This window comes from Lissotriton vulgaris, chromosome 2_1 (genome assembly GCF_964263255.1).
Source record: "Lissotriton vulgaris chromosome 2_1, aLisVul1.2, whole genome shotgun sequence".
In the NCBI taxonomy this organism is placed as follows: Eukaryota; Metazoa; Chordata; class Amphibia; order Caudata; family Salamandridae; genus Lissotriton; species Lissotriton vulgaris.
Window position 1 is genome coordinate 1,073,390,731 of NC_141687.1, and position 287,475 is coordinate 1,073,678,205.

The 287,475-nt window shown below is 44.2% G+C and overlaps 1 protein-coding gene across 2 annotated transcripts; it reads right to left on the minus strand.

Moving 5' to 3' along the window:
* Positions 1–14,275: 14,275 nt before the first annotated feature.
* Positions 14,276–242,198, minus strand: MFRP (membrane frizzled-related protein). Of its 2 annotated transcripts, none has more exons than XM_086958775.1 (13): positions 241,746–242,198; positions 133,458–133,569; positions 132,674–132,811; positions 132,388–132,540; positions 114,180–114,417; positions 112,180–112,310; positions 110,933–111,058; positions 108,675–108,751; positions 81,631–81,779; positions 79,792–79,922; positions 79,255–79,389; positions 72,588–72,715; positions 14,276–14,752 (listed from the first exon to the last, which is right to left on the minus strand). In XM_086958775.1, the coding sequence occupies exons 1-13, from the start codon at positions 241,797–241,799 to the stop codon at positions 14,528–14,530; spliced, it is 1,797 nt and encodes a 598-aa protein (XP_086814901.1). In that variant the 5' UTR covers positions 241,800–242,198; the 3' UTR covers positions 14,276–14,527. The 2 variants fall into 2 exon arrangements, with proteins under 2 accessions (XP_086814901.1, XP_086814900.1); XM_086958774.1 differs by having other exon boundaries at positions 108,675–108,754.
* Between the last annotated feature and the right edge of the window lie 45,277 nt (positions 242,199–287,475).

Here is a 287,475-nt window from a genome sequence, read left to right on the forward strand (position 1 = left end):
AGTTCAGAGTGCAGAGTGCAGATTGTGAGTGCAGAGTGCAGATTGTGAGTGCAGAGTGCAGATTCAGAGTGCAGAGTGTAGATTCAGAGTGCAGATTCAGAGTGCAGAGTGCAGATTCAGAGTGCAGAGTGCAGATTCAGAGTGTAGAGTGCAGATTCAGAGTGCAGATTCAGAGTGCAGATTCAGAGTGCAGTTGCAGAGTGCACTCAGCGCAACCCCAGCATCACTCAGCACCACCACAGCATCACTCAGCACCACCACAGCATCACTCAACACCACCACAGCATCACTCAGCACCACCACAGCATCACTCAGCGCCACCACAGCATCACTCAGCGCCACCACAACATCACTCAGCGCCACCACAGCATCACTCAGCGCCACCACAACATCACTCAGCGCCACCACAACATCACTCAGCGCCACCACATCACTCAGCGCCACCACAACATCACTCCACGACATCACAGCATCAATCTATGCAACCATTCAACAACAACTGGTTAAATATGTTCTCTCAATGTTTCAAGCTTTATTACAAATGTCATAAAAAGATGTTATTTCACTTCTGTTCTTCGATTTTCATCACAATAAAATACACTGAACATAATCTTCACAAAAGGTATTTACAAAAGTTTAAGCTATTGCCATTATGAATTACAATCACTTTGATTTAAGTATTAATTATTTAAAAAAATTAAAAGCCGTTGTTATTTGTAATATCAATACATCTAAGTCACGTAAATACAAAACATGTTGCATTACAAATGCTATAGGTGTCACATTTGCGAAAGCTATAACTATTGGCATTGAAAATGACAAAGCTATTAATTTAGCTATTTTCAAAACCAACACATAAATAAAAAAATTGTCATTTACAAGACCAATAGCTCAAACTTTCATAATGCGAGACCTATTGCATTGCAAATGCTTGTTTGCTGTAGTAACTTTAGAAGTGCAGGTTGAGAATAGGATGGAGCTTACTCCTTTTTGGGTGGGTGCATGTCACTCTCTAAACAACTCCCGAGCTTACCCTTAACCCCTCCTTACTCTCTCAAAACTCCTCTTCTTTAGTCTTAAATATTACCCATCCACTCCCCTGATCCACCCACGTTTTTTTTTTTTTTTGGTGTAAGATTTTTATTGACAGTTGCCATCAAAACGACAATAGTACATCAAGTCAGTAATACATTTCGTGCGGTAATGCAGTAGTTTGTACTTTTACACAGCTATTCAGCCGACAACCCTCCGGTTCGGCAGCGAATGTCAGAAATGATGTGGAATGCCAGCAGGATACATTACTCGGAGTTATGAAATCTTACGTTTTCTAGTCCATTTTTATATTTTTGTGAAAAAGAAAATAAACAGAACAAACTCAATGGCTCATCTGTGCTGTATAGTCACAAAACAAGAAGAAAAAATGCTGTCAATGAAGTATGCCGATCCCAACCACCCAGGTAGGTACCCCTCCCCCCTCAAGCACCGCACTAAGTCGAAATCTCCATTAGTAAGGGAACATTTCCGATACCTCCCCAGAGCCCCCCCTCGATTCAATCGCCCATTTCCTCCTCATCCTCCGAATCGTCGTCGTCATCCTCCGGCAGCGGTTCACATATGTCTCCTCTGTATCTATTCCATGCCTCCCATACCTTGTTCCATTTCTTTGGGTTAGCTCTCATTTTATATACAGTTCTTTCAGTTAACATCAATTTATCCATAGTTCTGCACCACAATGCCAATGTAGGTACTTCTGCCACCCCCCATCTTTGTGCCACGTCGCGCTTGGCATTGTTCCGATAGTAACCCACTGCTGTTGTCTAAGATTAAGGTCCATACCCTCCCAGATATTCACTAGGCAGAGGCGTGGCTCCGGCGTAAGGGAAGTGTCAAGGGCCTGGGATATTGTCCTCATGACCTGTTGCCAATATCTACTGATGGACGGACAATCCCACAGTGTATGTAATAAGGTACCATCCTCCCCACATCCCCTGAGACAGTGTGGGGTTTCGGCCCTATGTATTTTATGTAGGGTGGTCCTTGTGTAATATACTCTATTTAGTATTTTTAGTTGTATAAGCCGGCACCTGGCAGACACCCCTGCCTCCCTTGGAGATGCCATAGCAGCGTTCCAATCCGTCTCGTCCATAGCTCCTAACTCATTTTCCCATTTCTCTCGTAAAGTCTGCAGGGGATCCGGGAGATTGTTCAACGGTTTGCGATATGTGAGTGAGGTGGCACGTGTCTGTAGAAAGTCTGTGAGTAGTCGGTCTTCTAGGGGTGAGGACTCCGGGATGGAGGTCCCTGGTTCCAGTACCGCCAGCAGAGCGTGCCTTATCTGAATGTACCTATATGTTTCAGTGGGGCCTATGGCATACTGTTGTTGCAGTTGTGAAAAGGGGAGCACCCCTGTGGACGTCCAAAGATCTCCCACAGTTGAAATGCCTATATTATCCCACTGGGTGAACCCCTTGCTGGATCTAAGGCAACCCAGTTTTTTGGTGTCCCAAAGTGGGGTGAGTTTCGTGATGACCCCCTTCCACTTCAGCCGAGTGAGCGCCCTGTACCATAAAGCAACTGTATGTTTAGTAGGACCAATCAGTCCCTTAAGGAGACTCGGGTTATATAGCAGGGCTAACAAACTTTGCGTCCCCAATTGGGCCCTATCAGCCAGATATGCCGGGTCATCGTGTGGTGCGTGGAGCCATTGATTAAGTACTTTAAGTTGGGATGCCCAATAGTAAAGTTGTACATTCGGTAACGCTATTCCCCCATCATACCAACCCCGGTTAAGTTTAAGGTGGGCAATTCTCGGTGGACGTTCACCCCACAGCAGGGTAGTCACCACTGCGGTGACTTTATGAAAGTAGGAGGGCGGAATTACATCTGGGGTGTTTTCCAGAGCATACAGGAGGCGCGGTAGCGCCATCATTTTAAATAAGGCAGCGCGCCCCAGTAGCGTGAGTCGCAGGGCCGCCCAGTGTCGGGCGTCTGCTTTCAGGCGGAGGAGGGGGGGCGCCAGGTTCCGATCATAGAACATGGCCGTGTCACCGGTGACATGTATGCCCAAGTATTTAAAGGAGACATCAGTCAACACTAGAGGACATTGTTCAGGGAGGACTGGCATAGGGCCCTTCAGGACATAAAGGACCGACTTCGTCCAATTAATGGTGTATCCGGAGGCCGAGCCATGTTTATCGCAGAGTGCCAGCAATATCGGGACACTCGATTCGGGATCAGATAAGTAGACCAACATATCATCAGCATACAGAGATACTCTGTCTTCCCAGGCATCCGTCCATTTAATACCTTTCAGTAGTGGTGTCTTCCTAATAACAATAGCGAGCGGTTCAAGGACCAGCGCGAACAATAGTGGGGATAAGGGGCAGCCCTGACGAGTCCCACGCGCCAAAGGAATCGCTCGAGAGATGTGGCCATTGGCCGCCACGTGGGCTACCGGGTCAGTGTAGAGAAGTCTAACCCACGATAAAAATTTCGGTCCGAAACCCATCCGGGTCAGAACTGCAAACAGGTATTGCCACTCCACCATATCAAAGGCCATTCTAGCGTCTAACGACAAAATGGCCGCCGGCTCCTTCAGTAAGTGTGCCCGAGCCAATGCGCTGTGCACCCTACGGAGATTTAGTGCCGTGCTCCTATGCGGCATAAAGCCTGATTGGTCCGGGTGGATCAATTGGGATAAATGCGGAGTCAGTCTATTTGCAATCAATTTCGCCAAAATCTTCGCCTCCGCGTTGAGGAGCGAGATTGGGCGATACGACGTACAGTCCTCAGGAGGCCTGCCAGGTTTCGGGATAGCCACTATCGTCGCCAAGCGCTGGTCTAAAGGCAACATTCCGGTCCCTCGGCAGTCCTCAAACATGGCTAACAGAGGTGGGCCCAATGCGTCCGTCATTGTTTGAAACCATTCGATCGGTATCCCATTAGGGCCTAACGCTTTACCCGTGTGCAGTGCGCCCATCGCCATACGGAGCTCCTCCACCGTGAGGTCTGCCTCCAGCTCAGTTACCGCCTCCGGCGACAATGTCTCTACTTCTACATCCTGGAGAGCTAGCTCTGCCGCCTCCGCCGTGACCACCACTTCCGGGGTATAAACAATCTGAAAGTGATCCGCTAAGAGGTCAACAATTTTGGAGGGGTTCGTGTGACACGTCCCGTCTTGGTCCCGTAATTGTAAAATGTGCCTGCCACCGCCCTGTTTCCTGTCTAACCAGGCCAATAGTTTGTTGGCCTTATCGCCCACATCATAAACCCTACTCGCAGTCGACTCTATATTTTCTACTGTCCGCCGTCTAAGAAGGTCGTCATGTCCTTGCTGGCAGAGGTGCAATGCGTGTCGAGTGTCGTCCGACGGTACAGCCATATGAGCTACGTTAGCCTGTTCCAGCTGCAGTTCTAAATCTACCAGTTCCTGTTTCTGCTTACGTTTATGGTCGGTTATAGCCGCGATCGCCTGGCCTCTCAACACTGTCTTATATGCCTCCCACAGTTTTGTCGGGGAGGACACAGAGCCGGAATTCTCCTGGAAGTAATGCTTGGTGGTTGTTTTTAGGGATTTTCGAACTGGGGGAAGTTTAAGATAACCAGGGTAAATAGGATAGAGTCGTTTGCGAGCCGCTGCTGTGCAGGACAGTGTAGCAGTCAAGGGGGAGTGGTCCGATATACCCCAGGGCCTAATCTGCACGTCAGTAATCGTGAGTCTGCCACCCCCCAGAAAGTAGTCAATGCGAGACAGGCAGTCATGAGTGGATGAATAGTAGGAGTAGTGGCGATCAGTGGGGTGGATCTGCCTCCAGATATCGACCAGACCCTGTGCCTCCAAGAAATCTCCGAATTTCGTTGGACCAGTGGGGGTGGTGCGGGCCGGGAATCTATCCTGATCAGTATTGGCCAGTGCATTGAAGTCTCCACCCACTATCAGATCCCCATCCGGGAGTTCCAGAAGAAATTTGCCCAGGTCCGGAAATGCCGATGAATGTAGCGCTGGCAGGATGTACACAGACACCACATTAATAGGCACACCTTCCCATTGCCCACACACTGCCGCGAAGCGGCCATGTTTGTCTGTCTTTGTGGATTGTTGTATAAAGCGCGACGTTTTCTTTACCCAAACACCCGTCCCTCGGGACCCTGAAGTAAAGTCCGAATGTACTACCATGTGATAGCCTCTCCTATCTAGAGCTCTGGTAGCCGCCCCCACCAAATGTGTTTTCTGAAGTAGGGCGATGTCGCAGTTAAGTCGCCTGATACACTGTAGAACCAGTCCCCTCTTCACTTTGTCCCCCAACCCCGGACATTCCACGACATTATTTGTAGCGGTGGCACAGGCCCCACCCCAGTGTCAGTTATTATGTTATTAGGCCGTGGGAGGTCCGCCATTGTGTAGACGTGTGTGTGAGTTGGTATTCCATGGGGTAGGACAGAACTATGGTCGATGGGGGACTTCCCTGCCATGTGCAACCATTCGCATGTCGGGGCCTTCGTAGTGCTATAAGATCAGAGGTGGCACACCCGGTATAAGGAATGCTGTCATGTGTGACTATAAGTAATTCCCAGATGATTAGTAGAGCCAAACAATTCAAACAAGCAAACCAACGAACCCCCCCCGTTCCCAAAACCCCCACCCGCCCTGCTTCCCTGCTACACGGACTCAAAACTGCCCGCCACCCCAATTTAGCAGAGTGCTTAGACCCATCCCAAAGAAAACACACAGTTACTTGCTCGTTGGGGGTGAGGAGTACTCCGGAATTAGCGACCCCTCATACCCTCTGCAGAGGCCCTCGGCCCAGTGTCCATGGCGGTTCCAGCCACAGTCCCAAACAATAATGTCTCATACTTGTCGAGTGTTCATGAGTCTACCTCCTGGTTCGTGTCGTCATTGTCTCTAACTGGCGAGCTTCTGCCACTGTTCATAGCAGCTTCTCCAGCGTCGTCCCGGTCGTTCTGATGTGGGCCACTCTTAGTCCGTCCAGGGCGGCGAGAGTGGGAAGCAGGACGCCAGCCGTCCAGCCAGTCTCGTGCAGTCTCAGGGTTATCGAAAAACCAGGTCCTGTTCTCCGCCACCACCCGGAGCCTGGCAGGAAAGATCATGGAATAAGGAAGTTCTCGCTTCCTGAGTTCCTTTTTAACGTCCAGGAAAGTCTTCCGCCGCCTGGCCACCTCCGCCGTGTAATCCGGGAAGAACGCCACCATAGAGTTGATGATTTTCACTGGCGGTGAAACCCGCGCCGCTTGAAGAATGACATCCCGGTCGCGGTAATTAAACATTCTCGCTAGGATCGGCCTGGGCGAGGCCCCTGGCTTAGGCTGACCCCCTGGAACTCTATGTGCCCTCTCGACTGAAAAGAAGGCCGACAGTCCCTTAGGTTGAAGGTGTGTTTTAATGAGGTCTTCCACGTACAAATCCATCGCTCTTGTGCCCTCCGACTCCGGAACACCAAGAATGCGTACATTGTTCCGCCTGGAACGGCCCTCCTTGTCGTCCAGCTTATCTTTCAGGATTTTGTTTTCCGCCATGACCGCTTCCATGGCCGTCTGCAGTTCCGAGACATCCTCAACCAGCGATTTTGTTACCAGTTCCAATGAACCCACTTTTTCGGCCATCTTGTGGAGATCCGCTCGGATAAGGGTGATTTCGGTCGAGATGGAACCCACCGTCGTTTGAACCTGTGAGAGAGCCTTCATAACATCATCCAGCGTCGCCTTCTTCGTCCCACCAGGCTCGCCTGGTTTTGTGGAAGAATGTTTCCCATCCGCCGGAGGGGAAGCGGTTCTGTCGTTCGTGTATCGTTAGATACGAGTCTGGGTCGCACCGCCTTTAACACCTTTCCCTGCCATAGTTCGATCACGGAGATTATACAGTTCGTCGGCGTGATGGAGCACCAGGAGCAATCACCGTCACAGCGCGGCCCTCAGTCTAGTTCAAAAAGGAGCTGTCGTAGCAATGGGGGAAACGCCCCGATGATCTTAACGGAGCAGATGGCAGGAAACTATTCTTATGGTGTTTCTGAAGATTCTCGGGCACCTCCTTCGATGGGCTTCCGTCAGTTATGGCAAGTGTTCTGTCCCCAGGCAGGGACTCCGCCCGCCGGCCGTCACTCGGGGTAGCCCCCCAGCACCGATCACTTCCTGTCTGTGGTAGCCGAACAGGCTGCACTTCCGGTCGGCTTCACTAGATTCCCCGGAGGTAGGCCTGTACTTCGATCGAATCAGCACTCGACGATAACTCCGTCATCCAGCCCTCGATTTCTGTCCGGGTACTTGCCGCCAGTTCCGCCCGGTCTCGGGCGTTCGGTGCCTCCGTCGGAGGTAAGATTTAGCCACGGATTAACGTGCGGATAGATGGAGAGGCCGCTTCCCTGCCGGAGCTAGTCCTCTATGCTGCCGCCATGTTCGGCCGCTAGCCACGCCCCCCTGATCCACCCACGTTTACTACTAAAACATACACCTATGTGTGCAGGGATATCAGTTGTTACAGTGAAAACAAACTAAACGCATTGGGTTCTTTATGACAAAAACTGTTACATCACAATTAAGGCTCCTAATTTTCCATTTTTACTGATTGTTACAGATAAATACAGACAGAAAACTATTTATTTTCCTGTCTGTATTTATTTTTAAATACAGAAAAATATGGAAAATAGGCCTTCTTTGAATGATTATTTTCTACTGTAAATCATGAGTGCCAGGTCAGTAGGTGTACAGATTGAGAGGTAGGAGAGATTAAAAACGACAATAGATTTCCTAATTAAGCTTAATTAAGTGCAGATCTACAGTTATTTATGCTATACTACAATGCAAGTGTTTTTAGATAAGGCTGTTCCGCTGTATACTGCTAAAACCTTTTGGACATTCAAATGCGAGTATACATTTATCAGATAAATAAATGTGGAAAAATACCCCTTGTTGCTTCCTTTATGCAGAAAATACAAAATAAAAATGGATAAATACAAAAAAAGATCAAAAAAGAAATATGGATTAATACAGACGGAAATGCTGAAAAAATAAATACCATAAAACCAAGAGCCCTAATCACAATTAAATATACTTTATTGAAAAGAACGTTTTCAATGCTAACTTTAGCATCAAAGCATTATTTAATGGTTTTTTGAAATTGAAGTTATACTACATTCAATTCCATTCTTCATGGTGGCATATTGGCAGACTGACACAGTGACAGAGCCATAGTCTACTCGAATTTGATTTTATTCATTAAGAATAACACAGCATTTCCTTCATTATTTCTGTGAGCTTTAGTTCCAAGCTTTGTCTACAGACTCGTAGGATTTTACTAGCCTGTGCAGGAACATCCTTTTCTTCTGAAGCAGAGGCGAGTTAAAATTCCACTCAGGATTAAGTTCTGCGGCTCAGCTTTTTGCCTTTTGAAAAGCTCATGCAAGGCTAACCAAGCTCCCTCTCTTGGACAATAATCATTTTAAATAGAATGCAACTGGAAATCGGATTATAATTTGAAAATATGCCTAAAATGCAACAAAATACTAATATGTGGAGGGATCATTTTCAATAACTTGCTTTTATAAACCTTTTTTAAATCACATATTAATTTATAAAACATGCAAAGTTATTGTTGTAAACAAATATGTAATGTTAAAAATGTGTTGTTAAAACAAGTAGTTGAAAACAATCCATAGTAAATGGAACACATCCATGTGCAGATATCTCCGCAGTTGGGACTAGGATCTCTGTACATAAAAGGAGAGGTGGATAACTCTGCCAGCGGTAGCTCCTCTCAGCAGTGGAGGAGCGTTGCCCCACAGAGAATGAAAAATAAAATGTCAATAAAACAATGTTACTGTTGATTTTATATTTTACTGCAGAGTGTAGGGTGGGGCCAGGCAATACTCTCAACACTAGTGACGGACTGGAAGGAGGAGCGGAGGGCACTTGTAAGTGAGCATGTCTGCTTCGTTGGCCATCTTAGGCAGGCCACACAGACAGGCACACTTAGAATTTCTATACCCAACTTTATTGTACTGCTGGGTGGAGAAATGGCACATGATTTCCCTAACCAGGCCACTCAGACCAATCCAGGCGCTGCTTTCACAGCATGAGAGCAGCATCTGGATTAGGTGGGGAGTCTGGGTGCCTGTGCCTAGGACTTCCAGAAGAGGAGCACGGAGGTGTCCGGCAGGCAGAGTGGCAGCGGGAGAAGCAGGTAAGTGCGTCTTTTTTATTATTCGCCCCGCGCTGCCCACCAGTATATTTTGGCAGCAGCCGCTGCTGACCTCTGCATGAAGTTTTGTAAATAGCATTTTGTGGTGTGTTAGTAATAATATTGTAGTACTACTAACATACTAGAAAATGCAGTTTTTGAATAGGACCCTTTAATTTCAAGTTACACAGAAGAAGCTCATGGTTATCCTTGTTGTCTACGATGCCTAGAAAATTACATGTGGTCAAAGTTTCAATCCTAATGTCCCCTAAATGTCACTCAGAAGGATTTCCATATGTCCAAAAGTAGTTTCTTTACTTTCACTACAAACGATCAAGTGAAATAGAATTAGGTAGGGTAAGCCACCAGCAAGCTACCAGTTGTGTGGTCTGGTATGATTGTGTCATAAGAGTAAAGCAACAACTTACTAGTATCTGGGACTATCTTATAATTCCAGATTGGACAATATAAAGCAGTTTAGAAGGGCACTCAAAACAAGGGCTCCCCATTCAGAAAAGTCAATAGAAGACCAAAGACTATATAGCTGCTTGTATATAAAATGATGGGCACAAATACACCAAACTTATGAGAGCAAGACTCAGTCTAGTGTACCTATTTTCCAAAGAAGTACATATGAGGAGTTTTTACACATAAAAATGTGTATGTTTTTACAATTCATTGTGAAGAACATGGTTGGAGCTTGATGTAAGTATAGGATTGTCCAGCCCAACATTTAACTTCCAGAATTCTTTTTTTTTTATTTCAAACAATTCCATCCATTTGTAGTCAGTCCATTTCCTTTTTAAAAGCCATATTCACGAACGTGTGATCAAGGCCATCTCTTGGTGCCTAAACGCGCCATGGACATAAAAAAGCACTAGCAATAAATCTTGCACTTCATCATTTGGAGTCCGTGCCCACTTCTTTTGAAGTTTTGTCATTTGGGATTGTTCTACAGTATATTAGTTCTTATGATCATTAATTTTGAGAAATAAGGACCCAGAATCCGCATGTTTGTTCAACTTGTGCAAGAGTCCTATGTAATTAAAGGCCTAATTTAAAATTCAGCAGGTGGATTCCTCCGTCACAAAAGTGACAGATATCCCATCAGACATATTGCTAGTGCCATAGGATATACTGCACTTGCAATATGGCAGATGAGATATCCGTCATGTTTGTGAAAGAGTAACCAGTCCACTGAACTCTCAATTAGGCCCTAACCCCCACATGCATCAACCTATTTAGGAAGTGCAAACGGTGCAAATCGGTAAATTCGGCCGTTTGCGCTTCGTAAATACGTTTTTGGGATGCATGAAACATTTTTTCAAAATTCGTTTTGTTTTGCATTTCCTAAAAATGCAAATGCATTTAAGGAATCGCATTTGTGCGATTCCTTAAATGCAATGCATCATTTAAAAAAAAAAATGCGAATTTTGAAATAGGAAGTGCAAATTAACACGAGGTTGACCCTCGTGTTAATTTGCGAAATTGTTTCAAAAAGCACAAAAATGCATTTTGAAAAGTGTCATGTTACAGACACACATGTCCTTAGGACATGTGTGTGTGAAACATGCACTTTAAAATACATTTCAGGGGTGCAGGGGGGGGGGTCCTTTGGACCCCCCTCTGCACCCTTGCAATGCATCAACAAATTGCGATTTCCTAAAAAAAGAAATGCAAAATGGCATTGATTCCATTGGGCCTCTAGGCCCATAGGAATCAATGTAATGCCATTCCTTGATTGCGATTCGCAATTAAGGAATCGCAAATTCCGAAATTTAAGAAATCCTAAAACATTTTAGGATTTCTTGATGCATAGGATTTTGCAATTCCTAAATAGCGATTCCTTAATTTTCGCTATTTAGGAAATGCAAAATCCTAGATTGATGCATGTGGCCGTTTGTCTCTAAATCTTAATGTTGCTGTAAACCAGATTCTGGAATCAGTCCTATTTGCAGGTTCTACAGTGCACTCACAGTGAACAGGAATAAATATGTGAACAAACTACCCATTATTTTTAATGCCCTATTGATTATTTATCTAAATACACTTTAGCTGAGATGACCGCTGCAATCAATTGTCAGGATGGTGCCTCAATTTGCCAGGATGGTAATGCAATCTCTACAGATGAGGCTCAATTACTTGCTTTATACTTTACACCTGAATTCAACTCACTATTCACTTTTAACTTCCAATCATACTGTATTAGTACAGAAAAAAAGAGCAAGATGGGGAACGTGATCACTTTTAAATCTGGGGTATTATAGAAGGCAAATATTTCTGGAATAGTTAAAGACTTCCAAAAGTGTTGTCCAACACCTTACCTGGCAAGCTCACCTAGAGGGTCTTTAAGTGCTTTTAGATGTAGATCTAATTGGTACTCAGGAGAGAGTTTTCCAAGTTTTCTGCTCTCTGTTTTGTGGTGCTCTTGACCAGGTTGTACCAACTTTATCTCATGTTGTGAAAGTCTCAATTTAAGACAATATTAGTTACATTTACATTACAATCCCCTATAATATCAAAGAAAGTATCTACAAAACCACACAGCTTGCAGCTGTGTGGTCAGTCTTAGGTTCAGCTTTGCTGCAAGAGATTTATTAAAGTTCTAATGTGTTTACCAAAATGATACCATCACACTTTTTATTAGTTTTAAAGGTGACATTTCAAATGAATATTGGAAATCCATACTATAGGTTGCAATACACGCATCAGCAGGTTGGTTACAATATAAGTAGTCAAACCCCCACTTAAGTGCTTATAAGATGAAAACATAGTTCACGTAACAATCAACACTCCAAAAGCCAATAGCAGCAATGCAAATAATACTACAGCCAAATATAGAAGTCTTCATATCAAGAAGAGCCATCAACAGTTTCAATCCTAACCAGAATAACAATGAAAATGGAAATAGGAAGAGTAATCATGCTTAGAAAATCTGGCTATTTACTGAGTCCTGACCTGCAACTCCTCTTAGTACAACATAAGATATTCATAATTCTTCATGGTTTATTGTACACCTGAAAACCTCCACCTAAAAAGAAACTTGCAACGTTGGCAATGCAAAAACAAAATCGCTAGATATCTCCATTTGTCTCTTGCCAGGTACGGGAAAAAGAAATTTTGAGCAAAATAAACCAATATCCAACACAGAGCTCCAGAGAGTACTTTGACCCTTGTAGTGAACAACACTATGAGCTTTGAATTGGCAAATGTCTAGTTGTTGGTCAAATCACTATCCTAGGACTGGAAATGAGCTAGCAACAACATGTCAATGAATCAGCCAAGGTCTTAACTACTCGAGCATCTTTAGAAGGGATCACATATCTCAGAAACAAGGACGTTATATTTTTGCACCTAATGGTCCAGATTCTTAGAAATCTCTGCTTGAATTGTTTGACAGTCAGTTGTACACTCTTTACCTTGACTTGCATTACCCTCTGGGTGTTCTCATATTTCTCAATTTCAACATACTCTCCCATCTAATGTGTTACCTAATGTTATGAATGGAGAAACAATTACCCACGTTCTCATATTCTGCTATGACACTTGCTTTATTATGAAGTCTTTGATTGCATATTTTGTGTATTAACAAGAATTTAATAAACTTTGTTTAAAAAATGCATTACAATTACAATATGTCTAATCATTTCAACAGAGGATTTAGATTTAATGCACATGTAGTAGATAGCATTTTAAATCAAAAACACTTAATATTCATTAATATTCCATTGAAAACATGCTATAATTTGAGACAAATACTAATACATCCTAAATGTGCCCGTGGTTTCAACTTATTTACCAGTGTATCAGGGTGAGTAAGGTATTAATAAAACTTCTATTTCAATAAAAACACATACAGACCGAGCATTGAAATCACATATAGAATTACAAAAACAGAGAAGGCATAAAACAGAGCAGGGAAATCTGTTTTTGGGCAAATATTTACTTGTATTTCTACTGAAGTTTTAACAGAGAACACATCAATCACTGTAATCACTGCACTGCTTCAAGGCAGAAGGCAACAACTGCTTTTCGCAAGGAACTTCTTTGTCCAAATAGGATGGGTCATTCCATGATAGGCTACCACGGAGCAAGTCAAGATGGATTTTAGAAAGCTAGACTCTTCCAAATACCAATCCTGGCTCCTATAATAAGACTTTTTAGATTCTAGCTTTCAATGATGATGGCCGAGGATGTTAGAAAGCTCTGAGATTATCGTCGCCCTAGAACTACCCCAAACACTCACACAGCCACTCCAACACATACACACACATGAACACACACACACAAAAACACATACAAGCACACCAAAATACACACAAACTCACCTAAACAAAAGATGATCATGCTAAGTGACACCAAAGCCGCTGTGCCTGGGTCCTCTCTTACTAAACAAACAAGTACTTTGTTACTGTTCTAATCTTTAAAAAATCATCTTTTGAAGTGAGAAGATTCTGCAGAGTTCAAAAGGAGCCAAAACTGAGACAGGAATTAAACAAAGGCTAGCCAGAGGAAGGGGCAGTGGAGAACCAAGTTGGTCAACCATAGCATCACTTAGAAGTGTCTTATTAATTCATAGACAAGAGATCATAGATTTGCACAATGCTTCTTCTGAATTTACCATAAATGCAGCGATTGTGATATATATAAAATGTCATGCCAGAATCCAGTACATTATATGTAGAGGACTTATTAGCGCAATATAGATCTGATGATTGACAAGTGGAGAGACTATTCAGACCACTAAAGGCTCTAGTCTAGAACAACCATTCAAATCAGCCATTATCACAGCTGTACCATCCAAGAAACAGGTCAAACAAACACATGAATACACACACACATACACTTGCATGCATACGCGTTCCCCAAAGAACAACAAACATTCTTTATCTACATGGTCATCAGAGATGGCAGAATTAACACTACTCCTTGGAAAAGGAAGCATGACTGCCATCAAGGCTTGCCCTTTTTTCACTGGATTTCTACACCACTGTCAGTCCTTCTCAATGTTTCATCGTACAACTCTTCTCCTTGTGAGCCCTTTGTAATTTTGGTAAACACTAGCTCTTTCTTGCTGGATGCTGGATGCCAAGTTTTTCTCAGCACTATTTGCTGTCTTAGTTCAGTGCAACTCACTCGCTGGCCATTAGTCAAGCTCTACCCAAATGTTGATTTGGCATTGAAGTTCTGCACTCCAAGAAAGATGGAAAAGTCTTGGAATCATGACTTGTTCCCCACTCTGTGACTTGTGCTGTAGACTTTCTCTTTGGAAGTAAAAGTATTGCAGATCTCAGTAGGATGACACTCGTTGGCCATGCTGGGTGTCGACCTTAACCGTCAGGGCATAACACACTCCACAGGATCACTTGAATCGGGCAGGACATTGCAGTTGAAAGGCCAGACGACGTTGAGGAGGCTCAGGGAAGGCTGGCAGCCATGTTCAGCCCGCAGGCAGACGGAGCGGCATGGCTGCACTACTCCACCATCCCGAGTACACTTGGGCACAAAGAGGGCACAGACTAGAGGGCGCAGATGATCGTAGCATGGCAACTCCTGCAGGCTCTGTAGAGGAAAACAGCCACAGAAGTGACATAACCATTAACATAGTAATCTCATTTTTATTGTTAGCTGATGTTAATTAGTAGTTCAGAGACAGCTTGGCACAAAGCACTCTTTATAAAGGTGATCACTTACTCAGTCAGTGGTTGCAAGTGGGATGATTGCAATTAAAAGAAATGGTTACATTTGGGGACAGTCATTTACAGTTATGCTTACATTGCTCTCTGCATGTGAATAGAGAGCAATGTAACCATAACTGTAAATAGCAATAATCTTTAATAATTTGGCTGCCATTTACGGAAACTGCATAGCACTTTTCTAAAGTTTGCTTCATCCACACTGACTCAAAACTAGAGAGTTTTGTGAAGCTCTGTCAAGAGAGTCAAACGTTGCATGGAGGAAAACGTGCTGAAGTCATTGTTAATCCCTTTATGTAAATATCTTTAAAATCTACAGCAAAAGCTGCTAAATACATTTTCACCAAAATTAACTAGATGGAGCCACTTACTAGTTTATTACGAAAGCAGAAAAACTATAAGATAAATGATGTTGGAACAATTTATTTTGGATTTGCCATGTCTACTAAAAATTGGGAAATGAAGGATTCTGATTTGATAAGGCATTTTTTTTCCCTGTCTCCATTGCGGATTTGTGGAACCTCAGAATAGCCTTGTATTGTGGCTGACCACATCTGACCAATTTTGTTGCTTTGATCATTACAGAAAGTGAGGCACTGATGTATCCTATCATGAACTGAAATATGCAGGGGTTTGGAGGGGTAGCAGAAATATTTCCAGACATCAATGAGGATGTGGGGATCCAAGAGGAACAGATACTGCATCCCAAAGTTAAATAAAGCCCTTTTTAGGTCGAGCCTAGAGCAGCGCTTGTGCTGCTTGCTCGACTTTTAGTAAGGGGGTTTTCAAAGTGCTACCAGAGGCTTTTGCTGGCCTCAAGCTGGCGGTAACGCCTGCATGCACGCGCGCAGCTGCCATCTGTCTTTTCTCCATGACAGGTAATTAAGTGCATCGCAATCACTTTCACTTTCGACAAGTAAGTGCATCGCGAACACTTTCACTTTCGGCGCCAGCGCGGCCAATGCTTTTCCCGCGCGCTTGTTCTTTCTATTGGAAGAAACCTCAAGAGCTGCCAGTCAAAGCATTTATTTCCAACCACCAAGGCCCACCGGAGGCGTGTCCAGAGAAGCTTTGCAGGCACTTGTAGCATGATGGAGCATTTCTGCATATTAAGCAGCAGCTTACAAATGGGCCATGAGCTCCTTGCTCCCACACCTGATGAACACAAAAAATGAAAGGCGAGCTTCAAAACTGGAAGCTAGTGTGCTCGAGGGCAGTTTTTAATGCATTTTCATTTGCCTTTTCAATTGCTCTATCACCCGGATCCAAGAACATAGACAAAACTTTAGAAACTGAAGATCATAGAGGATCTAAGGTAGGTAGTTTAGAATAAGAGGCCCAGGATAGGGTCCAAGAAGCTTATGATTTGTCAAGTGACGTGATGGTTCTTGTTGCCTGTTCTAAGTGTCTAAACACATAATGTGTATTTGAATACACAGTAGTTTGTACCTCGGTATTAAATAGGTCTGGTGTTTGTGCTTGGATCACTGGTAAGGGTATCCAAAGAATTCAAGTGAATCTGGTGATAGGAACTCTAAAACTCCCCCCAAAGATTATTATTTTTTCTTTTTACCAAATTAGTTGATTGCACCACTTTGTCGAATATACTTCCTTTCACTGGACAGAGGTTTCTAAGCACCCTTGGCTTGTGGGTGTTTTGGATGCGCTTTAAGCAACCCATTAACCCACCACACCAAAAATGTTGCAACACTGCCTGTTGTTGCCCTTTGTCCGGTCAATGAACTGTAACACAATACCATGTCAAAACCTTCAGAAATGCGTCCACAAACTCTCACAATGCTTGCACTAACTGTTAAATTGCCATGACAGCAGCATAAAAAAACTTCACAACAACATGACATTTTCTGTGTGCCAGTCTGAAATCGCTGCACATTTGACAGAAAAAGGACCACCACGGATCTTCAGACTTCCCTCTCATCTGTCATGTGCTTGCATCTACAATCAGCTCAGTAGTTCAAGCTGGCTAGTATAATGGGCTCCCTTTCAATTACAACTGCCCAAATGTGCATTAAATTGTTTTTATCTACATGAAATCACCCAAACTCGGACTCATGAAAGTTTTTCCACTGAGACATGAGACCGGCTTGATATGTAACTCTCTTCAGGTCTTATTTCCTCATACAATATGGCATGTAAATTGTTTATGGAAACTGATTATATGAGCGAAGAAGGTTCTATACATGAAAATTGGTAGTAAAAACATCGACTTTGCATATTTATTTTTAATATGTTTTCACTATGTTGAGAAACTTCTTTAATTTTTTGGGGAGGGGCAACAGGGCGGAAGCAGGTGGGATTAGTAGAGAGCATTAGACCTGCAGGACATTCACTAGAAAGGCAACTATATTCTTTGTTTGACCACTATTTCTTTTTTTTTAACTTTATTATTTTCAGAAATAGATACAGAGAGAATAAATGAGTCAAATTTCGCATATGTCTATACATCATTATTTGGAATTCTTTCAGAGCTCAGCAGTTCATGTATGACAGTAGGTGCAAAAATAAAACATGGATTTCACATAGGGGCAGGATAATAGATAAATGAAAACAAGCAATGTCATAGCCAATAGGTCTCACTTTTGAAACCTTATAAGTATTTACTTATGCAGCACAATATTCTTGGTGCAACAACATCAACTTTTGCATGGCTAAACACTTATAAGATCTCAAAGGCGAGACCTATTGGCTATGCCAATGCTTGTTTGTTGTGGAAGTCATGGATGTGGATCTGCAGACCATGCATGGATTCACATACTTAAATCATTATTTCTTTTCGGGTAAGAAGTTGGAAAAAAAGAAGGAACCCCATAGTATAAATGTGTACAGAGAAAGGCCATGTAAAGTGAGGTCTGTGGACACATGGTCTGGGAGCAGGATGGTAGGGTGTTGAAATATCGATTACAAAAATATAGTTGACAAAAATATAGTTGTATAAATATCGTTTACAAAAATGTCGACACCCTATACCTAAACAGATAAGTACATAAATATCTACTCAAAAATATCGTTGTAATAAATATAGATGTAAAAAATATCGACTTTTTAAATTAATTAAAATTACATTAAATAATAAATAAATATAAGTACTATTAACAAAATACATTACATTACTTTTATTTTTTAACTATTTAAAACAAATTAACTACACTTTTTCATTATAAACTTAATAAATGTGTACATATACATATATTTAACACATTACTTTATATAACAACAATAATACGTACATATAATTAAAATATAAAATATAATATTAGTTAAAACATTTGACAGCGGGGCGTGGCTTAGCGGCGTTGATGGTGGACGCAGCTTTCTAGAGCTCCCGCCGGCCCGATAATATCCGACTGATCATCCTGGCCCCCGGACCCGAACAGCACACTGTTTGTGGGGCAATTGTGGCGGACGGTGTTTGGAGTCATCCGGTGCTGGAGGCGGCGCTCCGGGACGTCCAGAACAGCGGAACCGGCCGAAGCAGCAGGCGGCCTAGTCCTGGACGACAAAGCCGGGGCCTCAATTTTGGCGCACCCGAGCCGGAGAGCTCGCTCGAGGGCCGGCAGAGCGATCCTTCTGCCCGAGCTGGGGGCTGCCTGGTACCAGCGGCGCAACGAGGGGGCCCTCGGCCAACTCTGCTGTGGCGGCGGAAGAGACTGGTGCCCAGAGGACGCCGGTGAGGAGCAGCGGCCTACCTGGCCTTGGGGAAGCCGGGGCCTCGAGTTTGGCGGTTCCTGCCCGGCGATACCAACATCTGTATTCGGACAGGAGTGCAGGCGCAGTGGGGCCCAAGGAGCAGAGGGGTCGGATATGCGTCTAGACTAGATCGCTGGGAATACCACAGCTGTGCTCACTGGGGCAGTGGACTGGAGGCCAGTCGAACGGACCGGAGTGACTCGTGTCCGTGCCTGGAGAGGCGTGCCTGCTGGCGTGGTGTGGACCTTGGGCTGACCCTGCGGCGGTAGATGACGAACAGTGAGTGCCTCCCCCGGGGGGCCCCCACATTGGTGTGATTGCTCGGTGGGTGAGGGGGACCGGTGGGACCGGATTAAATCCATGATGTGGTCCTGAGCACGCTGCCGGACCTGACTACGGGCCTGGGGTACCCCTGGGCGGACGTGGAGGACCACAAGGCGGGCACATACACTCTGAAGCGGTGGGACCCATAGGGAGAGGTGTCCCTGGTGGATTTTACTCACGCAGGGGCTCGACCTGAAGAGATCTGCGGAAGCACTGCGGGAGCCTCCCCCTCCCCCGGGCAGACGACGGCGGTGTGCACGAGGCGTGTGCCGGCAGTGGGGGCACCTGGTCAGTGAAATACCCTTGGCAGCTGTTGGAGGTGTGGATTGCCCCGCCAAGAGGATCTGCGGACGTTCTGAGGGCAGTGGCACCGGAGTAAGCCTTGGCCATGACCAGAGGGGGGGGTGGGCCCGCTAAGCAGGGGCCCATCGACAAGTTTACGGAACCGAGTGGCAGTCCCGGAGCACAAAGTGGCCAGGGGTCGGGGCCAGACAACGCGGCGCTAATGGCGGCAATAACCCAATCAAGGGACATGCTGGATGCCAAAATTGGGGCTGTTGGGGCAGACGTGACCCTCCTGCGACAAGACCTGCGGAACGCTGAGGCGCGAATTACAGAGGCCGAGTCTAGGATTTCGGTGGTGGAAGAGGATGTCGGGACCCTGAAGCAGAAAATGGCGGCGATGGAGAATATTGAAAAGGGTCTGGCGCTTCATGTGGAGGATGCCGAAGGACGGGCGCGCAGAAACAACCTTCGCTTTGTAGGTTTTCCGGAGGGCTGTGAAAAGGGCAAAATGGAACAATTTCTGTCCCAATGGCTGGAGAGCTGGCTCCCCCCTGATGTCTTGTCCCGCTGCTTTGTGATTGAACGCGCCCATCGGGCCCTGACACAGAAGCCGTCGGTGGGAGAGCGGCCCAGGCCGGTGATCGCTAGAATCCTGAACTTTCATGACAGAGACACTATACTGCGGGAGGCGAGGGCCAAGGCCTCCCTTCTCTTTGAAAACCAAAAGATCATGATCTTCCCCGACTACACCAGAATTGTACAACAACAGCGGCACTCCTTTCTGGCCGCCAAGGCGAAACTTCGGGGCCTGAAGATTCAATATTCCTTGCTCTACCCGGCCCACCTACAAGTGGTCTTTCAATCCCGGACTCACTTTTTTGATACGCCAGAGGACGTCTTCAGGTGGACAGATGAAACGGTGAGAGTCAGGCCCCATGCTCAACCGGGCCTTGATCCGGGACACACGAGAGATTCATCGCAGAGCCGGGGTGACCAGAACACCCGAAGCAAAAAGAATAGGAAGTCCAGATCTCGAAAGTGCACTGCCTCTCGCGGTGGGTCCCAGTCTGCTGCGCCTACTGACTCAAACCACTCAGGAAGGGGCAGCTGAGGGACTATGGGGGGCCATGCCCGCCTACGGATACCAGATGCTCCTGCAGAGGGGAGTTGTCCACCTATGTTCTGCTTTACAGACGACCGAATGCTGAGTATATTGCCATGACTAATTGGTTATTCTAACGATTGATGGGGCTGTGAGAAGGGTTCGGGGTGCTCCAATATAGGGGCTACCTGCCTCCTACGTGAGTGGGAGATGTTAGGGGGAAGGGGGGAGTTCTTAGTGTAGTGGGTATTTGGGATCCATTGGTATGGTTGACCTTGGGCGCTCTGTTTTGGGCCCGAAGTTGCCCATGCCGTGACAGATACTTCAGTGTTCTATGAGGTATTGGGGTGGGGGGAGTAGGATGTTGAGGGGTTTGTTTGGGGGGCAGGTGGGGGATGGGGTTGGGGTTGGAGGTGAGGTGGGTGTTGCTGGGTGGGGTGGGTGGTGGGTGAGGGGGAGGAGGGCGGTTGGGGGGGTAGATAAGTTTGACACAGTGTCCGCGCTACTTCGGCAATTGAAATGTATGTGTGTGTGGCTCCGAGAGCCCAGGTTTTTGCTTTCTCTCCTTATCGACAATGGTTGACGCTCAGAGACCAGGCCTCCCGCAGGCATTGTTACGAGTGGTGAGTTGGAATGTCCGGGGGATGCTGGATAAAATAAAGCGTGGGGCGGTGCTGCGGCTGGGGAAAAGGGAAAGGGCTGACGTCCTCCTCTTACAGGAGACGCACCTCCAGGGCACCAAGACCCTCAGTTTGCAGCGGTATGGCTATCAACAAGTGTTTCATGCGGGCTTTGTGAGGGGGTCCCGAGGGGTGGCGGTCCTGGTACATCGCAGGCTCCCTTATGTACACGAGACGCAATGGATCGATGCCCATGGTAGTTTTGTGTTTGTTAAGGGTATGGTTGGGGATGAGCCGATGGTCTTTGGCAGTGTGTATGCCCCGCCCCCATTGCAAGAAGTGCTCATTGAGAAGTTATTTTAGGTGTGGGCCAATATCCCAGATGTGTTGGCGATTGTGGGAGGAGACTGGAATGACGTGATGGATGGACGGATGGATCGATATAGGCCCGGAAGGGAACTCCCGGCGGCAGCACTGACGAAACGTAGTGGCCTGGCGCAGGGCATGGGTTGGGTTGACTCCTGGCGATACCAGCACACTCTGAGCCGCGAATACTCCTATGTTTCTGCAGTGCACAAGTCCTTCTCCAGATTAGATTACCTGTTCGTGCAGCTCCCCTGGATGGCGAGGGTTGCTTCTACGGCTGTGCTTCCTCGTGGCATCTCGGACCACTCCCCTGTGTCCCTAGACCTTTCATTAGACAAGAGGCGACAGCCCTTCCGATGGCGCCAGTCAACGTGGCACCTGCAACAAGATCGCTATCGATCACATCTTCGTGAAGCCATATCTAATTACTGGGAGGAGAACGATAGGCCTGAGGTAGACGCCGCCACCCCGTGGGAGGCACTAAAGCCGGTGCTCCGGGGTGTGGACATCGCTTGGTGTGCCGGGGCCCGCAGGACCCGTCAGAGAGAGGTGGAGGAGGCAGCGGGCGGGTGCGGACCTGGAGAGAGAATGCAATATGGGCAACACAGATGAGGCAGTGGGGCAGCTCTTGTTGGCACAGCAATCATACACATCCCTGTTACTAAATGAGGCGCGCCAGCTGTGGCTGGCCACACAGAGCAGAATCTATCAATGGGGGGATAAATCCAGCACCATGCTCTACAGACTTTGCCAGCACACCTTCCGGGCTCAGACTCTGCTGGGTACTCGGGATGAGCGAGGGGACCCGATGTCGGCCCCTGAGGACATAGCGGCCAGCTTCGCACAGTACTATGCGGATCTGTATGCCCCCCGGGAGGTCCTCCCTGCGGAGGACGTTGACAAATTCTTGGCGGATCTCCCGCAGCGTGCGCTCTCGGATGAGGGCCGCGATCGGCTGGAACTCCCCCTGTCCTTGGAGGAGCTGGGCACGGCACTTGGGGAGTTGAACTCTGGCAAAGCCCCGGGACCTAACGGGTTCCCGTGTGAATTCATGAAAACCTTTCATCTCCAACTGGAGGGGCGATATAGATTGGCATTGGAGGCAGCCAGGGAGGGTGGTCGCCTCCCAGTGGATTGGCGACATGCCGAAATTGTTGTATTCTGTAAACCCGGGAGGCCCCCCGAACACCACTCCTCATACAGGCCGATTTCCCTTTTAAACTTTGAGGCGAAGATATTGGCTAAGGCCCTAGCCAACCGCCTCCTCCCATATATCACCGACCTAGTTCACCCTGATCAGGCGGGGTTTATGCCACATAGGGCGACGAGACACAACATTCGCTGCGCGCAGGTGGTGGTGGAGACAGCCCAAGCCACTGGGATCCCGGCGGCGCTCCTACTGGCCGACATAGATAGGGCATTCGATTCTCTCAGCTGGGTGTACCTTTGGGCGCTTCTGTCCCGCCTCAATCTTGGGCCTGGCTTCCTCTCGTACCTGCGCCTGCTTTATACGGACCTGACGGCGTCTGTGAGAGTGGCGGGGGCGGTGTCAAAACCCTTTCCCATCGGACGGGGCACCAGCCAGGGTTGCCCTCTCTCACCCTATTTATTCGCACTGGCTATGGAACCCTTGGCGGCGTGGGTGCGGATGGACGCGCAGCTATGGGGGCTAGAGTGGGAGATGGGTCCGTCCGATCGCATTGCACTGTACGCCGATGACGTCCTCTTCTTCCTTACAGCCATCAATAGATCTGGGCTCAGAGTCCTGGAGATAATGCAAATTTTTGGGGAAGTATCGGGTTTGCACTTAAACGTGCGAAAGTCTAAGCTGTGGGTGCTGGGGGGTGGAGACTAGGTCCATGGGCGTCAATGCTGCAGACGGCGGCAGGCGGACTTAAATACCTGGGGGTTTTTCTTACAGACGTTCCAAATGTGGCATGGGCGTGCAATGTGGTGCCCGTTTGGGACAGAGTACGGTCGGACATGAAAACTTGGCCCAGAATGCCCTTGAATATCTACGGCCGATCGGCAATATTTAAAATGGTGGCCCTCCCGCGCCTCCTATACCAACTGCAAAATCACCCATACCCCATAGCGCCGCAGTGGTTTCGTCAGGTGAACGCTGCGCTGAGTCAGTTTCTTTGGGCCGGGGGAGTGGCGAGGGTGGCTCTTCGCACTTGCTTCCTGTCCACGTACTGCGGGGGCCTGGCCACCTCAGACATTTTGTCGTACTATCAGGCATCTCACTTACTGGTGCTTAATGACTGGTGGTATGGGAACCGGAGTGACCCGACCTATGCCCTTGAATGGTACTTGATGGATCCGGACACGGTGCATACCATCCTGTATTCGGTGACTATCAGGAAGAGGCTCCCCGTGGTTACCCAGGTGGTCTTCCGAGTGTGGCGTGCGACTCTGCGCCGCATGGGGTGGTGGAATAAGTTGACGAGGGAGACCCCGCTGTGGCAGAACGGGCGACTGCCAGCACTGGCATCCCTACAGGGGTTCAGGGGCTGGGACGACATAGGCATCTCAACACTAGGCCATGTCATGAAGGGCACTACCCTCAAGTCTTTCCAGACCTTGAGTGAGGAATATGATATGCCCAGAACCCAATTCTTTAAGTACTTGCAACTGCGACATGCATTGTCCCCCTCTCTGGTGGGCTCAGAGTCCCTGCCCGAGTTCAGCCCCCTAGAGGCTAAGGTGTTTATGGGGGAATTGGAGGAAAAAAATGTTCTAACATATATCAGACCCTAGTTACGCACTGCTCCTCCTCCCTTGATAGGCTACGCTCCGTGTGGGAGGGAGATGTAGGAGCTCTCGAAGAGGAAGACTGGAGGGAGGCCCTGGAGGCCCCGAGGGGGGCGGCCATTGCGATGCGTTTACGTTTTATCCAATTTAAATACTTACATAGAGCCTACTTTACCAGAGAACGACTGTGGAGGGCTGGTTTGATTGCCTCCCCTGAGTGCTTGAGGAGCGAACGGGCGGTGGGGACTTTTATCCACACTGTGTGGTCGTGTGCAAAGCTGGCGAGGTACTGGATGGGTGTATGGGACTGCTTGTCTGAGGTTTTGGGATGGGACCTTCACCAATCACCACAGCTCGGCCTACTGCATGTAATGGAACAGGTGGGGGGCAACATATACAAACGTCATCTATTGGTTTTGGGCCTCACAGTGGCCAAACGAGATATAGCTCGGGCCTGGAAGGACCCCAGGGCCCCCTTGCTGGAAGTGTGGAGACGGGGATTGGACTTTTGCATGAGGCTGGAGCGTCCAGTCTTTGAGGCCAGGGGCTGCCCCCGGAAACATTTTAAGATATGGAAAAGATGGGCGGACTATAGAGGGTTGTGGCTGGAGCCACCTGTGCCCCAGGACGCTGGAGAAGAACTTTAACTATTGGACCTTGGGCGACAGGGAGCACGCACTTCTAGTAATTTCTTGCTTTGTGCCTTGAGGCTATGCAGACACTGTGTGGGGGAATGGGTGGGACCCGGGCAGGATGGTAGGGAATTGGGAGTTGGGGGGCGGTTGTATAACCTATTACTGCTTGTGCTGACTACACATATTATTTCATAATATGCTCGCTAGTCCTGCGATGTAATGCAGGACGGTGTCCCATTTGTATTTTGTCAGTACTGCAATAAAACTTTGTTCTGAAAAAAAAAAACATTTGATAGCGAAGGGCTAAAAATTACTATTCACACTCCAGAGGGTGCAACAGTAGGAAAAGCGTTGGATAGCGTAGGGGTAAAAATTACTATTGCCACTCCAGAGGGTGCAACAGTAGGGAAAGCGTTGGATAGCGTAGGGGTAAAAATTACCATTCCCACTCCAGAGGGTGCAACAGTAGGGAAAGCGTTGGATAGCGTAGGGGTAAAAATTACTATTCCCACTCCAGAGGGTGAAACAGTAGGGAAAGCGTTGGATAGCGTAGGGGTAAAAATGACTATTCCCACTCCAAAGGGTGCAACAGTAGGGAAAGCGTTGGATAGCGTAGGGGTAAAAATTACTATTCCCACTCCAGAGAGTGCAACAGTAGGGAAAGCGTTGGATAGCGTAGGGGTAAAAATTACTATTCCTACTCCAGAGGGTGCAACAGTAGGGAAAGCGTTGGATAGCGTAGGGGTAAAAATTACTATTCCCACTCCAGAGGGTGCAACAGTAGAGAAAGCGTTGGATAGCGTAGGGGTAAAAATTACTATTCCCACTCCAGAGGGTGCAACAGTAGGGAAAGCGTTGGATAGCGTAGGGGCAAAAATTACTATTGCCACTCCAAAGAGTGCAATAGTAGGGAAAGCGTTGGATAGCGTAGGGGTAAAAATTACTAAATGTATTTACTCGTTTAAAAATTAACAAATCTTTATTTTTATTTAATTCATCATTAATTAAATAATTATTCAATTAAAATGTAATTACTTCACTACATTTTCACTTAAAAATTCCAGTACACACACCTAAAATTAAGCAATTAACATAATTAATTTACATAATTATTAATCAATTAACTAATTGAAATTAATTAACTATTATTTATTACACTATTTATATTCAATTAACACATTAATTCATCAATTATTTTATTATATTTAAATTACTTCCCACCCTACTCCCCTATAAACCCACAACCCGCTACGGAATTATTAACATTAAATTCAACATAAAATACATTATTAACTAATAAAATGCTACAAAAAATACTACTTTGACAACCAATACTCATTAAAAACACTAAATTACTTATAATTATTTAAAAAAGGATATTTTTCTAAACTATGTTTTTGTAAACGATATTTATTACAACTATATTAATGTTATCGATATTACTTACCTGTCTGTCAATATTCTGGTCAAACTATATTTTTGACATCGATATTTCTTCTTGTAGATATTTCTGCTGCGATATTAAGGTTAGTCGATATTTTTCCGACGATATTCCCGCTCTGCACCAGCAGGATACAGTAGGTATGGGTGGTATTGATGTAGGGCCTGGCTTTAGGTCAGCTGGTGCGCTAGGACGGGCCAAAGCTGTTAAGGATTAATGTGTATTCATGCTTTTATGCATTATTAACAATGTGTACATTGTGGCTTTAAACTCAATTCTGCATTGACCAATTACTCAGATATAGCACTATTGTCTTTAAAATGAATTTCCAATGATTTGTAGAAGGAAAATGTTACTTACCCTCAACCAAATGTTCGTGGCATGTAGTGTTGTAGAGTCACGTTATGTGCATACGCCTATATTTGATATTTGTTGTGCATGTAATGTGCTCTGTTGCCTCACCAGGCATCTTGGCACTGAGGACATAGAACAGAGGTCTTCAAACTTTTTGAGGTCGAGACCCCCTTCTCAAAAGTTTATAGGTGTAAGGACCCCCTCCTGATGAAAAATTCTAGAATCTGTCACTCATCATCAGTAACAATAAACACCCTCAATTCCCATAGAAAATCAATTTTTGCAGTGGGGAAATAATGTTGAAAATAGCGTATTCTGTAAGATTTTTAGGTCTTTCACTGCCAGGTAGCTAGGTATAAAGTAACGGGTAGCTTAAATGAAAAATAAATATAAAACGTTGTTACTCAGTGGGAAATGCTCAATAGTACATTATGAAACCTTTATTAGTTATTGCACTGCAGAGGCCTGTGTGTAAACAGAGACCCGCAGGATTAAATCTTGGATGATGCAATGGAGAATAGTGATTTATGCATTTTTAGTGCTAGAAGGTCACAGCTTGTGACAGAAAGCACTGTGAATATGTAAATCATTATTTAAATCTTGAATTTTACTAATACCAAGATTGCAAGCAATTGTTTGTTTTGTTTTTAGGTCTCGCCTGAGCCAGCGCGCAGGCGCTGCTCTGCGAGGCTTATTGTAAGGACTTCCAACTCGGACCACACGCTTGTGCGTGTGTTTTTTTTTCTTTGCTCACACGCTATTGGCCTTTGCATGCGTCTTTCTAAGTAAGACAGCACGCAATTGGGCAAAGGTGGGTGCATGTCACTTTTGCATCCGCCCAGGGCCTATGGCTTGCGAGAGCGAGCATCAGCGCCATCTGTTTCCAATTATCGCGCCTCTGTTAATTGGAAACAGGTGGCGCTCGGGCTGGCCTTGGCTTTATTTCCCCTTTCAGAGCGATTGTTTACAGTCAGGAAGAATCAGGGATTTCCAGGATGTGCTGAAATTCGAAATATATACAATAGGTATGCCTGGATTAACCCTGTAATGCTGATGTTGTCGAAGGTTATAAAATGAGTATGTTTTCACTGCCTGTTTTGTGTGTATCAAACGCATCACCTCTTTCTTGCAAATTAAGTTGTGGAAATGTCTTTACTCTAGTGCACATATCTTTTTATCCATCATCCACCTATTTAGGTTGTATTCTTCCATCTACCGCTCCAACCACAATCCATCCATAAATACATGCCACCATCTGTTCGTACAGGCGTCCATCCATCCGCACAACCACCCATCATTTCATCCATCCATTCATTATTTGGGTGAGTGGTTGTTTTGTACCCCCCATAATCATGTAATTGACAACACAGACAGTGGTGCATGACCTAAGTATAGAACTGCGTGACTTAGTACACTATACCTACAAAGGAAATAGCAGACTATGTGCTGTGAGGTCAGTAATGTATCACCTCCGGTACGCTGCACGTGAAGAATGTTTGTTTATTTTGAGCATGATATTACTAGATGTGTAAGTGTAGCAGCAGAAATAACTGATAAATATGACATATATACTAGCTGTTTGTTAACCGTGTTCCTTTCGTTTATCAGCTTTCAATTCATAGTGGCGACACCGGCTGTGGCGCCCCCCGAAGCCCCCTCACCTCAGCTGTACCAGGCTGATAGCGCTCTGAGGCCTTCCCCGGTGAAGATGCTTTTATACCGGCCCCCTGCTCCCAGCGATGACAATTACTTGATAAATGCCGGGGTATCCCTTAGCACAGGGGCACCACATTGCCATTTCTGGACGGGAGCGCCTGGAGACAGAGCCTGCCTTTGAAGCGGGGTAATCCTGCAAACTACGCCCCAGTGAAGCGCTGCTCGTGTCCCGTCAGAGATCCCATTTCACAGCACGGGTCAGCAGGGAAGAATAACTGGTGAAATCATGATGGCTGGATGCGAAATGGAGATTAATAGATTCAGTGTCTTTTGGGGGGAGTGAAGGCTGTGGAATATTGTTGATATGCCTTCCTGCTTTTATCAGACGGCTGTTGCTCAAATGAACACAACATGTGCACAGGCTCGGAGCCTCGGATGGAGCCAGACAGGGAACTGGAACCGGGCTTCAATGTGCTACAGATGCCCGTGTCAACTGTGGGCCTCTAGGTAGATATTATCTGTCACGAGGATACAGCTGTATTGCGGATGTCAGGCCTTTAAAAAAATATATAGTGCTCCGTATTGTGGACTGGTAGGTTTCCAAGAGCTCCCTAACTTTGCATTTAAGAGAATGGAGGCACTTAGAAACATATTGATTTGCTCAGGATCACAAAGCTTACACATGGGAAAGAAGCTGGCATTCTGGCTTCTGGCCCCATTGCAGCCATTTTAGATACTAGACAACTTTAAGGCCTTGTGTTTTTTTCATATCTAAACGTCCTCTCAGTGGTAACAATGAACAGGCAAGAAAAGTCTCGTAGTTAACTGCCAAGGGTCTGCTTTCCGGGCCCTGTTGCTTTCTTGAACACAATTGTGCACTTTAAACGCCGCTTGGTTCTGGGTTTAGACTAGCAGACTTCTAAGCGCACTCGCTCTGTACCTTTAAATACATCGATGCACATTGAGTCTGGGTGATGAGAGCAGGGTCGCACAGTGTGCTCAATTTGGCAAATGAGGATTAGAACCCTGAACTCTTGATGCCCTTGTCTGCAAATAGATACCTACATGAATATCTCGCTAAACCCAACAAAGGCAAACGTCACCCAAAAAAGGCCTTGCCGGATCAGCTATGCAAAAAGTGCTTCAACTACTTTTTAATAGCCAGGCACTCCTTTATTTAGCTCCTGTTGTGCTTTCCTGAGACAAATGTCAATAATTTTTGTGTGCAATCCTGTCCTGTTTGTAAGTGCTTCCAATACTAGTAGATAGAACAATCGTGGCTAGGTAGATAAAAATTTGTCCAGGAACACACAGCTCTTTTGCAAATGGAGGAGCTAGGATTGCATGCAGGCCAAGTTGCACAGAAGGCACCATTACTACAAGACGGCTACTTCCCCATATGATTCCGATCTTATTTACAGGAAAAATGCAAAGCAAATACCGTCAGCTGCAAAAAGAAACTCACTCCCTGCAAAAATCCACTCTGGAAGGTAAAATTACCATTGACTGTAAGCACATTTCCATTGCCAATATCCACCATCGAAAAAGATATGCCAGAAAATGAAGGAATGTACCACTCAAACTAAGAACAGTTGTGAAGCAGGTAAAATAGACTAAAAGCTTCCAGAATAAGAAATGTAAGTTGTACAGGCAAATAAACACTGTGTTCAATTCAATTTTCATCTCAGAGAGAACGGCCCCCTCCAACCCCCAAGCCCCGCTCGCATCTTCCTTTGTGGACACAGTGCATTAACAGGCGTGCTGGGCTCAATTAAGCTGGTACTTGACCCCCCACAGCAAAACCCATCCTCCTTCATCAGCTTGTGAGGGGTGTGCACAATGAGTTTGCTTCTCAGAGCAGCGCCCAGTGCGAGGCTCTGTCTGGGACAACCGTCTCGAGCTGATGCCATTCAACAATCCTTGCGTGCAGACAATAAGGCTGGGGAATGCGCGACCCCCTTCCCATGACTCCACAGCCCCCCTGGGGGTCGCGCCCCACAGATTGAAGACCGCTGACATAGAATGCCTCTAACGCAGAGGTCTTCAAACTGTGTGGCGGGCTCCCCCTAGGGTCTGTGGATGATTTCCAAGGGGGGACGAATGCCTCTCCAATTACATGTAAATGAAGATGGCCTGGAACTGTGGCCTTATTGATTTACTGTATTTCAAGGCTATTTTCATTTACACGCAGCCCTTGAAATGTGGAATAAAATGATTGGGGCCGATTCACAGAACTAACTTAAGTCAAAATCCTAAACTTACTACTTTTGGTATTCACAAAAGTTAGGATTTTGTCTTAAGTTTGTCTTAAGACAGACTTAAGACAGACTTAAGACAAAATCCTAACTTAAGTCTGTCTTGTCTGTCTTAAGTCTGTCTTAAGTCTGTTTTAAGATTGTCTTAAGACAAACTTAAGACAAAATCCTAACTTCTGCGAATACCAAAAGTAGTAAGTTTAGGATTTTGTCTTAAGTTAGTTCTGTGAATCGGGATCATTGAGAACAGTGATTTGGACTGTACCTAATGCAAGCATTTTTATAAGTATCTCTGTTATTCCAGAGCTCATCTGATAACACCCCTGCATTACCTCTCAAGAAAAAAGTCTTTGTCACTATGAAGCATTAGGCAGGACCACTGGAATTGTGTGGCAAGAAAGGACCAATTTATGCAACATGGTTGAATAAATTATGCAAGAAGAAAAGGTAAATTATGAGGCGTAATCCAACACATTTTGTGGTTAGCTTTACTTCATTTTTTGTCAATTTTACTTATGATAACACTGTCAGGTGAAATATTATACCTCATTAGCACCAGTTTAACACCCAAATATATCAATAAGCAACTGCAAGTTGACCAATCAACCTTTATGATGAGCCTTCTACTGCTCTGGAACACGTCTTGTTTGTTAAATTCTGCAGTAGAGGATGGAATGCAGTAAATCCATAACTATGCGGGAAAACGCTGCTGCCTCAGAAACTTATAATTCTAGTGGCCCTGGCTTTAACTGACTATCAATTAATGGCTGGTAAGAGGATGTAGCATAATGGCCAGAGTAGCCGACCTTGAAGCTAGCGACCCAGGTTCGAGTCTTGGCAGGAGGCTCAAGCATCTTGTGATTCTGAACAAATCACTTAATCTCCCTGCGCCTGAAAAAAAATTGACCGGTCTGTCTGTAATGCAGCCGGTGTTCATGTAAAGCGCCCTGATACCTTTGGGTTGAGTTTGCACTATATAAAAATGCAACAAAGACAAAGAGAAGGCTTGTTTCTTCTTTAACCTGTATGCATTACCATCCACCCTTGCTTTTGGGCAGAGGCCCCTCAAAATCAGCATTAACCGTTCAGGTGCAGTTGTTTTTGTAAAAGGCGAGTCCAAGGGGTAGCAGGGAGGAAGTCGGCAGGGTTCCATTCACATGCAGAGGTCTGATTCCCTCGACCCTAATGGAGCGTGATAGTGCACTGTTATTTGTCGGGGTGCATCATAATCATGGGTAGTCCGCACCCGCATATATTCCTTTGTTTTGTTAACATTTGACATTAGAAAAGTTCAGAAATAACACTTGAAAGTGTAAATGGTAGGAACAGTGTTGTCTTATGCAGAGACAACTTAGCATTCATGTTAGAATATTGTAATCCATACCATTTGATGTTATCTACTTAACGAAATTGGTCATATAAGATGTCGCGCATTCTGGCTTAAATGTGCATCATATAAAAGTTGAACGTAGATGTCATTAATTATGCTTAATGTGTAGGATTTCATAAGTTGCTTGTGATTAAAATGAATTTGATTTGCTTTGTAATGTAATGATGTAGAATGGCCTAAATGATATATTCACTCATGTGGGCATTTGAGAGGCCTATGTGTTTCACTCTTATGTTGGCATATTTCTGTAGGCCTGAAATTTATTTTCCCTGGGGGCTCAGGAAGCGGGCTGCTAGCTAAATTTATGTGTGTGTTGAACTTGTTCTGTTCTCATGTTTCTGTTGCAGGTGGAGAAAGCCATCTTTGTTTTTCTTCAAAGAAGTCTTTTTGAGTCACAAGATACAGTGACTCCATCTATTTCTGGTACTGTGATGGACATCAGCTCCATTGTTAGTTTGTTTTCCGCTTGAAGGATGAGCATGTACATGGAGCCTAGAGATACTACATGCCAGCAACAGATGCTTACAGGTTAAGTAAAAGTTTCCATTTATGGCATGTGAAGCCGGAGATACACATCCCGTGCATATGCTGTAAAGCTGTCCTCCCTAGAATCAGTGGCCTGAGGATGTTGCAGAAGATTGGAACAGTGTGCAAAGGACAGCCTGATCAATGATAGCTTGTTGACAAGATCCATACAGTAATGTTTACAAATCTGTGTACAGATGTCGACTGTAGAAATATTAACCAAGAAGCCATAGCAGCTCCTTTTGTGCTGGTAGAGAGGGGTATGGGAGGGACAGGCAAAGGTTGTTTGGCTTCAGCATAGCAGGTCTGTATGCATCTGACCAGACAGCTTGCTAAACCTGCCTTAGAGAGAGGACAATCTTTGTGTGGTTTAGAGAAAGAGACAAAAAGCTTCTGTGTCCTACAGAAGGTCTTTGTCCTGTCAATGGAATACATGACCACCATTTTGACATCTAATGTATGAAGAGCCCATTCTGCTACTGATTCTGGATGTGGGAAGAACACTGGGAGTTCTATGATTTAATTGAGGCGAAAGGTCTTAGGTGGTAATTTAGGTTTTGTCCTGCGGACTACCCTATTGTAGTGCACTTGGAAAAGTGGTTCTTCTAGCGTAAGAGCCTGTATCTCACTAGCATGCCTGAGAGAAGGGATGGCTACTAGAAAAGCCACCATCCAGAAAAAAACTGGAATGGACAAGAGTGAAGCAGTTGAAAAGGGGGGGGGGCAATAGTATAGTGAGAACAAAGTGGAGGATCCACACAAGGATGGATGGCACATTTGGTGGAATAATCCTTTTGAGCCCTTTCATGAAGGCTTTGATAACAGGCACCCTCAAAAGCAAAGTGTGTTCTCTGTTTTGGAGATAAGCAGCAACAGCAGCCAAGTGAAATCTAATAAAAGTATAAGCGTGACTTCTGCAAGTAAAGCAGGTAACAAACTATGTCTTGGACTACTGATTTGATTGGGTCAATGTAGTTAGGGAGACAGTATTGTACAAACAGTTTCCACTTACCTGCACATCAGGCTCTGGTTGTAGACCTGTGTGCCACTTTAGGGATTGCCATGCATTCTGCTGGCAGATTGAGGTACACAAATTCTAAGATTTCAGGAGCCAAATTGCAAGATTGAGCTGTTTGGGGTTGGGATGCATGAGAGTGCCTTGGTTTTGAGCAGCTTCTCGTGAGGCTCTAGAAGGGTGGTGAACCAAGGGTGTCTGGTCCAAGTCAGTGCTACAAATATTAGGATGAGGGATTCTCAGCTATAGATAGATAGAGGGATATTTGCCAAATCTTCCAAACCACAAATGGAAGACGTGTAAGGGGAGAAAAGGGTGGGGAAACACCCCTGACCAGTTCTTCCCTAGTGCATTGCCCTTGGACTGAGGGTGGGGCAATCTGGAGGCAAAGCATGGGCAGTTTGAGTTTTCAGGGGTGGCAAACAGATCTATGTGAGGGGACCCCCAATGGTGGAAGTAAAGGAGTAATATTATTATTATTGACACTTATAAAGCGCACTATAACCCTATGGGTACCCTGGCACTATGATACGTGTGCCCTGCTGATCATAGATGATATGGAGCAAAGTTGGCAAAAGAGAAATTCGGAGAGTGGTAGGAGGCAGGCTCTAGGATATAGCCATGTCTTTATCCTTTTTCTGAACTGGAAAAGGTCATCCACCTGTCTAATCTCAGGTGGAAGTTTGTTCAAGAGCCACGCTGCTGCGGTGCTAAAGGCCCAACCTCTTGATTTAGATCTTCTGACTCTAGGCAACCTAACCAGTTTGGCGAAAGAAGAACGTAGACTCTGGGTGGGGGCATTTCATGCAAATTTGTTCTGCATTGGTTTGGGTCCGGCCCCATGCAGAGCTTTAAAAACTACGTAAAGCGGCTTAAATTGTATCCTTTGCGATACTGGAAGCTAGTGCAGCTCCGAAAGAGTCTGGGAGGCAGAAGAGCGTCATGGCCTCATTAGTGCCAGCTTAGCTCCCATTGTCTTTATTCTGTGGATTCTCTCAGTCAAATATCTTGGAGACTCCAGCAGCAAGGCATTACAGTAACCCAGCCTGCTCAGGATAGTGCTTCTTACTATCAACACTCTGGCCTGTGTTGATAGCATCGGGAGAATCTTCCAGGGTACTCTAATAAGGGAAAAACAGCTCCCAGCTGTTTTATTCACATGGGTTTCAAGAGTCAGTTTACTGTCAAACATAATTCCCAGGTTGCACACCATCTCAGAAGAGGCCTGTGGGGTGGCTGTAGGAATGGGCCTAAAATTAATAGAGAGTGAGGGAATCTTCCCGGCTGCACAGTGTAGGACTTCTGTCTTATAGGCATTAAATTGTAGAGAGTTCTCTATCAGCCAAGGTGCAGTGTCCTGCATACACGCGTGAAAGTCTTCCAGAAATATGGACTGGTCTCCCTCTAGGGACAGGATAAGCTGTCTATTATCTGCGTAGTTCACAAGATTGACATTGTGAGCCCTTATGACAGAAATCAAAGGGCTCATATAGATGTTGAACAACATTGGACAGATCGCAGATACCTGCAAGATGTTGGTGTACTGCGATTGATAGGGGAGGGCCACTGCCTGTTGCCTATTGAATAGGTAGGATTAAAACCACTTCAGGGCAGTGCCCACAACCCTGACCTCTTCGAGTCTGGCCAGAAGGACCTAATGGTTAACTGTGTCGAATGCAGCAGACAGGTCCAGCAAAATCAGTATAGCAGTTTGTCCCCTTTCTGCTCGCATTCGCAGGTCGTCCATCACGGTCACCAGAGCAGTCTCCGTTCCGTGTCCAGGGCGGAAACCCAATTGCACATCTTCTAGTATGTTATTGGTTTCTATGAACTGGGAGAGTAACTTACTAACCAGACGTTCAAGGATTTTAACCTGGTAGGGAAGGAGAGAGATGGGTCTATAGATTTTAGGACAAGCTGGGTCAAGCATTGTTTTTTTCAGAAGTGGTGTCACCAACGCTTGTTTCCAGCAGGTCCGCACTGATCCGCTAATCAAAGATTGATTACAGATCTGCCGAAGTATCGGAAAGAGTTCTGTGGCCAATTCCTTCCAGATTTAGTGTGGTAGTAGGCCCATAGGGAATCCTGAGGAGACACCCAGAGCCACTTTATTAAAGTCCTCCACCAAGAGTATCTCAAAGTGGTCTAAGGAGTTCAGTTTGTCCCCCCTACCCATCTCTTCTTCTTCGCAAGTGATAATTCCTCAGGCATATTACCCATTTTGAGTCCATTTATGATGTTTCTGATCTTGTCCTCAAAAAAGGTTGCTAGGCTGTCAAATAAATCCTGGCTAGGAGGAGTCTTGTTTTTTGAGCAGTCCGGATTGGCAATATCGTTCACTATTTTGAAGATACTTCTAGTGCTACTTGGTGCTTTCAGGATGATGTCTGCGAAGTACTCTGCTTTTGCTATAAAAAGTATTTTTTGTAGTTAGCTATTGCCGCCTTCCAGTTTTATCCTTGTCTGCATATACCTTTCGCCATTTCCTCTCCGCCTGCTTACAGCCCTGTTTCAGGGTTTAACATTTTTCATTATGCCTGTTTTTTTATGGCTTTTTAACGGGGCAATCTGGTCCAGCCTAATGTTTCTCTGTTCACAGAGAACTGCATAGTTCTCTTCCACCTCGTTGATAAGTTTGAGTTTGAGTTTGAGTTTAAGGAATTTGTAGAGCGCGCATACACCATGCGGTTTCTTGGCGCTGTGTGAATACTGCTACTCAGGGGGCAGAAAGGTTGAAGGATACGGCAAATTTAAGAGGGGAAGGCTTGGGTAAAAAGGAAGGTTTTGAGGCCTTTACGGAACAGGGGGTACTGGGAACAGGATCTCAAATGGAGTGGGAGAGAATTCCAAAAAACGGGAGCCGTGGTAAATACAAAGATAAGAAACACAGGAGATATTGTTGCCTTTTTCAAAAGTCCCTTCCTAGCCTCACTAATAGTCGGAGTGTTCATTCTGGGGTTGTATATCTGAAATGTAATCAGGTGGTGGTCAAACCAACCACCAGCAGGATATCCACTGCTCCTATAGTCTGCTTTTCAGAAAATAATAGGTCTAATATATGTCCTCCCTTGTGTGTAGGCTCAGTTACCCATTGTTGCAGGTTTAAACTCTCGCAGGATTGAAGGAGATTGTTATAACCTGAGTCCAAATTCCCATTTACTTGTAAAAGAAAGAAGGGGGTGCCCCTGTAATTTATGACAGGGAGGGGGATCTTAACATCAAAAAGATTTAGAGTCTCTGTCTTAACCGTAGCAGGCTAGGATTGCTGAACCATTACTCATAAAAGGGGTTTGGTTTGGGAAGTAGGATAATTCTCCCTATCATCTTAACCACCAGCAGTGGTAATGCAATAAATATATGTACAGTCAAAAGTGACTTTTGACTGTACATATATTTATTGCATTACCACTGCTGGTGGTTTTTAAAATTGTTTTTTATTATGTTTTAGAATGTAACCCAGTTGGGAGATGAAGAATAAATTCCATGATTATTTTTTAATTGACAAAAATTGTTTGCCTGGTATATTCTTCGAGTTTAATTTACTTTGCGTTAGTTGTCCACTCTGCCTTGCTTGTGTTATTAAATTGTATTGTTAAGATGATAGGGAGAATTATCCTACTTCCCAAAGGTGGGTATCAGGAAGGGTATGGCATGGTGATCCGACCAACTACACTGAACAATTGAGTGGATTGTAGTATCCTTTTTTCTCGATATTATCCAGTCTAACGTTGCCCCTTTTGAGTGTGTTGGCTGTGTGCAGACTTGGGTAAGGTTTAGCTCAGTTAAAAATTCTTAAAGTGCGTTGACCTGTTTGTCATTATTGTTTCCCAGTGTAAATTAAAATCGTCTAGGAATATGTTATCAGAGTGAGTGTTAGATTTAGCAGTGATGATCTCCATTAACTGGTCTATGGAAGTATCATTATTTCCTGGTGGGTGGTAAAGCGCATGCAGGTTGCACCTTTGATTGTCTGCCGATCTTATATTGAGACCGAGGTATTCACAGGATTCGAGTGGGTCACATTGTATTTGGCTGACCTCTATATTCGATCGGTGAATGCAGGCTATACTGCCTCCTGTCTTTTTTAGTCTATCTAATCTCACAATGTTATACTGAGGGGGCACCAGAAGATCCATGAAAGGGGAAGAGGATTCCGAAAGCCATATTTCTGTTAGGATTCGCAGGTCAATTTCCTGGCTAACGATGAGGGCAACTATGTCTGATGCATGTTTTGCTGCGGACCGACAGTTGAGCAGTAGGCATATCAGTGGTTTCCCTGAGCTATTAGGGTTCAGCTCTTGCGAGTTGGTGGTTAGCTGGACTTGTTGTAAGTTGTTAAGGTTGGGTTTCCTTTTCTTATGCCAGGATGTTCTATTACCATCGATCAGGACTGTTCTAATTTCCTCCCCTCTTCTGCTGTCAGTAGACTCATATGCCCGGAGTAAGGATAAGGTTTCATCTTCCGACAGGTATTTAGGATTCCTGTCTGGTTGCTTATGCCTATTTGATAATGGCAAGGCCGTCTCACTCCTCTTTCCTTAAGAATTATGCACTAATTTTTGGATCTGCTTGACTTTGGAGTGAGTGCTTACAGTGATTTCTAGTATCTTTTCCATCGCTTGCAGTGCACTTAGAATGTCCTTTGACATATTGCCTACTTGTGTTTGTAGAGCGTCGATTTCCCTCTGAGTCTGGGGTGACATATTAGGAGTGTACATCTGCCTATTTGTTGTTTGCGTCCCAGTGTTTTAGATCTGTGATTTTTCCAGAGTTCCTTTTCTTTTTGTCATTATTTCAGTTGTCTCCGCCTCCTCTATGTGTGATGTGAGATTCGCTACCTGTGTTTTGTGATCTTGATACCACGCTCGGGGGATACAAGTTGCGTACGGTCATAGATGCAATTTGTGCTGTTGTAGAAGGGGGTATAGAAGGGGTGATAACTTCCATATCCTTTTTTTCTTCATTCTCGTTGAGTGGCCTACCAGTAGGAGAGGTCACATCATGGGGGAGAAGGCGTTGGTTGTTCCCCCTGTACCTGCGCTGGGCGGTATTAGCATATAATATAGATTTTTCTGTTGTCTCTGTATCCTTCCAATCCAATGTGCCGCCTGTCAAGGCTATATCTTCTGGCAGCATTGTATGTTGTGGTTCTTGGGGGTCTCTAGGTAGTATGATGCCTGTGGTGGCAGTGTTGGTGGTGTATAGGGTGGCTACTTGTGGGGTCCGGTTTTGATGAGATCTTCAGTTCTCTACACACTCTTTTAAGGTTAAAAACAGGTTGTCGAACTTTTCTAATTCGTAGGTCCGCTCTAAGCCTTTGTGACCGTATCATCACAAGTTTTGTACCATGTGGGATATTTTCAGAAGCTCTGTCCTCCTGAGACGGAAGCCGGGAGCGCGACCTGTATTTTTAAAATTTGAGAGTCACTTGTTTAATATTTTTTTTAAACTCACCCACTCACTCCTGATCAGCCCGCTCAGCGGATGTAGCGCTGCCGCGGCACCAGAACTAACCCCACTTCTTGCCGCCATTCTGGCGAGCCTGGAGGCCACGCCCCTTTTCTGAGGCCACGCCCCCACCCCGCTGAGACCTATAAGTAGACGCTGATTGCAAGCACCTCTTTCAGAAGCTCTGTCCTCCTGAGGCGGAAGCCGGGAGCGCGACCTGTATTTTTAAAATTTGAGAGTCACTGGTTTAATATTGTTTTTAAACTCACCCACTCACTCCTGATCAGCCCGCGCAGCGGATTTAGCGCTGCCGCAGCACCAGAACTAACCCACTTCTTGCCGCCATTCCAGTGAGCCTGGAGGCCACGCCCCTTTTCTGAGGCCATGCCCCCCGCCGAGACCTACTTCCCTATAAATCATGTGCATCTTCCGGACGCGCAGCGGACGAGCGCAGCGGGTGCGCCGTCTGCACGCCGAAGGTGCGCCAAAGGATAGCCCGTCTGCGCCCGTCCGCGCCAGGCCGGGCCCAGGGCCCGTAACCCCTGGAGGAACCGCCAATATAGTTCACTCCTACACGCCCGAGCTCTTACTTGCCTTGCGACCCCCTGCCAAACACAACTGTGCACCTTTACCCAACGACAGGCACAACCCTATCGCATGCCCTGCATGCAACTTTCAACTTGACATCCCGCAGCTCTGTTGGCCCGGATCCAATGACCGTAAGTCAGCACTCACATGGCTTCTTGGTAGCCTGAACTGCAGGTCACTCAGTAAACATAAAAGAGACATATTTGACCTCCTGTCCGACAACTCACTAGATGCCCTCTTTCTCACTGAGACATGGCTACATGCTAGCGCTGGCCCAGACATCGCTGTTGCCCTACCTTCAAACTATGCTATCATCCGTAATGATCGAACCACCGGTATTGGAGGTGGGATAGCAGTCATCTTCAAAAAAACACTGCAATGTACTTTGGAACCCATTCCCTTAACCACCTGTGAGATGGCCCTTTTTAAACTCCAACTCCACCCGAACTTCACCTTCATGGGTCTCCTGATTTACTGTCCACCTGGCCCTATACAACCTTGGGCCACCCAACCAGTGGACCGGACCGCATCAGTAAGGGTAAACTATAACACCCTATCCATCTTTGGCGACCTGAACATTCACTTCGATGACCCAACCAACAAACCAGGAAACAATTTAGTTCATGACCTGGCCGCCATGAACCTTACCTTAAGGAACTCGGGTTCAACACACAAAGGGGGCCACCTCCTGGACCATATTTTTTCCAGCCTTCCCCTGCTACACTGCCAGCCCGCTCTACCCTTAGACTGGTCAGACCACTTCTTAATAAAATTCAATGTGGATGATCATACGACTTCTAACCTTCCGTGCGGGACAAACAAGTCCTTCACAAGAAATTGGAAGAAATTGGACATAAACCACTTTGCGTCCGTCCTAATCTCTGCCCCTCTGGACAAAATATTTGACACCGAAGAAATGGAGGTCGTAGCCTCCAAGACTAAAAAATGGCTCCTAAGTGCCCTAGACATCTGCCTTCCCCTGGCTCACAAAAAATCCACCCCTCACAACTCACCAGCTTTATGGTATAATGAACAACTGAAGGCCACCAAATCCAAATGCAAACGCTTGGAATGCATCTGGAGGAAAGATTACACCCCTGTTGCCAGCTCGAACTATAGAAACGAGCTCAAGCTTTATCATAGAGCCTGTAACACGGCTAGAGCCAACTACGTAGCCTAATCTATCTCTGAAGCTATAAACAAATCCAAAACTCTTTTTAACCTTGTAAAAGAGTTAGCAGGCTCCAACACAACACCCAAACCTCTTCCTCTGAACAGTTTCCAGTGTGAAGAGCTAGCGAAATATTTCACAACGAAGATAGAGACAATCTGCCAGGATATATTAAAACAGCATCAGGTTCAAACCATAAGGGTGCAAGACCCCGGCCCTAACACAGAGGACATCTCCTCTCAACCTCATCTGTCCTATGAGCCATTAACATCGTGGCCCGGGATCGACATTCAGGGTCTGCCAGACATCCTATCCTAGGGAAAGTTAAATCTGGTTCGCCCACTGACCCCCTCCCTATCCCAATACTCAGACTCCTGGACACCCCACTACTCGCCGTGATATGCCAAACCTTGAACCTATCCCTCTCCACGGCATAGGTCCCGGCACCTTGGAAACATGCTATGGTTTCACCTCTTCTCAAGAAACCATCCAACTGGTACAAAACACTGCAGCCAGACTGCTATGCAAATGCCATAGGAGGGAACGTATGTCCGGTCACCTTAAGACACTCCACTGGCTAAGAGTCGAAAACAGGGTCAAATTCAAAACTCTTAGCCTCATGCATAGAATAAAATGGGACAATGCCCCAAAATACCTCCAAACCCTAGTGCATACCTACACGCCGGCCCGATGCTAGAGATCCTCCACCCAAGGACTTTTCTGTGTCCCCAAAACACGCCGAGCAAGGATGGGAGGCCGATCCTTCTTCCTTCTAGGTCCCAAGCTCTGGAACTCCCTCCCGCAATCTCTTCGCTTGGAAGCTCGCTACATTCACTTCCGCAAGGCCATCAAGACCTGGCTATTCAACCAGTAACTTGCCCCGGTCGCTTCCCTGAGACTTTCTCCTCCCTCTTGGTTCAGTATCTTCTAGCGCCGGGAAACCCTTTTTGGGTAGCTGTCGCGCTCAATAAGCTCAATAAATAAAATAAAATTAAAATAAATATTGCTTACAGTTTCTATGCCTTTGTGTAGATTAAAGGAGGGGTCCGAGATCAGCGTGTCCGGGTTTTTCCTCATTAGATTGTGTTTGAATTTTTTGGCTGCATTCTTGGATAGATTAGTTGGATACTTTATGACATGTGCGTTTATGCCTACTGATTCTAAATTGGTATCTGCCATATTTGCTGAGTGGTGTTAAGTACTTTACCGGATTGTTCTGCATTGGTGACCTCTCTTAGATGTTAATATCTGTCTCCTGCTGTTAACAGGGCTAATGTTGCTCCTGTGGTGTCTCGCCTCTCCTTTGTTCCTAAGTGTCCAGTTTGATGTATCCCCGTGCCCCGGTCTTCCTGTAGTTTCTGCTATTGTCCTTGCTCTCTTCTTGTACCTAAGGTTTGTGATCATTTATGAGTTCTCCTTATTTGATATAGATTTGTTTAATTCTATAGTATTTGTTAGGGCGTATTGCCAAAGTACCATTCAGTGTACTTTCCCATACCATTCCTCATTTTCCTTCATTGGTGCGATAAAAGACATTCTAAGATGGCCAACGTCTTAGTTGTCTAAGCTCATCTGATAGCTGAATGCCCTTATCTGTTTCTATTTATAGTCCTCTTTCACTTGTCCTTTCCTTGTTGCTTCCATTTTGGAGATCGATGCCTTAATAGGGAGCCATCCTCTACTCGAGATGACCGGGGTACTAAGGGAGGAGAGACGAAGGCAACATGTGTAATTAGAAAGGGAAAGGAAACTGATGTTTCTGATTATTGTCTGCCATGTATTGCTTCACACTCCTTTAGTTCTGGTGGTCAGCGGCGGCCGCCATTTTAAAGTCAATTCAATTCAATTCAAAGAAAACTTTATTCGGATTGCAAAAAATCCATAAAAGTCACATAGACATAAAAACACATTTTTAAAAATAATTTTACACAGTTGCCATAAAGATAGTTAAAAGAAAAGAGAGCAGCAATGATGATGTAAACAGTCAAGATCAGGTTATTAAAGTGCATTCCAATGTACATTACAGGTAACCAAAGTGCTGTTGCATAGGAGACATTCTTCTTGGGTGCATGGGCATTTCAGGGAGGTTCCATAGATTTCCGTGCATAAAAAATAACTTTTAGAAATGAGGTTGCACGAAAAATCAGATCTACATTGTCTAAGTTTAAAAACATAAGATAAGATTGAATTAGGGAAACTGGCCTTTGTTTTTTAAAATATGGAGCTAAGAACCATTTGATATATTTCATAAAAAATTTACAATGAAAAAAGAAATGCAGTTCATTTTGTCTGCTGCGACCATCACAGGGGCAGGGGCTTAGCTCGTGCCCAAAGTTCGAAGTACTGTGGCCCATGGGAAAGCAGAGTGAGTATTTTGTAGATCCAGCTCTTAGGCGAAATAACAGCGACCTCTCCCAGTTGGTCAGAGGGAGTCTGAGGTATGAAGGTATTCGTTGTGGGGATAGATCATTGTTTATATTAATCACATAAGATTTAACAGTTTGTTTTTGTAATTCTATCTCCAACCTCTTTTCCCTAAAGAGGGCATAAAGTTCGGTTTGTATGACCTTCTTATCTGAGTTCTTAATCTGGGCAGGGTCGTTAAAAAGATTGATTTTCCCAATACTGTCCAGGCTTTCCTTTGTTGCCCGGAGCCACGGGATGCTCATACCCTTGTCACAGTTTAGGCATTCAGATACAATGTCCTGTGTTAAGGTGGCACGTTCATTAGCCCAAATCGACAACCAAAATGTTGCGGGTCGCGTGGCAATAAAGTCGGTTATGTAGGGCAGATTGAGCTCGGCGTGACAGATGTAACCAGAAGAGGAAATCGGAGCTCCTAAAACTTTTCTACACAACCGATTTTCTTCTGTCTGCAGGCTAGATGGGCTCACTATCCCCCAAATTTCTGCTCCATAGGTTGCAACCGGAACACATTGCAATTTGTAGATTTTCATAATTGCCCCGGTTGTTTCTGACCTTTTTGGTCGTGGCAAGGCAAGGATGGAATTTATGGCCTTTGAGAACTTGCCTGTGGCGTGGGCGAGATGCCCACTCCACAGGCCGTTCGCAGCAAAGACCATGCCTAAATATGGAAATGATTTGGTGGAGTATAGCTTCTCTGATCCAATTGAGATGGAGTTCAGTTGTTTAGCCCCTGGCCCGCATGTCATAACAAATGATTTTTTAAAGTTCACCTTCAGGTCCAGTTTCCCCATAAAAAGGGAGAAGCTCTTGACAAGGGCACGAAGAGCATTCGGTGTTAAGCCCATGATCACCGCATCATCTGCGTAGAGGAGTGCGGGTAGCGGGTTCCCTTGGATTTTCGGGACATCCGTTGTCGTCTCTTTCAGGGAGTCACTCAGACCGTTTATGTAAATGATGAATAACAGGGGTGCTAAAACGCACCCCTGTCGGACGCCTCTTTCTACCTTAATTGCCCCCGAGGTTTCGCCATCCATTCCGATTCGTACCCGAGCTTTAGTGTCCGCATGTAGATAGGCTAGAAAGTGTACCAAGGGTTCATCAAGGCCATAGGAGAGAAGTGTCGCCCACAATTTCGACCTATTCACAAGGTCGAATGCGGACGACAAGTCCATAAAGGCTAGGTAAATAGGAGCAGCCTTGGCTATGGTGTATTTGCCTATTATAAGATTGAGATTCAGGCATTGTTCTATTGTCCCAACCCTACTTCTAAAGCCCATCTGACACCTGTCTAGCACCCCTGTTTCTTCGGCCCAATCATTCACTCTGTTGTACAACACCCGGCCCAAGATTTTCAGGGTATTGTCTAAGAGTGAGATGGGCCTGTAATTTGCAGGGTCAGATCTTTCACCTTTTTTTGTATATAGGCACTATTGTGCTTGTGGACCAGGTAGCAGGGATGGTACCCAGCGGTACGCTATTGAAAACATTAACCAGAATAGGCCCCCAAAATTCTGGTCTGTGTTTGATTAAATCAATTGGGAAGCCGTCCGGCCCAGGTGCCTTGTTCCCCAGGCTTTGATTAATGGCCAAGAGGACCTCCCCCAGGGTTATGTCAAGTGGGCTCAGCTTGTCAAGATTTTGGTTTTCTACAGGAGCAGCGGGGTTGGCATATATATTGGAGAAATGTTGCTCCCAGTTCTGACTTGAAATGGTGCAGCTGATTGGTGACAGCTGTTTACCCATGTCCCGCATCTTCCTTACAGCGGGCCAGAAAGTTGCACTATTTCCCATAGTAGCAGAAACTGATAGATCTTTCCACTGATCCTCTACCATGGCAGCCTTCCTTATCCCTATGGCTGTTTTGTAGGCATGCCTGGCGGTCCGTACATCAGCAAGGTCTCTCGGTTTGGAATTTAATGCCTTGCGAAGTGCCTTGTTTGCCGCTGAGCAACAACTGTCGAACCATCTGGGTTCGTCGTTATTTTTCCTGTAGGGGACTGTCAGAAGAGTTTTAATCACCTGGCACAAGTTTTCAAAGTCTTCAATTATCCTGTGGTAATTCCCATCCGTAAGTAGGCAGGAAGCAACTGTTGGTTGATGATTATTTGTAATTATATCCATAATGGATTCACAGTTCACCCCTTTCCACTTTAGCCTAAGGTTGTCTGTTGATGACGTGATATCTCTTGCTCCCAAAGTGCGGGTGGGTATTTGGGTCGGGCCCATTCTTATACTGAGTTCAAGTGCGTTATGGTCGCCAAAGGCTGTTTCTACCACTCCAGCTTGGATGACTTTATCTAGTAGTTCCACAGAAGTGAAGATGTAGTCTACTGTGCTGGAAAAATCTCTCCCTCTGAAGGTTGGAATGTAAGCAGTATCACTATGTGTAAATGTGTCCATTATATTTGATAGGGTATGGGTATTTATGAAGTTTTTCAATTCATTCCCGCGTTTGGTGGCCCTATCTAGTTGGTTAGTACTTGCTTTAGTTCTTGATAATTTAGCATTGAAGTCTCCAGCTAAGATGATCCCGTTGCTTGCGCAGTTCTTGGTTGATTCAGATATCCTTGTTATGTTCTCGAATAGCTCTATATAGTTTTTATTGGGGGTCGAGTGAAAGTCGTTATTATAAAAGTTGATCAGATGTACCGATGATCTACAAGTAAACTTGATGATTTGAATATTTGGGCTCTTAGTTGGTATTGGCCTGATAGCCCCCCCTAGAGTTATTCTGAACCCAATCAGCAAGCCTCCCATGGGGCGACCAAAAGCTGGCTTTTGAGCACAAATGCTGTAGCATTCAAAACCCTCTATGGTTATTTCCGAAGTAGCCCATGTCTCTTGGAACATTATAATATCTTTGTTAGATATGAATTTTAACCATTCCTGGTCCAATACCCGTTGTTGGAGTCCGGCTACATTCCAGCTAACAATCGTTAGTACACTATCAGGGTTTTTATGAATATGTGGGTCTGGAAGGATAGTTGTTTTACATCCTACATTGTTATCCATTAGTTTATCTTCCCTTACTAGTGGCAGTGTCGGGTGGTTTTGGATCAGTTGGGTACCTAATGTTTCTTTATCGACCATCTCTATGTTTTTAACCAACTCAGCGGGGCAGCCCTGTTTTGTTCCCTCCAGTTCAGTATTCAGCAGCCCCGGAAGAGATGGGGGAAGTCAATCAACCATATCGAGACTGCTGAATCTGTTATAAACTGGTATACCCCAGTAAGCATCTCTGCTTGGTATGTTCCTATAGGGATGTCTATAGTTATTATCTGACTCCCACTCACCCCAGTTGTTTCCCTCAACTTCTTGCCCCGTGTGACACCAGTTTCTCTCAAAGGCATTATGGTGCTGGTTGAATCTCCTAGATGGATAGAAAAAGGAGAGATGTTTTGTTTCTATGCCTTCGCTATACCCCTCGCTTCTCCATGAGCAGATATGTTCTACAGTGCGCGGGTCATCGAAGTTAACAATCACACAGTCACCATGTGTTTTCTGTATTTCTCGACCCACCCATGGTACTCTTCTAACTGTTAGGATTTTACTCCTACAATATGAGGGTAGGGGTCTGTTGTTATTCAACCAGAAGCTGACTTTATTTAATAGAGACCAGGGTGGCTCTTCGGTGTTGTCCGGTATCTCAGGGACACCCGTCATTACCACTACATATGGACTAGATCCGGGTGGCAAATTAGCATGGAATCTTCTTTGATTGCCTTTATTCCTGTCCTTAGAAATGCTAGTGGTATCCCCCTTTGATTGTGTTGGGTTAGGTTGTTTCCCCTGTGTGATTGTATTTGGGATGGGTGTGTTTGGCTTATTCGTGACTCCCTTTGGGGGTAAATTTTGCTTATGTGTGATACTAGGGGCTGGGGCTGGTTTTTTCACGGCTTGTCCCGAAGGAGGTTGAATGTGTGGTTTAGCTGCCACTAAGACTGGGGTATCTTTGGTTAATGGGCTTTTAACTAGGGCGCTTAATTCATTCAGTTGTTTTTCCATATTCCCTAGTCTCTTTTCGATGGTGGCAAGATGGGCAGATATAATTTCCCCAACCTTTGTTATAAGTTGATGTGTTGAGGGGCAGTCTTTATATGACCCCTCCTTAGGGGATGGATCTCCTTTATTACTTAATCCTGCGTTAGATTTTTTACAAGCCTTTTTTTGGTTATTAGGTGGGTTTTTCCCCTGCTTTCTTTGAGGGAGAGGGCTTCTATTGGATGTGGATATATTTGGGCCTTGGGGCGGTTTCTGCTTCTGTACCGCTCCTTCCCTTAGCCCTCGCATTGCTCTTGAATTGGGGGTTGAATCCACGAGTATGTGTGTTGTAGCTAAGGCTTGTGGAGGGGAAATATTTGTAGCCATGGGGTTGAGGTCTGTAAACAAAATTGGGTCAATAGCATAATCACGTGTGGTCTCAGTTAGTGAGGTAAGAAGTTCTTGAGACTCTACAATGGGTATAATATCCGAGTTCTCAGGAAAACTCATTGCAGGGATAGAGTTTGTAACGCGATCCAGTTCTGTGTTAAAATTATCAAGTATTTTAAAGTCAGGCAGGCTGGGTCCTGACTCCCCAGCTTGCTGTGTGTAGATTGAGCTAGCTTTCATTTTTCTTTGTACCTTTAAAAGTTCCTGAAGGCCGTAATGTAGCGCAGTGTTACCCAGCAGGGAGTCGAAGCGGCTTGTGCGGGGATGCAGCGTGCTCTGCGGGACCTCTGACTGAGATATCAGCGTCTTAGGGGAATCCATGCTGCTGTCCCAACAGAGCAGCAGTGCATTGCGGCCCAGGAAGCTCCTGCCAGCAGTCTGATGCAAAGCAGCGCAGCCTCGGGTGCACAGGCCCGCCGAGCTCCGCACCCCGCCAGAGGTTAGGCTCCTGGGGGCCAGGTCAGCGCAGTCCAGGGGGCACTGACCAGCCTGCAGGCGATGCGGCCAAGGGGATCAGCTGATCCAAACCCCCACCTCTTGCCAGTGTCGGCTATAGGGATCCTCCGATGTCCTCCGATGCCTCAGACACCTCAGACGGGACGAGCCAGGGAGGCTACTGGTACCACTCGCTAGTGCGAGCGATTTGCCATCTCTAGGTGGCAAACATCGGTCTCGATCACAAGCTCCTCAGCGCCACAAGTTGTAGTGATTTTGCAGTAATGAAGCGATTCTGTATGGCCAATGTGGATCCCGACGCCGTTTCAGGCACCAGATCGGTGAGTCCGGAGAGAGAAGGCGCGCTGGACGGGTGTCGATCTTCTTGGGGGTAAGCTGATTTTCATTTAATATGATCCTACTTGTTCCGATGGTGGACGGGTAGCCGGTGGATGGATGGGTTTTGCCGGGGGATTTAAACCGCTTTTGGTTATCCCCAACACTGGAGCTCTAGCATAGAGTTCCTACTTGGTGGTCATCTTTGCGTACCAGCACTAAATCCTTGCATGCACCTCTTGCAAACTGGACAGCACACCCTGTGGGCTATAAGGTCTACTTAGGGTGGACTTGCTTGATATTAAAAAGTAAGGTTTTTTCCTGTGACCGGTGCATCAATATCAAGCAAATTATTTTCTTGACGTAGAATAGATGCTCCCTCTGTGATAATTCTCAAAGCAATGTTCTCTTCCACTCAATCTTCTTTCATGAGATGGGCTTTGAGGACATCTACCCGGGGTTTCCCATCATTGTCGAACACCTCCTTTGCTGTAAGCTGGTGGTTTGGAGGAAAAGGGACAGCTTCCACTAAGCGATCTGAAGGGATGATCTTGGTGTCCATGGCCCTGTAATCGTACATGTGTGGGCTCTGCCCCCCGAGATCTAACGTTGAGCAGATCGCACCTAAGGCCGTCCCTTCTGACAAAATCCAACTCTGGCCCTGCACTCTCCTCAATCTTGTACTCGCCCATCCTACCTCCAGTCTCATCATTATCACATAGTTGTTCATTTGTGTAGCATTATCTCTTATTTGCTGCTTCATACTTCCCCAAACGGGCAGCATGGCTGGCGCTGTGTCCGGCCGGTGTGTGGACGGGCGCAGACGGGCTTGCATTTGGTGCGCCTTCTTACTTGTAGTACTTGTGGGTGGACTTCCCACTCATGGACTGGTTGATGCATCCTGCTGAGTGGGTCTGCAAAGTCTCTGTCCACCCCAGGTATGTACTGTATGAGGAGATGGACTCTGTGATGGATCGCCCACTGCCAAAGACTTTGAGCTAGTGCCGACAATTGTAGGAAGTGTGTGCCCCCCTGCTTCTGTAAGTAAAACATGGCAGTTGTGCTGTCCATCCTGACTGCAATTACCCTTTGCTGAATGAGAGGAAGGAACGGTTTGAGGGCTAGCTGGATTCCTAACAGCTCCAGATGGTTGATGTGGAGATCCCGCCGATTCGGTTCCAACACACCTTGTAGGGTCAGTTCCTGCAAGTGTGTGCCCCAACCGGGGAGTGAGGTATCCATGGTAATGGTTACTTGCAGAACGGGATCCAAGAAGGGCTGTCCCTGCAATAGGTTTTAGGCATTCCGCCACTGCAGAGAGCGATGGGTGTGGCCCCAGATCAAACCTAGATCTTCCGATTGACCCGCCACCTATATCCATTATACAGCTAGGCACTCTTGCAATTGACATATATGTAACCTGGCATATGGGACTATGGTAAAACTAGAAGCCATCATACTGAATAGGTGCATGACCTTTCTGACCATTAGCTGGTGATCTGGCTAAAAAAGAGGTAGCAGCGTTTGGAATGCTTGAACCCTTGCTGGGCCAGGGTATGCTTTCATTACTCATGAGTCAAGTATAGGCTCGAGAAAGGACTGCACTTGTAGGGACTAGAGATGAGATTTTGTTGCATTGATGGTGCACGCTAGGCTGTGCAAGAGGTGTATGGTGGATTGCATGTGCTGTGTGGTGCTCTTGATCAGCTAATGATCCAGTTAATGAAATACATGAACACTGCTCCTTCTGAGGTGAGCAGCTACCATTGAAAGACATTTTCTACACTCCCTGGGAGCTATGTTTACTCCAAAGTGAAGCATTTTGAATTGATTATGCTGACCACTTACCGCAAACTGGAGGAATCTTCGATGCACAAAGTGGAAGGGTATGTGAAAATAGGCATCATTCAGGATTAGGGCGGTCATAAAGCCATCTTGTTGTAGTAGAGGAATGGCATCCTGCAGTGTCACCAAGTGGAAATACTATGATAGAATGTACTTGTTGAAGGACCAGAGTCAAGGGTTGGCCTTAGGGTCTCATCCTTTTTTGGGGGATCAGGAAGTTTAAGGAGTACACCCCCTTGCCATGGTGTTGGGGCGATACGGGTTCTATAGCCCCTTTGCTGAGTAGTACATGCATCTCCTCTTTGGAGCAGATGCTTGCGTTCTGGGGAGAACCTGTGTCTGTGAGGGGAGATGTTTGGTGGAGTTTGTGTGAGTTCTAGGCAGTACCCCCAAGCTATAGTTTATAGAACCCACTGGTGCAAAGTGATCTCTGAACGCGCGCGCAGAAACCCCTGCAATCTTCCCCCGACAGGTGTTATATGTTTGCGGGAAGGGTAAGGCAGTCACTGCTTGGGAGGTGCAGCCCATTTGGGGGCTGCACCTCTTCCTCTACTTGGCTGTTGTTGTCCTTGTATCCTCGCCTATATTAACCCATAAAGGGTGATTGTGGCTGTTGCGTTCTGGGGAAGGATGTGGATGTTTCAGGGATGGTAGTTTTAGACCCCCACGATATTGTGTGCAGCAGAAGGAGCCAGGGGTGGATGGAGTCTGCAGAGCACACATGGCCTTGGTTGTCTCTGTATCCTTCTAAATTTTCTATAACTTCTCATCAACTTGCATACCGAAGAGGTGTTCACCTTTGAGAGACAATTTGTTGCACCTCTGGTTTGAAACCAGCCATGTGCAAACAGGATTACCTGCGAAGGACAATTGTGTTAATGATTCGAGCAGTGGCATCTGCTGCATCCAAATCATGTCCAATGTTGGTGTTAGAAAATATTTTCCCTTCTGCCACCAAATCCTGCTCCCATTTCTTATATTGGTACAGAAGGTGCTGGATGAGATCTTCAATCTCATCCCAGTGTGCACGGTCGTGCGAGAGAGCAGCCCTACTGAATTGGTGATCTGCTGATATGTGGCGGACTGGGCTGTGACACATTTGCCCGCTGCATAGATCTTTTTGCTCTCTCAGTCAGAAGGGGGGCATCTTCTAAACCCTGGGAATTAGCATACTTTTGTGCAATATGTACTATCAGAGAATGTGTTGTAGTTGGCCCATGATGTATGGTGGGTGAGAGCGTGATGCCTTATATTTCTTATCCACCGTTGGCATAACTTGCACCTTCACTGGTTCTGTGAATACATCATGAGCGGATCCAAGCATGTCCTGAAACTGTAGGTAGATATTGCATCAACCTGAACATGGAGAACTATGAAAGTCCTCCTACTCAGGCTGCTTGTGCATCTCCACCTTGTGGAAGGTCGCTGCATGGTAGAGAGCCTTATGGTATGAGATGGGGTCATCTGGGGGTGAAGGCTTGGCCGGTAGAGGTCCAGGTCAGTGTCAGCTGGAGGCTCTAGGTCGTAGTCATCCCAAGGTCATCATGGGGATGCATATCATATATGAGTCATAATGATAATGGGAAAATTGCATCAACAAAAAAGTTTTCTTATCTAGGTATTTTATTAGAGGACATGGGATCTGGGAGATCGGCAATTAAAAAGAGGACCCTTCTGTTTAAAAAATCAATTGTAGCTGTGATGTTATTTTCTCAGAAAATGGGTAAAAGGCCCCCGGGGATCCTGCTAAAAATTTATCAAGAGAAATGCTTAAGCATAGCTATGTACGGGGCAGGAATTTGGGGGTTCTATTATGTTTCTATTCAGGTTTTAGAAAATGCTTTTTTAAGATTTATATTAGCCGTTCCACAAAGCACATCGTTTTTTAACTGCCACAGTGAATTGGGGATCTCACACATTGCCGATTTGATCAAAATACAGCTCATGCTACCCTGGCACAGAGTTTGGACATCGTCACATTTAGCACTAAATAGAGAGATTTTAGCAGACTCTATGGGTCTAGAACTGTATGGAAAAATCCCATGGTTAAGCTATATAAGAAAGCTGTCCAACGATCTAGGGAGATCTGACTTTTATACTGATCCAAGTGTAATGTGTACTATGTCTAGAAAAGAGCTAAAGGGACTCTGTTTAAGTCATTTCGAGTCCTTAAGAATTGGGCTGGAAATTAACAAAAGTACTGTTCTTCGGCATCAAATGATCTTGTACTGTGACTCCATTCAACCATATTTAGTAATGTGTCTAGATGGCTATGATAGATACGTCCTGACTAGGTTCAGGCTCGATAGTTTCCACAGCTTAGTATCTTTTCCAACTACTGATTGGACTAGACAGCTTTGCCCATACCCATGTGATAATCACTCTATACAGACCACTATGCATGTGATTCTTTTTTGTAAATTTTATGTTTATGAACTGGATTATCCCTTATTTTTTTAAAAGGTGCATGGAGGCAATGTCGTCCAGCTTTTTTATTATTACAACTGTTGGAAAATGTTTATGTAATCGGAATCGTGGCTGGTTTTTTGAAAAGTGTAATAAGAAAAAGGAAAAGTTTAACTTTTTAACAAAGTAATAATTTTAATTACATAATGTACTCTGAGGGCAGCTGATGGATGTATTTTAATTTGTAAATGAAAAGTACTGTATTAATGTGGTATCTGTGGCTTTTATGGTTTTATATGATTTCTAAAATCGAACAAAGCATTTTCAGATCAGATCAGAGTCATAAGGGTCATAGGGAGACCTTGGACTTCCCACAATCTAAAAGAAGAGAACCCTGAGGTGAACATGTCATAGAGTCCACAGGGAGTATTGGAGAGGTGGAGTGGTAGAGGAGTTATTGGAGAAAGCAATGGAGGAGGTGGAGCGGTGCACTTGTGATGGGGCCTGTGCTCCTTGAGCATCAGCTCCAAAGGTAGATTTAATGCCTCTTCGAAAGTCAATTCCCTCTTGGGAGGAATAGGAGGCCAGATGTACTACCCGTTTGCACATGCAAAAACATATTAGGCAATGTACATAGCCTATTTAGCGAGTCGCAATTTTTTTGCAACTCGGTAAATAGTTTTTGCGACTCGCTATTTAGAAGGGGTGTTCCCTTCCAAACAGGAGTCTCAAAACAATGTACTAATGTTTTGCGATTGCAATTGCAGTCGCAAAACACTCGCAATTACCACCTACTTCAAGTAGGTGGTAATGCATTTGCAAATGGGAAGGGATTGGGGACCCCTTCCCTTTTGCAAATGCATACACTAATTTTTTAAGGGCAGGCAGTGGTCCTAAAGTTGCGGGTGCTTCAGCTGTGCCCCTTCTGAGAATACATCAACAGTTGTGCAGAGTATTAGTAAAGATACTACTGTTGTCTCTACAGTTTCAAGTGACATACCTGTTGCTGTTCCTACTGAGTCTTCTAAAGAGAGAGCTATTAATGGTCGGCTTTTGAAAATTGAATTTGGAGAAATTTTGCACGGGACAATTGATTTAAGTAGATTGGTGACATGCAATATAGAGGAAATGAGATATTTGATCAGAGAAGAAGATGTGAGAAGAAATCAGGCTTGAGGAGCCTAAGGTTGAGATCAATAGAATGAGAAATGTACAGACACATTTCAAAATGGATTTGATCAATGATGAGATAAAAGAGTTGGGCTTGGTGACTCTATGAGCTAGCATTAAAGGTCTGTTTGAGAAGCTAAAGGACTTGAGGAATTTTAGGGCATACAGAGAAAAGTGGAAGAAGAAGGTTACTACTAAAATGAAAGCTCCAGAGACAGGAAAAAAACAAAGGGGTTTGTTACTGATTCTGATTTAGAGGCTGTTTCAGGATTTCCCCTAAGAGAAGTGCATGGAGGTAAATATGTACATGTTCCTTTTACAAGAGGTAATGTTTATACCTTCATGTTGAATTTTCCAAAATTGTGAGAGGAACTTGAGAAATCGTACCAGGAGGTTCATAGATTGACACATGTTCCAGAGATACTTTAGACTGATTTAGGTGCGCTATTTGAGATTGTTGTTCCTAGTAATTTGTGATGCGAGTGCAAGGTTGCTTGGTCGACTGAGAAACCATCTAGAGTTGTGCCTGGTCATGCTCTATCTGAGGTAGTTGCTGAAAAGTAGAGAGCAGTGATAGAGCGCATTTAAAAAAGAAGGCACTGGAGAGAGAAATTAACTGATTAAATATTTTGAGATCTAAACAAGAGCTGAAGGAATAAGTGTATGTCAATTATGAGAGGTTCATGTACAATTTTAAGAAGCACAGTGGAGTTGAAGACCCCAAGAAAGATGGTGCTAGCTCTGTTGTGTCTGCTGTTGATATGGGCTTGCATCTTGAGCCTAGTTCTCATATTCAAAAGAGTGTGATGGGCTGGCAGGCTAAGGGTACTGAGGAGATCCTTCATACAAAGCAGAGAAAGAGGAAGGTGTGTCAGAAAAGTGGCATTAATCAGACGATGAGGTCTGATATGGGTTATGTGACATCTAATCATTCTGGAATTAATGGAGTGCCTCGGATGCAAGGTTTGAGAATGGGAAATGAGATGGTGCAGATGCAAGGTAGTGAAAGGGGGCGTGGGTAATAATTACGGAATGACACTGCTTATCATTTTTCCAGCCAAATCAGTCACTGGAACAGGGAATGTAACAGAATTCAGGTCGAATCCAGAATGATTTTGCACCCAAGTTGATGAGGAATGTGAATCAGATTCAAACACAATCAGTATCCCCAGCCCAACCAGCGGCTGTGCAGAATGTGCAAAATCGAGAGCAGATTCCTATTATTATGCCTATAGTTCCAGTGTTACAGCAAAGCATGAGAAACAACATGACTTACATTCCAGGATACCAGCAGAATCCCCTGATTATGAATAACGATTTTCTTCAGTATTTCCCAGAGACTAACTCAAATGACAGTGTCTGGGGGGAAAGGAGGATTAGTTACTTGGAGCAGTTCTGGACCAAAGTGGCCCTTTCTTGATGGATACAGGAGCTACCAACTCTACGTTTTGTTCTGTGGAGGTTTCCAACCTATGCTCCTCTGGAACTGAAGTCCAAGCTGAAGGCATTAGCAACATATTGTTAATCAGGTTACAGCAGATGCCGCTGTTAAAATAGGTTCAATGGAAAATAATCATCATTCATATTGTGTCATTCAAGTCCTATCAATTTGTTTGGAAGAGACGTGCTATGCAAAATGAACCGTGTGATTTATTGTACACCAGATGTTGTTGCAATTGAAACCCAATATGAAGATTCAGTCTTTAAAAATCAAATCGCATTATTCAAAAGTTCAGCTTATCCCAGTTTTTAGTATCAATGATTTGCTGCTGTGTTTCACAGGAAAAAAGATAGAACTGATAAAAAAAAGTGCAAAGCCAGCCAAGAATAAATGTTACACCAAATGCAGTTTTCCCTAGAAATTGACAATATAAACTTTCAAAAGAGTCAGAAAAAGGAATGAACCCTCTCACTGAGACAATTATGAAACAGGGAATTCTGCAGTAAGTGCTTGTAAGTCCAAGCGGCAAATAGAGAATTGTTCAGGACCATCGAAAAATAAATAAAATAGTGATTCATTGTTGTACTGACTACTGCAGCAATTTTGCTCCAGATTCCAACACATGCAGAATGGTATACAGTCATTTACTTATACAAAACATTATTTTCTATTCCTCTGAATTAGGATAGTCAATTTGTTTTCAAGTTCCAGTTCCCCAAAAAGTTCTCCTTTGGAGTTGAATCCCACAGTTGTATACTAAATGTTCTTTGATTTTTAGGCAGATCCTAAAGATAGATTTGTATTGTTTGTAGCTGCCCTGAAATTCATTCCTGGTTCAATACATAGGTGACATACTGGTTGCATCTAATACAAAAGAAGTCTATAATCTTCATAAGATTGCACAATTGAATAATTTAGGTGATAATGGTCACAAGGTGACCCACCACAAGAATGCAGTATTGTAAAAAACAAGGGATTTATCTTGGTCATAACATTGAGAAAGGGGCAAGGAAAGTCTCATAAGAATGTGTTTTTGCAAATTATGAAAATGAGTACTCTAAACACCCAGAGGTGGGTGTGGATGTTCCTTGCAATTGTTGGCCACTGCAATTGTAGATTTCAAACTTTTCTTTGATCGTAAAGCTAGTCCACAGTGACATCAGAGAACGAGTTCCATTTGATGAAAAATCTTTAGAGACCTTTTGAGTTTTAATGGAAAAGGTTTGCAATGCACCCACCCTTGGAATGGTGATTACAATATGAAGTTTCAACTTTACTGTCATGAAAGAGGTGGGTGTGCTCTTTCAGTCCTTACTAAAAAACATGGTGAATCATGAGGCCAGTGGGATACCTGTCAGCTGTGTTAGATTCAATAGCTGCAAGTCTTCCTGCTTGTTTGATAGTGGTTGCCACTGTTTGCATTGGAATTGACCAAAGGAATAGTGGTGGAACGTATATTAATTGTGTTTGTTCCACATTCTGTTGAGGTTTTGCTGACCAGTACATGTCCTACGTCTGTCCTAAGTCTGTCTTAAGTCTGTCTTAAGTCTGTTCTACTACTTTTGGTATTCACAGAAAGCATTTAGTAGTAAAGTTAGGATTTTGTCTTACGTTTGACTTAAGACAGACTTAAGACAGACTTAAGACAGTCTTAAGACCGTCTTAAGACAAACTTAAGACAAACTTAAGACAAACTTAGGACAGACTTAAGACAGACTTAAGACAGACTTAGGACAGACTTAGGACAGACTTAAGACAAAATCCTAACTTTACTACTACTAAATGCCTTCTGTGAATACCAAAAATAGTAAGTTTAGGATTTTGTCTTAAGTTAGTTCTGTGGGGGGCGTGGCTTAGCAAAATGGACGGCTAGACGCGTTTTCATCCAGCGCCTGCCCTAGTGTCCCCTAAATCCTTAATTATCCTGGCACATTTCGAATTTAAACGGTGCTCCTGAGGTGAGGAGCCCCCCTGGACTTCGGAAGTCGTCACTGCAGGGGACCCAGTGGCCCACGGCGATCCTGACTGCAGCAGTGTCTGGGAAATGGCGGCCGCCGCGCGGTGAAACAGCCCCACCGGCTGACGAGAGGCGGGAGGCCCAGCGGAACGACAGTACCCCCGCGGAGGCAGGCGGCGGGGCGAGCGGCCCCCGGTGACCAGTGAGAGCAGCGGAGGGTGACATAGTGCGGCAGACAGATGCGCTGCCGCGGTCCCCGGGGTGAGCCCCTACGCGAGGCCGGGGAGGAGAGGCCTATACGCATTCTTGCAGCACCAGGGCATTGACGGAGCGGCTGCAGACAGAGCCCGCTGGGACCAGGCGGCCTGGGACATTGATTTCCTTCTCCCCCCGACCCACTGGGGGACAGCAGGCTCACGGACGTCTCCGAGGGTGAACGGGCGGCTGCACTTCGGACCGGGAGGGGCCCTACGCACCGGCAGCCCCCGTGAAGGGAGACGAGATACACCGACCCCCTCAGGGCGACAGTGGGGACAATTAGCGCGATTGTGTGCGGCCGGCGGAGGAGACGCTGAGGTCCCGGAGTGAGTACCTGCACGACACGGAGGTGGTGCGGCCTACGCACGTTCCTGAGGCCCTGAGACGCCGCGGAACCCACAGACGACAGGGTGCTGGCTGATCCCAACCTGCCTGGAGTCCCCCATTTCCCCCCAACCCTCCATCCAGCGGGGGCGCTAGTGCCTTTATTAAAGCTCCTTTAGCGGGGGTGACCAGGGGATGGCCGGCTGAGACGCGGGGTGGACCTGGAGAGAGGGCCCCCCCCTGACTGGCTGGGGCTGTAAGATACCTCGGAGCTGCCGCTGCTGGAGCCGGAAGGCAGCACGGAGACCGGACAGCTAGATTTTGACCACTGGAGCCTGCCCCTCTCGCCCCCGCTCCTGGGCAGCGCTACACCGGGAGAGCCCCTGCTGAAGCAATAGTGAGAACCAGGGTTCGACAAAGAGCACGGCTGACCGGAGGACGGTATTGAAAGTACCCCGTGGCCGGACCAGTTGGGACGGAGGTTGCTACCACCAGGGCTGATCTGCGCCACGTAAGGGGGTGCCACTGGGACCCCGTAATATCTCCTGTGAAGTGCCCGGTGGAGGACCCTCAGAAGCCCCCATTATTATGGGAAAGGACCGACCGATAAGGGGAGCCCAAACAAATAAGATTGTGCAGTACACGGTCCCGGCCTGGATCGGAGGATGGAGGCCCACCCGGATGCGGCCGCCCAGGACAAGGCCGATATTCTGGTGGCGATTCTTGACTCCAGGGTGGCGCTAGAGGGCAAAATGGACGGCATGGCCAAGGATATTAACCATTTACGCCTTGACCTCCGAAAAGTAGCGGACAGGGTCACCACCACGGAGGGGGATCTAACCGAATTGCAAACTGAGGTCCGGCAGCTGAAGGAGACAGTGGTGGCTCTCCAGGAACACACGGCCCGATTGGAAGATCGGGCTGAGGATGCAGAAGGCCGGTCCCTGAGGAACAATCTCCGCTTCCTGGGCTTTCCCGAATGCATGGAGAAGCCGGCGGCGAACCTCTTCCTTGACGAGTGGATTGGCAAGGCCTTTCCAAACCTGCAACTGTCCAAAATGTTTGCAATAGAGAGGGCCCATAGAATCCTGTGGCCGCCGCTAAAGCCGGGATCTCCACCTAGGGCCATAATAGCCCGGTTCTTCAACTTTAGAGACCGGGACGTGATCCTACAACATATCCGCAAGACCGGACCGCCCAGGTATGATAACCACGACATCCACATTTTTCCAGGCCGTACTAGAAAGGTACAAAACCTCCGGAATGATTTCCTGCAAGTTAAGTGACGAATGCGGAGCCACAATGTCAAATACAGTCTGCTCTTCCCAGCCCGGCTCTGAGTGCAACACAGCACTGGGACGCATTTTTTGGACCGCCCGACGGACGCGGAGGATTGGATGGACTCGTTGGGCCTGGGGGACCACGAACACACACAAGGCTGGCAGGAGCAAAGACGGCGGAATGGCAGACGGCGGAGCCAACGACGCGGTGAGGGAGGTCAACCCCTGGGAGGACGCGCCGTCACAGAGAATGGACGTGTCACGGTGGGCCCGGATGGTACCCTCCGGGCGGAACTGGAGGAAATCCCAACCCAGAACCAATTCTCCCCACTTTGTTTGGTGCAGGAAACGCAATCGGACTCGGGGGGTACCGCCGGCCTGGCTGCTGAACATCCACAGGTCACCTGACTGGTTAATCTGATGGTCCGTATCTGATGCAGGGGGGTCATGGACACTGTGAGTATTTTCTATGCCTTAACTTGGGGGGTCTGTAAAGCCTGATGGACCGTAAATGGGGCTGTTCCCCAGAGTACTAGGAGCAGCATGAAGAGGGGAGGGGGAGCTGAAGACCTGTTGATTACAGTGACTGTACTATTGTGCCAAGTTTCAACTTCAAGAGGCCGATTGTAGAGTGCCGCTGCGGCCGGCTAGGCCTCGGCCGGGCAGGGCTGCGCGGTACCAGTCAGTTGGCTGAAGGTTCAATTACGGGGTGAAGGGAGGGGTTTTCTTTTTTGTCTTTTTGAACTACTACGTACTCAAGTGCTCAGTTTAAAAAAGTTTGTTTCTATTTCCTAATTGTGACTTGAAAAGGGAGGGTCTGTGGGGGGGGGGGGGGGTGTCTTTGGGGCGGGGTTTGAGGTCTCCTGACCAGGTTCGGATTGGGAGATGCGGTACTACCGCCTGTGGGTGGGAAATGTTGGGGTTCCTTGTTTTGGTTCAACGGAGGATGCTGCCGGGTCATTTTACACTCTTGCTTTGCAATGTTTAAGTTGTCTGCTTTTTGGAGGGTCACGCCACGCTGTGGAGAAGGTTCCAATGGGTGCCAGGTGCGAGCTGTAGAAAAGTGCTAACTCATGATAGGTGATACATGTAAATACAAACTACTGACGTGGAATGTTAGGGGGCTCAATAATATGGTTAAGCGGATCAGAGTAGCCACCTATCTCCGGCGCTATGTGGTCACCTTCGCTTTCCTCCAGGAAACACACCTTTGGGGGGACTGCCTTAAGTATGTCCAGCGTAGATGGCGTGGACAGTTTTTTGCCACGTCTTACTCCAGGTGTGCCAGAGGGGCTTTAATTTGGGTGGCACCGGAGGTCCCCTTTAAAGCCACACACACAAAACTGGATCCGGAGGGCAGGTTTGTAATCGTGGTAGGTACTCTGGATGGGCGTAGTGTATGCTTGGTGAACATTTACGCGCCGAATTCGGACGATGGTGAGTTTTTGGGTCAAGTGCTGGGACAGTTAGATATAGACCCGGACACGGAGCTCCTGATGGCGGGGGATTTTAACTGTGCACTCGATGGGAGTTTAGATAGATGCCCCCCAAAGTTAGACGCCAAGCCTAAAATGAGAGATGCAATGGCCCAAATGCTCCAAAGTTATGACCTGATAGATGCTTGGAGGCACCGCAACCCTGCTCATCGGGTGTATTTGTGCTACACGCCGGCTGCTAACACGCACAGTAGACTGGATTACTTCTTTCTTCAGGGCATGGTAATGGACCCGGTAGAAGAGATCCACTATTTGGCGCACTACAGGGCTTTAAGTGGGATGAAAAAACTGGGGGGTCTCTCAAAGGGGCGTGGCCACTAATTAGGGGCGTGGCTTTTAAACACTTGCGCTAAAAATCTTTGTTTAGTATAGTTTGCCGCCCAACTTGTATTTTGCTGTTTCTGTCATTGCATCCAGGTATGTGATACAATAAGTAACATCATACCTACAACAAGTAAGGACTATTGGCTTTGTCAATGGTTATTAGTTGCATAAGATAAATAAGCTGCAACTATATCTTGTTACATATAATATTGAAAAAGCTTCCAATTAAAGCCCCGGTGACCCTACCACAATGTTGCTGCTCTTGCGTTTCAGAAAGAGAAGGGAAATCCAGAGAGAAAATGACTCTCTCTAAAGGATTTCCCTACCCCCAAAAAGCTCACCTGGCATGACATCATGCTGTAACTTCTCCATTAGTGAGAAGTGAGCAGTGTGGGCAGTGCACATCTATGTGCTTGCCTCGAAACGGGTCTCTATCTGGCTGTTTTGTGCCCTGGCACTCTTTTCCGGACTGCAGTGACAGTAAACTGCTGTCTCTGCAGTCTGGAAAAAAACGGACCGCCTGTGCCAGGGCTCAAAACAGAGCCCGATAGATAGAGACCCGTTTCGAGGCCTTTTTAAAAAAACTCCCGGTGCTCAGACCCCTAGAGACCCGTCCCACTTAAAGCCCTGGCGCACTACCTATCTGATCATTCTCCGCTCCTGCTCACATATTTGGTGGGTGGACCTTGGCCCAAGATCCCGCTCTGGAGACTCAACACGGATGCTTTCGGGGATCCCACTTATAAGGAGGCTATCTCGCAAGGGCTTAAGATGTATCTAGAAGTGAACTGGGGGTCAGCTAACATGAGGGTGACTGAATGGGACGCCATGAAAGTGGTCCTTCGTGGGACATGTATGTCCACGGAGGTAGGGGTAAAGTGGGTGCTGGAACGGGAACTCCGACATCACGATGACTGCTTGGCGGAGATGGAGAGGGACTGCCCCACAGACAAGGAGCAACGGCCCGAATGGACGGCCACGCGGAAACAGTTGGGGGACACCTGGGCCTCGCTTGGCAAATTTAATAGGACAGCCAGCAGGCGGAGATGGTACACGGAGGGCGACAAAGCTGGAAGACTATCAGCGCGTCTGATACGGGCAGAAACCCAACCTCACCCGATTTTGGCACTGCAGAATGAGTTGGGCCGGATGGTATATACCCAGCAGGCGATTAACGGGGTGTTCCGATCCCATTTATGCAAAATATACTCAGAATGGAAGCCTTTAACGGGCGCTGAGGACATAGAGGTGTACCTCGAGGGGATACAGCTGCCCGGGATTGAAGCGAATAGCCAGGAGGACCTGTGGGGGCCACTCCGAGAGGAGTAACTGCGTGCTGCAATAGCCCATCTGCAGACAGCAAAATCCCCGGGGATGGACAGATTAGCGGCCGAACTCTATAAAGAGTTCAAGGGGGTTCTGGACCCAAAACTCCGTGAGGTGGCAATGGAGGCCTATGACCGGGGATCGCTCCCGGACTCCATGCGGGCGGCGACGATCGTAATGATCCCCAAGCCGGGTAAGGATCCTCTCCTCCCCGGATCCTATAGACCAATATCCATGTTGAATGTGGACTTGAAGATCATCAGCCAGGTGCTGGCTTCCAGACTCCTCCCCTACCTTCGACGCCTTGTCCACGATGACCAGTCGGGGTTTATCCCGGGCCACAACACCTTACGGAATATCCATTGCCTGGCCCACGTCATGCGAACTTTAGCGGGACAGGCCAAGCAAAGCACGCTGGTCTTTCTGGATATCGAACAAGCGTTTGACTCGATTCGCTGGGCCTACCTCTGGAAGGTGCTTTTAAAACTGGGGCTGGGGAAGGATTTGTAAAATGGGTTCAGCTATTTTATACCAGACCTGTGCCAAAGTCCGCACGGGCCGATGTGTCTCGGATGAGATACCCATATCGAGGGGAACACGTCAGGGGTGCCCCCTCTCCCCCCTGCTCTTTGCCCTGGCAATGGAGCTGTTGGCATGCCATCTCCGCACGGTGCTGCAGGGCCGGGGTATCAGAGTAGGGGCAGTGGAGCATGTGGGGTCCCTATATGCGGAAGACGCCTTGGTCTATCTGAGTCAGCCGACGCAGTCACTGCCCATCTTGATGGCCGAGCTATCACACTTTGCGTCTGCTTCTGGCCTCGCAGTAAATAGGGCGAAATCCCAGCTCTATGCGATTGGAGAGCTTTCTGAATGGGAGGGGGTCCTGCGCCCGGAGATGGCGCTCCCCTGGGTAGACGACACACTTTGCTATTTGGGGTTCTGGATTGGTCGAAACCCGACCGATTTCTTCCACCACAACATGGGACGGATAATCCGGGGTCTGAAGGGAAGTATTGTCTTCTGGAACACCCTTAAGATCTCCCTGATGGGGAAGATTGCTCTAATCAAGATGGTGGTCCGCCCGCGCTGCCTGTACACGATGCAAGGGTCTTTTTATGAGTTGCCACATCAGATTTTTCGGGAACTGGATTCCCTCCTAGTCCTCCTGTTGTGGAACGGGAAGAGATGTAGGGTAAGTCTGGAGGTCCTGAAGCATAGGTGGGGCGCGGGAGGATTGGAAGTCCCCGATCTAGAGCTGTACTACTTCGCATCACATCTACAACATGCCATTGCATGGTTGGATACGGACCCCTCCTGGGAACGGTCATTGCTGGCAGGAGCCTATGGGAGTTGACAACTGGGAGCGCTGCTTTGGCAGGAGGGGGGGGCGGCGAGATCACATTCCCTCCCTGGTGCGGTTAGGGGCCACAATCTGGGATCGTGTGATGCGACGCCTCATCTGCAGCACGCCGTTCGCCCCTGACATGGATATGTGGCTGATGCCGCCCTTTGCCCAGATTGCACGGGTCATGTCCATAGACAAATGGGTGGAGGGTGGTTGCCTGATGTTAGCCGATCTGTATCCAAATGATAAATTCATCACTTACCTATCTGAGTCAGCCGACTCAGTCACTGCCCATCTTAATGGCCGAGCTATCACACTTTGCGGCTGCTTCTGGCCTCGCAGTAAATAGGGCGAAATCCCAGCTCTATGCGATTGGAGAGCAGTCTGAATGGGAGGGGGTCCAGCGCCCAGAGATGGGGCTCCCATGGGTAGACGACACACTTTGCTATTTGGGGTTCTGGATTGGTTGAAACCCGACTAATTTCTTCCACCACAACATGGGACGGATAATCCAGGGTCTGAAGGGAAGTATCGCCTTCTGGAACACCCTTAAGATCTCCCTGATGGGGAAGATTGCTCTAATCAAGGTGGTGGTCCTCCCGCGCTGCCTGTACACGATGCAGGGGTCTTTTTATGAGTTGCCGCATCAGATTTTTCGGGAACTGGATTCCCTCCTAGTCCTCCTGTTGTGGAACGGGAAGAGATGTAGGGTAAGTCTGGAGGTCCTGAAGCATAGGTGGGGCGCGGGAGGATTGGAAGTCCCCGATCTAGAGCTGTACTACTTTGCATCACATCTACAACATGCCATTGCATGGTTGGATACGGACCCCTCCTGGGAACGGTTATTGCTGGCAGGAGCCTATGGGAGTGGACAACTGGGAGTGCTGCTTTGGCAGGAGGGGGGATGGCGAGATCACATTCCCCCCCTGGTGCAATTAGGGGCCACAATCTGGGAGCGTGTGATGCGACGCCTCATCTGCAGCACTCCGTTCGCCCCTGACATGGATATGTGGCTGATGCCGCCCTTTGCCCGGATTGCACGGGTCATGTCCATAGACAAATGGGTGGAGGGTGGTTGCCTGATGTTAGCCGATCTGTATCCAAATGATAAATTCATCACTTACCAAGAGGCGATCACTACCTTCGAGCTTGATCCAGGGCAATTCCTTCATTACGCTAAATTAGCGGCGACTGCACGGCAGTTATGGCCCTTGTTTCCAGAGGCCCCGACGCACACCCATAGCTTAGTCTCTATGTTGGCAATGGCGGGGGTCCGGAAGTTCGTGACTCACCTCTACAGGGCTTTGCGTGAGGATAAAAGGTTACGGCCCTTGGCTAAGAAGACAAATGGCAGCGGGCGTGTCCGCAGGAAATCACCCCCCGTGAATGGGAAAATATTCATGAGAGTGTGCGGAAGGTGTTGGTGAGCATCCGCTTTAAACAAATTAAATATAATATTATACACATGACCTACCTCTCCCCTAAACGACTCCAGGTTATTGATAATACCAGAGATTCCCGATGGCCGAGATGCCGCAGTCCCATGGCGGATTTTGTCCATATGATGTGGACGTGCCCTATCCTCCAATCCTATTGGAAGTCGGTTCTGGAGGTCTTGGCGAAGGTATCGGGGTGGGTAATAGACCTAGACCTGCGCCCTTGCCTCTTGGGCTTAATCCCCAGAGACCCTAAACGTAAAGTGAGCAGACGGTTCCTCATACTAGGCCTGGTTTCAGCTCGACGTCGTATTGCAATCCACTGGCTGTCCCCGCACGGCCCGATGTTGCAGAAATGGAGGACAGATCTAAGGGAGTAGGCATTGGCGGAAGAGGCGCACATGAGGCATACAATGAGAGATGGGAAGCTACCTGAGGTCCTACAGGCTTGGGGAGTGATGTTTCAGGAATTGGTGGGACTAGACGCCCCATTGACACAAAACAGCTCAGACTCCACAAACACGGGACAGGGGGAGACCCAGACTCAGGGCGGCGTGACACACGGTGACCCACCATAGAGAAGTGGTGGCATAGACCCAATTCTTCATTCATACCTTTTCCTTTTTCCTAGACCCGGCAGCGGAGGGGGGGCGGGAGCTTAGGGAGGAGTTGGGGGTTGGGGGAGTGGGGGGGAATGAAGTGTACCTATGTTATCCAATATTGCTTTTAAGGACAAGGTAACTGGACAAGTGGCAGACAAAGCGCACTTTATTATCCTCGCCATTGTTAAGAGACTGAACAACTACTGGATTTGATATGTGGATTTTCATGCATAAGGCGAATATGATGTATGTTGTCGGATTCAATTGTATGCATATACGTGGTGCTGAATCGGTATAAGTATGTAACCTTGCTATGCAATTTTGTTTAATAAAAGTTTTTGAAAATCAAAAAAAAAAAGTTAGTTCTGTGAATCGGGCCCAGCGACAGGATTCATGATGATGATGATGAACCAGGACATGACCATATCAATTTCACTCAGGTATATACGAGGCCAAGACAGGACATTAAAGAAATTCCCCTTGAAACGACTTTTCAGATTATATTTGTGGATGACTCTTGTTTGAGAGACCATCGTGAAGCCCTTTAGCATTTTATCTACTGGTACTGTTTGTTAACGAGGAAAGTTTTATATTACTGTTTTTTTAATGGAAATTTTATATGTACTTTTATGGTGTTTCTATATCATGAATACCGAATAAAGGATTTTTGACTGGATTGACTGAGAGACCATCGTGAAGCACTAAAGGCTGACTATGCAGTATTTTGCATTTCTGATATTCTTGGAGCATCATACCTGCCAAATGTAACTTTTGCACAAGTGGCAGAGTTACTTGCACTTACAAGAGCTTATTCCCTTCCAGAAGATTTGAATATAACGATCTACATAGACAACCAATATGGTTTTGGAGTAATCCATGACTTAAGACTGTGGTGGTGACAAATGGGTTTTATGACATCCTCTTGAACTCCCATCAGGAACATTTCCTACAGAATTGTACTTTGGAAGCAACACAACAGGCAAAAGAAGCAGCAGTGGTCAAGTGTATTGCCTACAAGGCTAGAAAAGATATGGGCACACTTAAATATGTATTGGGTAGCAAGATACTGCGCACCTGAAAATATACATGTGAGATCAAATGAACAAATTGTAGTTCAAGAGACAGAACAAAACAAATCAAGGGAGGTTTCTGTTGAAAATGCTGTAAGTTGTTTTTTGTTAAATCGAATACAAACTTCCTTGAGTGAATTGAGGGGCCTCCAGTAGGAAGTTCCAAAGGATGAGTAAAGAAGGTGTGGAATTTTGAGTTGCAACAATAATTATCAAGATGCCTGAATCACTCCTGAGAATAAGTATATCATACCTGATTCTATGTTGAATTACATGGCCAGGTATTTACATAATCAGTCAGATGCAGAGAGGCACCATAACCCAACCATAACCCAAACATTCAATAAATATCAGTCAAATTCTAAATTCAGAAGTGTTGCTGAGGATTTGTGTCAGAGGTGTACAAGCTGTCAGAAAAATAATCAAGGGATGAGAGCCACAATTCTTATGAACCATACTGGCAAATCAATGTGCCCATTGACACGATGTCAACCAGATTTCATAGAAAGGCCGGTTTACAATGGCCTTAAGTGCATTCTTCTGATTGCCAGCTTCTTCTCTAAATTGGTAAAAGCCTATCTCTCCCGGAGATTTGTTATCATGACATTTGCCAAGCTTTGTTGGGGGAGTTAATACCGCGCTTTGGCCAGCCAGCTTCTATTGAGACGGTATAGTTGCTTCCATTTTAAAAATTGCATTTTGAAATTGATTTATACAGCTCTCCAAATCGATAAACGTTTCCAATGCAGTTAACTTCCTCAATCATCTAGAATTGTGGAGAGGATGAATGGGACCATCCAAAACAAGCTAGCCAAATTGTGTGCATCCACTAGTTAGAAATAAACAGATGCCCTTCCTCTTATCCTGAAGAGAATTAGAAGTACCCAAGATTAAAAATAACTGGTCTCCCACTCCATGAAGTGGTAATGGGTACAGCACTGAGATTGGCCTACATTTCTTCAGCTACACTTGTTTTAGTGGTTGACTACATTGTTCTAGATTGCTGCAAATGTCTGTATGATATGGTGAAATCTGTTTATTAATAGGTGAATTTGACAACAGCATGGACAAAAGAAACTCAATGACATGCCTTAACCTCAGTAGATTGTTTACTCATAAAGAAGCATGTCCACAAGTATTGTCTAGAAGAACACTAGAGAGGCCCATTCCAAGTCGTACTTGTGACTAACTCTTCTGTGAAGTGGGCTGGAATCCCACAGTGGATCAATGCCACTCACATAAAAAGAGTGAAGTGGCTGATGAAAAAGTGGTCATAGCAACCACTGCTGCTTCACAGAGTAAAGCTCAAATTCTCAGTATGATTCCACAGGAGGATAAAGAAATGTTTGAAAAAAATGAAGTTGCTGATGAAAGTGAAAATCCTGGTGAAGGCACTAGTAGCATTGGTCAATTTCAAATTGAGGGTCAGAGTGAAGAGCTGCTGCAAAGTCAGAAACGGAAGCAAGAAGAAATAGTCTCTGATACAATCAGAGTAAGTCTCCACTTGAAAATCCAAGTCTCAAGAACTCCCAGAGGGAGAAAGCAGTTCACGGTGAGACGCGTTGCTGTTGCTGATTAAAGCACAAGTCCATCAGCGAGAGAAGAAAATTCAGCAATAGTCACAAGTGAAGAATATGCAAGAGTTGAGATGGCAAAGGCAGTAAAGTGAACCTGAAAAGCAAACACTGGCAAAATGAAGAGTAAAGTAAATAAAAGAAGAGTCTGAAGCTATTGAAATCAACTCGGAGAACAGTAAGAGTTGGTCACCAGATGCTAAAAAACCAGTAAGAAAGAGAATTCCAAAATAGTAAGTGTGCTTCACCTGAATAAGCGTCTGCGTCTGAAGAAGAAGAAAAGTTGGATATAGAACTGCAGTGTAATAAACTGTTGCAAATTCATTTTTGAAAAAGAATGTAAAGAGGAAGATCCACTTTGAACTTTGAGAGAAAAGACTGACAGTTGTGAAATTAATAAGAACATTGTAAAGATTCCAGATGAAAAAAGAGAGTTTGAGAATATGAATGATGTGAACTTAACTAAAAGAGCGGATGTAAAAAAAAGTCCCTTTTGAAGTTTATTTTGATTCACAATTTTGATTATTACTTAAGAAAAAGAAAAAAAAAACATTTCTATTATTATTTTTAAAGAACATTTTCGTTGATGTTTGGAGTTCTAAGTTTCTTTTTGCTTTTGATCTCAATAGAAATGGCATTTAGCAAATGTTGCAAAATTATTGGCTTAATCTCCATAATAATGACGCTAATAGTTATAGTTGTTATACTGCTGTGCCTCCATTCTTGGTTGGGATATGTCTCCATAGACGTTAAATTAACTATAGTACATAATGATTTTGGATCCAATACATTGGTACATAAGGAAAGTTTAGTTAGTTGATTTAATGATAATGTTTATACTACAATTTTGGGTGAACATGTGGCTAATATGAGGGTTATGGATTATTTTGTGTGTACTTTTTTCCCTTCTTCTGCAGGTGAAGGAGAAATCTACCTACAACTTCCAATGTCTTATGGTTTCACTTGCAGTGTGGTTATTAGCATATTTATTAAATAAGAGTTTCTACTGTCTTATCTGTAAGGTTTCAACGTTTCGCTGGAAAACCTTCCTGTTTACGAAGATGCTGAAGACAGGTTAAAATATGATACATTACTGAATAGAGTTGCACAAATTAACAATAATATTAATACAACTAAAAGGGAATATGTGTGCAATTTAGGTAAAGAGTAGCATGAGTTTCCTAGGGAATATAACAACAGAAGAGTGAAAATTGCGAGAGATTGGAAAGATGAAAAGAAGACAAGAGAGTAGATTAAGAACGAGGAAGAATTTAGGTGTTCAAATATGCATCCGAGATTGATAATGAAGCATGAAAGGGTGGATTGTGTACGGTGGGTGCATTGTGAAACTACAGGAGTTAGCAAGTGAATATGTGGGTGAAATTGAGTGTGAGAGTTTATATTGTTAGTGGTAATTTTCTAGTTGGTGAAGAACCACCTTTTAAAGGGATTTATTATGTGTGTAGTAATACTTTTTTTCAATGCGCCTCATAATTCAGTGGGTTCTTGTTACCTTGCTTTAGTGTTTCCTAGAGTCTACCTTATGAATAGAATTAATGATGATGTTGGTTTAAAGCAAGTGAAATGTGGGTTTGGACAAATAGCATTAGCTATATTAGGAGCTATGATTCCATCTATAGGTGTGGCTATGAGTGATGTGAAAATTAGACAGTTGTCTATGCTTGACGACTTGCTTGGTTCTAATACTGCCAGTGTCTTAATGCAGATTAATTCTCAACTAATCCCAATGCAGCGATGATTATGCAAAACCACCTAGCACTTGAAATTCTTCTCTCGAAGGAAGGTAGTGTTGAAGGGTTTTGAATGTTAGGGAGTACTGCAACTTAATACCCGATAACAATAGGTTTATTAACGCGTATGTATCAAAATGTTGTACTGAAGTTCAAACCTTAGAGGAGCATAGCTGTGGGAAACAGTAGGTTCCTGGGTTAGTGAGATAGAAAAGGGGTTTAGTAAGTTTGGTGAATAGTTCAATAGTCTGGGAGGGGGTATGGTTAGGTTGTTTTTACCCATGTAATATTGTATTGATTTGCACAATTGTTTTATTTCTCTTATTCAAATTTTCTGAGTATTTATTTTCAAAATCTGGGTGTATGAAAGAAAAGAGGATTGTCAAAGATGAAAAGGGAATAATTTGAAATGCAGGATGCCAGAGATTGTGTTTAAAATCAACTGACATTAATGGAAGAATTGACCTGAAGAGCAGAAAGTGAGGCAGACTGTGTTCTAATTATGGACTAATAGGAATTAATTATGATTTTTTTTTGTGATTATATAAAATAATCAGAGGAGAGAAATTACTAGGGCGCTTTTGTACAACTATGTTTTTGTGCAGTATTACCAACATGCAGAATGTGGATTTATACATGATTACACATATATACACTGATATAGTACTATTATCTTTAAAACAAACTTCATATGATGTTTACAACTGTATTTTTCTGACCCTTCTTAACTAGGCCTCAATTTGGACCTAGCAGCCACTTGTTCAAAATGAATGTCTCCCTTGTCTTCCACCTGCACATTTCACAAGTTGTCATTTTTGTAATACACGGCCAAACAGAGTCATGTTTGTTTATTTCCATGGGTATTGTTCATACTGCTCCTGACTAATCTTCCCTCATTCTACAAAACTGTAACCTTACTTCACGGTCCTTCTGTTAAGTCACTGGACCCTACTCAGTCAATAATAGATTTCTGTTGTTCATGTATCTAGTTTGTTACAACACTTCAGGGTAGCATCAGCATAGAGTTGGCAGAATCATTGTTTATGTAGAGGGATAGCGCTTAGATACTAAGGAAATGTGACACATAATATAACTATGCATTGATTTTTTTAGAATATAACACATTTTGATCATACCACAATGAATCTTTGGTTTTATTGATTTCCTATTAAAAAATAGTGTATATAAATTCCTGATTTTGGGATGTGCCAGGAGACTTTCCTGAAGCCTTAGATGCTGTCAGGGATGCTGTTTGTTTAGCTTTTAATTCTGCTTCCCTCTTGGGGTTTAGTATATTTTAAATTCTGCTCTTCTCTGTTGTGCTCTATTTGCTGATAGACGTTATGTCAATTACTCTGTTTTGCCTTTTTAAATCTTTCTAATAATTCCTTTAAACGATTCCACTGATCTGTAACTCAGCTATTAAGTGGACAGGTTTGCCTAATTATTGTATTACTGATATTTTTGATGTTTTGGGAGGTGTCTTATCTCAGGGGCACATTGCCTCATTAAACTCAATTTTACACCATCTCTGATTCATCGAACTGTGGGAGTTCTGCTGAGGTAAACTTTTAGGGTGTCAGAATTGTGACAGCCCTTCTCATATGCACGCAAAGGCACAGTACCTGTCCATACACCCAGGTGATCCCTCTTTGCACTGACAAAGGCCATGAGCTGCTGGATTGTCTTTTAAAGGGACCAGTGTTTCTGTCTGCATCCCACAGTGAATGGCCAACGTCTGTGGACAGCTGGGTTGGGTGACAGATCGGCTGATAATATTAGTGTCCATGATTTATAGAACACTTTTAGTAAATTAATACATCAATTGTTGAAGGGACAACATTTAATGAACTGATTCTTAAGAACATTGAGTGACTCTATTTTTCATAATAAAAATACTATCTTAACCTTAGCCCCTCCATATACTCTTTCCAACCTCAAACATATTTTATATTTCCACATAATATAATGTACAACATTATGTACAATATCATAAATTACATCCACAATTAAAACATATGAACTTCACATGTATGAGGTAAAATATCTTTAACAACACACAATATGCAATGTGTGATAGTGTACATTGTGTTTGAACAATGTAATAATCTAAATAACAATTATCCACAAATGTTGAGTAATTGAGCCCTTAATTTGGTTATCTGGTTAACAAAATCATTTATTTGAAAACAATTTTATACAGTTTATACTGTGACAAACCTTACATTTGCTTTGTGAGTCTCTATAAATTATATAGAGAGTTCCAACCACTCAAGGCTAATTTGTTGTTAATTATGATATGGAATTAGGCTCTTGTCTTACACCTCCCAGCCCCATGCAAGGTCACGGTGGGCAGTTCAGTTTATCAATTTTGGCAGCATTACAGGTTTTCATGTCCACTATATAAGTATCCTTTTATCTACGTCTTCATAGAACAGTTATCCCTATAGAGCATTTAAGGGGATCTGTGTGGACACAAGTTGGGGCACATTGGGGCTCCAATCTGAAAGGCTTCTTGGGTCTAAGGCTTGGATTAAGAAGCCCATATGAGGACTTTTATATAGGATATTCCAGCTATGAATTGCACGCTAGAAGGAATCGTCACAGACTCAAGAAGCCTAATGACGGTTTTCATGACCATACAAAAGCTACCAAGATCCAACGTTCAGTACTTTTAGGATTTCACTTACTTGTAATGCTTGAGCAACTTAGATGCCCCCACTTTGTCTGGAATTATTCAAGAGTTGTGGTGAGGGTGTGGCATAGGGTGGATCTCGATGAGGTCTAGGGGGCCAAGAAGAGTGTGAGAGATACAGGGCTGGGCACATACCTTAAAATGCCTGAGCACCTTGGATGCCTCTTCTTGGTCAGGGATGCTGAGCCACATGTTGGGAAAGGACGTAGAATTGTAGCTGAGCCCCGCACACATCTGTAGCTGCACCGGTTCACAGGACACCTCTGGAGGCAGGGCGAGAGAGGCTCTTTGAGATACTGGGGTGTAGAGTAGAACATTTCAATCATAATGAATGGACAGCTGCTTGAATTGCGAGCTTTGAAAAATGAAGAAATAATAGGGAGCACGGAGATTCACAGCAGATAAACAAGTCACAGAGTGAAACCATCTGAAACACAGCAAGACTGTAAGAAGAGAAGCCTGGCAGGGGTAGAGAGAGAGATTGTGATAGATGAGTGTGAAGTAGAAAGTAGTGTTATGGAGATTAGATAATAGAAAGAAAAGTGGAGGTGGGCTTCCAGTTGAGAGAGAGAGAGAGGGAGAGTGAGAGAGAGAGAGAGAGAGAGAGAGAGAGAGGTAATAATAATAATCCACATTTGTAAAGCGCGAACCATCACCCGTTAGGGTCTCTAGGCGCTGGGGGCCGTCAGGAAGATTAAGCAGGCTATTGCCCAGAGTCACATGGTGCTGGGCTAATCTGCCACCACCCCCGGCGATCGAACCGTGATCCCCAGATTCCGGAGTCAGTCACCCTGGCCGCGGCGCCACACCTCTCCCCTATCTGAGGTAGAGATCATGCTTCATTAAAAGAATAAAGGAGAAACTATTAGTGCGAAATGGGGGAGAAAGCAAGACACACGGACAGACTGAGTTGGAGAGTGTCTGTGAGAGAGAGGATTGGAAAGAGATGAGAGGGATCGTGAAAGAGAGAAACAGATAGGCCGACAGAGGGAGAGAGAGCAACATCAGTTCTTCCTAATTCTCATGATTGCCTATTACAAAGTACTTGTTGGAGCTACCCTCAATCTACTCATGCCCAATATATCTGGACCTGCTCAATGTATTTCCTTCTCTGGTAGGAAGGACACGTTTATGCTCACTACCCACCCAACAGCATGTGTTCCCAAATCTAAAACAGAACTAAATGCTCTCATTAAACGGGCTCATCAATATACAGTCTCATAATAAACAAGACCTGTAAACAACAGACCTTCTAATAGAGTCTGATTGTGACCAACACCAGATATGAGTCCCATTCGATAACCACTTTCGATACTCTGATCCCTCCTGGATACAATATCATCCAGGAAAACAAAGAATGGGAAAGGAAGTGCTTATGTTTTGTCCCTGATCTTCATGAAAACCCTAGGCTTAAGAATGTCTCCTTCACAAGTATATTACACAATGTTATTTCAATCTGAATAGCTCATACCCGTTTTATATTATCCACCACCCCTACAATCCCCTGGAACAACACTTATTTCCATTAAATCACCAGCAAAAACATTGTCATGGGCAGACTTAACTTTTGCAGATGGTTCCCACTGGCACTCATTTTTGGGGACCGGCAATTATTTTTCTGCTATATTTACTGCAAGCAAGACAAGGAAAAGCACACCATGTAGAAAGACAAAGGAAGAGAAAGATGACAAGAAGTCAGAAATTGAGAAAGCAGGAACCTGCAAAAGTGAGATAAAGGGTCAAGGATGGTTTGATAGTGGATTAGAAAGGGCCTGTGCTGGATTAAAGACCACAGAGCCTCAGTATTTGGTGTGCAGACATTTGATTGTATTAGCCTCTGGCTCCTCACCAAAACTTTGGGCAACAGCCCTCTTTTCTTTACAAATTAATCACTGATCATGGTAGACTTTACGCTGTGGATAGGCTGCCTACTGAGTATACCATGCTCACAACTGAATGAGAACATGATTACTTGGGGCTTGTCTCAAATGCTGTATGTCCCATATATATTGGCAGGCCATAATATGTAGTCACGCTGAACACCGAGTATGAATTATTATCTGTGCTGCTACAGTGTTGGTGGGACCATTCTTTGATCAACCCTTCTTCACAAACTTCTAGTATCAGCCTCTCCCTTATGCCAAGTTAGAGGCAATTCCTGGTCAAATCAAATATCTGAATAATATCAAGAACATGAAACAATCTTTATAAATCAGTAAATGAGAAGCATCCCATTTGTTTGCATTTTAGACATTCTTTACCTCCTTCCAAAACAAGATACCAGCCACACTTGACAAGCTGGCACCACACCATCTTGAAAACAAATGTCTAATGTCAAATCACAAACAAGTGGTATAGAAGTGATGTAGCATTAATGAAAAGAAAATGCATAATTCTTGAGTCACTTGTATTCGTCTGAAATAGACAAACTTATCTAAAATACTCAGAGAAAGGGTTTCACAAGTCAGTAAATCAAGCAAAAACTCACCCAGCTTGCCAAGTGCATCAATAAGGTCCACAATCAGACAGGGGAGAGCTTCAGCATCTTCCAATAAATGTTTAACTCAGAAGTGCTGAAAAGGTCAACCTGGTCCATTCATCAACATTGTGAAAATCTGCTGGACCTCTTTGAGGCGAGGATCAAAAGAACACATGAATCCAGCTCCAACGACTCAATCCAGTAATCTTTTCAATGTCTTATTCCTCCCCCTCTCCCTGACCCCCTTCAACCCCTCGTCAGAAGAAATAGTAAAACAACTGTCCTTCAAACTCCAAGAAGAATGCTGCCCATCTGCATTGATGAAGAAAGCCATCCCACCCCTCACAGCTGACCAAACAATCCTAATGAACATCTCTTTCCTACATGGCACAGTGCCAGACCCCCAAAACACATAATATTAATACCACTTATCCTGAAGAAACTGATGAGAGACTCTCGTATGCTGCCCAGCTACAGACCAATCTCATACCTACCATACCCAAGCAAAATGTCGAAAAAAAACCTCACACTAACGATCACCAAATAAGGATTCTGATCTTTCCGAAGTACAAAATCATTGCTGGCTAATACATGGGACGATTTTCTTGTCACAGTTGACGAAGTCCAGAAAGCTTCTGTAATCTTCCTTGACACTCAGCTGCTTATGATGTGGTTGACCACACTAGCTTGCTGAGCAGGCTCAAGGACCAGATAAGGGATTCAGGAATGGCACCTGGAAGAATTTGTTCATTTGTGGAGAAGTGTGGCTCAATGATTAGAGCAGCAGACCCTGATGCAGAGGTCTAGCCCGGGACCAGAGTTCAATTCCCCGCCTCGGCGGGTCTTGGGCTCAAAAATTCCACAAACCTGATAATTCTCGCCTCGATGCCTATTCCAATCATGGAGTCCCACTCTGCAGCTCTGGGCAATAGCTTGCTTAATCTCCACAACGACCCCCACAACGCTAAGGATGCCTGGCCTCCACCTTGGGGGTGCCCAGGAGTGGACGCCTCACAGGGAAAAGCCAGGATGGGTTCCACAGCGGTATTTGTACAAGCGCCTTGAGACCCTTGCGGGTGAGTAGTGCGCAATACAAGTATCAATTTACATTTTTATCTCCATAAGTCTCAACAAATGCATATAGGCTCTTCAGTTTCGGCCTTCTTTAAAGTGCACTGTGGACTACTAGAGAGTTTGTCACTTTTCCACTTCACTTCAATATATACATGCTTCTCTTGGCTAAAGTATTAGACCATCATCAGATTGATGACATGCAGATACACACATCCACATCCACCTTGAGAAAAGCGTGTAGACTGTCTAGACTATGCCTACTTTTGGATGAAGGACAGCCACCTTTTTCTGAGAGAAGCAAAGACTGAGGCCCTATTTGAAGGAGGGGCTGGGTCACAGTCACCTCCATTCAAATTGCCTTCTAACCTGCTCTCTCCCCAACCCTTCCTTTAAGGTCAGAAATATGGGATGATCCTTGATTTCGATATGAACTGCACATCACACGTCAACGCTGTGGTGTAGAGAATCAAAATAAACTCCAGTCCAAATAGGGATTACCTATGTTCTACTTATGGGAAGGATGGATTCCTGTGACATCGTTTATATCAGCCTCCTATTAGCCTACTACTAAAAGTGAAAAACCAGGAAGCTAGAATGTGTCTACACTAACATGAATGTGATCACATTAAGCCAGTGCTAAAAGGGCTCTTTTGGGTCCCCACTAAACTCAGGATCAAGTTAAAACCCTTATGCATTAGGCACCATATTAGAGCAATGGTCCTAAATACCCATAAGATCTGCCATGCATTTGTGTTACAGCTGCTAATCTGTGCTAATCGACAGCACATCTGGTCAAACAAAGCCCATTTATGAAAAGATTATGGGTTCTCAAGGTCAAATATTATGGAACAGCCTGACATAGAAAGCAAAGAGAGAGAGAGAGATTAAAGAGAGAACAAAAGAAAAAAGAGTAAGAAAGATGGATAGAGAGGTACAGTGAAGGGGCAGAAAGAGAAAGAGTGCAAGAAGGATAGGGATCACTGACATAATATAGAATGACAAAATATAGACTTACCAAAATATAGTCACCAAAATATAGAATGCCAAAATATCGAATTCCTATCTACAAACAGGTAAGTACAAAAATATCGAATCCAAAATATAGTCTGTAAAAAATATAGTCAGTCAAAATATCGAATTTTTTTAAATGTCTTAAAAGTAATTTAAAATTAATGAAATAATAAATATAATTAACTAAAACATACTTAAAAATACTCAAATAACCTTAAAACTAAGATATAATTAATTTAAGTTATTAATAAAAAATGTACAATATTTTACTGTAGGATAGCAGGAGGGTAATATTTAATATTACCACTCCAGTGAGTGCAACAGTAGGGAAAGCGTTGGATAGCGTAGGGGTAAAAAATACTATTCCCACTCCAGTGAGTGCAACAGTAGGGAAAGCGTTGGATAGCGTAGGGGCAAAAAATACTATTCCCACTCCAGAGTGCAACAGTAGGGAAAGCGTTGGATAGCGTACGGGTAAAAATTACTATTCCCACTCCAGAGAGTGCAACAGTAAGGAAAGCGTTGGATAGCGTAGGGGTAAAAAATACTATTCCCACTCCAGTGAGTGCAACAGTAGGGAAAGCCTTGGATAGCGTAAGGGTAAAAAATACTATTCCCACTCCAGAGAGTGCAACAGTAGGGAAAGCGTTGGATAGCGGGAGGGTAAAAAATACTATTCCCACTCCAGTGAGTGCAACAGTAGGGAAAGCGTTGGACAGCGTAGGGGTAAAAAATACTATTCCCACTCCAGAGAGTGCAACATTAGGGAAAGCTTTGGATAGTGTAGGGGTAAAAAATACTATTCCCACTCCAGAGAGTGCAACAGTAGGGAAAGCGTTGGATAGCGGGAGTGTGAAAATTACTATTCCCACTCCAGATAGTGCAACAGCAGGGAAAGCTTTGGATAGCGTAGGGGTAAAAAATACTATTCCCACTCCAGAGAGTGCAACAGTAGGGAAAGCGTTGGATAGCGGGAGGTTGAAAATTACTATTCCCACTCCAGTGAGTTTAACAGTAGGGAAAGTAATGATTTAATATATTATTAAAAATAAATGAAATATCAATACCAATAAAACATTAATTGAAATTAATAACCAATTTAATATTATGTAATAATTAATTAGAAATACAACTACATATTAGTTATTAAAAATTAATAACCTATTCATAATTATTTAACAACTAATTAATTTTCAATAACAAAAACTAATTATTAATAAAAATTTATACCAATTAAAAATTAACAGTAAATTAATTATCAATACACAAAAAGTATTTTTAATATGTTATTAATTACAATTACATTACTTCTCACCCTATTCCCCTATAAACCCACATCCCATTACAGAAAATACATTAATACAATTATCATAATTATCAAATATTTAATTAATACAAAATATTTACCAATTAATAAAAATTAATTGCCAATTAATAGAAATTAATTACCAATTAAAAATTAATTAATAATAAATTTAAAATCAATACCAATAAATGAAAAAAAATATTTACCTAATTACAATTAAATTACTTCCCACCCTATTCCCCTATAAACCCACAACCCGCTACAGAAAATAAATTTAGAAAATGAACATAATTAACAATTAATCAATTAATACAAATTAATTGGCAATTAATACAAATTAATTACCAATTAAAAAATAACAATAAATTCAAAATGAATACCAATAAATAAATACAAATATTTAATTAATTACAATTAAATTACTTCCCACCCTATTCCCCTATAAACCCACAACCCGCTACAGAATTAAATTACGCAAAAATTAAATAACATTAAATTCATTACTTAAAGTACATTAAACATACATTACAAAAATTAATATACACTTTTCACACATATACTAACATACAAAACACTTTAAAAAAATTGATATTATTAAAAAATCGATATATTTAATGCCTATATTGTATACTTCGATATTTTGACTTCTATATTTTGAAAATCAATATTACTTACCTTAAATTCGATATTTTTAACCACTATATTGTGTCCATTCGATATTTTGTCCATTCTATATTTTTACTTCGATATTATGTCCATTCTATATTTTGGAATCAATATTATGACTGTTTACCATTTCAGAGTCAGGGAAAAGACATCGAGAGAGAGCTAGACATCAAGAGATACGCTTAGGAATGGCTTTACTGGTGATTGGTTAAGAGAGAAGGGTGCAGGCTGTAGAATGGAGTTTGAGGTGATAAGAGACCACATACCAAATACTGGGTACGAACTGTTGGAGCAGTTATGCTCATCACTGCCATCGGGGCAGTCGTTCCAGCCATCACACACCCACTGCATGGACAAGCACTCACTGTTTCCGCAGGAAAATTCAGAGGGGCCACAGGTGTCTAAAGAGAAGGAGAAATCACATTAATGCCACCTGGAAAGGGCCCAAGAGGAAGACACTGCACAGTTACTTGGATGAAGAGTGCAGGGGGTGACAAGCCTTGGTGTGAACATTGACTATATCCGTAATTGATGAGGTGTGGCTCATGGTCTGGAGCACACTAGATGCCAGCTCAGGACAATGTCTAAGAGACAGACCTGTCATGAGGCTGACTCTGCTCAGGCCCACTAGGCACTAGGCATAGCTCAGATTGCTCAATGGACCAGTCAACCTCTGAAGATACCATCTCCCAACATTGGGTCCACAAAAAGAGCCATGCCTCTCCCAGGACCTTCCTCATATCCCAGACTAAAGCTTGCTACCTGCATGAAAGCTTCCATGGGATAAGGCTTTCAGTACTCACGGTCAGTCATGTTTCGGGCATTGTATGTAGCCATGAATCCCTCATCTGAGACTCCTTCGTCAGCTACAAACAGGACGGTCATGAAGTGCTGTGAGGAGGTGAGAGGGGGTGGTAGGTCAGAACCACAGAACCTGCCAGGAGAAAGGGAGAGAGATGAAAAGTGAGGAGAGAAGAGAGAACAAGAGAGGAGGTTAGTATTTGAGCAGTGTAGTTTTGATTCCCATTCTGAGATACTGTAGGAGTTCATCACAATCATGCGTAGTCAGCACTAGAATATATTCTGTGTGATTAATGTTACGAGAGAAAATGGAGTACTGCATATTTAAATTACTCCACGTGAAGATTAATGAGACTTATAATTGTGTGAATAGAATGTGACTAATAAAGGTCTATGTGACATTTACATATTAATGTGACAGGAGGAGTTCACGTTTAAAATGTGTCCCATTGTGAGGTTAATAAAATAGAATGTATGTATGTAGACTAATGTTTAAACATTTTTACGTGTAACAAGAATTATTTTCATGCAGGTACAGTTGGAATGACACCTTCGTAATTCCTTACAATTTATTCACATATTAAGGAACTGCATTTATTATTTGCGTAGAAATTTACACTTATTCTGTAACCTTGCGCACTACAAATTTGACATGGGAGTGGGCCTGGAGAAAACGTTCAGTTCAAGCTCACGTTTAAAATCTAACACGTAATTCGTATTTAATCTTCAACATAAAATGCATTTACTTGTATTTTGATTCTACTGCAGGTGTGGACAAAGCTTCATTAGTTAGCATAGAAGGGTTTTGTTTACATTAGATAGCAAGGTATGAGAAGATGAAGTTTGGCAAGGAGAAACACAGTAGCGAGCAAGGAGATGAGTTATCATGAAGGAGGAAAAGAAAGACCAAGGACAAATGAAGTAGCAACTTATCGATGTGGGAAAGGTGGTGCAAGTATCCACTTGTGCAGGAATAAGTATAAGTACTAGAGAAAGTCACATGAGATTGTCTACCTTAAATTGATATTTTATGCGGTAACTTAATGAGGGACAGCAAGACATTTTAGGACTACACGGGGAGCAGATCAATGCGTCTGCTTGAGTGGCTTTATGCTACGTGGCTCATGGCTGGAGTGCCTTCTACTGAAGACTCTGGCAGCTGACACCTTTCTAATTTCACCTTCATTCAATGCTTCTTAGTTTAGGGTTGTCCCTTTAAGGCAGTGTAGGGAGAGATACCTTGCTCATGCTTACTTTTGAGAATCATTTTATGCTGTTTAATACGCAATTATTTTTCCTGATTATTTCCCATGCCATTATAAAGTTAGTTGCCTGATTTGTGCTGTGTAGGGTGAATCTCTTTAGGAGATATAGACTCATATTCTTTGTTCTGTATTTCTGTACGATAACGTTGACGCTGGTCTAAATCAATTTGTTTCTAAATTTATAATGAAATCTTACTAATCCCAGGTTTAGTTGTTGGGTGGATTATTATGTGACCAAATTGGTTACACTGTATTGAAATCAAATTGTGATTGTTTTCTCCCTCTTACTTCTCAAGCTGCTACAAACACCATCAGATTGAAGATAAAGGTTTAAGTGGGCCTAAGCTCTCGCAGTATACAAAGAGAGAGATGTGGGAAACATAACTACGAGTTTCACACATAGGAATGATCTCTCTGCGCAAAACACTGCTATCACCTACTGCGTGCTTGCAGACCTCTTTTCTCTGACCATGGAGTTGATTATTGTCCCACTTGTGATTGTTTAATACATATGTTCAGTGGTCTGAGGGTCTCAGATATTCTTGTTATATGAGCCCGAGATACACATGTTCCTACCTGCCCAGGAGGCTGGTGGCACCAATCCCTGCACTGTCATGCACCTCCACAAAGTCAAAGTTGCAGTTGTTCTGTGACTCGAGACTGAAGTTATGAAAATGGAGTTCAATCACATGACCTTCGGGGACTGAGATGCTCCACATACAAATCTGGAAGGAAAAGGTATCATTGTAAGATTAACCATGGCATGGGCACACATGACACTGGAATGACTCGTCAAAGAAACAGATAGTATGACTTTATTCTGGGGCCTAGCTTCAAGGGGATAGTTTGGAGTGTGAAGCCCTCCAAATACATATATTCTTGACTTGGTAGTTGTGTCTCGGAGCCCTAAGTCAGGTCTTCTATGTCTGTTTTACTGGTCATCCAGATTTCACTAAGAGGTTTTAACCTGTTCATAGTTTTGAATCACACACTTACATGTATTTAGGCCGAGATTTTCCGTCTGATTGCGTCACTTTTTTGAAACAGTCCTGATGCAAAATCCTTTTTGGTATTTACAAAGCCATGCAAATGTCGATTTATGTGGTTTTCTATGCCAAAGTAACGCAACACAGCACATTGAGCTGCCATGCATTACTGTGCATCAGGTACGCATTCCATGGGTGGTGCATCTGTGTTCCTGTGCATTCACCGATGGATGTTGATGCTAACCCATACTTATATAGTTCCGGATTTGCAAAGAATTCATGTCTGGGTTGCGTCACTTTTTGATGCACCCAGACACAAAACCCTTTTTGGTATTTGCAAAGCGATGCAAATGTTGATTTTGTTGGATTGGTAAGAAAAAGTAATGCAAATTAAGAAATTGTGCTGCCTTGCAATACTTTGCATCAGGTACCTGTTCTATGGGTGTTGCATAGGCATTCCTCTGCATCCATCCATACATTTTGATGCAAACCTAGATTTACAAAGAGCTGTAGACATGGGTTTGCACAAAAATAGTGTGCCTGAAGGAGTATGGCATAACAGGGTGAATTATCTTTATTTCTCCATGTTATTTGCTCTTTGCATGCATGGGTAGGCTTGAAAACTATGCCAGTGTGAGGTTTCCTGGCATAGTACTGGCAATCAAACACCCAAAAGGTGATTGGGCAAATGCTTGCAAGCATTCACACCACTGGCAATCCCTTTAAGTAGCATTCCAAACCACAGTTTTTTCTCACGTTGCCACTCTAGCGAGAGGGCCAGATTTAAGATTGTTTTATTTTTTTTGGAAAACACATTTTATTGTCAGATTGCACAAGTAATGCAGGGCCCTGTTACCCAGGGAAAACTGCAAGAATTGACATAACAGCACCAGCAGAAATCAACGTTTTCATTATACTGGCAAACATTTGCAAATAAAGCCAGGAAAAAGGAAAAGGGGCAAAGAAGAAAGAACCCCCCCACCTACCCAACCTCCTTTCCCCCAGTCCCCCCGCCACAAACCCCCCTCCCCCCAACTCCCCACCCCCATCCCAACCAACTCTCCCCCCCCAAAGCCGCAGAGCCCTCATTAGGTCCAATTCTATCATAGTAAACAATATACAGCATAAAGAGAAAAATATAAGCAATCCATTTGTCCCGTCCATTCCATGTTCCACACTCCACTGCCTTCTCCCCCTCACCCCTCCTGAGGAAGCTCATCTTGCTCTACTGGGGGCTTCAGCCACACCCCCTGTAGTCCGCCCAGCGCTTCCAAATTTTAAAATGCTTCCGCGGGCACCCCCTGGCTACAAAAATCGGACGCTCCAATCCCATGTAAAAATCAAGTCCCCTCTTCCAGACAGCCACCGATGGGGCCCGTGGATTCTTCCACCCTTTAGCTATGTCTCTCTTGGCTGTCGTGAGGCCCAGTAACATCAAGTGTCTCTTGTATATGTTGCCCCCCACCCCATCCATGACATGCAGTAAGGCAAATTGTGGCATGCGGTGGAGCTCCCACCCCAATACCTCAGACAGACAGGCCAGGACCCCACTCCAGAAACAAACAAGAGCTCCGCAGTTCGAGACCATGTGTAGAAACGTCCCCTCCTCCCTGTGACTGCGGAGACAGTCTGGTGAGGCAACCAGTCCCGCCTGCCATGAACCCTCATATAGTAGACCCTATGCAGATATTTGAACTGGATAAGGCGAAGACGCATCACTATGGCGGCACCCCTGGGTGCGGCCAGCGCCTCCCTCAAATCTTCCTCCTCTAGCCCACCTACGTCCTCCTCCCAATGCTCCCTAAGCTTCTGTAGTGTGGGGGAACTGTGTGTGACCAGTGTCTGATAAATGCAAGATATTTTCTTCGTCTCCAGATCACCCATAAACACTTTTGCCTCCAGTGGGCTGAATTCGGGGAGAGTCTCTAACCCCTCTAGGCTGGGGGACAGGGCGTGGCGAAATTGAAGGTATCTGAATAATTGGGATTTGGGCATCTCAAAGCCGTCCCTAAGATCCTGGAAGGATTTAAGTGTTGTACCATGCATCACGCCCCCTAAGGTCGAGATGCCGATGCTGTCCCACCCCGTAAAGTCTTGCAGCGACGCTAGGGCAGGAAACCATCCATTGTGCAAGACAGAAGTCTCTGCTGTCAGAGTGTTCCACCACCCCATACGGCGCAAAGCCTTCCGCCAGATGTGAAACACCACCCAGGTGGCCGCCGGCAGGGCATTCCTCAGGGATGCAGAGTAGAGGATGGTGTGTAGTATATTTGAACCCATCAGGTATCGTTTCATGGCACATGCCGGGTCAGTCCTATCCCCGTACCACAACTCGTTTAACACCAATAAATGGGAGGCTTGGTAGTAGGAGAGGATATCCGAGGTCGCTAGCCCCCACAATAGGTGGAGAGGAAGCACGTGCGCAACGCCACACAAACCGCTCCCCCCCACAGGAACTGACCCAACGCAGAGTTGACCTGGCGAAACCAGCTCGGGAGTATTGGGTACGGTGATGCTGCAGTTGATAAAGCAGGCGTGGGAGCGCCACCATTTTAAAAATCGCCGACTTGCCATATATGGTAAGCGGCATACCCGACCAGGTTTTGAGGTCGGCCCTTACGCGATCCCAGACCGGCACCAGATTCCGCTCCCGGGACATGGCCGGGATATCCGACAGGAATACCCCCAGGTATTTAAGTCCTCCTACTGCTACCTGGAGTGGAGCGGCCCAGTCACTAAGCATGGGCGAATTTTGCGGATCTCGCGTTCGCGAATTTTGCGGATTTGCGAATTCGCAATCCGCAAAATCCGCGAATTCCCGCGAATTTGCGGATTTTTTTTTTTTTTGTGTTCGCCCGTGTTTCTGCCAGTTCGCGAGGGTTTTTACAATTTCGCAATTTGCGAACTTACCTGTCGGGTCGCAAGTTTTGCGAACTTGTTGTTTCTACGTGTCCAGCCTGTTTGGGACACTCTTCTTCATCACTGCCACTCTCTGTCACCACTGCCACTCTCTGACTACTCATGCCACCCTCTGGCCCACCCATGCCACCCTCTGTTTCATCACCACACCCTCTGGTTGTCCAGTGTACATTATTTTCGGCAAAGCAAAGCACACCTTCCCTGCCTCAAGTGACCTGAATTAATTTGGGGCTGATTAATGTGTCACAGAATATTTTTTTAGCTGGCACCTGCTTCCTTAGTGCGCCCTGATTAGTGATCTTTTGCACTTGCTAAGTGCTTTCATTGTTGCAAAATTAGTTACAACACCTGCCCTGCCCCAACTGACAATAATGAATTAGGGGCTGATTAATGGATTTTAACTTCCAGCCTGGCTCCTGCTTGTCTCCCTTAGCTGTAATTCAGGACCTTTGTGGCATATGTGTAACTATTCTGAGGTTCAGAGCAGGGTCACATAATAGTTGCAACTGGCAACTGAACTCTGGAGGGGCCCCTCAGGAAGCACTACAGGAAATGGCTACTAATGATGAGCCTGAACTTTTGAACCTGGCAAGTAGTTTCAGTTTTGCTAAGATCGTATTTCTGCAATTTAGCACTTATTCGCGGGGCGCGAAGTTGTACTGGGAAGCTGCGAACTCACGCGAACAGTGCGAGCAGTGCGAGCAAAATCCGCTGCTCGCGGATTTGCGGATTTTGCGGGAGATTCGCGAATCTCGCGGATTGCGGATTTCCCGAAAATCCGCAAAATCCGCGAGCGAAACGGATTTTCCGCCCATACCTACCAGTCACCTACCGCATGAGTCTGCTCTCCCAGCACCCCTAGTGTGGATTTGCGGGGATTCATATAGAGCCCCGACGACTCCCCCAAAATCTGCATGATTCTCAAAAGACGCGGCCCTGATCTATGAAGGTCCGTAAGGAAAAAGAGGACGTTGTCTGCGTAGAGCGCAATTCTGTCTGACGGGCCCTGCGCCCATTCAAACCCACTCATCTGTGCATCTATGCGCACCCACGCCGCCAGCGGCTCCATAGCCAAGGCAAATAAGTAGGGCGACAGAGGGCACCCCTGCCGGGTACCGCGCCAAATCTGAAATGTAGAAGAGACCGCTCCCGCAACGCGAACCGAGGCCGTTAAGTCAGTGTGCTGAAGGCCAGGTAGGACAGGAAACGAGGGCCCAGGTTAAGCCGCTGAAGCAGTGAAAACAAATACACCCAATTCAAAGAGCCGAATGCTCTGTCCATGTCAGCCAGGAGAAACGCAGCTTGCTGCCCAATGTCCTTAACTGCCTCCATCGCCACATGCGCCCGTCTGATTTTGTGTCTGGTCGCCCTCTGCGGCATAAAACCAGCCTGGTCCGGGTCCAGTCCTGAGATATAGGGAAGTAGCCAATTGGCCAAAGCCTTGGCCAGGACCTTGGCCCCCACGTTGAGAAGCGAGATCGGACGATAGGAGGAGTGCTGCTCCGGGGGACGACCCGGCTTGTGAAATACCACCACCTCCGCATGCCTCCAATCCGGAGGGAGCCTGCCTGATCTCTGGTCTCCTCCAACGCCGCCCGATAATGCGGGGCCAACTGGGTTTTGTATTTCTTGAAGAACCCACTGGGGAAGCCATTCGGACCGGGGGCCTTCCCCGAGTTCAACTCCCCCAGGGCAGTGCCCAGTTCCTCATCTGTCAGGGGAAGATCCAGTTTATCTCGCACCTCATCAGATACCGTCCTAAGGGGCAGATCTGCTATGAATTTGTCAACCTGATCAGCCGACAGGCACTCCCACAGGGCATATAGCTCCGCATAATACAGAGCGAAACTCTCCGCCAGCTCTCTTGGGTCCGTTAACGGATCCCCTGTTCCATCTAAAATCCCGGGCAACTTCTGTGCATGAAAGACCCCTTGACAGAGCCTATGTAACATTTTACTAGATTTATCCCCCCAAAGGCAAATTCTACTGTGCGTGGCTAGCCACACCTGTCTGGCCTCATCCATGAACAACGCCGCATAGGACTGCTGCGCCAGTAGAAGCTGGCTCACAGCACAAGCCTCCCCTGTCAGACGTGCTCGATGCTCCAAGCCCCCCACCTCGGCCTCCGCACACACCAAGGCCTACCACCTTCGCTTCCGCGCCGCCGGGCACCAGGCAATATCTATCCCCCGCAGTGTAGGTTTCAATGCTTCCCACAGCATAGTGGCACTCGAGACAGATCCCACATTCGCAGTAAGATAATTGGAAATCGCCTTGCGCATGTGTGTCTATAATCCTCTTGTTGAAGGTGCCACACCGACAAGCACCATCAGAATGGCTGCCTCCCCCACCCTAACTGAAGCTCCACAGATACCGGCGAGTGATCCGAGAGGCCCCACGGGAGAATCGTTGCCGATTCCACACGTCCAGCCGCCACCCGAGAAATAAAGATATAATCCAGTCTTGAGAAGGACCTGTGTACAGCAGAGACGAATGTATATTCTCGTGTATCGACATGTAAATGCCTCCACGAATCTACCCAGTCCAGACCACTAACCATACCCTGTAGCTTTGTGGGGTGGCCTATGTAGGTACTGACCCCCTGCCGAAACCTATCTTTGGTGATATCCAGGACATCATTGCAGTCGCCTCCAACCACTGTCAGCACGTCCGGGATGTCTGCCCAGACCGTCTATAGCTTCTCAATCAGAGACCACTGTAATGGCGGCGGGGCATAAACAAAACCCAAGACCAGAGGAACCTCCCCCACCATACCCTGCACAACAGGTACCTTCCTTGTGTGTCCGTCCAGAGCTTTGTGTGAGTGTAGGGGATTCTACGGTGTATGAGTATAGCCAGGCCCCTGGACCCCCTCACAAACCCAGCATGATAGACCTACTGATAGCCAAATCTCTGCAGACACGGGGCTTTAGTGCCCATCAGATTGTTTCCTGTAGGAGGAGGATGTCTGCCCCAAGTCGCTTCGCCTGTCGCAACACCGCTCCCCGCTTGATCTTGTCAAATACCCCACGGACATTCCAACTAAGTATACGCAGGGTACTATGGGGCCCCAGGGGTTTATCAGCGCAATGCGTCATCTGAGAGTTGCTTCAGGTATCTCACGGACATACGGACGTAAGGACAAAGAAAAACCAAACAAATAGGACCCCCATAGGCTGTGTAACCCCACCCCCACCCTAACAAACCCAACCCCAAACAAGCAACCCCCCCACCCCCAATACCTGAAAACAGTTGAAGTACCTGTTGTGGCAAGGTGGGCATCCCATACCAAATGTGGGCCCCGAGGTCCCCCATGCCAATGAATCCCCACCCAGCAACCCATATCATCTTAGTCCACCCCACCCAATTCCAAACCCTGAGAAAGGGGGGGAAATGTCCCATATCATATTCTCCTCCCGCAGCCAGTAACTAAAACACAGAACCACAGATTTCCCGCAAAGGGGAGCCAGCAAACCTCCATAAAGCATACGCATTACACAAGTCACAGGTTCGCTGCTCAGTGCCCAAAGGCTCGGGGTCCCCGGGCCGAGGCCCCTCCAGAAGGGAGCGCTGTCGCGACCGGGATCGCCAATTCCCTTCCCGGCCAGATCCCCGGGCATTCTGCGATGGGGCCTCATTCACAGAAGTGTCAGGGTCCAGCCCCGGCGGCGTATGTGGTCGCACTGTCACTGTCTCATCAGTCCACTTAAAGACCTCCTCCGGAGTATCAAAAAAGTGAGTGCGTGCTTGAAATACCACTCTCAAACGGGCGGGAAACAGAAGAGCATATGGGAGTTTAAGGTCTCGAAGACGGGCCTTGGCCGCCTGTAACGACTGGCATTGCTGCTGCACCAGGCGTGTGTAGTCAGGGAAGACCATAATGCGACTGTTCTCAAATAGTATCGGTTCCTTAGCCCTGGCCTGTTTCAAGATGACATCGCAGTCATGGTAATTCAGCAGTTTCGCGATGACTGGCCGCGGGCGGGGCCCCAATGGAGGCTTCTGGATCAGGGCCCGGTGAGCCCGCTCCACTACGAAACAGCAAGACATGGCATCTGGGGGGAGCCAGCTCTCTAGCCGTCGTGTCAGAAACTTTTCCATGTCACCCTTCTCGCAGCCCTCCGGAAAACCAACAAAGCGCAAGTTATTGCGTCGCGCACGTCCCTCTGCATCTTCGGCCCGCAGAGCCAGACCCTTCTGGACACTCTCCATTTTGGCCACTTGCCACTTCAGGGCTGCGACCTCGTCCTCCACCCCTGAGATCATTGTCTCCGCCTCTGTGATGCGAGATACAGCATTCTGCAGGTCCTGCCGCAAGAGTGTGACATCTACCCCCACTGCGCCAATTTCGGCATGCAACATATCCCGGGACTGCGTGATCGCCGCCATCAAGGCTGCATTGTCCGGCCCAAGCTCCTGCTGTCCCCCAGTCGCTCTGGCTCCTCCGCTAGGCCCGGTGAATTTATCAATGGGCCCCCCTCCTCTGCCTCTTGTCATGGCAGCTGGTCTCCAGCTATCCGCCCGACTGGGCCCAGTCCTCGGATCCTCTCCCACCTAGGCTCAAGTTGGGATAGGGGCCCCCACTGACAGTAGTGTTCACCAGCCAAAGCCCCTGCATGGCCCTCCACAAGTACCGGGGTAGGGGGAAAGAGACCTCCGTGCGCCGCACCGCCCCCCGCACTCTCCTCACCAGTATAATGTAGACTCAACGCTGTGGGTTCAGGCAGATCCGGTATTGTCAGTGGGCCTCCCACGATCTCCTGCAGAACCCCTGGCACTGTCGCAGGCTCTACCGCTGGTCCACTGCTCGTCCGCCAAAATCCACGGCAAACAGCGCCACCAGTCTCCGTCACTAACCGGCACTCAGCGGGCTCTTCTCCTCGGGGCCACGCTCTGCTCACTCGTCGAGGGGCCCAGGGCACCAATCAGGGCAAAGCGTCCACCACCATAGTCTCGTCGGCCCAGAGTGCGCCTTCGCTGCAGCACTCAGCTCACCCACAATCCACGGGCCTCACCCTCGACTCCACGGGCTCTCGAGATGATCATGGACTCTATGTGGCCCCCACGCAGGCACCGCAGTCGGAGCGGAGGGTTCACCCCACACGAGTCCAGTAGTGCCCCAGGGCAAGCACTGCTCCTCCGTCCAGGCCCGGCGCCATGTGTCTGCCGTCCCGGCCACCCAGGATCGCCGGCAATACTCTTGCCTCCAGGGCCGGGCACCCCTCACTCTGTCCACGCTGCCCAGATTCAAGGGGTTCGATGCGCCCCTAACTCGCCGCCTCAAGGTCCATCGGCCCTCCGGCCCTCCCGGAGGGGCCGCCGCCGCCGCCGCCGCTCCACCGGACCAGGGCAGCCTCTTCACTCGAGGCCCCGGCTCCACTCACCGTAACTCGCCTCACCACACCAGGGCCCCCGAGCTCCGACCGATGAACGTCGGATCACCGAAAACACCGCCAGGGCCTCGCCAAGGGAAGCGCCGAGGATAAGAGAGCCTCGAGGACCCTCAAGCTGCTGCGGGAGCCAGGATAAATGGAGGATCTATGTCGGGCCGGACGGAACTCGTCTAGAGCACGTCCGCCATGCTGGCACTCTAAGCCACGTCCTCATTTAGGATTTTTTAAACTGAGTAGAGGCAGACAGAGTGGTGAAGGCCTTTACACTGCCTGCCAAATTTAGAGATGTTCGTCAGCCTGGCTAACATCTCCTTAAATTGGCAGGAACTGACATTCCGGTCAATGTAGGATAAGTTTAAGGGGTGGCTCCACCAAACATGATGGCTGGCCGTCAAACTTTTCCAAAGTTTTTTACTTTTCAAAAACAAAGTCCCAAGGTGGGAGATTGTTTTTGAAAAAAAAACGTATGACCCTCACACCAGTTTTCACCCATGATATGGGGTATTTTCTATGTTTCATCTGACCGTCCACTCTGAATAGGATGAATGGTTGGATGGTTTACTCCATCGGACCGTTGGATGATGTTTTACACTGACATAGTACATTTTACTCCTTCACCGTAAAATGTATGGTCTGCCTGACTCAAAACAGCTTTTGAGTTTGGGCAGAAAGTGTGCAACAGAGTACCTGTCCACCAAACTCTAAATCAGCCCCAGACGCCCACCTTATGCAATCATTTTGACCCTGCTTAGGGGAATAGTCCATCCCGAACCTTGCTTACCTCACACAGTCTCCTTGTGGCCTACTGCTTAATTAGCTGGGAAATTTGAGATTTAACCACCGCCTCCGAATTGTGAGAAGTTAGCCTGACAAATGATGTCCAATAGTTCTAGTGGGCACCTGGCACCAGTCTAATCGACCCTTATTGATGGTGGTTGTAAAGTCAACGTTATAGAATGCTATCCTAGGGTAGCAATTGCCAGCAGCCATCAGGCTAAGACTTCAGTGGGCGAGTTAAGCAAGTTGTTTTACCAATTATAATCCCTTGAGTACCAAATGAAAGGACATCACACAAGGTATATTCAAATATCTATGTATACAACCCCTCTGCACTCTTTATGAGGTCAGAGGTAAAAAAACAATACAAGTCACACAATAAATATACAATAAGTTGCACAGTATATGTTATGCCCTAGGGGCCTCACAAACCATATACTAAGAAAGTGGTATAAGAACCACGAGAGAATTGGAAAGCAGGCCTGGGGCCTGTGGAATCACTGGGGCTACTCTAATCGACCAAAGGTTAGGAAGTAGGAGGCCCACGGGAGCCGCGTGCAGTGTCTAAACACAGACGCGGGTTACCATTGACTTTCTATGGAGATCGTAAAAGTTACAAATATACAATTTAAGGACACTTCCGGATGGACTAGGATGGAACCCTTTTAAACTAGGACACTTTGAGAGTCAAGACCCACAGGAGCACTGAAGTACTCGTGTTACCTCACCCAGGGAAGCCGGGTGCCTAGGTGTCTTTTCGTGTCGGGTGTCGTCGTCATTTTCTATGGAGAGCTGCAAAGAAGTGCTGCAGACGACCAGAGGAAAAGTGTCCGGGTGGATCCAAGGGTGGATCGTAGATCTGAGGAACCTGAAAGCAAAAGGGACAGAGTCTGGGTCACTAGCCAGTGACCAGGAAGGAACCAGGAAGGAACCAGGCGATGTCGGGGGATTTCAGGGGAAGTAGTTGAACTTGTCTTTTCAGCCACGAGGTCCAGGAGGCATCGACGATGACCAGGCACTAGATTTGAGCTGTCCCACAATGGATTTAGTTGACTGTGGTGTCGGTATCCGGATTGGACCCAACAAGCCTTGGCAACCGCAGCCCACGCAAGATTGGCTCTGTTGCAGACCAGCAAGGTCTGTAGCACTTCTCCTTTGCAGGAAAGCTGGGGCAAGTCTAGAGCTACCAGGAGAGTGAGTTAGCTTCAAAATTGAGTCTTCAGGGGGCTCACTAGCTGATGGACTAGGAACCGGGAAGATGCATTTAGCTCAAATGCAAAAGCAGGGCCCACGGAACACTCGCAGAGTGTGGGGGTTTGGGCTTCAGTGCAAATGGTGCACGGGGCTGGGGCTTCAAGCACCCCAAAGCACAACTTCAAGATACCTCGTTGAAGGAGTGCAGCTTGCAAAATGCAGGATGTCCAGGAGTTCCGGTCCCACGTCTCTCGTGTCCGCCACGTGTCTCAGCTTTGCTGTGGATGTGGGTCGGGGTTGAAGATGTCTGGAAGTCTAGGTCCTGTGTCACAGATTCTTCGGGATCCGGCGGGAGCCTCAAAAATGCAGACTGGCAAAGTTGCTGTTGATGCCTGTTTGAACAGGGTGGTCACTCCTTGACCAAAAGGGAGATATCTTCCGTACTCCAGTCAGAATGGAACATCGAAGGCCCAGGATATGTCTTTCAAAAATTTGTCCAGGGTAATCTAAAGTCCTAGGGAACCAGCTCCTATACTTATACTAAGGATGGGGGCTGCACTACATGGCTAGGTCCTTCCTATGGCTGGACCTGAGGAGGGGGTGGGTACACCCCTTTCCCTTTGTCCAGTGTCGTGCCAGAGCTGGGGCTGAGTGCCCCAGCAACTGGTTTGAACCGGGCTATGCATGGAGCACCTTGTGTGCCCCAGGCAGTGTCTGTAAAGCATTCACTGAATGAGGCCCTCCTTGCCCCAATACACAAAACCCTGTCTGGGGAGGTGCAGGCACCTCCCTGGACAGGAAACCTATTGTCCAGGCCTCCCCTGCCGGAGTTTCATCCAGCAACAGGAGGTCAGACTTGTGTCTGTGGCAGCAGCATCCATTTTGTGATGCTGAGGCTCTGTTTAACTTTAACCGGGTAAAGCAGTAACTACATGTCTTCTCCCTCTAGAAGGATCGAATGCTACCCCCACAACCAGGACTGGTGGGGGGGGGGCAGTAGTATTCCAAAGTGTTTGACACCTTACACGACATGTTTTGATAAAGCCAAACCAAAGTTAGCATTAACCCAGAGGATTATAATGCACTTAAGAGTATATGGTATGGCTATATCATAGAACAGCTATAATGAGATGGTTCTGAAAGCTGCAGAGGGGTTCAGCTCATGCTAGGGCACCCTCTCACATAAAACCATGCAGTCTACCTCCAGGATTGCCAAGGCCTACCATAGGAGTGACTTATAGGTGTATATGTGTCTATATGTATAGGTAGATATAGGGAAACTATATCTAAGTAAGGGGTGATTACACCACCTTACCCAGGCTGTGTGAACAGATCTGTGGTGTCAGTTTGGAAGGCAAACCAGGGGAGGCACAATACATGCTGCAGCCCCTGGTAGGCCTAAGGTGCACCTATGCCCTGGGTACCTATGGTACACTATACAGGCGCTCACAAGGGTGACCCAGTAACCAATCTGGTATGTACCTAAAGAACATGGTATCAATTTAGAGATAGAACAGCTGGGCTGTGGGTCTGATTAGCAGGCCCACCGCCACACTAAAGTCGCAAAACCAGAGAATCTCAGCAAAAAGTGGGTGCAACCATAGGAAGCAGACCCTACTCTCCTACACCCCCCCCCCCCCAAACACAGGGACATTAAAGTAACCTTGACCAGTTGAGTCTTCATGTTCTAAGTGAAAATATCTTGGGAGTCCATTTGCATTGGCATGGTCACTCCCAGGTCTATGTTCCACTGCAAAGTCCATTCCCTGTAGGGAAATGGACCACCTGAGCAGTTTGGGATTTTCACCCTTCATATGATTTAGCCACAAGAGGGGCTTATGGTCTGTCTGAATTTTGAAGTGTGTGCCAAACAAGTATGGCCACAGTTTATTCAGCGCCCAAACCACAGCAAAGGCCTCCCTCTCAATAGCTGACCAACGTTTCTCACTAGGGGTCAGCCTTCTGCTTATAAAAGCTACTGGCTAGTCTTGGCCATCTTTATTCAGTTGTGAAAGCACAGCACCTACCCCAACTCAGAAGCATCTGTTTGAACAATGAATTCTTTGGAGTAGTCTGGAGTTTGCAGAATTGGTGCAGTGCACATGGACTGCTTCAGGTCATCAAATGCCTTTTGACAACTGACTGTCCACTGAACTTTCTTTGGCATTTTCTTGGAAGTTAAATCATTAAGGGGTGTCACTAGGGAACCATACCCCTTGACAAATTTCCTGTAGTACCCAGGCAGGCCCAAGAAAACTCTGACCTGAGTCTGGGTCATTGGAGAAGTCCAGCCCATTATGGTCTGGATCTTGCTCTGCAATGATGAACCTGGCCTCCACCTACAAGGTGGCCCAGGAATACAACCTGTCTCTGCCCTATCTGGCACTTGGTAGCCTTGATAGTTAGGCCTGCCTTTTGCAAGGCCTCCAAAACATTCTTCAGGTGGATCAGGTGATCTTCCCAAGTGGAGCTAAAGACAGCAATATCATCTAGATAAGTTGCACAGTAGTCATCCAGACCTGAGAGGACTTGGTTCACCAACCTTTGGAATGAGCCAGTTGCATTTTCAGACCAAAGGGCATCACCACAAACTGATAATGCCCACCAGGGGTTGAAAATGCTGTCTTTGGCTTTGCATCATCAGCTAGTCTGATCTGCCAGTCGCCAGCTGTCAGGTCAAATGTACTCAAAAACTTGGCAGATGCCAATCTGTCAATTAGTTCATCTGTCCTGGGTATTGGATGGGCATCTGTCCTAGTGACAGCATTGAGGCCTCTGTAATCCACGCAAAACCTCATTTCTCTCTTACCATCTTGGCTGTGAGGGTTAGGCACCAGGACTACTGGACTGGCCCAAGGGCTCTCTGATGGGCTGAATGACTACCAAATCAAACATCTTTTGGACCTCTGTCCTGGTACAGTCCCTGACATGATCAGGTTGCCTGTAAATCTTACTTTTAACAGGTAGACTGTCCCCAGTGTCCACTTCATGAGTGCACCAGGTAGTCTGATTTGGAGTCAGTGAAAACATAGGTCTGTAGGACTGTAGAACTTGTCTGCAGTCCTGCTGCTGTTGGTCAGTGAGGCTGCCTGCCAAGGCTACACCATCAACTGAATCATCAACAGGGTTCTGAGAGAGCAGGTCTGGGAGAGGGTCTCTCTCCTCCTCCTGTTCCTCATCAGTAGCCATGAGCAAGCCCATGTCTGCCCTGTCAACATATGGTTTCAGTCTTTTGACATGAAGCACCCTGTGGGGGCTCCTGGGAGTTCCAAGGTCAACCAAATAGGTGTCTTCTCCCTTCTGTTCAACAATAGTGTGGGGTACACTCCACTTGTCTTGGAGAGCTGCTGGGGCCACAGGCTCCAACACCCACACTTTCTGTCCTGGCTGGTAACCAGTCAGTACAGCCTTTTGGTCATGCCAGGCCTTTTGCAATTCCTGACTAGCCTCAAGGTTTTTGGATGCCTTTTTCATGTACTCAGCCATCCTGGAGCAGAGACCAAGTACATAGTCCACAATGTCTTGTTTGGGAGGTTTGAGAGGTAACTCCCATCCCTCCTTCATCAGACAAAGGGGTCCTCTTACAGGATGCCCAAACAGAAGTTCAAAACGGCTGTAGCCAACCCCCTTCTGTGGGACCTCTCTGTAAGCAAACAAAAGGCAGGGCAGCAGGATGTACCATCTCCGCCTAAGCTTTTTAGGGAGACCCTTAATCATGCCCTTTAAGGTCTTCTTGAATCTCTCAACTAGACCATTGCACTGTGGATGATAGGGTGCGGTGAACTTGTAGTTTACTCCACACTCCTTCCACATTGCAGTCTCAGATATCCAGACATAAAGTTTGCATCTCTATCTGAGACAACCTCCTTTGGAAGGCCCACTCTTGAGAAAACTCCCAGGAGGGCTCTTACCACAACAGGTGCTGTTGTGGTCCTAAGGGGAATGGCTTGTGGGTATCTGGTGGCATGATCCACTACCACCAGAATAAATCTGTACCCAGAGGCTGTTTGGGGATCCATTCGTCCAACAATGTCAATCCCTATGCGTTCAAAGGGAACCCCCACCACAGGTAGTGGTATAAGGGGGGCCTTTGTAGTGCCACCTGATTTGCCACTGGCTTGGCAGGTGACACAGGAGCGATAAAACTCCTTGGTGTCTTCTGACATATGAGGCCATTGAAAGTGAGGGACAAACCTGTCCCAAGTCTTGTTCTGGCCAAGATGTCCTGCAAGGGGAATATCATGGGCTAGTGTGAGAAGGAAGCCCCTGAATGCCAAAGTTATGACCAACCTCCTGGTAGCACCAGGCTTGGGGTCTCTAGCTTCTGAATACAGGAGCCCTTCATCCCAATAAATCTTATGGGTCCCACTAGCATTCCCTGCAGCCTCAGCAGCAGCTTGCTGTCTGAGGGGTTCAAGAGAAGGGCAGCCCAACTGTGCCTGCCTCAGATCTGCCCTGGAAGGTCCCCCTGTCCCAAGAAACTCAACCTGATCAGGCTCAAGTTCTTCTAGGACAGTTCCTTCCTGGGTCTCACAATCAGCTTCCTCAGAAGGCTGATCCTCTTCCTGAGGCAAGCGGGAAGGCACTGCCTTAACCCTACTGCTTCTCCTCCTGGTAGGCAACTGGTCCATTGTTCCAGAATCCAGTGCCTGTTCAGTGTTGCAATTTCTGACCTGTGACATAGTCACTGCAAGGACATGTGCTGATATCCCTAACATTTCTGCATGGGTCCTATACTCCACTTCAGCCCAAGCTGAAGTCTCCAGGTCATTTCCAAGCAATCATTCTACAGGGAGGTCTGAGCTAACCACAACCTTTTTGAGGCCAGTCACCCCTCCTCAGGAGAAATTAACAATTGCCATACTGTGAATGGTAGTGACATTGCTAGCATTGGTCACTAGGTAATTTTCACCTAGTATGGTCTGTCCAGGGTCCACAAAGCCAGGAGTCACCATTGTGACACTAGCACATGTGTCCCTGTAGGCCTGAGCCACTTTGTCATTAATTAAAGGAGTTTGTCTGTACTTGCCCAAGTTATTGGGACTCACAGTAGAGAACAGAATTGTGTCCCCATCACAGATCAAAACAGCTTGAGTTGGTATTCTGACTAGGCCATAATCCATCTCAGTTCCCAGGGTTAACCCTACTACAGCCTTCTGTTGAGGACCACCACTTGGAGCTGAACTAGGGGTAACAGTTGCCTTAGGGGCAATGGTGGCTGGAGCTGCCTCCTTTCTGGTACAATCACTGGTCCAGTGAGTATTTACTTATTTATTTATTTATTTATTTATTTAAGAAGCTTATAAAGCGCGCAGCTACCCCCAAAGGGGGTGTCCCGGCGCTGTGAAATACATGTTAATTCATGAGGAAGGAACTTCCAGGTGCATGACCATCATAACCCGGAGCTACAGGGGGCCACAAAGGATAAATAATCAAAGATTGGTAAACAGCCAGGTCTTGAGTTTACGTCGGAATACTTGCTCTGACTGAATGAACCTAAGGTCCAGAGGGAGGCTGTCCCAATACTTTACAGCAGCCACTGCGAACGTTCTGCCACCACACCTGGCGCGGCGAAATCTGGGCGCCACCAAAAGACGAAGGCTGTTTGATCTCAAGGATCTGACGGATGCAGATAATTTGAGTCTTTTACTCAGGTAAGCCGGGCCAGTTCCATTTATAGCACGAAAGGCAAGGATCAGAATTTTGAATTGAATGCGACGGGAAATGGGGAGCCAGTGTAATTCTTTCCGGTAGGCTGAAACCGAGTTGCGAGCGGGGATATTTCGAATGAGTCTAGCCGCCGCATTCTGAACAATTTGCAACCTATCAATGAGGTAGAGGGGGGCACCGGCGTACAGGCTGTTGGCATAATCTAGATGTGCCGTGATAAGAGCATGGACAATCGTTTTGCGGGAATCCAAAGGGAGGTAGGGAAAGATCTTCCTAATCATGCGCAGCTTGCCAAAGCAGGCAGCGGTGACTCTGTTGACCTGAGCTTTACAGGACATAGAGGTATCAAAAATGAAGCCGAGGTTGCGGGCAGACTGGACAGGGCTAGGAGGGGGGTTCAGGACAGTAGGCCACCAAAGGGTGGCGGGGGGCGATTTTTGGCTAAAGAAAAGAACCTCCGTTTTGTCCGTATTTAGAACCAGATGGTTAGAGGCCATCCACGAGCAGATGTTGCCAAGGCAGCTGCGAAAGTTGGAGAAGTGGGAGTCAGAGTGGTCTCTAAAGGAAAAGACAAGCTGAGTATCATCAGCGTAAGAGACCACCCTGACCCCCAGGACTCAACTAACCTGGCAAGCGGGCCTAGGTACACATTAAACAAAAGAGGGCTCAAGGCCGAGCCCTGGGGCACACCGCAAAGAAGAGGTTTGTACTCCGATTCAAAGGGACGAAGGAGTACCCTTTGAGTCCTCCCTGAAAGAAAAGATTTAATCCAGGTCAGAACCGTGCTTCCAATCCCCAGCTGCTGCAGACGAGTCAGGAGTATATCATGGGACACAGTATCGAAAGCAGCGGACAGGTCGAGGAGGACCAGCATGGCCTCCTCACCCCTGTCCACAGACTCCCAGATTGTCTCTGATACCTCCAGCAGCGCCGTCTCAGTGCTGTATCCGGTTCTAAATCCGGACTGAGAGTCGTGCAGCAGCTGATTAGTTTCTAGGTACTGGGCCAATTGTTTCTGAACCACTTTTTCTAGGATCTTAGCAGGTTTAGGCAGAAGGGATATAGGGCGGTAGTTACAGAATTGAGTGGGATCCGCATCTGACTTTTTTAGGATGGGAAGCAGCATAGCTTGTTTCCACACTGAAGGGAACTGTCCATGGGTCAAGGAGGAATTCCAAATGGAAAGGAGAGGGTTGATTAAAACCGGGGCAAGATTTCCCATCACTTTGGCAGGGACTGGATCTAGTGGTGATCCTGATTTAACCTGGCTGAATAGTTTCATGGCAGTATCTGGCGTGAGCTCATCAAAGAGATTAAATGAGCCTTGCTGGGAGTGTGGCTCAGCAGATGCCGCTGGATCAAATGAGGAAGATAGCCTGATAATTTTATCCTGAAAGAAATCAGAAAGTCCATTGCAAAGGGCTTGAGTGGGAGAACTCTGGGTCTTCAAGGCAGGGGGATTCACAAAATCCTTCACAATTGTGAAGAGAGTTTTGGTAGAGTTCTCTGCCAATTTAATGAGCTGCGAGAAGTAAGCTCTCATCGTGGTCCATTTGAGTTTTGGAATTTATTCAAGGCCACCTTATAGACTGCTTTAGCAGTAGGGTAATAGGTCTGGCGCCATTTACGTTCAAGCTGTTTGCATCGACTCTTTTCCTCTCGCAACATAGGGGAGAACCAAGGAGCAGATGGACGAGAGCTAGCGGAAGTGATAGGTGCTAGTGGAGAAATAGCCTCTAGTGCGGAGGTAAGGGCGGAGTTATATCTAACAACTTCCTCATTAAGATCAACAAAAGGGTTGAACTGATAGAGGAAACAAGGGTCAATGGTGTCACAGGTAACATTAGACCATTTGCGACCGTTTTCTCTATTGATAGATGAGGGAAGGGGCAGGGAAGGGATAGTAATTTCAAAGGGAAGGAGAAAATGGTCAGACCATGTAAGGGGTAGGGAAGAAAGGGAGGTTATCCCAGGATGATTCGTGAAAATGAGGTCAAGGGTATGACAAGCTTTGTGTGTTGGGCCCTTGACTAATTGGGACAGGGTTAATCCTTGTAAGGTTTCGAGTAGAAAAGATGCTTGTGCACAGGAAGGATTATCCACATGTAAGTTGAAATCCCTCAACACCGTAAAATTAGAGTGTTTAAGTGAGAGATCAGCAATAGTGTGCACTAATGTGTTAAGAGAGGAAGTAGAAGCCGTAGGAGGATTGTAGACCAGAATACCGGCAAAAATAATAGTGGCAGAATCCATAATCGTGAGATACATGGCTTCGATAAGCCCAAGGTTGGTTAGTTTCTTAACACTCAAATTAAGATGAGATTTAAGAATAACAGCAAGGCCTCCTCCAGATTTATTATTGTCTCGATTGATACCCATCAATCGATAGCCGGGGGGAGTGGCCAGGTGTATGTCAGGTTTGGAGGTGTCTTTAAGCCATGTTTCAGTAAGGAATAAAATATCCCACTTCTGAGTGTCCAATGATAGCCATATATCAGAGGCATGAGCAGGCAAAGATCGGCAGTTAACTAGGGCAGCCTTCAATATAGGGGGAGACTGGGGTCTAAAGGCCTTCCGAGAAGGAGGGTCAAGATTACGCTGGAAGGAAATGGCGAGTTTGCACACCGAACAATTGCAAGTAGAATTCTCAAGGCCGAAAGGACAGCAGCAGGCATCAGGGGTACAGACGCCTTGTCTCAACAGATGGAGCTGCCTATTGGTCCAGGTAATTATTGAGGGTCGAGAGGCAGGGGGACCGGCGCTAGGCGCGGGCCCGGCGCGGACGGGCGCAGACGGGCTTGCCCTCTTTCTTTTATCCGTTTCCGGAGGAGGGTGGGAGGTGTCCACGAGCTGGAGCGCTACCCTGCCTCCTCCCAAGATGGCAGTTTGTGTTCTCCCAGCCGGCGTGAGCGCTGCAATCGGCTGTGCGGGGGGAGAGAGACCAGTAACAGGGACCCTAGGTCGAATTGATCTCGTCGGATCTAACAAGTAGGCAAGTTCCGATATTTTAAAAAAGATCAGCTAAAATATTTACAAGTCTTAAAATCACTCGCAATAAAGTCTGAAATTTGTTGGCAAATAAGGGAAAGGAGAGAAATGCCCCCGGCTTCCGCCTCAGGGGAGAAAACACGTAATCTGTCACAGTTAATTTAACAAAACTTGCACCATGGTTTCTTTGGGCCTTATTTCTTCTTAGATTGTTGGGAACCCCGACCATTAGAAGCTTTTTGGGGACCTTGAGAAGGCTTCTGGTCTTTTGCTTTCTCCCTACCCTTTGGTCTTCCTTCTTTTGGTCACCACCTTGGTTCTGTACCTTCTGCTTCACCCTGGTTCTGACCCATTTGTCTGCCTTCTTTCCCAATTTTTGGGGAGAGGTCAGATCAGAGTCAACCAAGTGCTGATGCAATAACTGGTTTTGACAGTTGTTAAGAATTTGTTCTCTCATAATAAGGTTATACAATCCTGTATAGTCACTTACTTTACTGCCCGCAACCAGCCTTCCAGAGCCTTAGTAACACAATCTACAAAATCAGTCCTGTCCTGAGTCTGTGTCTATTGGGTATCTCTGAACAGCAACCTGTACTGCTCAGTGGTTAGGCCAAACCCATCTATCAGAGCACTCTTCAGGACATAGTAGTTGTCAGCATCTTCTCTTACAGTGAGGAGCTTGTCTCTTCCTTTGTCTGCAAAGGAGAGCCACAAGATTGCTGCCCACTGAATTTGGGGTACCTGCTGTACTTTGCAAGCCCTCTCCAAAGCAGTTATCCATTTGTGGATGTCATTCCCAATCTGATAAGGATCAACAATCTTGTTCAGGTTTCTATGGTCATGAGACCTTTCCCTACCACTAGGGTTGTTGCTGCCACCAGTGGGCTCTAGCTCACACATTTTTTTCTCTCTTTCAAGAGCTAGGGTCTCTTTTGCAAGGGCAATTTCTTGCCTCTTGATCCTCAGCATGACCTCTTTTATTCTAGCTTTATGCTCTCTCCTCTGTGGGGAAGTCATCCTCCTCTGAGCAGAGGCACTGGACCCAACTGAGGAATCAGAATGATCAGAACCACTGGAAAGTGATCTGCGCCTTCTGTTTCCACTATTAGGCATATTTGGAAGGTTAGAGGGGGCCTACCTTGGCCCTCTTCACCTCCAGATAGTCCTGAGTTGCCCAGGTCAGGTTCATCAACCTCATCCTGTTCAGCGTCCACTTCATCATCAGAGACCAATGGATCCTCCCCAGTTGTATTCTCTTCTGTTGAGGGATGGCCCCCTCTCTACTACCTTGGCTACATGGTCTGTTGCATTCTCTGCATCATGAGCCACCAATATATCTACCAGGTGGTTAAAAGTCTGACTCTGTCCTTGTCTCAGTCTTCTGACCACACACACGCTTCTCAGTTCCTGAAAAGAGAATGTGTTATACTTAGAAGGCAACCTTTGGTTGTCTTCTTTCAGAGGTCCACTAGGCCCTGCTTCCAAGGACATGACTAGTGTGGTGTGGTGTGTGCACCTACCTACACTACTTGTTTTCCTACTAGAACCTCTCTAGGAGTTGCAGTCAGGGTGTGCTAAGCCCTTACCACCTACAACTGCTAAGTTCAGTAGAACTTATGTATATATAAGACTTGATTTATATGTACCTACAGGTACCTTGATATGATCTTTCAGATGATATATCGAGATTATTTGGTAAAACAATGCAAGCTCTTATCCCATCCGCTGCACACCAATGTGAGAAGTTAGCCTGGCATATGATGTCCACTAGTTCTAGTGGGCACCTTGCACCAGTCTAATCGACCCTTATTGATGGTGGTTGCAAAATCAACCTTATAGAATGCTATCCTAGGGGTAGCAATGGCCAGCAGTCATTAGGCTAAGACTTCAGTGGGCGAGTTAAGCAAGTTGTTTTACCAATTATAATCCCTTGAGTACCAAATGAAAGGACACACACATGATATATATCAAATATATATGTATTTACTCTAAACACAACCCCTCTGCACTCTTTATGAGGTCAGTGGTAAAAATACAATACAAGTCTCACAATTAATATACGAAAAGTTGCACGGTATACGTTATGCCCTAGAGGCCTCACAAACCATATACTAAGAAAGTGGTATAAGAACCACAAGAGAATTAGAAAGCAGGTCTGGGGCCTGTGGAATCGCTGGGGCTACTCTAATCGACCAAAGGTTAGGAAGTAGGAGGCCCACGGGAGCCGCGTGCAGTGTCTAAGCACAGGTGCTGGTTACCATTGACTTTCTATGGAGATCGTAAAAGTTACAAATATACAATTTAAGGACACTTCTGGATGGACTAGGATCGAACCCTTTTAAACTAGAACACTTCGAGAGTCAAGACCCACTGGTGCACCAAAGTACTAGTGTTACCCCACCCAGGGAAGCCAGGTGCATAGGTGTCTTTTCGTTTCGGGTTTCTTCGTCGTTTTCTATGGAGAGCTGCAAAGAAGTGCTGCAGGCGACCAGAGGAAAAGTGTCCGGGAGGATCCAAGGGTGGATCGAAGATCTGAAGAACCTGAAAGCAGAAGGGACAGAGTCTGGTTCACTAGCCAGTGACCAGGAAGGAACCAGGCGATGTCGGGTGATTTCAGGGGAAGTAGTCGAACTTGTCTCTTCAGCCACGAGGTCCAGGAGGCATTGACGATGACCAGGCGCTGGATTGGAGCTGTCCCATGATGGATCTAGTTGACTGCGGTGTCGGTATCCGGATTGAACCCAACAAGCCTTGGCAACCGCAACCCACGCAGGATGTCGAGATTGGCACTGTTGCAGACCAGCAAGGTCTGTGGTGCTTCTCCTTTGCAGAGAAGCTGGGGCAAGCCTGGGGAAACCAGGAAAGTGAGTTAGTTTTAAAATGGAGTCTTCAGGGGGCTTACTAGCCAATGGACTAGGAACTGGGAAGACATTTTGAGCTCAAATGCAAAAGCGGGGCCCACGGAACACTCACGGAGTGTGGGCTTTGGTGCAAATGGTGCTCGGGGTTGGGGCTTCAAGCACCTCAAAGCACAACTTTGAGATACCTCGTTGAAGGAGTGCAGCTTGCAAAATGCAGGATGTCCAGGAGTTGCGGTCCCACGTCTCTAGTGTCCGCCACGTGTCTCAGCTTTGCTGTGGATATGGGTCGGGTCGAAGATGTCTGGAAGTCCAGGTCCTGTGCCGCAGATTGTTTGGGATCCGGCGGGAGCCTCGAAAATGCAGACCGGCAAAGTTGAAGTTGGTGCCTGTTTGAACAGGGTGGTCCCTCCTTGACCACAAGGGAGATATCTTCCATCTTGCAGTCAGAGTTGAACGTCGAAGGTCAAGGATATGTCTTTCAAAGATTCGTCCAGGGTAATCTAAAGTTCTAGGGACACAGCTCCTATACTTATACTAAGGATGGGGGCTGTACTTCCTGGCTAGGTCCCTCCCATGGGTGGACCTGAGAAGGGGGTGGTTACAACCCTTTCCCTTTGTCCAGTTTCGCGCCAGAGCTGGGGCTGAGTGCCCCAGCAACTGGTTTGAACCGGGCTATGCATGGAGCACCTTGTGTGCCCCAGGCAGTGTCTGTAAAGCATTCACTGAATGCAGCCCTCCTGACCCAATACACAAAACCCTGTCTGGGGAGGTGCCAGCACCTCCCTGGACAGGAAACCTATTGTCCAGGCCTCCCCTGCTGGAGTTTCATCCAGCAACAGGAGGTAAGACTCGTGTCTGTGGCAGCAGCATCTATTTTGTGATGCTGAGGCTCTGTGCAACTTTAACCGGGTAAAGCAGTAACTACATGTCTTCTCCCTCTAGAAGGGTGGAATGCTACCCCCACCGCCAGGACTGGTGGGGGGGGGGGTAGTATTCCAAAGTGTTTGACACCTTACACAACATGTTTTGATAAAGCCAAACCAAAGTTAGCATTAACCGCAAGGATTATAATGCACTTAAGAGTATATGGTATGGCTACATCATAGAACAGCTATAAGGAGATGGTTCGGAGAGCTGTAGAGGGGCTCAGCTCATGCTAGGGCACCCTCTCACATAAAACCAAGCACTCTGCCTCCAGGATTGTCGAGGCCTACCATAGGAGTGACCTCTAGGTGTATTTGTGTCTATATGTATAGGTAGATATAGGGATACTATATCTAAGTAAGGGGTGATTATACCACCTTACCCAGGCTGTGTGAACAGACCTGTGGTGTCAGTTTGGAAGGCAAATCAGGGGTGGCACAATACATGCTGCAGCCCCTGGTAGGCCTAAGGTGCACCTATGCCCTGGGTACCTATGGTACACTATACAGGGGCTCACAAGGGTGACCCAGTAACCACTCTGGTATGTACCTAAAGTACATGGTATCAATTTAGAGAGAGAACAGCTGGGCTGTGGGTCTGATTAGCAGGCCCACTGCCACAGTAAAGTCGAAAAACCAGAGAATCACAGCAAAAAGTGGGGGTGACCATAGGAAGCAGACCCTACTCTCCTACACGAATATCACGGGCTTCCACCCTTCTTCACCCAAAATGCATTGGGGGTCTATATACAAGTCGTGATCTGTAACAGTTTTATGTGTTGAGAAATCATTCTAATCCAAAATTAATGTGATGTCACATTGGTTGGACAATAATGCACCATGTAGTGTATATCAATGTGTTTATGTGTTAATGAACAATTTTGAAACCATCAAAAATGTGGTGTGCACAGTTGACTGCAAAAAAGTATTGAATACATTAGCCTACAGGTTCCCCCAGTAGTGTGCTTCATTTCTAGAGCACCTTTAAGTGAATTAGGGTGGAAGACATATAGTAACGGGGTTGGGCAGGCTCTGTCATGAAGCAGCACCCACAATTTGTTTAAAAGGTATACAGGGATCACAGTGGAGTGCAGGATAATTCCTTAATTATAAAATTTACATACACATAGATTTCACCCCGCACCCCTATCAAAACATGTCTTTTGAAAATATAGCTCACATTATGGCCGACCAGGCAGAAAGCTAAGCATGTACCACACAAGAAGCATCAACGATTTACTCACTCATTGAGGAAGTTAGGTCATTGTGTTACAAAATGGTAATTTTTTTTAGTCGCCTCTGAAGCCTCTGAAGCCTTTGAAGAAGGGTGTAATCACCCAAAATGCAATGGGATCTACATACTAGTTGTGCTCTGTAACAGTGTTATGTGTTGAGAAATCATTCTAATCCAAAATGAATGTGATGTAACATTGGTTGTAATATAATGTACCATGTACTGTATTACAGTTTGTTTATGTGTTAATGAACAATTTTGAAACCATAAAAAATGTGGTGTGTACAGTTGATTGCAACTGCAAACATTTATTGAATATATTAGCCTATCGCCAGCAGCGGTCCGTGCAGGTAAGAGCGGTGGGGCCAGGTTGGGGGGCGGGGGTTTTGACAGATGACGCAGAGGGAAAACTAATTATTTATTTAATTTTCCTTTGTGGTTGCCTGTCAAAACCCTCCCCCAACCCGACCCTAACGCCCTACCGCTCTTATCTGCATGGACCGCAGCTGCCTACGGGCTCTCCCAGTAGTCTGGTTCATTTCTAGAGCAACTTTAGGTGAACTATGGTGGCAGATCTTAAGAAACTTGCCACATTGTTACTCAATAATTTCCAGTGACGATTTACAGTTGCAAACAAGCTACTAGTCTTGAGACATCCTCCTGCCCTCCCGAGGAGAGGTGTGAATGACAACCAGGAAAAGGACTGCCTTTGTAAGAGGTGTGACTTCCTCCTGGCATGATGGCCAAACAGGGTTCGATGCCAAAAGGCGAGTTTCAAAGGGGAGGCCGTCTTTGAAGAGCAAATGGTAGTCACACACATAAGGGGCTACTCTTTTCTTTTAACAGACAGACTGTCGTTGTGGACAAGGAGGGGGAAGCCATTGCCAAACCAGTTTTCTGTGGGCAAGTAGTCTCCAGCTACCACACCTCTTGGATGGGCTAGGGAGCACCAAATGCCAAGGGAAGGGTTCTGCCATGTTGGGAATGGGCAGAATTGTGCATTCTGGACTAGATAGATATGCCATTTCACAGGGAGTCATCACTAGACAGGAGGGGACCTGGTAGCCCATTGGCTAGTAGTTGCAGCATGCCCAAAGCACCCCTGGCACCCAGACATCAGCTCAAGCCTGTATTTGAGAGAGGACCAAAGGACTGCCCTGCTATTCCCTGGACCCAGCAAAGACAGATTGCGCCAAAGACTGGACTGCACCTGCTGAACCTTGGGCTACGAAAGAGAGGACTGGGCCTGTGGTGTTCCCCTATATTAAAAGTCATCCCTAAGCCGCAGAGAGACCCGAGAAGGTGACATCAAGAGCCAGGTGGTTGCCTCTCTAGTACAGCCAGAAGGCAATAAAACCTGAATAAGCCTGACTTGGCAGGTTGATAGCGAGGAACGCCTGATCACCGTTGGCTTCCGAAGATCAGTCTGGGAGATCAAGTCTCATCCCTCAAAAGTTGCACTCAAGTCTGTTAGACCCGGTAGTGTCAGTGGAGTGCAGTTTGGCTTCCCAGAAGGGAAGTTACTGCCAGTTACAGGTAACCACTGGTTTTGCTGTAACTGGATTCAACTGTTTTTTTTTTGCTGGACTGCATCCAGAATTTGAGGGACATTTACCCCTATGGCCAAAGTCACTCAACTGTGTTCATGATCTGAGGGGTGACTCCAGGGAAACCCATGACACTGGCTAGTATCCTCAGCATCCTTGAGCATCTTCAGCATCCTGCATCCCTTGTATCAGGACCACTCCAATAAAGTCCATGGCGGGTCACCCATAGAGCCTGGAACTGGACCAGAGACTGCTTTGACTGTGAGTTAACTGTTTCACTTGACCTTATTGGTGTCTAAACTGGCTCCTGCAGGAGTTGGTCACTCCAAGATTGCCTCTGCAGCCATTTTCAAGTTGCTTGTCGTGGCTAACCCTAATTAAAAATGTTTATCTCTGGAACCCTCCAGTGGGATTTTGTCATTGAGATTTCAATTTAGAGATAAAAATACAACTTATTATAAATTGGTGTCTGATTTTTATTGTGTTGTGTTTTCTTCTTATTCAACTGTTTTGTTGTTGTAAATGCTTTACACTTGTTCCTTTGAAAAAGGTTGATTTCTCTGAGCCAGTTACCGAGGACTGAGCTAATGTTTTACAAACAAACCTGTTTGGACCTGATACGGAATGTGACTTTATTACATGGTGAGGTTGCACAACAAACCACTTTCCTACAGTTATACTACACAAAATGTCAATGACCTAGCATGTTAATACCATAACACTGGGTCAGCAATCAACTTTACTACATCTTACAATGAAATGTTGCTCTTAGGAGGAATTGATGGTACTATAGCCAGTGAGAGGTGAGAGCAATAATATGATGGTTTTGGTTAATCATTGTTTAAAAGAGGCAACAATGTTAGCACGTCTTTAGTGAGTGCATACCCCTAAAGCAGTATGAAGAATTTGACTCATCGTAAAGAAGATTACCTGAAAGTAACTGAGTCACTTTCTCCCCTAAATGTATTCAGCTGCACTGGTAAGCTGGGGATTTTAAAATGGATCACACCCTGTGCCTGGAATCACACACTGGCTTCATGCACTGCATTGCTCACCCAGTTTTCCTGCTTTCTGTACATTGCCACGTACACAGAGAGCTAGCCACTGGCACCTCAATTACACACTCACCTGCTGATGGGGGTATGGCTTGGGATGATTTGGAGTAGAGAATACCCCTTTCAGACTGGTTAGAGATCCCCCGCATTCTGCTGAGAGAAACACACTTGGTTAGGCCTGAGCCACACACGCATCCCCTACATAGAACTGATACACTCTCTGTGGTACAGAATTCCTGCCGTGAGACATAAGGTTTACACAAAGGGATCAGGATTGACAATGTGTGGATTTGGCTCTGGCTGGAAAGGTCTGTACTTAGCAGGGTGGAGTATTCAGTCACAATTGGGTTGTTTGGGCTTAAGTCTGAGGGGTTTCTAGGCTGGCTCAACTTGGTTCTGTTGGTGGTCTAGTCAGTGTTACCTTAGAATAGGGGCCTGACTGTGCTGTCTTGGCTCTGCTGAGGATCTAAGCAGGTGACCTTATCCCAGGGTATGATCTAGGCAGGGTGGCCTTGGCTCTGTTGGGGACTTTGGATAGTGACCATTGCTCCAGTGGATCTGATCTGGGTTGGCATACCTCTTGTGGGGACTGTCAAGTGCCTGGGAAGTGTCTGCTTGGCTCCACTGATGGTGTAGGCAGGTTGGCCTTGCCTCTTTTTAACCTCCACAGGATGGCTATGCTGTTGGCAAAAATCTAGACAGTGTATGGCTAAGCATAGAGTCTAAGCACACTGACCTTAACTCTGCTGGGCCCTCAGCAGGGTCGCCTTGGCTCTGATAGGATACAGACAGAGTGCCCTTGGCTCAGGTGAGGGTCTAGGGAGGGAGGCCTTGCCTCTGCCAAGGATCCATTAAGTGAGGCCCTAATTCTACTGAGGGTCTAGTGAGATGACCTTGTTGCTGAAGAAGGTCTATGCAGGATGGGTTTAGGTCTGCTGAGGTTCTAGGTAAGGCAGCCTTGACTCACTGATGGACTGGGAAATTACACCTTGCCTCTTACAAGGATCTAGGAAGGGTGGCCTTGCCTCAAAATATGGTCTAGATCAGGGTTCTCCAAAGTCAGTCCTGGAGGGCCGGATCCATGCCAGATTTTTAGCATATCCCCATTTAGATAAATGCAGTTATCTTAAAAATCTGGCATGGATCTGGCCCTCCAGGACCTACTTTGGGGAACCCTGGTCTAGACAATGTGGTTTTAGTCCACTTGAGGTTCTTGTCAGGTTGGCCAAGACTTGTCCTTAACTCTGGTAAGAGTCTAGACATCTGGCTTTGGCTCTTCAGAAGGTTTAGACAGAATGGCCCTGCCTTTACCAAGGGCCTAGACACAGCCCTTTTAGCTATGGTGTTTCTAGTTGGGCGACCTTTGCTTTGTGAGGTTTTAGGCAGGGTGGCATTGGCGCTGCCTAGAGTCTAGGTAGGGTGGCCCTAGTGGTCGTGGAGTCTAGGCACAGAGGGTTTGGCACTGCAGAGGCTCTAGGCATGGTTCCTGTGGCTCTGCCTCTCTGAGATCCTAGAAAGTTTGGCTGTTCTGATAGGAGGCCTTTAGCTCTTCCAGCCATGTAGGCAGGAGGTCATATCACTGATGAGGGTCTAGTCAGGGTAACCCTGGCTCTGACGTAGGACAAATATGATGGGTTTAGCTCTGCTTATAGTCTAGTTGTGGTTAGAGAGTGGACAGGACTGGGGTGGCTCTGTTGTGTTTTTTGGGGAGTGTGGGGATTAGCTTGGTTGGTGATCTGGGCATGATGATCTAAGTTCTCGGGGGCCCTGGTCTCTGGAAGGGACTGTGCATGTCAGCTTGACTCAGCTGCACATGGGTCAAGGAGGCTGGCCTTAGCTCTGGTACATTCTGCGGCGAGTTTTTGTGTAAGGATGATTACCATGAGACACTTTAAGATTGTCTCTTTTGGATGCTTTGGCAGCCTGCTATTGGTCCTTGTGGGGGTAGGGCTCTAGACAACACTGTACATTGTGGGTTTGGCTCAGCTGATGGTCAAGGCAGGAATGCCTTCACTCTGCCAAGATCTAGGTAGGGTACCTTTGGCTCTTTTGAGCAGGTTGGCCCTAGTTATGATGGGGTTTTATGTATGTTTATTCCTCGGGCCAAGTCAGGGTGGCCTTTTCTCTCACAAAGGTCTATTCAGGGTACCCTTGGCTGTGCTGAGATGCCTTGCCACTTCTGAGCATCTTGGCAAGAGAAGGGTGAGTGTAACTCTGTAATGTCAAGGTAGGTTGGTCTTAGCTCCACAGAGGGCTTAGTAATGTTGGCCTTGGATGTGATGGGTCTATGCATGGTGGACATGTCTCTGTTTAGGGTCTAGTGAGTCTTACCTTTATGTTTTAGACTGCAGTTGGCCTCATCGCTCCTATCTTCACAATCATGGAAACCATCACAGATAACCCCCAGGATCAAACAGCGGCGATTGTCACAGAGGAACTCATCCCACGAACAACTCCCTACAGAGACAACGGGTCAAAAACAAATATTTGGGCATCACAGTCAAAGCCATTCAGCATGTGGTTTGAAACTCTCCCAGACTGCCAGAGACCCACCATGATTTGAGATCAGCCATATAGGTCTGAAATGAACAAACCCACGTCAGAGTGTGATCTTCACTCACAGCACCCCTTTTTTTTTAGAAAGACTACTCCATTTGAATCCAAAGTTACAATCTTTTGATGCTTATAATGCTGGAAGGTCCCAGAGAGTGGCAAGTCCAATCCTTGAAGGCTCCTTCTCCCATTTACTCTTTACTTGAACAACAACGTGTATCACTCCTCTACCCCGATTGTCTACAGTGCTCCATGGCTTTGTACACATAGGGTCTCAATATGCAAGTCTAATGCACAGATACATAGGGTTCCGGCCCTGTCTGTAGCCTGAGAAGGGAACATAGAAGGAAAGCCCGAATGGAGCGTGCCAAAATTCAAATCTATCTCACGTTCTTAGATTTATGAACGCAGAAATTCAAAAAGTGGTGTACTAATATCCTTTTTGGTCAAACAATGATATTACCATTGTGACCTGCATGCATGACCTCTGGAGATAATCCTCAATGTCAGCCTTGAGTCTAACATTATATATTTTTGCTCCCAAAGGGTGGAGCAGCAGAATATCAAGTTTAAAATATTGTGGTACAATATTACAGTACCTAGCACATATAGTTAAGTATAGATCTACTATTCTAATCTGCAGGTGTTTTGTAGCTGGCTACTATAGATCTTCAAGGTATGTAGATGTGGTGCTAAGATTAGCAAATCTATGCTTATCTGTATATACTTAACTTCACAATATTGTGGTAGTCGTTAGTCTAGCTTTCGTATTTTAATGCTCTATATTCTTACATGCAACTCACTAAAATCAACTGAAAACACTCAAAGATCAAAATTAGGCGCAGGATGAGGACTAGCAATACAGTTAGCTTGGACAACATCCATGGATGCATCACTCTCAGATCTGGTCTGTGACTATTGCATTAAATTCAAGAGAGAGGTTGAAGGCCATATTGGAGGAGAAACCAAGACAAAATTATTGTCTAACTGGAGACTATTCGGTTCTGTACATACAAGACACTAACTTTCATTGGGTGCAATGATGCGATACCGGGCCATGAACCCTGCGGCGCCTGTATTTTGGTCCGAAATAAATGTCACACGGAGGCGGCTGTAGTTGGTGTTGATTGTGGGTGGTGGAACTTTTCCGCAAAACCTGTGAAGTGGAAGGAAGATGCAGTGAAATCTCTCCAGAAAGACAAGCTAAAGAACAATGTGATTTTCTATAGTTATATCAAAATAGTCCTAGACATGCACAGGGATTATTTAATAATGCATAACATTTGAAGGTAAACACAATCCTTATCTTGAGTATTACAACAATCCTAGACAAATACACTGCTTACTTTGTGTATCACAACATTCCTAGACACACACTTTCCTTATTTAAGAAACCACAGCATTTAAGAAATCACAACATTCCTATATATGCACACTCCTCATTTTGGTATCTAACAACATTTATTTAGTGCACCCCCGACCTATGCTTAGCTTTGTTTGGGAGGGTCTTTGAAATAACTTCACCGACTCATGTACATCACCTCATGAGTGTTGGTTAATTGATAGCTAGGCCAGTATTTTCTCAAAATTGTTGTGCCACAGAATCACCTACACAGGAGGCATAGATTCAAAACATAAAGAAAACTATAAACCTGGAAGAGTTTTCTTTGTAATAAAACTATTCTACATTTCAAAAGATTTGTGGACCACTTACACAATTCACTGTGAATTAATGTAAAGGAATCAAATGCTCTTATCTATTGTGCCCAATCCCACTTTCAAATTATGGGTTAAATATATGTGTCAGTTATTACCGTTATGATGACCTCTATCAATCTGCCTCAGTTTAAAATAAACAACAACATCAAGACATGACGAGCTCCTTGGTCATCATCAGTATATCATCATGACAGGACAGGCCACCTTCTGATTTTCAGTATATCATAACTGATCTGCATACTGATCTTCAGTATGTCATAACCTTACAGTCACCTGCTCATCTTTAATATATTACTAGCAGCCCGGCCCAGCGTTGCCTGGGGCAGAAGGGGGCTGGGGGCAGCATTTCAGGCTTGCGTGCACTCCCGCCCCGGCCCCCGCCCGCCACGACATTGTCTGTGTCCCGTACAATGTTGTGGCGGGCGGGGGCCGGGGCGGGAGTGCACGCAAGCCTGAAATGCTGCCCCCAGACCCTGAGCCTTACTGCAGTTGTTCCGGCCCAACCTTCCGCACCGGCCCCCTCCCGTCCCGTGTCCCAGAGCCTTACCTGTGCCGCCGCTCCTCCCCGAGCTCCTCACTTCACCGCCGCTCCTCCTCGCAAGCCTGAAATGCTGCCTCCAGACCCTGAGCCTTACCGCAGTTGTTCCGGGCCAACCTCCCGTACCGGCTCCCTCCCGTCCCGTGTCCCATAGCCTTACCTGAGCCGCCGCTCCTCCCCGAGCTCCTCACTTCACTGCCGCTCCTCCTCGTCATCACGTACGTCGCGGCCAGCGCTACGTCGTGGCTGTCAGCGTCGCGGCCGGCGCTACTTTTAGGGCACTACTTTTTTTTTAAGTTATATTTTTAAATTTACGTTTTTTTTTTTCTATAGCCTATGTCCATCTGCACACCCTGAGGATTACAACAATGTATTGGGTGTGTGGATTGGCGCTGTGGTTCCCGAGTTTACCTTGCCAAAAGGTTTGTGTTCTCTCTTTATGATAGTAGTATAGATGACACAACTGGCTTCTTGCTGGTCCTTAGTATAGCATGGACATACCAGGCCATCTGATGATCTTCTGCATATTCTTAAACACCTGGACACTGGCCAATCTTCAGTATATCATGACATGAAAGCCTGCATGCTGACCTTCATTATATCAAGCCATCATGACACGACTGTCCGCCTGCTGATTATCTGTTTATCATAACTTGACTACACATTGATTTTGAATACATCATGACATATTTTGGCACCTAATGATCACCATTGTTGGAAAACCACAAACAGATCTCCTCTCTAAATCAGTAACTATATTTTCTGTACCTGCCGATCTCTTGGGAGGAGTTGACTCCCTGGGCTGTTATCACTTCCTCAGAGACCTCCACCCGGTCGAGGAGACAGACTCCGAACCCCTCCACACTCAACGTCTCGATCTTCAGCTGTATGACCTGCCCCTCGTCCGCCACGATTCGCCAAAGACAGTGCAAGTTTGGTGGGTAAGAGAAAGGGAAATTTGGTGAGCTGAAGGAGCCTTGGGGGCTCTGTAATGTGCCTCCACAAACTAAAAAAAACAGCAATAAAAACAAGCATCAGGAGTGGAGCAGCATAATTTAGGCTTCCCCCTTTTAATGAATGTAACCACGTGGTACATTCGACATTGATTATTTCACTTTCTGTATGTAAGTCATATTGTAATTTGCATTCATTTTGATTCTGAAAAGCTTAACTTAGCATAATGCCTCGACTGAAAATGTTTTATTTCAAATGTGTCCAGGTGTGTTAACTTTTCCTTCTGCAGGAGCGTTATCATGTTTCTAGTTAGTTAGAGAAAGATTTATTGTTTGTATTAGACGATTGATAGTGAGGCCTGCAGGGAGGAAGTTGGCAACAAACTCGGAGAAATAATGGTCAACGCGTACCAGTTTTAACGTATACCCGGATGGCGGGGTGCTCATGATTGACCGCTGAACTCCCAGTTTCGATGCAATGGGAAAATAAGAAGCATGTTGACTCCCCTCAGGTTCCACCTTTGGTTGGTTCTTGGTGGTGAGTAGGAGATGTGGATGTTTTGAAGCTAAATTATAGTTAATTGGTGTTTCCACAGTTAGTGAAACAGGCTTTCCCTTAACTCTGACAGGGAACACATCTCTCTGCTGGGCTTTTTCTGAATGTGAAGCTTCATGATTAACCCTTCTCTCATTTCTCCGAACTTCTACAGAAGTTTTATTCTGTGCTGACACCTTCTATGCTCCCTTGATATAGATCACTGTTAGCTGTTTTTGTTCTTAACTTATGTTTAGAATAGAAAAGAGATGTTTCCATGTGCAACACTTTATTGCGATAATCTGCTTTGTTTGCATTGTGGCTTTTACTATTCTTTATCTCATTTCATTATGATTTAAACTTACTGGCGCATGTTAGTCTTCAATCTATATTGCTGTATTTGGTGAATGTACTTTCACTCTGTATATATACTGGATGAATTAGTATCCTAAAATAAACTCATTTAATCAAATTATTGATTCTTGGTCCATATTGTGGAGTCGCATTGACATCACAAATTAGAAATGTATTTCTAATTTTTACTCCTTTACACCACTTTAAGTTGAATAACAAAGGCCCATACGGCTAAATAGGGAAACATATTTGATGACTTAATTAAAAGATTGAGGTGCAGGTACCCGCGTGCCATCAGATGTGAGCACGTCGGATGGTTAGTCACTGAAGCTAAAGGAACTAAAATACTCTCATATGAGATTGCCCAATCCAATCCAAACCCTAAGCCAATGTTCCAGTTTGGAGGATTGGCAGTATTCCAACGGTTCAGGAAATATTTGTAGCAGCAAAGGAGAGTGAGTATTCATAGGATGCAATGCATTTGTGTATGTCAAGCTTGCGTTTATGTGGCATAGTGTGATGGCATTCTAAATAGTTGTGTATAGGTATATGCACTTATTGTTGAGCAGTTGAATTTGTAAACTGAATAGTTGTAGCCAAATATCCCAGGACAAATAAGGATATACAGTGTTGTAATTTGTAGGCTAAGTTTTGTGGTGTCAGTAGTGAGTTAACATCAACTGCACAATCGAGAAAGGGACTATAACTTTGTTGTGAGATTACTAACACCTATTGGGGCAAGTGGATCCTGATGTACAAAGGGGAAACTGCATTAGTCGGGGTGATTTCCTCTGCTCGAGATTTCACCTGATTGTGTGTGAGTAAGCTGTAAAGTGTTACTGCGGACTATATCTTGTGTGATTGAATACTTTGAGTTCTTTAGTTGAGCAGACAAATGTTTTTACTGTGCTTCATTAGCGTTTCATTTATTATGCTTGCTTAGGGTGGTGGAAAAAGGTGTGCTCTTTGTAGTAAACAGAAAGAGGCTTCTTGATGGTTAATCCAGTTTATTCCAAGGAGACAGCTTACACAACCACCACGAACAGATGCAGAGCTGTAACTGATCTTAACAGAACATTACACTCCCAAGGATCCCTAAGAATCCCCAGGCAGTAAGAACCAAAACAATTCTGAATGGAACATAGGAAGGGAAGTACAAGGATAAAGGGAGAGTGAAGCACAGAATGGAATACTACACACCTTCCCCCCTAAAAAAAACAAAAAAAACAACAACAAAAAACTTAAAGGTAGTAATCATGCAACTTTACAGGAGTATGTTTTACACGAATGCTTTTCCTAAGAGAAGAAGTATCATCATTAGAAATCACATGACAAGGTATGGGAATATTTCCACTAACAGGGTCATTGACATGGCTAGAAGGTGGTTCAGTGATCAAGTTGCTATTGTCAGGCATGGATGGACTGCAATTACCAGGCACAGGAACAACACGATCAACAGACTGGTTCTCAGAGTCAAAAGAGTTAAACAAAGGAGAAAAAGATGCATCATTTTGATCGCACAAAGGCTTAGCAGTGGTACAATCATTGGAAGAGGATGGTGCAGAGTAGGGTTCTGCATTAGAAGAATTTGAACCTTTACACAGAGAAATCCTTCTAAAATTCCATATTTTTCCATCCTCAACTCTGACAGCCTTTGGAAATACTTCAATAACCTTGCAAGGGTCTGACCACTTATTCCACTTATTGTCAAAAGCTCTGCCTAATTTCACGCGGACGAAATCACCCACCCTGACTTTCTGACCGGAGCTTTTAGTGGACAGAAAATTGGCTTTCATTCTTTCCTGATATTTCAAAACTCTGTCCTTAACACAAGCAGGATCTACAGAAGGATCAACCGGTATCTTAACTTTCATCCACCAAGGCAAAAGTTTGGAACCAGGCTTTCTGCCTCTAAGCAATTCAAAGGGTGAAAACCCTGTAACAGAGTTGGGTGAGGTGCGGTAAGACAGTAAGGTGGAACGCAGAGTTTTTTTCCAGTCTAGATTGCTTTTAACAGCCAGCTGAATGGACTCTTTGATGACACGGTTAAAGCGTTCCGTCTGACCATTGGCTTGTGGATTATAGTTCGACACCCTTTTGTGCACGATCCCGCACCTCTGGATGAATGACAAAAATTCTTTGCTTATAAATTGCGGACCATTATCCAACACTATCTCCGCGGGAATTCCTTCCCTGCAGAAAACCTCATCAAGAAATTGAATAATTTGAGTGGAGCCAACTTTGTCGACAATTTTTAGTTCTGGCCACTTAGAAAAGTAATCGATAAGGACCAGACCAAACACATTTTGCTGGGAAAACAAGTTAAGAGGTCCAATTATGTCAATGCCCAATTTCTTCCAGGGGCAAGAGACGAATTCAATAGGAGAAGTGGCAACAGACAAGGGTTTAACGGTCTTGTCACTTTTGTCACAAGGGGAACATGAACGAACCCATTTGTCAACCATTCTGTCTACACCAGGCCACCAGTAGAACTCGCGTATGCGTCTTTTGGTGCCAGACATGCCCATATGGCCTTCATGGGCCATGGAAATAATTCTTTCTCTCAAAGAAGTGGGGGGAATGATTTTGTCGCCACGAAACACAAAACCTTGGTCAAACATGAGTTCGTCATTTACTTTGAAAAAAGAAAGAATGTCCCCAGATAAGTATCGCTCATGAGGCCAACCATATTGTAAGTGTCTGGTTAAAGAAGCAAGGTCAGAATCATTCGCCATAGCTTCCCTCCACTCAATTTCAGAGATGCTAGAAGAAACACCAGCTGGACCACAATCGTTGACATCATCGATATTAGAAACAACATCAGAATCATTGTACCAACTAACAGAAAAAATAGAATTGACTAAAGGCAACCTGGACATGCAGTCGGCGTGCACGTTTAACCGCCCAGGGACATATTCAACAGTACATTGAAATTCTTGCAATTTGGCTGCAAGACGTGCTAGGCGCGCTGTTAAGGTCCTGCCACCACCAGCTGCCAGCATATTGATTAGAGGCTTATGGTCGGTTCTTAAACAGAACCTGGTTCCCCAAAGAAATTGCCTAAAATGTTCAGAGGCCCAGGTGCAAGCTAGTAACTCTTTTTCAATTGTGGAGTAATTAAACTCAGCGCCCCGCAAGGTTCTTGAAGCATATGACACAACGTACTCTTCACCTTTGTCTTTTTGCATTAAGACTGAACCTAAGCCAACATTGCTCGCATCCACACACACTATGCATTCTTTTTCTAAATCAAAAGGTCTTAGGAAAGGAGCACTAATAATTTCTTGTTTAAGTAACTCAAAAGCATGCTGCTGATCGTTATTCCACAAAAACTTCGCATCCTTCTTCAATAACACCCTGAGAGGATGAACCTTGGAAGCATAATCTTTGACGAATTTACTATAAAATTCTGTGAGACCAAGAAAAGAAACAAGTTGATCTTTGTTCAAGGGAGCAGGGGCTTCGGATATACTCTTGATGTGGTTGAGTTTAGGTTTGATCCCCAGAGCTGAAATCTCATGGCCGAGGTATTCGACCTGACTTTGTCTGAATTTACATTTCGATAATTTAAGTGTGAGACCAAAATCTTGTACACTTTTTAAAACTTTAGCCAAATTTTTATCGTGCTCCTCAAAATTTTTTCCGTGTATTAGGATGTCGTCCTGGAAGGCGATTGCACCCTCACATCCTTCCAGAAGTGTCTTCATGAGGCGTTGGAAGACGGACGCTGCACTAGCTAGGCCGAAGGGCATACGACAGTACTGAAACAAACCCTCAGGTGTAATGAAAGTGGTTAAGAATTTAGAGTCTTCATGTAAAATTACCTGATGGTAAGCGCTGGTTAGATCTAGCGTGGAAAAAACACAGGCGCCAGAGAGAGTGGAAATGAGCTCGTGTATGATGGGTAAAGGATGTCTGTCAATCCAGATCTCCTTGTTTAAGCTGCGGAGATCTACACACAGACGAAGCTCACCGTTGCTTTTAAGGGATAAAACAACGGGTGAAACCCATGGGGATGACTCAACTGGTTCGATGATCTTTTTGGAAACTAAATCAGATAAAATTAACTTTAATTTATCGCGGTAGGCCAAGGGTACATTTCTGACCCTATGTCGGACAGGAACAGCTGATTCTTTAAGGATAATGCGGTGTTTGAAATTAGCGAAAACCCCCAAATTGTCATTAAAAATACATGGAAAATCTTTTTTTAGTTGGGAAATAAAGTCATTTTCCGGAGAAACCACATATACAGGAGGAGAGGCATTGGGATCAAGTTTGATTCCTAAGTCAAACTGATGGGGCCAGCATAAGATAGATGCTCCTTTCGAGGAGACGTAAACCTTCCCCCTGGTAGTTCTATCTTTAAACCTGATCTCTGCCCACATAAAACCTTCAAGGCCTATCTTCTTCCCTGTATACCCTCCAGGGTGTATGTCAGGTGGTAACAGTTCTTTTGAGGACCAAAACTTGTCGAAAACATCTTTGCCGATTATGGTGTACCAAGCACATGAGTCGATAAGCATGGAGATTTCTACACCATTAATAAGAATGATGTCACTAGGAAAACCTTTGCACTCGGTATCACCAACACACAACATCGTATTAATTTCAGAAGGTTGTTCACAGTCGTCATACTCTTCATGTGATAAAAAATTAACTTTCTGCGTGGATTTGCACATTTTTGTGAAATGACCTGACTTTTTGCATTTGACACAAATTTTGTTCCAAGCAGGACACCCTTTGTAATTTCCCACATGGTCATTGGCGCCACATCTATAACAAATTATAGGAGACCTTCTTTGGAAAGGTCTATTGTCTCTGCTAAAGTTGTCCCTTCTAGTGGTATTGGAGGTAGGTTTCCTGTAATTTGGAGGATTCCTGACTAATGAAACCTCCGGGATAGTTACTTTAGTTTTGATATCATGGCCTCTTATTTCGTTAACAAACAATTCCGATTGCTCAATACCTTTTGCAATGTTTAGGACAGCGTTAAGAGAGGACTCAGTGCCCATCCACAAACGTTCCTGTATCTTTTTACTTTTAGTACGCATCATGATTTGGTCCCTTAAAACTTGGTCAAAATCAATAGTTTCAAAGGAACAAGAACTAGCTAGGGTGCGTAGAGCAGCTACATATGTTTCTATGGATTCATCTTCTTTTTGAATTCTAGAATAGAATTTAAAACGTTCCATCACAGTATTGATTTTCCTTCCAAATCTGATGCTTAATTGCTTGACAACAACTTCAAAAACATTTACATCACCAGCACCAGTATTGTCAATAGGTGGTAGACTTTCCAATTCTTTAAGACCGGCACCACCTAGACAATTTTTTAGCAAGGCGAGTTTCCTTTTAGGAGAACAGCCGTCTTCTTCTACCACATCTACGTAAGCTAAAAAGGTTGGATACCAAAGATCCCATTCTACTTTGGGATCACCAGCCGAAGGTAGGAAATGTGTAGGTGAAATTATGTTGTTCGACATTTTTTCAAAATAGTATTAAAAACACCCAAAAGAAAGGAAAATAGAAATAAAAGTCACAGTTATTTGGCTGGATAAATTGTCAAAAAACACGGTATATAACAATAGCATCAAAGTTTGGGGTACCTTCTCTGTGAATAAAGATGTTCAATACAATTCCCTCGTAAGTGAAACCGCAACCAGGAAATAGATTACGAAACACAATGATCGAAGATACACAAATAACTGTGGTAAATATCGATGTGGTGTGGTTAAATTACATAAATAGTTGTGGCGTTACAAAGAATTAAAAAAAAACGGGACTCGGATCGGAGTCTGTTGCCATGATGATTCAAGATGGCCGCTGGAACGCAGCGCTGTACGTAGAAGGACGCTGTCTAATGACGCAGGTACACACGGAGGCAGCGTGTGAGGATGACGCGTCTGATCCAGGAGAATGGTGAAGGGATTCCGGCAGCGAGTGGAGCGCACGCGAAGATACAGGTGAGTCTCGTATGCTTTTGAAAGATGCACTTCAACAAAAAAGTCGTAGAAAATACCAATAATTCCACGAAAACACTAGCAGAAAGGGGAATTTCACACGGAAATAGATCAAAGTAAATATGAGATGAAGTTCTCCAGAATGTGAGCGCGGATCGCTCGAATTCTCAAATTTAGATGCGCAAAACACAGAGAAACAGCCGCAGGTGCAATCAAGGCACGTCAAGTAAGAAATACTGCCGCTGGTGTTATAATTTAACACATAAAATTTTTTGAAAAGTACCTTAAGAGAATCCACACTGCAAACGGTGAACGCTGTCTCCAAACTGGATTTTCTTTTTTTTTTTTTGAAGAAAAGAAAAAAAAAAAAATGAAGAATAAAACGGGTCCTGTTGAGCTTCAGGCTAGGTATCCCGATCGTCGCCAGAATATGTAGTAAACAGAAAGAGGCTTCTTGATGGTTAATCCAGTTTATTCCAAGGAGACAGCTTACACAACCACCACGAACAGATGCAGAGCTGTAACTGATCTTAACAGAACATTACACTCCCAAGGATCCCTAAGAATCCCCAGGCAGTAAGAACCAAAACAATTCTGAATGGAACATAGGAAGGGAAGTACAAGGATAAAGGGAGAGTGAAGCACAGAATGGAATACTACACTCTTGAAAATTGTAGAGGAGGATAACCAGCTGCAAGTAGTGAGAGTAGCCGCGCTGGAATCGGACAATTGGTATAGTTGCTGTGCTGCTGTTGGTTTTTACGTCACTGAGAGCTTCACTGCGACAGGACAGAGCAGAAGGTGTTGTGCTGAGATTGGCTGTTAGTGGAGGATAACATTTATTGTGGTTACGAGAAGAATTATTCTTTATTTGAAATAACATTTCCTCCCTTTTAATGATTGTTTAAGTTGTTGATAAAAAAGAAATGTTTCAGAGTTCCTAGGGATTTGATTGGGGGATGTGAGGGTCCCTGTCAGAGAGGGTGAAGCGGCACCACCAAAATGTGCGGCTTGTCATCATATTGCCATAAACGTAGGGCTCCACTACTGCAATTGGTTCAGTCAGTGGCATAAGATCACAGAAAATGAAGATGCACTGAGATTTCTTTGCCAAGGCACATTTAATCTGAGAATTATTGAAAATATGAGAAGGGTGTTGTACAAAATAAAGCCACCACCTCGACTTACACAACATGAAGAACTTAATGCCTGGGAGGATGCAGCCGACTACAGATAAGTTAGGAGAGGTGTGCGTAGATGTGTAGAAGCTAAGCGGAATGCAGAACAACAAAAGTAGCTGGCAGAAATAATCGAGGGAACTAGGTTGTACCCTGCATTGACGTGTGAGGAACTTCAGAAAAGGAAATGGACAAAAGGAGAGGACAAGACAAGGAATACAGAGGGTTCGGGAGAAGGTAGTGATAGTGAATCTAGTAATTAAGTCTTGAATGTGCTGTTGTCAGCCCATCCACTACAACTGTCTGAAGTGATGAGTAGAGTTGTCATAGGGATCAGAGCCCTATGAGAGACATTTTGGAGATTCGTGCTCCTGTAAATTCCTCTGCTCCGAATGCCCCAGATGCACTATCTGTCCCCGTCACAATGCACTAACTGTCCCTGTCACTATTGGTCTTACGGTCCCTTTATATAAACCTGAGTTATCTGGGGATTCAACACATGCTTTGATGGTTCCTATTGGGGAGGGATGGGAAGGACTGCTTTGGTTCTGACTAAGATTACTGCATCGCATGTTGCCCCTGCGTCTTCTACGTTGAATATGACAGGATTTACTCCCACAGTTGAGCCTACCTCAATACCTCAACACTCTTGCATGTTCATTTGGAGTTCACCCCAGTGTATTTCCAGCAGCAGTCCCAGAGTGGCAATAACGTTTAATACCCGTGGAATCTAAAATGGTGCTAATTCCCTGGAGATGAAAGATATAGTTGGATTCTTTAATTGGTCGCCTAGAGGTTATGAAGGAGAAGGAGAAACCAGTAGATGTGGCCAGAGTTAAAACTGGATTTAGATGAGATGATTTTAGGTAATCTTGGGGCATATTAGCAAGAACCTCGTTAAAATTACCGCTGTTTTAGCGGCAGGAAACTGCCGCTAAAACGGCGATAATGGGCTTGCTAATATGCGTTATAGAATTCAAATAGAAGACCAGGTTTGATGTCCTGCACATCTAACCTGGGCTTCTATTGGAATTCTATAAAGCATATTAGCAAGCCCATTATCGCCATTTTAGCGGCAGTTTCCAGCCACTAAAACGGCGATAATTTTAACAAGGTTCTTTCTAACATGCCCCCTTGTCCTTTCCCATTAAGATACTTCATCAGGAAAACAAACTCGTATACATATGTAAGGATGTTACACAATATGCAGGGCAAGCTCATGACAAGCTTTCTTTGCGAGTGTATGATATAGATTTTAATTGAACAAAATCTTTACAGAAGAGTTACCGCATGTGTTTTGATGAAGAAGACATAATGAGTATGAGGGCATCAGGGATGAAATAGCAAATTAGGGAACTAAATGGTAGTATATGGATATGGAAGGATTCAGACAAGTGGGAAGGCAGATGGGCCAAAAAAAAGGATCAGAAGAAATTAAAGGTGTGATCTACTACCGCAGGAAAGGGAGAACCACCCCTGAATGGTCACAGTTAAGAGGGAACACAGAATTGCCACAGAACAGGTGGAGGGTTTGTTCATGTACCATGGAGCAGGAGGAATCTTGCATCATTCACAATGATTTCCCAAAGCTGAGAGAGAATTCCAAGCACTGGTTCACTCAAGTTGAGAGGTTTGCTAAACTCTCGCAGGTGTTGTGGGTTGATTTGAATACTTTCTTTGGCATTGCAGTATCTAGTGATCTATGGGCTGAATGCAAGGTGGCTCGGATAGGCTCTCGGTGTTCCCGGTGCCAACCTTCTAGTCCAGGACAGCACAAAATGGTTGCTGCTGACCAGAGACACATTTCTGCCCTCCTGCAGCTGAGCCAAGCTTGAGCAGAGGAAGGTGGAACAATAGGCATCCTGTCACAGGGAGGTGTGACCACCTCCCAGACAGGATTTAGTGCATTGGGACCGGGTGGGTGCACTTGCCAGCACCTGAATGTCTGCATGAGGGGCACATTTGGTGTCCCTGTGCATAACCAATTCAAACCAGTTCTCAGACCCGTTGGCTCCTGTTCTGGCTTGAAGCTGGACAAAGGACATGGGAGTAACCTCCCCGTCCAGTACCTCCCCTGGGGGGTCCCTTGAATCTTCCCAACCTTTTCCCTAGGGTACTTAAGGGCTTACCTGGGTGTAGGCCCCTAGATTCATGTGGGATAAGATTCAGAACTGAAACCACTGCAATTCTACAGTCCGGGCACTCTGGACTTTGATGGACTTCATTTGGACCTGGCGTCGTCTCCCTTTCAGTCTGCTGCATCGTCTGCACCTGTGCACCATAAAGGATCCATTCAGTACCTTTAGAGCATCAAAGGCGCTTGAAGGACTCTCCCTTGAAGTAAAGGGGTCACTTACTGCATTCGCAGGCACCTCAACACTGCTGACCGGTCTGCTAATCCCGAGCTCCTGCGGACTGCAAAGGGTTCAACAACACAGGTCATGGTTTCCTATGTCCCTCAAGGTCTGAGCTGTCCTCTCATCGAGTTTAAGACCAGTATCCTTTGTGGGGGCTACATTAACCGAACCCCTGTGTGCAGCATTCTTTTGCAAGTGCAAAGGCTTGTTGGCAACTTTGCAACAAGTGCATTGGGCTCCAAGTAGCCCCAATATTCAGCAACTTCTTCCACCAAGATCTTCAGTCATATCACCTCTTGGGTACCGTGGCCTATCCTTTGGTGAGCTGCTCGAGGTCCTCTTGTGACTCCTGTGCCTCCAGCCTGTGGGTCCATTTGAGGGTCACCTTTGTTTGTGTTGGGCTCCCATTATTCCTTGGGGCCTTCCCTGACTCCCCTGCTTGTGGTGAGTCCCCTGGACCTTGCTGGTCCCAACCGTACACCTTCTTGACTTCCTGCGTGGGCTGCATTTGCCAAGACTTGTTGGTGCTCCCGCTGGACACCGATCCCTTAGCACTCGACATCCTTCATGGAACAGCTCATATCTAGATCCTGGTCTTCCTCAGCATCGCTTGGTCCTCGCAGCTGTAGAGTCAAGGTCACCATCATCTTTCCTGAAGCATCCGACATCGGAGGGCATTCGTCTTCCAAGTCTCCTGGTCACTTCCAAGTGACATAGACTCTGTCCCCTCTGCTTTCAGGTACTCCTCTTCAAGAATCCATATTTGGATTCCCACAGACACTTTCTCCTCTTCCAGCAGCAGCACTTTCCTGAAGCCCTCCATTGGGTTTGACTGCGGTTTCTGACACTACTTCACACGTATGCACCCAGCTTCCCTGGTGTAGGTAAAGTGGGTACTAAGGTAGTCAGGTGTGGGGTGGCTCTCCAACCTTCTATCTTCCACTGGGTTTCTTCAGGGTCCACTAGGAAGGGTTCTTAATCTTTAAAAAATCCAACTGCGACTTGCACATAGACTTGTACGGTGCACACGGTTGTGTTACCACACTGCTCACGCTCTCCATGGGGCCCCTATCTACTTACCTTGGGTGGTTCTGTGGGTCCCCAGCAATTCTACGTCCTCTCGACACTGTCTTGACTCGTGTCGCGGTTCTTATATCACTTTCTTAGTATAAGGTTTGGTCCCCCCCTGGGGCCACTGTGTGTTTCGTGCTATTTACTGTGTATCTTTGCTAAAGTACTGTGTGCATTGTGTTTATCTCAGTGTTGGAGATACTTGAACATTCTAGAGAGTATTATATCATAAATACATATTTTTTATAAATATTTGGTGTATTTCTTTTCACTTAATCTATACCATAAGATTGCATTCTGGTAAAACAAGCTGCTTTACACTCCATCTGGACTAAGCCTGAAGGCTGCTCTCCACAGCTACCACTTAGAGCTCTTTCTATGGTTGTCTAAGACCTCCTAAATCACCATAAGGGTTGTTTGGACTGGTGCAAGGTGCCCACTTACATTAGTGGACAGCATATACCAGGTCAGCCTCTCACATGAGGGTAAGCTGTGTGTGCTTAGGGTAAAATCTGTAATTCAAACTCAGCTTTGAGAAGGAGTAGCTGTGAGCATATCTTTGAATATGGAGGAAATCAAAACCAACATTTAGGAGGGAAGGATCCTGTAAATCCTGGAGTCTATTATGTTTGTGTGGAGCATGCATATTTTATGTTGCCAGAAATTGGTACGGCACTTGCTATTTGGCTATAGTCTTCCTGAAGTTTTATCATGTGGAACATCTGAATGCCCCGATGTGGGGGTCATATGCTAGGCCAAAACATGTAGTCAATCAATCCATAATCTTTATTTCAGATGAGGACTATAAAAGCTAGATTAAATAAAAAAAATAAAAAAGATAGACCCACATACATGGTTAACATTTCAATGCCTTAGAGTTTGCTTCAAAGAAAATGTTGTAGCATACAAAATGTTAAAAAACTTAAAAACAAAACCAAACAACAGATTATCAGGTAGAACGTGCAGTGCTGGAAGATATTTAAATCTTGCCCATAAGGATAGGGTTCATAAAACCAATAATAGACAAAGTATAGAGACATGTCATGCAAATTGCATCGTATTTCAACAAAAGTGAGAGATAATAAAATACAAGAGGCCACAAAAGCTTTCACAAAAGCCCCCCACAGGCTAAGATCATGAGTGGTGCAGGAATTGAGCAGAGAATGAGATTGACCTGTGCTGCTATGTGCTCGTGAGTACTTCAAAAGGGACATCAAAGGAAGCGCTGTCAAAACCCAATTACAGTTGGTTTATAATATTGGCTATTATACACCAACTACAATTTAGGAACTTGGTAGCAGCACAGACAAGGGATTCAGTAGTGTCTGCGCACAGCAACCTTAGTACCATGTTACATTGCCTATTTCCCAGTTGCCTACAAATTGAAATCAGCCACTGTTTCCTCGGGCTTTCATACCTCCGACAAAAGAAGTAGTAAAATAGAGTTTCATCAACCTGGAGGCAAAAAGTACCCTAGTCTATGGCGTCTTTCCCCTTCTTAAAGAAACTCTTGACGGGCAAAGTACAGTGAAAAAACTTGATCTACAACTGCCTAGCTAGGGGGGACGAGATATAATGAAGGAATGAATGAATGAATGAATGAATGAATGAATGAATGAATGAATGAAAAAAATATTTAATAAAGCGCACTGTGGCCAAGCGGCTTCCTGGCGCTGGGGACTAGAGCCACTAATCACAGAAGAGGCCGCTGAGATTTAACAGGAGAACGCTTGAGAGAACAAAAAGGTTTTTAAGACTTTACGGAAGTGGGAATAGATGGGAATGGAACGTATGGACAGGGGGAGGCCGTTCCAGAAACGGGGGGCCAAAACAGAGAACCTGGTGCCACGCGTTCTGGACTTGCGAAAGCGGGGGAGATGAAGAAGGGAGAGAGTGGAGGAGCGGAGAGTGCGGGTGGGGGCGTGAGAAGAAATAAGGGAACTGATGAACAAAGGAGCAGAGCGGGCCTGAGCTCGAAAAACTAGGCAGCCCAGTTTAAAAAGGGATCTCTGGAGGACAGGGAGCCAGTGGAGAGACTTAAGTGCCGGGGTTATGTGAGAGGTTTTAGGAAGATGGAGAATGAGACGGGCAGCCTGATTTTGAATTGCCTGTAGGCGACGAGTTTCGTAGGCTGGAATGCCCACGTACAGGCCATTTCCATAATCAAGACGGGAAGTGATAAAAGCCATAATAATAATTTTAAGGGCATCAGAAGAGAAGAAACAGGAAATTTTCCGAATAAGACGAAGTGACAGAAAGCAAGAGGAAACAACAGAACTGATTTGTGCATGCATAGAGAGATCCTGACTAACTCTAATCCCCAAGGTGCGAACAGAAGCGACAGGTTCTGGTGGAGGACCAAAAGTGAGGGGCCAAAAAGAGGAAGACCAGGGGTTAGAAGAGCCGCCCGTCAAAACCAGCTCCGTCTTATCCGGGTTGAGTTTCAAATGATTGAAACTCATCCACTCAGATATAAAAACCAAAGTAGAGCGAAGTTTGGGGAGGGAGTCAGAGGAAGAAGAGAGATCGAAGACGAGCTGGAGTTTGTCTGCGTAGTTGTACACCGAGACTCCCATGTCGAGAAGGGACAAAATGAGAGGGTACATATAGAGATTAAAGAGTAGAGGGGAAAGAGAAGAGCCTTGGGGAACCCCACAAGAAACCGGGCGAGGAGGGGCAGAGAAACCAGAAAGGTGAACTGCTTGAGACCGTCCCTTAAGAAAGGACGTAGCCAAGAAAAAGCAGAACGCCGAATGCCCGCTGCGCCAACACGGTCGAGAAGGATGGAGTGGTCGACCGTGTCAAACGCAGTGGACAAATCGAGGAGGACCAGGGCCTGAGGGAGAATGGAGTCGGCTTTCCCCTTCAACTCATCAAGCACAGCAAGGACCACTGACTCCGTAGAGTGGCCCGGGCGGAAGCCCGCCTGATGAGAGGCCAAAAGATGGTTCGCCTCGATATAGGTGGACAAACAAGATGCTCTGATTTTTGACATCCATAAAATCTGAGGTGAGAGTGCCTAAGCTCTTACTGCTCACTTCCGATGAGCATATGTGTGCCCAATATATTTCCTTCACTCAGGTTCTGGATATAGGTTTCTGTTGTGTCTCATTGCTGCAATACTCCTCCAAGCCCAATAATGTCAAGGATGCTTTTAGGTCAATTCCCCATTTTATTTTCCCGCCCTTGACCATATCTACAATTTCTTTAAATGCACAGTAGCAGTTTTCCAAAGCTGGAGTATTCTCAATCTCCACCAATAAAGGATAGGGCATAATTTAGCCTACTCTTAATTGGGTTTGTACCCATATCCCATTATAATGGGAGTATTAGGGTACTCCTGGGTAGTAGTAGTGCTTCTGAATTTGTACAGGATATCTTTGGTGCAATGATCCCTTCTGTTTGAGTGGTCTTACATGATCTCAAGGTTAGGATGTTATCCACTTTAGTAGATAAATTAGCTACTATTAGAGCTGGGATGCTGTTAGCCATCAACACTGAGATGATAGCTGTTAGGTCTAGGGTTATGGAGAACCCCCTTGCATAAGACATCCTTCTCGTGAAAGTATTGAAGGAGGATTTGAAAGAGGTGGAAGCTAGAGTGCTTAGGAAGCAATTGAAAATTGATTTACCAGAGTAGGCAAGTGGTTTGCAAACTTAGGTCGTTGGATTCTAGGTTCTATACTGAGAACCCTTATAGTAATCACCATCTGAGTGATCTGTTTATTTGTTAAGTTTAAGGGATATAGGTTTTTTAAAATCATACAGAGAGGATCAACCTGGAAGAATGGTGAAAAGAAAAATAAGGGACATAGAACTAGAAGAGAGTCAGTGTTGGTTCTATGATGAGATGAAACATTTGGAAAACACAAGATGTAAGATGTTGAAAACAAAGTTTTGAGCTGGTCTCTTGAGATAAGGTTAATGTGATATTGTGATGGCTATTAGAGCAGCATGATTTAGGCTCTTCCCTTTATACATCATGAATATGCATTTCTATACTCATAACATTTATTTTCAAAGTGCAGTTTAACTTCATTAGCATGTGTGTTATAAACAAATTAATAGAGTATATTCATTACAAACATTACAATTATATACACAGGAGTGCATTAATCGATTTCTGTAACCATGATGTGCTTATTTACATTTAACATTGATTATTGATTTCACTTTGTGTATGTATTTCCAATTGTAATTCACATCCAATCTGATTCTGAAAAGCTTAACTTGCCATAAAGCCTCAACTGCAGATGCTTTTTTGACTTTGCCAGTGTGTTAACTTTTACTTCTGTAGGTGGTTTATCCTGTTTCGCATCAGTTAAAGACTTAGGGGCCGATAACGATGGAGTCGTTAAAGGCTCTGACCCTTGGTCGGAGCCTTTCCGACTGCATCGTAATATGCTGGTCAGATTCCTTTCCGACCGCCTCATTACAATGGAAGTGAACAGAATGGAATCCGGCCTGTAATTCCGGCTGGCTTCCGACAGGCTCGGCGAGCCCATTAGTCAGTCGGAATGCAGCCTGTAATCCCAATGGCGGCTCTTTCTGCCCTTGGGATTACGATGTTGGGTTTCTGCAGCCTTTCCGTGCTGGTATTTCTGACACAGAAAGGCTGTCGTAACATGCATTTGAGGGCCCCCGGCAGGCCCCTTTGGGTGCACAGCCTTCTATTGATCCCTGCACTTCCTGGCAGACACTTCGAGGTGCCTGCCATGGGTGCAAGGCTGAACTGCACCTCCCATTTTACAATGGGAGCATGCATTCCGGCCAGTTTATGGCACTGTTTTGTTGCATCCTAATGGGCTGGTCGGGAACTTAGCTCTTTGGAACATTCAGCTCTTGGTTCTTGGTCATTAGAAGGAGTTGGGGATGTTTGAAGCTATTGTTACATTTAATTGCTGTTTCCGTAGTTAGTGAATCAGACTTTCCCTTAATTCTGAGAAGGAGTGTTTAGCATAAAGCTTCAGACAAAGGAACTTCCAGAGTATGCAGCTTTATGCTAAACACTTTTCTTATTTCTCTGAACTTCTACAAAAGTTTTATTCTATGCCGGCACCTTCTATTCTCCTTAGATGGAAATCCCTGTAAGGTAGTTTTGTTCTTAACCTAAATTGAAACTAAAAGAGGAACGTTTCTTTGTGGAACACATTATTGCAACAATCTGTTTCATTTGCCTTGTGACTGTTACTATTCTGTATCTCATATTATTATGATTTAAATTACTGGCACAGTCAGCCTTTAAACAATATTGATGTATTTGGTGAATTTACTTTTACTCTGCATATCATACTGGAAGGATTAATATCCTAAAATAAACTCATTTAATCCTAATATTGATTCTTGGTCCTTACTGGGGGAGTGACATTGCTTCACAACTTGGAAATATATTTCAAATTTTTACTCTTATACTGCACTTCAAGTCGACTAAAAAAGGTCCATACGATGAAGGGGGGATATATTTGATAACTTCACTAAAAGTTTGAGGTGCAGATACCAGTGCGCCATCAGGAGCAAATACAATCATAGTTGTGACAGAGATGTGAGGAATGGCAGCAAATAGCAAACATCTGAAGGGCAAGGAAGGAGACCACGGGCCCGATTCACAGAACTAACTTAAGACAAAATCCTAAACTTGCAACCATTTTGGTATTCACAGAAGGCACTTACTCATTTTGGTATTCACAGAAGGCACTTACTAATTTAGGTATTCACAGAAGTTAGGAGTCCTAACTTTACTACTCCTAAACTGCGAAAAATCCTAACTTTAAGACTTTCGGTATTCACAGAAGGCATTTAGGAGTCCTAAAGTTAGGAGTCCTAACTTATGTGAATACCGAAATGAGTAAGTGCCTTCTGTGAATACCAAAATGAGTAAGTGCCTTCTGTGAATACCAAAATGGTAATAAGTTTAGGATTTTGTCTTAAATTAGTTCTGTGAATCGGGCCCACAAAATATCCGGACTGTAAAATATCTTTGATAATCAGCCGATGGAGGCAGGCCTGTTTCCCATTATTCCTCACCTTGGAAGCTGGGAAGGTGTTCCTGGAATTGAAGGCCAAGTCAGAAGACAGCAGAGTGCCACAGACAATGTCAGTTGGAGAAAGTTGCTGGATGAGAGAGCTGCGGGTGGGGACTGTATAAAGGGCCCAGTATAGGAGTTACAAAATGTTGTTTGGTGTGCACCATGGGGCTGAAGAGTTGCTCTAATAGGAGTTGTTAGAGAGTTTTAGATTGTGCTGACTGCTGATTGTGTTGATTGTGTACATTGGCCTGGTTGGATTATTGGCTGGAGGAGACTTTTTTTTCTCGTGTTTCTGTTTATTTTTTATGTTTTATAGTGAGGACATGGTCCATGGGTATAAGAACATTTTACAATAGGACTATCAACAGCAATAAAACAATTACAACATGAAAACCCATTACAATAGGACCAAAATAAAACAATCATATCTTGAGTACACTGTGTTCGATTTGCCGTCTGAGATGGGGTGAGTGAGTGGTTAGGAACTGTGGAAGAGATATACCTGTGTTTGATATAGACTTTCAGCCTTTTTCTTTACTTACTTGGAGCTTGCAAAGATACAGAGTTGACTGGAGCTGTGGTGCCTGTTCGCTCTGGTCCTTCAATAGTAGACACTGTCGTGCTCACGCCACCTTCACTGAGAGTCCCAGTGGAGCTGGGGCCTGTTGCGATGGATGAATCCACTGATTTCCTTTCTGTGGAACAGAAGAATGAAAGTGGTCTTATAGTGTGGCGTTAGTATCTTCACAAAACCCCAACAGCTTTACACCGACATCTAGAATATGTCACAGCCCATTGACGTTTAACAAACACACACTAGACACTCACTGGAAAGAATGATGCCCACTGTGAGTGCAAGAAGCAGCAGCAGCAACAGCAGGACCAGTGTCAGAGCTAGCAGAATCTGCGGGCGCTTCCACAGGGGTCTCTCTTTCATCTGCCCTGGACTCCAGACGGCCACGGTCGCTAGAAGGGAGTGGGCAGAACAGAAGAGACAGCACTCGACCACAGTTTGATTACAGAAGGAGCTTTTCAAGTGAGAAGTCTGTGCCCTCAGGCCATTTTCTTTCTCGCACCCTGAATTCTGGCATCCCAGGACTACTGCCCGGTTCCTCTAGGCTATGTGTTCTATGGCCTTTTGCTTCTGTCCAATTCCCCAGGCCCCGTACCCTTGACCTCTCAGGTCCACTGCATCTCATGGCCATTGCCCCGAACTTCTAGGCCCCTTGACATGTGCCTTGTGCCCAACAGGGCCAATGACCTATGCAACCAAGGCCCACTACCCTGTGCATCGCAGAACATCTGCCCTTTCTCACTATTCATCGTGGCCATTGTGTACCAGGCTCACTGCCATCTGCTTCCTATGGCCACTGTCCTATGCCTCCAGGGTCTCCACCTTGTGTCCATGGGCTCTCTGTCCTTTGCCCCAGCTCATCTGTCCTGTGCCCCCAGTCCTGAGCACTGGGCCCCATGCCACTTGCTCTGTGCATCCCAGGACCTCTACCACATGACTCCCAGGTCCTTTGTCCTGTGCCTCTAGGCCTTCTGACATATAGCTCCAGGTCCTCTGCCCTTTGCGTCTCAGGACCACTGCCACTTGAGGTTTTCTCACCTGACTCCTGCCAACATCTTTCTGTTGAATTGGTGTTTTCTTGTTCTGGGGGTTGGCAACCCTCCAAAGCTGGTTCACTCTCTGGTTCGAAGACAGGATTACAAAACTGAACCTGCGGAGGGGAGAACAAAGATTTGCTTCTTGCATGGCATTTTAAATAAAACACTTTACGTTCGGAGTTTACTATTCATTGACTATAACCATGTTGTCTTATAAAACATGCAAGTTTAAAGGCGAAGTCAGCCTTGTTGAACCAACTGGACATGTGCAGCACCCTCACTACTAAAATACACTAATAATAAGTATGATGTATTTTATTGGTTCAACCAATGCTTTTTTATTGACATGCTTAAAATTGCAAATATACCCCAAAAAATATAAAATGTACTATTTAAAATATTTAGATTGAATGAATACTGCTCCAAACAAACTTCACATTATATAAAATATTTTCTTACTGCATGCTGTTTTGCCAAAGGGCAAAATTGCAGTACCAAGCTCTAATTAAAAACAAAACGTCATTACTGTTACTGTTGTTGTTCCGAGTATTTGTATCTGTATTCATATTATTCCATGGACCAGAACATCTTGGGCACATTTACTAATCTTTCACACAACACAGGGAGGCGAGCAAAGTTGCTGCACTACTTTGGGTGAACAGGAGCAAGCAGGAAAGCAGTACATGTGGAAAGAGGAAATAACGATTTAGGAAGGCATGGCGTTGTGACGCAATCCAGGTTTAATAGCTTTTGTAAATCAGAGAATGCACCAAAATCCGTGGGTGGAGTCCTGGAATGCCCATGCTCCACCCGTGGAATGCCTCCCAGCTTGAAATGTACCATAAGCAGTGCAAGCAGCTGTGCTGTGTGACATATCTTTACAAAAACTCAAAAAACAGGAGTAAACACGTTAACCCAGATGAGACCCGGGTAGAGTGTGTAACATAAGAACAATATCTCAACCAGTATTTATTACAGGGAAACAAATACAAGGAGAGTGGAACTCACTCAGAGGAGGGGAAGAACAAAGGGGAGACCACAATATAGAAGACTTTATGTTGTCCTTGTGTTGCACTGTGTGGTCCAACGCAAGGACAACACAAAGGCTTCAGTAATATTTACAAAGCCATACAAGGGGTAATTTGTGCTTCCTTGTTTGCGTTTGTAAAGATATGTGTAACATAAGAACAATGTCTCAACCGGTAATCATTACAGGGGAACAAATACAAGTAGAGTGTAACTCACTCAGAGGAGGGGGGAAAAAAGGGGAGACCACAATAGAGTTTGATAGAATCAAACCAAATAAAAATACCTACCTCTGTATATATTTTTTCTTGTATCATTGACCACTCAATTAGTTTTGTACTTTGAAATTCGCCGCTCACGCTGTTTCCTACCACTGTTTCACTGCGCCATTCACCATCACTAGCACGTTTAGTGCACACTTACGTACTGTAGTGCTGATACGACTACTTACAAATAAGAATCTATATTCTATCAAATTCTATTGTGGTCTCCCCTTTTTTCTTCCCCTCCTCTGAAGGAAGGCGTCATGGATTTGTGCTTGCCGAAGGGAATGTTTGCTTTAATATCAGAGTAATCAACAGTAAAGACTGGTCCAGCAGACCTTAAAACAGGCCCACAAACAGCCAGAAAATTGCCCAACACACTGACCTGTCATATCAGCCCATAGGACAGTGCCTGATTTCCCTATAGGGTAGTCCTGGTGTTGGAAGATACTGGCTATTGTTACAATTACTTCCTATAAGTGGGACTACGCCTGTGTCTTGTATGATGTGGGCCTCTGCTAGGATTACATTACATCGTTGTGATATAGGTTACTGACTCTTGGCCACCCGGCCTGATTTGCCGGAGGACATTAATGAGGCATATGGGCTTTTTGAATGGATCAGGCACCCATTAGAGAGCCTTATCCCCATGAAATGGTTAGGTAGTCGTGAAACCAAAACAAGGCCCTGGTATAAAGGGGACCTATCTCGACATGCGTAAGGGATGCAAGAAGCTGGAGCGGATCTGGAGAAGGAATTTCTGCACGGTAGCTAAGGACATCTATAGGGCAGCGATTAAGAAATACCATAAAGCCATCTATCAGGCACAAGCGGCTTTCCTCTCTAATCAAATCCGCAAAAGCACCAATCCCTCTAAGAGCATGTTTGCTATACTTGCCAGTTTGCAATCTCAACAAAATGGCATTGGGTCTACTATTAAGTCTAACAAGCAGTGCAAAGAGCTGGCCACCTTTTTTGTTAAAAAGGTAGATGACATCTACAGCTCCTTCCCAACCATTCACAGCAATCCATCGGCGGCATTGTGCTGTCAGCAGCTAAATATTCTCCACTCTTTCCCCCCAATTTCGGTGGATCAGCTGTGATTGCTGTGTAGTAGGATTAAGTCGGGCTCTCCTGCTGACTCTCTTAAACCTGACCATTTCAAGAAGGTATTGCCAACTATCCTACCCTCTCTGATTCAGGTAATTAATAAATCCCTCAGTACTGCTATAGTGCCCAGAGTCTGCAAACAGGCTAAAGTCATTCCATTGCTTAAAAGGCCTGCTCTTGATCCAACTAAAGCAGAAAGCTATCTCTCTGCTACCTTGGGCAGCTAAGATTACAGAGGCGTATGTGAACTCCTTCCTGTCGGACTTTCTCCCTCTCAACAACATACTGGACCCCTCTCAAAATAGCTTTAGGTCATGCCACAGCACGGAGCCTGCTCTACAGGCTGTGACAGAACATCTCTGGTCAGCCATGGATGTGGGGCAAACGTCGGCACTGATACTGCTGGATTTAAGTGCCGCGTTTGATACGGTATCACATGACATTCTGTTGAGACACCTGGCGGAGGTAGGAGTTACGGGTCAGGCTTTGGAGTGGCTTGCCTCATTCCTTCATGAGAGGTCATTCTCTGTATCAGCCCCCCGTTTATGTCCAGTGAATACTGTATTAAGCAAGGGATGCCACTGGGTTCCTCCCTCAGTTCCCTACTGTTTAATATTTATGTGCAACTTTTGACTGCTGTAGCAGTGAGTTGGGGCCTGACCATGGTCTCATATGCTGACGACACCAAGTTAGTGGTGGCACTCTCTAATAACACAGAGTAAGACGCCCTTAAGTTCCAGGGCGATCTTGCGGCAGTGTCCGAGTGGATGACTGCTAACTGCCTCCAACCTAATTCCAACAAGTCGGAGGTTTTGGTGGTCGGCAGAGACCATGGTCTGTGGAGTGACCTCTGGTGGCCAGCAAGTCTGGGCACGCCCCCCCAAGCAAGTGGTAAAGAACTTAGTGGTTTGGTTGGACTCATCTTTAAACTATTGAGTCCAAACCAAAAAAATAGCACGTATTGCTTTGGATTTTTACGGGGGCTTAGGACGTTGGGGGCCTCTTTGATGCTTCTGTACGTCAGGTCATTATCCAAGCTATGGTCTTGTCTAGACTTGACTATGCCTGCTCCCTCTATTTAGGGTCCAATAAAGCAGAGGTTCGGAGGCTGCAAAGGACACAAAATGCAGCAGTCAGAACACTTTCAGGCCTGCGCAAGTCCTGCTCTGTGTCCAGCGCCATCAGTTGCCTCCATTGGCTTTCGGTGGCCAGGCGCATTGAATTTAAGGCCCTGTGCACCTCTTTTAAGGCTTTGAAATCTGCCACCTCGCCTATTTTGGCTAATCTTCTTTCATCATATGTTCCATTGCGCTCCCTCCGGTCAGAGGGTCAGCATTTGGTGGTGGTACCCCGGATTCGTAGAGTTCGGGCTGGTGGCCGCTCTGTTCGTTATAGAGCTGCCAACCTATGGAATACACTTCCTGTGCAGATTCGGGGTTTAGATAACTGCCTGGAATTTAGGAGGGCCATCAAGACTCTTCTCTTCCCCACTATCTAGCTGGTGTTACTCTGTGATTTGTCTTTCTTTCAGCGCCAGGACGCCCTATTGCTGGAGCAGCTGTTGCGCTATAAACGACATCCTAACATAACACAACATAAGGGCCATCTCATGAGTCTGGTCGTCCACGGACCGACAGACTTGCGGGGCGTGGTAGTGGCGGTCTTCCGACTGCCCTATTATGACCAGGGCGGTCAGGCCTCCCTGGGACCACCGCAACCACCAGGGATCTGCGGTGGCAAGTCGTCTTGAGGCCTCAATAAGCTAGGTGGGCATATTACGAGTTTCCGCACAGCCACACTTTTCATGGTAGTGTGACTCCCATGAAAAGTATGGCGATGAGGAAACAGAGTCTCTGAACCATGGGGTGCATGCAGTGCGGCACATGTTGTGCCCCCCCTGTGTGCATGCACCCCAGTACCTGTAGGGCATGGACTACAGCAGTCCATGCAGGTACGGATTTTGATGTTCCTATTTTATAGTCACCACCATGGGAATGCCAAAGAACATCCTCCCAGACAGAAGAAAACTCCTCCAATCTGGTTTGGCAGTACGGAAGTGGGGTGGTCCCGCTACAGGACCGCCAAACTCATAATAAGGCCCCAAAGCTGAGATTATACCTATGAGTTGGGGTTTACTGCCCAGTCCTGGAAATACTGTGATGTGTTTGTTTTCTGCCCAGCACAGAGGTACACCTATACATTGTTGGTTATTACCCACTGCTGTATTTGCAGCTATAGGCAGGAGGCTACTGTTAATTGCTGAAATTAAACCACCTAAGCTGGGGTTGAAATTGTTGAGTTGAAGGTGCCTGTGAGGCACAGGGTAACATCTTTGTATATTGTGATACTGCCCAGAGTTGAGGTTATACATGTGTGTGTGGGGTCGAGTTTGCAGCCTGACAAAAAATGCATCTGTGTGTGAGCTTACAGATCAGAAGTTAGGGCACTAGTTTAAATCAGTTAAGAAAGTGCAGTGAAACCAGGACCAGGGGGTATGAATGCCAACTGCTACCCAGTTGATGGCTATCATTTACTACTAGCGGTGGGGGGAAGAATTCATTGTTTGCTTTAAGACCTATGATGGCCTTGCCAAGGCAGTGCCACAGTTGTGGTTTACCTGTGTGTGTATGGGAAGGTTCAGCATACTGGTGGGGTTACTGCCTACTGATGGAAATACTGTTGTGTGCATGAAAGTTTACTGGCCAGCACCTGGCTTTTTATTAAGCTAGTGCAGACTACAGCACAGTACAGTAGAGGTCAATACAGTACAGTACAGTAGAGGCCACGATTTACGAACATTTATGCTGGACAATGCAGCACTAAAAATGTCTATGTTACATCATACAGCGCCATAAATTCCATCTATACAAAGCATTGCATGGCATCAACATCTGTGCATGCATGCAAGCAAGCATCATAACAAGCCACAGCACTGCAATGCACACACAATATAACATTGCTTGTATCATTGTTCAAAATTAAAAACTACTCAAGAAACCCACCAAACTCAATGGAAATGTGTCTGCACTCTGGGCCCACAACCAGGGTACTGTTAAGGACGTAACATGGCACGGTCTGTGAACCAGCAACAGTCTGTGAGCCAGAATCCAAAATGGTGCAAAAAAGGAAAAAATTGTGCTTCATAGAGGAGAAGGCGAAATCCTCAATGTTGTGGTCGACAAACACCAAAATAAACTCTTTTTGAGTTCTAAATTTGCACCTGGGAGTTCCCAGGTTTGCACTGTGGGATGACATCCATGTAAAAAACAAATGTATTGGCACCTTCCAATAGGACTTCAAAACATTTTTTTTTTAAATGATAGTTTAATCAGACACATTAGCAAAAGACAGGAAGTTAGGACATGCAGCAGGTGGTGGCACAGAAACCTATGAAGGGCTCCGGGTAAGTGAGGAACATGTGACAGTCAAAATTGCACCACAAATGGTGGGCAAGAATCAAGGGCTGGGATGGAGCAGGAACCCACACCAGGTAAAACCATCCTTTCACACCCATATAATAATTCTTACATTTTTTATGTTTTTTTGCAGGTGATTTCCCCATCCATGACCAACTTTGTATCATACCATTTATAGGACTGGACTGTGAGGAAACGCAGATACCCCAACATGGCCGACATCCTCGAACACGCCCTGGCAATGGAGAGTGCTCCAGCCTTCCATGGAAAAGGAGTGGATGAGTGGCCATGCCACTTGGAAGGTCAAAAGAAGAGCGAGGAGGAGGGGACGGGCGGAATCAGGAACGGAGTGAAAACAGCTTGGAGACTGACGCACAGAAAAGCAGAGACACAAACGTTTTGAGACCGGGAAGTGGCTGGGATCTCTGCAGGCGAGGAGGCAGGCAAATTCCCGATCCGTGCACACCCCAGGACCTTGGACCCAGCTGCAGAAGCATCTGATTGCAGTGACATCTTAAGGATTTTGGGGGCCCTGGGCCAAACATATTTTGGGGGCCCCTGTTCAGAACAGCTTTGAATTTATGATCCAATTTGAGCCACTGTTTCCCACGCAGTTTCCACTTCCTCAGCTGCGTTAGTGATCCAGTTTGCATCATAGGCATTAGACTACATATCCTCAATGTAAATGGACGTATGCAGCTGACATCAGTGGGATTTAGTGTTTCCTGCCCTGCCACTAGGGTTTTAATACTTTTAAAATTGTATATGTGTGGCTGAATAACTCTATGCTTTTTAACAATTTCTCCTACTTACGCTAACTTGAACTTTACTTGATTCTGCTTGCCTACACCTCCTTTGCTGCTCCGATTTGCATCTCGCTTTTCCTCCAGTCCTGGCCCACCACGGCCGAAATGCCGATTGTGTGGAGGGCTGAGGCTACTATCAGCCTCCTCATTTCCGCCCACGCTGTTTCCGCTTCCTCAACTGCATTAGCGTTCCAGTTTGCATCATAGGCATTAGCCTATATATTCAAGATAGCCTGGCTGATGAGGATTATGAATCCGAAACCGGTCCCAGGATGCTTGTGTCCGGTCCAGGGAAGACATGGCTTGGCAGTTCGGGCTGGACTGTTCCCATGAGGCACAGGGTCAGACTGATTTGCATATGGCCATGTCTGAACTGGGGTGGCTGAGTGGGCTAAAGAATGGTGATGGATTAAACCCAGATCAGTTGACTCTGGGTGAGTGTTTGATTTGTTCAAATGCTCCCTCCATCATCCCCTTTTGTTTCGCTTTGTTCGCCCTAAGTTGACAGGGTATGCTCAGACGTGAGTCCCTTGCTCACTTGGCCACTGGATTCAAGATAGCCTGGCTGATGAGGATTATGAATCCGAAACCGGTCCCAGGATGCTTGTGTCCGGTCCAGGGAAGACATGGCTTGGCAGTTCGGGCTGGACTGTTCCCATGAGGCACAGGGTCAGACTGATTTGCATATGGCCATGTCTGAACTGGGGTGGCTGAGTGGGCTAAAGAATGGTGATGTATTAAACCCAGATCAGTTGACTGGGGGTGAGTGTTTGATTTGCTCAAACGCTCCGTCCATCATCCCCTTTTGTTTCGATTAGCCTATATATTCCCATTGCAAACGGAGGTGCGCAGCTGACAGCGATAGGATTTAGTGTTTCCTGCCCTGCTAATAGGTTTTTAATATCTTTTAAATTGTATGTGTGTGGCTGAATTAATCTGTGCTTTTTAACAATTTCTCCTACCAGCTTTGAATTTATGATCCAATTTTATCCCGTTTCCCACGCAGTTTCCGCCTTCTCAGCTGCATTAGCGATCCAGTTTGCATATTAGGCATTAGCGCATATATCCCCGATGTAAATGGACGCGTGCAGCTGACATCGGTGGGATTTAGTGTTTTCTGCCCTGCTACTAGGTTTTTAATACTTTTAAAATTGTATATATGTGGCTGAATTACTCTGTACTTTTTAACAATTTCTCCTACTTACGCAAACTTGCACTTTACTTGATTCTGCTTGCCTACACCTCCTTAGTTTCTTTGATTTGCATCTCGCGTTTCCACCAGTCCTGGTCTGCCGCGGCTTACATGCCGATTGTGCGGAGGGCTGGGGCTACTATCTTGCTCCTCACTTCTGCCCACGCAGTTTCCACTTCCTCAGCTGTGTTAGCGATCCAGTTTGCATCATAGTCATTAGCCTTTATATTCCAAATACAAATGGACGCGTGCAGCGGGCACGCCAAAGGCAAGCCCGACTGCGCCCGGAGGTGTCCGGCACCAGCCATGCTGCCCAGTTCCCCTCCGGTGAGTTTCTTCTACTATATTACAATAAGTAAAAACTTCTTAGCCTTAGGCGGCTACCATTATGTTGGTGTACAGTGGCTGATCCGAGCTTGGAGGTAGACTTTCGATGCAATAAGTGCAACTGGTCTCTCCTCCAGCCCATGAATCTCCAACCCAAGTTCCTCCCTCGCAACAATAAGTGTAAAAACAATAAGAAAACATAGGACTTAAAGGCCACCCTTTTAAATTGTCGCTCTATGCAAAAGCATGAACCACACATTTATAGACTACTTTCAGACGAACAGCCTGATTTTTTTTTTCTCACTGAAACCTGGCTGTCTGAAGCCTCCAACCCTACTATCACCTCGGCCATCCCTTCAGGTTATAGAATCCTTAGGAGGGACCGACCGCGTGGGAAGGACGGCTGTGTCGCCATAATTTACAATAAAAAACTAGACTACTCTCCCATCCCGATGGAAAACATCGAGGGTGCAGAGTCCTTAGGCTTCAGCTGACCTAATACCCCATCATAGCATAGATGGTTTTCTGATTTACAGACCTCCCAGTACAATTGGAAATTGTATTACTATGCTTAATAAAGCCAACTCCTCACTGGCCTTAAAATACAACAACTGCCTTATTCTGGGAGATTTTAATATACATATGGACAATGGAAAAGACCCTCACACAATTTCCTTGTTGGAGACGCTGCAGGCATGCAACATGTTTCCATCAATTTCTTCGGCCACCGATGAAAAGGGCCATACCCTAGAACAAATCTTTCACAACTTTGACATATCAGTAAGCCTCCCTCTTCCCATTATCTGGTCTGACCACCTCCTGTTAAAATTCAACATTACCAACTCTGCCACCGCCCCTCGGGCTAACGTAGGGCAGAGGGGCCCTATTTATAGGCCGTTCCATAAAATATCCATTCCGATGTTAGCAGATGCCCTCGGTTGTTCCTCACCGGAGCTGTGTGGCTGCCCCAACTCAGACGCTCTCTCAATAGATTCATGGCTCCGAACCAACATTGATGCAGTGGTAACAGTTGTTTCCCGCTCCTCAAAGAGTTTTGCCCCACCAGCACCATAGTTTAACAATTCCCTCAGATCTAGCAAAAGAAATTGTAGAAAAAAGGGAATAGAAATGGGGTAAATCCTATCTACTTGAGGACGGGAAGGTGTATAAAGACAACTTAAAAGCTCGTTGTATTCTTGTGAAGGCAGCCAAGAAAAACGTCTTTCAAACCAAGATAGAAAATGCCCAAAATAAGAGTAAGGAAATCTATAGTATAGTTAAATCCTTTACCACCCCGAAAGCTGGAACAAAGGAAGGACCATGCACAATAGAATGGTCTAAGCAAATAGCTCAATTCTTCCACAAAAAGATCTCTGTGATCCAACAAGCTTTCACTAACATCTCAGAGGAAGAACTGACCATCTACCTTGGTTCTAATAGCATATGTCACCGCTTGGATCTTCCATCTTTACTAGCTTTCCCTGAGTTTCAGCTTGAAGAGTTACTGAACCTTCTCCAAAGCATTAAGTCTGGCTATCCTACCGACCCATGTCCAGCAAATATCTTGAACATATTAGCTCCCACCGTAAACCCCACAGTAAACCAGCTCTTTAATGCTTCCCTCTTCTCAGGAAACATGCCGAAATTATGAAAGAATGCTAATATTCTTCCACTGATAAAAAAGGCTAACGCCAAACCAACGGACCCTGCCAAATACAGGGCAATCTCGCTTCTTCTGGCACTTTCCAAAGTATTAGAGAAGCATGTAAACAAGGCCCTCCAAAAACACATTGAAGATGGAAAGCTCCTTCATGAGTCCCAATCCAGTTTTAGGGCTAACTACAGTACGGAGTCCGCTCTGCTGGAAGTGACTGAATTTCCCAAGGGTAAAGACCAGAGAGGCAAGTCTGTTCCGATACTGCTCGATCTGTCGGGGCCTTTGATACAGTGTCACATGAGAGGCTCCTGGAGAGACTTGCTAACACCGGCCTGGGAGGGACCTCCTTAACATGGATGTCATCCTTCTTGGCAAATAGATCTCAGGGCATCTGGCTCCCACCTTTCTCCCCGGTTCCGGCCATAAATGTAGGTGTCCCTCAGGGCTTCATTCTCAGTCCTACCCTTTGTAATATATATTTATCCCCCTTGCGCCAAAATTGTTTCTTATGCTGATGACACTCAGCTGATTTTTATATGTGAAAAATAAACCAACTTTGACAGGGCAATGATTAGGTCTTGCCTCATAAAGGTTTTTAACTGACTTAAGATCAATCAGCTTAAGTGCAATCCTGACAAAACTGAAGTTGTTTTCTTTGGTAATCCAGAAACGCTTGACTGGAGCTCTTGTTGGCCAAAAGATCTGCCGCCCCCGGAAAAGGAGAAAGACAAAAACATAGGAATTGTCAGAGACAAGACACTCTCCATGCGCTTTCAAATCCAAATTCTAACTGGCGCTTGCTTTGGCATACTCTGGGTGCTAAAAAGATTCCTGCCACTGTTGCCGCTTGAGAACAGAAAGCTCGTGGTGCAGGCTCTGGTTACATCAAAGCTTGACTATGTCAACAGCTTGTACCTCGGTCTTCCCAAATCCCTTATCCAGCACCTACAAGTGGTACAAAGCGCGGCGGCCAGAGCCATCCTGAGACCTAAACCCAGATCTAGTCTGATTGCACCGGAGAGGCCGGAGCAGATGTTTCCAAAGAGTAGCTGTTCTGCTGTGCAAACTACGGTCCCAGTCAGAGCCATTTTAATGTATGGGCAAAGTGGGCTCTGGCCCAGGGCCCCAGACTTTCAGGGGGCCCCCTGACAGAGTCAGCTCAGTTCTCCAGAGTTTTGCCCTAATGACCTTGAATATTGCTTAAGCAGATTGTTTTAAATACTGTTTTCCTTTGATTAATTTTTTATGTACCTGATGTGTGAGAGTTTACTACAGCCATTTTGCAGAGAAATGTTGTGTTTATGTTTCATGCAATATACATTAAAAAAGTGTTTTAGATCAAAATAAGGCCTAACATATAAGACATGGGAGGGCGTCACAAAGCTTATTTGCAGTAATATTGGTGAGCTGCTGCTGTGTTACAATATTGAAAACACACATAACTAACCCTGAAGATTAGATGTAAACACATTTATGGCCTTATTTATGAGAAGTGATGCATGGCTGTGTGAAAACAGGGATAAGTCACTTCTTAGTGCACCCTCCTTGCGACATGATGGATCTGTCATATTTACTGTATGATGCATCATGTCGCAAGTAGTTACAGATACGTCAGTATTTCTGACGTATCTTTAGGAGCAAAAGTGATGCATTGCTGGTGTGGGTCTGAAAATAGACGCAACTCCAGCAATGTGTCCTTTCACATGGGGCTTGCCTGCATCAGTCTTACACGAATATGTGATGTTACAACGCGATCAAAATGATCGCGGTAAGAAACATCGCCATTTTTACAACTCAAGTCGTTACAATGACTTGCGCTGGAGGGCGCTGGACTTAGGAGTAGTAAGATTTACTATTCCAACACCAGTCTACGTACAGTAGGGAAGGTGTTGGAATGGTAAATCTTACTATTCCTTAGGTTATAGCGCCCTCCAGTGCAAGTCGATGTAATGCTTGCGTTGTAATGGCAGCGTTCTAAATGCATCGCGTTGTAATCACCGCGATGTAAAGGATGTTTCCCGTCTTACACCTGCTGTGAAGCAGGTGTAAGATATTGACGCAATGGCGTCCTAGAAGTGGCTCAATGAGTTCCGATAGATTTGAAAGCACACTTCTACGAGGCATTTTGCTAACAACACCCACCCTGCATACATTATACCTGGTGCAGGTATAATGTGGGGCAGGGGTTTACAAAGTGACGCATCTGCCTAGATGCGTCACTTTGCAAATAGGGCCCAACTTGGCAAATTTTTTACGCTGCCGGTGCATCACAAAAAGTGACGCACCAGCGGCATAAAAGTGAAGCAAGGCCTCACAAATAAGGCCCTTAGAATTTGAACGAGTGTTCCTTTGCACTGTCAGGGACCTAATGAAATGAAATAAGTGTATTTGATAAAGCGTGCAGCTACTCAGACTAGAGTGTCCTGGCATGTCACAGCAGGAGGAAAACGTGTGTTAAAGACCCATCAGTTAATAATAAGCCAGGGGGCATATCATCAAGACAGGCGATAAAATTATCTCAGTTTTAGAGGCAGAAAACTGCCGCTAAAATGGCGATAATGGGCTTGATAATATGCTCTATGGAATTCCAATTGAAGACCATTTTAAATGTGTAGGACATCTAACATGGGCTTCAATTGGAATTCCATAGAGCATATTATCAAGCCCATTATCGCTGTTTTAGCTGCAGTTTTCTGCCGCTAAAACAGCGATAATTTTATCGCTTATCTTTCTAATATGCCCTTCGGTTTTTAGGTTCTTCCTGAAAGAGAGTAGGTCTGTGGTTAGTCTCAGAGACTCAGGGAGGATATTCCAAAATTTTGCACTGAGAAAGCTGAGGGATCTGCCTCCTGTGTGGGCACAGCATATTTTAGGCACGATGACCAGGTTCGGCATTGGAAGATCTTAGGAGTTTAGATGTTGCGTAGTGATTAAAGCGCTTATTAAGGTAGCCGGCTTCTAAGCCGGAGAAAGCTTTAAAGATGATGGTCATTGCTTTGGAGTTGATCCGTTCTTTTATGCGGAGCCAGTGTAGATACTTACGAATAGGGGTCATACTAGATCCGGGTTTAGGTCTCAAGATGGCTCTGGCCGCCGTGCTTTGCTTCACTTGTAGGTGCTGGATAAGGGATTTGGGAAGACCGAGGTACAAGCTGTTGACATAGTCAAGCTTTGATGTAACAAGAGCCTGCACCATGATCTTTCTGCTTTCAAGCGGCAACAGTGGCAGGAATCTTTTTAGCATCCAGAGTATGCCAAAGCAAGCGCCAGTTAGAATTTGGATTTGAAAGCACATGGAGAGTGTCTTGTCTCTGACAATTCCTAAGTTTTTGTCTTTCTCTTTTCCGCGGGCGGCAGATCTTTTGGCTAACAAGAGCTCCAGTCAGGCGTTTCTGGATTACCAAAGAAAACAACTTCAGTTTTGTCAGGATTGCACTTCAGCTGATTGATCCTAAGCCAGTTAAAAACCTTTATGAGGCAAGACCTAATCATTGCCCTGTCAAAGTTGGTTTCTTTTTCTCGCATAAAAATCAGCTGAGTGTCATCAGCATAGGAAACAATTTTGTCGCCCTCTTCCAGAAATGCAAGGGGGATAGATATATATTGCAAAGGGTAGGACTGAGAATGAAGCCCTCAGGGACACCTACATTTATGGCCGGAACCGGGGATGAGAAAGGTGGGAGCCAGATGCCCTGATATCTATTTGCCAAGAAGGATGACATCCATGTTAAGGAGGTCCCTCCCAGATCCATGTTAGCAAGTCTCTCCATGAACCTCTCATGTGAGACCGTATCGAAAGCCGCCGACAGATCGAGCAGTATCAGAACAAACTTGCCTCTCTGCTCCAGTTTACCCTTGAGAAATATTGGGCCCGATTCACAGAATGAACTTAAGACTCAATCCTAAACTTACTACTATTTTGGCATTCACAGAATGCACTTACTAATTTTGGCATTCACAGAATGAACTTACTACTTTTGGTATTCACAGAAGTTAGGATTTTGTCTTAAGTCTGTCTTAAGTCTGTCTTAAGTTTGTCTTAAGTCTGTCTTAAGTTTGTCTTAAGACAAAATCCTAACTTCTGTGAATACCAAAAGTAGTAAGTTCATTCTGTTAATTCAAAAATAGTAGTAAGTTTAGGATTGAGTCTTAAGTTCATTCTGTGAATCGGGCCCTTAGTCACTTCCAGCAGAGCGGACTCCGTACTGTAGTTAGCCCTAAAACTGGATTGGGACTCATGAAGGTGCTTTCCATCTTCAATGTGTTTTTGGAGGGCCTTGTTTACATGCTTCTCCAATACTTTGGAAAGTGCCGGTAGAAGGGAGATTGCCCTGTAGTTGGCAGGGTCCATTGGTTTGGCGTTAGCCTTTTTAATCAATGGAAGAATCTTAGCATTCTTTCATAATTTCGGCATGTTGCCTGAGAAGAGGGAAGCATTAAAGAGCTGGTTTACTGTGGGGTTTATGGTGGGAGCTAATAGGCTCAGGATATTTGCTGGACATGGGTCGGTAGGATAGCCAGACTTAATGCTTTGGAGAGGTTCAGTGACTGTTCAAGCTGAAACTCAGGGAAAGCTACTAAAGATGGAAGATCCAAACGGTGACATATGCTATTAGTACCAAGGTGGAAGGTCAGTTCTTCCTCTGAGATGTTAGTTAAAGCTTGCTGGATCACAGAGTTCTTTTTGCGGAAGAATTGAGCTATTTGATTAGACCATTCTATTGTGTATGGTCCTTCCTTTGTGGCAGCTTTCGGGGCGGTAAAGGATTTAACTATACTAAAGATTTCCTTACTCTTATTTTAGGCATTTTCTATCTTGGTTTGAAATGAGTTTTTCTTGGCTGCCTTCACAAGAATGTAACAAGCTTTTAAGTTGTCTTTATACACCTTCCTGTCCTCAGTTAGATAGGATTTACGCCATTTCCATTAAATTTTTCTACAATATCTTTTGCTAGATCTGAGAAAATCGTTAAACCATGGTGCTGGTGGGGCCAAACTCTTTGAGGAGCGGGAAACAACTGTTACCGCTGCATCAATGTTGGTTCGGAGCCATGAATCTATTGAGAGAGCGTCTGAGTTGGGGCAGCCACACAGCTCCTGTGAGGAACAACTGAGGGGATCTGCTAACATCGGGATGGATATTTTATGGAAAGTCCTGTAAATAGGGCCCCTCTGCCCTACGTTAGGCCGAGGGGCGGTGGCAGAGTTGGGAATGTTGAATTTTAATAGGAGGTGGTCAGACCAGATAATGGGAAGAGGTAGGCTTACTGATATGTCAAAGTTGTGAAAGATTTGGTCTAGGGTATGGCCCTTTTCATCAGTGGCCGAAGAAATTGATGGAAACATGTTGCATGCCTGCAGAGTCTCCAACAAGGAAATTGTTTGAGGGTCTTTTCCATTTTCCATATGTATATTGAATTCTCTCAGAATAAGGCAGTTGCTGTATATTACAGCCAATGAGGTGTTGGCTTTATTAAGCATAGTAATACAATATTCAATTGCACTGGGAGGTCTGTAAATCAGAAAACCATGTATGCTATGATGGGGTATTAGGTCAGCTGAAGCTTAAGGACTCTGTGCCCTCGATGTTTTCCATGGGGATGGGAGAGTAGTCTAGTTTTTTATTGTAAATTATGGCGACAACCCCCTCCTTCCCACGCGGTCGGTCCCTCCTAAGGATTCTATAACCTGTAGGGATGGCCGCGGTGATAGTAGGGTTGGAGGCTTCAGACAGCCAGGTCTCAGTGAGAAATTAAAAATCAGGCTGTTGGTCTAAAAGTAGTCTATCAATGTGTGGTTCATGCTTTTGCATAGAGCGACAATTTAAAAGGGTGGCCTTTAATTCCTATGTTTTCTTATTGTTTTTACACTTATTGTTGCAAGGGAAGATCTTGGGTACGAGATTCCTGGGCTGGAGGAGAGACCAGTTGCACTTATTGCATCGAAAGTCTACCTCCAAGCTCGGATCAGCCGCTGTACACCGACATAATGCTAGCCGCCTAAGGTTAAGCAGTTTTTACCTACTGTAATATAGCGGAAGAAACTCACCGGAGGGGAACTGGGCAGCATGCATAGCGCCGGGCGCAGGCGGGCTTGCCTTTGGCGTGCCCGCTGCATGCGTCCATTTGTATGGGAATATATAGGCTAATGACTATGATGCAAACTGGATCGCTAACACAGCTGAGGAAGTGAAAACTGCGTGGGCAGAAGTGAGGAGCCCGATAGTAGTCCTCGCCCTTCACACAATCGGCGTAGAAGCTGCGGCAGACTAGGACTGGTCGAAAAGCGAGATGCAAATCAAAGCAACTAAGGAGATTTAAGCAAGCAGAATCATGTAAAGTGCAAGTTTGCGTAAGTAGGAGAAATTGTTAAAAAGCACAGAGTAATTCAACCACACATATACAATTTTAAATGTATTAAAAACCTAGTAGCAGGGCAGGAAACACTAAATCCCACCAATGTCAGCTGCACACGTCCATTTACATCGGGGATATATAGGCTAAAGCCTATGATGCTAACTGGATCGCTAACGCAGCTGAGGAGGCGGAAACTGCGTGGGAAACAGGGGATCAAATTGGATCATAAAGTCAAAGCTGGTAGGAGAAATTGTTAAAAAGCACAGAGTAATTCAGCAACACAAATACAATTTAAAAGGTATTAAAAACCTATTAGCAGGGCAGGAAACACGAAATCCTACCGCTGTCACTTGAGCACCTCCGTTTGCATTAGGAATATATAGGCTAATGCCTATGATGCTAACTGGATCGCTAAAGCAGTTGAGGATACGGAAACAGCGTAGGCGGAAATGAGGACCCTGATAGTAGCCCCAGCCCTCCGCACAATCAGCATATCAGCCGTGGTGGACCAGGACTGGAGGAAAAGCGAGATGCAAATCGGAGCAGCTAAGGAGGTGTAGGCAAGCAGAATCAAGCAAAGTTCATGGTTGAGGAAGTAGGAGAAATTGTTAAAAAGCATAGAGTTATTCAGCCACACATATACAATTTTAACAGTATAAAAAACCTAGTAGCAGGACAGGAAAAACTAAATCCCACCGATGTCAGTTGCATGCGTCCATTTACATTGAGGATATGTAGTCTAATGCCTATGATGCAAACTGGATCACTAACGCAGCTGAGGAAGCGGAAACTGTGTGGGAAACAGTGGCTCAAATTGGAACATAAATTCAAAGCTGTTCTGAACAGGGCCCCCCAAAATATGTTTGGCCCAGGGCCCCCAAAATGCTTAAGATGTCTCTGGTCCTAGTGACTCGAGGGACGAGACAGACGCCTCAGCTTCCAACACCACGACCCAGGAAACAAATCGTGGTCAGAGGCAAGTACCAAAGAATACACTGTGCTTTTGATGGGGCTGGTGGAAGGCCACGAAATAATGGGCACATGGGTAGAGAGAGAGATGCATGTGGGAGGTGTATGTGAGTGTTAGGGTAGCCTTATCACCATAAGCTTCCAACCACAAACCTCCTGCTACGCATAAACACCCCTGCCTGGTGAAGGTGACACTTAGGTGAGCATTCCATAAAAGCGTGATCCTTTCTAATCCCTTGTTTTGGTTTTTTCCCTGTTCTATCTTTTTTTGGATGCCCAGAGAGACGTGACGCTTCCTGTAGAAAAGGAGACCTGCCACCGTCATCTGAAGCCCTCAGAGACTAATCTGACCATACTCCCATCCTTATTTCATTGTTTTCTCTGTATCCAATAAATATATTCTCACCACAAGACCAAGATAGCGTGTGTAGCGATTCCATACACTACTACAATGGTGTCAGAAGTGGGATATTTCCCCCTACTTTTTTTGTGTTGAATCATGACACAACCCGTGCCTGTCGAAGGGATACTATGATACTATCCCAGTTAGAGGAGGGGCAGAAACATTTACAATTAGTGGTGGAGCAACAAGCACAGATGGTCCAAAGAGACCAAGAGGCATTACAAGAAGCCCTAAAAGGTCAAGCTTAACTCATCACTAATAACCAACAGGTGCAAGATACTGTGAACCTGAGACTAACTGATGCAATTGTTAGCACGAGAGTCAGACCCAATGTCCCAGGGACAGTTTTATAAAAGTATCAAGAAGGGGACAGCCCAGAACACTTTTTATAAACTTTGAGCGGGTAGCCACCACAGCCGCCTGGCCTCCAGAGAGATGTGGCCAGTATCCTTTATTGTCGGAGGGGAACTGCAAGCCACCTACCAGGCAGCCAACCCAGCAGGCACTACAGCCTATGATGATGTTAAAAAAGCAATGTTAGAAAGATTAGGGTGTGACCTGGAATATTACCGGGCCAAGTTCAGGGAGGAAAGGTGGGTCAAGGGGGATAATCCAAGGGCCCTTTACAATTGGATCGGAGACCAAGGAAATAGCTGAATGTTAACCCACACTTCTAGTATAGAAGAAGTAACAGAGAAGGTGGGCCTGATTCACAAAAGTAATCTGAGACAAAATCCTAACTTTACGACTTTTGGTATTCACAGAAGGCATTTAGGAGTACTAAAGTTAGGATTTTGTCTCAGTGAAACTTAAGTTTTGCTCTAAGTTTAACTTAAGACCAAAACTTAAGATTGACTAAAACAAAATCCTAATTTTAGTACTCCAAAATGCCTTCTGTGAATACCGAAAGCTGTAAAGTTAGGATTTTGTCTCAGATTACTTTTGTGAATTGGGCCCATTATATCTAGAGCAGTTCCTCCAGGCTTTACCAATCAGCGCCCGTAACTGGGTTGAACAACATTCCAATCTTATGTCTGCAACAGCGGTGGAGCTTGCAAGCACCTTCCACATATCTCTAGAGTTTAAGGCCAACCCTACACACCCTTTGTTTAGCCTCCCTAGGGGGATAACCTGTACAGAGAACAAAACTCTGGTAAATCCCTGTCCCCCACCAAGCCCTCGACTGTGCCCAGTGTTCAGGGCCCACAATGTTATCACTGCATGGAGTGGGGACACATAGCTAGACAATGCCCCCACAAAACTCCAGCTGCTGAACCTATGGAGGTGAGGTATACTGCGAGGCCCACTGAGGGCTAATTAAATGGACTTGCTGAAGGGAGTGCCTTTTCATTGTTTCTGTGCAGTATAATCATGCCTGTGATCAAGAAGCTGAGTGCTTTGAAACGCGTAAGGTAAATAAATGCATCTGAATTAAAATGCCAGTTTCCTTTAAATTCATCTGCTCTTTGAGGGCGTCTTCAAACTGGGGAAGCTTTGTTTGATGATTTATAGACGGTAGTCCACCCGGGAAGAAGGCACCACCCCTGAAGGTCAAGGTGAGGGGGCCACGAGGACATGGAACTACTACGAATCTTCCTAAGTGGAGCAGCAGAAAGATAGAAAAATAAACTGAACATTTTCATCTCGGAGGTCCACTGGAGGGCTCTTTAATTAAATGAACACTTTGACACAGCACAGAAGCCTACTAAAGGTAAAGGAATTTTGAAAGTGCACTACTGATCCCAGCTTGCAACACTTAGTTGATTCCATCTGTGCGGCCCACAGAGGGCTAATTAAATGGACTCACAGAGGGGAGTGCCTTTTCACAATTTCTGTGCAGTATCACCATGCCTGTGATCAAGAAGTTGAGTGCTTTGAAACGCGTAAGGCAAATAAATGCATCTGAATAAAAAAATACCAGTTTCCTTTAAAGTTACCTGCTCTTTGAGTGCGTCTTCAAACTGGGGAAGCTTTGTTTGGTGATATATATATATATATAGGAAAGTTCAATAAAGCGATCACTCAGGAGATTGTAATACCAACAGTTGTTTTATTTTTCAGGAACGCGTTTCGCCTGACCACGCGGGCTTGCTCACACCGGTAAAAAGAAAGAGAGAAAACCCATGTTCGAATAAGTAGAAAACCCTAAAAGCACCTTGTCTCAGTTATGGGGCCTAGTACATGATCATATGGAAGAAGCACAAGAAATTAAAAAACAATGCTATAATCGCTGGAGCTGTCAGAGGGAGTTAAAAAAAGGGATAAGGTACTACTTCCATCCACAGGTAATAAACTCTTGACCCAGTGGCAGCGGCCGTACATCATAGAAAAGAAAGTTACCCCTGTCAACTATAGTGTAATTCTACCTCTACAATCAGGAGGGAGACAGATATATCAGATCAACCTCCTAAAGAAGTGGGAGGAACCCCATTCCCTCATGAAGGAACGGATGCCTATATTGCAGGTTAATACCACCACCCCAGTAGACATTCCTCTGGTTTCCTGCCAAGAGGCTGAGAACAATATAGTCAACATAGGGGCGTATGTAAATCCCTCCCAGAAGCAACACCTTCTCAGTTCGTTAGATAGGTATCCCGGCCTTTTTTCTACCAGTTCGAGTCTAACCCCTCTCGTACACCATGACATAGTGTTCTTGAGAAATCAGGTAGTGAAGCTAAAACCTCACCGTATACCAGCCGCCCGAAGGGAGGACATAGAGGGAGAAGTAATTGCCATGCTACAATCCAATATAATAGAACCATCCCAGAGCGATTGGTGTTCCCCGATTGTAATCGTACCTAAGCCAGATGGTAGTCTACGTATTTGCATCAACTTTCAACAGGTAAATAACATCACCAAATTCGACACATACCCCATGCCCCGTGTTGATTAACTAATCGAATAGTTAGGGAAGGCCAAGTTCATGTCCTCCCTTGACCTGACATAGGGGTACTGGCATATCCCTCTGACCCCCCAAACAAAGGATTAGACCTCATTCTCTACCCCTTCAGGTGTATTCCACTTCAAAGACCTCCCCTTCGGCCTACATGGGGCCCCAGCAACATTCCAGCTGCTTATTGACCAAATCCTTTAACCCCATAGAAACTATGCAGCAACCTATTTGGATGACATAGTTATTTTCAACTCTACTTGAGAAGAACACTTGCTACGCATGGCCTCAGTTTTTGATGCAATACCAAAAGCAGGCATAACCATAAACCTAATTAAATCAATGCTGGCCACGAACAAGATCCAATACCTAGGATTTACTATACAAGCGGGACTCATACAACCACAGATGGATACAATTGAAGCGATCAAAAAAATCCCAACCCCCACAACCAAAGGGGGCATGCGTTCTTTTTTAAGGTTTATCAGATATTTTTGCAGGTTCATCTCCTGTTTCTCTGCAATAGCAAGTCCCCTCACAGACCTCTTCACAGACAAACATCCATTCCCTGTGGAATCAATTCTTTTTCCTAAATATAACAACCCTGTAACCTTTGTTTTTTTAAGTGAATTCTATTGTTTTTTAACTAGTAGTTGCGTTTGAAGAGTGGTGGATAAAGGGCTCTGACCAGCTCCCAGGAATGATGCTCTGTCGGACTTACTGGAGGTAACGGGAGAGCTTGGGGCCCCCAAGAACCCTTAGTGTCCAAGAGGACTTCATCCCCCAACCAGCAGTGTACCAGGAGGCCCGTTTGCAGAGTGGTGGAGGAAGGGGACGTGACTACAAAGACATCTCAGCAATTGAGATGTGTGGAACTTACTGCAGGTCACAGAAGGGCTTGTTGGCCATCAAGGACACTTTAGAGGCAACGGGAATTCCTCTCCAAAACAGCAGTGCGTCAGGAGGTTCCTTTGCACAGTGGTGGAGAAAAGAGGCATGGCTTTCAAAGTCCTCTCTGCAATCGCGCTCTGTGGGACTTACTGGAGGTAACAGCAGGGCTTGTTGGCCACCAAGGACCCTCTGGAGACCAGGGAAGTTCATCCTCCAATGAGCAGTGCACCAGGAGGCGCATTTGCAGAGTGGTGGAGAAAGAGGAAATGGCCTCTGAAGTCCTTTCAGCAATCCTGCTGTTTGAGACTCTCTGGAGGCAACAGGAGGGCTTGTTGGCCCCCAAGGATCCTCTGCAGTGAAGGCTACTTCAACCCCCAACCAGTTGTGTACCAGGAGGTACGTTTGCAGAGTAGGGGTAAAATGGGGCGGGCCACCGGTAACTTGTTGATTGTTTTTTTATTTTATTTTTTATTTATTAGGGAAGGGGGGCCACATGGCCCCTTCCCTGGCTGTTGTTGACCCTGGGTACCCATCCCCAGGGGCCAGGCCTTTTTTCAATGGAGGAGCAGGTCTCTCCAATGTCGGCCCGTGGACCCCATCCCCTGGGGCCTAGCATTTTTTTATTTCAAATTTTAAAATAAAGGGAGGGGGCCAAGAGGCCCCCTCCAGGGCTGATTTCGGCCCCTGGCTATTTTATTTTAAAAACAAAAAGAAATGATGGGAGAGGGATACATGAGGCTTCCCTTCTGCGCCAATTTTGGCCTCGAGTACCCCATCTCCCGAGGTCTGGCCTTAATTGTGGGTGCTCTGGTCCCACCCAGGGCACCCACTCTCTTGGGGACCATGGGGGAGCCTCAAGGCCCCCGCAGTCCCTGCCAGCTCCCCACCTCCTGGGGGAGCCAGCATTGATTGCCAAATCAATTGTGCTCCACTTTCAGCAAGCGAGAGCATTCTTAACCCCTTGCGTGCGGGCGTATTTTCCGCCTGTGCTGACCCTCAGCTGTAATACCCTCAACCTCACCCTGTATGGGCCTTGTACATCCCAAGATTTCACTAAATTCAATAATATACACAGTTTTAAGGTGCTATCTAAATCTGCACTACCTAAAAAAAGCCTTTTACTTCATTTATGGAGTTTATGTGCAAATGTATCAAATCAATTGAATGGTGGATGGGAGAAGGATTAATAAGTGAAGAAGATGCTGATTTCTTCAAGAATGAGAAGCCCATCATCCCTACCATACATTTTCTTCCCAAGGTCCACAAAACGCTTTCGTCCAATTTCCTTGCTCCCATTTATCAGCAAAATTTTGGAGAAGCATGTCAACAAAACCTTGTCTCAATTCTTGGAAGATAATCTCTGGTTACATCCTACACAGATGGGATTTCGCCCACAGTACAACATGGAGTCTGCCCTACTAGTAGTAACAGAAGAATTAAAAATGATTCTTGATCAGGGGGGATCGGCTGCGATACATCTGTTAGACCTGAGTGCAGCATTCAATACAGTTCACTAAGGGCTGCTGGCATACAGATTAAGTCAAAAGGGCATCCAGGGTAAAGCACTGGAATTACTGAGATCCTTGCTGGAGGAGAGGTCCTTCCAGGTTATGGAGTCCAATTTCCTTTCTGATATAAAAGCAATTGACCGGCTGCGTACCTCAGGGCTCGTAGCTAAGCCCAACATTATTCAATGTTTATATGCAGCCACTGGCGGACATTGTGCAGGAATATGGCATCTCCATCATCTCCTATGCTGATGACACCCAATTGGTGGTGTCACCGGACTCCAGGACCAACGGGGGGCAGGTCAGCAGGCCCCCTGTCTTAAACAAGTAGTTAACTGGATGACAGGGAGCTGTTTAAAATTAAAGGTAAATAAGACTGAATTGATGATCCTAGGGAACAAAGGGATATCCAGGCCTATAGTAAATTGGCCACTCTGTTTGGGGCAAGCCACTGTTCCCAACTCAACCATTAAGAATCTGAGCTATTGGTTGGATAGGGAGCTAACAATGGAAAACCAAGCAAAGAAGGTGGTAGGTACTTGCTATGGGCTTCTAAGAATGCTCCGTAAGATCCTCGGGCTCATTCCTATACAGCTAAGAAAAATGGTCATTCATTCCCTGGTTACCTCACGGCTGGATTACGGAAACTCGCTCTTCTTAGGCTCACCTAAATGTTTTATCAATAAGTTGCAGGTAGTCCAGAACGCAGTGGTCAGACGTCTGTGTCAAATTCCTATGAAAGAATCATCAGTGGCTCATTGTAGGAATCTACATTGGCTACTGATTGAGGCGAGAAATAGGTTTAAAGTACTCTGCCTAACACACAGAGCTACAAACAAGAAAGGGCCCAGTAAGAATAGGAATCTGCTGTACCTACATCTTCCCAGTAGATGTCTGAGGTTCAGCTCTGAGCGCCTGCTAAAAAACCAACAGAGTAAAAAGGACCAGATGAGGGAGAAGCGTTTTCCCCACCTCGCGCCCTAGTTGTGGAATTCCCTCCAATGGGCGATCAGATTCACAGTTGCTGAGGCAGCATTTAGAAAAAACTTGAAAACTTGGATGTTCGCAAACTGTAACTAAGCCATTCCCTGCTTGCGATTGTTCCATTGGTTCATATGGCTAGCGCTGGGAAGCCTTCGGGTAGCCACGCACTCTATAAATCCTTTTAACAATAACAGTAATGCTTGTGAATCCACCAGGAAGACCGATAATATCAAGTTGTGGATCACTTTATGAGAAAATCGAGCTTTATGCAGATCATTTTCTAGCTCCTATGGTTGTCACATTGAATGCTCACATCAAAGATACAGGAGACTTTCTTAGACTTCTTGATGATACAGAATGGCAAAGCCGCCTCTTGCTGGTTACTATAGAGTCGTCTCTTTGCACACTTCCATAAGCCACAAAGTGGGCCTCAGAACCAGTAAATATTTTCTGGCACAAAGAATCATCAAGTATTTAAAACGCTCATAACTCTTACTTGAAATGATCGAGTTCTGATTTACATCGACAAACTACACCTATGACTTAAATACATAGAAGAATTGTTTATCATTTGGAGTGGGACTGAAAGTGAATTGATGGAATATTTCAATAAGTTAAATCCAAATGAAATTGGCCTCGCAATTTCATGTAATACAAGTACTGCAACAGTATAATTCCCGGAGATCACAGTTTACATTGAAGATATTCAAATCAAAACAACAGTGTATCTAAAACCCACTGCATCAAACAGCATTCTGCATGAAACTAGCTTCCACCCACAATCCCTGAAAAAAAGCATTCCTTAAGGCAAATTTCTCCAGATGAGAAGGAAATGCTCAGATGAAAGGGAATTTCAGAAAAAATCCATAGACACGGAAGAGAAATTCAAAGCAAGTGGCAACAGACTAGATGACATGAGAGAAGGCAAAACAAAAGTTAAAATAATTCCACGTTCAGAAACCTTAAAAAACATAACACAGAATCGAAAAATTAATGACAACCAAAAGACAAGGCTAATTATATCATACAGTAAAGAGCATAAATCGATCATGAATATTATGAACAAGCATTGGGACATTATAAAGAGAGACCAAGATATAGGTGGAACTTTACATGATAGAGTAGAAGTATTTCGACGAGCCCCATCTCTGAGAGACAAACTAATCAGGAGTAATTTTACAGGATCAAGGATTGAAACCTGTATGAAGGATCGCCAAAAAGGATTCACGAAATGTGAGTAGTGCAAGGTCTTCAAAATGGGCAAGAATACTAAACATCTCACAGATTTCAAAGAGCAACAATTCAGGATTACTCATAAAATCACATGTGAAACCACATATGTAGTTTATATGATAACATGTAACTGTGGCCTGAAATACATCAGCAGTACCATCTGCCCGCTCAAGAAGAGAATTTTAGGACACATCAGGGCAGTTCAAAACCATGATGCAAATTATCCGATAGCTAAACACCTAGCGACACATGATGATTTCACTTGGCAACAGATGAATTACTGTGGAATTGCACATATCTCTCAACACGAAAGAGGTGGAGAAAGGACACTGAAATTGAGACGTCTTGAATCACGTATCATCATACGTTTTAGAACGAAGTAGCCGACAAGTCTGAACGCTGATGAGGACATTTTTGTCCACCTGTAATGGATAGATGTAATGATTCATGGCATTTGGCCAAGCCTGAATGGGTGAAGGGCGCCTCCTAACCTAGATGGATATACACTAAAATGCAGATTGACATTGAACGGAACACAATGAGCATTCTCTCATACAGGGGCACTTAGCCCAAGATGAGGACATTAAACACTCCAGAGCATGCAATCATTTAAGTTTATACAGGCACACAACCTTAAGTATATGTACAAAAATGTATACAAATGTGTATACATTGTTTTAAAATAAAAATCTACATATTTATGTATGATTGCATATGCTGGTCGTTCAGACACCATGGTGAGCATATTTAACAATATATGGGCCATTGTATACAAATGAAGGGGTCCATTAGGATCATGTCGGGGGCCGGTACCGTCTGCCACAAGGGCGGAGGAACCGTGCCCCCAGTTAAGATACACCAGCCACAGTGGCGGGTGCATCCCGCATTTTCAACATTGCTGCGGACGGTGCTTAAAGCACCGGCCGCCGCAATGTGAAAAATGCTTGTTGTGCGTTTCACAGCACAACATGACAGGCACCGCGCGGTGCCTGACATGTTGTGCTGTGAAACGCAGGGGGGTACCATAGGTACCCCCCATGTGCACCCCCCTTCACCCTGGGGGCCCGCAACGGGCCCCCAAAGCAGAAACCGTATGCCTTTTCATGGCGGCATTGCCTGCCACGGAAAGGCATTCCTCCCAGGCCATCCTAATATGGCTGGCGGTGTCTGATAGACACCGCCACCATATCAGGCCTTTTCCGCCGCGGTTGCAAGACGACCGCGGTGGAAAAGCGGCGGACGGTCTTCCCCTCCGCCACGGTCCCCCCGCCATCCTAATGGACCCCTAAGTTGGAGTGTGTAGGCAATTTGCCTCAGATATGCAGATTTTGTCCAATATACAAACCATGCAGGACATGCATTTTAAACTGTTTGCTCAAACATGATCTGTAAATATTGTAAATATGAACTACAACTCCCATAGTGCCTCATTATGCACAACATGGGCTACCATTATAAAAGAAAGTAATAAAGGACTTACCCAACCGTAATCAAGACCTTGTGTCGAAACGTGTTGGTGTTAGTGGTGTGTGAATAAAACCTTGAAAAACTGCTATACCCTGGAGTGTGGCATCCTTTTGTTTGAGATATATCTATCAATCAAACAATATGTATATATGTATATATATATTCACTGAAAAAAACATAGGTTTCAGGGACGTTATATTTAGTTGGACATTTTACTCATACAAAACAATAGAAATTCCCCTGTTATAGTTAGTTGAGTTAACAATAACACGCAACCCCGCAATGCACTGCGGATGACGTCACATATTACATCATTGATGACATGGTCAGTGACATCACTGATGACATCATTGATGACATCATCCACATGAAAATCTGATGCACCTCATCAGACCCTAATATAACACTTGATATACCCACTCTAAAATACAGACTATAATTTTCGAAACGATTAACCCACCAATACGAGTTAGTACATATCCACTCACTAATTTGTAGGTCCACACACACATCCACTCATTCACCTATACAGTCACTCATACATACAGTCAGCCATCAATACAGCATTATCATATCTAGTCACATATTTATACAGACACTCACACACCGCCTCTCATTGATAGAGTTATTCACACACCTAGTCAGTCATGCAAATAATCAATCCCACTTCCATTTACTCACCTGTACAGTTATACACATACCACTTCACTTATTTAAATACATACTAACACATACTTACACTCTAATACAATAACTAATACAAGCATACATTGATCCATACAGGCACTCTCACAATCACTCAGTGTCACATATACTCATTTATACACTCCAACACTCATATATACTGCCTTTTACATATGCTGTTACTCACACATGTACCGCGGAGGCATCCTTTCACTAACCAAGACACTCATACACACACTTACCCAGCCATAGAGTCCTTCACAGATATAGACTTGAACACATACACCCAGTGAATTATCCACTCACATATCTATGCACAGAGTCACACCTCTCACCCACCCACACAGACAATCAGGCACCCATACTCAGACAAGCAATCCATAGCTGATATAGATCCTCATTTAGCTGCTAACCAAACCATGCAACCGCTTGCGCACAAACTGACAACCTAAAATGTGTGAATGTATAAGTTGGTAACACATGTATTAGGCAAGACATAATTAATCACTCATTTATACAGTCAGTCACACACCTGCTTGATCATCCTTCCTGACTCGTATATACCCATTCATTCTTCAATACACCTTGGCATATATATATATATATATAAAACATATTTACATTTTATAGAAACACACATTCACTGGATGATGTCATCAGTGATGCCATTAGTGATGTCATTTGAGATGTCATCAGTGATGTCACTGACCATGCCATGAATGATGTAATATGTGACATCATCAGCAGTGCATTGCAGGGCGTGAGTTATAGTTAGCTTAACTAACTATAACAGGGGAAGTTCTATCATTTTGTATGAGTGAAATGTCCAACTAACAATAACATCCCTGAAACCTACGTTTTTTTCAGTGAAAAAAAAAAATATATATATATTTATATTGCGCTCGAACTTTTCGTGTCTTCAAAGAAAAGGCGCAGCACTCAAGGAGGGTTTATGAAAATCACAATATGATTTATTAGGGGGAACTGCATAGACGCTTTTCGGCGTGCTGCCTTCGTCAGTGTGTCAATTATGACTGAAGATCAACATGTTAATAAAGTTTTCTACAAACATGGACATCAACATAGGACTTACCCCTCAGGCAACAACATGAGCGCCATATTGGAATGTCTATATCAAGCATTATTCCACATACGAAAAAGCCTTTAAGGTCCACTAGTGGACTTCGTATTCATGTTGAGAGGGTATATTCCTTACAAAATGTCACAAGATTTTGACAAAAAATAAATCTGTGGATCGGCTGGTGTTCTATGTTCAAAATGTCCCTTCATGATTATATAGCATTCACAACATACTGAAAATAATACCATAGTTCATCATAAATCGGCGTAAATCGAATCAAGATGTTCAATCATTTACAAAATACATTGGTAATATATATTATAAGTCAGTTCAATTAATAAATGCAATATACTCGACTAAAAAATTGTCATTCATGAGATTCAGTACAAATAACAGTAACATACGCTTTTAAAATATTTGCTTATAAGCCTTCCCAATAGCATCTAGATTGGTGATTAAGTGCAGGGCAGACCTCAGAAAGGACAAAGGACAAAACAGATGAAGGAAAACCCTACGGATTTGAACAAAAGACCAATATCCCTTATCTCTCTGCATGTATGTGTCGTACCTCATATCTTATCATTTATATATATATATATATATATTCACTGAAAAAACCATAGGTTTCAGCCACGTTATAGTTAGGAATTAGTATTTAAAAAACCTTGCAAATTCACTGAAAAAAACGTAGGTTTCACACATGTTATAGTTAGCTGGACATTTCACTCATACAAAACCATTGAAATTCCCCTGTTATAGTTAGTTCAGCTAACTATAACTCGCGCGCCCACAATGCACTGCTGATGACGGCACATATTACTAAGCATGGGCGGAAAATCCGTTTCGCTTGCGGATTTTGCAGATTTTCGGTAAATTCGCAATCCGCGAGATTCGCGAATTTCCAGCAAAATCCGCGAGCGGAACGGATTGGGTCAAAAGTTCAAGCTGACTTTTGTAACTCTTTTAGAATGGCGCCGGCAAGCTGCCAGAGCCATTCTAAAATAGTTACAAAAGGCAGCTTCAACAGGAAGCTCTAATAGATAAAGTAAAGCAGGTGCTCGAGTTGAAGCTCAAATTCAGTTACACAATCATTAATCACCCCAAACTTGGGGTGATTAATGATTGTGTAACTTAATTTGACCTTCAACTCTAGCACCTGCGTTACTTTATCTATTAGAGCTTCCTGTTGAAGCTCTTTGTAGCTATTTTAGAATGGCGCTGGCAGCTTGCCGGCGCCATTCTAAGTGGGGCTGAGGGCAGAAGGGCACAAAAGTGAGACAGAGGGCAGAAGGGGATAAAAAATGAGTGGGGCAGAGGGCAAAAGGGCACAGAAATGAGTGGTACAGAGGGCAGAAGGGCATAAAAAACGAGAGGGTGGCAGTGATTAACCAGGCAAAAAAAAAACCCGCGAACACGCAAAGCGCCCCGCAAACACCCGCGAACACGCAAAGTGCCCCGCGAACACCCGCAAACACGCAAAAATAATAAAATCCACAAATTCGCACAAATTCGCGAATTTTGCAGATTGCGAATTCGCAAATCCGCAAATTCGCGGATTGTGAATTCGCAAAATTCGCCCATGCTTACATATTACATCACTCATGACATGGTCAGTGACATCACTCATGACATCACTGATGACATCTCAAATGACATCACTGATGACATCATCCAGTGAATGTGTGTCTTTCTGAAAAATACATATTTTTATATATGTATATCTAAAGTTTGATGGAAGAATAAATGGGTAAAAAAGAGTCTAAATGTTTTTTTTTGTAAAATTGCTTGTATAACTGACTTATTAAGTATATCTTAGTGAATACATGTATTAGCGATTAATGTTTAAATATGTAAATATCTGTATCAGTGTCTCACTTTGTGTATAAGTGGCTGCATAGGTTAGTGAGTAGCTACATGAGTGTCTATATGGGTTATTAGTTGTTTTTTTGAGTATCAGAATGAGTGTCTGTATGGTTTGATGGGGTTATTACTTAGCGCACAGATGCATGAATGACTGACTCACTGTTTGTATGTGTTTTGAAGGCAGCATGTGTGCAGGACTGTATGGGTAGCTAAGTGTGTTTATGGGTGTGTTAGTGAGTGAATGACTGCCTCAATAGTGTCTTTATGAGTAAGTACATATGTTTTAAACTAGTATATATGAATATTGATGTATATAAGTAAGGATATATGACAGTGACAGATTGGAAGAGTTCCTGTATAAATAAGTATGTGTTTCTATAACTGATTGTTTAAGAGAGTAAGCATCTGTACGTTTCTGTAGAAATAAGTGTAGTGGTGTATGTAGAGCTGTATATGCAAGTAAATGGATGTTTGATAGTTTATTTGCATGTGTGAGTATGTGTGTGAATAACTCTATGTATAAGTGTAGGTGTGTAACAGGATGTATAGGTGTATGAGTACATATGATGAGTGAGTACATGTATGAGTGACTATATAGAACTATTGGTGAATGAGTGGATGTGTATGTAGATTTTGGAATTACTGAATAGGTTGTTCTAACTGGTATTGGTATCTCCATTTTTTGGAAAATTGTAGGTTCTATTTTTGAATGTGTGTATCAAAGGTTATATTAGGGTGAGAGGAGGTCTGCCACTCTTTCACAAGGATGATGTCATCAGTGATGTCATGAGTGATGTCATTTGAGATGTCATCAGTGATGTCATGAGTGATGTCACTCACAATGTCATGAGTGATGTAATATGTGACGTCCTCAGCAGTGCATTGCGGGCGCGCGAGTTATAGTTAGCTGAACTAACTATAACGGTGAGTAAATTGGAATTTGTAGTTCGACTGATTTTTGAGGAATTTTTTTAATTTCCAAAACTCCACACTTAGAAAACTTTCCAAGTGAAACCAGTCAATGTTAGCCTATGGAAGGAAATTCAATTTACTGCAAGTATGGTTAGAATTACTTTTCAGGATCAGTAGTGCGCTCAAAGATGCAGTACTGAGGTTTCTTGTGATAACAGGTGAGTAAATCTGAATACGTAGTTCGGCTGATTTTACAGGAATATTTTGCTCAATAGTAAAGGAAGGGGGTGGGCCTGAGGTAACATGTGTGCAAACACGCCCTGTGGCGCGTCTTAGATTTGGGAATTAATTCCTCTTCAATCCTGAGGTCCCCTGTGAGCCAACTAGCCCACCAGGTACCTCCAGTATGCGCCAGGAAGCTGTGTTGCAGAGAGGTGTTCAGAGGGCATGCCCCCTTTCCTTTTTACAACAATCTGCAACACAGCTCCGTGGTGCTTACTGGAGATTCCTGTTGGACTAGATAAACCCCTAGGGGACCTCTGGATTGAAGAGGAATTAATTCCCCAACTTAAAACACGTCACAGGGCATGTTTGCACTCACATCACCTCAAGCCCCGCCCCCTACCTTCATCACTGTGCAAACGTGCCCTGTAGTGTGTTCTAAGTTGGGGGATTAAGTCCCCTTGCATACTAGGGGTCTCTGGGGGCCAACTATCCCACCAGGAACCTCCAGTATGTGCCAGGGGACTGCGTTGCAGAGAGGTGTAAAAAGGGGCGTGGCCTCATTACACCTCTCTGCAACGCAGCCCCCTGGCGCGTTTGCAGAGGGGGAACTAATTCCCCTTGCATACCGGAGGTCCCTGGGCGCCAACTTGCCCTCCAGGAACCTCCAGCATGCGCCAGGGGGCTGCCTTGCAGAGAGGCGTAATGAGGCCACGCCCCTTTTTACACCTCTCTGCAACTCAGCCCCCTGGCGCGTTTGCAGAGGGGGAACTAATTCCCCTTGAATACTGGGGGTCTCTGGGGGCCAACTAGCCCACCAGGAACTTTCAGTATGTGCCAGGGGGCTGCATTGCAGAGAGGTGTAATGAGGCCAAGCCCCTTTGTACACCTCTCTGCAACGCAGCCCCCTGGCGCCTTTGCAGAAGGGGAACTAATTCCCTTTGCATACTGGAGGTCCCTGGGGGCCAACTAGCCCACCAGGAACCTCCAGTATGCGCTCAGGAAGGTACAGAGTACAGTACAGAGTACGGTACTTCGTACCCTGTGTAAAAAAAAAAAATAAAAACATTTTGGGGCCTTGGGGGTCCTGGTGGGACCCCCTGAGCAGGCCTAGGGGATCAGGGTGTTTCTACCCTGACCCCTTTGCGTGTTTTGCACATTTGTTTCACTGCTTTCTTGTGCCTCGGTTCTACAGAGGCACAAGATGGCTGCAAACACTTCCTGGTTTGGAGTGTTGACAGACAGTTGACAGCCTATGACCATGCAGCTCGTGCTTGGGAAGGTACAGAGTACAGTACAGAGTACAGTAAAGAGTACAGTATAGAGTACAGTACTTCGTACCCCGCAATTTAAAAAAAAAATATATTTTTTTGGGCCTTGGGGGTCCTTGCGGGACCTGCTGAGCAGGCCTAGGGGGTCAGGGTGTTTCTACCCTGCCCCCTTTGCGTGTTTTGCACATTTGTTTCACTGCTTTCTTGTGCCTCGGTTCTACAGAGGCACAAGATGGCTGCCAACACTTCCTGGTTTGGAGTGTTGACAGACAGTTGACAGCCAATGACCATGCAGCTCGTGCTCGGGAATGTACAGAGTACATTACAGAGTACAGTACAGAGTACGGTACTTCGTACCCCGGAATAAAAAAAAAAATTGGGGCCTGAGCAGGCCCAGGGAGTCAGGGTGTTTCTGCCCTGCCCCCTTTACGTGTTTTGCACGTTTGTTTCCCAGCTTTCTTAGATGGCTGCCAACACTTCCTGGTTTGGAGTGTTGACAGACAGTTGACAGCCAATGACCATGCAGCTCGTGCTCGGGAAGGTACAGAGTACAGTACAAAGTACAGCATAGAGTACGGTACTTCGTCTCTAGATATCACTATGATTTTACTTTTGATTTTCTCAGAAACTACTGAACGGATTTACATTTAACAAAAAGCACAATCTGCGAACTGAACTCTACCATTTTGCCAAATTTGGTGTAATTCCGTTTAGCCGTTCGAGCTGTAGCCCTGGCTAAAGGTCCTATGGAAAGTTGCTTGGGGAAAACACGTTTTGGGACCCCCTTTTTTCTAGGCCCCCCCCCAAACTTTCAGGGAAGGAGCGGGGCGGAGCAGGCCATTCTCTTGGAGAATTTCGTGAAGATTCGTCCACCAGCGCCAAAGTTATTCCAAATAGAATGTTGTGGATTTCCTATGGAAACTATGTCCTAACTATAACTAACTACTGGCGACCGCCAGTAGGTAATATATATACACATATATATATATTCACTGAAAAAACCATAGGTTATACACTATATATAGTTAGGAATTAGCCTTTAAAAAACCAATGAAATTCACTAAAAAAAACATAGGTTTTAGACCTTATATAGTTAGGAATTAACATATAAAAAACCATTGAAATTCCTCCTATATAGTTAGCTGGACATTTTATTGACATAAAACCCAATGAAATTCCATATATAGTTAGTTGCAATAACTATATATTGCGCACCCGCAATCCACTGCTGATGATGTCACATATTACATCATTCATGACATGGTCAGTGACATCACTGATGACATCACTGATGACATCATCCAGTGACTGTGTGTTTCTGTAAAGTTTAAATATGTTTTACATATTGAAGAATGAGTGGATGTATAAGTGTCTGGATGAAGGATTTAGTAGGTGCGTGACTGACTGAGCGAGTGAAGGAATGTGTCTTACTGAATGCATGGATTAATGACTAAACTGTCTGAAAGTGTGCATCAATATGTCTGTTGTTGTGCAAGCTGCTGCATGTGTTGATCAGTAGCTATATGAGTGGCTATATAGCTTATTGATTGGTTGCCCAAGTATTTGTATGGAAGACTGAGTGTGTGTGTAACTGGCTGGGAGGCGAGTGACTACGTGCAGATCAATGTGTACTTGTATCAGTAATTGTATAAGAGAGTAAGTATGTGTTAGTATATGTTTGGAAAAGTAAGGTGTTCTGTGTTTAACTGTATAGATGAGGAAATCGAAGTGTGATTTATTCTTTACAGGACTGACTAGGTGTGTGAGTAACTCCATGGATGAGTGGCAGTGTGTGAGTGTCTGCATAGGTGTATGAGTGCATATGACAGTATTGTAAAAATGAGTGACTGTATGTACGAGTGATTGTATGGGTGAATGAGAGAATGTGTGCGTAGACGTAGGAATCAGTGAGTGCATATGTAGTAACTGGTATTGGTGTGTCATGATGTCATCAGTGATGTCATTTGAGATGTCATCAGTTATGTCATCAGTGATGCCATTTGAGATGTCATCAGTGATGTCATCAGTGATGTCACTGACCATGTCATGAATGATGTAATATGTGACATCATCAGCAGTGGATTGCGGGTGCGCGATATATAGTTATTGCAACTAACTATATATGGAATTTCATTGGGTTTTATGTCAATAAAATGTCCAACTAACTATATAGGAGGAATTTCAATGGTTTTTTATATGTTAATTCCTAACTATATAAGGTCTAAAACCTATGTTTTTTTTAGTGAATTTCATTGGTTTTTTAACCCCATGGCTGCTAAGGCAATTCCCCTCCTGTGCTGGGATTTGCTATTCTTCATTGTTTTATGACGAGCTGGGCTCGTCATCAGTGTACGAGGAGGCTACACCATGACGAGCCCAGCTCGTCATCAGCTTGGAAGGGGTTAAAGGCTAATTCCTAACTATATATAGTGTATAACCTATGGTTTTTTCAGTGAATTTCATTGGTTTTTTAAATGCTAATATATAGATATGTAAGGGCAGAAACCTATGGTTTTTTCAGTGAATTTGCAAGGTTTTGAAAATGCTAATTCTATTAGCGGATAACGTTTAAATATGTTACTATCCTTGTTGTCCCTGAGCAGCCCAAGGGATCCGATTTTTGATGCATGAACGATGGTTGGATGCATGATGGATGAATGATTGTTGGGTGGATGCATGGATGGATGCATGCATGATAGATGGGTGAATGGATGCATGAATGATGGATGGATGCAGGATGGATGGATGGGTGGGTGGATGGATGGATGTGGGCTGTGGCATTTGATTTCCCAGCAACATTTACCATTAAAATGTAATTATTCAGATTAATAAAATCACAGACGTTGCAAGCATCAGCGGGCGGGTGGGGAGGCGCAATTACTAACAATAAATGGCACAGAGGGAGTTTCATAAATTCACACATGGGATGCCATAGATCCAAGAACAACAGAGCAGTTATCCTCAGTGAAAACACTTTGTTGCAGCCAGTCTAGTAAACCCTCAGCAAGGATGACCGCGTTAAATAAATTACACAGGCAAACAATCTTCGTATAAAATGCCTTGAAATTAAGTTAAGACCTGCCCCAAAATACATTAGCAAAAATTATCGAGGATTAACTATATTACTAGAGAACTTAAAAAAAATATTTAGATTTTCCTAATTCCATTTATTAGAATTTCGACCACAATATCATATGCATCGTACTTAGTCGGATACAGTCACAAATGGTCTCCTCGTTGTTTTGAATGTTTACCTTAGCATATATAATATCGATTTTTTTAATGATTTACAATTAACATCCATCTTGCATGAACATATTTCTAAAATATTTGGAAACAATAGATGAAAAGTGGAAGGTGTAAAGATTGCATGCCTCGCATTTGCATCATTACTGTGAAAACACTTAATATGTGCATAAGGTAACAACTATTTATTGAAAAATCAATGATCCCAACCTAAGTTGTTCAAGAAATAAAATGTGCTAATGAAGGAAAATAGATTGTCGCCTAAGAGTTAATCATGGGATTAGGCATGTGTGAACTTGCTGATTATACCATTTTTGCTCTAGTTCGTTGTTAACTTTAGATACTCTTCGGAACAGAATGCCACTTTTCAGGTGCTCCAGAAAACTCTTAAGACAGATGTCTAATGGCTGAATCGCATATCAATTTTTGATGGCGCTATTGCAAGTTCTTGATGGACAGTTCATGGTGAAAACAACATTTACTACTGTATTATGAAAACACTCTTGAGAAATAAGTTAGGTTTGACCAGAATATTTGCACATGTTTCAGCAGATTGCAGCAGAGGTACAGGAACATCACAACACATCACCATAGTGCAGTAGCACACCACAACAACTGCAACAAAGCACAACAAAACACAACAGAGGGGAACAACACAACATAGCAACATTAGCATAACAATTATGAAACAAATATAATGCACCAATACAATTTAAAAAAACAACAAAAACACACACAGGAGTGATTAACGGCGCCGCACGCACCAGCTTCTTGATCGGAGAGCAGCTCCTTCCTAAGCTCCTCGGATACCGCGGGCGGGGCTCCTCCTCTCCGGAGCCTCGCCGGTCAGCCGCGCCTCGGCTGCCTCACCCCGGGGCTCTAGGCATGAACACAGGAGTGATGGTTTGGTCGCCAACATCACCCGGTCTCCCCTCGGCACGGGAGACCGGACGGACACAGCAAAGGCTTCCCCCAGGCAGGGGGAAGCGGAAACCACGTCCTCCCGGCCCCGCCCACAACCAGGCGGCGGCCATCTTAAGGCAGCTCGGGCGGCGGCGGTGATCTCGGGGGGCAAAACGAGGGGTGGGCACCCTCGAAATTACATTAAAAACAATAAAATGAAAGAGAGAAGCCCCCCAAGCCCCCCCCCCCAAAAAAAAATCGCGAAAAATCGCAGGGTGCGCGCACGCGTTCGCGCTTATAGATATATAATTGATTTCTCTTTGATTTCTCTTCTAATTTTCTCAGGAACCACTGGAGGGATTTACACAATTTTACCAAAAGCGTGATCTGCATACCAGACACTACCATTTTGACAAGTTTGGTGTAATTCCCTTCAGCGGTTCAAGCTGTAGCTGAGTCTAAAGGTCCTATGGAAATTAACATGGGGAAAACACGTTTTGGGACTCCCCTTTTTTCTCAGCCCCCACTTGACGAATCCCCCCCAAACTTTCAGGGAAGGAGCGGAGCGGAGCGAGCCATCTTCTTTGAGAAATTTGTGAAGATTCATCAACCAGGGCCAAAGTTATTCCCAATAGAATGTTGGGGATCTCCTATGGGAAACCGTCCTAACTATATATACCTACTGGCGACCGCCAGTAGGTAATATATATATATATATATATATATATATATATATATATGATCAGTACTGGCAACCTGCTTCTTGTCTCGGCGAGAAGCCCTTCCCTTCTTTCAAGGTATTGAAAAATGATCAGACTCACCTCGACAATTAGGACAACATGTAACGGTGTCGGAGTTATTAACTCCGCCTTGGGAAAGACGCAGCGCGTACTTACCCCCGGGATGACGAGTCCGGAACGTCGAGGTTGTGCAGTTGGGGGCTGGAGAAGGCTCTTGTTCCTGGAGGCACGATGACAACAAGAGACTGAGTCCAAAGTCAGGGTCATGGAGCAGAAATCCATTCAGCAGCCCACTCCCGGCAACCTGTGGTATGCTGGGACTTGTAGTGCGCCTCATCATCAGGACGCTGCACATGGAGGCAATGAGTCATCATGAGGGGCGGAGCGCTCCATGAAAATTAACAACAGCTGAACTTTCAGAGTAAAGAGAGGCGCTGGACTTTTCTGCACATACCACGCTGGGCGCTGAGGAGGCTACACGCAGCCGAAATGCATCCGCCCGTTTAGATGCTGACCTGGAAATAAAGAAGCCTTCAAAATTGATCCCCGTTGTGGCCTCTGCCTTCTTTCGGAGGTTGTTGGTGATATATATATATATATATATATATATATATATATATATATATATATATATATATATATATATATATATAATTTATACGACGATCCGCTTGTGGATCAGAGATGAGGCGCACGCAAGGGGGATGTTATTCAGTATTTATTCCGCACAAAAAACACCCGACAGACGGGTTTCGGCTACACGCCTTTGTCAATGTCGGTGGGATACTGTTTCAAACCAAATTTATAAACAATAAAGTTTTCATTCCGTGACTAAATCCATAATAAACATAAATGAGAGACACAATATTAGTATCCTTTCCTGTTGTAAGCGTGGCAGCCATTTTGTAGTGCATGGAAGGTTAGTTTCTCTTCCCTTGATACTAGCATTGAATTCATTCAATCTGTTGCTATTAACAATATATACATATTATAGTCAGTTCAACCTTAATGATTGAATTGCCTATTTGAGTGCCAACACCACAGTTTAAATGTCGATTATTGCACCACAATTAATTAGAGATCTGATTTTGACTTTGTCAATCTAGCCCTGGATGGGCATAAGGTCTTATCTATATGTATCTTCGCTCCCTCCTTGTTCTTCCTCTTCGGCACCAACTTGGATCATGTTGCCCTAGTTTCTTATGTTCCCTCATCTTACAAATATGCAGACTGTTCCTACAGTTCCAAAGGTTGTGTTACTGTGTACAAGCACTGTGCATTTTTCTCTACCTGTGTCTACTACCTAAGCTTAGCCTATGCGTATCCAAAGTTCCTCCTCGTTGTTGAGTCCTGTAGGACTTTTAGACTGCATCAGGATAATATATTTGGACTCCATCTTCTGTAATTTAGTGAGCCTATGCCCTCCTCTTTCATCTTTGGGGATACAGTCTATGCAGAAGTACTTCAGTAATTCTGGATTAGACTTGTGGTACTCCTGAAAGTGTCGTGCTACAGGATAAACAATATCTCGATTTTTTATGGCCCTTCTGTGCTCGAGTATTCTTTTTTTTAGCCTGGTGTATCGTACTCCCTACATAGTTCAGCCCACAAGGACAGGTCAGGCAGTAGACTGCGAACTCAGTGTTGCTGTTCATCAGTTTGTTTATTTTTCTGTTGGTGGTCCTGCCTGGGATCGTGTACTTCTTTACCTTTTGCCCATTCCTACATGCCTTGCAATTCATGCATGGAAAATATCCTGTAATCACATACTTCTTTTTAGGATTCTTCTGGAAGTGGCTTCTCACTAGATGGGTGCTTATTGACGTCCCTCTCCTATATGTGATTAAGGGAAGTTCTGGGAATTGTTTCCCTATGACATGGTCTAACTTTAAGACTCTCCAGTTTTTACGGAAAATCTGGGTGATCTCTGGGGATTGTGCTGAGTAATCTGTGATCATTCTCAGCTCATTTTTAGACTTGTTTTCCTTGCTTTTTGTCTCCCCCAAGATTAAATTCCTCCTCTCTAGAAGTTCTCCTTTCATTTCGGCCGCTTGCAATGTGTCCTCTTTGTAGCCCCTCTCTCTGAGTCTTTGAAAGGTTTCGCTCTTTGCCTTAAGACACTCACTATCTACTGTGCAATTTCTTTTTAAACGTACTAGTTCGCCAAATGGAATCCCCTTGATTACACTTTCTGGATGAAAACTCCTCGCATGAAGCGTGCTGTTCCCTAATGTGGGTTTTCGGTATAGGGATGTCTACAAATTCCCATCCTCAATATATACTCTTAGGTCCAAATATGCTACCTCTCTGACACTTATACACTCCGTAAATTTCAAGTTGCAGTAGAGAGGTGTGGCTCACTGGTTAGAGGCGGCAGACCCGAGTGCAGAGAACGGCCCGGGACCAGGGTTCGATTCCCGACGCGGCAGGGTCTTGGACCAGGATCAGCGGACTGATAATTCTCGCATCGGTGCCCACTCCGACCAGGGAGCACACTCGGCAACTCTGGGCATTAGCTTGCCTCATCTCTACAACGGCCCCCACAGACGCCAGGGATGCCTGGTTTCACCCTGGAGATACCCATAAGGGACCATCTCACAGGGAAAACCAGGACGGGTTCCCCAGCGGTCCACAGCACCGGGACACTCGGGTAGAGTAACTGTGCGCTATACAAGTATTCCCACATTTACATTTACATTGTTGTTCAGGGCTACTACATAATTCTCCACATCTCTCCGAGATCCCTTCCAAATGATGAAGAGATCATCAATGTAGCGTGCCCACAACACTATATTTTCTAACCATTTTTTATTTTGTCCTGCCCAAGCCACGTGCTTCTCCCACCAGCCCACAAACAAGTTTGCGTAGCTGGGGGAGAAGCACGAACCCATTGATGTCCCCTGTTCCTGTCTAAAGAGCTCTCCTGCAAACAGAAAAATGTTATTTTTGAGGCAAAATGCAATGAGTTCCATTAACATGCAATTTTGTTCAAGATACTTGGCTTCCCGTTTCTTTAGAAAGAACTCTGTTGCCTGAAGTCCCCTCTCATGTTGGATACTGGTGTATAGACTTGTGATGTCTAGCGTCACGAGTAGCATGTCAGGTTCCCACTTGATGCCATCTATTAGCCTCTGAAAGTCCTTAGTGTCTTTAACATAGGAACTTAAATCTCGGACCCATGGATTCAGGAAGCAGTCAATGTATATTGATGCTTTTTCTAGTAGACTGTTCAACGAGGAGACTAATGGTCTTCCAGGTGGATTCCTAGTGCATTTATGCACTTTGGGTATGTGGTAGAATGTCGATATCTCTGGTGTGTCGCAAAAAATTTATTTATAGTCCAAATCTTTTAAAATCCCTTTAATATACCATTTTTCAATTATTTTATGAAAGTCAATGACACTTTTGTCATACACAGCTCTTGTCACAATGTTGTAACATTCCTTATTTCTTAATTGTCTCCAAGCTTCATTTTGATAGTGCTTTTTATCCATAAGGACAATAAAGGCCCGAAAGCCTAAAAAACGCACTCTGAGCAGTTTAAACCAAACCAGTTTTATTGTTAATGGAAAACCGGCATCTTCATTTCAGGTACATTTTCATCGCTGCGTTTCAAGGACCCAGCCTCTTCTTTATGGGCAGCTCAGGTTCACACAGATGATGCCAATTGTCACTTTTAAATACATGCAGAGACCCCCAGTGGGTCATGCGCAGTGCTTCTGTATGGTACATTGCATGTTGGGACATCGAGTCCCCAATTGGAAAATAGTTATCCTCCTAGTGAGTTCTGTGCAATCCTTAATTAAAAAGCAATTCTTACCCTCCAGTGGGCCCTCAAATGTCCTGCCAGTTATTTATCTCCAAAACTGCTGGACTGATCATGGCTACGGCAAAGTTCCAAAGCGCCGCGCAGCCTCTCTTTAATTGTTGAGATGGTGCATCCTTTCACGGGCTGCCGTGTTATTTATGTACTCCAAAGGCCCGAAAGCTTAAAGAAAGCAATCCCAGCAGTTTAAACCAACCCGGTTTTATTGTTACAGGAAAACCGTCATCTTCATTTCAGGTACATTTTCGCTGACGCGTTTCAAGGACACAGCCTCTTCCTCATGGTCAGCTCAGGTTCACAAAGATGATGCCAATTGTCACTTTTAAATACATGCAGAGACCCTCAGTGGGTCATGCGCAGTGCTTCTGTATGGTACATTGCATGTTGTGCCCTCTACACCAGTATCCACCATAATGACGGCCTCTCAGCAGTCAAGTATTATCGGGACCAACGGAGTATAAATTATCAACAGCACAATGTTATGATACTCAGAATTATTCAATTGTGCCTAGAAAATAACTATTTCTTGTTTGATAAAGTGATTTATCAGCAAAAGAGGGGTGTGGCCATGGGGGCATGTTTTTCCCCAACCTATGCATGTTTACATGTTGGGTGGTGGGAGGAGCATGTCCTCAGGGGCAGCCACAAATGGTTGTATGACTCCAACATCATTCAATTTTGGAGGTTTATTGATGATATTTGTATGATTTGGAAGGGCACGGTGGAGTCAGCTAAAGAGTTCGTTAACATCAGTTTTTTTTTGAGTTTTCAAAACCTTTATTAGCATTTAACATTGTTTACACAGCTTATCGCCTACAATCAAATAATGGCCGGCAGCTCCGCAGTCGCAGCATCGTTCAACTTACTGATTCAACGCAGTTAGCATAGGTTAACACAGCATGCCGCCTACAACCGCTTGGGGCCGGTCGCGTTTCAAGTTACATAAACTTATGTAATTACAGACTTAGGAATGTTAGGCATTGCAAATACGTTTCACAATAAAAGGAAAAGGGAAACCAGATTATAAAGGATATAAGTCCATTTAGAGTATCAGTTCCCTGTATGCACTATGGAGCAGGCGTATTTTAGGTGTTGCAGACTCATTTAGATAAGAACAACCTTAACTATAGAAAAACTCAAACCAAAACAGCATAGGTTGCTATAATGAGTGCCAACATAATCGGATGCATCAGCTTACAGCCCAACCAGGGGCATCCATCTAACTTGAATATACAGTCTGATTGGTGCCCTGTACTATGTCATATTTGACAGCTAACTTTCCGTAGTGCGCGCCAGCGAGTGGGAGCGAACCAATTGATGGCAGCAGGTCTACAGGTGCTTCAGAATCGTCCACCGTGGAATAGTAGTGAAACCCTGGGTGAGAAGATGGGGGGGAGAGGGGGGAAGAGGGATTGGGAGGGGGAACTACTTCTTCCGTATGTCATTCTTGGGTTGTCAGTTTAGTGTTTTCTTAGGCCGGTCGTGCCACCTTACTCGTTTATGGCAGGTCCCATCCCAACTGAAGCAGGAGAGGTCACCCTGGCACGAGCCCATTGGAGAAATGGTTCCCAGATATCTCGGGGCAGTGACGCAGCAGGCGTCAGTTCCCAATATGTACCTAACTGTGTATGTCCATACGTAACATCAGTTAACCAAGCACTAAATGCAGGTAATTTCTTTCACCCCCATCTAAGAGCAATTTGCCGTCTCGCGTATAGCAACAGCAAAACATGCAGTTTCCTACCCTTGGGCGCTGTATCAACAACCATACCCAACAGGCCTAGAAGTTGGGAAGGGTCATCCGACCTGCCGACTATTTGGTTTACTGCCTCGAATATGTCTTGCCAATAGCCAGCGAGTTTAGGACAACTCCAGGCCATATGTAGAAAGGTAGCAGTATCACTTCCACACCTCCAACATCTAGCGTCATCACACAAGTGCATGCGGTGAAGACTCACCGGGGTTCGAAAGTAGCGATGCAAGAATTTAAAATGCACAAGACGCAACTTATCATTCGGAGAGAGCTCTAAAAGCTGTCTGCAGCAGAACGACCATTGGTCATCGGATAAGGGGGGGTCGAGCTCCTCATTCCAGTGTATCATAGACTTATGCTTCACAATCGGGGCCTGTTCTTGCATCTCATTATACAGTCTTGTCACCAGCCTCTTTGGGGAGGCGCCTGCCAACACATTTTGTAGGGCATTCAACGTATTTATTTATTTATTTATTTATGCAATTTTTAAAGCGCTGCAATTACCCTTGGGTGTCTCGGCGCTGAGGGCTAAGAGCTGATACCAGTAGTTGGATCTCTAAGGCAGAGGTTAGAAAGATTTATGATTAGTCGTACCGTTGGGAGAACAGCCATGTCTTTAGCTGTTTTCTGAAAATGATCAGGGATGGACTGGATTTTATATTAAAAGGAAGGGAGTTCCATAGTTTTGCAGCTGCTATGGTAAAACATCTGTCTCCCCAGTTACCTTTCCTTGTTCTGGGTATCTGAAGCAGATGAGCCGTGTTGGAACGAAGCGTTCTGGGGGTAGCCAAAGGCTTAAGGGAACTTCTGAGGAATTTAGGTCCCATATTGTTTATTGCCTTGTAGACAATACAAAGGGCCTTAAACTTCGTGCGACTTCTGACTGGAAGCCAGTGCAATTGGTCCAAATAACAGGAGACAGAGCTAGATTTTGGAATGCCCAGTAAAACTCTGGCAGAGGCATTTTGTATCATTTGCAATTTGGAGATGACCTTTTTTTGTGCGTTGAGGAAAAGGGCATTGCAGTAGTCAGTACGTGAAAACACCAGTGTAGATATAAGTGTTTTTCCTGTAGTTGTGGGAAGATATGGGAGAAGTTTCTTTATTTTCCTTAAGATGTTAAATGATGATGATACTACAGCGTTCACGTGATGATGGAAAAGGAGTTTATCATCAAATATTACTCCCAGGTTTCTGACTTTACTGACTGGTTGAGGTGGAGTTCCCATTTCCTCTGGCCATCATAAGGGGGACCACAGAGGCTGAATACTTCCAAAGAGCATGACCTCCGTCTTAGATGAATTAAGTTTTAAGCAGTTGGAAGCCATCCAAATGCTGATGGCCCTCATGCCGTCCTTGAAGTTTGCCGCAACCTTGAGTCCATTTCTATGTATGGATAGTACCAACTGGGTATCGTCGGCGTATGCTGTTAAGTTGATGTTATAAGTAAGCATGGGCGAATTTTGCGAATCTCGCGTTCGCGAATTTTGCGGATTTGCGAACTCGCAATCCGCAAAATCCGCGAATTCTCGCGAATTTGCGGATTTTTTTTTGTGTTCGCGCAGGTTTCTTCCAGTTCGCGAGGGTTTTGTACAATTTCGCAAACGCGAACTTACCTGCCGGGTCGCAAGTTTTGCGAACTTGTTGTTTCTACGTGTCCAGCCTGTTTGGGACACTCTTCTTCATCACTGCCACTCTCTGTCACCACTGCCACTCTCTGACTACTCAAGCCACCCTCTGGCCCACCCATGCCACCCTCTGTTTCATCACAGCACCCTCTGGTTGTCCAGTGTACATTATTGTGGCAAAGCAAAGCACACCTTCCCTGCCTCAAGTGACCTGAATTAATTTGGGGCTGATTAATGTGTCACAGAATATTTTTTTAGCTGGCACCTGCTTCCTTAGTGCTTCCTGATTAGTGATCTTTTGCACTTGCTAAGTGCTTTCATTGTTGCAAAATTAGTTACAACACCTGCCCTGCCCCAACTGACAATAATGAATTAGGGGCTGATTAATGTGTCACTGGATTTGAACTTCCAGCCTGGCTCCTGCTTGTCTGCCTTAGCTGTAATTCAGGACCTTTGTGTAACTATTCTGAGGGTCAGAGCAGGGTCACATAATAGTTGCAAGTAGGCAACTGAACTCTGGAGGGGCCCCTCAGGAAGCACTACAGGAAATGGCTACTAATGATGAGCTTGAACTTTTGAACCTGGTAAGTAGTTTCAGTTTTGCTAAGATCGTATTTCTGCAATTTAGCGCTTATTCGCGGGGCGCGAAGTTGAACTGGGAAGCCGCGAACTCACGCGAACAGTGCGAGCAAGCCATAAAATCCGCTGCTCGCGGATTTATGGATTTTGCGGGAAATTTGCGAATCTCGCGGATTGCGAATATACCGAAAATCCGCAAAATCCGCGAGCGGAACGGATTTTCCGCCCATACTTAGTTATAAGCTTTTATTACCCTCGCTAAGTCCGAAACGTAGATTTCGTAGTAGGGAGGGCCTCCGGAAATTCCTCCCAGAGGGACCTGCACGCTGCTTTAAACTGGTGATAAGCGAAGACCTCCCCAAATGGGATTGTCATCCCCTCCTCTACTGCCTGCGGGCACCTGAACTTCCCATCCGGGTATACGTCAGCAAAAGTGCGAATCTGGGTGCCACCTAAAACCAACTGGCCTCCACAGTTCTCCAGGCAGGCCAGCATCGGGTTGTTTTTTAGGGGAATGGCAGACGCATAAAGGATCGGAATCCGTGCTCCTTTCTGTAGTTCACGCCATGCCCAACGTAGAGTATTGGCGGAGTCTACGTGAGCAGTAGGGCAAGGGCCTCTCTTATAGAGAGCAACCGTTAGGGTTAAGAGTGCAAGTGAGTGCTGTTCGACCGCTACATGAGGTTGGTACGGTGTGGGATACAACCAGAAGTGCAGAAAATTGGTCCTGTGCACATAAGGCGTACAGGTGCATATCAGGCGCGGCCAGTCTGCTCTTTCGTAGTGGCAAGGTCAACAGGGCCCAGGAGACATAAACCTGTCCACCCGCCCATACCAGAGAGAGCAAGTGGGATCGAAGACAATTAAAGAACTGTTTGGTTAGTGGAATAGGAATATTTGAACATAAATAAAGACATTTTGGCAGGACCACCATTTTGGTCAGGGCCACCTTTCAGGCGATAGATAGGGGTAATTTAGACCATACCGCCACTTTACTTTACAGCCAATCAACCGCACGCCCAAAATTCAAAGTCCAGATATCTTGGAGATTAAGGCTTAGCCAGATCCCCAGGTAATTGACCTCGTCAGCCGTCCAGCGCAGAGGAAACTCTGACCGCACCTCGGGAGTACCATCCGTCAAAGGGAAGATCACAGATTTGGCCCAATTGATCGATATACCCGACAGTCCGCCGAACTTAACAAACTCTCTCAGCAAGGGGTCTAAGTTAGCTGAGGGGTCCAAGACGTAGAGGGTGACATCATCAGCGTATATAGATATTAGCAAGCTGCGGGAACTGAACCCAATCCCCCTAGCAGTGTGATGTTGCCTTACTCTCGCTGCAAGAGGTTCCATCGCAATAGCGAAGAGTAGAGACTAGAGCGGGCAGCCTTGTCTCGTGCCTCTGGTCACCTCGAATGGTTCCGAGATCATGCCGTTCACTCGCACTCTTGCTGTCGGGCTCGTGTAGAGAAGTCGGACTTGGGCTATAAATAATGGGCTAAAGCCCATGCGTTCCATGATCCGGAACATATAAGGCCATTCAAGTGAATCGAACGCCTTTGTTGCGTCTAAAAATATAGCTGCAGCAGGCACCGACGGGTGGAGGTAGTGCAGAACCGAGAACAATGTCCTGAGGTTATGGGTCGTAGAGCGACCGTGTATGAACCCTGATTGGTCCGGGAGGGCCACCATCGAGAGAAGAGGTTGGAGGCGTTCTGCCGCAAGTTTAGCGTATCTTTTTATGTCGACATTTATTAAGGACAGCGACCTGTAAGAATCAAGAGAGTGTTCGTCTTTGTCCGGCTTAAGCAATGTCATTATTAGGACCTCCCACATGGACGCAGGCAGAATCCCCGTCTCCAGAGATTCGGCATACACTGCGTGTAATCTGGGCGCCAGCTCCTCAGAGTAGGCTTTGTAAAAAGCCGTCGTCAGGCCGTCTGGTCCGGGGGCTTTATTCAGTGGCAGTCCATGTATTACTTTTCTGATATCCTCTGCTGTCACCGGAAGATCCATATACTTACGATCGGTGTCGTTAAACCACACTAGCGCTATGGAGTCTAGGAAGTTTTCTAAGTGTTCAGGAGCCTCGGGCTGTGTGGTAGTCTATAGGTTGGAATAAAAGGCCTGAAATTCTTGTAGTATCGCCTCTTGCCCTGTCACGGCATCCCCATCAGAGTTGTAAATCATGTGGATATAAGGGGTAGCCCTCGTTTTCCTAATGAGTCCCGCCAGAGTGCGGCTCGGCCTATCTCCCTCTCCGTACCTTCTAGCTTCCGCCTGTTTGCCCAAGAATTTCAGTTCTCGTTGCGCCTCTTCCGCAAATTCTAATGATTTCTCTTTTATCGCAGCAGCCGTCTCTGAGTTAGGGGAGGTGCAAAATTCACGTTCAAGGTCTTTAATTTGCCCCTCCAGTTTACTCAAAGTGCCTGTGATTGCCTTTAGCACGCCGGCCTGTCGCGCAATGCATTGCCCGCGGATCACCGCCTTAAATGCCTCCCAAAGTGACGAATCCGTGGATACAGATCCAGTGTTTAGAGTGAAGTATTCAGTAATGTCTGTTCTGATTTCCTCTTTAAAGGCAGCATCCAGCAAGGCATGCGGGGGGAGCCGCCAGCTAAACACCTGTTGGACTGCGCTTGGGGGAGTCAATTCTAGGAGACACAGGCGTGATCCGATAGGGACCTGGCGAGGTGGCTAACCTCCATGGTCCATGTGGCAACATCAGGGGACGTCAGCCAGAAGTCCAGTCTGGACCAGGCCGCATGCTGGCTGGAAATACACTTACCTTCTCGGGTACCTTGATAGCGCACTCTCCATATATCAATCAGATTCCCCTCCAGCATTATGTCCCGGAGCGCGAGGCTTGCATGGGGGTGTAACTGTCTAGATGTCCCCTTGCGATCTAGCGAATTGTTCAGTACCACATTAAAGTTTCCACCCCAGATGATTGTGGAACAGCCTGCCGCTTCAACTCGAGCCCAAACCTCCCTGAAAAAAACTGGAGTGTCCGTATTCGGGCCATATACATTAGCTAGCACTACTGATCTGCCACACAGCTGTCCCTGAGCCACGATGTACCTCCCTTCTGGGTCAACATGTATGCAGATTTCCCTCCAGTCCAGCCCCCTGCGTATCATAATGGCAACCCCCCTTGCATAGTTTGAATATATTGCAGAGTAGGCTTCAGCCCCCCGCTGTGTTTCAACTTCACTGACGGTTTTGAGTTTAAATGGGTTTCCTGTAGTAGGCAAATATCTATCTTGTGTCTCTGTAGATAAGCATGCATCAACCTTGCCTTTCTGCCATTATTCACTCCTCTTATGTTCCACATGATGACTTTAATCACCTCTTTAGTCGCGCCAACGGAAACCTTGAAATCGGCCCTCGTATTTCCCCTCGGGCACACTCAGACGCATGATTATGTAGTGTGAACAACAACCTTAAATCTAGCAACCTATGCCATAACAGACCCTCAAATAACCCCACCCTCCCCCCCCACTCCAACCCTCCAATCAGGTTGTGTGATAATCCCCCCACAGACACGCAATACGTGTGAGTAACTAAACATTTGGGATACACCCCAGGTGGGTGAGGATCCCCAGACATACACCCCTGTTTGCACAGGGTGGCCATGGAACTAAATGTTGGCAGCTCCTTTAGCTCCAGTCAGTGCCCCTCATTCCCTCAGTGAGCTATATCTTTCTGCCCATCTCAGATCTCCAGGCTTTAGGATACCTTCCCACAGTATGAAAATCAAGTAGCACCAAAGAGCACAATTACTCCCCGAGGTATACATAGACATTCATTCCCTCCCGACCAACCCCGAAACCAACCCCATCAGATTACAGTTTCATCACATCAAAATTTCAATCATTATCACTTAGCTGGTTTTCTTCTGGGCCTTGTCGCACGCATGGAGTTTTCTTTCTCGTGCCGCATATGTGTTTAGCAAATTTAATGACGGACTTTGCGTCCGTGAAGAAATGTGCCGACCCTTCATGCGTTACCTTCAGTTTGGCTGGGTATAGGAGCGCATAAGGCACTTACGCTTGCAATAACAGTCGTTTAGCAGGCAAAAACTCCCTCCTCGCAGCTTGTACCGTAGCTGTGAAATCCGGGTAGAAGGGTACGTTACTGCCCTTGTGAGATATTTGGCCTTTCTCACGTGCTAGCTTCAAAATCAGATCCCTGTCTTGATAGTTGAGGATCTTTGCGAGAATGGGCCTCGGCGTACCGCCCACAGGTGGTTTTGGGCCCAGCGTCCTATGTGCCCGCTCCACCACAAACACTGGGGACAAATTTGGGTCGAAAAGTTCATGGAGCAGGTCAGTGACATACACTTCCATCTTCCCTATGTTAGTGGTCTCTGGAATTCCCGTGATTCTGAGGTTGTTCCTTCGAGAACGTGCCTCCAAATCATCGTTCTTTGCCTTAGTGACCATAAGCAGCCTGTCCATGTGCAGGAGTTGCTCCTTCGTGTCGCGTTGAAACTCTACACACTCCGTTTGTCTATTTTCCAGCCCATCGAGTCTGGTTTCATGTGTAGAAACTTGTGTTTTTACCTGATCCATCTGGGTGGTCAACGTGTCCAATTTTGCATCAATATTCCGTAGACTGGAGCGCACATCCAACATCAAGGTACGAAGGTCCTCCTCCCGATCTGCCCCATTGTCTTCGCCTCCAGTAGCCCCATTCTCCGCCGATGGCGTCTCCTTAGGTTTCGCCGTTGGGGCGTTGTCAAATGATATCTTTGCCTGTCTCGCGTCGTTTCTCCCCATGTTGGCTGCTGGGCAGGGCACTCCCCGGCTTAGCCACCAGCCGAATCTCAGGGAGCTTCTCACAGCATCAACCCCAGCTGCATATACACCCTTCCAGCTCTATTCCAGAGGATCAGATGGAAGCAGCGCCCCGCTGCGGGTATCACGATCTTGTTGGGGACAGATGTCTAATATCGTCTGCGTCTTCTTCACACCCACCTTATCTGTAGGGGAGCCCGCAGTGCAGGCAAATCGCCGCTGGCAGGGTATGGGGTGGGGGGGACCCCTGGTATCGCAGGCTCCCCGTCCCCAAAATCGGTGACCGCCTCACCACTGCCCTGCTCCGCCCTTCAAGCAATGGCGCAGCTAGAAGGTGATGTTTGTAGTGCCTCTCGTGCTTTGGCCGGCAAGATGGTGTCACCAGTGCCAGCTTGTTGATCGGTAAGGGCCGTTAGTCAAGGACTGTGCGCGCCCAAATCCCTGCCCTTTAATAGTGCAAGTCCCTTAGATGAACAAGGGGCCCGTCGGGAACAGTATTAGTATGGCGCCCCCAGTCTCGCAATGTTTATAGTGCTGTTAGGAGTAGCGCCCATAGAAGTCTCCACGCAGGGGGGGGGGCGAGTCTCACCACACTTTCAGGAGCTTAGCTTCTTGCTGTCCTACCGTTTTCTAGTGTCTGTGGGCTACGGCAGTGAGATCTCCGCCCGTTACACGTCTGACATCTCGCTCGGGGGTTCTTGCTGCAGTTCGAAAATGGCGCCTCCGGCTGTCTCGTACCTTCACAGTCCTCCGCCATCACATATCAGTGCATGAATGGGTCCCGGGGCGTCCCACCGAATATTCTCTGGAGGGGCATTTCATTCCGTCTTTCCTGCATCTCTGCAACACGACGGGCCCCCACGGAGTCGCACCCCCGAAGCGGCGAAAGGCCTGCACAACCGCGGGCTGTAGTACACGGCCTCACGGAAGAGGGAAGCTCTCCGCTCTGGCCGCCAGCTAAGGGGGTTGCTCCGGGGTAGCTGCTCGAGCCTCTATCTGCACAGGAATGGACAGTCAGGGGGCTGTAAAGCGCTCGCCTCGAGCACCCGGCGAGCAGGATACCAAGGCGCCGACTTTGGTTTCTGGAGTCACCTTTTTTTCAGGATTAATGAAGGATTTGCTGCCATGGCTGGCGGAGCTCGCTCAAATGGCGGCCATCTCGCAGTCCGGCTAGCCACGTTCGTTAACATCATTAACAATAATGAACTCAATTTACAGTTCACGACTGATATCAGTAAAACTAGTATCCAATTCCTTGATGTCGAGATCTATATTGATAATCATGAATTTCAAACTAGAAGGCATAGAATGACAACAGCAGGTAATTCAATACTGCATGCCAGTAGTGCGCATCCAGGTCACCTAATAAAAAGTATTCTGTACGGTGAATTCCTGAGAATGCGTAGGATTTGTAGTTCTGACAGAGACTTGGAGACCTGTCAGATGGAGGCACATAAAGGATTTCTGGCACGAGGCTATTGTTCACTAGAACTACAGGAAGCCAAGACCAAATCTAACTGCCATTCTAGAGAAGAGTATCTGAAAACTACCAACTATCGTAAGATAAAGGGAGTAGGTAATGCCAGCTCAGATCCCTGTACTTCTCTAGAGCCAATAAGATTGATCACCACCTTTAACACAGAAGAAAGAAAGGTTAGGGGATTATTAACAAGCACTGGCCGATATTAAAGACTGACATCACACAAGCACAGGTCCTACCTAATCAGCCCTCTATCACCTTTAGAAGAGGACCCTCGATGAGGAATGCTTTAGTGAAATCGAGCCCAGAGGTGGTCACTAGTAAGAATTGGCTCTCTAATAAGACAGGATTCCATAGATGCATTTCATGCCGAGCATGCAAATTTGGTGTAAACACCACAGAATATCAAAGTGTGTTTCAGCCCAGCCCCACTAAAATCTGAGGCCTATACATGTGTCGTACAGACTATGCTGCATATGTGCTTGAGTGCACTTGCAGAATGAAATATGTTGGAAGTACCAAAGTGCAAGCATTTAATCGCATTCTATAGCACTTAAGGCTAATAGTTAATTCCGACGAAAACTACCCTGTAGCTCGCCATTTTAAGCTTATGCATAACAAAAATTTAAATGACTTGAGCTATTTTATCATCGACTCCGATCCTAGAAATATAAGTGGTGGTAACAGAGAGAGACAGCTGAGGCAGTTGGAATCTAAATATATATTATTGCTTGATACGAGAATCCCTAATGGGCTGAACACAGGGGAAGAACTGCATAATTTTCTGTAGACTCATCTCTAATATCAAAATGACATTATCTGAAAACTCTAGCTAGAATCAGTAACAAGAATAGAGAGGATATGACATATCTTGCCAATAGGTTGATAGAAAGTCTTGTTTACAAGTACCTAGATTTTAATATACATAATTTCAGTTATATTTGAATTATTGCTGTGATATTCAACATTTGTCTAAAGGTCAATCCTATTTTTCAACAGAATGAATATAAATATCCAATACATAATGTGTACTATCTTTTTAGGAAAGTTATGATTTAAGTAACTATGACTGTTCATTTAGAATGATCTAATAGTAAGTGCACTTACACTTTATCTTATTGTGGGTAAATTTGATTCAAGCTATTTGTGACTATATCTTGCATTTTTTCTAATTTTTTATCTAATAACTTTTTTTAGCCTGGAACTGTTTGATATGAATTTTAATATCCTGTTTTCTGAGATAATTTGCACTTTATTAGCACATTAGGGAGTTTTTATGACTAGCACTTTAGGTAGTTGATTACGTTTACATAGAGGACAAGTACTTATCTCTTGGGCTTGGGTTCTGAAATATGGTAGCTCTATGATTAATGGCCACTTGGCTCATACTATAAATGTGATCGTTATTAACTCTGTACTTTAAACAGTTTTAATCTGATTGTATTTTAGTTGAGTTCGTGTCAAAATTAGTACGTTGTTTTATAATATATAATTATATTTTTAGCATTTATATACAACAAACGTACTTTAATATGACCCAGGGTATCAACCAATTTACAATAGTATTTTTTCAAACTCTATTTGTGTAACATAATCATGTTGAACCAGGAAGTCACTATAAATGTAATGCACTATTTCGGAGGTGTCATGTGATCACGGCTGCTGCCACGCAGCCGAAACGTGTCATGCTGACAAGGGAGATAAAAATAAAGCACTAAATACTTGAAAGGACACACTTTTGGGGTCAGTACCTGATAATCTACGGAGGAGCCAGTAGTTCAGGATTGATGGTGATATATATATATATATATATATTACCTACTGGCAGTCGCCAGTAGGTAGTTATAGTTAGGATCTACTTTCCATAGGAAATCTGCAACATTCTATTGGGAATAACTTTAGGGCCGGTGGACGAATCTTCGCGAATTTCTCCAAGAAAATGGCCCGCTCCGCTCCGCTCCTTCCCTGAAAGTTTGGGGGGGATTCGTCAAGTGGGGGCCGAAATAAAAGGGGGGTCCCAAAACGTGTTTTCCCCATGTTAATTTCCATAGGGCGGTCGGTTTTACTTTTAGCCCAAACGGCTGAATGGATTTCCGCCAAACTTGGCAAAATTGTAGGGACTGGTAGCCCGATGTGCCTTTGCTATGTCTCAAGATATGTGCTTCAGTGGATTTTGAGTAATTTAGGTTCAAAAAAATATATATATCTATGGCAGCGCCCCGGTACGCGCACCGGGCGTGCTACGCGACTTGCGCACGGAAAGCTGATTGGCTCTCGGGTGTCTGTAGTGTGTGAGAGAACAAGGACCCCCTGGGTAGTGATAGCTAAAGACTCCTAGGGCAGGGTAAGCAAAGTATGTGTACAAAAACTTCCTATGCAATCTGAGTGGCGGACTACAGATAATGGGACCAAATAGGACTAGGAATAGGCAAACAATACAAGAAAAAACATTAATAAAAATGAATCATGATTTTAATCGACATAATAAAAATCATATAAAGAACGATTAGTTCAAGTTATATGACACACAATTACATAAAATGACACAATATACACTCTTTATAAATAAAAAGACACCAACATGAACCTAATAGTGTCTACAATATAAAATGTAGTGACAAATTACTCGACGCGTGTTTCGGCGAAAACGCCTTCTTCAGGAGCCGCAAGTTACAATCTGTAATTACATATAAAAAGAAGATTTATTACACACATAGCTCTGTAAGAATTAGCGTTAGAGAATTACATATACATAAAACATATTTATCACATTACATTATACAATGACAGTGCACATATATCCGTACATTAAAATGCAGCCTATAACCTAGAAATAGAAGGTCCAATTTGTGTATCTTGTGTCTGGCTTGTCATGTGATGGACATATGTATAGACAAGAAAATTGTGCAGTACTCCCTCTCCTAAGGTAGTATAGAGAGAGAACATATGATAGACCTCTCTATACACAACATATTCATTACAACAGCATTGATGTAGCTAAAATACCGAGAGATACAAAGAACACATGTAAAAAGTTTCTCTCTAAATAACATATTGATAACTTTGACATTGATGTAATTTTAATGTATGATACTAACATGAGGTGATCATAACTTGCTAGGCAAAGATGTTATTCTCCAGTAGATGACAAAATGACATTATATAACATGGGTCATGATTTAACATAGATATGTTCATAACTTACTAAACAAAAACAACCGGAGGATGTTGTCTTCAGATGAATGACACAGTAACAAAGCACCTAAGACACAAGCAAATGATGTGTAATAAATATATAGAAAATACCAAACCAATAATATATCATAGCAAGGCAAATCTATAAATAAATGAACACAGTGATTCCATATAAATGCAAACCCATGTAAAATGTCATCTCTTCAGGTGGAAAATACTGGGATGTAGGACCACAGAACACTCACTAGAGTAGCAATGTCTAAATTGGCACAAGATTTAAAGTAGATGGAACCAAGAGACTACTGTCTATCATACCTGTGTAACTAGGAAATTATTCCTGTGCTTGAAATAATTTGAAAAGATGGGACGTATGGACGAATGAGAATCCTGTACTATGACAGCAAAGGTTCTGAAAGATAAAAGGACGTCTATAAGTTGGAAAATATGGACAGCCATATCCCGGTACCGCTGCAGAACCCACCGTTACCTCGGGGCTATTCTCTTTATCAGGTACGATGTTCTGACCTAGTTTTCTCGATTTTCAAACGGGCAGCCCATTTACTCTCAAATGTTTTAGCTGGTTACAAATGCACGGCTACGTGACGTTTTTCGCAAGCTATCACTGCTTGCTGCTTTGTTTATGTTATCAAACGGTCCATGCACTTTCAGTCCGTTCCGATAAGTGAGAAGAGCGAACCACTAATATATAATTTTCTGCCTTAAGTTATAGCTGTTCATATCTGCATGGCCGCATGACGTTTTTCGCTAGCTGTCATTGCTCGCTGCTCCGTTTATGTTGTTGATCTGTCCATGCACTGTTATCGTTACAATAAGAGAGGAGAGCTCACCTTTTGTATATTGTTCGGGTCATTCAGAGACGCCCCGTTATTATTTTCCATGGAATGATATCACATGTAACATGAACACATTTTATTTCTTTTACTTTTTAGTTGCATTTTTGGTATTTCTGCCATTATTCTACTAATACTAAGTATCAGCTGGCCCACTTAGCGTTGATCCAGCAATCATTACAGACATTTATCTGACTGTTCAGGTAATTGTACGAACCTTTCTACGCTCATTTTCTTTTTCCATCTACATTCATGTATCCTCTAGAACTTCCGACTACTGCAAGTATACATATTGCTGCTCAACGTTTTATCCTCATGTCCCTTTGAGTGCATGTCGGCACCTGAACATATCTTTAAAGGTAAACAGCGAACCATATCAGTGTTAACTATATGGATGCTAGCAACTCTAATAACAACTTGAATCTGTCCATATTTTCCAACTTATAGACGTCCTTTTATCTTTCAGAATCTTTGCTGTCATAGTACAGGATTCTCATTCGTCCATACGCCCCATCTTTTCAAATTATTTCAAGCACAGGAATCATTTCCTAGTTACACAGGTATGATAGACAGTAGTCTCTTGGTTCCATCTACTTTAAATCTTGTGCCAATTTAGACATTGCTACTCTAGTGAGTGTTCTGTGGTCCTACATCCCAGTATTTTCCACCTGAAGAGATGACATTTTACATGGGTTTGCATTTATATGGAATCACTGTGTTCATTTATTTATAGATTTGCCTTGCTATGATATATTATTGGTTTGGTATTTTCTATATATTTATTACACATCATTTGCTTGTGTCTTAGGTACTTTGTTACTGTGTCATTCATCTGAAGACAACATCCTCCGGTTGTTTTTGTTTAGTAAGTTATGAACATATCTATGTTAAATCATGACCCATGTTATATAATGTCATTTTGTCATCTACTGGAGAATAACATCTTTGCCTAGCAAGTTATGATCACCTCATGTTAGTATCATACATTAAAATTACAACAATGTCAAAGTTATCAATATGTTATTTAGAGAGAAACTTTTTTACATGTGTTCTTTGTATCTATTGGTATTTTAGCTACATCAATGCTGTTGTAATGAATATGTCGTGTATAGAGAGGTCTATCATATGTTCTCTCTCTATACTACCTTAGGAGAGGGAGTACTGCACAATTTTCTTGTCTACATATATGTCCATCACATGACAAGCCAGACACAAGATACACAAATTGGACCTTCTATTTCTAGGTTATAGGCTGCATTTTAATGTACAGATATATGTGCACTGTCATTGTATAATGTAATGTGATAAATATGTTTTATGTATATGTAATTCTCTAACGCTAATTCTTACAGAGCTATGTGTGTAATAAATCTTCTTTTTATATGTAATTACAGATTGTAACTTGCGGCTCCTGAAGAAGGCGTTTTCGCCGAAACGCGCGTCGAGTAATTTGTCACTACATTTTATATTGTAGACACTATTAGGTTCATGTTGGTGTCTTTTTATTTATAAAGAGTGTATATTGTGTCATTTTATGTAATTGTGTGTCATATAACTTGAACTAATCGTTCTTTATATGATTTTTAATATGTCGATTAAAATCATGATTCATTTTTATTAATGTTTTTTCTTGTATTGTTTGCCTACTCCTAGTCCTATTTGGTCCCATTATCTGTAGTCCACCACTCAGATTGCCTAGGAAGTTCTCGGGTGTCTGTAAACATTCGAAACAGTCCGGAGCGGCTGCCATCTTGTGTCTCGGTAGAATTGAGACACAAGAGGTGGCAAAAACAAAGGGGGAAATGACCATAAGGGGGCAGGGTAGACCCACCCTGATCCCCTAGGTTTGATGTGGGGGCTATAAAAGGGCCTCGCGGGGCAAAAAAAAACAAAAAAACATTCCTATTGTCGCGGAGGGAGCGCCCGGTACGCGCACCGGGGAGCGCACCGGGAAGCGCAGAAAAGAGAAAAAAGAATGCCAGAGTTTAAAATTTTTAGCAATATTTTTTAAATGGGAGGTAGTTCTGAAAATAACTTTTTTAAATTATTTTTGTTGTTTTATATTTTTTTATTATTTTTCTGAACATTTTTTTTGTATTTTTGAACAATTTTATATTTTTTTGTTTTTTTTTAAGGGAACAAACAAAAAACAGGGAATTGGAAATGGCTCAACAGGAGCAAAAAAAAGAAAAGAATTACTGCTTCCTTTTCTTGCTGCATTGGTGGTTGTCTACAGCATTATTTATTAAGGTGACACTAAGTTCACCATAACATAATGTTTTGCCACAGAAAATGCAAACAAACTTGAGGTTGCCAAATTTTTGCTGAATATTTGGCACCATTTGGCGTTCTTCAGGACCAGAAAGTGAGGGTACAGTAGAGGAAGTGCTGGCCACAGGGGGTGGGTTGTTTCGAAGTTCCTGTAATTCAGCCTGGGCTAAGTTATTGGGATGCCACCTCTCCATGTGGCGGATCATGGTAAAATTACCAAAAGAATATTTCTTTGTGGGATTTCCCCTGGAGAGAACTTTGTCACAAATAAGACAGGTGACTTTGGGGGCGTTCACCTTTTTCTGGTCATCAGGAAAAGAAAAGAATTGCCAAATAAAGTGCACTTTAACGTGCCTTTGTCTTGGTTCTTCAGGCAGGAAGTGCCTTGGTTGTTGATCCTCCTCCTCTTCTTCTTGTCCTCCAAGAAACTGTGGTGGTGGACCTTCTTTTCTTGGTGGTGGGGGTGGGGGTGCACCAGCTGCAGCAACAAGTGATGCCATTGTTTGCTCAAAAATAGCTCTTGCTCTCTCAATGAAGAAAGTAAGAATGAGGAAAAAAGGAGGGGGCTTTCATTATTTGGAGAAAAAAAATGATGAGAACCAATGAAAAGTGTTATTTTGAAGTCACATGACCCGATGCGCTTACGTTACGCGCTCCGGCGCGCTTACGTTACGCGAGCCAAATCAAAAATTTAACTTTATTTGGTTTTTCACAACCATAAAGTGTACATAAAAGTAACCAATAGTTTAAAAGCAAGATAAAATTACTGGTTTGGCTAAGAGTTTACAGTTTATAAAGCGCAATCGCTTTCCGGATTCAAAATTTGATCTGTCCCGGGTTTTGGTATCAAAGTCTCTACAAGAGTCATAAGTTTTACTCCACGGCATATTAGGACGATCGAAGATGCACCCAACCAGCCTGTGACCGCCTGCCTACAGGTGCGGAATCCTAAAGCATTTAGGGTGGATTTCAGCCAAATTCTTCTTTCGACTTTTATGGTCTCACAGGTGCACAGTAGATGACATAAACTTTCTGTTCGGTACCCACAGAGGCGGCATGTCATTTCTTGCTGTTTTACTTTCCAAGTTGGAATTAGGTCCTTGGAGCAGAGATCGCCCATTCTATATGCCATGAATTTCTTTTTTAACTGTAGCCTGAAGTGAGCTTCTAAATAAAGTTGTGGTTTTAGTCTTTTATAAGAATTAATTACTGTCCAGGCGTGACGGCGGTTGGCCAAGGTTCTTTTATCCTCTATCAGAGATAGAGACTTTGCGTTTAATTTACAAATTTTGTTAAACGATCTTCGTTCCAACTGGCTATTCCAAATTTCTTCGATGTTTAATACTTCGATAGAAGTTCTCAGGTAAGAGCCCCAGGTGTTTGGTTCGTTTTCATTGTATTGTTTATTGATCTCCAGCCAACATAGGTTGTTTAGTGTACCTATTTCAGACTCTCTGAGTTTCCAGCACCATTTTGCGAAGATAGCTTTCCGCTGGTAAGTTGATTTTGTAGGCCGAATTCCAGGCGTATTTGTGCTGGAGATGCTCCTTTAAAAAGATTAAACACAGATTTGTATATTCTTATCTGTAGTTTATTAAGGATGTTGGTTTCTTTCCCGTGCCATATTTCTAATCCATAGGACAAGGTAGGTAACACTTGGGCTGCCATTACTTTTAAAATGTGACCATAGGATGGGTATTGTAGTTTCTTTTGGAGCAGTTTGTAAGCCGTGCCGTGCCGTGCCGTGCCGCGCCGCGGAGCGCTTCCGGGTGCGTTTACGCAGCGCGTCATAAGACACATCGCGCTGCTACGCGATACGTCACGCTTACGCGACGCGTCACGATGTTGTTTTCGATCGTGACATTGGGGCTAACGGGACGCTTCCCGGTTCGCGCACCGGGGCGCTTCAAAATACTACGCTTTCAGGGGCGCTCACCGGGGCGCGCACTTTGAGCGCTCCAGGGCAAAAAAAAAAAAAAAAAAAACAATATACAAAAAAAAAAATTTGAAAAATTGCAAGGACTGGTAGCCTGATGTGCCTTTGCTATGTCTCAAGATATATGATCCAGTTGTTTTTAAGAAAATTAACTTTTAAAAAATATATATTGGTCTACATTGGGCTATATATATATGTTAGAGCCCAAATGTAGCCCAAATGTAGCCCAATGTAGCCCAATGCAGCCCAAAGATGGCCACCAGAGACAAAAAAATACAAATGTAGCCCAAATATCAGCCAGATGTAGCGCAACTATAGCCCAATGACAGTATGTACCAGAGTGTTCTAAAGAACAACTAGAGCGCTAACAGTCTTACTTATAAAGTGAGACTTATAGTTAGGAATTAGCATTCAAAAAACCTTTGAAATTCACAGAAAAAAACATATGTTTCACACCAGTTATAGTTAGCGGGAAATTTTACTGACATAAAACCAATGAAATTCCACGTTATAGTTAGTTGGACTCACTATAACTTGCCCGCCTGCAATGCACTGCTGATGACGTCACATATTACATCACTCATGACATGGTCAGTGACATCACTCATGACATCACTGATGACATCATCCTTGTGACAAAGTGGCAGACCTCCTATCAGCATAAAATAACCTTTGACACACACATTCAAAAATAGAAACTAACATTTTCTTAAAAAAGGAGAAACCAATACCAATTACAACAACTTATTAGGTAATTCCAACATCTACATACAGATCCACTCATTCACCAACAGTTCTATATAGTCATTCATATATATATTCACTCATCATATGTAGTGATAGACCTATACATCCTGTTACACACCGACAGTCATCCAAAAGTTACTCACACACATATTCACACATGCAAAAAAACTATTGAACATCCATTTATTTGCATATACAGCTATACACACACTACCACTTTACTTCTAAGGAAACTTACACATACTTACTCTCTTAAACAATCACTTATAGAAACACATACTTATTTAAACAGGAACTCTTACAATCTCTCACTCTCACATATACTCACTTATATATATGAATACTCACATATACTAGATTGAAACATATCTCGATACTGAAAAAGACAATAGTGAGACAGTTGTTTACTCACTAACACACACATATACACACTCATCCATCCATACAGTCCTGTTCATATGCTGTCTTTAAAACACATACAAACAGTGAGTCAGTCACCAACCCATACAGCCACTTATACACAAAGTGAAACACTGATACATACATTTCAATATTTAAAAGTTACTTGCTAATATATGTATTCACTAAGATACACTTAATAAGGCAGTTAACCAATCAATTCTTTTAAAAACAAACATCCATTTACACACTTATTTAACCATTTATTCTTCCATCGTCCTTTACAAATACATATATAAAACATATATATTTTTCAGAAAGACACATTCACTGGATGGTGTCATCAGTGATGTCATGAGTGATGTCACTGACCATGTCATGAGTGATGTAATATGTGACGTCATCAGCAGTGCATTGCAGGCGCGCAAGTTATAGTGAGTCCAACTAACTATAACGTGGAATATTTATATAAATATATATATATATTACCTACTGGCGGTCGCCAGTAGGTCGTTATAGTTTGGATTTTTTTCAATGCAAAATCTCAAAATTCTATTTGGAATAACTTTGGCGCCGGTTGACGAATCTGCCTGAAAATTTCCTCAAATTGTCCTTGCGGAGCTCCGGTCCTTCCCTGAAAGATTGGCGGGGATTCGTCAAGCGGGGGCCGAGATAAAAGGGGGTCCCAAAACATGTTTTCCCCATGTTAATTTCCATAGGGCGGTCAAACTCACTTTTAGCCCGAACGGCTGAATGGATTTCCACCAAACTTGGAAAAATTGTAGGGACTGGTAGCCCGATGTGCCTTTGCTATGTCTCAAGATATGTGCTCCAGTGGATTTTGAGTAATTTAGGTTCAAAAAAATATATATATCTATGGCAGCGCCCCGGTACGCGCACCGGGGAGCGCAGCGGGCGCGACACGCGAGGTGCGCACGGAAATATGATTGGCTGTCGGGTGTCTGTAAACATTCTAAACAGTCCGGAGCGGCCGCCATCTTGTGTCTCGGTAGGATCGAGACACAAGAGGTGGCAAAAACAAAGGGGGAATTGACCATAAGGGGGCAGGGTAGACCTCCCCTGACCCCCTAGGTTTGATGTGGGGGCTATAAAAGGGCCCCGCAGTGCAAAATATATTTTTTTTGATTTGCGCGGGGGGAGCGCCCGGTACGCGCACCGGCGAGCGGACCGGGGAGCGTGCCATGGGGGAAAATGAATGGTAGAGTTTTAAAAAAATGTAGCCTTTTTTTAGAAATTGGAGGTAGTTCTAAAAAGAACTGTTTTTTTTCTTCTTTTTGTTGTTTTATATTTGTTTTTAATGTTTTTTTAACATTTTGTACTTTTTTTGGCTTTTATGAACAATTTTGTATTTTTTTTGGTTATTTTTATGGGGAGAAACAAAACCAGGGAATTGAAAATGGCTCAACAGGAGCAAAAAAAATCTGGAAAAAATTAGGGTTTTTTGGGGCAATTGTGGTTGTCACCAGCAAGGAAGATGAGCTTTAGGCTCTGTTCACCATAGGAGATGGTCTTACCACAAAAAATACAGGTGACCATAAATTCTCCAAATCGTGGTTGAATGCAAGGGATTGTCTCCCTTGTCTCTGGTCCCGATGGAGTGGGTTGTTTTCGTTTGGAGGTGCTGGGTGTAGATTGGGGAGGGTTGCTGGCCAGTTCTCTCATTTCTGCGGCAGCATAGTTGTTAGGGTGCTTGCGCTGCATGTGCTTTATCATGGTATTGTTCCCAAATTAATATTTTTTTTCTTTGTCACAGATAAGGCAAGTCACCTTTGCCGCATTCACTTTCTTTTTTCCCTCAGGGATGGAAAAAATCTCCCATACGATGTGTGGGTTTGGCTGGTATGGGGTATTGTGTTCTTCCAGCCATCTTCTCCTCCCCTCCTCCTCCTCCTTCTCCTCCTCCTCCTCTTGTTGACCACCAATGTAATCTTGTGGTGGTCCTCTTGGTGGTTGTGGTGGTGGTGGTGGTGCAGATGCTCCAGCTGCTGCTGCTAATGAAGCCATTTCAAAGTACAAAATATACTTGAAAGATTGCCAAACAGGCCTTTCTAAGTCAAAGGACAAAGTCAGAATAAGGAAAAAAGGTGGGGTCTTTCATCATTTGGAAAAAAAACAAGGCCTGAACCAATGAGAAGTGTAATTTTCAGGTCACAAGACCAGGGATTTCATCATTATGAAACCAAAACTGTTCTGCACCAATAAAAAGTGTTATTTTCAAGTCACATGACCGACGCACTTACGCCGCGCGCCCCCGGGCGCGTTGTGTAAGCGTGTCACATGTTTACGTTGCGCAATCGTATTTGCTCGACTGTTTCCGGGTGCGCTTACGCCGTGCGTATCACGTGGACGCGGCTACGCGATACGTCATGATGATGTTTTCGTTTGCGGCAATAGCGCTAATGGGACGCTCTCCGGAGCGCGCCCTGGGGCGCTTCAAAAGACTACGCTTTCCGGGGCGCTCACCGGGGCGCGCCCCGGGAGCGCCCCAGGGTAAAAAAAATATATATATATATAAATTAAAAAAATTGTTTTAAATACAAATACAATATAGGATGCATTCTTTTTCAAAAATATTACATTTTATAGCTATAGACATTTGCTATTAACAAAATTTTGAAATTCAAAGAAAAAAATATAGGTTTGGGGCCTTATATATAGTTAGGAATTAGCATTTAAAAAACCTATGAAATTCACTGAAAAAACCATAGGTTTCACACCAGTTATAGTTAGGAATTAGCATTTAAAAAACCTAAGAAATTCACTGAAAAAACCATAGGTTTCACATCCGTTATAGTTAGGAATTAGCATTTAAAAACACCTATTAAATTCACTGAAAAAACCATAGGTTTCACACGAGTTATAGTTAGCTGGAAATTTTACTGACATAAAACCATTGAAATTCCACGTTATAGTTAGTTGGACTCACTATAAGTTGCGCGTGTAATGCGGTCGCCAGTAGGTAGTTATAGTTAGGATTGTTTTCAATGTTAAATCTCAAAATTCTATTTGGAATAACTTTGGCGCCGGTTGACGAATCTGTCTGAAAATTTCCTCAAAATGGTCTTGCGGCGCCCCGGTCCTTCCCTGAAAGTTTGGGGGGGATTTGTCAAGCGGGGGCTGAGATAAAAGGGGGGTCCCAAAACGTGTTTTCCCCATGTTAATTTCCATAGGGCGGTCGACCTCACTTTTAGCTCGTACGGCTGGATGGATTTCCACCAAACTTGGCAAAATTGTAGGGACTGGTAGCCGGATGTGCCTTTGCTATGTCTCAAGATATGTGCTCCAGTGGATTTTGAGTAATTTAGGTTAAAAAAAATATATATATCTGTAAGCGCGCCCCGGTACGCGCACCGGGTAGCGCACCGGGCACGACACGCGACTTGCGCGCGGAAAGCTGATTGGCTCACGGGTGTCTGTAAACATTCGAAACAGTCCGGAGCGGCCGCCATCTTGTGCCTCTGTAGGATCGAGACACAAGAGGTGGCAAAAACAAAGGGGGAAATGACCATAAGGGGGCAGAGTAGACCCCCCCTGACCCCCTAGGTTTGATGTGGGGGCAATAAAAGGGCGGACGGTGCGCTTTCCGGTGCGCGCACCGGGAAGCGCACGAAAGTTAAAAAAAAAGTATGTAAGAGTTTAAAAAATGATAGCAAATTTTTATTATTGGAAGGTAGTTTTGAAAAGAACTTTATTTTTTTTATTTTTGTTGTTTTATATTGTTTTTTATTTTTCTGAACATTTTTTGTTTTTTTTGGTTTTTATGAACTATTTTATATTTTTTTAGGGAAGAAACAAAAAACTGGGAAATAGTGGCTCAACAGGAGCAAAAAAAAAAAAGCTACTGCTTTCTTTTCTTGCTGCAGTGGTGGTTGTCTACAGCATCATTAATGAGGGAAATACTTAGTTGCCCGTAGCAGATGGTCTTTCCACAATAAATGCAGACCATCTTTAATCCACCAAATTTAATTTGGATGTTTGGCATCATTTCGGGCCCTTCTGGTGCTGCAACCGAAATTTCACCTGTGGAGGTGCTGGCCTGAGGATCTCTGTTCTTCTGAAGCATGTCCCGTACCTCAGCCTGTGCCAAATTGTTAGGATGCCACCTCTCCATGTGGCGGATCATTGTATATTTCCCAAAGGAATACTTTTTATTTGGGTTGCCCCTGGAGAGGACTTTGTTGCAAATCAAACAGGTGACATGTGGGGCATTCACTTTTTTTAGCCCAGCAGGGATGGAGAAGTACTCCCATATAAAATGCACTTTCACATGCCTTTCCCTAGGTTCTTCGGGCAAGAATCTCCTAGGCTGTTCCTCCTCATCATCTTCTTCCTCCTCTTCTTCAACTCCTGGAAGGATCTGGGGTGGTGGACCTTCCTTTCTGGGTGGTGGTGGTGGTGGTGGGGGTGTACCGGCTGCAGCTACTACTGAAGCCATTTCTCTGCTCACAAATAGCTCTTGCTCTCTCAAAGAAGAAAGTAAGAATGAGGAAAAAAGGAGGGGGCTTTCATCATTTGGAGAAAAAAAAAAGTTGAGAACCAATGAAAAGTGTTATTTTCAGGTCACATGTCCCGACGCGCTTACGTTACGCGCTCCGGCATGCTTACGTTTCGCGCTCCAGGTCGCGCCACGGAGCGCTTCCGGTGCATTTACGCAGCACGCCGAAAGAACGCATCACGCGGTTACGCGATACGTCACGCTTACGCGGCGCGTCACGATGTTGTTTTCGTTCGCGGCAATTGCGCTGACGGGGCGCTCACTGTTACGCGCACCGGGGCGCTAAACAGAGTTGCGCTTACCGGTGCACTGCCCGGTGCGCGTAACGGGAGCGCACCGGGGCAAAAATAAAAAAATAATAATAATTTAAACATAAAAAAATTGAATTAAATAAATATAAAATACATTATTCATTTTAATGAAGTATCTATTGTACAGCTATTGATATTTGCTATTAAAAAACCATTGAAATTCACAGAAAAAAAACATAGGTTTGAGACCATAACTAGTTAGGTGAATATTTTAATCATACAAAACCAATGAAATTCCCATATATAGTTAGTTGCACTAACTATATATTTCGCGCACCCGCAATCCACTGCTGATGATGTCACATATTACATCATTCATGACATGGACAGTGACATTACTGATGACATCAATGATGACATCTCAAATGACATCACTGATGACATCACTGATGACATCTCAAATGACATCACTGATGACATCACTGATGACATCTCATTTGACATCATTGATGACATCACTGATGATATCATGCTTGTGCTAATTCGATGAACCTCTTCAGACTCTAATATAACCTTAAATACACTCAGTGTATACAGATACTCACACACTGTCACTCATCCATGGAGTTATTCAAACACCTAGTCAGTCATGCAAAGATTCACTCACCTCCATTTCCTCAACTATACAGTTATACACACCTTACTTATTCAAACATATACTAACACATATTTACTCTCTTATACAATCCCTGATACAAGTTCACAATGATCCATACAGCCATTCACACATTCACTGGCTCTCATGCACAGTTACATAGGTTTGAGGCCCTATATATAGTTAGGAATTAGCATCGTATTCGCTCGAGTGCTTCCGGGTGCGCTTACGCCGTGCGTATCACGCGGATGCAGCTACACGATACGTCACGATCATGTTTTCGTTCGCGATATTGGCGCTTACGGGACGCTCCCCGGAGCGCGCCCCGGGGCGCTTTATAAAAGTACGCTTTTCGGGGCGCTCCCCGGGGCGCGCACCGGGAGCGCTCCAAAGCAAAAAAAAAACAATTTGGGAAAAATTGTAGGGACTGGTAGCCCTATTCTTAAGTGGTTTTTACAAAAATTTACTTTGAAAAAAATATATATTGTGCTACATTGGTCTATATATATGTTAGAGCCAAAATGTAGCCCAAATGTAGCCCAATGTAGCCCAATGTAGCCCAAAGATGGCCACCAGAGACAAAAAAAATGTAGCCCAAATATCAGCCAGATGTAGCCCAACTGTAGCCCAATGACAGAATGTACCAGAGTGTTCTAAACAACTAGAGCACTAACAGTCTTACTTATAAAGTGAGACTTATAGTTAGGAATTAGCATTCAAAAAACCTTTGAAATTCACAGAAAAAAACATATGTTTCACACCAGTTATAGTTAGCGGGAAATTTTACTGACATAAAACCAATGAAATTCCACGTTATAGTTAGTTGGACTCACTATAACTTGCCCGCCTGCAATGCACTGCTGATGACGTCACATATTACATCACTCATGACATGGTCAGTGACATCACTCATGACATCACTGATGACATCATCCTTGTGACAAAGTGGCAGACCTCCTATCAGCATAAAATAACCTTTGACACACACATTCAAAAATAGAAACTAACATTTTCTTAAAAAAGGAGAAACCAATACCAATTACAACAACTTATTAGGTAATTCCAATATCTACATACAGATCCACTCATTCACCAACAGTTCTATATAGTCATTCATATATATATTCACTCATCATATGTAGTGATAGACCTATACATCCTGTTACACACCGACAGTCATCCAAAAGTTACTCACACACATATTCACACATGCAAAAAAACTATTGAACATCCATTTATTTGCATATACAGCTATACACACACTACCACTTTACTTCTAAGGAAACTTACACATACTTACTCTCTTAAACAATCACTTATAGAAACACATACTTATTTAAACAGGAACTCTTACAATCTCTCACTCTCACATATACTCACTTATATATATGAATACTCACATATACTAGATTGAAACATATCTCGATACTGAAAAAGACAATAGTGAGACAGTTGTTTACTCACTAACACACACATATACACACTCATCCATCCATACAGTCCTGTTCATATGCTGTCTTTAAAACACATACAAACAGTGAGTCAGTCACCAACCCATACAGCCACTTATACACAAAGTGAAACACTGATACATACATTTCAATATTTAAAAGTTACTTGCTAATATATGTATTCACTAAGATACACTTAATAAGGCAGTTAACCAATCAATTCTTTTAAAAACAAACATCCATTTACACACTTATTTAACCATTTATTCTTCCATCGTCCTTTACAAATACATATATAAAACATATATATTTTTCAGAAAGACACATTCACTGGATGGTGTCATCAGTGATATCATGAGTGATGTCACTGACCATGTCATGAGTGATGTAATATGTGACGTCATCAGCAGTGCATTGCAGGCGCGCAAGTTATAGTGAGTCCAACTAACTATAACGTGGAATATTTATATAAATATATATATATATTACCTACTGGCGGTCGCCAGTAGGTCGTTATAGTTTGGATTTTTTTCAATGCAAAATCTCAAAATTCTATTTGGAATAACTTTGGCGCCGGTTGACGAATCTGCCTGAAAATTTCCTCAAATTTTCCTTGCGGAGCTCCGGTCCTTCCCTGAAAGATTGGCGGGGATTCGTCAAGCGGGGGCCGAGATAAAAGGGGGTCCCAAAACATGTTTTCCCCATGTTAATTTCCATAGGGCGGTCAAACTCACTTTTAGCCCGAACGGCTGAATGGATTTCCACCAAACTTGGAAAAATTGTAGGGACTGGTAGCCCGATGTGCCTTTGCTATGTCTCAAGATATGTGCTCCAGTGGATTTTGAGTAATTTAGGTTCAAAAAAATATATATATCTATGGCAGCGCCCCGGTACGCGCACCGGGGAGCGCAGCGGGCGCGACACGCGAGGTGCGCACGGAAATATGATTGGCTGTCGGGTGTCTGTAAACATTCTAAACAGTCCGGAGCGGCCGCCATCTTGTGTCTCGGTAGGATCGAGACACAAGAGGTGGCAAAAACAAAGGAGGAATTGACCATAAGGGGGCAGGGTAGACCTCCCCTGACCCCCTAGGTTTGATGTGGGGGCTATAAAGGGCCCCGCAGTGCAAAATATATTTTTTTTGATTTGCGCGGGGGGAGCGCCCGGTACGCGCACCGGCGGGCGGACCGGGGAGCGTGCCATGGGGGAAAATGAATGGTAGAGTTTTAAAAAAATGTAGCCTTTTTTTAGAAATTGGAGGTAGTTCTAAAAAGAACTGTTTTTTTTCTTCTTTTTGTTGTTTTATATTTGTTTTTAATGTTTTTTTAACATTTTGTACTTTTTTTGGCTTTTATGAACTATTTTGTATTTTTTTTGGTTATTTTTATGGGGAGAAACAAAACCAGGGAATTGAAAATGGCTCAACAGGAGCAAAAAAAAATCTGGAAAAAATTAGGGTTTTTTTGGGGCAATTGTGGTTGTCACCAGCAAGGAAGATGAGCTTTAGGCTCTGTTCACCATAGGAGATGGTCTTACCACAAAAAATACAGGTGACCATAAATTCTCCAAATCGTGGTTGAATGCAAGGGATTGTCTCCCTTGTCTCTGGTCCCGATGGAGTGGGTTGTTTTCGTTTGGAGGTGCTGGGTGTAGATTGGGGAGGGTTGCTGGCCAGTTCTCTCATTTCTGCGGCAGCATAGTTGTTAGGGTGCTTGCGCTGCATGTGCTTTATCATGGTATTGTTCCCAAATTAATATTTTTTTTCTTTGTCACAGATAAGGCAAGTCACCTTTGCCGCATTCACTTTCTTTTTTCCCTCAGGGATGGAAAAAATCTCCCATACGATGTGTGGGTTTGGCTGGTATGGGGTATTGTGTTCTTCCAGCCATCTTCTCCTCCCCTCCTCCTCCTCCTCCTCCTCCTCCTCCTCTTGTTGACCACCAATGTAATCTTGTGGTGGTCCTCTTGGTGGTTGTGGTGGTGGTGGTGGTGCAGATGCTCCAGCTGCTGCTGCTAATGAAGCCATTTCAAAGTACAAAATATACTTGAAAGATTGCCAAACAGGCCTTTCTAAGTCAAAGGACAAAGTCAGAATAAGGAAAAAAGGTGGGGTCTTTCATCATTTGGAAAAAAAACAAGGCCTGAACCAATGAGAAGTGTAATTTTCAGGTCACAAGACCAGGGATTTCATCATTATGAAACCAAAACTGTTCTGCACCAATAAAAAGTGTTATTTTCAAGTCACATGACCGACGCACTTACGCCGCGCGCCCCCGGGCGCGTTGTGTAAGCGTGTCACATGTTTACGTTGCGCAATCGTATTTGCTCGACTGTTTCCGGGTGCGCTTACGCCGTGCGTATCACGTGGACGCGGCTACGCGATACGTCATGATGATGTTTTCGTTTGCGGCAATAGCGCTAATGGGACGCTCTCCGGAGCGCGCCCTGGGGCGCTTCAAAAGACTACGCTTTCCGGGGCGCTCACCGGGGCGCGCCCCGGGAGCGCCCCAGGGTAAAAAAAATATATATATATATAAATTAAAAAAATTGTTTTAAATACAAATACAATATAGGATGCATTCTTTTTCAAAAATATTACATTTTATAGCTATAGACATTTGCTATTAACAAAATTTTGAAATTCAAAGAAAAAAATATAGGTTTGGGGCCTTATATATAGTTAGGAATTAGCATTTAAAAAACCTATGAAATTCACTGAAAAAACCATAGGTTTCACACCAGTTATAGTTAGGAATTAGCATTTAAAAAACCTAAGAAATTCACTGAAAAAACCATAGGTTTCACATCCGTTATAGTTAGGAATTAGCATTTAAAAACACCTATTAAATTCACTGAAAAAACCATAGGTTTCACACGAGTTATAGTTAGCTGGAAATTTTACTGACATAAAACCATTGAAATTCCACGTTATAGTTAGTTGGACTCACTATAAGTTGCGCGTGTAATGCGGTCGCCAGTAGGTAGTTATAGTTAGGATTGTTTTCAATGTTAAATCTCAAAATTCTATTTGGAATACCTTTGGCGCCGGTTGACGAATCTGTCTGAAAATTTCCTCAAAATGGTCTTGCGGCGCCCCGGTCCTTCCCTGAATGTTTGGGGGGGATTTGTCAAGCGGGGGCTGAGATAAAAGGGGGGTCCCAAAACGTGTTTTCCCCATGTTAATTTCCATAGGGCGGTCGACCTCACTTTTAGCTCGTACGGCTGGATGGATTTCCACCAAACTTGGCAAAATTGTAGGGACTGGTAGCCGGATGTGCCTTTGCTATGTCTCAAGATATGTGCTCCAGTGGATTTTGAGTAATTTAGGTTAAAAAAAATATATATATCTGTAAGCGCGCCCCGGTACGCGCACCGGGTAGCGCACCGGGCACGACACGCGACTTGCGCGCGGAAAGCTGATTGGCTCACGGGTGTCTGTAAACATTCGAAACAGTCCGGAGCGGCCGCCATCTTGTGCCTCTGTAGGATCGAGACACAAGAGGTGGCAAAAACAAAGGGGGAAATGACCATAAGGGGGCAGAGTAGACCCCCCCTGACCCCCTAGGTTTGATGTGGGGGCAATAAAAGGGCGGACGGTGCGCTTTCCGGTGCGCGCACCGGGAAGCGCACGAAAGTTAAAAAAAAAGTATGTAAGAGTTTAAAAAATGATAGCAAATTTTTATTATTGGAAGGTAGTTTTGAAAAGAACTTTATTTTTTTTATTTTTGTTGTTTTATATTGTTTTTTATTTTTCTGAACATTTTTTGTTTTTTTTGGTTTTTATGAACTATTTTATATTTTTTTAGGGAAGAAACAAAAAACTGGGAAATAGTGGCTCAACAGGAGCAAAAAAAAAAAAAGCTACTGCTTTCTTTTCTTGCTGCAGTGGTGGTTGTCTACAGCATCATTAATGAGGGAAATACTTAGTTGCCCGTAGCAGATGGTCTTTCCACAATAAATGCAGACCATCTTTAATCCACCAAATTTAATTTGGATGTTTGGCATCATTTCGGGCCCTTCTGGTGCTGCAACCGAAATTTCACCTGTGGAGGTGCTGGCCTGAGGATCTCTGTTCTTCTGAAGCATGTCCCGTACCTCAGCCTGTGCCAAATTGTTAGGATGCCACCTCTCCATGTGGCGGATCATTGTATATTTCCCAAAGGAATACTTTTTATTTGGGTTGCCCCTGGAGAGGACTTTGTTGCAAATCAAACAGGTGACATGTGGGGCATTCACTTTTTTTAGCCCAGCAGGGATGGAGAAGTACTCCCATATAAAATGCACTTTCACATGCCTTTCCCTAGGTTCTTCGGGCAAGAATCTCCTAGGCTGTTCCTCCTCATCATCTTCTTCCTCCTCTTCTTCAACTCCTGGAAGGATCTGGGGTGGTGGACCTTCCTTTCTGGGTGGTGGTGGTGGTGGTGGGGGTGTACCGGCTGCAGCTACTACTGAAGCCATTTCTCTGCTCACAAATAGCTCTTGCTCTCTCAAAGAAGAAAGTAAGAATGAGGAAAAAAGGAGGGGGCTTTCATCATTTGGAGAAAAAAAAAAGTTGAGAACCAATGAAAAGTGTTATTTTCAGGTCACATGTCCCGACGCGCTTACGTTACGCGCTCCGGCATGCTTACGTTTCGCGCTCCAGGTCGCGCCACGGAGCGCTTCCGGTGCATTTACGCAGCACGCCGAAAGAACGCATCACGCGGTTACGCGATACGTCACGCTTACGCGGCGCGTCACGATGTTGTTTTCGTTCGCGGCAATTGCGCTGACGGGGCGCTCACTGTTACGCGCACCGGGGCGCTAAACAGAGTTGCGCTTACCGGTGCACTGCCCGGTGCGCGTAACGGGAGCGCACCGGGGCAAAAATAAAAATAAAATAATAATTTAAACATAAAAAAATTGAATTAAATAAATATAAAATACATTATTCATTTTAATGAAGTATCTATTTTACAGCTATTGATATTTGCTATTAAAAAACCATTGAAATTCACAGAAAAAAAACATAGGTTTGAGACCATAACTAGTTAGGTGAATATTTTAATCATACAAAACCAATGAAATTCCCATATATAGTTAGTTGCACTAACTATATATTTCGCGCACCCGCAATCCACTGCTGATGATGTCACATATTACATCATTCATGACATGGACAGTGACATTACTGATGACATCAATGATGACATCTCAAATGACATCACTGATGACATCACTGATGACATCTCAAATGACATCACTGATGACATCACTGATGACATCTCATTTGACATCATTGATGACATCACTGATGATATCATGCTTGTGCTAATTCGATGAACCTCTTCAGACTCTAATATAACCTTAAATACACTCAGTGTATACAGATACTCACACACTGTCACTCATCCATGGAGTTATTCAAACACCTAGTCAGTCATGCAAAGATTCACTCACCTCCATTTCCTCAACTATACAGTTATACACACCTTACTTATTCAAACATATACTAACACATATTTACTCTCTTATACAATCCCTGATACAAGTTCACAATGATCCATACAGCCATTCACACATTCACTGGCTCTCATGCACAGTTACATAGGTTTGAGGCCCTATATATAGTTAGGAATTAGCATCGTATTCGCTCGAGTGCTTCCGGGTGCGCTTACGCCGTGCGTATCACGCGGATGCAGCTACACGATACGTCACGATCATGTTTTCGTTCGCGATATTGGCGCTTACGGGACGCTCCCCGGAGCGCGCCCCGGGGCGCTTTATAAAAGTACGCTTTTCGGGGCGCTCCCCGGGGCGCGCACCGGGAGCGCTCCAAAGCAAAAAAAAAACAATTTGGGAAAAATTGTAGGGACTGGTAGCCCTATTCTTAAGTGGTTTTTACAAAAATTTACTTTGAAAAAAATATATATTGTGCTACATTGGTCTATATATATGTTAGAGCCAAAATGTAGCCCAAATGTAGCCCAATGTAGCCCAATGTAGCCCAAAGATGGCCACCAGAGACAAAAAAAATGTAGCCCAAATATCAGCCAGATGTAGCCCAACTGTAGCCCAATGACAGAATGTACCAGAGTGTTCTAAACAACTAGAGCACTAACAGTCTTACTTATAAAGTGAGACTTATAGTTAGGAATTAGCATTCAAAAAACCTTTGAAATTCACAGAAAAAAACATATGTTTCACACCAGTTATAGTTAGCGGGAAATTTTACTGACATAAAACCAATGAAATTCCACGTTATAGTTAGTTGGACTCACTATAACTTGCCCGCCTGCAATGCACTGCTGATGACGTCACATATTACATCACTCATGACATGGTCAGTGACATCACTCATGACATCACTGATGACATCATCCTTTTGACAAAGTGGCAGACCTCCTATCAGCATAAAATAACCTTTGACACACACATTCAAAAATAGAAACTAACATTTTCTTAAAAAAGGAGAAACCAATACCAATTACAACAACTTATTAGGTAATTCCAACATCTACATACAGATCCACTCATTCACCAACAGTTCTATATAGTCATTCATATATATATTCACTCATCATATGTAGTGATAGACCTATACATCCTGTTACACACCGACAGTCATCCAAAAGTTACTCACACACATATTCACACATGCAAAAAAACTATTGAACATCCATTTATTTGCATATACAGCTATACACACACTACCACTTTACTTCTAAGGAAACTTACACATACTTACTCTCTTAAACAATCACTTATAGAAACACATACTTATTTAAACAGGAACTCTTACAATCTCTCACTCTCACATATACTCACTTATATATATGAATACTCACATATACTAGATTGAAACATATCTCGATACTGAAAAAGACAATAGTGAGACAGTTGTTTACTCACTAACACACACATATACACACTCATCCATCCATACAGTCCTGTTCATATGCTGTCTTTAAAACACATACAAACAGTGAGTCAGTCACCAACCCATACAGCCACTTATACACAAAGTGAAACACTGATACATACATTTCAATATTTAAAAGTTACTTGCTAATATATGTATTCACTAAGATACACTTAATAAGGCAGTTAACCAATCAATTCTTTTAAAAACAAACATCCATTTACACACTTATTTAACCATTTATTCTTCCATCGTCCTTTACAAATACATATATAAAACATATATATTTTTCAGAAAGACACATTCACTGGATGGTGTCATCAGTGATGTCATGAGTGATGTCACTGACCATGTCATGAGTGATGTAATATGTGACGTCATCAGCAGTGCATTGCAGGCGCGCAAGTTATAGTGAGTCCAACTAACTATAACGTGGAATATTTATATAAATATATATATATATTACCTACTGGCGGTCGCCAGTAGGTCGTTATAGTTTGGATTTTTTTCAATGCAAAATCTCAAAATTCTATTTGGAATAACTTTGGCGCCGGTTGACGAATCTGCCTGAAAATTTCCTCAAATTTTCCTTGCGGAGCTCCGGTCCTTCCCTGAAAGATTGGCGGGGATTCGTCAAGCGGGGGCCGAGATAAAAGGGGGTCCCAAAACATGTTTTCCCCATGTTAATTTCCATAGGGCGGTCAAACTCACTTTTAGCCCGAACGGCTGAATGGATTTCCACCAAACTTGGAAAAATTGTAGGGACTGGTAGCCCGATGTGCCTTTGCTATGTCTCAAGATATGTGCTCCAGTGGATTTTGAGTAATTTAGGTTCAAAAAAATATATATATCTATGGCAGCGCCCCGGTACGCGCACCGGGGAGCGCAGCGGGCGCGACACGCGAGGTGCGCACGGAAATATGATTGGCTGTCGGGTGTCTGTAAACATTCTAAACAGTCCGGAGCGGCCGCCATCTTGTGTCTCGGTAGGATCGAGACACAAGAGGTGGCAAAAACAAAGGAGGAATTGACCATAAGGGGGCAGGGTAGACCTCCCCTGACCCCCTAGGTTTGATGTGGGGGCTATAAAGGGCCCCGCAGTGCAAAATATATTTTTTTTGATTTGCGCGGGGGGAGCGCCCGGTACGCGCACCGGCGGGCGGACCGGGGAGCGTGCCATGGGGGAAAATGAATGGTAGAGTTTTAAAAAAATGTAGCCTTTTTTTAGAAATTGGAGGTAGTTCTAAAAAGAACTGTTTTTTTTCTTCTTTTTGTTGTTTTATATTTGTTTTTAATGTTTTTTTAACATTTTGTACTTTTTTTGGCTTTTATGAACTATTTTGTATTTTTTTTGGTTATTTTTATGGGGAGAAACAAAACCAGGGAATTGAAAATGGCTCAACAGGAGCAAAAAAAAATCTGGAAAAAATTAGGGTTTTTTGGGGCAATTGTGGTTGTCACCAGCAAGGAAGATGAGCTTTAGGCTCTGTTCACCATAGGAGATGGTCTTACCACAAAAAATACAGGTGACCATAAATTCTCCAAATCGTGGTTGAATGCAAGGGATTGTCTCCCTTGTCTCTGGTCCCGATGGAGTGGGTTGTTTTCGTTTGGAGGTGCTGGGTGTAGATTGGGGAGGGTTGCTGGCCAGTTCTCTCATTTCTGCGGCAGCATAGTTGTTAGGGTGCTTGCGCTGCATGTGCTTTATCATGGTATTGTTCCCAAATTAATATTTTTTTTCTTTGTCACAGATAAGGCAAGTCACCTTTGCCGCATTCACTTTCTTTTTTCCCTCAGGGATGGAAAAAATCTCCCATACGATGTGTGGGTTTGGCTGGTATGGGGTATTGTGTTCTTCCAGCCATCTTCTCCTCCCCTCCTCCTCCTCCTCCTCCTCCTCCTCTTGTTGACCACCAATGTAATCTTGTGGTGGTCCTCTTGGTGGTTGTGGTGGTGGTGGTGGTGCAGATGCTCCAGCTGCTGCTGCTAATGAAGCCATTTCAAAGTACAAAATATACTTGAAAGATTGCCAAACAGGCCTTTCTAAGTCAAAGGACAAAGTCAGAATAAGGAAAAAAGGTGGGGTCTTTCATCATTTGGAAAAAAAACAAGGCCTGAACCAATGAGAAGTGTAATTTTCAGGTCACAAGACCAGGGAGTTCATCATTATGAAACCAAAACTGTTCTGCACCAATAAAAAGTGTTATTTTCAAGTCACATGACCGACGCACTTACGCCGCGCGCCCCCGGGCGCGTTGTGTAAGCGTGTCACATGTTTACGTTGCGCAATCGTATTTGCTCGACTGTTTCCGGGTGCGCTTACGCCGTGCGTATCACGTGGACGCGGCTACGCGATACGTCATGATGATGTTTTCATTTGCGGCAATAGCGCTAATGGGACGCTCTCCGGAGCGCGCCCTGGGGCGCTTCAAAAGACTACGCTTTCCGGGGCGCTCACCGGGGCGCGCCCCGGGAGCGCCCCAGGGTAAAAAAAATATATATATATATAAATTAAAAAAATTGTTTTAAATACAAATACAATATAGGATGCATTCTTTTTCAAAAATATTACATTTTATAGCTATAGACATTTGCTATTAACAAAATTTTGAAATTCAAAGAAAAAAATATAGGTTTGGGGCCTTATATATAGTTAGGAATTAGCATTTAAAAAACCTATGAAATTCACTGAAAAAACCATAGGTTTCACACCAGTTATAGTTAGGAATTAGCATTTAAAAAACCTAAGAAATTCACTGAAAAAACCATAGGTTTCACATCCGTTATAGTTAGGAATTAGCATTTAAAAACACCTATTAAATTCACTGAAAAAACCATAGGTTTCACACGAGTTATAGTTAGCTGGAAATTTTACTGACATAAAACCATTGAAATTCCACGTTATAGTTAGTTGGACTCACTATAAGTTGCGCGTGTAATGCGGTCGCCAGTAGGTAGTTATAGTTAGGATTGTTTTCAATGTTAAATCTCAAAATTCTATTTGGAATAACTTTGGCGCCGGTTGACGAATCTGCCTGAAAATTTCCTCAAAATGGTCTTGCGGCGCCCCGGTCCTTCCCTGAAAGTTTGGGGGGGATTTGTCAAGCGGGGGCTGAGATAAAAGGGGGGTCCCAAAACGTGTTTTCCCCATGTTAATTTCCATAGGGCGGTCGACCTCACTTTTAGCTCGTACGGCTGGATGGATTTCCACCAAACTTGGCAAAATTGTAGGGACTGGTAGCCGGATGTGCCTTTGCTATGTCTCAAGATATGTGCTCCAGTGGATTTTGAGTAATTTAGGTTAAAAAAAATATATATATCTGTAAGCGCGCCCCGGTACGCGCACCGGGTAGCGCACCGGGCGCGACACGCGACTTGCGCGCGGAAAGCTGATTGGCTCACGGGTGTCTGTAAACATTCGAAACAGTCCGGAGCGGCCGCCATCTTGTGCCTCTGTAGGATCGAGACACAAGAGGTGGCAAAAACAAAGGGGGAAATGACCATAAGGGGGCAGAGTAGACCCCCCCTGACCCCCTAGGTTTGATGTGGGGGCAATAAAAGGGCGGACGGTGCGCTTTCCGGTGCGCGCACCGGGAAGCGCACGAAAGTTAAAAAAAAAGTATGTAAGAGTTTAAAAAATGATAGCAAATTTTTATTATTGGAAGGTAGTTTTGAAAAGAACTTTATTTTTTTTATTTTTGTTGTTTTATATTGTTTTTTATTTTTCTGAACATTTTTTGTTTTTTTTGGTTTTTATGAACTATTTTATATTTTTTTAGGGAAGAAACAAAAAACTGGGAAATAGTGGCTCAACAGGAGCAAAAAAAAAAAAAGCTACTGCTTTCTTTTCTTGCTGCAGTGGTGGTTGTCTACAGCATCATTAATGAGGGAAATACTTAGTTGCCCGTAGCAGATGGTCTTTCCACAATAAATGCAGACCATCTTTAATCCACCAAATTTAATTTGGATGTTTGGCATCATTTCGGGCCCTTCTGGTGCTGCAACCGAAATTTCACCTGTGGAGGTGCTGGCCTGAGGATCTCTGTTCTTCTGAAGCATGTCCCGTACCTCAGCCTGTGCCAAATTGTTAGGATGCCACCTCTCCATGTGGCGGATCATTGTATATTTCCCAAAGGAATACTTTTTATTTGGGTTGCCCCTGGAGAGGACTTTGTTGCAAATCAAACAGGTGACATGTGGGGCATTCACTTTTTTTAGCCCAGCAGGGATGGAGAAGTACTCCCATATAAAATGCACTTTCACATGCCTTTCCCTAGGTTCTTCGGGCAAGAATCTCCTAGGCTGTTCCTCCTCATCATCTTCTTCCTCCTCTTCTTCAACTCCTGGAAGGATCTGGGGTGGTGGACCTTCCTTTCTGGGTGGTGGTGGTGGTGGGGGGGGTGTACCGGCTGCAGCTACTACTGAAGCCATTTCTCTGCTCACAAATAGCTCTTGCTCTCTCAAAGAAGAAAGTAAGAATGAGGAAAAAAGGAGGGGGCTTTCATCATTTGGAGAAAAAAAAAAGTTGAGAACCAATGAAAAGTGTTATTTTCAGGTCACATGTCCCGACGCGCTTACGTTACGCGCTCCGGCATGCTTACGTTTCGCGCTCCAGGTCGCGCCACGGAGCGCTTCCGGTGCATTTACGCAGCACGCCGAAAGAACGCATCACGCGGTTACGCGATACGTCACGCTTACGCGGCGCGTCACGATGTTGTTTTCGTTCGCGGCAATTGCGCTGACGGGGCGCTCACTGTTACGCGCACCGGGGCGCTAAACAGAGTTGCGCTTACCGGTGCACTGCCCGGTGCGCGTAACGGGAGCGCACCGGGGCAAAAATAAAAAAAAAATAATAATTTAAACATAAAAAAATTGAATTAAATAAATATAAAATACATTATTCATTTTAATGAAGTATCTATTTTACAGCTATTGATATTTGCTATTAAAAAACCATTGAAATTCACAGAAAAAAAACATAGGTTTGAGACCATAACTAGTTAGGTGAATATTTTAATCATACAAAACCAATGAAATTCCCATATATAGTTAGTTGCACTAACTATATATTTCGCGCACCCGCAATCCACTGCTGATGATGTCACATATTACATCATTCATGACATGGACAGTGACATTACTGATGACATCAATGGTGACATCTCAAATGACATCACTGATGACATCACTGATGACATCTCAAATGACATCACTGATGACATCACTGATGACATCTCATTTGACATCATTGATGACATCACTGATGATATCATGCTTGTGCTAATTCGATGAACCTCTTCAGACTCTAATATAACCTTAAATACACTCAGTGTATACAGATACTCACACACTGTCACTCATCCATGGAGTTATTCAAACACCTAGTCAGTCATGCAAAGATTCACTCACCTCCATTTCCTCAACTATACAGTTATACACACCTTACTTATTCAAACATATACTAACACATATTTACTCTCTTATACAATCCCTGATACAAGTTCACAATGATCCATACAGCCATTCACACATTCACTGGCTCTCATGCACAGTTACATAGGTTTGAGGCCCTATATATAGTTAGGAATTAGCATCGTATTCGCTCGAGTGCTTCCGGGTGCGCTTACGCCGTGCGTATCACGCGGATGCAGCTACACGATACGTCACGATCATGTTTTCGTTCGCGATATTGGCGCTTACGGGACGCTCCCCGGAGCGCGCCCCGGGGCGCTTTATAAAAGTACGCTTTTCGGGGCGCGCACCGGGAGCGCTCCAAAGCAACAAAAAAAACAATTTGGGAAAAATTGTAGGGACTGGTAGCCCTATTCTTAAGTGGTTTTTACAAAAATTTACTTTGAAAAAAATATATATTGTGCTACATTGGTCTATATATATGTTAGAGCCAAAATGTAGCCCAAATGTAGCCCAATGTAGCCCAATGTAGCCCAAAGATGGCCACCAGAGACAAAAAAAATGTAGCCCAAATATCAGCCAGATGTAGCCCAACTGTAGCCCAATGACAGAATGTACCAGAGTGTTCTAAACAACTAGAGCACTAACAGTCTTACTTATAAAGTGAGACTTATAGTTAGGAATTAGCATTAAAAAAAACTATGAAATTCACTGAAAAAACCATAGGTTTCAGACCAGTTATAGTTAGGAATTAGCATTTAAAAAACCTATGAAATTCACTGAAAAAACCATAGGTTTCACACCAGTTATAGTTAGGAATTAGCATTTAAAAAACCTTTGAAATTCACTGAAAAAACCATAGGTTTCAGACCAGTTATAGTTAGGAATTAGCATTTAAAAAACCTATTAAATTCACTGAAAAAAACATAGGTTTCACACCAGTTATAGTTAGCTGGAAATTTTACTGACATAAAACCATTGAAATTCCACGTTATAGTTAGTTGGACTCACTATAACTTGCGCGTGTAATGCACTGCTGATGACGTCACATATTACATCACTCATGACATGGTCAGTGACATCACTCATGACATCACTGATGACACCATCCTTGTGACAGAGTGACAGACCTCCTTTCACTGTAATGTAACCCATGAAACACATATTGAAACATATAAATTTAAAAATTTTAAAAAATGGAGATACCCATACCAGTTACAACAACCAATTCAATACATTCACTCATTCACCAACAGTTCTATATAGTCACTCATACATATACTCACTCATCAGATGTAGTGATACACCTATACATCCTGTTACACACCGACAGTCATCCAAAAGTTACTCACACACATACTCACACATGCAAATAAACTTTTGAACATCCATTTATTTGCATATACAGCTATACACACACAATCACCTTACTTCTAAGGAAACTTACACATACTTACTCTCTTAAACAATCACTTATAGAAACACAAACCTATTAAAACAGGAACTCTTACAATCTCTCACTCTCACATATACTCACTTATATACATCAATACTCACATATACTAGATTAAAACATATGTAGTTACTGATAAAGACACTAGTGAGACAGTCATTCACTCACTAACACATATATATACACACACATCCACCCATACAGTCCTGCACATATGCTGTCTTCCAAAGACATAGAAACAGTGAGTCAATCATTGATGCACCTATGTGTTAAGTAACACCCCCACCAAATCATACTGATACTAAAAAAAACATCTAATAACCCATATGCACACACATGTAGCTACTCACCAACCCATGCAGCCACTTATACACAAAGGGAAACACTGATACAAACATTTAAATATTTAAACAATACTCGCTAATATATGTATTCACTAAGATACACTTAATAAGCCAGTTAACCAATCATTTTTTTTTTAAACATCCATTAAGACACTTATTTAAACATGCATTTTCCAATCGACCTTTACATATACATATATAAAACATATTTATTTTTCAGAAAGACACACATTCACTGGATGGTGTCATCAGTGATGTCATGAGTGATGTCATATGTGACGTCATCAGCAGTGCATTACACGCGCAAGTTATAGTGAGTCCAACTAACTATAACGTGGAATTTCAATGGTTTTATGTCAGTAAAATTTCCAGCTAACTATAACTGGTGTGAAACCTATAGTTTTTTCTGTGAATTTAATAGGTTTTTTTAAATGCTAATTCCTAACTATAACTGGTCTGAAACCTATGTTTTTTTCAGTGAATATATATATATATATATATATATATCAGCACTAATCAACAAATCCAGTTGATAAACGGCAAGCACACGGGGATCCAGTTGCTAAATCATTTATTTACAAACCCCCTTCACCCTCGACAGACGCGTTTCGCAGTAAAAGCTTTGTCAGTGTCAGTTTGTGCATAGGAATGATCGCCATTTTAAACCCCACCTACCCTGAACATTTCATTTTCCAACAACATAGAAGATGGTAAATCAAAGTGAAAGCGGTGGCCATTTTAAAGTGTAGTATTTTACATACATTGTATTGGTTATTATGGCGAATATAAAGTGCTCTAGTGCAAAATTAAAAAACACATTAACAGCAACAAACATTTCATCATTGTTGTGCACACATCATTTCATTATTTTAGTCAGGTTGTAAAAAGTCCCATTAACTTATATTCTAAAATAAGTTTTTCCTCGTTTTTGTTTTTACTATAAGGGGGTGTATCCCCTAAATGTGTTTTCCTGGGTTATGGGGACTTAATACCTTGTTATTGAACTCGTTGTCTCGCCCTGTATGGGCTCAAATCTCACTAATATTTACATGGTGTACAATGTCACATTATCGGAGTTTCTAAGTATAGTCATAATGATTTCTTTTTCTATTTCCCAGTTTTGAACCATTGGAGAGCGACTCTTCCTCATCTACAGGTGCACCCACATCTCCTCATCATTGTTAAGACCCCACGGTGTCATTGTTTTGAGGTCAATGATGTACCTAGATTCTGCGATACGGAGTGCCTTTTCCCTGTCCCCACCACGTTCCAGACTCTTGACTTGGTCTATACTATCAAAACTAAGGAGATCCCTATTACTTTGATGAAATTCGGCAAAATGACGAGCTACCGGATAGGATTTATCCTTATTCGCGATAGCTCTCATGTGCTCTAGGATCCTCAGTTTTGTGGGTTTGATGGTGCTGCCTATGTAGCGTTTCTTACATGGGTACTCAGATTGTATAGTCAGAGTTGCAATTGAGATGTTTAGTAATTTTCCTATTCTGTTTTTCTTTCCCGTTCTTCCTGGATATTCTTTAACTTTTTGCTATACTTACAGGCTTTTCAGCGTAAGCATGGAAAGAACCCCTTTATACTGTTTAAAGCCGGGGATTCAATTTGAGGGGAGAAATGACTGTGGATTAGATGGTCTGATAGGGACTGGCATCGTCGATAGGCTATCATCGGCCTATCTGACAAATATTTCTTCAAAATATTGTCCGTTTGTAAAATATGCCAGTTTTTCTTGAAAGTGTGGACTAGATCACCTAATTTGGTGTTAAAAGTGGTGATCATTCTTACTTGGTCGTTTTCTGTCTGCGCCTCATTCACCACTAGGAGATCCTTCCTATTGATTACTGCTGCTTTTTTAGCTGCTTGGTTTAGAATGTTCTTAGAATAGCCCCTAGCTAGGAACCTATTACTTGCATCATTTTTTGCATTTTGAAAGTCTTTCTCAGCTGAGCAATTCCTTTTGAGGCGTAGATATTCAGATATTCACCATATGGTACGTTCTTGATGAGACTCCTAAAAAATATATATATATATGTGTATTAATGGTATTATTGCATGTTTAAAACATAATGTGCATGTAAGCTGATTACATCTTTGTAAATATTCACCACTCTAAGATGGCGCTGGTTATTGTCAGCAAGCCAGCAATCCTTCCTACTACAAGGAGTGTTTAAAAACATGGCGGTGTCTAAGGGTCATTGACATCGAGAAAGGCTGAATGCCGAAACGCGAGGGCGTCTGTCTTGTCTGAAAATAAAAGCAACCTTGGAAAAATACCCTGTGAGTGCGGATAATTCTTGGTTCGAAAACGTGAGAATTGGAGCAGAATATATATATATATATATATATAGATATTCACAGAAAAAACCATAGGTTTTAGGGGTGTTATAGTCAAGTGATGTCATTTGAGATGTCATCAGTGATGTCATCAGTGATGTCACTGACCATGTCTTGAATGATGTAATATGTGACATCATCAGCAGTGGATTGCAGGTGCGCGAGTTATACTTAGTACAACTAACTATAACGCAGGAATTTCAATGGTTTTGTATGAGTGAAATGTCCAGCTAACTAGAACACCCCTAAAACCTATGGTTTTTTCTGTGAATGTCTAAGTTTTTTTAAATGCTAATTCCTAACTAGAACGTGTCTGAAACCTATGGTTTTTTCAGTGAATATCGAAGGTTTTTTAAATGCTAATTCCTAACTTTAACATGTCTGAAACCTATGGTTTTTTCAGTGAATTTCAAAGGTTTTTTAAATTACAATTTTTAAATGTATTAATTGTTATATTTACTTTTTTATACTGATTTACTACATTTTTTAAACTATTTATTTTTAGATATTTTATTTTTTAAATTACATTATAATTACATTTTACATTACATTACAAAATATACTTTCTCTTTCTTTCATCGGATGGAAGTGGAATACTGCAGCCTTGGTAGAGGGGAAAAAAGATTGCGTCTGTGATGGAAGAGTGAGAGGCTCGCTCTGCTATAGCTCCTCTCTGCTTGACGTAGAAATATAGAGAAAAGATGAAGACGCCGTACTAAGAAAAATTGAGAAAATTGTACAAAAATCGGAGACCTTACCCTAAGCCGAGTTTGGTTGTGCGACTGCTGGAGGAACTGATTGAGCCCCGACTGACTCGAAAGCACTGGAGTATCGAGCCAACACGGACATCACGTACACGGCGGTGAGCAGCACGCTGTCGTCTCGCTCCATAGTGTAACGACCACAGCAATCAGAGCAGCGGAGGCGGGAGGCGTGAGGCCCATGGAGTGTGGGAACCGACAGCGGGGAGCTACGCCGCGTCGGACATAGCGGACATAGCAGTTGTGTCTTGGTAGATGCATTGTGGTCTCACGGAGGGTAGACTACAACTGCCGGCGTAGGGTTGGCGTAAACTGCAGGCACGCTAACAGAGGATATCTCGCTGAGCGCCCTGAATGCATAATTGACTATACAATTTGTCGGGCAACGCATAGCTGGTGTGTGATTATCGGAAGGTGCACTTGAAATATGGAGAACTTTAAAAACAAAGTTGTTGCAGTAGGTAATTGATTTCTGTTATCTTTTCTGCTGTGCCAACATACTGACAACTATTCTCAAGGAGTGTTGTGTATTGAACACTAAATGCGGATTGCTGAATGCTGAATGCTGTGATCTCTATAAGGATTGAGAGTGAGATCGATACTGATAATCAGCAGGCGCTGTATGGCACTGTGTACCTGTACCGCTATGCCCTATTAAAATTTTAGTTATTGGAGCTTAGAGATGCCACCAAAAACAGCACAGGGCGGAAAGAGCAGAGGAATGGCGGATACCCCGCTGGGCAATTGACTTCAAAACCCCCAGATAGGAGGTAGTATTAAAAAAGAGCCCTGGAAGGTGCGGTTGGGGAGATGAATTGCCCAAGCACTAAAACTGACTCGAATGAGGGAAAAAGTAGGAAAGTTCCCCAAATGTTCTCAAGTAAGAAGGATAAAATCAAAGCAGCGCAAAATATGGAGAGCCAACAAAAGCTCCTACCAGAAGTAACAAGCCAAATGAATGCTGTGAAATTAACAGAGAAGAATCAACTTGGAAGTCAAGCAGAAAGGGGGAGTCGGATGACAAGACCAATAGCACAATCCATTGAAGCGCTGGACTCCTGCAACAGCCTGAACACAGGGTCTGAACTGAGTTTAGAAAATGGGGTAAAATTAATCTGTGAGAGTGATTTAAGCGAACCCTTCCTCTCACTTTCGGATCACACAAACAGCTCGGATGAGGAGCGTGATGAAGGACAGAAGGCTCAATAACTAGTCTGGCAAGAGAGCATAATGACTCAGCTATGGATTATACATCAGAAGAGAGGACCCCAAATGTCACTATGGTTTGTAATAAAATGGCGGCTTATGGGGCTCCAAGGATAGATATATCACAAGCTGGAACAGACAAGAGTTTTGCGTGGGAGATATCTCTCTCCCCCGAATCCCTACCTGAAGCACAAGCTGATCTTGAACCCACCCCTGAAACAACAGGGGGAACAACAGGGGGAGCTACGGCAGAACCATCGGTAACACCTAGTAATCCAGATGAGATATCACTGACTGCAATCTACCAAATAATAGTGGAACATAGAGCAGAAACTCGCTCAGAAAGCCAGAAGACACATACGGCTTGCCGCAAATTGCAGAACTCAGTGAGGAGAATTGCGAAGACCTGCAGCGAATTCTCAGAAAAGATAAACGCAGCGGAAGAGCGGATATCAGCCATAGAAGATCAAATGATGGTACAAAAGGCTGATATAGATATGATCTCGTCTGATCATGAGGATATGCAACTAAAGATAGTTGACTTAGAAAATCGGCTCCGGAGAAATAATCTTAGGATATTGAGAATACCGGAGGGGGTGGAAGGGACGGATGTGCACAAGTTTGTACAGGAACTTTTTCTTGAAGCCTTCCCGGAGTTAACGATGTGGAACAGGGCCAATGAGTTACAGAGAGCCCACAGATTTCCATTTAAACTGTCAGAGGGGAAAAAAGGCTCAGCAGTAAAACACCCCAGAGCTATATTGATCAATCTGAATAACTTTCTAGTGCGGGAGGCACTATATGATCTGGCGAAGCCCGACAGGAAACGACAAGGAAAAGAATTTCAATTTTTCGTAAGACCTGATTTCTGCCACCATACAGTGGAAAGGAGGTGGCATTTAAGGCAATTAATCACCCCCTTCCAAAGCAAAGGTGCACAGCCTTTTCTGCTGAACCCAGCAACTTTAAAAGTATTGTACAAAGGACGTACATGCTTTTTTATATCAGAGATACAAGCTCAAGAATACCTGAACACACTTTGATATATGAAATATGAAATGCTAATGTGTTTAAAATAGGAATGTTTGAAATAAGAATTTAGAATAAACTGCAGGATAGAGCTGTTCATATGCCTAACATGGGTAGGATAATGAGCAAATACAGAAGATGGAATATGAATAATAATATATTTGTATTGTTGCTATCTGAAAAACAGTAGCTAAGGATTGCAATGCCGGAGCAGAGCGGAGACTGGAGTAAATTCTTTTCCCAATCGCTAGGGGCCATGATGAGCCCTTTTTCCTTCGTTGTAGGGTGGAGGGAAGGGAGGGAAGGGGAGGCAAGTCACAAGGGGTGGTGGTGGGGGTGGAGGGGGAGGTGAGAGTTGGGGTCACGGAAGGGTGGGAAATGAGGGACAGTAATAGGGGTAGCTGGGGTAGCTTGGGTTGAGGGTGGATGGGTAGCAAGGGGGAAAAACAGAAATCAGACAGATGCAGGTGGATGTATAAAGGGGTGTGTTGTACTAGGCAAAGATGTCATCATTTTTGGCAATGGTTATATAAGATACTCCAATTAGGAAAATATGGCTAAATTTAGGATTTGTTCATCAAATGTTGGCGGTCTGAATGACAAGGCAAAACGGGCAAAGGTGTTCGAAATAATCACTATGTTAAGCCCAGATGTCCTGTGTTTACAGGAGACACACATCTCATGGGGTAACAAAACATTCCTAGAGATCAGAGGGTATAATTTAGCCGTGTGCTCCACCCAAACAAAAACAACGAGAGTTGTGGCTACATATTTTAAACATCGGAGCGGTACAGTCCATCGAACAAAGGCAGATAAATGGGGTCGTTGGGCCACAATGGAGCTATCGCTGGGCTTCACTGTGGTAAATATATATGGGTCAAACTTAGATGATCCACATATCTGGGAAGAGTTAGAGGTGGAACTGCCACATTGGTCATGTTCTCTGATTATCTGTGGCGACTTTAATATACACCTGGATGGAGGTAATACTGCTAATCTATATATAAGGATGAAGCCTAAAGTATTCAAAGCACTTTGCTCACTTAAAAATACTTGCGGGGTAGGTGATGTTTGGGTAGAGAAACAACAAAATGACCCGGGTTTTACATACTACTCACATACCCACAAAAAATGTGTTTGTTTGGACTATTTTTTGGCCCCTATACAATGGTTGGATAATCTGGATATAATAAAACTTCCACAGCTCTATTCAGATCATAATCCGCTAATTTTGGAAATTAGGGAAGCTCACGGTTTGAATAGACAAACTTCATGGACTTTTGACAGAAAGCTACTATTAGATGATAAGTTTTGTACTCATATCAAACACTGGACCCAAGCGTTCTTTGATTTTAATAGATATAGGGCATCCCGAGCAGTGGTGTGGGACACGTATAAGGCTGCATTGAGGGAGGAACTAATAGGGTTTGTAGCTCACACTCGGAGGGAACGTAAAGAACAGACGGATCAACTAATTAACAAACTTGGTAAATTGGAATCAGAGCATATCCAAATAATTTGCAATGGAGCTACTGAAGATATACTATCACAACATCTTTGTAAGATAGCATTGGCTAAAGCTGAAATTAACCAGTATTTCCAGGAGAAGGTGGCCCAAAAATTCCAGATATATCATAAGGAACTATATGAATATGGAGAGACAACCGGGAGATTATTAGTTCTAAGAACGAGACAAAAAAGTGTTCGAAATAATATATCAAAAATGCAAGATGCGAATGGTGTACTGGTATCAGATTCTGAGAAGATTATTAAAATCTTCGAGGAATTCTATAATAAACTATACCAGGCAGAACCTTCGATAGGGGATGAAGGGGGTCAAGATGATCTAGAAGATATTGATAATTGTGCTATACCACTCCCCAGGATAAATAGTGAAACCACTCAAGAACTAGAGCAGGAAGTTACGGTAGAAGAGGTACAGCTGGCACTATCGCCTCTTTCATCTGGTAAAGCGACTGGGCCAGATACAATTCCAATTGAGCTGTATAAAATGCTTGCAGCACAAATAGTACCTCTTATGCAAAACCTATTTTTAGATGTCCAATACCATGGAATACCCCCATTGTCATGGCAGGACACAGACGTTATAGTATTTTTAAAGAAAGATAAACCCAAAGAGCTTCCCTTGTCATATCGCCCGATTTCGCTCATGAATACAGATGCAAAAATATATTCGGCCACCCGATTACAAAAGAACATAGCTGCAATTATTTCATCATGGCAACATGGATTTGCTCCTGGCCGGGGGACCACAGACCACACGAGGTGAGTAATATCAATATTAGATATTGCTGAGGTAGAAAATAGAGTGGTGGCTGTGGTCCTCAATACGCAAAGAAAGCCTTTGATCGAGTGGCTTGGGGCTACTTGTGGGATAAACTGGCTGAGAGGCTTTGGTCTAGGATTTATTTGGGCAATATAGGCTACGTATCATAAGCCTCATGCCAAGATTCAGATAATGGGATGTACATCTAAGAGGCTGAAGATAGGAAGGGGTCCTCGTCAGGGTTGTCCTTGTTCCCAATCTTGTTTGTATTTTATTTGGATCCTTTTATTTCCCTGATTTTGAATAATCCTATAATAAAACCAGTAGTTTCTCACAGATATGAGACAAAAATGTTGGCATATGCCGATGATATTGCCCTTCTAACATCAGCTCCACAAGAGGCAATTGCAGAAGTAGAAAAGCTGGCAGAAAAATTTGGGAGAAGATCAGACTATCTTTTAAACAGCTCAAAGACACAAATCATTTGCTCCCCCCACTGTATATTACAAGACTCTCGAGTGAAGGAGTCAGCAACATATTTAGGAGTCAGATTAACATCGAAAGTTGATGATATATGGACATTAAATATAGATCCAGTGATGGGCTCAATCAATAGGGAGCTAAAACGGTTAGACCATTTGCACCTTATAATAATCGGAAGGATAAATGTAATCAAAATGAAACTCTTTGCCAAAATGCTATATTTTATCCGGGCTATCCCATTAGAACTAACAGTAAAAAAAATACGGAAAATAGAGGGGATGTTCAGTAACTTTATTTGGAGCTATCAGAAAACTCGACGTGCTTACAAATATCTGATTCAGCCGATTGATCGGGGAGGGTGGAATGCTCCCAATATACAGTTATATATTATTGGGATACGGCCCTGCAACATCTAGGTACTCTGTTATTATAAGAATGTACAAAATGATATGGTTGAAGTGCCAAGTATCTATTAATTGGCGATTGGGGAAGCTGCAGGCAGAATATTTCAACGTCATGATGATTTGATAAAATATCAAAAGAAAGGCTACAAATGCATTAAATGTGCTATAAAAATGTGGAGAAGTGTGGAGAAAACCTGTAGGGTAAGCAGGTTTACTAAGTATTCATTACTTTGGCATTCTGACCTCCTGCGCCCAATTATATATGATGATATGGCCAGAAAATGGGAGCAAAAGGGGATTGTAACTTTGGCAGATATTTACTCAAATCAAGAAATAGTGATGTTTATTGAAATTGCAGAAAAATTCGGCCTGCAGAGTGATTTGTGTTTTAAATATTTACAAATTAGGAATTGCATAAGAGGCATTTCAAAAGAGAGTATCAGTTGCGGGCGGGTACCATTGCTGCAGTTTATGAGCAATTCTAAGAATAGAATTAAATACTTTTATCAAGAGCTATTAAAATTCATGCCCAATGATTTGGAAAAACAGAAGTAAACTGGTCAAGCAAACTAAGTGATGGGGAGGTTGATATAGATAAGGGGCTGGAGATGGGTAAACGTGTTTTTATGTCATCTAACCTAAAGGCTCAACAATACAAAACGGTGTATAGCTTGTACTATACACCATCAAAACTTTTCAAATGGGGAAAAAGAGAATCGGATGGCTGTCCTAGATGTCAAATGGGACCAGCTGACATGGTACATATGTTTTATTCATGTGCAAATGTAGATTATTTAAAAAAGGGGATTGAGTACAAACATTCGGGAGAAATATTAAGATCTCCTCTACATTGATGTTATTGGGCTATGATGCAAGGCTGCAATTTGATGTGCTACAGAGGGATTTTGTGTTTTTAAGTCAATCTATAGCACGTTTTCTGAGTGCCACTGTATGGAAGGATTGTGAACCACCTACATACTATCAGTGGCTGAATAGGCTAATATTTATTGGGAGGCAGGAAATTGCTTTGTATAAATGTAAAGGGCTAAAAACTATGAAGAAAGGTATGAAAGTCTGGAAGCCACTTATTGTTTGGATGGAGGAACACAATAGACAAGGGGTTGAATAAAGGAATAGATTGTATTAAGCCCATAACGAATGATAATGCTGGAAATTCAGTTTTTTTCTTTTCTTTATATATTGTGTTTATTGTATTGCATTCTTTACCAAGTTATCCTGCTGTATTATGTCTAATTTAGTGATTTCAATAAAAAAAATGTATATATACTTTCTCAGAAGGAATTACTTCATTTTAAATACTTTACAAAGAAGCAATAGACTTTTAAGTTCAGTAGTTACAGTTGTTGCAATAGGCACAATTTCAAACACAATGCAACATTGAGCTAAATTTCTAGTTAAATGCAATTAGTTACTTTATGGATTACTTTTCTAACCACAGAACTGGATCCTAGATTCAGTCCTGAGACAAGTCCTGAGTAAAAGCGTTTTGGTTACAGTAGTGATTTTTAAGGAATGTTATTGTATTTTAAAAGTTGACACTTAGAAACTTTTTCACATAAAATCACCAATGTTATCCTATGGGAGGAAATTCACTTAGCAGGTAAGTAGTGTTATTGTTACTCTTTCTTACTCAGTGGTAGATCTTGGATCCAGCACTGGTGCATCTCCTGTAAATAGTTGAAAGAATGCGTTTAAGTCATACAGGCATTTTTTAAGGAATATTTGTAGCTTGTGAAAATCAACACAATGGATTTCTATGGAAGGAAATACAAGGTACTGGTAAGTACGGTTAGAATTAATTTTCAGGATCAGTACTGGGCTCAAAGATCCAGCCTTGGGTTCTCTTTCATGATAACAGGTGAGTAAATTGGAATTCGTTGTTCGGCTGATTTTAGATGAATATTTTAAAGTTCCAAAACTCGAAACTTAGAAGAATTTCCAAGCGAAACCAGTCAATGTTAGCCTATGGAAGGAAATTCAAGTTACTAGTAAGTACGGGTAGAATTACTTTTCAGGATCAGTACTGGGCTCAAAGATGCAACACTGAGGTCTGTCCTGATAACAGGTGAGTAAATCGGAATTCGTATTTCGGCTGATTTTACTTTGGTCCAGTATATATAGAGCCACTTTCCAACACCATCCCCTCCCTTCACCACTGTGCAAACATGCCCTGTGGCGCGTTTTAAGTTGGGGAAATACTTTCCCTTCAATCCTGAGGGTCCCCAGAGTCCAACTAGCCCACTAGGTACATCCAGTAAGCGCCATAGAGCTGCGTAGCAGAGAGATGTAAAAGGGGGCACGACCTGCACCACCTCTCTGCAACGCAGTGCAGTGGCGCTTCCTGGAAGTACCTGGTGGGCTACTTGGCCCCCAAGGTCCCTCAGGATTGAAGAGGAATTTTTTCCCCAACTTAAAACGTGCCACAGAGAGTGTTTGCCATGTCACCTCAGGCCCGGTCCCCTCCCTTCACCACTGTGTAAACACGCTCCATGGCGCATTTTAAGTTGAGAGATTATGTCCCCTTGAATCCTGAGGGTCCCTAGTGTCAAATTAGCCCACTAGGTACCTCCAATAAGCGCCACAGAGCTTTGTTGCAGAGAGGTGTAAAAAGGGGCGTGGCCTCTGAACACCTCTCTGCAACGCAGCTCCCTGGCGCATATTGGAGGTACCAGGTGGGCTAGTTGGCCCCCAGGGACCCTCAAGATTGAATAGGAATTAATTCCTCAACTTAAAACGCACATTTTTGTTTTATATGGGGGCTTGGGGGTTCTTGTGGGACCCCCTGAGCAGGCCTAAGGGGTCAGGGTGCGTCTACCCTGCCCCCTTTTTGCATTTTTCATATTTGTTTATTAGGTTTCTCGTGCCTCGGTTCTACCGAGGCACAAGATGGCTGCCAACACTTCCTGGTTTGGAGTGTTGACAGCCAGTTAGCATGCAGCTCGTGCACGGCAGTGTCCGCGGATCCTCCGAGTCCATAGATATATATGTACTTTTAAATGTAATTTTCTCAGCAACTACTAAACTGATTTACACCATTTAAGCACAAGCTGTGAGTCTGAACCAAGGACTACCTCTTTGCCAAATTTGGTGTAATTCCGTTCAGCAGTTCGGGCTGTAGCCACGATGATCGGTTCCTACGGGAAATTGCATGGGGAAAACGCATTTTAGGACCCCCCTTTTTTCTCGGCCCCCGCTTGACGAATCACCCCCAAACTTCTAGGATAGGAGCGGACCGGAGCGCTCCACAAATTTTTAAAATTTTGCGAAGATTCGTCAACTGGCGCCAAAGTTATTCCAAATAGAATGTTGCAGATTCCCTATGGAAAATAGGTCCTGACTGTAAGGTAATATATATATATCCACGAGAAACTCCTCTGTAACCGAAAACGAAAACCCAGGAGACAGACCACGGGACCAGATGTCAGGTTTCTTTTTTATTTGCTCAATTTCGTGAGAGAGTGCATAACGCGTTTCGGGCTACTAGAGCCCTTGTTCACATATATATATATATATATATTCACCATTTGCTCAGTTCGCGGTCCCTGAGCTTCTTTTCCGCCGTGGGTAACCCTGCGGGTGAGCAACCCGCCACAAATCGACAAAACGCTTTCTTTCCAGACAGAAATGGGTCGCACCTCAGCACTTTTGTTGCAAAAGTTCAAAACAGTGTATTCAATCAGATTAACAAACAAACACACCACCGCGTTTCGTTCTATCCTTAGAACTTGTTCACGGTGGGTGGTCTAGAGGGTAAAATTATTTCTACCCTGCCCCCTTTCTCCATTTTGAACACATATTCCACTGACTTCCTCAGCCTCCCTTCTACCGAGGCACAAAATGGCTGCCAACAGTTCCTGATTTCGGATGTTTACAACCGCTTGACAGCCAATTACCAATGAGAGCGTGATCGGGATGGTGCGCTTATGCTACAATGCCAATCCTCGCACAATCCGCGGACCCACCGCGCCCATAGATATATAAATGACTTTAACCGTAATTTTCTCAGAAACTACTGAACAGATTGACACCATATGAGCAAAAGGCACAAGTCGGAACTGATGACTACCTCTCTGCCAAATTTGGTGTAATTCTGTTCTGCCGTTCGGGCTGTAGCCGTGGCTAAAGGTCCTATGGGAAATTGCATGGGGAAAACACGTTTTGGGACCCCTTTTTGTCTCGGCCCCCGCTTGACCAATCACACCCAACCTTTCAGAGAAGGAGCGGAACTGAGCTGGCCAAAAGTTTGGAAAATTTCAAGAAGATTCATCAATCGACGCCAAAGTTATTGGGAATTGAATGTGGCAGTTTTCTTAGGAATAATAGGTCCTAACTATAACTACCTACTGGCGACCGCCAGTAGGTAATATATATACAATTTAGAACTGTATAAATGATTAACAAAAATTAATTGTCAGTATGATATTACGTAACAGTCAGCTATGATCAATATGTGATTTTGATGTACATCTATGCCCAATGTAGTAAACATGAAAAGAATATGCACTATCACTTTAACACAGCAACTAAAAAAGAAAAAAAGTGAAAAAAAGTTGGTACAAAAGCAGTCAGGGGACTGACTCACGTGTCATGTGATCAAGGCACTCCAGTGCAGAAACGCGTAATGGCCGACAGGAAAGCAACTAAATAAAGACTATTCTGTGCACTAAATTGGGTCCGTGCTCCATGTTCTTTTGGAAAAAGTAATTTGCAAGAGGCCGGCTGGCAGTGGAGTTCTTGGGATATATATATCCATCACCGAAATGCATTATGCCCAGCTGCCTGAGTTTCCATTAAAAAGAACCCCACCTGTTAAATCCCTGCGTTGGCTTCTTCCTTTCATAGCTTTGAAGGGTGGATGTTGATATATCGTGCCGGCCAGAGGCGCGTCAAGAAGCCGCCGTTCCACTAAGAGGCTGCCTGCTTTCCTGGTACACTTCTGTGTTTGCAGATACGGAGTCAGCTCAGGTATGGGCTCAGGCAGCTCACCCGCTCAGCGCTGAAGCCAAGGGACACTGCTCCAAAGGCAGCCCGTGACTACACGGGAGAGTTTGGTGCAATCTCGCCAACTCACAACCCAGAGGACCGGCGCTTTGAAGGTTAGAGCGTTTTTGCAGGGATTCGAGGGGTCAGGACATTAAAAAAGCACTTCATCAAGTATGCCCGGATTTGTGAACGCCAACAACGAAAAGAAATGGCTTTGGTTACCAACAACACGCACTCCAGACACATAGCCTTCTGGGAGTTGTAGTTTGACATTGCCTGCAACTCAGCGGTTGATCACATGGTTGGGGCGGCGTCTACAAATGGATTCGTTATTCAATCACGAACATTGCAACAGGGCACTACGGACATGAGGAGCGGCAGCGAGGGGTGTCTGAAGAAGGTGTCATCACCGAAATGCATTATGCCCAGCTTCCTGAGTTTCCATTAAAAAGAACCCCACCTGTTAAATCCCTGCGTTGGCTTCTTCCTTTCATAGCTTTGAAGGGTGGATGTTGATATATTGTGCCGGCCAGAGGCGCGTCAAGAAGCCGCCGTTCCACTAAGAGGCTGCCTGCTTTCCTGGTACACTTCTGTGTTTGCAGATACGGAGTCAGCTTAGGTATGGGCTCAGGCAGCTCACCCGCTCAGCGCTGAAGCCAAGGGACACTGCTCCAAAGGCAGCCCGTGACTACACAGGAGAGTTTGGTGCAATCTCGCCAACTCACAACCCAGAGGACCGGCGCTTTGAAGGTTGGAGCGTTTTTGCAGGGACTCGAGGGGTCAGGACATTAAAAAAGCACTTCATCAAGTATGCCCGGATTTGTGAACGCCAACAACGAAAAGAAATGGCTTTGGTTACCCACAACACGCACTCCAGACACATAGCCTTCTGGGAGTTGTAGTTTGACATTGCCTGCAACTCAGCGGTTGATCACATGGTTGGGGCGGCTCTACAAATGGATTCGTTATTCAATCACGAACATTGCAACAGGGCACTACGGACATGAGGAGCGGCAGCGAGGGGTGTCTGAAGAAGGTGTCATCACCGAAATGCATTATGCCCAGCTGCCTGAGTTTCCATTAAAAAGAACCCCACCTGTTAAATCCCTGCGTTGGCTTCTTCCTTTCATAGCTTTGAAGGATGGATGTATATATATATATATATATATATATATATATATATATATATATATATATATATATATATATATATATATATATATATATATATATATACAACTCCGGCAATTAGAGACCAAGTATATCTTGGACTTAGATTACAAATGGCCCAATGGTTTGAACACGACGGAAGACATGCGGAGTTTTCTGTAATAATAAGCTAGTTACAGCATGGTCTTAACACGTTGGTTCATGTACCTCAGTCTTGTGAATATATGAATTTGTCCTTGTAAATAGAACATATGTATATAGTTTGTATATATATACTTTTCCCTCATTTAGAATTTCTCTCTTTTACAAACAATGAAATTTAATCAATTGTTTTTATTAATCAAATGGTTTTTGGGATTTTTTATGAATACCTGCATTATCCATGAATTTATTAACATGTATTCTTGTGGTCAATGGTAGATTAGACCCTTTAATCCAAATTTGATTATTTTGAGAAATTTGCACCATTTTTTGCACTAGCACTTTACTATTTTGTAAGGGATGCACTTATAAGCACTTTTTGGAACCCTCTCCAAAGTTATAGACTATGTATGTGTATAAACTTAAAAAACTGTTTTAGAGTTTGATTACAACGTATAACAGTTCGGCTTTTTACAGGGTATCTTGATAAAACGGATTTAACCGGTTATTTATTTTCCCCTGAATTACTGCTTGTAAATACGGAAATATAAAGGTTTTTTTTGCCTTTTTGTAAGAAGAAATTTTAATTAACAAGAACTATAACTATATTTATTTTTTATAAAGTTCTGTGACATATTTTAACAAATGAAAACCAAGTTATAGATTACTTGTATAAATGTGTTTAATATGTCAATAGTGATATTCCGTTCCGTTTCATTAGCAGTAACATTGACACAAAAGAAGAAAGCTATAATACATAGTATTTTTTCTATGTTAATACACATGTGGTCTGTGATGCAAACAGTAGGAGGGGCGCTTTTTGCACTTTAAATTGTAATCATGGTGTATGCAACTTTGTGACACGTGATCAAGGGCTTACGGGCTTGAAACGCGTTGTGTTGGGTCACTGAATAAAATACTGCCCACTTGAAAAGCTCCGGAGGTCTGCGTCTCTTTCCTCGCCTGACTGCCACTGGGAGAACTCAGGAAGTGGTTTGAGGGTTTCCAGATATATATATATATATATATATATATATATATATATATATATATATATATATATATATATATATATATATATATATATATATATATATATTTAGATACTTAGTTAGCTCAGGTAACTATAAGTGCTGAATTACTATGGTTTTGTACAAGTGAAATCTAAGCTTAACTATAACGTTCCTGTAACCTTTGGTCTTTTCAGTGAATATATATATTCACTGAAAGACCAAAGGTTACAGGGACGTTATAGTTAGGCTCATATTTAACTCATACAAAACCATGGTAATTCAGCAGATACAGTTACCTGAGCTAACTATAATGCAGTGCACTGGTTATGACTTCACATAGTACATCACTCATGACATGGTCAGTGACATCATTCATGACAACACTGATAACATCTCAAATGACATCACTGGTGACATCCTCTAGTGAGTGTAAGTATTTTCAAAGAGTTTATGATTGTTTGATATATACAGTAACCTACTCCAAATGTTAAATTAGTATACTGGGGTACTACTACTGAGAGATACTACTATGAACATATATTATGTAAGTGTCGGTGTGACTGTATGTATCCTTGTGTGTATGGGTGTGTCAGTGGCTGTATGGGTGTATAAGTGGATGTGTGAATAGCTGTGTGGGTGAGTGAGTTGCTGTGTCAGTGGCTGTATTGGTGAATGAGGGGGTGTGTCAGTGGCTGTATGGCTGAGTGAGTAGTGGTGTGAGTGGCTCTACAGGTGTGTAAGGGGGTGTTCAGTGACTGTGTGGGCGAGTGAGTGGGTATCTGAATGGGTGTATGAGTAAGTGACTGGGTGTGTAAGTGGCAGTGTGGTTGAGTGAGTGGCTGTTTGACTGGGTGTTTGTTTAAGTGGGTTGGTGTGTGAGTGGCTGTATTGGAGAGTTAGTATATATGTATATGTATGTATATATATATAGGAAACAGAACATGATTTCACCAAGTGTGCTAGGGGAGAGTTTGGTGAATACCCTCTCAGTGTGTTAGGGGAAAGCAGAGAGTGAGTACATTTTGAGTATGCAAGGGGTAGCAGCGAATGATTACACCTTGAGAAAGTAAAAGAAAGAATGTGAGTGCACCCTGAATGTGTGAGTGGAGCTCAGACCTTGAGTGTACAAGGAGAAGAAGTCAGACCTGGTGGTGTATGTGGAGAGCAAATAATAAGTACACTCTCATTATGAAAGGGAAGAAGAGAGATAGCGTAGCTTGATTGGGTAGTGTGACAAAAGAGAGTGAATACACACAGAGTCTCCAAGTGGAAAGTAGCGAATAAGTACCCTAGACTCAGAAAATGGAGATCAGAATGCGAGTACACTAAGACTAAGTGAAGAGCAGACGGCAAACACACTCGAAGTGTGCAAAGGGAGAGCAACGTGAGTATCCTTGTTGTGGTTGTCTCAAGAAGAGAGTGAGTACAGACTGATTCTACTGTGCAAGAAGAAAGCAGAGAGTGAGGGCACACTAAGCATGCAAGGGAAGAGCAGAGCACAATGATTACACCCTGCATGTGCAAGTGTAGAGTATAAACTGAGTACACTCTGAGTTGTAAGTAAAGAACAGAAAAACAATTACCTCATCATCATGTAAGTGGAAAGCTGAGAGTGAGTATACCCTGAGTGTGCAAGAGAATAGTAGAGTGAGTACCTTATCAGTGCACAACTGAAGTACAGACACTGAGCACACCTTTATATGTAAGCTTAGAGCATAGAATAGCTACATACTCGGGGTGCAAGGGGACAGCAGAGAGTGATTGAACAAAGACTGTGCATACGGAGAACAAAGAATTAAGGGGGGGAAAGAGTGCATACACCCTGACTGTGCAAGTGAAGAGCAGTGTGTGAGATGCACCGAGCATGAAATTCATGTCCAGACTGGCTGCAGCACGAGTGTGTAAGTGAAGAGCAGGAAGTGAATACTCCATGAGTGTTAAATTGTAGTGCAGAGTGAGAAAACCTTTAGAGTGCAAGGGGAGAGCAGTGAGTGAGTGAGTACATCATAAGAGTGTAAGTGCAGGGAAAAACATATCTAAACTCTGGGTAAGCAAGTGGAGGACTAAAACAGAGTACACCCTTAGGGCCAAATTAGGAGTCTGGCGGTGCGAGGACCACCAGACTCATGGCGGTGCGGAGGAGGACATCATATTATTAAGTAGGTTGTTATCTTTTATTTTGAAATACTTACTATACTAAACTCATAGTCCTTTGATATAACATATATCCATAATCTTTCACTTCATAGAACTTCATAGCTCAGTCATTGCTTTTAACTATTCGAGTGTGACGGTTCTTCTCTACCCTCACAGGTTTTAATACAAGTAAGCACCATTCCAGCTATTTTATCCTCATCAATCCCCCTTTTTTCCCTGATTTTCATCCCTCTGACCGTTTTTCTTTTTTCTTTTCCCCAATCCCACATTACTTTCTCTCTTTACTCGTTTCTTCTTACTATTGTTGTATCAACCTTCTTCTTTTTGCTTGCCTTCTTTCTTCTTCCTTCTTATTCTCCTCCTTTATTCACCAATTTTTCCTTGTCACACAAACACACTTTCCCTTTTCCTTCCTGGTCTCTTCCCTCCCCCTTTTTTTGCACCCCTCTACACCTTTTCCCTTTCGCCTTCAACACTCCCCTCCCTTCCCTTTGGTCCTCCCCCAGCCCCCTCTTTCCTTGTCCTCTTACCCCCTTTTTTCCCCCTCCCCACTCTTAGTAACACATACAGAAATCCAATGACGACAATCTATCCCTTTTGATTTTTTTCAACTATCTTTCTTCACCCATCTAATGTCTACGTTAATGCATTATGATATTGATTCTTTATCTTTAAATAACAATATGAGGGTTTTGTCTCCCCCATGTAGGATAGGTGGATGTATTAGTCTGTTTTGTTATATGCCATGTCATCTGTCTGTAAAAAATTAAATATTAACTTGAGAGCAGTTTAAAATATTATGTAAAGTAATTTGCAATGTCAATCGGAATGAGTTCTAAAAATTGTTTTAACTCAATTTTAGATTATTTGGTGGTAATTTTCTGATGAAGGCACCACCCGGTGCCGAAACGTGCGTCGAAGACACCATCTCCACCACTCATAATTGTGTATCTTGTATTTTTTATCCAAGACTTTGATGATATGTACCCACAAAATTATTGGTGATTATTTTAAAGTATAAATGTATTTGCTTAAATAATTAAAACATATTGTTTTTTAACTTTTGTTATTCTCTGAACTCATTTCCTATGTTCCGTACGTTTAGGATGGTGAACTACCCTGCCGCATTGCCTCCATCATCTGCCATGTCTAATGCTAACTGTCTGTCTGTCATGTGTTTTTAAACCTTTATGTATATGAATTGCAAATTAGCTTTATTGGAAATGAGTACACAAATGAAAAAAGACAAAAAAAGTGTTATAAAAAGATAAAATATTTATACTACTCTTGAATAATAAATTGAATAATTCACTAACTACTTGGTTGGTGAGTCTACATACTGTTGGATGCTATTACCATAATATCTATTTGTGGTTCTTTATATATATATATATTAATATTGTTTGGTAGTTTTTGAATTCTCTACTTGGCTATAGACCGTTCTAAAATTAACTATGTTTCCCTATGTATAGCAAGTGTATTATTAGTATATAGGGGTCCCCTTCTTCCCAAATTGCGTACGTTTAGGATTACCTGGGAATTCTTTTTTCCATTATATGTTTACCCTGTCCCAGGAATTATATCAATTCTCAGGGGCTCCTTGATATTCACATACCTCTGTGTGACTGCACCACAGTTTCGGCACAGCATGGACTTTTTACAGTCCATTCCATGCAGGAACTCTTTTTGGGCATTCCCATTGCAGTGCCCATTTTTAGAGGCACTGCAGTGGGACTGCCAAAAATAGCCCGCCACCCACGAGAAACACTTGTAATCTGGTGAGCAGCCGGCCCCCGGGTTTGGCTGTGCAGGCCGCTGGCATGGTAGTCCGATCCCGCACTGCCAAACTCGTAATCAAACCCTCAATGTGCAGTGTGACAGTGGGAAGTTAATACATTGTAAGTGTGAAAGAGGAGGACAGAGCGTGATTATCAGTGTGCGAGTAGAAACCTGTAAGTGAATAGACCCAGAGGGGGCCTATTCACAAACTACATTGTATAGTATATTTAATAGTACACTACAATAACTCTATTCATCTACAGCAAAATCCTATCAACCAACAGATGCAGAGGTCTCCGCCTCGCCTATCTTTTTGGTGCGGAGATTTCCGCAATGTGGGATGTACCGAGGGTAGTGGCTGGAAAATGAGGAATACTTACTACTAAAGGGGAGTGGTTTAGGAAGGAATGAGGAGAGGTTACGGGTGGGCATGGAAGGAGTTTAAGGAGGGCCATGCACCACCCGCAAAAGAGAAAGCGACAAGCGCACTTCTATATACAACCTTCACTTGTAAAGTTACTACAGCTAAAAAGGACTCAAAGTATTATTAAATGTTCCACAGCTCAGACCTGGACCAGCACCACTCATGGCCAACCACTGTTAATGCAACTCTCCCTCATAGAAAATAACGGAGGCAGGGACATAAAATAACACCCCATAGGAAATATTGTTAAAATAAATTAATTTATTTCAATATTAAAATGTGTGTGTGTGCATGCGTGTGTCTGTGCGTCTGTGATTGTGTTCAATTAAATGTTTGACAAAATTATATATAACTGAAAAATAATAATTATTTTATTTTAAAACATTTTAATAAATGTTTTTGACATTTAAAACTAAGTGCATTTTTTTTAACTAAAGATAACTACATTAATTTAAATTAATTATATAGATAATGTTTATTAATTTTGTTAGGTAATGAACAAATAATTTACTGATGAGTAAACATTTTTCTTTAGGTGGGGTTTTTAAATAAATCTTTAAAAATACCTTTAATTTAAATTAATATATTCTGATTAATTAAATATTTTTTTTTAAATTACGTTAATAGTGTTGCAGCGTTTTTATTTTGTTCTACATTTAAACTTAATATATTAAATGAGTTTACATTAAAAAGTACCATAAAAAAAGTTCTGAATTATTTTAAAGTTTAATAAACTCCAGTGGCCGAGTTCTCTGCCTGTGTGTGAAAAGTTATAAGTAGTCACTTTACACTCATATATTAGGTTCCTCCCCATGGTTTCAGACGGTGTAAACATGTAAACCACCACTTTGTAATAAATTAACACTTGCAAATGGTGAATAACCAAAGGTTGTAAATTTACTAAAAATTATAAGAATAAATTTGCATGTGTAGATTTACTCACTTGTAATTTTACCTTTCTGAATAGCCACCCAAGTGTGTAAGAGGACAGCCGAGAGTGAACACACTCTCGGAGGTCAAATCAAGAGCAGAGATAGAGTACCCCTCAATATGTAAGTGTAGGGGAAAGCCTAACTACAGCCAAAGTGTGTAAGCGGAGAATAGAAAGTAAACCCTAAATGTACAAGAGGAGAGCAAATTCCGAGTACACCGTGATTATGCAACGGGAGAGTGCATGGTGAGTATCACCTGAGGGTCAAGTGGAGAGCAGAGCGTGAATAAATGGACAACAGACAGCCAAAGGAATCAGAGGATGAGCGCACTCTGGACTTTTCTATGGAGACCACAGCCGAAGCTTAGCGCACTGAGTGCATGAGTGAGAAGCACTGAGTGAATACTCTCTAAATGTGTAAGTGGGAAGAAGAGTGTAACTATATCCTGAGTGAGCACATCCATAAAATGTAAATGTAAATCCGTATTTGTAAAGCGCAAACTACTCACCCTTACGGGTCTCAAGGCGCTGGGTGCTGTTGTGGAAATTAAGTGAGCTATTGCCCAGAGTCACATGGTTCTGAGCTGAGCTGGGGGCTGTTGTGGAAATTAAGTGAGCTATTGCCCGTATCAACATCCTCATTTGCGATTCTCAAATAGCGATTTTTTAGAAATCGCTATTTGAGAATTGCAAAAAGGGATGTATGTTAAAAATCGCAATTTTTGTGATTTCTTAAAATTCCTTAATTGCAATTAGCAAATTGCGAATCGCAATTAAGGAATACTTTACCATTCATTTCTATGGGCCAGGAGGCCCATAGGAATGAATGGGAAGTTATTCTCAATTTGCGATTCGCAATTTGAGAATCGCAAATTAAGAATAATTTCAAGGGTGCAAGCGTGTCATAAGGACACCCTGAAGCACCCTTGAAATTTACATGTGTGCGCAAATGGTGCACATACATGCACTAAGGGCATGTATGTGCGCCACATGGGTGACCACTGTGCCTTTAACTAGGCCGGGTTACCCCTCCTGCTCCCGACGCCTTCCTGCTGCCGCTGCTTCCGAGCGACCCAGCCGCCGCTGAGCCGCCCGTCTGTGCCGTTTTCCCGCCGCTGCCTCCCTGCGACCCCGCCCACCACCAGCCCATTGGCCGCCCTCTCCCGCCACCCAGCTGAACCGCCCTCCCGGCTCCTGATTTATGATGCCCCCAGAGCGACCGCACAGCGGACGCGCGCAGCGGGAGCGCCGACTGAGCGCCGAAGGTGCGCCAAAGGTAAGCCCGTCTGCGCCCGTCCGCGCCTGGACCGCGCCCAGTGCCAGGACCCCTGGCGCCCGCAGTCTCCAGCCCATCCGCCGGACCTATGACGCCACCGAACTCAACGCACTCAACGCCGGCCGAACCCCGGGTTGCTACCGAGCCACACCGAGACGCACCCACGGACCCTTCTGCTGCCACTCCTGCAAGTTCACCTGCATCCGGACCTGCACTACTCCAGCACTGACCAAGACCAAGGCGAGCAACAGCAGCAACCACCTGAAGTGCATCCTGCTCAACACCCGCTCCGTCCACAGACACGCCGTCGAGCTCTGGAACCTGCTCGATACCACAGCCCCAGACGTCGCCTTCCTCGCGGAAACCTGGATGAAAGCCTCTTCAGCGCCCGACATCGCCATCCCAGACGGCTACAAGATCATCCGGAGGGACCGCGTCAACCAGACAGGAGGAGGCATCGCCATCATCCACAGGAACACCATCCGCATCACGACCAACACCGACGACACCCTCGCACCCGCCGAACACCTGCACTTCCAGATCCACATCAACCCCAAGACCACCCTCAGAGGCACCCTCATCTACAAACCCCGGGACCACGCACACAATTCAGCGAAGACATCGCCGACTTCATCAGCCCGCACGCCCTCCCCTCCGCTGACTACATCCTCCTCGGGGACCTCAACTTCCACCTGGAGAACAACAACAACCGCAACACCACCACCCTGCTGGACAACCTCGCAAACCTCGGACTCAAGCAGCTAGTGACCACCCCCACCCACTACGCCGGACACACACTCGACCCTGTGTTCTCATCCAGCAAGGACATCACCTTCAGCCATGCCACCGGACTCCACTGGACGGACCACAGCTGCGTCCACTTCAGCTTCAGAAGGACCACGATCCACCACCACCAACAACAGGTTGCACGCAGAAACTGGAACAAGATCACAGCCGACCAGCTCGCAACTTCCCTGAGCAAGAACCCACCCACCAGCGCGACGAACCCCAGCCAGGCGGCCACCAACCTCACGAAGTGGATCAGCGATTGCGCAGATGACCTCGCCCCCCTGAGGACCCCGCCTAGCAGACCCGACAGCAAGAAAGCCCCATGGTTCACCGACGAACTCAAGTGCTCCAAGAAGAACTGCCGAGCCCTCGAGAGAACCCGGCGCAGAGACCCAACACCGGACAAAATGACTGCCCTCAAGCTCGCCACCCGAAAACACCACCAACTGATCCACGCCACCAAGAAAACTGCATTCAAGGAACGACTGGACAACAACGCACACAACAGCAAGGAACTCTTCAACATCGTTAAAGAGCTCTCCAACCCCAATGCTGGAAACAACAACATCACCCCTTCACAAGACCTCTGCAACTCCCTCGCCTCCTACTTCCACAACAAGATTGCGGACATACACAACAGCTTCAGCACCCAACCGACGCATGCCACGACCGAACCACCGCCCCCCACCACCAACCTCCGCGCCTGGACCCCGATCAGCACCGAAGACACCGTCCGCACGATGAACTCCATCCACTCCGGATCTCCGACCGACCCCTGCCCTCACCACGTCTTCAACAAGGCCGACGCTGTCATCCCACCCCACCTGCGGGACATCATCAACACCTCCTTCGACACCGCTACCTTCCCGGGAGCTGGAAGCACGCCAAACTCAGCGCTCTACTAAAGAAGCCATCAGCCGACCCCACCGACCTCAAGAACTACCGCCCCATCTCGCTGCTCCCGTTTCCTGCAAAAGTCATCGAGAAGACCGTCAACAAGCAGCTGGCCGCCTTCCTCGAGACGAACGGTTCCCTCGACCTCTCGCAGTCTGGCTTCCGGGCCAACCACAGCACCGAGACCGCCCTGATCACAACCACTGATGACATCCGAGCCCTGCTCGACAATGGAGAAACAGCGGCCCTCATCCTCCTAGACCTCTCCGCGGCCTTCGACACTGTCTGCCACCGCACCCTAGAGCAGCGCCTCAGCAACGTCGGAATCCAGGAGAAGGCACTGGAGTGGATCATCTCCTTCCTCGCCGGAAGGACACAGAGAGTCCGCCTCCCCCCGTTCAGATCGGAGGCCACCGAAGTCATCTGCGGCGTTCCTCAAGGCTCCTCGCTCAGCCCAACCCTCTTCAACATCTACATGAGCCCCCTCGCAGCCATCGCACGCCAGCACAACCTCAACATCATCTCCTATGCCGATGACACCCAGCTGATCCTCTCCCTCACCAACGACCCCGCCACCGCCAGAGCCAACCTGCACGAAGGGATGACAGACGTAGCCAAGTGGATGATGAACAGCCGCCTGAAACTGAACTCGGACAAGACGGAAGTCCTCATCCTGGGATCCTCACCCTCCGCCTGGGACGACTCCTGGTGGCCCCCCGCCCTGAGCAGCGCACCCAAACCAACAGACCACGCACGCAACCTGGGCTTCATCCTGGACTCCTCCCTCTCCATGACCAGACAAGTCAACGCCGTCTCCTCGTCATGCTTGAACATCCTGCGCATGCTACGTAAGATCTTCCGATGGATCCCCACCGAGACCAGGAAGACGGCCACCCAGGCCCTCGTCACCAGCCGTCTGGACTACGGCAACTCCCTCTACGCCGGAACCACCGCCAAACTCCAGAAGAGACTCCAGCGGATCCAGAATGCCTCAGCACGACTCATCCTGGACATCCCCCGCCGCAGCCACATCTCCGGACACCTGAGAGACCTGCACTGGCTCCCGGTCAACAAGAGGATCACCTTCCGGCTCCTCACCCACGCGCACAAAGCCCTACACAACCAAGGCCCAGGATACCTCAACAGCCGCCTCAACTTCTACGCTCCCAAACGCCAGCTTCGATCGACCGACCACGCCCTCGCCGCCGTCCCCCGCATCCGAAGAGCCACCACAGGGGGAAGGTCCTTCTCCTACCTGGCCGTCAAGACTTGGAACTCCCTCCCGACCCACCTCCGCCTGACCCAGGACAACCTCGCCTTCAGGAAGCAGCTCAAGACCTGGCTGTTCGAGCAGTAGCGGACCCCCTCCCCTAGCGCCTTGAGACCCTCCGGGTGAGTAGTGCGCTATATAAATGCTTTGATTGATTGATTGATTGATGGCACCTTAACAAATGCCAAAAAGTGCATTTGTGAAAGAAATCGCAAATTACCACCAATTTCAAGTTGGTGGTAATTTGCGATTTCTTAATTATAAATTGCACAATTTGGGTGCTTTATACAAAGTATTTAAGGAATCGCAATTTGCGATTCCTTAAATGCTGACGCAAAATAAAGGAATCGCAAATTTTGCGGTTCCTTCATTATGCGATGCAATTTTACTCATACATTGCATTTTCTGAAATTTTAGTCGCAAACGCTGCTTTTTTGCGAATCGCAGCGTTTGCGGAAAAAAAAAAGGATGATACATATGCCTCATGGTTCTGAGCTGAGCAGCCGCCGGAGCCCGGGATCGAACTGTGAGCCCTGTGCTCCGAAGTCTGCTGTCCTGTGCGCTGCACCACACCTCTCCAACCATAGTAAATAGTGAGTATACCCTGAATGTGCAAGAGGTAAGCAGAGAGTGACTATACCGTGAATGTGTATGTGGGAAGCACCAGAGTTCCATGAGGAGGTATGAATGAATGGGTAGGGGGTCTATAGTCTACGTGGTGTAAACCCCACTGCTTGACGATAATGTCAAGCACTTAGGTTCTATACTAGACTGTGTGATGTTAGTCTCCAGCACTTGGGAAATTTCTTTAGTGCATGAAGTTACCACCCCATACTGGGAATTTATACCCGAGTGATTAAGGCTTATATTCAACACAAGGGACGTGCATATAGGTGGTTCAGACTTTAGGCAACCACTACGGGATGTTACCCGAGTGTGGTGATACCCGCCTGTGACTGAAATGAGTACCCTTCCCAGGAATGTATACCCAAGTATGGTTACTTAATTCTGGCATGAAAGCCCATAAATGCACTCCAAATTGGGGTTAACTCACCTTGCTCTGGTCCTCCGAGCCTCCAAAGAGTTTCATTCCAGTAAAGTCCTTCATGATGCCTGCCCCTCTCCCCCTATGAAGCGGTGACTTGAATTATCACGGCGGCCATGCAACCTTCAGCTCCACTTCCAGACAGACTTCGCCACAGATTTTAATCCAGTTCACTTGTCCTTGAACAAACCACCTCACCAGATCACGACCTCTGTGCTACCACCTGCACCGGAATCCCAGACTATAGGGTTTTAGGGCCTTGTCAAATCAGGGTCCCAGGTCTGCCATCTCTTCTGCCTATGGCGAGGCCCTGTGCTGGACTGGGCCTGTGCCCCTGCCCTCCAGCTCTGCCGCGGTCACCATCTCCATGGTTGCGCAGCGCGAGCCCACAGAGCTGGCCCCATGACGCCAATTCCAGGGCTGCCTGTGCCAAGTGCACGACTCGCCCCTTAGCACCGCTGCGGGCGGATAAAACCCAGGTTTCCCCAAAAATTAAAAAAGAAAAATAATATTCATCAGTTTCTGGTTTCCTAATTGTTTACGACCCCCTAACTCCTGCTGTTGAAAAGATGAGCTGGCAGCCTGCAGTACCCGATGGCATAGTCCAGTCAGGAAAATGGCATTGGATAAACCCGAGCGGGACTGCAGAAACAGCAAGAGGGAAAAAAATGTAGAGCCGAAAGGGCTCAAAAACTTTAATCCGAATCAGGTGAGGGGACCCGGGGGAATGGCACAGCCGCAAGAAGTCTTAAAGGGGCTACGACCAAGTAGAAGAAGGTGATGCGACGAAACTAAATCCCAAAAACAAACACTTGTGGCAAATGCCTACTTCTGCCGCGGAGGTGGGAAGATGCGAGGATACCCAAGGCTCGGTGACACGTCCAGAGAACAAACGCGAGGGTCACGCGCATCCGTGTCAACCAGGGCCTGGGAGTAGAGTTCCTTGTTTCTGTGTGCACAGGCGCGTGGCCATGCTGCCTCGTCCAAGAGGGGTCGCGCTTGGTCCCGAGGTTCAGGGCGGGTGGTATTGTAGAATTAAATAGTTAAAAGGCACGCACTGGAAATCATCTTTGCAGATTCCTGACGTAAAGCATGCATTGCAAGTACTGCCCAGTCATCGGTGACGCTGGGCAAAGACTGCTGGTGCCGAGCATGAACCCTATTCTTTTTTTAAATTTTTTTTTACTGAAAGGTTTTGTGCAGATGTGACGGGAAAGCCGGGCTGCCAAGCAACAGGAGCGCCCCACCGGCGGCGTCTGTCCCTGTGACTGCCAAATGAAGGGATTACTGTCGTGGCGACGCACACTCCACTGGGCACCGGGAGATGTTTCCACGTGCCCAAGACTAAGAATGTCTCATGTCCCCTGCAGGGCCCTACATTAGGCTGGGACTCGGTCCACACAGAGGCACTATAGTAGTCGAAATATTAATTAACATCCTTAACAGACTTGAGGACGCGAAGGGTGGGCTAGCGAAGACATTTGGTATTTCAATTTCAAATCCTTGGAGCGTCCCAATCGAGGGGAGTAGGAAACAATTGTTTGTCACAGTGTGTAGTAATGAGGCGACAGGCGGAGGTTGAAAAAGTGACCTTCTTTGTTGTTCTGTACCTCGGAATGCCGTTAACTAAAGGCTCCCTCTAGCTCCCGCGTGAACGTTTTAACAACGGGCTGTGAACCACGCACACAGATACAATAGGTAGGACAGAGCGGGGAAGGGACCAGGGGCGGCAGGGGCGGCCTTAGGCATGTGCAAGCTGTGCACCTGCACAGGGCCGCCAAACCCCAAGGGCCGCCACGCCAATATATATCCTTAATATAATAATCCTCTGAGGATGGATGGCAGGAATTTGGAAGCCTCCGGCTCTGTAACACCTTCCTGAGCTGGGGGTGGGGGCTCTGCCCCGCCCATACCCCCTCTTCCGGGGCCCCACCTACGCTCCCTGCCCGGGGCCGCCATGAGCCTAGAGCCTCCTCTGGGGGCGGCTCTAGGCTCATGGTGGCCCTGGGCGGGAAGCGTAGGTAGGGGGCCCCGGGAGAGGGGGTCCGGGCGGGGCGGGGCGCGGAGGCCAGTGAAGAGAGCCGGAGGCCGGCAATTCCCTGCCAGGGGCCGCCACGCAATTATGTATCCATTCTCAGAGGATTATTATATTGAGGATATATAATGGCGTGGTGGCCCCTGGGGTATGGTGGCCCTGTGCAGGTGCACAGCTTGCACATGCCTAAGGCCGCCCCTGAAGGGACACAGGCAAGGGTTAATCATGACAGCATATTACATCTTCTCCCCTTTTTTTGAGACAACAATGAAATTACACAGTTTCCAAACAAGCATTGGAAATATTTTAACTTTTCTTAAAGGTGAACTAGTACATTGCATAATCCTTAAATCTTATGGGCTGAACAATTGCTCTCCTGTCCCGAACCGTATCAACCGGACCAGTAGCCAGCTCAGGAGGTGACACATGGGAGAGATCACTAACAGACGCAGAATCTGTGCTAGCCCAACACACTTCACCTATGTGTGCCTTTGCTGGGGATGCCTTAACTTCATTCTGCAATTCGCAAGGCCTGCTCACAGGCTTGGGGATCCTGCTTCTCACAACTTTTGAACCATTCCACCATTGACCATCAAGACAATGAGCACAATCCCCTCCGGCTCCCCGTCAGAGCCACTCCCGCACCACATCTTCAACAAAGCCAGAAGCTCCATCGCACTCCACCTGCGCAACGTCATCAATCTCTCCTTCGAGACCGCGACCTTCCCAGAGAACTGTAAACACGCAGAGATCAACGCCCTACTCAAAAAACCCAAGGCAGACCAGAGAGACCTCAAGAACTCCCGGCCCATCTCCCTGCTTCCGTTCCCAGCCAAGGTCATCAAGAAGATCGTCAACAGACAGCTAACCCGATACCTCGAAGAAAACAGCATCCTGGACCCATCCCAGTCAGGGTTCCGCAGTAACCACAGCACCGAGACTGCTCTCATCGCCGCCACCGACGACATCAGGACTCTGCTGGACAACAGTGAGACCGCGGCCCTCATCCTCCTGGACCTCTCTACGGCCTTCGACACCGTCTGCCACGTCACACTACGCACACGCCTCCATGACGCAGGGATCAGAGACAAGGCCCTGAAATGGACCACCTCCTTCCTCTCCGGCAGAACCCAGAGTGTCCCCCTCCCCCCATTCCGATCCGAAGCCTCCAAGATCATCTGCGGCATACCCCAGGGATCATCCCTCAGCCTGACATCTACATGGCCCCACTCGTCCAAGTCGCCCGACAGCACAACCTCAACATAATCTCCTACGCCGACGACACTCAACTGATCCTCTCCCTCACTAAGGACCCCCTCACCACCAAATCCAAACTCCACGAAGGAATAAAGGCCGTCGCCGACTGAATGAAGATCAGCTGACTGAAGCTGAACATGGCAAGGCGGAGTTCCTCATCCTCGGCTCCAACCCTTCAACCTGGGATGACTCCTGGTGGCCTACGGCACTGGGAGCAGCCCCAAAACCCACGACCACGCACGCAACCTGGGAGTCATCCTCGACTCAACACTCTCCATGACCAAGCAAGTCAACGCAGTCTCCTCCTCCTGCTTCAACACCTTCCGCATGCTTAGCAAGATCTACAGGTGGATCCCGACAGATGCAAGAAGAACAGTCACCCAGGCCCTCGTCAGTAGCAGACTTGACTATGGAAACGCCCTCTTTGCGGGAGCCCCGGCCAAGCTCATCAAACGACTGCAACACATTCAAAATGCCTCTGCACGCCTGATCCTCTACGTACCACACCACAGCCACATCACCCCCCACCTAGGAAACCTGCACTGGCTCCCTGTCAACAATAGGATTTCTTTCAAGCTCCTCAACCACGCACGCAAGGCACTCCACAAGACCGGCCCAGCCTACCTCAACAGACGACTCTTCTTCTACATCCCCAACCGTCAGCTCCGTTCCGCCGACCTCGCCCTCGCCACCATTCCTCGCATCCAAAGAACAACCACCGGCGGAAGATCCTTCTCCCACCTCGCCGCCAAGACCTGGAACACTCTCCTACTGAGCCTACGACAGACCCAAGACTTCCTGACCTTCTGGAGGCTACTCAAGACCTGGCTGTTCGACCAATAGCGCCCCCCTCTTTTTCCCCCCAGTGCCTTGAGACCCTCACGGGTAAGTAGTGCGCTCTACAAATTCTTGATTGATTGATTGATTGGCCATTGTCGAGGAGGACAGCAGTGCCCTTAGTTTTGACCACATGCCTAGGTTCACAGTACTTGCTCGTGTTAGCTCCTTTCCTAGGCTACTTTACTCTCACCACATCACCTGCCTACATAGACATCTCTTTCACTGCATTTCTTGTATCGATGTTAATGCGAATGCGCATCTGGCGTTTGTCCACCAGACTTCTCATCCTGCTCTCATTTTCTTTGTGGTTGTCGTTTTCCCATTTTTTCCAAGCTAATGACCAATGTGGTTGTAAACATGTAATAGCTGCTCTACCCCTGATTAGTTCAAATGGGGTTTTACTAGTGGTATTATGGGGGATGGTGTGGTACGACCACAACCTGATGCGTAGTGCTGCCTCGACTGGAATGTGTGATTTTATGGCCATTTGGATAGTTTCTTTAATCATGCGATTGGCCCGTTCTACTTGGCCATTGCTTTGCGGGTGGCATAAAGAGGACCTCACATGTTCTATGCCATTCTTTTTAAGAAACAAGACTAACTTGGAGGATACACACTGCACTCCGTTGTCAGTGACGAGCTGATGAAGGAAACCTTACCTGCAAAACAATTCCTTCAAGAAGTTAATTACTTCAAGCGTGGTGGGTTGAGACACAAATTTGACTTACACCCAGTTGCTGAAGTAATCAATTAACACTATGGCATAGCGTATCTCTAGATTCAACGCTTTCATAGGACCAATGAAGTCACTGCCTACTTTGATCCATGGAACCCCTGGTAGTTCAACAGAGGTCTTGGGCAAGGCTTTGTCAACTTCAGCGCAAACTGAACGGTGAGTGACAAATACATCAACGTCACTATCCATGGAGGGCCACCAGTACCTTTCCCTTAATCTCTGTCTCGTGCCTGTCATCCCTACATGTCCTTTGTGGTCACCAACCTGCTCCTCATGAATACTGATGCTATCAAAGTCTCACCCTGAATAATGACATCTTCAGGAACACCAATTTCCTCCTTAATTGTCCAGTATGGTCTGAGTGCCTCGTCAAGTGGCCTTTCACGGGGCCAACCTTTGATCATGTATCTTTTGATTCCTTCCAACACTGTCATCTTTTATCGCTTCTAACCATTCTGACTTAGTAATGGTATTATTGGATTCATGACCTTCAAACAAGCATGCAACAAGTAGATCATCTTCCTCATCCTCATCCTCATCACATTCAGATTCATCCTCACAGGGGGCTCGTGACAAGTAATCTGCAGACACATTCACTTGGCCAGGAATATATTCTCTCCTAACTTGATACTCCTGCAATTTGCAGTCCAACTTCGCAATTCTTGGCGAAGGTCGACTGGAACCCTTTCCTTCAAGTATACTGACCAACGGTTTATGATCAGTGCCGATGGTGAATTCCTTGCCCCACAAAAAACTTTTAAACTTTGTAACAACCTGACACAAGCCAAGAATTTGCGCTCAATTACTGAGTACTTTATCTCTGGGTCGCTTAACTAACGGGATGCGAATGCAATGATTTTCTCCCCTTTCTCAGACCTTTGGCTGAGCACAGCCCCCAACCCGATCTGGCTGGCGTCTGTGGTTACAGTGCTTTGCAACTTCTTGTCGAATGACTGGAGTGATGGTACTTGCCCAAGTTCCTTCTTTTTTTTTGTTTAAAACTTTTTTATTAGCATTTTGCACATTGCTCAAGTTCCTTCTTTATGTTTTTTATACTCTGTTTGCATTTTTCATCTCAAATGAATTCTGCATCTTCCTTTATCATATTTTGAAGTGGTTACGACCTTGGCTGTGTAATGTTGTATGAATTTGGAGTGAAACTCACACATATCTAAAAAAGTTGCAAGTTCTTCCTTATTTTTGGGATTCAGTGAACAGGAAATAGCAGATATCAAGGACGGTTCTGGTCGTACTCCATTTTCATCGAGGAGGTGACCTAAGTACTCTACAGTTCCTTTTAGGAATGTGCACGTGTCATTTTGCAATGTGAGACCACTGTCCTGAATCCTTTGAAGAACCTTTCTCAAAACGACTAGGTGTTCTTCTTGCGTCTTGGTGTAAATCAGTACATTGTCCTGGAATGATCTAACTCCTTCCATACCGCTGAACAACTGATTCATCGTGCATTGGACTACAGCTGATGTTGAACACAACCCAAAGGGTAACCTGCAGAATTGATATGCACCCTCTGGTGTGATGAACACTGTATATTTATTTGACTCATCTTGTAATTGTATTTGATGGTATGCAGTGCTGAGTTCTAGTGTAGTAAAGATCTTTGCTTGACTTAACGTCATCACCATTTTATTAATCAGAGGCAGGGTTTGAAAATCAGCTACTACGTGTCAGTTTAATTCACAAAGGTCTATGCACAAACGGATCTTTCCATTTCTTTTCTTCGCAATACCCATGGGCGACAACCACTCATATGCATTGTTTGGTTCGATTATACCAGCCTTGCACCAATTCTTTAGAATTGTCTGAACTTCAGCACAGGCAGATAATGGTATGTTCCTGATCCTTTGTTTCACTGGGCATGCATTACTCTTCAGGACAATCTGGTGTTCGAAGTCCTTTAAGCAGCCCAATTGCTCATTAAACACTTCCTTGAATTCCTTGAGAATTGTTTCCGAGTCGTCCTCTTGAATGCTGAATACATACGGTGGTTGGCAAGGGTTGATCATCAGCTTAAGTTTTTGTTGTTCCAGCCAACCCAGAATGTTCACATTGTAATCCACTACAAAGATCCTCGTGAAAGTGTTTTTTTCCTTGAATGACAAATCCACCTTGAATACCCCTTCCAATTTTATCATGTGTCCGCCATATGCACCTAGAACTATTCTGCTGGATTCCAACAGATTCTTGCTCTTAAGACCACTGTAGGTGTCCTTTGACATGATTTTAATCCTTGATCCAGTATCCACTATCATCTTGACATTCTCACCATTCAGGCCAACATTACACCTGGGTTGGTTTTGCGCATCTTCACAGTTAATAATGGCGACCAGCAGTACCAAGTTCCCCAGTAGTTCACTCTCATCTGAGTCTTCTTCTGACTTGGACTCATTCACTGTATGCATCTTTCTAGAACGCTACGTTCTGCAAACTTTAAGGAAATGTCCAATTTTTCTGCATCCCTGGCAGACCTTTTCCCATACAGGACACTCTTTGTTAGTTGCCACATGCGCATTGGATCCGCAATGATAACAGCAAGGCTTTCCGCTGTATGTACTCAGGTTTTTCCTGGTGAAATTCTTGCATGGTCTGTTGGATGCAGATTCTTCATCCTAACGGACAAGATTGACGTTCACTTGTTGGTTGTCAGGTTTGCACAGTAAGTTAACTCCTTTGGCTGATCTTTCCATGCTCTTGATGGTGGGGACCACTTTATCTAGGTTTGGGTTCCTATGGCATAACAGTTTTTCCTGCGCCTTCACCACATGATCGCGTATTATCTCAGCTGCATCTTTGAATGCATATGTTGTGGCCAACATTCTTAATGTTGCGACGTAAGACACAATAGCCTCACCTGGTGCTTGGTACCTATAGTAGAAGTTGTACCTCTCCATTATCACACTCATGGTGGTATCAAAGTAGTACTTCATCCTCAATTTGGCTTCTTTAAACACATTCCACTCTTCATCCCCCTCTTCTTTTTCACTGGGAGTTATGTGATCAAATAACCTCCTTCCTTCTGCCCCCAACAGTTATACATCATGGCCTGTTTACTGGCAGGATTGTATTCAGTTCTATCAAATGCATCCAGATGTTGTTCAAAACATTTAACCCACTGTGTCCAAATTTCTGTAGGTGGCCCAGGAACTTCTAAAAATGTGCTGGGCATGGGCACTGCGTTCATTATTCCAGTCATGCTGACACAGTATTGGTGATTTAATAAGGAACGGGTCAACAAGTCTTTTACAGGGCGAAATGTTAAGTAGGGGTTTGGCTCCCTCTGGTGTCTGCTGATGGTAACACCCAGTGGGGAGATTAATAATATTTGTTTCACTCACACTTCATTGCAGTTCCTTCCAGGGGCTGGCAAATATTGGAGAAGGCAGATAGAATGAGGCTGGATGAACAGTGGGTGTGAAGCAGTGGAGGTCGGGAGGAAAAGGAAGTCCCCCCCACACTACATTGCATCGGAGAGTAATTGCAAGGTATAGGAGCCTCAGGTGCACTGCTGCATCGATGTGGAAGGTGATCTGCACAGATTGATGGTACAATCCCGTAATCGTCGCCAAAACAGAGCTTGTAGTAATGAGGCGACAGGCGGAGGTTGGAAAATCAACCTTCTTTATTGTTCTGTACCTCAGAATGCCGCATGAACGTTCTAACAGCGCGCTGGGAACCACGCGTACAGGCACAATAGGTAGGACAGGAGTGGGGAAGGGACACAGGAAAGGGTTAATCATGACAGCAGATTACAAGTGCCAGTTGCCCTAGCCCCCCTGTGGAAAAGATGGGAAGCGTACGATGTTCAGGTTTGCAGTATTCTTTATTATCAGTCCACCCACGACATGAAGCGACCTCCTGGCTCGCCGTCCGAACGACAACTCAAGAATGCCATTCAAACACCCAATCAGCATCTGCTCCAGTCCATGCAAGGGCCATATTCAAAACATAGCATTGCATTTACATAGTAAAGCACATGCACCATGCGCACACCGAACGGCGATCAAGAGCAACGCATTACAACACCTTCCCCCTTGAAAACGAAAACAAAATAAATACATAGCAGAAACAAATTACCAGAGATAAAGAATGATTCCACACTTAATATCTAATGAAATCGTCAAACTTTTGGGAAACTCTCTTAATACAACCGCACATTGAGTCATTCACGCTACACGTGTTAGCAACACCTTCACTCTCCTTGGAAGTGAGCTCATTTGTCAAGCTCTCTTCCCAGCCACCTGTCTCAGACACTTTTTCCGACCTCAGCTCCAACCAATGTGCCTAATTTTGGTCCTCCACGCACTTTCTTCTTTGATGCATGACCATTGTTTGTTCGGGTGTCACTTTTACCCGCTGCTTTTTGTTCCACCAACCTTTGCCCATCATAAATTCTGCCCCTTTACTCAATTTGTCCACCTGTTTCGGCATAGAAAATGCTGATTCTCCTTTCCTCACTTTCAGGGGTTTCTTAATCAAAACCCAGTCACCAGCTAACATGTCACCCTTGCTCGGGTGACACTTCATTTCAAATCTGTCTTTCATGGAGAATTGCTTCTCAACCACCCTTGCAGAAACCTCTTCAACTTCAGGTTGACATATCATCTAACCAAGACGAGAACAAAGGAGTGTGTACATTCCTGCCCCTCAACAAGGCGAAAGGGGTCACCCCTAAGGTAGATTGGGGTGAAGTATAGCTCCACACTTTGCGTTCAATGAACGCACTAACATTAAATCCGACAGTAGTAGCAGTTTGGATATCCTTCTTCATAAATTTATTTCCTCTTTCTACTAGGCTGTTTGAACTCTGTGAATGTAAAGCGACCTTTAAATGTTTTATGTCCCTTTAATCTAAAATAATTCACATTTTACCTGACACAAAATGTGTGACATTATCTGTGACTATGACTTTGGGTACACCTTCTAGCTAAAACATTTAACTTAAGACCACCGCAGTTGAGTCAGTGTCGGGTGCCTCCACAAAACTATAGTATATCCACTTAGAAACATAGTCTGTTGCTAAAATTAAGTACCACATGTCAGAGTTTAATACAGAATATGGACCAGAAAAATCCAATCCTACCTTTTCACATGCTTCCTCTGGAAATTTGGTTGGGTGCAAAGGAGTCTGCACTGTCCTCGAATGCTTGTCCATCAGGAGACATTCCGAACACTTGTCTACTAATGACTTAACCTGACTGTCCATTGCAGGCCACCAATAATGCTGTTTTATTATCATTCCTGTTTTTGTAGAACCAAGGTGTTCGTTATGTGCTTTGTTTATGATTATATTGTGTAACCCAGTAGGTGGTATAAACCTATCTCCCTTCCGTACAATCTCATTTTCCACAGCCAGTTCATCTGCTACTTGCGCAAAAAAAAATTCAAATCCCCACTCAAACTTCTTGGATCTGGCCAACTGTGTGTAATGAACACAACAATATATATTTTTCCCTCATAGACCATTATACTTTACCATTTGACATTGTTCATATACTTCATCAGTTAGCTTTTAAAGTACAACAGTGACAGCAAAAATCATCTCATTATTCTTTTTATTTTATCAAAACATTTCCTTTCTTTTTTATCTTATTCCATTATTGATTGTTATCAAAAATAGTTTTCTTCTTTTTATCACATTATTTCTTATGGTTTTTGCTAAAAACACATTCATAATAAACAATTCTTGATCATAAGTACATCTCTTTCCAAATCATGATAATACAGAATCAAATATAGCATCAAAATTTCAAAACAAATATATGCAGCAAAACACCCCTGGATTCAATTAAATATACACAGTCATACTTAAATCATACCGTTTCATCCAATCTCACACCAACTGCACTCACACAATAGCTGTACACAGTAGAGCTATCTATGACAAGAGAGAGCCTCTGCGAACAACAGAATCTCAATGCTAAGCATGAGACTCAGCACCAGTGACACACCGTCCTTCGGTTTTCGTGTGTCAATGGGCGGCTGACACAACAGCAACTACAAGTATTAGAAAAGTCTCCGTGCTACCAATCAGTTCAGATCAGAGGACTGAAAAAATATACAAAAAAATAGGAAAGATACATATCTGCAAGCCACATGACTTAAAAAAGCTGATGTTTGATGTATCGGCCCGTCATTTTCATTTTGAGAGGAACCTCCACTACAGTATACTGATGTGTTTTATCTAGGAACCTGAATCAATATTGCTATTTTATGCCCTTGTACGGCTATAATCAATAATATCCTTATAATGGCATAAGAATCAGATCCATATTCAAGTAAATAGCCCTTGCAGTCCAAAGCACGGCAGAAGCTACTTCCCTGGATTCCTAGAAAGCACTAGTTCTTTCGACACACCTAACCTCAGCAACCTGGGAAATTCCCACTTGCCTTTGTTTTGATTTGTCATTGAACTCCTGTGAACACTAAAGGAACAGTCAGTTCTTAGTGACATCTTTATTGACGTCTTATGTCCAAACCTTACGTCAAACTCTGCACCTTTCAGGTATAAATATACCAACGTTGCCTTAAGCAAACACACGGTGGTGGTTTTGGAGCCGAGCAGCTATCTACTTGCCCGAGAGCCCAGCTGATGCGAGAGCCCACGGACGCTGCCTCTCCTCTTTGACGCACTGAGAGAGACGCTGTCTTTTCTCCTGCCCAGAAATCCAGCTCCGGTGTTCTCAGCCGCCTTCGCGGGCTGCTGGGATATCGAGTCCTGAAAGAGAGATACCAGACCTCCTGCATTCTATTACCCGGTACGGAGCTGACTAAACCCGTGAAGAGAATTCTTGAATCAGATTCTTGGCAAAACCAACTTAACTTAAACTGCTACTTACTTACTCCTTCCCACGTATTAGGCTTAGGTCAGATACACTGGGGTAGGCGTATTTAGAAGCACCAGTTGAGTACGTTAGTCAATGTATATATGTATGTATATATTTTCTCCATTTTAAAGTATCTTATGGCTAAGAAACCATATCAATGCTTTTACAGTATTATTTTATAATACTCTTTTTATTGTACGCACTTTACTATATACTAAGTATTGCAATAATGGCAATTCATTTCTCTTGCATGAGAAAGAAGACTGCTCAATAAATTACACCTTTTATTGAAAACGCCCGTCTCTCTTTTCTCTGCACTCTGGTGAAACTAAGTACGCACAATGACTGAGTGAAATAGCTGTCTATTGTTTTCACACAACTCTAGAGATACACTCTTATTCTGAGGGAGCAAAGTTGTCATGTTTTATGGTTGTCAGAAGCTAATCCCTTCTTGTCTATCCAGGGAGGTTAAACTCCTCCTAGTTTATTCGAGAAAGTTTCTAGTGACCTCTGAGCTAGCTGTCAAACCTTAAATCTAATATAGTCAGTAGAGACCTAGTCGACCTCAGTCCTACGTCTACACTGCTGAATATATTATTCCAATGCGCAGAGCCTATTGGGAATATAGGAACTACACTACATGGCGCCCAACGTTTGGTAACGCGCAAGACATTAGAGTAACTCAGTCGTGCTTTTTCACACAGACCTTTTTCCCCGTAAATACTCCAAAAGACGTCTGGAGTGGGTAAAAGGTTAAAATCCGCCGGAACTTAGTAGGAAGAGATTCCTATGTATAGTTTTTGGTTTAGTCAACGTTAAAGGATACAGTGTTCCAAAATATTGAGCACCTAATCTTTTGTTTTCCTTGAAACTTTATCTGCAACAAAAACCTTTCTGCCAGTAAAAATGGTGGAAAGTGAAGACGATAGGGAGGCAGCTAGAATAGCAGCTCAACTCCTAGAGGATGACACGAGTCTCCTACAAAATGACCCGAATGCTATACTCATTCCGGTCAACATAAGAAAAACTATAACTATTAAAATGATAGAAAATGGACTGACATCACAAGGTGGTACAATCATATTCGTGGTAGAGGCCCATGAATATCGGCAGACAGAGGTATTCTATTCATGGATAAACTTTCCAGCAGCAAACGCTGTAACACATGAATTCCACTATTACAAAATAGAGGAACCTCCAGATGAATACACTCCTTTCGAGGATGTTGAAATCCCACTAAATTACCAAGAGCACCTGCTCTGGTTTAAAGGCGCCCTAAAACATAATAATCACATAACCAGGCTCGGTCCACTAGGTAGACTAGGAGCAACGGGGCCGGTCCTATGCGACTATGCAACACACCCAGACTACAAAACAATGTCAAGCGAACATCTCCCAGTTAAACTGAAAGATTTAACAAAGGCATATAGAGAATTAGTTCAATTGGCTAGGGATGATATAAAGATCCGCCAGAAACTGAAGGAAACAGATATAGCAGAACAACCATTTGAACTTGCCAGAATCATAGAAAAATTCTATGAAGAGCTAGGAAGAGTTAGTTTGGGTGGAAAACCGGTAAAACCCTAACTAACTGAGAATCCTGAAAAGATATTTATTAAAAATAGTCTAAACACTCCAAAAAAGAGCTGGGATGGAAATAAACAATCCACTCCCAAAGGGAAAAGATTTCAGTCCAGAGGAAGGTCTCCTAAGCGAAGAGAGAGATCTCCAGGCCGAGAAGACAAATCTCCCCAAAGGGAGCCCTCTGAAAAAAAATACAACCTTAGAGATAGGGATAAAATAAGAAAACCTGACAGATATCAAGATGTTGATACACGTCCCTCTCGATCCTTTTCACTCAATCTTTCTCAATCTTCCTCACAGAAATCGGAAAGAAGAGGACGGTCAGAACAAAGGGAAGAGCACGTCAAGTCCAAAGACAAGGAACCTGCTCAAGGTAAAAAATTACAATTTCCAAGAAAGAAGGTAGCAAGTATTAAAATAATCAAACATGCCGAAGATACTGAGGACACAGCTGAAAAATGGAGAGTGGGCCCAGACAAAGCTAGACAGTGCAGCAGAAGTGACAATAGCTCGCAAGATCCTGATGAATCATCTGGAGACAGTGGACACAAATTAATACATTCAGGTGGAAACTGCAGATACCAGAGTTAGCGAACCTCATAAAATATACGAAATAACATTGCGTATAGAGGGAGATAAGACTAGGAAAGTAAGGGGACTGTTTTGGGATCACCTTTCAAAAGGCTATGACATCCTATTAGCTGAGGAAGACTGGCCACCAGAGTTTGTCTGGGAGTGCCCTCGTGGCGAAGAAATGATTATGCCTGCCTTCTCAAATCATATTCCAATACATAGAAAATACATATCTGCAAGAAAATGGGCAGTAGCTCAAGCTCCTGCATTATATAAAAATCATTTAGGATGGAATGAGGACTCTCCTCCTCACAAAATACAGTTAAAATGTCAACCAACTGCACAAAGGCAGTACCCAATTAAGCAAGAAGCTAAATAACAAGTCAGGGAGATCTGAGATCAGCGTGAATACCAAGGGGTGATCGAAACATGCACCTCTCAAATGAACAATCCATTGTTTCCTGTCTCCAAACCAGACGATTCATATCGTCTAGTCTTGGACTACAGACACCTTAACTCATGTTGCAAGACATTTGCTGTACAAAACTCACACAGTGCAGCACTAATGAATAACATCGTTCGCAAAAAATACAAAACAACATTAGACATCTCTAATGGTTTCTTTTGTCAAAATATTGCGCCTGAAAGCAGGTATTTAACTGCTTTCTCAATAATGGGGTCACAGAAAATTTCCCAGAGGGATTCAAGAATAGCCCAGGATTATTCTCAGCAAAGGTAACAGAGTTACTTCAAATATATGATGATGAGGCACTATCGTATGTCGATGACATCTATCTCACAGATGATGACCTGGATACTCACTTGAAAAGAGTGAACACCATAATACTTGGGTTCGCAGCAGAGGGTTACAAAATCAACTTTAGAAAGTCACGAATTGCCCATCTAACTGTCCTGTTTTTAGGATATGAAATATCAAGTGAAGGCAAAAGCCTAGCAGACAACTTCTTAGAGAAGTGTGCTGTACTCCAAGCACCAAGAACGCTGAAGAACTTACAATCAATACTAGGTTTCCTGAATTTCGGAAGAACTTACATTCTAAATTATGCAGAGAGGGTTAAACCTCTCTATGAATTAATAAAACCTGATTTTAAACCAATCAATTGGACTCAGAAACACACAGAAATTTTGAGATCATTGCAAACAGATATGTTAGCTAAAACAAAATGACAAACTCGCGACAACACACGCAACCTTGTAATCAGAATCATACCAGGAAGATGCGGATTCACGTACCTGACCTCTAATGAGGAAGAAACGGTACCAATAGCTTACAAATCACATTTGTACACAAAAGCTGAAAAAACATTCGGTTTTACAGAGAATATTGTAAATACGGTTCAAACTATTGTAGCAAAAGAAAGAGCCCAAGCCCAAGGCAAAAGAATAACTGTTTTCACAGCAGAATCCACCCTTGAGGCGTTATTAAGCCCAGTTAATCTAAAAACGGTGGCATTAGATCCAAAATGGATAAAGTGGGAAAATTCTCTTGCTGCAAAAGATGTGACATACTATTTTGACCCAAACATGAAAAAACTGAAAGATCTAAAATATGAAGAAGAATATCCTCTGCCAATCGAAATTCTGCCTCTCCAACAGTACTCTTGTGTAATCTATATGGACAGACTTGCACAACATTACGATGTGGATAATAAATCCTACAATGCAGCATGCGTGATAGTTAAAGGTCGCTGGCGCTGTGGTAAATTCAGACCAAAAATAACAAAAACTGAATCACTAAGAAACTGTTCGGTTCAGCGAGCTGAAATCAGATCTTTAAAGATGGAGCTTGAAAATACCGATTGTGAATTCCCGACACTAATAGTGTGCGATTCAAATTTCTGCGTCAAATCTTACAATATTGACTTGCAGAACTGGGTTCAAAACGATTACAAAGATGACACAGGTGCCACAATAAAGCATAAGAAGCTTTGGGAACAAGTATTTCTTTTACAGAAAGAACTACAAAAGACTCACGTGATACATACACTGAGTCATCAACGTGATAGCGTTCACGTTGCAGGGAATTCATTGGCTAATACAGCCACAGCGGAAGCAACTAAACCGGCTTCCGTAGCCACAAAAAAGCGTACAGAAAAATACATAGACGGGGAAACCATGCTGGCGGTAAAAACGTCTTCAAAAGGCGACTGTGCAGCACTACCCGTGAACTATCCACTCAATTATGCATACATAATTGATGCAAACTCCATTAATTTTGCTCGAATCCCTGGAGTGGGGGATAGAGTAATTCCAAACACGAACAGGAGAATCTTCTTAATAGCGGACGCACACATGAGATTGGGTCTAAGGCACCAAGAGATCAAAGAATCTCTGAAAGAATTACAATCGGAATACTGGTGGCCGGGGATGAGCCTGCAACATTTTAAATTTGTAAAGAGCTGTCCAAACTGCAACAGAGATCGCAGCAGTGAACCGACCGGAGTATTGCCATGGCCATTCTTGTAGCTAGCATAAGGCTATCTATAAGAAAAATCCAGCGTCCCATTAATTTCCTTTTAAGACTAGATACACTTAAAAAATGTAGACCCCAGCGCTCGGCTGACGCCAGAACTGTTATAAAAGATTTGCGAGTCTATATCGGCACATACACAATTGGCATGCTACATTCTGACCAGGGTCCTGCTTTTAGCTCTCGAGCTTATAAGGAGGCCATGACCAGCATGGGCATTGCATTGCGGTACTCTTGTCCCTTCCATCCTGAGGGAAATGGGATTGTGGAAAGAAAATACCAGGACATAAATCAATCTATAACGGCGAGGGTATTAGGTTCGGGTGATGGGTGGGTCCAACATTTAACAAGTGCCCAACATAGTCTTAACAATCTACCAAGAAATTCTCTTAAAGGTTTCAGTCCGTACGAACTATTGTTCGGAACTAGAATGCATATTCAGGACTTAGATAGTCAGACTTCAGTGGTAAAAAGAAAATGCTTTGACATCAAGGATCGTTTAGCTGTTTTACAGGACTTAAATGAAACAAGAAAAGACCTAAGCAACATAAAGTTAAAACAGCAGGCAACAGCCACTGAAGATAAACCACCTGTCCCAGGAAGGCCTGTCTGGATTCCAAAGATTGGGGATCTGGTCAGAGAGAAGATCGCGGTGAAGAAGGAATTTGGGCCTTCTTACAGAAAAGCAGTACCTGTCTTAGCTGTCAGCGGAACAAGATCAGTAGTACTACCGCCCCTTGCTGGTAAAAAGGAGAACCGAGTTGTAGCCATCGACATTGTAAAACCACAACCATGTGGCCAATAATAAATAGTAGGCCCAGTGGACTCTCAAGAAACAGCAGAATGCCAAAATTTGCTACAATCCAAGAGGTTCAAACTGAGAGACTAATCACATTTGATAAACCTGCAGTGAATAAAAAAGGACTATGTAACAATGCCATGGAACTTGTGCCTCTGGAAACCCAAATAGAAACAGTTCGTCAAGAAACACCTGTCTAGAACGATGTAGCCTCAGACTATGCTAATGAAAGAAAAAATGAAAAAGCAAAAGAAAATTCAGAAGCAATTCCAACAATTGACAGAACTGCATCTGGCTACTTCATCAATTTCGATAACTTTTCCGAAGATATAAGCGAACCTGAAGAAATGCCAATAACAAAAACTTTCAAAGACAAATCAACTGAACTTTTTCATCAACTCAAAGAAACCTATCTGATTTCTCCATGGATTGAATTTTGGATTGTGTTAGGTGTACTTTTCCTCCTGCTTTGGCTCATCATGGTACTTTGTTTGGGAAGATTCATTGAGGGAATATACAGTACTATGGACACAGCAAGTCAGAACATCAACTTGGTCCTAAAGCCACACAAGTCCTCTCACATCGAGAAAAGAGAACTATCATCAGTAAATATCACAGCCATTCCAATACCCGGCGGGGTAGCTTGGGACAAAACGGATTACGAAATCTATGGCCCGGTTGAACTCTTGAAATATCCACATCAATTCAAGGTTTCATTAAGTGACTTTATAAAACCAAGTACATTCTCTGATGATTGGGACTTTGAAAGCATAAATAATATGATGTCAGATTTAGTATTGTCAGCAAAATTTACAGAACATGATTATTTAATGGGTTCATCGAACTATGAACAAATGTACTGCTATAACCACTTTGCACATCACTATTTACATAAATCTGCTCAACCTAGAAATGTTTTTAAGTATAATCAATGGGAACATTGCGCAACTCCACCAAAAGTCAGTTCAAAAACATTTTATGAGAAATTGCCATACTTCTCATGGTTTAACACAAGTGATGCAGAAATGTTTTATTTTAAACTGTTAAATAAGACAGGGATGAAAACAATGTTGACAAATACTAAATTGATTTATTCTGAAACATTTTATGAAAAAATTATTACATTTGGTTTTGATTTCTGGAAAGACAACATTGAAACAAAAACCATCTGGGTTACAAAAAATTGGCAGGTCCAAGGTTTAGAAGCATTATTTAGAGCCTGCATGTTCCCCGAACAAATAATATTTCTGAATGAAACCATTCAACAGACTACTTGTCTTGGCCTAGCTAAGATTAAAGACTTAAATAAACTGTCTAGTCCAAAGCCGATACCTGATAGTAATACCACTACAGATGTTGAGTTAGACGTATCCCATATTTTACAGCAAAACAGAACACATCCTGATTGGAAAAAATGGTTGATCTGGCCAACAGACACAAATAACTGTCAAGATAGATTCCTGAACAAAGTACAGGGGTTAAAAAGGACCAGACCAGAACCTATATACTCCCAGAGACAACATCCAGGGATAGTAACAATATACAGTGTAGGGAAACTATGCCTTGAATGGCTACAAACATCCACACTGGCTGAAATTAAGCGACACTTGACTTTACTTAAAGACAGTGCTGACTTGCGTGATTTCATAATGGGACCACGCAAACAGCCTCAAAAACGTTTCATAGCGGCCGGTATATACGCTGCGTACAAAGAAGCTTGGAAAGTAACTCAAATTGAGACAGCAGAGAAAATACGAGAAATTGATAGTATTAATTTGGAAAAATCACTTTCTGTTGTGGACAATGGGTTAATGACTCTGTCCTCCAGAATATATTCACTGGACAGTATTGTATCATCTGCTATCGATATAATAGATCAGGACTTACTAATGTTACAACACCGTCAGTCCCAATTACGTTCTATTGTACAGCTTGGCTGGACGTTACAAAATCTGCGTTCATGCTACGTGCCATGGCGTTTGATAAACACAACGTCTTTATTCTCTATCTTTAACCTAACTGATAAACAAATCAGTTTGGCACAAAAAGGAGCAGACTATACGATTCTGAGCATTGAAAAACTTGAGAGATTACCATTGGCAATGCCAGAAAGACCTGTCATTGAATGGATAATACACGGAATAATCACAATTCCGATAACAACTTTCCAATTTAAATACTGCCAAGAGTATATACCAGCAGGCCAGTATGAAAAGTTGGGTAAAGGGTACATTAAGTCATCATGGAAATTGCCTTACACACACACATGTTATAGTGAAAAGAAACAGAATGTATTTCTTAGTGGTAACAATTGTAAACAATCACTAAGTGGTATAATTCCATGCCAAGGTATTAATTTACATGGGGCCTGTGAGGGGACTTCAAATAACCTTTCATGTCACCAGCATGGCACACCTGCAGCACAGATAGAGCCATTCTTTAGATGGCTTTCTAACGGGAGCTATATTCTAGTAATGGGCCACAGCTGTTGTGGCATGGTGCCAGGGAAAGTCTATCTCGTAAGCGTTAGTTCCATGGTCACTTGCTGTATGCAAGTATTGTATCCAAACAGCTCTCCAGATACGGAGGCGACGATTTGGCCTTCTTTGAATATCTCTTCTATACGAATTGATACTTTAAGCAGAATGAAGTCTGTTCTTTTGCAGACAACCGTGCCTTTAACGTCATCAAAAGAAACGTATGATCTCCTAGTTGCAAGGACAACAGCAGAGATACATACCCTTTTATCAACAAATTGCCCCGTGCATTTCGTAGAAATGCTAAGCCAAATCCTAAATATGTCTGATGCCAGTGGTATCCCACATATATTTAAGACAATTTTTTCGGGACTGTTAACACCCTTTGAAGCAGTTCTGGGCATTTTTCCCAATTTTGTCCATTCTGTCTTTGGCGGCCTACCACTACTTTTGGGACTCGTAGCAGGAATTTTATTTTGACCCTTCTGCTCCGATATGGCAAGCCAAGTCGCAGACAAGACTCCAGCAATGATGGAAGAAACGATCCTAGCTATACGCTATCGGGACCGCATAACTAAAGTCCTTGGATTAGCCCGGCTAAGAGATCTGAATATGACCTGATTTCTTTCATTTAGACCGATCTGGCAAAATTGCATCTTACCTGTGCTTCGATGTATGCTATGCGGAGAAGAATGCGTGTTGGACGTCTGTCTTACACTACCATCAGCAGTACCATTGGATACAGATACTTTGCTAAGTCCTGTAACGGCTCATGCATCGTGTTGTCCCCAGCGGCTACCCAGTCTGATGATGGCATTCGTTGAGACTTCACCACTACGATTAGGTGGCAGTGAAGTACGTTATGAGAGCAGCATCACCCAGGTACGACCTTCTGTGAGCATTGCTGAACCAAACATCGATGATAGCAATCATTCTCACGACTGCACTGTTACGGCACTTTCAAACTTGATCGAACTTTCACCTGAATACGTAGACCAATTTTTTGCTAGTCTGTCTGAAATTATGTTTTCCCCTGAACAGAAAGAATAACTTTTAAGCAACGAGCACACAGCGTTCCCCTGAACTCTGAATTCGGCCTTCAGCTTAGATAAACAAAAGCTACTGAAAACATTTGGAACTATTTTTTCCCCTGAAACTAAATTATTTTTTTCTCGAACTTCCAAAATATTTACCTTTTTCTGGCACATGTACTCTGCTTAAAGTAGAACTATTCTTAAAGAACAGAGATTCTATTTTTAGGAAACTCTAGAGACAATACATTACCTCAGCCTCTAGCACATTTACAGCAACTGTATTTTTATGTGATGGAATGGTCTCGACCTTCTTTTCTGTATTAAGAGCCATTTCATGTGTAATTTTCGCAAATCGTTCAACTAATATATATAAGCATGTTTAACTGAATGATTACACCGCTTGAAAAGCGTACAGTACCAATAATCATTTCGTGTATTTCACATACACCATTTCAAATGCATAAAGTGTATTTTGGGGTGGGTTGGAATACACATGACCTTTAAATGTTTACTATTGCTTAGTTTAAGTAATGATGGATATTAGATCGTGGAGTGGGTGATGTGTTTTATCTAGGAACCTGAATCAATATTGCTATTTTATGCCCTTGTACTGCTATAATCAATAATATCCTTATAATGGCATAAGAATCAGATCCATATTTAAGTAAATAGCCCTTGCAGTCCAAAGCACGGCAGAAGCTACTTCCTTGGATTCCTAGAAAGCAGTTCTTTTGACACACCAAACCTCCAGCAACCTGGGAAATCCCCACTTGCCTTTGTTTTGATTGGTCATTGAACTCCTGCGAACACTAAAGGAACAGTCAGTTCTTAGTGACATCTTTATTGACGTCTTATGTCCAAACCGTACGTCAAACTTGGCACCTTTCAGGTATAAGTATACCAACGTTGCCTTAAGCAAACACACAGTGGTGGTTTTAGAGCCGAGCAGCTGTCTACTTGCCCGAGAGCCCAGCTGATGCGAGAGCCCACGGACGCTGCCTCTCCTCTTTGACGCACTGAGAGAGACGCTGTCTTTTCTCCTGCCGAGAAATCCAGCTCTAGTGTTCTCAGCCGCCTTCGCGGGCTGCTGGGATATCGAGTCCTGAAAGAGAGACACCAGACCTCCTGCATTCTATTACCCAGGTACGGAGCTGACTAAACCCTTGAAGAGAATTCTTGAATCAGATTCTTGGCAAAACCAACTTAACTTAAACTGCTACTTACTTACTCCTTCCCAAGTATTAGGCTTAGGTCAGGTACACCGGGGTAGACGTATTTAGAAGCACCAGTTGAGTACGTTAGTCAATGTATATATGTATGTATATATTTTAGCCATTTTAAAGTATCTTATGGCTAAGAAACCATATCAATGCTTTTACAGTATTATTTTATAATACTCTTTTTATTGTACGCACTTTACTTTATACTAAGTATTGCAATAATGGCAATTCATTTCTCTTGCATGAGAAAGAAGACTGCTCAATAAATTACACCTTTTATTGAAAACGCCCGACTCTCTTTTCTCTGCACTCTGGTGAAACTAAGTACGCACAATGACTGAGTGAAATAGCTGTCTATTGTTTTCACACAACTATAGAGATACACTCTTATCCTGAGGGAGCAAAGTTGTCATGTTATATGGTTGTCCGAATCTAATCCCTTCTTGTCTATCCAGGGAGGTTAAACTCCTCCTAGTTTATTCGAGAAAGTTTCTAGTGACCTCTGAGCTAGCTGGCAAACCTTAAGTCTAATATAGTCAGTAGAGACCTAGTCGACCTCAGTCCTACGTCTACCCTGCTGAATATATTATTCCAATGCGCAGAGCCTATTGGGAATATAGGAACTACACTAAAATACTCCCATTATAAACCTGGTGCTTAGACAAGCTCTCACTGGATATCGGATGATATTCCCTGTGGTATTTCCATATTACCTAACGACAAAGAATCTAGCTGAATGAATACTGATCCCTTGGCATGATGTCCCCTGGGAAGTGAAAGCCTAATATCTGGAAAGGTCCTGAGGAAGGTGGTCCCTACAGCTTTAACCCACCAAAATGCGCGTCGACCTAGTGCTGAGTCTCATGCTTTGCATTGAGATTCTGTTGTTGGCAGAGGCTCTCTCTTGCAATAGATAACTCTACTGTGTACAGATATTGTGTGAGTGCAGTTGGTGTGAGATTGGATGAAACGGTATGATTGAAGTATGACTGTGTATATTTAATTGAATCCAGGGGTGTTTTGCTGCATGTATTTGTTTTGAAATTATGATACTATATTTGATTCTGTATTATCACGATTTGGAAAGAGATGTACTTATGATCAAGAATTGTTTATTATGAATGTGTTTTTAGCAAAAACCATAAGAAATAATGTGATAAAAAGAAGAAAACTATTTTTGATAACAATCAATAATGGAATAAGATAAAAAAGAAAGGAAATGTTTTGATAAAATAAAAAGAATAATGAGATGATTTTCGCTGTCACTGTTCTACTTTAAAAGCTAGCTGATGAAGTATATGAACAATGTCAAATGGTAAAGTATAATGGTCTATGAGGGAAAAATATATATTGTTGTGTTCAGGGATTCCCCTCTTTTCCCTGACATAGAGTAGTTTTGGAGGGGGTCCCCTAACTTTTGCATCAACTGTGTGTAATGTACTCAACTACCTTTACCAAAATTTGGTCATTCATGCAAGACTTCTTCCACATTTCCTTCGATATATGACCGATTCATACTCAGCCACGGCATCCACTGTTGCCACACACTCAATGTCATCCATCTATGAATTATCCTCATCATCCACTTCCATAAGCATTCTCGACAGATAGTCGGCCCTACAATTCTTGCTCCCCGAAATGTGTTTGACAGTAAAGGTATATTCTTGCAATGTAGATACCAGTCTTGTGAGCCTGGCTGACATACTGTTGTTATTGACCTTGCTGAATATATAAATCAAAGGTTTATATGTTTGTGAAGAGTTCAAACCTGCAACCCCAAATGTACATTTTGAACTTCTGAACAGCCCATACACATGCCAGGGCCATGGTCTATGGTGTTATATTGCTGCTCGAATTGCATAAGAGATCTTGACTTGAAAGCCACAGTTTGTTCGTAATCATTTACCCTCTGGCAAAGTACTGCCCGAGCCCATGGATGCTAGCATCCACCGTTATAAGTGAAACACAGTCTTCTCGGAATGCATGTAATGGTTGAGAAGAATGTATGTCATGGTTGAACAGATATAATCAGCTCCTTCACTTTCTCAAAAACGTCCTCCAACTCATTAGACCATTTGAAACCATGACCTTTCCTGAGTAGTGTCTGTAAAGTTTCTACAGTTTGTGCATAGTTGGGCATGAAACTGGTGTAGTACTCTGCCAGCCCAAGAAAAGAAAGCAAAGTATCCTTATCGGCAGGGTCTTTAGCATCTTTGATTGCCCTCACAACAGAATTCTTAGGTTTTATACCATTGCACAACACGGTGTGGCTTATATATTCAAATTCCTGCGGTGCAAACTTGTATTTGTCTGTTCTCACAGTCATGTCTTTAGACTTAAGCATAGACAAGACTTCCCTCAAAATGTAATTGTGCTCCTCCAAAGTTTTTGGCATATATCAGGATGTCATCCAGATGTGCTTGTGCACCCTTGTACCTTGGAACAAAGAGTCCATAAGTTTCTGGAACATGCTGCCTGCCGACGCTAGTCCGAAAGGAAGCTGTAGAAACGTAAGGGCACCAAAAGAGGTAACAAATGTCGTAAGATCTTGTGAATCCACTGACAATGCCACTTGATGGTACGCAGACCTCAGGTCGATCAGGGAAAACCACTTGGCTCCCCCTAGGTTCACTAGTAACTCATAAATCCTGGGCAGTGGGTGGCAGTCTATATTGATATTCTTGTTGACCCCCTGCAAGTCTGCACAAAGTCTAAACTCGCCAGACCTTTTGCGGGCGACAGCTATTGGTGCCACTGCACTCTAAATTTATTCTCACCCGGTACCAACTACAATCCCATGCACGCCAAATCTTTATATCCAATAATATTTTTTCCTTTGACTGCTATGTACACTTTTGTTTCAGATTCTCTCCCCAAACACAGTACTTTAGACACAAAATACCCAATCACATCTATATCCTGTTCCCCAAAAGCATTTGGGTTTACATTCGATTTAGATAGAGAAACATTCTTCCCCCAGTACTCATAACATGTTGTGTCTCTCAAGATGGTTATTGGAGATACTGAATCCACCATGACTTGCAAAGAAACATTATCAATGTAGCCGTACACAAAGGTCCCTTGACCACTTTGGAGTTCTCCTCGCAGTCTAGTGTTAGCAGAACATTACTAAGTGAATTTGAACAAGAATCTATTTCTGTCTAGACAATGCCCATGCTCACAGGTTTCCTACTACTCCTGCAAATGCTTTGAACATGCCCCCCTTTTTTACAGATCAGACAACGTTTTTTAATGGCAGGACATCCAGCCAAATTGCTAAAATGGTTAGTTGAGCCACATCCGTAACAAAAGTTTGTCGACTATTTTTGTGTCAACTTCGACCCTCTTCCTTTCAAGTTGACAGCACATAGCGAGTGTTCTTGAGACGGGGCTAGAGTAGCCAACATGTTAACAATGGAGTCAGCATCCCAATGCATGGCCTTAGTGGAGATCGCAGACCTCTCAATGCTGTGAGCCAAGACTAGGGTATTGTTGGATTTTTACAGCTCAGCAGCCTCTCCTTAATTTTCCTAGACACGCAGTTATGTAATCATCCGAGATGGGACCAAATCTGCATGTAGCGGCAAGTATCCTTGGTGCGGAAATATATTCGTCCACCTTTTCATCCACCATTTGTTTTCTCTTGTAAAAATGGTGTCCCTCCAGCATAATATTAGGTTTGTCTGTGTACTGTTTCTTTAGCCTTTCTATTTCTTCTAAATACACGTTCCATTGCCGATTTCCAGACTGACCCTGAGGCAGTGGTATTGGTGTAAGACTGTCAAAAATTCTCTGGGCTGATTTCCCCAAGCATCCATATAGCATAGCAAACTTGTGTTCAGGGCTGTAGCCTACGGCATCTATAGCCACTAAGTGGTTTTCAAATAGTCTAAACCACACAGGCCAGAAAATGTGGTGGTTGTGTCATTAAATGTCGGTTGGTCATATTCAAATGAGAAGATAAAAAGTATAAAAATATACCAATCAATAAATCAACAGCCCAACCACAAGTACTGTTCAAAACTGCGCTGCTCAAAAACTGAAGAATGCCTCAAAATAGTGAAACTGCAGAATGCCTCAAAATGCTGTATAATCACCAGTCTGTATGCCCCCAGTGATTTTCTCCTTGGCTACCCCCAGACCAACACTTCTCACCTTAAATCTGGTATGTAAATTGACAGTGTAACGGTAATCGAACGCTTATTCTGAACCTCGGCACCTCCAAACTAAGTATGGGCGAAATTTGCAAATTCGCGTTTTGCGAATTTGCGCAATGTGCAATTCGAAAAATCCGCGAATTTGTGCGAATTTGCGGATTTTTGTTTTTTGCGTGTTCGCGGGGTTTTTGCGTATTCGCATGGTTTTTTGCGTGTTCGCGGGGCTTTTTGCGTGTTCGCGGGCCGCTTGCATGGCAAAGTTACCCATGCAGTCGTGTATGGGCACAGCACCCTCTGGTTCACCACTGCCACCCATCTGGTTCATCACTGCCACCCTCTGGTTCACCACTGCCACCCTCTGGTTCACCCCTGCCAACCTCTGGTTCACCACTGCCACCCTCTGGTTCAGCACTGCCACTCTCTGGTTCACCCCTGCCACCTTCTGGTTAACCACTGTCACCCTCTGGTTCAGCACTGCCACCCTCTGGTTCGCCACTGCCACCCCCTGGTTCACCCCTGCCACCCTCTGGTTCACCACTGCCACCCTCTGGTTCATCACAGCACCCTCTGGTTCACCCCTGCCACCCTCTGTTACAGCACTGTCACCCTCTGGTTCACCACAGCCACCCTCTGGTTCACGACTGCCACCCTCTGGTTCATCACAGCACCACTGGTTCACCCCTGCCACCCTCTGGTACAGCACTGTCTCCCTCTTGTTCACCACTGCCACCCTCTGGTTCACGACTGCCACCCTCTGGTTCATCACAGCACCTCTGGTTCACCACTGCCACCCTCTGGTTAACCACTGTCACCCTCTGATTCAGCACTGCCACCCTCTGGTTCACCACTGCCACCCTCTGGTTCACCCCTGCCACCCTCTGGTTGACCACTGCAACCCTCTGGTTCATCACAGCACCCTCTGGTTCACCCCTGCCACACTCTGGTACAGCACTGTCACCCTCTGGTTCACCACTGCCACCCTCTGGTTCACGACTGCCACCCTCTGGTTCATCACAGCACCTCTGGTTCACCACTGCTACCCTCTGGTTAACCACTGTCACCCTCTGGTTCACCCCTGCCACCCTCTGGATCATCACTGTCACCCTCTGGTTCATCACTGCCACCCTCTGGTTCACCACTCCCACCCTCTACCGAGACCTTTTGTGACGCAGCGGCAGCACAAAAGATGTGTCATGGTGCTGGGTATTAACAATGTGACGCATCTGAGAGATGCGTCACGTTGTAAAGCCCTGCGCCATCAGGAGGCATTCCGGCGCAGGGGAGGGCGTTCCTGCGCAGGAACGCCTTCTAAAAGTGGCTGACTGAAATCTACAAGAATTCACTCAGTCACTTTTAGGCCAATGCTGCATCAAAACAAGCAGGCGCAAGGCTTGATGCAGCATTGGGGAGATAGGGCCCCCCAGAGCATTGCAGTGCGACGCAGCTCCAGCAATGCGCTGCTTTTACGGCACAGATGCGTGACGCATCTGTGCCGTTTTTGCCACATGGTGCGCCGCATTGTAAATACGGCGCACCATGTGTGGTGGAGCTGCGGCGCACAATAACTGGCTCATATCTGGGGATGCGCCAGTTATTGTAAATCTTCCCCTATACATTTAGCCAACAAGGGAGCACTTACTGATTAGACAGTAGAAAGTACTCCAGTTGAGTAGAGGTATTGCACAAAAAGATGGCATCTTCGTTGTACAAACACGCAGGGCGGGATTCATTCTGCCCCCTGTTAGACTCGTTTTTTGTGCCCTTCTGCCCTTTGTTACACTCGTTTTTCCCTTGTTTTTGTGCCCTTCTGCCCTCTGTTAGACTCGTTTTTCCCTTGTTTTTCTGCCCTTCTGCCCCCTGTTAGACTCGTTTTATGTGCCCTTCTGCCCTCTGTTGGACTCATTTTTCCCTTGTTTTTCTGCCCTTCTGCCCTCTGTTAGATTCGTTTTTTGTGCCCTTCTGCCCTCTGTTATTCCCTTGTTTTTGTGCCCTTCTGTCCTCTGTTAGACTGGTTTTTTGTGCCCTTCTGCCCTCTGTTAGACTCGTTTTTCACTTGTTTTCTGCCCTTCTGCCCTTTGTTAGACTGCTTTTTGTGCCTTTCTGCCCTCTGCATCACCACATCATCACTCAGCGCTACCCCAGTATCACTAAGCACCACCACATTATCACTCAGCACCACCACATTATCACTCAGCACCACCACAGCACCACTCAGCGCCACCACAGCATCACTCAGCACCACCACAGCATCACTCAGTGCCAACACATTATCACTAGACAACACAACAAGTGAATATGCGCATAACGCAACATAAGTCTAGAATCAAGAATAAAGTGCTTACAGCACCTATGGTGGAGCATTGCATTGGAAATAAACACACTGAGAATGACTTAAAGTGGTCAATTCTATATGTTCTGCAACAGTCTAGACCCAATAACCATGATAAACTTCTACTAAAAAAAGAGGCCTACCTTATACTTAAGTTTAATAGCGCACTCAGCGGGCTCAACTCGCTTTCTGAAATATCTAGAGCGTGAGCTTTATCTAGTATAGTGCCTCCAAAAGAAAGGGTCGATGGTAATTGCGCGTATGTTTTCATATGTGGTTTGAATTCACCTTTTTTCACATCTAAATGATAGCCTTCTCTAGCGACCCCACTCTAAGATGGCCGCCAAGCAAGTAGCTATAAGTAGGTCCAAAACCATGTTACAACATGGCTGCCAAACTAAGTGAATGAGAGCTTTCTCTAGCGACCCCACTCTAAGATGGCCGCCAAGCAAGTAGCTATAAGTAGGTCCAAAACCATGTTACAACATGGCTGCCAAACTAAGTGAATGAGAGCTAGATGCCGAGTCACAGCTTGTTCAAGTAAGTTTAGAGCTAACATGGGTTTGATTTGCCACCAATATTGCAGTAGCCCCAGAAACCTAATAAAACGCTGTTATTTCCTCTAGGGAAAGCGAGCGCAAATAATAAGGACTGAGGAAAGCGGTGCCTACATGGTTAGAAAGCGCTAGAAAGCAACCGATTAGAACACAAACAGCCCAAGCGAGGAATCCCTCAGAGCAGGTATGCCGAGTAGAGCAACGAGTGCCATACTCTCTCCGTCTGTGCATAAAAAGCGTGTAAAACGTTATTCTCATTATTTTCAGGCTGTAATACAAGACTGAAAATTAACTCCCATTTGGTGGAAACGTAGGATCACGAGCATGATCCAGTAAGGTATGTTGATAACATATGTGCCCCATTCTGGTCTTAGAAAGTGAGCAAGAACAGGTCATGATACCTGCGTTTGTTTTTAGATCCCGAAAAGAAAAGAAACTCAGTCAGAACTAATACCCTACCCTTGACCGGTGGCTGCTGGTTCAACAGGTAATATGAGGAATCCAAGTTAAATGTAGTTGGAAGCTAAACAACTGTCAGAAATGTAGCTAAAACAAGTTTTATTTTATACACTTGCAGATATCCCGTATTAAGACAGAGCCCTGATGAGAATCCGTAGAGTTGACATACCGGATTCGAAACGCGTTGGCGTAAAAAGATTAGCCATTTATTGGTTGAATGGACTGAATGAATTAATTTGAAGTCTATTTTTCCTTCTTTGAATTGCCTACATTCAACTGTAGTTCATTGATTTATGATTGTCATCAAGTTTATACTTTTGACTCTGGTCTTTATGGAATTAGGGATGATTTTTTCTTCGTAGTATGAATATTTGAGTGTATATATATCAGAGCAATTCACTTTGTATAATACAACTAGTTATGTGTATGTGTTTGTGTTGTAAATAATTGCGAATTGTAAATAATTGTATATATGGTGTATAAAACGATAAGGTGTCCCTTTCATACATCAATACTTAAAAAAAGACAAAAAACAAATAAATAATAAAAGGGTTTGAGTGATATACCCGTACGAACCAGGAAGTCTCTTATAGTTTGTTCCCTCAAAAATAGAGGATTTAAGTAAGTGTGTGGCTGGCAATCTGTGTACTTAACCACATTATTTTATTTATAATTTATTATTATTTTATTTATTTAGTGTTTTATAGAGCGCACAGCTACCTCCGGCGGAGGTGTCCCGGCGCTGAAGACCTTATCTCAGAGGAAGGAATGGGGGAGGAACGAGAGTTTAGATCTGGGAGAAGAACCAGGTCTTTAATTTTTTTCGGAAAAGGGGTTCTGAGGTTGCGAATCTTAACTCTGTGGGTAACTGATTCCAGAGTTTAGAGGTGACAACGGCGGAGGCCCTTCCACCCGTGCGTGTGAGGCGGAAACGGGGGGTTGTGATTAGACCTAGGTTGTTGGATCTGAGGTTACGCTGTGAATGAGAGAGTCTCAGTCTGCGTCGGAGGAATGCAGGGCCACGGTCATTGAGGGCTCTGAAGGCCAGGGTCAGGGCTTTGAATTGTATACGCATTTTTATTGGGAGCCAGTGGAGTTTGATAAGGTAGGGGGGGATGGAGTGTCGAAAAGGAATGTTGTTGATTAATCTGGCCGCTGTGTTCTGGACTCTCTGTAACTGGTTGATGAGATAGGCGGATGCCCCCAAATACAGGCTAATACAGGCCTAATTATCACTCAGCACCACCACAGCACCACTCAGCACCACCACAGCATCACTCAGCACCACCACAGCACCAATCAGCACCACCACAGCCCCACTCAGCGCCACCACAGCATCACTCAGCACCACCACAGCATCACTCAGCACCACCACATTATCACTCAGCACCACCACAGTACCACTCAGCACCACCACAGCATCACTCAGCACCACCACAGCATCACTCGGCACCATCCCAGTATCACTCAGCACCACCACCACAGCACCACTCAGCATCACCACAGCACCACTCAGCACCACCACAGCATCACTCAGCACCACCACAGCACCACTCAGCACCACCCCAGCATCACTCGGCACCATCCCAGTATCACTCAGCACCACCACCACAGCACCACTCAGCATCACCACAGCACCACTCAGCACCACCACAGCACCACTCAGCATCACCACAGCACCACTCAGCACCACCACAGCACCACTCAGCGCCACCCCAGCATCAATCTGCGCAACCATTCAACAACAACTGGTTCAAATATGTTCTCTCAATGTTTCAAACTTTATTACAAATGTCACAAAAAGATGTTAATATTTCACTTCTGATCTTGGATTTTCGTCACAATAAAATACACTGAACATAATCTTTACAAAAGTTATTAACAAAAGTTTAAGCTATTGCCATTATAAATTAAAATCACTTTTATTTAAGTATTAATTATTTAAAAAATTAAAAGCCATTGTAATTTGTAATATCAATACAGCTAAGTCACGTAAATACAAAAAAAAAGTTGTATTACAAATGCTATAGGTGTCACATTTGAAAGTTATAACTATTGGCATTGTAAATGACAAAGCTATTAATTTAGCTATTTTCAAAACCAACACATAAATAAAAAAAATTGTCATTTACAAGACCAATAGCTCAAAATTTCCTAATGCGAGACCTATTGCATATGCTTTTTTTTATATCTGTCAGTGCTTCCTGTTGAGGTTTAATTTTCGCGACAGGCGCCTCATTGCCTACTTGTAACTATTCTCTGACCCTGCTTCAAGGGTCAGAGCAGGGTCAGAGAATAGTTGCAAGTTGGCAACGAGGCGTCAGGAAGCACTTACAGGCTTACAGCAGCAGGTGCCCAAGTTGAAGTTAATTTCTTTGTAACCCTTTCGTAAAAGGTTACAAAAAATGAGCTTCAACTTTTGCACCTGCTGCTGTAACCCTGTAAGTGCTTGGCTGAAAATTCGTCCCCGCTGATTCGCGGATTTTACCGCGATTTCGCTAGATTCGCGGATCGCGAAATCGCGGAAAATCCGCAAATTCTGCGAGCGGAACAAATTTTCAGCCCCTGCTTACTCTACCCTGCCCCCTTTTCGTGTTTTCCACTCTTGTTTTGGGCTCTCTTGTGCCTCAGTTCTCTTGAAAAACAAGATGGTGGCCAACACTTCCTGGTTTGGAAAGTTTGGAATGTTGACAGTCGACTGCCAGCCAATCAGAAACTCGCTCGCGCACGTAATGGTCGCGTACGGTGCGCGTACGGTGAGCGCATATAGATATGTAATTTGCTAAAATTCCATTTTCTCAACAACTACTGTAGGGATTTTCACCAAATATAGAAAAGGCGCTACTGCATACCTGTCCCTACCATTTTGCCAAGTTTGGTGTAATTCCGTTCAGCCGTTCGGGCTGTAGCCGTGTCTGAAGGTCCCATAGAAAATGCCATTTGAAAAATGTCAAATTCAATTTTCTCAAGAATTACTGGAGGGATTTTCACCAAACGTAGCAAAGGCACATCTGCATACCAGGCCCTACCATTTTGCCAAGTTTGGTGTAATTCCATTCAGCCGTTCGGGCTGTAGCCGTGTCTAAAGGTCCCTACGGAAATTAACATGAGGAAAAAAAATTTGGGACCCCCCTTTTGGCCCCCGCTTGACGAATCCCCCCGAAACTTTCAGGGAAGGAGCGGAGCGGAGCTGGCCAAAATTCTGGAAAATTACACACAGACTCCTCAATCGGCGCCAAAGTTATTCCCAATAGAATGTTGAGCGCATATAGATATATAATTTGCTCAAATTCAATTTCTCAACAACTACTGGAGGGATTTTCACCAAATATAGAAAAGGCACTACTGCATACCTGTCCCTACCATTTTGCCAAGTTTGGTGTAATTCCGTTCAGCCGTTAGGGCTGTAGCAGTGTCTAAAGGTCCCATAGAAAATGCCATTTGAAAAATTTCAAATTCAATTTTCTCAAGAACTACTGGAGGAATTTTCACCAAACATACAAAAGGCACTGCTGCATAGCAGTCCCTACCATTTTGCCAAATCTGTTGTAATTCCTTCAGCCGTTCGAGCTGTTGCCTTGTCAGAATGTCCCTATGGAAATTAACATGGGGAAAACACGTTTTGGGACCCCCCTTTTTTCTCGGCTCCCGCGGGGGAGGGAGGGGTATGCAGTAGAACTTAGTTACAAACTAAGCTAGTTCACTCCACTACATAGTTCTCTTGCCTGAATTGATAAAGCGATAACCTCAGCCGTTAATTAGTCACACGGACCCTTGTTCATCAACAAAGACAAGTTAAAAGGAGCAATCATCTGCTTCGAACCATATAGGCAATAAAATCATTAAAGACTTCTAGTACAGTCCATGAAGAGAATCTGTGTGACTTAAAGGGGTTTATTTATCAATTTCTTAAGGTTTCATTATTTATTCAATAAGTATTAGTCTTCTAAGCATCAGCATCAGAAATGAGCACAATCCAGTAATCAATATCTCAATATAAGGAAAAATACGGTGTTGATATGAATAACAATTAATATTGTAATAAGACAGCTAGTTTGTGCCATTAAGGAATTTACCTAATTTAAACTAAGTTATAATGTTATATAATTAGGTATCAGTTCAGAATCCAAATGTAGGTGTCTATTACCCGCCCGCCATTGTAAGGGTACACAAGACTGACCGCCAGAGGTGCAGCGGTCCGGCCATAGCAATTATGTTGTGACGCCCACCCTGGCAGTCGCATACCGCATATTTTACATTACGGCGGGCGGTGCTGTAAGCAGCACCCGCTGCAATGCAAAATATGCATGTTGTGCATTTGCCTGCACAACGTGAAAGGCCCTGCTCAGTGCCTGCCACCTTGTGGATGCCAATGGAGGGGGGTACCATAGGTATCCCCCAAGTGCAGCCCTCCACCCCCAGGGGCCCACAACGGGCCTCCAATGCCAATCTCCGCATGCCTTTCCAAGGCGGAGAGTCCGCCATGGAAAGGCAGGCATCATAATATGGATGGCGGTGCCTTCAAGGTACCACCACCATATTGAGGGCCTTTTCTGCCCCGGCCAGCAATCCGACTGGCAGAAAAGTGGTGGACAATCTTTCCGTCTGCCGGGGCACCCCCGCCATTCTAATATGGCGGGGGGTAAATCAGGTATGGATGGCAGGCGGATCGCCACCGCCGGGCCGGTTGTGACTACTGCCGGCCCTGCGGTGGCGATCCACATAACATCCTAATAGACCCCAAAGAGTTAAGATGAGAGAATAGGTGTATAAGCACAAAGTCTTTGCACATCAATTAACAGAAAGGATCAACCTGAAAAGTATTCACTGCTATACATTAGCAGACATCTAATAAAACAGGGAATAGACTCAAAAGCAATCTCCCATGAAAAAAGATATGATCTCAAGAAATCTAGAGATGGGTCTCCAGCAAAAGCAAGTGAGACAAGCCCCCTTCTACTCTAGGAACACACACTAATATAAACTCACACTATTGCAATTGGAAACATGTGTTAAATTTTTTTCGTTCACAAAATCTAATAGGATTTCAGTAAACCCTTGGGAGTTGTTAAACTCCCCGGTTTTTCATGTCTTCACAATCTGCCACAGACACAAGTCCTTAAAACATACTTTGACCATATTTTGCAGTTCAGACTGTTCTTCCCATGAATCCTCCTTCCTGTTGCATTCTCTCCTCCTGGTGAGAACCTCACTGTCAGTTGCCTAATACAAAACAAATCCCTATTCATTAACTAATAGATAGCTTCTGGAAAATTGCAGCATCTGCAGCAAAAGAGAAAAACCATCTTGTGTAAAACAACAGCTCAACATTGAAAACAGGCCATTTAATGCTAGTGTTTTATTTTTCGATTAATATTTGCATCTTTCTTTTTAGTTTTCCCTTCTTGTGAGGTAGCATCTAAATCGTATATAGCATATGAGCATATTAGGCAAATGCCAGCAATAAATACAGATTTCAAAATAACCCTAAAAACTCCTTCTCTTACAGTTGCAAACCAATAGCTGAAGGCAGAAGCTCCCTTGTTGAAAATTCCTAACACACTGGTTGTCTCTAAGGTTTCTTATTCAAGTTTCAGATCAGAAAAGTTCTTTGCAAATTCTTCAATCATCTTACTTTTGTCAGGTATATATCAACAGCAATGTTGAACCTTCAACATTTTACAGACTTCACCTTATTCTGCTAGTAATATATCTAAAGCTAATCGATCTTGCTAAACCATTGATCTAATAGCTACAAATTCCATGTTAACTGCTAACAAAGCACCAGGTATACTAGCAGCCAGCTTATCTACTATGGCAGAGAGCTTTCTAATTTTCTCATCATTTAAAACTACTTCCACTGGTGGAAAGATGGCTCCAAAAATGTCCCCCACCAATTGTGTCCCATCAATGATACTACATGTGTGTCTGTGAGATGGAGTCATTGTTAAAGCAACTATGATATTTACATTATACATCTTGAGAAACTATTAAGCTACATAGCAAATACCCTCCCAGTCAGCAGGTAATAGGAAATATGCATGCAGTCCACAAGCAAAAAAGACCCCCGGAATAATTGCTTCCTCTCCCTTTAATATTTGAACAGCTATGTTCACAGCTGCTTATCACACTGAGGGCCCCATTAGGATAGGTTCCCGCCCCTCACATTATGATGCAACTGCCACCCTGGCGGTCGCAATCTGCATATATTCAACATTGTGGCGGATGGTGTTGTAAGGCGTAATGATTCATGGATGTGTCAGAAACTCTAACGCATCTTTTTGTGCTAAACTGATTCATTTTTGCAGTTGGTCATAAGAAATCCAGCACTGTGTCTGAACACAGAGGCGAGTCCCATGTTAAAAGCGGTTCACTGACACAACATCGATGTAAAAATATCGATGTTAAAAATATTGAATAAAAAATATAGACAACAAAAATATCGACTCCTACACTTAAACAGGAAGGTACAAAAATATTGAATAAGAAATATAGATGTAAAAAATATAAATGTATAAAATATCGACTTTTATATAAATATAAAAAATAAGTAGGGAAAGTCTTGGATAGCGGAGGGCTAAAAATGACTATTCCCACTCCAGTAAGAGCAATAGGTGGGAAAGTGTTGGATAGTGGAGGGGAAAAATTACTATTCCCACTCCACTGAGTGCAACAGTAGGATAAGTGCTGGATAGCGGAGGGGTAACAATTACTATTCCTACTCCAAAGAGTGGAACAGTAGGGCAAGTGTTGGATAGCGGAGGGGTAAAAATTACTATTCCCACTCCACTGAATGCATCAGTAGGATAAGTGTTGGATAGCGAAGGGGTACAATTATTTATTCCTACTCCGGGGAGTGTAAAAGTAGGCAAATTGCTTGATAGCAGAGGGGTAAAAATTACTATTCCCACACAAGAGAGTGGAACAGTAGGGAAAGTGTTGGATAGCGGAGAGGTAAAAATTACTATTCCAACTCCAGTGACTGCAACAGTAGGGAAAGTGCTGGATAGCGGAGAAGTAAATTACTATTCCCACTCCAGTGAGTGCAACAGTAGGGAAAGTGCTGGATAACAGAGAGGTAAACATTACTATTCCCACTCCAGGGAATGCAACAGTAGGGAAAGTGCTAGATAGCTGAGAGTTAAAAATTACTAGTCTCACTCCAGTGAGTGCAACATTAGGGAAAGTGTTGGATAGAGGAGAAACAAAAATTACTATTCACACTCAAACAGGTAAAAAATTGTTTAAATTTTTTTTAAAGCATAAAAAGAAAAATCAATATTTAAAAATTAAAAAACAAATATATTAAACATATAAAAGGAACATATATTATAATAATAATCACATATGACAAATACCAACAAATATTATATAAAATAAAATAATAAATACTTTATAAAAAATAATTATTTTAAACTAGAAAATATTTATAAACAAAACATGTATTAAAACACACATGAATTTCTTTTATTTCCTACCCTATAACACCACACCAAAAAAAACACTTCAACATTTTTAATTCAATGTATTTCCATAATTAACATAATTAATAATCAATTAAAAAAATATCATTAATAAAAGAAACTAATAAACATTAATTGACTACACATACTTTAACATGATAATATCCACAACATACACCTGAATTAAACTATAAAAGAATAAAACACAATTAAAACTTATTTTTAAATGAAAAACTATTACTATTAACAACTATTAATTAAATAATTAACATTTATTTAACATTCATTTATTTAATACCCACCTTTACCCCTTTAAAAGGAAAAACAACACAATTACTCAAAATAAATATCAAATAATTAACAGTAATTAAAAACAATATATTAATTAATTAAACACAAATTACTTACCACCCTTTAGTCCTATAAACACAACAACACACACCTACAATTAATTACGCAATTTCCATAACTAATTGCTAATTAATTAATTAAAATGAATTAACAACCAATTATTAATTAATGAATAATGAATTACTTTACACATTTAACACTATAATATCTCAATTAAACAAATATTAATAAATAAAAAATAATCAATACATTTAATATAATTAACTTACTTCCCACCCTATTCTCCTATAAACCCACAACCCACTACGGAACTAATAAAGCAACATTCAAATAATTTTTTTTAATAACTACTACAAATTTAACACATATATTAAAAATACAAACAATTCTTACACAAAAAAACATACATCATATACATATAAAATATATACTAAAATACAGAATAATAATTAAAAAATGATATTTTTAACAATTATATTTTTGCAAATGGTATTAAACACTGATATTTTTAAAATCAATATTACTTACCTTAAGTTGATAATCTTAACCACGATATTCTTGCTGTATATATTTCTGACCCACGACATTAATGACTCGATATGTGTGCAACTCGATATTTTTTACTCGATATTCTGTCTCTGCACCACTAAAAGCCCTGCATCAATCCTTACACCTGGGTTGAGAAGGCATAGGGAATTTGATGCAGTCAAGGTACAGTGCGACGTACTAAAAAGTTGTACATTTCAACGCCTACCCTGCACATATTATACCTGGTATAATGGGATAAAGGACTCTACAAACTGACACATTGGGCCGAATGCATCAGTTTGTAAATATGGAGCAGTGTGCAGCACTGATTGTGCCAACGCTACATCAAAAAAATGACATTGCGGCGGCACTAGCTCCATGTAAATATGCCCCATAATTTCCTGTTTTATCTTCTGCTCAATTTTCATTTTGGATATATCCTTTTCTTCTTGTATTAATCTTCATCCTTCTTCCAAACATTCTTTAACACCATCGCTGCTAGGGAGATTTTCCTCATGTGCTGATTTTACATTTTTCCCATTGTTCATGACGAGCTCAGCTCGTCATGAACACACGACCAGTGTACTGCATGACGAGCTGAGCTCGTCATGAGCAGCGAAGGGGTTAAAGCATCTTCCTCCGTGTTTGCTTTGTAAAACGTGAGCTCTCCTTTTCTCTCATGCTAAAAGAATTATATTTTCTGATGGTCTCATTAAACAGGTTAGAATCTTTTTGTATGCCTTGAATTTATCTATAACTGTAGGGGATCTTAAGAAATACCATGCAGCGTCCATATCCTTAGCTTATGGGTGAGTTTTAGTTCTTTTTTTAAATGCTCATGTCTATAAAAGAAACTAAGCAATATACTACATTTAACTGCATATGAAAGTGGAATGTGGTGATATGTCACATCTTCAGCAGCTGAAGAAGGTAAGTGTGCATAAACATAACAGCCTTTACAGCTAAGGCTTGATTGTGTTCCTGAACTAAACTAGAATAACCATGTTTATTGTAAAATACCCATTTAAAGGATTGAAAAATTATGCTTTTATTTAGTGAACCTGCAATGGATGTAGGTGCAGGTGTAGATTTTGGTGTTTTATTTCTTGAGGTACAACTCATTCTGACAAAAAATCTTGTTTTTTTAAATCATCATATGCCTCCCATCAGATACAATGAGCCACACCAAAATGTGTCCATTGACCGCCTGCCATTGACACTGCAGAATCTGAAGGAATGAGAAAGGGTGGAACCCCCATACACCTTCTCGTGCTGCGGACTTTCTTGGAGGTTCGGTGTTGCTTTAGGAAAATCCTTGGAATAGAATATTATTCAGAGGTTATCCCAGTTTGCAATTCCCTAGGTACACCATCATTTATTTTGGATAAGGTAAGTATTCCATCAATTCTGACCGGAAGAACTATAAATGCTAGCACAACAACTATTGATTTGACAGTCAAAATTATGCTAAACTTTGCCTTGATAAGGACACACATGTTTGTCTACAGTCAGCACTCTAGTAGAAAATAGCAGCATGCAGACTCTGTATTCTGCATACATTTTTACTTGTACAAAACCAGTAAATAATGTTCAATGATTAGCTTTAAGTTATTTTATTCAGCTTATGTATAATAGCCTTCATGAGGCACCCTAGCCCTACTCCAGCTTCTTCCAAATGTGTTATCCCTACTCTTCTACTGCTGCCTTGCCTATAGGGAAATCTTCTTAATTCTTTTTATCTGCTTGTTAGAAAACAATTTTCACGATCCTCTTATAGTTTGATTTAGACACAGTTCATCATTAGTAAAATCAGGTCTTTCCACCCACCTTGAATTCACTTAACAGTGCTTGTCAAGTCTTTTTTGTGATGTTGTTTCAGGAAACTCAAATCAAATACTGTCTTAGTGTGGCAATCATGAAGGTTGAAATTATTCTAATCTTATTTTATTAGAAATTTGACCTATTGTGTTTGACATGTTATTTGTGTAGTAAGTCCACTAAGGTGCTGAATACCTACAACAAGGTACTCGCTAGGATCTCCTCTGTGTCTGTTGATCTTCTTCTGACTTGCTTATACCACTGGATTCTGTCTCCTTGACAATGGTTTGTGGTATGCATTCAACTGCCACACTAGATCTTAATTTTCTCTGACTACTTGGCTAGTCTGATCTCCATAGGGGCCTTTCTCTTCTCACACTTGTTCCTTCACTAGGATCATTCAGTTGCACTGGTGACAATTCAATTGCTCCTCTATTTTCACCTCTCGATTCTTCATTTTCTTTTTCTTTTTTTAACTCTTTTTATTTAACACAACAACAAAATACAAACGAGTACAGTTAGTCATTTGACAGAGGTTGGTTACAACACAGGTGCACAACACATTCAGTGTTTCAGTCTAATACATAGTCAACGTTCTGTGACTACCCCTCTGCGTTCGATGACTCTTGTGACCTCTCTTCCCTCCGGCATAGTTCAACTGTAGGAGAGAGGCATATTTTGCCCCTATGTTCTCTACTGCTCATTTACTATCCCATTGTTTGGGGGAACCCCTATTTTTGAACACGTCCTTCTCCACTATCATGACCCTATCCATGTCAGCCTCCCACATCCTCTTATTAGTGGTGGTTTCCCATCTCCCCATTTTTTTGTGCTATATTTCGTTTGGTGAGGGTCCATCCCAGTGAAAACCATGATTGTTTAGTTTGCGCTAGGTTGGTAGCTTCCCATATGTTTAATAGACAGATTTTCGGGGTCGCATTAAGTCCCCCCGTCCCCCACCCCAATTTCCATTTTTGGCATGACCGCAACCCAGTAGGTTTGAACGATTGGACATTCCCACATCGTGTGAAAGAAGGTTCCCTCTTGGGAGCACTGTTGGAGGCAATATGTGTCTGTTCTCTTCCCCATCTTAGCCAGGCCTCTCGCTGTTAAGTAGGCTCTGTGCAGGGTTTTAAGCTGGACCAATCTTAGTCTCATGGGGATGGCAATTTCCCTAGGGAAGGCCAGCACGTCTCACCAGTCATCGTCCTCTAATTCACCCATGTCTACTTCCCATTGCTGCCTTCGGTGTGCCAACTATATGTTAGGGAGATGGCTTTCTTAGGCATAGAGTCTAGTAGTAATCTATCTTCGAGGGGAGATGCTTCGGGTAGAGGGCCTCCCTCAGATATTGCTGCTTTAAGGACAAGGCTTATCTGTAGGTACCTAAAGATTTCGGGCTGCTCAATGGATACTCTTTCTGTAGGTCTGCGAATGCTATCAACCCTTTCTTATTCCACTTGTCCCCCACTGATGAGATACCTATTAGATCCCATTTATCAAATCCAGGGCAAACGCTCAACCGGCCAAGCCACTCGGGCTCCCATAGTAGGGTTGCTTGTGTAATTTTCGTATGCCTTCCAAGCTTTTTTGTGACAGAGTGCTAAATTTCTATGGTACGGGCTGTAGGTCTGGTAAGATATAGTCGTTTGGGGTTTTTATAAAGGGCTCTTCGGTATCCTTCCTGTCCCATTAGCCACCTGTCTGTGCGAAGGCTCGGGCCAGTTTGTGGACCATGGACCCATCAATTGATTACTGTTAGCTGGGATGCCCAGTAGTAGAGCTTGAGGTCAGGTAGATCAATTCTTCATTTTCAGTGGGTATCTCCACACCACTTGGTGAAATTTCAGGAACTTGTACACGTGAGAAATGTTGCTATACTTCACCCAACCCCCCGATCCTTCAGGGCATATGGATACAGGAGGTCTCAGACTTAGCTCAGAGAATACCACTTCTTGCAGTAGACACCTCACTCTCTGGGTACGTGAAGCAAGCACCCAATTAGGTATTCCAACATATTTAAAGGCACTGTTGATGATCAGGATCACCTGGTTGGGGTCCTTCCACCTCAGCTCCAAGCAGTACTTTCAAACATGCTTTTTGATCAATCACTAGAGTTAAGATTGTGGCACTGCTCCTAGTTCGGAATGGCGGTAACAACTCCAACCTGATGAGAAACAGAATGCACCACACCAGCTAATCCTTTGCAGTAGTCAAGTATCATATCATCTGTGATGTTCACAAATGCATTCACAGGCACAGCTGGCAGTCACATAGCACATCCCATGAGTATCTTGTGGGGCGATAAGCTAGTTTTCCTATAATGAGTGCTTTGAAGACTCATCAACATCAATGGTAAAGCATCTAGCCATTTCAATTCAGTAGATGCACAGACTTTGGCCAAATGTGATTTCAGCTTCCCATTCAGCAGTTCAACTATCCCTGAAGCTTCTGGATGATAGCTACAATGCTATCTCTGTTTTACTTGAAGTCCCCCCCACACACAGCATTCTAAGGAGCTCATTATTGAAATGAGACCCGTGGTCTGACTCCAGAGAAACAGCAAATCTGAACTGTGGAATGAGTTCTCGTAGCAGCAGTATTGCTCGAATGTGAATTTACCTTGAAAAAACAAAAGACAATAGGTGTTTGGCAAAACAGGAACAGTTGCTTTAATTAAACACTTTGACAGGAAGTACAGTTTACAGAAACAGGTGTGCAAACTGTCTCAAAGTACAATCAATCCAAGGGAGTTTTATACAGTTTTTGGTGTCATAAAAGTACATCTGGCGATCCTTGTTGGGGACAGAATGCAATCCTTGTCTGTGGAGTCGTAAATAAAAGGTACATGATAACAAATTCAGGTGGCCTCAACCTTGCGTGGACACAATGTGGGTCAGTGGGCAATGTATCGAGATGTCTTCATGAAGTGTGCATGATCACTGCGTGTACTGTATGGGCTGTGTCCTGATTGGCTAGGAGTTCCTAACTCCATGTTGCATCTAAATATGTGGGGCAGATTTACAAGGAAGTGACGCATCCATAGAGATGCGTCACTTTCCTTGCGCCACCCTAAAAAATGCTTGCACCACCTTGGATGCGCCGTATTTACAATACGGCGCACCATGCGAAAGGATTGACAGATGCATCAGAAATTCTGACGAATCTGTTTGGACAAAAGTCACGCTCACGCATTGCTGGAGTTGTGTCACAAGCACAACGCAACTCCAGCAATGCATTTTGTGGCCTATTCCCACTAAACTGTGTCACTCCTTACTTCTGCTTCAAGCAGGCGTAAGGTTTTGACGCAGTGGCTTCCTAAAAGTGATGCAGTTAAATCTTGTAGATTTCACTGCATCTCTTTTATGAGGCTTTCCTCCGTAGGAACGCCCCCCTGCATACAATATACCTGACACAGGTATAATGTGATGCAGGGCATTACAATGTGACGCATCTCCCTAGATGAGTCTTGTTGTAAATAGGGCGCATTGTTTGCGCCGCCGTTGTGTCACAAAAAGTGACGCAATGGCGGCGCAAAGTGGTGCAAGAGGCTTGTAAATCTGCCCCGTGGTGTTTTGGTAATACGGGCATCCCTCTGCCCATGTGTGCTTATTTGGGGCCAATGTATGTGAGTGTACCATTTGAAGCATTGGCATAATTGTAATCAATATCAACATTCTCCCCCCAGTTAAATTCTTAACTACATTATCTAACCCATTCTTCATGACATTCACAGTATTGGGGACATGCTGTTCTTCAGTTTTGAATATAATCATTTTCCCAGCTACTTGAAAATCTACCTAATTTGAGAACTGCCTCATTTTTGAAAAGTGACGGATCGCTGTGAGAAAACAGCAATGTGTCACTTTTCATTGCGCCCTCCTTGCACCAACAATGATGCTTCATATTTACTGTATGACGCATCATGTCGCAAGGAGTTACAGATACATCAGTATTTCTGACGTATCTGTAGGTGCAAAAATGACGCATTGTTGGAGTGTGTCACAAAAGGGACGCAACTCCAGCAATGGATCATTACACATGGGAAAGTCCCATATGAAATGCGCCTGGGTCAGTCTTACGCCTGCCATGAGGCAGGCGTAAGATATTGACGCATTTTTGTCCTAGAAGTGGCGCAGTGAAATCTTAAAGATTTTACTGCATCACTTCTATGACACTTTCTTGCGTCGGAACGCCCCCCTGCATACATTATACCTGGCGCAGGTATAATGTGGCACAGGGGTTTACATAGTAACACATCTACCTAGATGCACCACTTTGTAAATATGGAGCAACAAGGCTAATTTTTTACGCTGCTGGTGTGTCATAAAAAGTGACGCACCAGCGGCGCAAAAGTGACGCAAAGGCTCATAAATAAGCCCCTGTGTTTTTACAGCAGGAAACCCCAATTGTAGGAAACCACACAAAAACACTAAATATGTAAAAACAGGCAACAGTGACGTGCACAGTCCGGTCATGACACTGGGGGAGCCAGCATACCAGTTGTAATACCATGCCTGCCCAGGGGCACCTCCCTTCTTAACCATGTCTCTTTGTAAACGGTGCAATGCTTAGATGGCAAGAGTCAAAGTTCCGTTATCCAGGTCGTTACTTGGGATAAATGTTCAGCAGGATGCACCGATCTTGACACACACCCCTCCCTCCATTGCGGTCGTTAAGTCCAACACATATTGATGTTGCATCACCATGAGGTGGATGGCTCTCAGTTCTTCCTTGATTGCATTAAGGCCAAGCTCAGTGCTGTTAATCATCCTGAGCATTTTCCATCTGGTTATCGTCAACCAGCAGGCGTTCGCCTTTGCCTGCACTGTGGAGAAGGGTATGCCCCCCCTGCGTTGATTTGTGTCAGAAAACTGTCTGAATTTGTCCGGAATATCCCTGTACTGAGCCCAGCAAAATATTCAGCAGTTCTATTTTCTCGAGCCTGAGGCAACAAAGTTGTTTTCTTCCTCAACAGGTGTTAACAGATCTTCTCCAGGAATGACCAGGGTCAGGGTGTGTATGGTGATGAGGGATCAGGGAGCAGAGGCCAGGCCATTCAGGAATGAGCTGTGTGTAAGCAAACTCGACGCATTGCCAATAGGTATCCATCAATGTGGGGGTGCCCCATTGCATTTCCAGAATGTGCAGCACTGTACAACAGTTCTCATTCTTTCCCACTGGGATGGTTCCTTTTCCTCTGAAACACAAGGAATACAGTGTAAGTTTCCATACAATTAAGGGGTGTCCCGTCTCTTCTAACCATGTTGTTAACCCTCACCTACAAGACTTGTTTCCTTTTGTATCAACGATGTGAATGGCCCTACATTGAACATCCATGCATGGCATCCATTTGTTATTAAAGATGATAGCCCCAGAAATGCTAAGGTCCACCCTGGGACCACAAATGGGAGGAGGAGTGGACGTTTTTGTAGATTGGTGTGGTGGTTTAGCTACATCCAAGAACCTTTTTTCTGGAAAGTCTTGGGGCAAAACAGTATCCTACCCTCATGCACATCCCATCTAGCTCTGTTTGAATGTTGATAGGCTCGGAGAAACATACAATGCTGTGGGATTGGTGTTGTATCAGGTCAGATTTACTACTACTCTATGGGGTTCTACTTTGTTGGGTTGTATCTTGGACCTAATCCTACACAGGTATAGATGGAGAAGGCATTTTGCTTTTCCGAGGACTATCTCTGGGGACAAGTAAAGCCTGTCAGCACCTACTGCATGCGGTATCAGCGAACAAACGTAACATGCCCTGGCTGTTGTCTTGGAGCCCACTGTGGTCATGTCCTGATATAACATGTTGTGCAGGAGGGCGCTATGCATTGTGTGTGGGATGCTAGTGTTGGATTCAGAATAATTATAAATGAAGTGGGAGAGGTCCCTACGCAAGCACCATGATAGCTTCAGGGTAGAATTCAGGGTAGACTCCATCAGACTATGCAGTGCTTTAATGATGAATGGAAGCAGAAACACGCACAGCAAAAAAGGTTACATAAACGTTCAACAATACAGAACTTATGGAACATTACAGGTCTTGTGACTGGATCCAAGGGAGTGTTGGTGATCCTCTGACAATTGGGAGTGTCTTTAGTCAAAAAGCTTGAGGCAAAAGTTCACCGTACACGTTATAGTCCTTAATTCACACACTGTAGATCCTGTCAGGGTGCTGATGTGGCC

Excerpts from the sequence above, each read along its gene's own strand:
- MFRP (XM_086958774.1), bottom strand. The coding sequence starts at position 241,799 with ATGAAGGACTTTACTGGAATGAAACTCTTTGGAGGCTCGGAGGACCAG. Across the intron at positions 133,570-241,745 it reads GCTCGGAGGACCAGAGCAAG|GTTCAGTTTTGTAATCCTGT; the intron begins GTGAGTTAACCC and ends TCCCCTCCGCAG. Across the intron at positions 81,780-108,674 it reads AGCCATACCCCCATCAGCAG|ATTTGTATGTGGAGCATCTC; the intron begins GTGAGTGTGTAA and ends TTTTCCTTCCAG.